General features: G+C 32.9%; 1 protein-coding gene across 1 annotated transcript; it reads right to left on the bottom strand.

The window, feature by feature from the left end:
* Window positions 1-36,869: 36,869 nt before the first annotated feature.
* On the bottom strand, window positions 36,870-216,214 carry LOC129231713 (regulating synaptic membrane exocytosis protein 2-like). The gene is made up of 21 exons (XM_054866076.1): window positions 216,204-216,214; window positions 207,103-207,307; window positions 193,862-194,999; window positions 104,676-104,749; window positions 99,819-100,038; window positions 88,993-89,116; window positions 88,824-88,891; window positions 80,236-80,388; window positions 78,364-78,496; window positions 74,270-74,435; window positions 68,957-69,046; window positions 66,106-66,259; window positions 60,316-60,462; window positions 59,992-60,193; window positions 56,548-56,705; window positions 55,246-55,552; window positions 53,566-53,825; window positions 51,507-51,663; window positions 47,114-47,325; window positions 41,462-41,601; window positions 36,870-38,586 (listed from the first exon to the last, which is right to left on the bottom strand). The coding sequence occupies exons 1-21, from the start codon at window positions 216,212-216,214 to the stop codon at window positions 38,395-38,397; spliced, it is 4,311 nt and encodes a 1,436-aa protein (XP_054722051.1). The 3' UTR covers window positions 36,870-38,394.
* Window positions 216,215-277,210: the final 60,996 nt, after the last annotated feature.

The raw sequence follows: 277,210 nt of genomic DNA, 5'->3' as shown, positions 1-277,210 counted from the left end.
TTACTGGATGACGAAAATTTCTGCGTTCTAGTCTCATCAGAAGCTTCTCAAATAAGAGCCTGAAAATGTGGCGAAATGGTTCTAGTAAAGGATGGTACGGCAGTGTTTGCTTCGCGTTCGACTAGGCGGGGGGCACTGCCGTGCCCCCAGATATGGTAGTGTTTTTTTTTATTAGCTGTTGTTTTTAAGATACATAAAAGGTCACTGGAGAGAAATGCACTGCAACCACACATTGATTTAAAGGTAATGTTAAAAAGGGAAAAAAATCCTACGCAATAAATGATATGAAATAAGTCCAATTTTAATAAACAATGCTTATTTTTGGGGAAGCAATGGTTACTTTTGACTTATTGCTGTAATCGCTTCATTTGTTTTTGCTTTTCGTGTGTCAAAGAAAGACCATCTCTTGTAATAGTTCAGCAGCATTTGGTGAGCATTCACTCAGCCAACTGATCCTGATAATATGCGTCCCATTGGAGGAGGGGGTCCTATCTGCCAGGAAAAAAGAGCATTTGTGAGAATTCACTATTCTAGTTGGCTTTGTATCTTGAAAACTAGAGCTAATCTCAACTTTTTGTGGTGATTTTCGCGTTTAGCGAGGCAAAATACTTTAGGAGAAGCTATTTTTGAGCCGGATGCATTTTTGGTGTTGATTAGTGTTAGCTAATCAACAAATGCAGCAATCTCGAGATTTCAAATTTTTCTAGACTGTTGGGGGAAGAGGGTAAAGCACACATACTCATTGCATATCACATCAAAAAAAAAAAAAAAAATCAAAACCCTTGCCTACATCTGTATAAATACATTAATTTTTCAAAGCCAAAGGAACAATTTACCCTGTTTTGAACATCATAAATAACAGATCTGATAAGCGGAGGTTATTAGTTTTTTACTTAAAATTATTTGTTACTTTCTTGTATGTGTATGGAAATCATAAACAAGAAAGTTGCTAATTAACTAATTTGATTATAGAATATTGCATTGTCACCAGGTCTGGTACCAAATTTCAAAAGAATCCAATTGCAGGAAATGGGTGAACATTTAGCTGAAAGATTTCATTGCATATATTACATAGATTGATAGATACATACATAGATACTTACGGATGAAGCTAATAAACGCGTGCTAAAAACGGCTCTATGTAGGATTTTACATAACTCGTTAAACCTTAATTAATCTCCACTGAGGACTATTTTCTCCTATTTAAACTATGAGCTGTATGAAGTCAAGCAAATATAAACAAAATTATAAAGTCTTGAAAATATAAGCATAGATGTTTGAACGATGTGTTTAGGGTTGTTAAAACGTTGCTTACGATTTTACACACTAATGTTGGACAGCATTGAAATCTTAAGGAATTCAAAGTGGCAATCTAAGAGAATTTATTGCCACTGAAAGGAAACAGTTTTAAACCCCAGGTGTTTGATAATTTGAATGTTTTTTTTTTCACTCTATCCGAGCAATGGTGCAACTAGAAAACAGTTTTAGAGAGGCACTTTTAACTTCCTCGTCCAATACGGGTGTCAATGGTCCTACCCCCCGTAATATTTTCAAAATTATAGTTCCAAAAACGCAGATTTAGACAGCCCTTGGTGATGTTAGGGGTAGAAAGGTTCGGTGGGAGTGGGGGGACTTTTTTGTAGATATTGTTAGAAATTGAAGTTTTAAAAATGTGATTGTAGGCAACATTTGTTGACGCTATGGGATCCCATATTGTACTACTGTAATATATATACTATATATATATATATATATATATATATATATATATATATATATATATATATATATATATATATATATATATGCATATACGTATTATGGTTTTTCACTGTTCCAAGAAACGTAAGGTTGTATCCCAAACAGGGCTGGGATATACGTATGTGCGATGTCGTGCGACGCAGAGTAAAAAAGGTACCGTGCTCTCCCTTTCAAAAATGCTCCAAATGAAGGGGGGGGGGGGGGGGGGGAAAACTTACCAAAAAAAGAAAATTGAATTTTTCACTATATCTAATGACGGGGGGGGGGGGGATTATATTGCTCATTGAAACAATTAACCCGTCTCACTGAGAATCTAAAAGAGAAAATTATTGACTTGTTATGTCTAAAAATGCTATTCAAAAGCGCAATCTTTTACATTGAAAATAAGTGACTTTAATCTTAACTAATGCATACATATATCATTTTCCTTCTTAATGTGGAGCCGTGAAGGCTATTTCGGTATGTCTATAGTACACAAGGTTGAGCATACGAGGCACAAGAAGTTTGCTACTCCCGATTTTGTTCTTGCTGTGAAATACCTTGTATTATAATTTGTGCAATTATAGTCTTTTTTGTGAGTTTTAATTCGTCGTAATTCCACTGCTTTGTGTTATCACACTTAAAAAATACAGTAAGCACATTTGCATTATTTAGATCTGTGTAACATTAAAATATTGCACACAATAATTTCGGGTTAACTTTTTAGTTCCGAAAAGTAACGATTTGACCACAATCACTCGATTCTCCTTCCCCCTCTTTTTTATTTCTTTAACTGTTTGTGTATTAAATTTAAAAAAAAAAAAAGCTTTGGAGTGGGCAATGTATTTATTTTATTTATTTATTTATTTTTTTTTTTTTGGTATTAAATTATTCCTTTTTTTAACGGTTTTGTATTTTAGAATTTTTTATTTTACTGGAAATGATTTCAGTTTCAGATTTCAAGGGAGACTATCCTCTACGTATTCAGTATTCCGTTATCACGTTATGACAGGCATAAAACTTTGAATAATTATTTATAAATTGGAGACTAGAGAGATATTTAGAGCGGTGTCAATTTTGATGTATAAAATATTTTCTTTTTCCAAAAACGGCATTGGCATATCAAAGGCAGGGTTCGTCAAACCGGACTCAGCCCCAAAAAAATCACCCTTTTTTGGGGGGCAGGCGTACTTGAAAAAATCTACTATCTCGGTAAAGTGGGTTTTTCAAAATTTTTCTACATTTTGAAACATTTACTTCAGAAGTAAACTAATTATTGATCAATACGAAGTCTAGAAATAGACATCTTGCTTTTTGAACAGTATATCAAATATTAGAAATTAAAGCTTTATTTTTCTGAAGAACTTATTAAACAAAAATAAACAATAATGATTTCAATCAAATTCCAAGATTTTTTTTTTAAATTTTCACGGTAAAATGCTTTGATTACCTGAAATTGGCCACCTCTTTTTTAACTGCAGCTAAATGCAAGGTTTCCAAGAAAACAAAATCAGATTTCAAAAGTTAATTTCGATTGCCCTTCCCTTTCATCCGCCCTTACTCGAAATAACTTCGAGACATAAGTAAAATCGTGCACTGAGTTCCAAAATTAAGAATTTACAAATTGTTTTTCTTTTGTTGAATTAAATGCCAAACGTATTTTTATTCCATGTTACATTTGTCTACAAAACCTCACCCCAGGTATTAACTACATTTTACGCGAGCGTTACTGCATAAAGGCGCTCAAAAGACACTTGCATAACGGCGCCGATCAGGCTTGGCTCGGGCCTGGATCCCAAATGATCATTTTATGCGGAAAAAGAAATGTTATCCAGTCTGCCCAGTATTCAAATCTGACTTTTCGATTTCATCCCCTTTCAGTGCCTGGCTCAGTTGTCCTGGTCGATTAAATGGAACATCTTTTGCATATTCTGTGTCAGTACTCTGCTTTTACTGGGCATTGTGCTTTATTGTCTGCCCAACCTTCACAAAAGAACTCCCGGCTAATTTCCAACTCCGGGCTTGCTGAAGCATGTAGTCTATGGAAAGCGGTTTGACATTCAAATGAATATCGAGCTGAAGTTGAATTCCATTTATTATTAGTAGTGGTAGATTTTTTTTTTTTTTTTTTTTTGTCGCGGATGATATTTGCTGTGGTCTCTTTCCGGTTTTCGAAGTGAAAATGGACATTAATTATTCAATAGATTCGATTCAATATTATAATCGTAACCTTTCTTTCTTCCTTTCTTTTTCTTTTTTTTTTTTTTTTTTTTTTGACAGCAAGGCGGCAGGTTCTTAACCCTTACACGTGTTGTTCGATAAGTTTAATTCCAATATGTCACAACAAAGATAACAGTTTTGCTCACAACAAAGCATTTTTTTTTTTTTTTTTCATTCTAGCCGTCTTCGCCAGCAAGACGGTTTATCCCTTTGCGCAATTTTCTTTTCACAGCATTCAGTATTTTACGGCAAGATTGCCGTTCTCGACGGCAGCTTAAGTAAATTTGGCAGCGGTGCAAGATTATTTCAATCAATATCGTTATCACTGTAAATCTTATATATATCTTATTTATTTCTGTGTCCTATCCATCTGCCTCTCTATATATTTTTCATTTATATCTTCTTTTAATTTCAAGAACACATTTTCTACTCAACCAGTCTAATTAGCCCCCCCCCCCTCCCCCGTTTTTTTTTGCTTTTGTATTCCTTTGGTTTATGTCGTAAGAGTGTTATTGTTCTCTTTCTTAGTTATTTTTATTTGTCTTTATGTTTCCATTTCTTGTTTTCATTTTGCACATATTTTACGATTTTGTTTAGCTGTTTTTCCAATATCTATATGGTTTTTCTTGTATTATGCTTATTCTGCCTTTAGACTAAATGCTTCGATTAAATTCGTTACAATTTCTTCTAATATGAAATTTATTGCTAATTTATTCATTAGCGGTTTCATTATGTCAGCTATTAGGGGATTTTTTGTTACATTTATTGCTAAACGGCTTTTTCTTGAATGAAATCATGCAATAAGTTTCGGCTCTCAGTTCCATTTTGTCTTGTTCGTTTCGTTAATTTTCTATTTAAGCTGTCTCTTGTTCCTTCTCGTAGCTTTTACCGGATGTCTTTTCACCCAAAAGCTCACCACTTTGCATTGGAATAGTAGTTCCCTGTAACTCCATAACACGTGTATGCAGTAATCTGCTAATTTTGTGCGTTAAAACGTTGTTTATTACTATTTACTTCACTGCACAGAGGTATTTATTTGTTTCTCAGGTATATATATATATATATATATATATATATATATATATATATATATATATATATATATATATATATATATATATGTCTCTCTATCTCTATATTTATCCATCTACATATCTCTATATCTCTATGAGAAAGAAAATCTTAGACTGTTTCAACATTATTGCACCGCTAGATAGACAGCATAACTTACAACATTAATTGTTTGCATGTTTATTTCTAACGTGAACTGAACAGCTGGGGAAAATTCCGGTTTATTCCCAGTTTCACCGGCACTTCAAATCCTCCACCCCTCCCTTTAATATATCAAAAGGTATGATTGAAACTGAAAAACAGGGAGTGAGAGGGGATTTCGTGACGGCGGAACTGGGTAGACACCAAACTTTCTGGCTCAATTGGATAAATAGTGACAAAAAATCGCACAGATCACTATATAACTTTGGAAATGAAATATTTTATGCGGGGACTTTGAAATTCTGATTGGCAAACTTTTTGCGCGACGGAAGTGAAGTAGTTGGTTTTTGATTGTTACCAAAAACAGTGAACAATAATAGTAACCATAAAATTAAAACACTTCCGCTTTATAATTGTAGTAAAACACAATGAAAAATAATATAAATTATAAATTTAGTGTTGTTAATAAATTTAGCAAATTAATTTCAAAGCTATATTTGTGATAATATTTTCGATATTATTTATTGATACATTGATATTTTGATATTATTTATTGATTGTAAGTGCAACAGAAGCAGTATCATAAGTGACAAACAAATACTGTCCGACCACGGATCGTATGGAAAGGCAAGCTTCCGATTTACAGGCGGAAATGGGCCCATCTATTAGTTTTTAGGGATGTCAGCTTTAGCAGATGTATGTTTGCCTCTAAATTGAGCAGAGCAAATGAGCGGAACACGCGCACTCAATTTTTACTTTTCCCCCTCATTCAGATAGATTCGTCTTAACTGGACGTTTGCCAATTCCATACAATCCGTGGTTGAACAGTACAGCTATATATTTTGAAAATAGTGCAAGATATTTTTAAAAAATTCACATTTTAAAGATTTTCAAGTGAAACAAAAGACTAAATGTTCTATAAGTTTGGTCACATAAAAGGTATGCATCAGAAAACATTTTCCGATAAAACTTTTCCATGTATTTAAGTGACCATCAACAAATTGAAGAACTGAAAAAAAAAAGAAAAAAGCGTTTTGATCATGCTTCATCGTAAATAGTTAAGAATGAGCTATTTTCGGAAATCAATTTACTTACTATATGTGCAATTATTTTATGTATTTTGTATTACTTATGATCACGAAGATATAGGCGTTTCTTTCAAAAGCACCAATTTCACTCGAAGATATTTTGCTCAAAACACGTAGAATTTTTCGTCAGACCTTACCAAACTTTCAGAAAATTTGACAGCATACAAGAGAAATATTATACGAAAATTTAAAACAAAAATGCATTCGCGCAAAAATATGAACAGTTAAAGCAATTAATCTCTCACTACGCACAAGCCATATATAGCATTTTATAACTTTCAAAACTTAAAAGCAAGTAAATGAGACAACTTATTTATAAAGTTCCAGAAGAAAATCATAGAAACTGAAAAAGATATCCGTGAAATAATGAGCTACTCATAATATATGACTGCAAAAGAGAAGCATATGTGAAGATGGGGTTAGATGCGAACGAAAAATGAGGAAGGAAATCGCTGCTTTTCTTTTTTACAACAAAACGGTTAGTGCAAAGAAACCCTATTTACAGATTTCTTTTCCAGAAAAAGGAAGAAGAAATCGCTACTTTTCTTTCTTACAACAAAAAGATTAGTGCAACGAAACCACATTTACAGATTTCTTTTCCAAGTGAAGGAGAGAAGGAAGTTTGTAATTTCCCTTCTCACAACAATACGGTTACTGCAAGAAAATTCAATTTACAGCTTTCTTTGAGAAAAAAAAAAGAAGAGGAAATCACTACATTCTCTTTTTTGTTGGCACATAGTTGGTGCAAAGAAACCACATTTACAGATTTCTTTTCAAAAAAAAAAGGAGGGGGGGGGGGAGAATAAAGAGGAAACTGCTACTTTCCTTTCATGCTACAATCCTATTAGTGCAAATAAACACCAGTTACAGATTTATTTTCCAGAAAAAGGAAGAAGAAATCGCTGCATTTTTTTCTTACAACAAAATGGTTAGTGCAAACGAAACCACATATACAGATTTCTTTTCCAGATGAATTAGGGGAAAATCGGTAAATTAATTTCATACAACAATACGGTTACCGCAAAAAAATTCAATTCACAGATTTCTTTGAGAAAAAAAAAGGAAGAGGAAATCGCTACATTCTCTTTTGTATTGTAACATAGTTGGTGCAAAGAAACCACATTTACAGGTTTCTTTTCCTAAAAAGCGGGGGGTGGGGGGGATAAAGAGGAAACTGCTAATTTCCTTTCTTGCAACAATACTATTAGTGTAAAGAAACCCCATTTACAGATTTATTTTCGAGAAAAAGAAGAAATCGCTACCTTTTTTTTCTTACAACAAAATGGTTAGTGCAACGAAACCACATTTACAGATTTCTTTTCCAGGTGAAAAAGAAGAAAATCGGTGATTTCCTTTCTCACAACAATACGGTTACCGCAAAAAAAAAAAAAAAAAAAAAAAAAAACTCAATTTGCAGATTTATTTGAGAAAAAAAGGAAGAGGAAATCGCTGCATTCTCCTTTTTATTGTAACATAATTGGTGCAAGGAAACCACATTTACAGATTTCTTTTCCAAAAAAAAAGGGGGAGAGGGGGGGGGAGAATAAAGAGGAAACTGCTACTCTTCTTTCTTGCAAAAATACTATTAGTGCAAAGAAACCCCATTTACAGATTTCTTTTCCGGAGATGAAACAAAAATCGTCAGTCTTCTTTCTTACAACAATATGGTTCAAAGAAGTCACTTTTATATCTATTTCTTTTTCAGAAAAGTAACAAAGAGGAAATCGCTACTTTCGCCACAACACTATAGTTGGTACAAAGAAACAACATTTGTGAAGTAACTAGCATCAGGTCACCACCTCCTATATAGAAAGCCCAATCACTGGTTTTGTCACGTGACCGAAAAAGGCTGACTCAGAGGAATTTTCCCGATTAAAATCGTTTTAATTTATGTCTCTTAACATACTAAAGCTATTATTTTGAGATCAGCAGTTCACCAAACATATTAACATTGATCAAAGAAGAAAATAATAGTTTATTTTCCAAGTTAACGTTCTTGTTTTTTTTTTAAATTGAGCAAATATATAAGAAAGAATGAAGGGAATAACAATATTACAGTAACCAAAATTTTCCATACATTGTATCATATCCGCATGAATTTTAAAGACTCTTATTATCGAAAAATAATGTATTAATTATCAATATCATAACGAAGTAAACATAAATGGAAAATTTAAATTTTAGCTATTAATGACTCATATTTAAACAAGAACAACTTTTAAATTTTCCCATCCACTATCGTAGAACGCAATGGCTATCATAATAAAGTATTCTAAAAAAAAATTGTAATTGAATATGAAATGCGTTTTGCATAAATATGAAAACGTACATGGGAGTTATGTAAATCATGCGTCACTATTTGCAACATAAAGTAATCAAATGAATATTTTGCGAAACAAAAAACAATATTGAAAAAAATGTCAGTTGTGAATGAAATATTTTCTTCTTGTTTACGTTCCTTGGCGACATAAGTTTCATCTCTCCCAATCAATTAAAACAAAATTTAATCTTATTCTTACAAATTTTCGTGAAGCTACTAGCTGCATTCTATTAAAATTATTGAAATTGTGACAAAAATTTAGTGATCAGAATTTCTTTTTCGCAAAATGTTAAAAAAAAAAAAATAAAAAAAAAATCTGAAATGTTAAGGTTCTGTAAATATTTCTTTCATTGCAAAAATGCAATTTGCGAGACAGAATGAGCCATTGATGGCTTGAAACAAAATTTCTTACCTGTTTTTATGTTGTAAATTATATCCATTATAGATTATTGAAGTTCTAAGATTTTCATTTCTTTTTTATTCGTCATTACAACATAATAATACAAAAATGATTTTATGATAGCATAATTAATTTTACAATAAAAATTAAATTTACTAAATCCAGAGTGAACTCTACTGTCAGTAGCATTAGTGAAAAAAAAATGGCTTAGAATTCGAAACTTAATTTGAAATTAGCGCTCGCGTTGGCTATATTGCTGAGAGCGCTAAACAGCCAAATAAGGATTTTTGATTCAGCCGGTTTCTAGTATGTCATTGCTCATTTAAGGTAACCACTGAAGAGGCCTTTTTGTAGGTAGTGATGATCAGGCACGATCTTTCCAAATAGACAGCAACATGCATTAATGAATTAAGTTCTGAACATTTCGGGAAAATATTTGAAGACCTACGTAGAATAAAAGTAATTCTAAAACTAACTTACATCAACGCATCAGAATTTTTCCAATCTATTTTGTTCCCCAAAAAATATTAAAACTGGCAGAAAGCGTAGACGATATTTAAAAAGAAAAAAAAACATGAAAACTAAACGCATTATCATTTTTTAATACAGGAAGAATTAAGTATATCGTTTATAGAAAATCTAATCTTGGATCAGTGGGGCCATTGTATGTTTTGGTTCCCAGTTTTTGTTTGTACGTTTTAATGAACAAAAATTTCAGCGATTATAAAATTTGTACCCTAAGATTTGATTTCGATTCGCAACTCCAAAGCTTGAATACGCTACCTTGCGGTGATTAACAATATTAAAGAAAAAAGTGAAATTCCACGTGTTTTCTTTGGGGTAATTTACAATCTTCAGACAGTTTGTGATGTAATGTAATTTCAGAAGAACAGAAAAGAAAGCTTCCCACAAACACGATGAAAAATTACTGTCATTCACTAAGCGTCAAAGCAAATTATAAGTTACGGCATTTGTTTGTTTTACCTTTTTCATCCCCCATTAGACAGTGGCTGCAGCCCCTCTATAGTTTATTGGAGTTGCGAATATAACACGGTACACATTGCTTGATTTTCACTATTTCAAAGTCTCGTATAACACGGTTTCGATACAACATTGAAATAAGTTTTGATATAACATAAAACAATTTCCATACAACACGATACATATTGACCTGATTTATGTTATGTACATGATTTTAAAAAAGTAAAAAATAATCTTACCAAAAACATTCTGTAAAAAACTAGCCAAGTGTCGATGGAGCTGCTTGTTTATCTCTAAAAAGTAATGAAATCTAGACAAAGTTATGACAAGTCTAAGGTTCTTTACTGCGATTTCTTTATTATTATAGTTAATGTTGTGTGACTTGGCCGTTAAACATTCTTTATACGTTAGTGGGTACAAGTCAATTTTGTTTACACGTTTTCCAAGTGGTAATTTTCCATCGTCAATGGGTAGCGGTTCTGGCGACAGATTGGTGCAATGGTGTCATGGAGCACCTGGTTTTGTACCCTTGTGTACCCTTCAACGGCCAAGTCACACAACATTAACTATAATAATAAAGAAATCGCAGTAAGGAACCTTAGACTTGTCATAACTTTGTCTAGATTTCATTACTTTTTAGAGATAAACAAGCAGCTCCATCGAGACTTGGCTAGTTTTTTACAGAATGTTTTTGGTAAGATTTCACTTATTTTTGTAGAAACATTTAATTTGTGTAATGTTCGAGTAGACTAAAGTTATGCTAAATTAAATTAGAAGATGTGTCTCACTACGCTGGACTTTCAATGACAGTCGATTTTTTTATGTACCAAGAGTAGAAGGGGGCATTACCATATCTCTAATACAGCTGAGGGTTCTTCATTAGATACTCCAGACTTTCGATTTTTGACATCAAATGAAGCGGCCCACCAAGTAGAATATATTTTGTAAAGGCGGTATGTCGATCTCTAATAGTTTGGTTGGGCTCTTGTGTTTTCCAATCAGGGACACCAAGTACTCCAGATCTTCGATTATCTTAGTTTTTATAGTTTTCCCTTTATGTGACCATTAAACCCTAACTCTGTACCAAATTTCACCTCTCTGAGTTTAAGGGAAGTACTAGTTCTATTCTGATGATCATGAGTGAGTGAGTGAGTGAGTGTCATAAATGCGAAACTTTGCTTTCGCTTAACTTCGGAACTAAATGACCTACAGACTTGAAATTTTGGATTTTAAGTATGTGATTATAGCTTACTGGATGACGAAAATTTCTGCGTTCTGGTCTCATCCAGAGGTTCTCAAATAGGGGCCTGAAAATGCGGCGAAATGGTTCCAGTAAAGGATGGTACGGCAGTGTTTGCTTCGCGCTCGACTTGGCGGGGGCACTGCCGTGCCCCCCGATTTATAAAAAGTCTTGTTTCAATACTACACGGTACGGATTAACCGTGTTGTACGAGGGACACCAATATATAAAAAAGTTTTAACGCATTTTTCCGCAAATAACTATAACTACGAAACAGGCGATATTTCGTCAAAAAAGGGATAACCTCCACCCTTTTTTTTTTTGAATTCTTTATGCTTGTTAACTATTATTTTTCTTCACGAAAATATCGTCTGTAAGGAATCAGAAATTTAACTTTATTTAATTTCATTTCCGTAACCAGAGACTGCAGACGATACTACAAAAATGAAGATAAGTCATCCTCGTTTTAAGTTATGAAATCAACTTAAAATAAAGTATCAGATTGTTCCAATTATCCCTCGAATTTCGGGTGAAGTTCACATCGTGTAGGTTTTTAAGGACTTTAACATGCTGCAAAATCAAACAAATATGACTTTTTTCGATAAGATATTTGCAAATTTATGATTTTCTGGAACAAAAATAACGAAATACTTTTTTTCTAAACGAAAGGAACCCTAAGTTTATCCCGGCACCCCTGACAACGTCTGTGCGAAATTTCATGATGATCGATTGAACAAAGTTTGACGACGGAGAGATGACGGATGACCTTGAAACGGAAACATCATTTGTAAGGTCATCTGTCATCTCTCCGTGGTCAAGCTTTAGTTTGGGCGTGTTAAAATATTTCAAATTGAGCAATCACAACTGCTAATTGTTTTCATTAGACCGTCCTTGGCGTTTGGTTTCTTTTTCAGCTTGGACCTCTGGCCTCTGCAGCAGCGGCTCCTCTGTTCTTGAGCATTGTCCCCCGGAACCCGCTTCTCCTGGCGATGGCATCCATGTCCTGCACACAAACAAACACACAACACACACATGCGCGCCTTTACACACATACACACAAGCCTACGTGCATACACACAAGTTTACGCATACACACAAGTCTACGCATGCACGCACGGGAGCCTACACACACACGTAACTGCCCAGGAGGAGGGGCAGGCTTGGGGGGACAGGAGCCGTTTCTAGAAATAATAACCCCAAAGAGTAGGTTTCTGTCGCAACTCGTGATTGCGAAACACATAATTTGAATTCAAAATGTCAGAATTCAAATTGTTATTATTATTATTAATTTTTTTTTACAAGACCACATTATTCGACAAGCTATTATAGAAAAGGTCTTATTCAAGACAAATTCTTGTTTTTACACAAAGTTTTATTTCGTAAAAGGTTTTTAGTGGAATAACACTGCGCAGCATGAAAAGTGCATCAGACACTATTCCTGGTGATTCTGTTCTGTTGATTCATTGTATTGACCACTAACATTCTTCTGAAGAGTTAGAGAGGCGAAAAGTACCAAAACATAAACATTTGTGGCAAGAGGGGTGAGGTATTCCCCTGAATATACTTTTTAAACCGTTGAAAACTTTTTTTCTGTGACCCTTTTTTTTTTTTTTTTTGAGTTGAAAGTTATTATGCGAGGGCTTAAAGAAATGTTTTATTGCCAATCTTTCTGTGCGACGGGAAAAAACGCAGTTGTTGTTTAATTGTTGTCAAAAACAATTAAAATAATAGCAATTATGAAATTAAAATACTTCCGCTTGATCATATTGGCATTCAGAGGGCCACTTTACATGAGAATAGCAAGAATGGTGTCAGAAGAATTTAAGAAGGTTTTCTGTTTTCCCGCGCAGTGTGATTGGCCATCAAATAAAACAACGTAACATGGACTGATTTATCAAACTGTATTGCCCAACGCTACCGGTACTTGAGCAGGGTTAGAATGTTTTGAATGGAAAAAAAAGTCAATGACAAAATGCAATAGCATTTAGATGCAGTACAGGAGTAGTATTCATGGGGAGCAAGACTGGGTAATTAATTTTCATTTTCTGGCTTTATTTGTTATTACCTATTCAATATGTGTACGTATATACAACCAAAATTAAAGTTGATATTTATCTGTAGGTTAATGGCAATAAAGAGAAGTAAGCGTAAGTGTGAAAGCAATTCCACAAGCTTCATTTTTTTTTTTTGAAAAGAAATTCACACAAGTAAAACTGTTTCAAAAAATTTTGAAGCAGCAGTTCAAAACAAAACAAGTATACGCAAAAATACTACAAGCTCCATGTAGCCAATATTACGAAAAAGAACTTTTATCGTCGGGAAAAAAAACACCTTGTCTGCTTTCTTTCAAGAGTTTTTTACATTTATTTTCGCAGATTTTGTTCACAAATACCGATATCATTCTTTAATTTCAGGGATTTGAATCGAGGGGTATTGGAATTCACGAGAGACAACCCAGCTATCTGCCAACTTACAATGGAATCTTCAGTCTCCACGCTTTGAACTACACGCCCTCCACAACTGACAAACAGTTTCCGAATTCAATCGAATCCGAAGATGCTCTGCCAAACTCTGCGGCGTCTAATTCTTCATTCGAGAACTTAATTGCCACGCATGAATCGGAATTATCAACTTCAGAAGACAAACTGGACGATCCATTTCGAAGTAAGCCAAGCCCTGAAATAGACAGCACAGGTTTCAACGAAATAGAGTCAGATAATAAAGACGATAGTTCAGGCACAACAGGTTCGGAGTTCAGCACTTTTCCGCAGATTCAAGTCATCACCAAAACCATCAGTGGAGCTCCAGTGTCTTCTGCCTCTACGAAAGACAATGGGCAAGTTCACAAAATTATTGGTGGTACGACAACAGCGCCATCCACTCTGGATGACGAATTAAAGTTGATTCATTCCAATAACAATGTATCGTTGTTGGAAGGATCACTAAGTGATCCGATTGAAGCAGGTGATGGCAATCATGATATATTTGATCACCTGATGAAGACGATTCAAGGCCACTGGTTAGATTTTGTCGGGAAAATGAAATTAAGTGTACTTGATGTGTGGAAGTCCATTTCGCAGCACATGATGGACAGATTAGAAAGTTTTGCAGCAACACTTTAAGACAACAATAAGTACTAAGATGTTCGCTGCCCTTTAAAGTAAGGGATAACTCCTAAAAATATATACTTAACACAAAATGTACGGTAACATTAAACTTGTAGAATTCTATAAACTCATTTACATACAATTGCATTCAGTGAGGAAGAAAACCAGCTTTTCAATGAAAAAGGAAACCTTTTTTGAGCTTTTTTGCTTTATAAAATATTACTTTTAAAAATAATGAGAATATTCATAACATTAATATTCCATAAGCCGATGCTTTTAATGGCTATTTCGAAAGGATAGAGGCACTGAATAGTATTCATATTGAAATAAACTGAATATTTTTACAATAAAGCAGAATTATTAATCTTTCCGTTAGCTTTCTTTTCATACTGTTAGTGTTTAAAAATATGCATAGTTTGAGTATGCATTGCTTATCTATATAAAGATTTATATTTGTAGAACGTAACTAAAAAGCATATACAGATTTGGTAAATAGTATTGGCACATCAGCTGTTCCATAAAACAAAATATTGATTGAAAAGATTTTCCTCAGCGCGTTGACAAATTCATTATCACATTTGTGATTTTTTTTTCGTTAAGGTAAATAACATTATCATTACCATTTTAAACAGACTTCAAAAACCATTGTTTCTGTTTTAAATTGATTTCAGTTGCTTTTTGTAACAACATATTTTTAAATGCACTGTAATTTTAAAACATTCCATTAAGATCCCAAAGTTTCAAAACGAGAAAAATCAAGCATTATAATTTTCCTCGGGAGTCTGATTTTGCTTGAAAACTCTAAATACTAGGGCAACGGCACCAGTAACAGACAAAGATCCAGTTACAGACAGTCGCTCGTATGTTTAGATTTTAATACTGCTTGAGTAAAAATTTTAAGGTCAGTATAATTTTCTTTGAAAAAAGGAAAATGAAATTAAAGGGATTTTAATATTATTGTATTATTAATTATTAATGTTCATTGGTAAGAAATAACGCAACAGACAGGATTTGTAAAGCATGCAATAACCAGAAAAGCAGTGGTTTATTCAAAGTTAGCATTTCAGCTTGAGTAAAAACTTTAAGGCCACTATTATTTTAAAAAAACTGCAAGTACTTATACTGTAATAAATGTCACCTCAGTTAACAAGATTGTGGAAACCCTTCAACTTGCAGTTTTATGATTAATTTCTTAAAGGTTTTTGTCCTACTTGTGACGATATCGTAAGGTAAAAAGTTAACTGTTCAAGAAAGAGGGCAGATTGAAGCTTTTTCTTCAACAAGGATAAGTAGGCATACTATTGCGAAAAAATAAGAAGATCGAAGACTGAAGTCAACATTTTTGTTCGATTTAAACACAATTAATGAAAATACAAAACCCGGGAAAATTTAAAGCCTTGTCCTCGCGTCATAGAAGAAGAGTTTAGAAATTAGTACATTGCCTGAAAAGTACTCAACCAGGAAACTTATTCAGACGATCGGTTTGAATGTTTGTCAAAAACGATATATAACACAATTAGAAGGTGTGGAAATTTTATTAATGCTGCAAAATTGCTTAAACCTCATTTATTGAAAATGCACAATCTAGAGCGTTTCAACTTTAGCTAGGAAATCATGACCTGGGATAACCAATGAATATAAATATTTTTTTCTAACGAAAAGAAGTTGAATTTTGATGGACCAAATGGACGGAAGTACTATTGGCATGATTTACGGAACGAAAATAAAATATTCTACAAGCGCCAATTAGATGGAGGCTCTGTCAGAACTTGAGAGTGCTTTGCTTACAATGGTGTGTGCTCAGTTGCGTTTGTTTCAGGTAAAATGAACTCACAAGCATATCAAAATGTCCTTCCAAGTCATCTTTTACCAAATGCTGAATTTATTGCTGGAGAAAATTGAAAATATCAGCAAAACAATGCATTTATCCATCCGAGTAACAGTGCAAAAAATAGGCTCCAAGTAAACAATGTTGAAACTTTGAAATGACCAACTAAGTCTCCAGATCTTAATCCAAAAGAGAACTTATTGGGTGACTTAGCAAGAAGAGTTTATGCAAAGGAGAAACATTTTACTTCATCAATAGAGCTGAAATCTACCATCGAAGATGAATGGTAAAAAATACATCCCGAATTTTGTCAAAAACTAGTTTCATTCATGAAAACAAGAATATTTGAAGTAATGGCTCAAACACAAGCTTATAAATATTTGAATTTTTGTCCTCATATGCTTTTTTCTATGTTGGCCTTAAAGATTTTACTCAGGTTCAAATATTGATCTGTAATATTTTCTGATAATGAAATACTTACAATTAAATTTTTTTGTCTTTTTTTACTTGTATTTAAGATTAATAATTATCACTCATATGACTTTTTGATCCTAAGATTAAGGTGTGTCCAATTTCTCAAAAAAGTGCACTGGACTTTTACTCAGACTGTAATAAGAATTTTAAGCGGGTAAAACTGATGTTGCTGTGGCCAATGAATCCGTTGCAACCATCTTGTGTTTATCAGACTAAATTTTATGAGCCAGTTGGTATTTACAAGGCAGTGGTGGAAGGTTATGAACAGTCACCTGGAGGTCAGCTGGTGTTTCATGTTCATTTGAATTTAATAAGGATTTAGCTCTAAAAATAAAAAACGTTTGTACATTTTGAAGAGAAAAAGGGAATTTTGTCCATTACTCATCCTTTCCTCATCCTATCTGTTACTGCAGATCATTAGATTTATTGGTGTCTGTTACTGGGGGGGGGTCGGACCTTTTTTCGAAATTGAGCAAATAAAAGTAGAATTAACTAATTCAGAGGATCCAGAAGCAGTTAAACGTTAGACGAGATATAGTTGCATGAAAGAAAAATAGTTTAAAAAGTCTTAAACGGGCTCAGAAAATTGAGTTAACCTGAGAGCGATGTCTTCAGTATGTCTGTTACTGGTGCCGTTGTCCTACTGCTTATTAGGAAACATAATTATTTATTTTTTCCCTCTTAAGTGTTTTATCTCTATACATCAAAAAATAGCGTCAGAGAAATTCTGTATGTGGCAGACCTGCGACCAGGAGTTCTAAAAGCACCTACAGTCTTGAAATTTTATACAAAACGTGCACATGTTTTTTTTTTTTTCTAATTTCAAATATTTAATCATTACCCGCTAACTTCCTTCTTAAGTTCCTATTTTATGTTATTTCAATGACCAACAGTCTCATGCCGTATGTGTTTCCATTCTTAAGAACATTCTCTTGACCATGAACTTTAGTTTTTATTTCGTGGGCTATCTAGTGTTACTACTTCTTAAGTTACAGCTATTCAAAAATTATTGAAAATACTAACTGCGTCGGGCGACTTTGCACGGTTACCCCGAAAATAAAAGTTATGTCAAGTGACGCGTGTTCAACAATCAGGCTTGAACGAAAAATAAAATAATAGTTTAAAAAACTAAAAAAAAAACACGCTTTCGTAGCAAAATGAACTAAAAAGTGAAAAATAACCTTTGGATGATAGTAGTTGACCAATCACTTAATTTTAATATAGTACAAAAAAAAGCGTGGGGTGCTGTCTATTTACATTTTTGCATGGACAACAAATGGAAGAAATTCAAGACAACTGATAAGAAGCTCCCCACGCTTTTTTGTATTACATTAAAATTAAGTGATTGGTCAACTACTATCATCCAAAGGTTATTTTTCACTTTTTAGTTCATTTTGCTACGAAAGCGTGTTTTTTTTTTAGTTTTTTAAACTATTATTTTATTTTTCTGTTTTTTAGTGTTATGTTGGAGAATTATCAGGCGACGAAATTATTTATAAAACGAGTGTGAGGTAATATCTTAAAGTTAAGACAAGGGCACCCCGATGGGAAGCTGCTGTGAGCCATCGATGTATGTTTTCGGAAATCATATTTATATTACTTTGAAAATTTGAGATGCATTTGAATAAAAGTTTTGTTCAACAATGGTCTGATCAGCAATGAATTTCCAATTGAAGGCTCACCTAAATTTTGACATGAAATTAGTTAAAAACAATTATATTTCATGTTCTAATTACCTTGGAACGTTGGAACAAATTTTGTCTGATGCAGAAAAATTAAAGGTTTCTGTAGGTATTTTTAAATAATTTTTGCGAGCATTTTTTAATGTTTTTTTTTTTAATTTTTCCTTTTTCACATTGTTGGATTTATGACAAATTATTGATTAAAATTGGAGGAAACTAACAATTAAAAGAGTTAATTAGTTAATTTGATTATAGAATATTGCATTGTCATCGGGTCTGAGGTCGCGTGCCAAATTTCAAACGAATCCGATCGCAGGAAGTGGGCGAAATTTGAGCTGCAAGATTCCGTTACAAGATACATACATACATACATACATACAGGTGAAGCTAATAAAAGCGTGTCAAAAAAAAAAAGAAGAAAATCAGAAAAATTTTGCCGCAGATTGCGGAAAAATAACCCAAAATGAAACGTTTTCAAAATCCCCCAATTACAGGAAAAGCCTCAAAAAAAAAAAAAAAAAAAAAAAAAAAACAGAATTTTATTTGTTCATACTCGACCTCGAGAGAAAAAAAATGGCAACAGATCTTTCTTCTCAATGATTTTCTCATTGAGAAGATATAAAATCGCTTACTGTTCCAGCTTTAGAAGCAGATAACGATAGTGCCATGCATGGCACGTCCTTCCAGCGCAAGAGGTATGAAGACTAATTAATATACCCCAGAAAAGTTTGGTGCGTTCAAATCCTACATTAAAACATTTTTTTTCTCTAAGCTATTGGGTTTCCAATGATGAGAAAAGATTATTAAGAACTTTTGTTCCGTTCAATAGATCATTTTTTTAAAACGATATCCTTTCGATTGTTTTATTCTTTTTCATATGGGGGATGTTGCAGCGAGATTTCCCGTTTATTCTACATGGGCAGTTAGTTTTTTACACTAAATATCTGAAGACGCTTTTTATCCTTTGAGTATGGTTGAGGGAACAAACTATCAAGTATGGGAGAAAAAGTAGTTAATAAAAACAACTGCTCAGTGGGCATTAGATAAAGCAAGTTGTCATAAATATACGCATTCTAACACCAAGCAGCTTAGAACATTTTCTTTTTACTCATTTTTTTCAACAAAACAGTTCAAACACTTCAAAGTTCATTGAAATTTTTTAATTTTTCAATTTACAAAGTTTGAACAGAACAACGTCTGTCGGGTCCTCTAGTATGCTTATAAAATGACTTTATCGTTCAATTTGCGTTTATATATATATATATATATATATATATTATATTAACATCACCAAAACCATTTTGTATGATAAATACTCATCAACTAACACCAAAATCATTGCATTATTTTTCTACGAAAACAATACAAAGCTATTAGTTTTCAGTGCAAACATATTTTAAATTAAGTTCAGAAATTAGACACTTATTCCCAATACGTTGCAATTTTATTATTTTTTAAAACTAATATGACATTGTTAAAATAACACTGCAAAAATTTAAAAATGGAAAAGTATTAGTAAAAAATTAGAAAAGCATTTTCACAGAAATGTTTACTAGTAAATAAAAGTCGCATATTTTTTACAGCAGTAAAATTTTGCTAGTGTTAATGTGCAAATCAGTTTTTCTCACCACTATAACCTTATCAGAACATAAAAACCAGTAAAAAGAAGAAAGTTTGCATTAATCAGTGATTACTTTTCTATTCAAGTTATGGATCAAAACACATTTATGTTTCTTTAAATACTAAATTTCAACCTCAAAAAAACATTTAATTACAGTACCAGTAAACAAAAGGTTTCAACTACTAATACTTCATTCAGACTACAAAACAAGTTATAAAGCAGTTTGCCAAATTAGCAGTAAAATTAAAGACTTGGTATAAAAAGATTTTTATCTAGCATTATCCAGGACACATATTTTAAAAACGCCTTGAAGAATTGATGGATGGCAAACCCAGCTTTAGATTTCTCTAGTAATTTACATTACAAGGACGGATCCAGAAATGCTTCAAGGAGGGAGCGGTTGATTTTTTAATTTATACCTTTTACTACCTATCTGATTACAAATGCAGGGGGGGGGGGGAGGTCAGTTATTTTTGAAGTTGAAGTTGAAGTTGAATAAGAGTCTTCAGACTCCAGGTTGATGAGAGGACTGCGTGAAAAACGCCTTGCCTCTGCTAGTTAAATTGAGCGAAAATTGAATAGAGGAGATTGACCAATCATGGGAGGATCTTTATATTTCTTCTTTACAAGGACTGGAATATTGAAAAAGGAGTGCTATCGATTCTTAGTGAATAGTGGCTTGAGGAAATTGAACGTCAAATTGTAAGGATTCTTATTAATATAAAGGTTGATACAAAGCTTGTATTGAAAAAGTTACACAATCTTAATATATAAAAATCAATGTCCTGAGATAATATATATACATATATATATACATATATATATATATCAACGCACAGCCGAAACCGCTGAAGCTTCAGACTTGAAATTTGGCAGGCATGTCCGCATGATTACGAAAGTAACCACTAAGAAAGGATTTTTCGAAATCTCAATTAGTTCGGGAGAAATTAATTAAAACCTCTTAATTTCTGAGAAATAAAAACCTGTCATTGAATTCAAATCCCTTATTTTCGAAGGCTTTCCTCCATTCAAATCATTATTCAGTACTTCATCTCAACTTTTGGTCGATAGCGAACTATAAATTTGATATTGTTTTTGTTTCTCACGTGGTTCTTCGAGGCTTTTCTCAAGTCAAATCATAATGTTTCTGTCTATTGCTTTCATTTCTTCAAAACTAGAAACTAAGTTTTTAAGAACATCATCACAGGCGAACTATCCTTTTGAATTTAGAAGAGTACAGTTTCCTGTTAAAGTTTGCTTTGCAATAACCATTAATAAATCACAAGGACATACATTAAAAGTAGCAGGGACCAATTTAAGAGAAGACTTTTTTTCACATGGCCAATGTTATGTAGCTTTCTCCAAAGTCAGTCCATCAAGCAGCTTAATAATTTTAGCACCAGAAAAAAAAAACTAAAAATGTTGTATACAAAGAAGTTCTTGCTTAAACATAGGTATATCAATAAAATGTGGATGGCCTGTGTTTGCAAAGATAATCAATACTTTAAAAGGATCGTTAATAACAGTTAAAGATCGGTTAAGGACAAAGGCATATATGTAAGGAGTTCAGGGGCCACGGGATCCTCCCCAAATTAGAAAAAGTTATAGGTAATAAGTAATTATTATAGGGGATTTTCGAAACTAGGTGCACCAAGCACTGTTAACCCCTGCTAATTCCATTACCCGAGCAATGCCGGGTACGGGAATGCTAGTAGAGCTATAAAAGTTGATTAAAAATTAAAATCTAGAGGAGTAGGATGGTGGTTTTGATTTAACTAGTAGAAACTCTCTGTAATGGGAAACATTCTGTTGAAGAGTTTTTGAAAAAGCTAAAAAAAAAAAAAAAAACGAAAAAGTCATTATAATCGCAAAAGAGAATTTATTTGCATTCTGATTTTAATATTAAAACTTTTCAAGTTATACAACAACTCTGTTGATGTAACATTGCAGGTAAAAAAAGGTTAGGTTTTGTAGAGTATTTTGCATGTTTAACTTTGAATCACCAGCTAGTGATATTAGCAGCTATTGCAACAGATTAGATTTAAAATTGAATCTATCAGGCTATATATTACGTTAATTTTTTTGGGAGGGAGGGGTTACTAAATAAATTGAGATTGTTCTGGCAAAAGATGACGTATCTCAACCTAGTTTTTTCAAAAAGAAAAACATATATCCACCTATTTCAAGCAAAAAAGAACGCATCCAATATTTAACCCTTAACAGGGGAGGTGCGGTCTCACAATCCACTCAAAAGTTCATCCGATCACCCCTGTTTCAGTTCAATTGAATGGTTTTTCCCAATAGCTTTTTGTTTTGTGTCCTCGAACACCCTCCTTGCTTATCAGTATCTTTAGGTAAGTGCAATTGATTTAAATTTCATTGCATGCTTAGAAGCGGTCTGCGAGACCGCACCAGCCCTTCAGTGCTACAATTTTCGACAGTTGTAGACATGGCTCTTAACGTTAGAAACCGCGGATATAGGTTCATTAAATCTTATACGCGTTATGTGGAAGGGATGCAAAATATTCTATATGAGGTTGAGAGTTGTTTGAAATGTTCACAAACATTACGCAATGATGTTCTAGGGACAATCAAGACTAAATTATTTCTCGAAATACGACGCGAAATACTAGCAGTTAAAGGGCTGTCAAAATTTTCCCGTAACTTGATATAATAAATTTTCTGGTACTAAAATGTTCTGTATATATTAAAAAACTAAAATGAAATCATTAATAAATAATAGATTAATTTTTATTAAGAATAGTGAGCTATTTACTGCAGCATATGACTTTCTCGAAAAATCTTAAGACTCTAGCAAAATTTCCTCGGAAAAGGTATATTTTGATTCAAAGTTAAAAAATATTTTTTCTCCGTGCTAATAAAAGTTCAAAGAAAATCTGAGGTAAATTACAGGACTGTATCTTAATTACACGATTTTAAGAATTTTTTTAAATAGAGCGGTCTCTGAGACCTCACATCCCCGGTTACGTCCTACTTTTTCACCTCCCCTGTTACGGGTTAACGTTAAGTAATTAAATAATTAGCACATTTTATTAAAACATATGATGTAAAATATTAACATTAGGTACAAACCGGACAATATTAACAATATTTTGTTGGTGTGAAGTCCGTCATGAAATGAATCGGTAGTCAGAAGAAGGGAACAAGTTCAAAGGAATGGTGTCGGCGCCTGTTCCCTTCTTCAAACTAAAGATTTAACTAAATAATAGGTTTTCTTGTATGATATAAAAGGAAAGATCAAATATGTATGCAAATAAGGAATAATTGTGGGAATTTAGGAAATTAGCATAAACCTAAGAGACATGGAGAACGAAACCCAATCGAGATATAAAAGCAAGGAGTGATGAACAGAATATAAACAGGGCGAAAAGCCAAAAGGGATTACGGTTCTAGAAAAAACGAGGAGAGAACCGAACAATAATCTGGAGAGAAAGCGAGAAGGGGAGAGGCTAAAAAATCGTCAGAGCAATAAACAAGGTGTTTAGGGATAAGTTGGATGAGCAGATTTCTTTGATTATTATAACGATCACAAATGTTTAATCTGTGCCAGATAGTTTCGGGAGTATCACAGGAATTACAATTTGGGGATATTTCAAATTTTAGTTTAAAGAGTTTGTCCTTCAAGAGGAAACTGTCAAGGACTAGTCGATTTAAAAAGATTTCTTGTTTTCTGTTTTTAATCCAATGGATGCTTGATTTATCAGGGATAGTTCTTAGTTTGAATTTGTTGTAATATTTTGAGTTCATCCATCTTTCCTTTAGTTCATTTTTATGAGCTGATTCGATGTGGTTTTTACAGTCTTTCCAGGTTGTTAGCGAAAGTATTGGAGTATTATGGCCCATGACGGCTTCTCTAGCTAATTTGTCGGCTAATTCATTTAAATAAATTCCTGTGTGGCTAGGGACCCAGGTTACAATAATTTTTTTGTTGTTGCTGGCTTCTTGTAAGATATTTCTTGTGGCTACAATGAGTTTTTTCTTCTTTTTTCTTTTTGTTCTTTAATGCTTCTATTGAACTTAAGCTGTCAGTAATGATAATGGTGGGGTTTGATTTGTCGATGAGAAATTTAGCGGTATAATAGATGGCGATCATTTCCGCTGTAAACACTGAGCAAATGTCTAGAAGTTTTATCTTCCTATTAACTTTATTACTGTTTACAATGCCAAAACCCACTTTGTCTTCTATTTTTGAGCCGTCTGTTGCCCAGATATCAAAGTTGCTGTGTTGTTCAGTATATTCTGTAAAAGATTGTTTAATTTCTTCAATGCAGGTTGCCTTTTGAAAATGTTCGGATTTTGTGATAAACTCTAGGTTGTTTTCTTTCCATGGTGGTATATTAAGATTTCCCAGCAAGTTGTCTTGATTACTGATGTAATTTGATTTATAATTTTTTATGATACTGAGTGCTTTGACTTCTATGTCGCTCTTGGTTTTTAATTTTATATTGGTTTTAAAGTTGCTTCGACGATCACTTTTGTAATTTTGTTTTAGATTATATTTGACAATGTTCCAGGTCATTCTGTCTTCGTACGAGCCAAGGTGTGTGAGATGTCGTAATACATCGTTTGGGGTAAAAGAGTTGACTTTTAGGCAGCATCTAAGTGCCTTGTTTTCAATAGTGGAGAATCTGTTTTTGTTTCTTTTCGTGTCTTTTGTCCTGCATATGTTGGCGTAATCAATTTGTGGGATAATGGTTTGTTTAACTATTGAGATAAGGTTATTGTTATTCATTCCGATACTTTGTGTACTGAGAATTTTAAGAACATTGATTGTTTTGATGATTTTTCTTTCGATTGTATCTGTGTGAGTTTTCCATTTGAGATTATTATTTATCCATAATCCAAGGATTCTATGGTTATTATTCCATGGTATGATAGTATTGTACATTTTCACGTCGAAATTATTTTTTGATCTAGTTGCTGAAACATTGAGGAGACAACATTTGGCAGGGGTAAACTCAAGTTTGTTTTTTGTTGCCCATTCTGTAAGTTGGTGTACTGTTCTATTAAGGGCTATCTTTGCTTCATCTTCTTTTTTGTGTTTGATTATGCAGGTGATATCGTCAGCATAAGCGTAGATGGAGCATTCTTTGTTTTGAATGTGATGTAAGTCGATTAAAAAACAGTTAAAGAGAAAAGCTGATAAAATTGAGCCTTGAGGCAAACCATACGCGAGGGATTTGGTGGTTGACATTGAGTTTCTCCAACTCACTTTAAAAGACCTGTTTGTTAGAAAATTATTTATCCATTTGATTATTTTTGTGTCAAGATTAGTTTTCAACAGTTTTCCTATTAAGATGTTTGTTCTGATGTTGTCGTATGCGCCCTTTATATCTAATGAGAGGAGGTAGATGGTATATTTGTCTGTTCTGGCGTCTTTTATATCGGTAATCAATTTGACTAGAAAGTCTTCAGTTCCTCTTTCTTTTCTGAAACCAAATAAAAAATTAGGAAAAATATTGTATGTTTGTTCCCACCATATCAATCTTTCAAGGATTAGTCTTTCCATTAATTTACAGGTATTTTGAGTAAGGGCAATCGGTCTGTAATTTTCTGTGTTCTTGTTGTCTTTTCCTGGTTTGCAGATGGGAATTATTTTGGACATTTTCCAGATATTAGGAATGATACCGGTGGATAGACTATTGTTAAAAAACTCTCTCAGCAAATTTTTCCCTGTAGCTGGTAAATTCTTTAAAATTTTGTTGTTTATTCCGTCTGTGCCTGCAGCTGTGAATTTTAAATTCTTAATTGCGAAATCTAATTCTTGGGCGGTGAAGTCTTTCGAAATGCAGGGTCTGTGAGGAAGTTTAGTCCAAATTGTGGGAGTTGAATCTGAAGATGGGTTGGTTGTTCTGGAATAGTGTTCTGCAAATAGGAATGCTTGTGCTTGTGGCTCTTTAATCAAATTGCCTTTGTCTTCCAGAACTAAATTACTAACGTAACTATGTCTCGTAGAATAACGTTTTAAATTGTTGACCGAACGATAAATGTCCTTGGTAGTTTTTAGGTTGTGTTGGATATTTCCCCAAAATTTATTTTTTTCTTCTTTGATTACTTTTCTAAATTTTGCAAGTTTCTTTTTATAATCGAGCCAATCTGTGATGTTGTTCGTGTGATAGGCTTTATTCATCGCTGTATTTTTTTCCTTTTTGCTTATAGCACATCTTCTGTTCCACCATTTTTGATGAGTTTTTGTGTCTTTAAAGGTGATAGTGTTTGTATTTTCTTCGACGACTTTAAGAATACCTTGGTTAAATTTAATGATGTCTTCGCTTTGTGTTGGATTTATATTTGTTTCGGCAATAAAATCACTTATGTTATTAGTGACAATATTCCAATTTGTATATCGTTTTTTGATGAGTTTGGTATCTTTTGCGTTACTTTGTTTTAAAAAAGTTGGAAAGTGATCGCTATCTCCACTTTCTTTACTTCGAAACCAAGAAAATAAGAGAATTAGGTCGGTGCTAACTATTGTGAGGTCGAGGATTCCGTCTTCTTTGCCTCTATTGCGGCGGGTTGGTTCTTTACTATTGATTATACATAAATTTTTTTCAAGAATCCAGTCGAAAAAATTTTTCGAGCTAGGATGGGAGATTCTGTCACCAATGCATGTGTTTCTGGCGTTAAAATCTCCGGTAAAAATAATATTATTATCTAAAATTTTGTTAAAAAAGTTGATAATGTTATCATGGAAGTGTCCGGGGGGACGATAACAGTTAAAAATCTTAATAGATTTGTTCTCGACAAAAACTTCAACTGCGTTGAATTCTAGGGTTAAATTTCTTGTATCGTAGAAAAGTTCACGGGAAGATAAATTTTTTTGTACGTAGATGCAGACACCTCCTCCTTTATGAGGAAACGGTTTTTCTTTTGCATATGAAATGTAATTAGACAATACTGGTATTTTGTCGTCGCTACTCCAAGTCTCTTGGAAGCAAATGATACTGGGATTAGACCAAGATATAAGAAGTTTAAGAAAACAAAGGTTTTTGCCTACACTGCGGCAATTCCAATTAAGCAAAAAACAACCCATAAGAAAAACAAAAAAAACCCCGCTAAGGCGTCGTGCTTCCTCCTGGTTCGTCCACATGAGGACTAGAGACTTGCATAGGACTACCAACGTCGTAAAAAAGGTCTTCTTTTGAGGAGTCGAAAACGGAGCATGAACTGAGTAAAATGTCTTTGTTTCGTAGAGCTCTATATTGTTCAATTAGTTGTTTTTTGTTATCTCCCATAACATTTTCAGTATTATCGAAAAGTCCGGTGAGAGCGTTTCTTAACGCGAAGAGTTCTGTCTTTATGTTTTTGATTTCTTCTTTTAATGTGTTTATTTCAGAGTCTTTTTCTTTGATGATATTTAATAAAGTCTCGTAGTTTTTATTTTCTTTTGATTCCGTTTTTTGAGTAGGGATATCAAAGTTAGTGTTTGTTCTTACTGCATTGGCGTAAGAGGGCTTTATTTCAGTTATGCTGCTATTTTTCTTGTTAATGTACTTTTCGTATTCTGGGCAATTTTTATCCAGAGCAGAGTGATTTCCCTTACAGCGTAAACACTTTGGAGTGATATCGCATGTGGGGTGTTCCCCGCCGCAATTGACGCACTTTTGGGTTCCTCGGCAATATTTTTCAGGATGGCCTATCTTAAGGCATTTTCTACATATACTAGGCTTGTCGATGAATTTTTCAATTTTAAAGCGTAATCGGCTTATTTTTATGTTATCTCTATTTGTTATGCCTATTTCTTTTATCAGTACGACGGGAATGGGTTCTGTAGAGCCTTTTTTCGTAAATCTGATTAATTGGCTGACTATGATACCGTCTTCGGTTAATTTTTCAGCGATATATTTTAATGAGGTTTCAGTGTCGACGTTTCTAATGATGTATTTGGTGCTTACGGCGTCTTCAATCAGTCTAGTGGCTGTGTTTACTCCTAAGAAATATTTTAATTGACTTACCTTGTCAACTGTGCTCTTTTTGTTGGCTGTTATTATAATGTTGTTATTTCTTGAGAATTGGACGTCATCTGTCTTGTCTGTGATTTTATCTATTTCTTCATGGAACTTAATTCCCTTATTTCTTGGGATAGGGGAGCTGATACCATAAACACACAATTTTATGCTTGTCGCTCCATTATTAAAGGCTGCTTCTACTTTGTCCTCTAAACTTAAGTCAGCTTCGAAGACATTAAGGTTTCTTTTCACATTTTTTTCCGAGGTACGTTCTTCGTCCTCTGAAGGATTGGCCTTTCTTTTTTCGGACATGGAAGTAACTTACTCCCCACTAGCAGAATAATGAAACAGCAACATGAAAAATTAAAGGAAAATGGAAAGGAAGAAAAAAAAATATATATATATAAATATATATATATATAATATTGTGAAAACGAGAACTCAAAAACGGCCTAAATTGGGCTAAAAAAACTAAGACATAAGACCTCAAAGGTCAATACAGAAAAAATCTATTGAAAATTGAACACCCCAAGATGGTGGTTTTCTACACGCATAACCTCATACACCGACCACACTCGAGAAAAACATAATGAACTTGTTTAAAATTATCCAAAATGTGTCCAACTTTTAATCTTGTTTATGAAAAGGTTTTATTTTTTCAATCAGGAATTTCAAGAAATTATTTCAAATGCATCTTTTTTAAAACTAATTTCCAAGCAATCAACTATACAAAAAATTGATGAATTCAGAACTGCTTAAGGCTTTCACGGCCGGCATCAATATAAAGAGATAGCGTTTCTGGGCTTATTGGCAGTGGTCTATAGGAAAATGATGCTTCATACTTTGAAGTAAAATATTAGTGATTATTATTTGTGAATATTTTCTTTCATATTAATGAATCCTTACATAGGTACGGAAAAAATAAGTGATAAAAACATTTCTTATCTTGTAAAAACAGTTGTTTCTCCATTAGCCCATAACTAGCTCCAATTGTAAAATTTACATATGGTAGAGAACAAAGGTTCAATGTAAGCATGGGCGCCTGTATGCAAAATTTTAAGGGGGGGGGGGTTAGCAGGAAATTTGCCCCATGGAAACCGATTTCAGTATAAATTAGAGTAATTAAAATTTGACATTTTTAATAACTTATTCATTAATGGTTGGAAAAGAAATGTTTTTACATTTACAAAGAAAAAAGTACTAAAAGCAAAGAAAGTTCTATTATTTAAGGGGGGAGGGCTAAGCCCCCACTTGCCCCCCCATATGAGCGCCTATGAATGTAAAAATTTGAACATATAAATAAATGTAGCTTGCAGCAGTCCACATAAGTTACACCTCGGAACAAAAAAAGTTGCTAAATGAGTTTTGATGCTTTTTGAGCCCTCAAACTGTAATCACATTGACTATAATAAAATGTAGTTTTGCCGGCTAGTTAAATTCCTGTCTTGATGCCTGACAATGTTCGACCTAAGTGTTATATTGTGGCATAATTTTTCTGGATGAGAATAAATCCATCCCTCTTGCTTAGACAACAAACTGTATCTGACGATTCTTTGTCTAATTTTACCTATCGTCCCACTGTTTTAGTATGGCATGTAAGGTTTTGAAAACCACACTTTTGTAGAAAAGTATTAAGCACCATTTCTTTCAAAGTTTTATCTGAAATTTTCTTTTCAAAAGGGGACGCCAAGTTTTCCCATGTTTGCTTATCGATGACCACATGGTAGTCTCTCAGCTTTGAAATTGAAATCTGGAATTGTAAATTTTCGTTGTCAATCGAATTCTTCAAATAATTCACTGTAATCCGACACAGACAAAGTTCTCTGATGACGCTTTAACCATTTGAAATCCCCAGTGTTATACCTTTTTACTCTCCAACTAAGCAGTGTACTGAAGCACAGTATTGCCGATGATCAAAACGTTATCAGAGAACTTGGTTTCCATCAAACTATGATGGCTAGTTCGAAGAATTTGATTGGACAACGAAAATTTACGGTTCCAGATATCAGTTTCAATGCAGGGAGACTAGCATGAGCTCATTGACAGGCAGAAGTGAGGAAGCTTGGATCCTTCTCTCACAAAAGGAAAGTCACTTAAAACTTTGAAAGAAGTGGTGCTTGATGGCATACCTACTGAATTGTTTGATTTCAAAACCTCACGTTATTCTATAGCAATGAGACAATGCGCAAAATTAGACAGACAAGCGTCAGCCACAGTTTGTTGTTTAACCAATGGAGGTGCATTTATTAAAGTCAGATTAGAATCCAGAAACTTTACCCCACAATATATCACTAAGGCACAAACAATGTCAGAAGTCAATATAATAGACTCACCAGCCAACTATGTTTTATTGTATGCAATGTGTGGTTAATCATTGAACTTATCAAACTCTTTTGTTTAGAGGTGTAACTTATGTGGGCTATTGCAAGCTACAAATATATTTATTTTCAAATTTTTGTGCTGAACTTTCGTTCTTTATAGTAGTTTTTTTTTTATTTTTTATTTCTAGCCAAAGCTATGGTCTAAGTGGAAAGTTAGCTTTTTTTGCAATGTAAGAAATGCTTTTATTGCTTATTTTTCTGAAGGCGCATGCGAGGGCCCCAGCGAGTGCCAAAGCATACGTTCACTTGTATTCATACTATCACTTATACTTTATAATATTTGTTTGTATTATATACATCTCTGTTTGCTTAGTTAGCAACAAACTAAGAAAACAAATGACAGAAACTGGGGTCGAAAATTTGCAGTGTTATAAAATACTATTAAAATAGCAACCAAGCTTAGAGTTTTTAGAAGCAAATACTGCATTTAATTTAACAGTTTATTTATAAATGAATTCCATTCTTCGTTCATTAGCAGCAAAATGTTCAATTACAAAATCGAAAAACTTGTTGGGTGAGTTGTTTTTCAAAGAGTATATTCTTTGGGATGTATTTCTAATAATAACAGCTGAAGCATGAGTGACAAAGGGAGGGGGGGGGGGGGCTACCTATGTGACGCTGACATTTTGAATTTTTTAGCAGTGTCGTGCTTTTAAGGCCATAATTCTCACTTGGAAGGTGCTCTTGCGCCACTGCTTTTGAAGGTGCGAAACCCTTCTAAAGTATTTGCATATAAAGATCAAAGATCGGCTATCTGCGATAAAGAACAGCTATCTGCTATCTTGGAATAATAAATACTCCAGCGACCGACAGCCATCGCCTATTCTGCCTTGCTAAACGCATAAGTCGTATCTTCAGTTGAGTTCAAAATGAGAAATTGCCATTTAAAGTTTTGCGCCTCCATGTATTTGATTCCAATGCAACTTTTTCAGAATTAAAAAAAAAAAAAATCTCCCATTCATAAATGACCATAAAACATTGTATTTAGGTGAAATATATAACAAAGAACCCTCTGGTAATAGTAACTAAATTTTGATAAAAAGTACAGACACGACTTTTGTGCTTAGCTCGGCAGTATTACCATCGTGAAGACGAAAACATTCGTCATCAAAGTGACAACAGGAAGCTGACGCACGGTCAAATAAGACCAAATATATATTTTTAAAGGTATGCAGAACTTAGTCTGAAAAACTTAATCTTTCATCAAAAGGTTGTTTAAAATTATTCGAAATTGAAAAAAAAAAAATAAATAAAAGAAAGCCGTTTTCGAATCTGAAGAAGCGTCAAGAGAGGACGTATCATTGGATAGGAGCGACCGGCGTCACTGTGTTGTCATGGCAACACCCCTTCATTTCTTCCTGTGCATTTGCTGCAGTGTGGATTTCACTTTCCTTCTGGGAGGATACGTTTTCCTGGGAAATCGCCATTTGAGCGAGTAATAAATGTTTTTTTAAACTTATTTTTAGTGAAAGTCAAGATAAGAAAAAACTTGTAATTCATTCTTCCTGTCAATTATGAGTGTACAAATGAGAAATAAAATTTTTTCTGGAGTGCCCAAGCTCAGCTTGGTTTGCTTGGGCTGACCGTACGTCACTGTGTTTCCGGTATGCAAGAGGTACATGCAATAAAATTTTTACAAATAATAACTTCTGATACGTTTTCTAAAAGCACGGATCCTTATGATATTAGTCAATTTTGACGCTATTTTGCTCAAATTTAAAGCATGTGTGGAACTTTAAAATCTAGTTTTTTTATTAAAATAATCGTGTGTGTGTGTGCGGTCTTAAGAAATATTACATCAAATTTCTTTAATTTTGGTTTTTGATGGAATTGTAACTTTTTCCAGTTTTATGCAATGATGGTCAATTTCAACGTGCGAGCGGAACTGCAAGATATTTTTTGCTGTCTAAATCCTTTTGCATGACTAAATATATCCACAAAAGACAACTTTCTCAGACTATTACTTAGCGTTTATCAGATTTTGATTTTTTTTCACTCCACCCTAATGTGCACTTTAATTTTTTAACTTGACTTATTTTCAAAAACAAATGCTTTTTCACAAAATTAAAAAATGTTATAGATTGTATCCCTTAAAAATTTTGAAGAAGAAAAAATTAAAATTTATTTTAATGAATGCATCCAAAAATGCTCAAGGTGGGATCATGAATGGATCAGCAGTTACAGCAAATAATATGGTAATTAAAAAAAAAAATCTCTTGTTTTAAAATGTAATTACTCTTGTTTCATGGAGATACAGAGTTGAATACTGCCGTGGGCAGCTAAACGGCAGTATCTATAAAAAGGAGGTTTTGAGATATTTGAAGAAACGCGCTTTTGGTGCCCCACAAACAACAGCAAAATGTTGGAATTAGATGTTCTTTTCATGATTTTTTTAAAGCATAGACCAAGTGTGTTATCATGTACATTAAAGCTTAAGTAAAATGGATGTTTAAAAAAAAAGGAAAATTAATGAAAAATGAACCTGTTATAACTAGTTTTTTTTTTTTCTTAACGTCATAGTTGATGGGAAAAAAAAAAAGATAAATGCCCGTTTTAACCGTTTAATATGTATAAAACGACTCCCTACTCACCGTGATACTTATGTGTAGGAAAAACTTTCTTGATTAACTAATGTCTACAGGCTAAAACGAATCATGCTTGTTTTTTTCCCTCGATATTATCTTAAGCTTCATAAACTAATGCTCAAATTAAATAGAGATATTTCTGCCGAAGTATTAAGTACTATAAATCGTAGCCGCAGAGCAACAGTAAGATATCCTACTGGTGCTTTGAGGATACGAATTGCGTTTCAATGTTACCGTAGGTGTAACACCTAAATTTAACCACTTCTCAAGCCCTAGAATTAATAAATGGAAAAAAATATGATTAAAGTGTTTTTTTTAACTCTTTATAACCCTAGATGGCACCACTAAAGAAAAGGATAAAAAATAATTAACTATGACACTTTTATTCTAAGTCCTCGCTTTTCAAAAAAAAAAAAAAAAAAGTTGGATAATTTTTTTCCCGAGATAAACAAATTCTACAAAAATAATTCCGATGTTTTTTCGTTTGCTATACCCCAAAGTATTTATTATATACATATTTATAACTTTTAAATCAGAAACAAACTCATAATCACTGAAAAATACTAGGTGTTACACCAGCGGTCACACTGCGCCATTGGAGCTTTCAAGTAACGCTTTTCAGCTCTGCGTTCAGAGACGAACATCTGTATTTACATTTTCTGTTTCTCTCTTCTTGGGGGTGAAAGAGGTCAATTTGTAGGGAAAAGCAGGGCTGGGTCGGTTTTATTTCAAGTGTTGCTAACATGCTATGGGTGTCGGGTATTTTTCTGGGAGGTTTTAGAAAGAGATTTTATCATTGGCTCAAGTCATTTTCACTTAGAGCTACGAGATTCTTTTGCTCTTCTCTCTTTTGCGTTTTGATCACTCATTTTACTCAATTTTTTTGATATTATCTGTATGATAAACATTTTACAGCTAATTCTTTGATCCGTAAATTGTATTCAAGCGTTTTTTAGTAATTACTAATTCTTTTGCAATGGCGTGGGGAGGTGTCAAGCATTTTTAATGCACTAAAATTCTTCAGAAGCTCCGCTCAGACTCCGACCATACGGGTATTACATGGGGGTTTCCAGAAAGGGGCGAGGGAAGACAGCTGCCACCTCCCTTTCAAAATAAAAAATGTTTAAAATGAAACTAATAAATAAATTAAATAAATAACTCTAAATTGAGAGTTGCTTCAGTTTCTAAATTTACCACTGAGTTTGGCTGTAGTAAATTTGTGACTGAGTTTGAACATCTTCTTTGGGAGCCGTTTGAAAAGGGAAAGTTATTGGTGTTTAGTTGGGTAAATATCGCTATCATTTTAGAATTATATTGCTTCAAAATCTTGGAGGGAGGAGGGGCAATAGGCCAGTCCCCTAATTTTCCCAAATGATGAGCCAGCCCAGGGGATCCCTGAACTTGAATTTTTAAGGGGAAGGAAACTCTCAGTTGAACAAATGGAACTCCAAATTGTCACCGAATGATAATTTTGCCGAATCGAACACAAATTTCTGCCGAATGATGATATTTTTTCCGAATCATCAGAAAAATTTTGAGAGGTCACAGTGATATCCGAGACTTCCCATCGGGGCTCCCCTGAGATTGCCCCTCTTTCCATGTTGAGTTGGATACGCCCATGGGACATTAGTAGTGGTACCGAGCAATACATCCCGGAATTAAGTTCTCCACATGATAGTGCTGACCAGAGTGATGGTGCTACGTCAGGGGACAATGATGATGATGATTTCATTGATCTTGCTCAACCAGGTCCCTCTAAGCAGCCCCAAGCTCCCAATTGGATTACAAAACAAAGAATTCAGAAGACTGCCTGATTTCTCTTCTTATAGTGGGCCTATTGAAAAGTTTTGGGATTTACCCGAGAAAACCGCAAAATTGCACTGTTTCAGGAGATTTTCTCCATTCAATTGACCCAGTCCTCTATGTGGTGCACCCTGGGTATATAAATATGCTACACAGGCGTAAATTTGTGATTTTTCTATTTATTCCCAAATTTTACGCGCTTTGTTGCAATACTCGCTTTAACGCACGTTACAGCTCTATTGGTGCAATGTTGCCATAGGTGTAACACCTATAAAATAAAAACGGCAAGTGCAATCTTTACCAAATTTTATTTGTGCACTTCTTAGGGTCTAAATAGACTGCCTATAATTTTTTTTTTTTTTTGTCGAAATTCCAACTTTAAAGTGTAGTGCGCCCCAAAGGGTTAAAGGATACAAAATGTTTCTTTGGCATTAAGGATTTAGGTTCGAAATGACGCAATGTATCAATGAAACTTCTGAAATGGATGGTGACAAATAAAAGCATGAAGGTAATTAAAACAGTTAAATGTTTTAGTTTTACTTTCGGTTCTTTCAGAATGATTGCTTTCAAAAGATTTTGTTTTGTTATAATAAAACTAAGGACAACTCCCGTTTCTGGTCTTGAAAGGGGATCATTTCCGGAGGGATGGGGCATAAGTGTTATTTTTGGGCATACAAAAGGGGTCTGGAGTGAATTTTTCGAAATACGAGTCCTCAAATACAGCCTTAGTCTATCTTTGATCAATCAGACGGGGAGGGGATCATGACCCTCTCCCCTACTGGGTCCGCGCTTGTATAATAACATATCTTCAATTAATCATGTCTGTTATTTTGCATACCTTACTTCATATCCGACTCGCAACTTTAAACGCACACAACATTGTAAATGGAAGTTGAATTCTGTATAGTAACTGAATCAGAAATTTAAGAAATCCTTTTTTTCAACAACTTAAAGTAATTGTAGAGCAAAGTAATATCTTTCGTATAACTTGACAATTTGCGCTGAATTCAGTGATGGGAATTAAGTGTATAACTCGGTGGATTAGGGTAAAAGTTGGTATTTTAGGATTGTCGTTATTTTTATGATTATATCTATGTGGATGTAGCTCTATTTTAATTTTGTAAGTTGAGTTCAGTGCTCTTTTATTTTCGAATATAGTTACAAAATGTTTCTCCTAGCTGATGTAAACATTAATTTTCTTTTTTTGGTTTTCTTTTTGTGAGACAGCACTTGAAACCTTTGAATCATAAAATGCCAAATTAGAAAACGCACAGACTTGGAAAATTTCTTGTCATATTACGTCAGAGATCTAATAATAGCTTAGGTAACGCTAGCAACTTAAGATCATGTCACGCGGGGGGCGGCTATTCCCCTCCCATACACAGAAAAAATAATGAGTGTAAAATGGAAAAGTATCCAACATTTTGATATTAATTATTGCATAATTGAGCATGCAATCGTAAATCCAGGTGTTTCATATAAGACAGGTAATGTGTTGATGAACGAACTGAATGGAATGTGTTGACAATTTAAAAACTATTTTTAAGAAGTAATGATATAAGAAATGAAAACAATAAATTGTAATGCACCAATAGCTTAGTTTGTGGCACCTTTTCATATTTTGGCGCCCAGGGTGGTTGCCTCGATCGTCCCCTCTTTGGACGGCCCTGCAACTTTATCTGCAGTAATAAAATTGTACTTGTCACAATAAATATAATTTTTTTCCTCATATATGTTACAAATAAATTTCAAAAGGAACATTTCAATAAGTCTGTCTCAAAGTAAAATGTTTCAGTTCTTTTAGAACGATTATATAAGTCTATTCTCTTTTCTTTATCCTTTATACTTTTTTCTCATTGTAGTACCGGTTTTCCTGATTTGAAATTCCATAGTTTTTTGCTTCTTGATGAATAACCGTCAATAGTATCTGCATTTAATGAAAAAGTTCTGAATTTCAATAGTAAACATAGTAACGGGATTGTTTCTTTCAATTTTGATTGCGATACAAACAAAAACTAAGATGTTGTAAGCATCAATTTATGTTTCAGAAATTTTTTTCAATAAAATATTAAAGGATACCCCAATGTCCAGCAAATCAAATTAATTTAGTTTTTTGTTTTAATGTAAGTCGGATGTAGAGGATTTCTTAATAAACTGATTCAAATGATGTGTTGAGTCATGTTGAAAAGTAAGACAACATCTCGTAAAGTGGTGAATACGAAAATTTAATTTAGTTTAATAGAATAGTTGTAATAATCGATGTAGTAGCATGCATTATTGATATGATGGTTATAATAGAATTATTGTAATCATCAAAACATATCAATAACATACTTTTTAAAATATAAGCGTATAACAAACTTCTTGTTGAAGAGAACAGCCAAAAAAGCTGTAACAACAGATGTTGCAACTGCAGTCGCATTATATATAATCTGCAATGAAAAAAATGTAACATGATATGATACGGTAGCCACCATGAGCTTAGACAGATATATTCACAGATAGATGTCAGGTTTGAAGGGATTCTTTTTGGCTTCCCGGAGCATTCTCTCTAAATCCGTGTATCAATACAAACGTATTCAAGGCCAACTGTAGCACTTGAATCAGTCTTACAAAATGTAAATCTTTAAAACACAACAATGATATTAAAAATTATGTATATATAAAAGATCCACTTAGTATGAGAGGATAAACGAAATTTTTCTTTTTAAAGAAAATATGTAAGCATAATCTCTCTTTGAAGTACCTCTCACACTAAGTAATTGAATTTAACATAAGTGAAACTTATCTTTTAGATATAGCATTAAAATCTTTGACTCTTTTTTTGTAACATTATTCAAAAGTTACAAAAGTAATTTGATATACATATAGTATATATATATATTATATACATAGAGTTTAACATAATGTGAGTTCAATGATTCTGACGAAATGAAGAATGTGCCATTTTTAACTAATTAAAAATCTAGCTTTAAATATTTATTAATGTTGCCTTGTCAGTAGATCTCACTGCTCATTCAGTAAAAATTTAAATATTAGAAAAAATGCTTCTTTTCATACTTTTGAAAATTTAAAAGCTGTTATGTTTTTGACTGGCTACTTGTTGTGTATCATTTTCTCTACTTTCTTTCCAAACTAGTACGGAATTCTTTGACACAAGGAAGTGTATAAAAACTTGAAAAAAGAAAAAATAGAGGAAAAATGTTCTCTTCCATACCTAGATTATAATACTAAGTCGCAAACCTGCTGTTTAGAAATAATGGCCTGAAATCTTGGCAACTTTACCTAATGCGCTGTGTTCAAGTAATGAACAAGATCATCTCCTTTCTATTTCGAAGATAGCGACACAACTTTGTTCTTTTGGCAAATAATTTTCAGATATTAGAGCTTTGGCATTATTTGATGAGTTTTTGAAATGGGTCTTTTGATTCTTTTACTGGACCCCTATGTATCAGCGACGTCCTGAGTGAGTGATACACAGTAAACGTGCACAATAAGAAGTTTGCGCTGTGGGTATAAAATATGAACATTTGTTTTTGAAGAAAGAGTAAAGTAAGTCATGACGAGGAATATTTATATTTGACATAACATCAGGCACTCTTCCCATTGGAAATGACGGTACGGGCATCTGTGCAGAGATTTCTTGGAGTTGTAGAGACTGCCGAGTTTCCATTCACCCAGCAGCACATGTGGCACTTTGAAACATCAGATTTTCTCTAGAAAAGGCTAAGGAATGCTTTAGTCAGCCAAAGCTATCCACGGATACGATAGAACTTTGTGGCACGCTAGCTGGAAGGTTGACCAATGAGGAATGGTGAAATAGTTTATACCAACTGATCACAAAATTTGAAAGGTCCAATTCATCTAACATTATTTGAGCTACTCCCATGAATACTTTCTTTTCCATCCGTCCATAATCGCCCCACACAGTAACCTGTATAAGGGGGGAAAAAAACACACCATTAGTGAACTTCGAAGTTATGATACTCCGAGTCATATGGTAACTATATGGCAACTATAGTCATATGGCCTACTATATGGCAAACGGATGTCAATGACAGCTAGTGCTGGGAAAAACACAGCAAATTATTGCTGGAACAACAATCTCTTTGTTTGGCAATAAGATAATACAGTCGAACTTGCTTATAACGAATGCGAAGTGACAGCTATATTTACTCGTTATAACCGAGTGCTTGTAAAAAACGAGTCCATGAAAAAAAAAGCAACCACAAAATTGATTTATACTTGCTGTGTTTTTATTTCTCTACAGAACCAAAGAGGTTGGTTAATTTGCTTTAAATTGTCTTATTGTTTCTTTATCGCACTATTATTTTTCTAGGAATACTGAGAGTGTGGAAAACATCTAAATTTTTACCCCTGGCTACCTGGCTTCGAAAACTTTGAAGTTTTTCTGCACATGAAAATCCACTCAATGTGTTTAGGATTGTTTAGATCCAAATTCTTCACATTAATTTGTAGCTATCGTCGTCCCTTCCAGTATTTTTATGTGCATTTGTATTAGCTTGAATTTGAATTAAATAATTCTCGGAATTATATCCTAGAAGTTATAACATGGACTTCAACTTTGGACTTAAGCTTAGCTGGAGGTCATGAGAAATTCTATTAAGTACAAACATATCTAGGTTAAAACGGGGTTTGCTCGTTAAAAGCGAGTTATGTTCCCATAAACTAAACATTGTACCAATCAAATCTTTCTGATTTCCTCACAAAATCCGGGTTGTCGTTAAATCAGGATTCGTTATAAGCGAGTCCGATTGTAGTGTTATATTCCAGAAATATGCTGTTATCGGGCGTGGTTTAAAAAAAACTTTTACATAAAAACTCCCATATCATATTTGAACTTCGGCCTGGCTTAAAATTCCTTCTTATGTAAGTTAACGTCTAAGGTGACTATTTTTTTCCTCAAAATGAGACAGTTGCCAATTTTAGGTATCTGCATGGGTATGCAGTAAAAAAAAAAATTTTTTTGTATATTATTTTTAAATTTTTTAATAGTTAATTGAGACTGACAAAAACGGAGAATTAAAAGAGAAGAAAGGATCATATCTTCCATTCGAACTGTGTAGGAGTGACTAAAGAAACCCCCCTCAGAAAATAACGACTTATCAATGTCCCGAATGATACGATTGATCTTTCTCCTTTCCATTGATACAAATATGAAAATTTTGATAATGCTTTTGAGTTTATCATTACTTGGTTCAATATGTTTTTATGTTGACGATGAAGAATTTTTCTATTTGTTTTTAGTTTAATAGTACAGTACTTTAATGAGCGAGATGTTAGGCCATGAACCTTAGGGTGGCCTTATTTGGCAAACTTACCTTACTCTAGATCAGTGGCGCCTACCCTACGTCCCGCGAGCCGAATTCGGCCTGCGTATCTGATCCATGTGGCTCGTTGATATTTTCAATGCCATAACTCGACAAATATATTTTAAGACCTTCCAAAACCAACCGATGATCTTCAGTCGATTTTTCAAATGATTGTTGCGAATTTGAAGCCAAACTTTCAGAAATTGGATGCAAAAAACAAATGGGAATCTTCGTATAAATAAAATAAGCATGTAGTGAGGACAAAAAGTTTTGGTTTGTAATTTTCTTTCCTTTTTCATGTTTTTCCATATTGTCAAAAAAGTTCAGATATATTTTAATTTTATATGTGTCCTGCTACGCGCAAGATTTTTTTCGTAGAAGGTGCGGTACTCGGATTAAAAAAAAAAAAGGTGGGCCCCACTGCGTTTAGATTAAAGACTTGCTTTGAGCTATGTTAGTATGATTTTTATGTGAATGTTTGGTACGATCTATACTAATAATATAAAGTTGAAGAGTTTGTTTGTTTGTTTGAACGCGCTAATCTCAGGAACTACTGGTTCGAATTGAAAAATTCTTTTTGCGTTGAATAGTCTATTTATTGAGGAAGGCTGTAGGCTATTTTTTTAAAAAAAATCAGATTAACCGAAATGTTTGTAATTTAAAATTATATGTTTAATTGCTTGTTTAGCTCTACGACTTCCAAATAGATGGTGGGGTAAATTTAGTTCTATGAATTCCTAATAAATGGCGGGGTAAGTTAACTCATCGAGAGGGCGCTGGCCCACTGTCGGTAGCTGCGAGGAACTATGCAGCGCGGCTCAGACGCATGGTCGGCTATGCTATTGGGGAACTGTTGTCAGTGAACTGATTTTTGAATGCGGTTTTATTTCGATATTCAGGTTCATAATTTGATTTTGTAGGATTTTTCTATTGTGTTTTGTTTTCTGGATTTCTTCAACGTTTGTTTTTGTTCTTATAGTTGAAAATAGTTACTTATCGAAGAAAATAATTTGTGATTTGTCGTATTTCTCAATGTGATTGTTCTTTATAACGCTTTTATTATAGTATTGCTTACTTGGTGAAACATTTTAAATTGCCGAAAAAAATCCGCTTCACTCGCTAAAGGGCAAGGTTACGGTAGCGTGGTTGTTTAGCGTGTTAAGCGATGTTGCAGCAAGTATTATACAGTTGAAGTATTATTTTGAGTTTTAAAGCTACTGTTAATCTTTTTATGTGTTTTGGCGAATAGTTTTAAATTCCAAAGAGACTCTAATAGCTTTTTTGAAAAGGTGTGTATGCATTTTAGTTGAAGAAAAATGATTGTTTCGCATCAGAAGGGGGGGGGGGATTTTTTTGATTCAACGGACTTCCTTTAAATTCTTAGCACGGGCATCGCCGTGAGGATACTGCAAGTATAATATATAGATAGATCTTTCAGTTATACATAGATAGATAATGTATAGATAGATAGTTTACCTGTAGTACACATCCTCGGTAATCTTCATGAAATGTTAGCTGTTGTTGGTACAGAGGATCCAGTGTCTTTCTGGCACTTGCAGTTTTTTGTTTTGCAATGCACTTTCTCCCCTTTACGAGGTATACTTTAACATAAGGCGCTGTAATAAGTCAAAAAAGGAAGTATGTATTTGTTTTTTCAATGTATAATAATACTATTTCAAAAGTAAAGGTTTTGCTTCTAATTAGGTTTACAATTGCACAGCATTTAACTTTAAAGTACTACTTCCTACAGTGCTATAAAGAAAATTAAAGGATATTGAGATTTATAAGTAAAATAAGTGTTTGTGATGGATACATTTTGTTCATAGACATGGTGTGTTTTAAGAAATGATAGAAAAAATGTATTTCCAGTTCGCCGTTGGCGGCGAGGTTGAGGCGGCTTATTTAGCCCAACTGCGACTACTTTTATATACAGCGTGTCCCCGTTTAACTTGCAAGACCTCTATTTTTTTCACCGTTAGTCCTTGATAAGTACTTCTAATTGCTATTATGGTCAAAATGAGATGCAGAGTTAAGATATTGTAAGTTGGAAGCGGTACAAAAATAGTAAAAAAATACGAAATCTAATTTTTTATATGGGTCTCAGATCCCTAAAGTTACATTTAGGAAAATCACAAGCATAAAAAGAGCAGTAATAACAAGAAAAAAATAGAAATATTTACGACCAAAATTCAAGTAAATAATCAAGCCAAAAATTTTAAGGGACCGTGCTGAAAGTGAGATGGAACTATATTCCCTACCGGAAGAATGCACATTATTGAAATTTTGTGGTAAAAGTGACGAAATGCAGCGTTTCATTTCTCGGTGAACATTGGTCGCATTAATGTCATTTTTTTTGTTTTGTTAATGTTTTTTTTTATGCTTGTGAGTTTTTTACATACACTCTACATCAAAAGAATCGAAGCACCTATAAAGAGTTGTCAGACTGAAATAAAATTTTACACACCCAAATACAACATTGACATAAGAATATGATTGCAAAACGAAAGCAAAATGATCATTTAATACACGAAAAATCTCAAACGAATGGAGGCTTTAGTACCTTATTCAGCCCCCTCCAGTGTGAACGCACGCTGTGATACAGACGAGCTATGAGTTATGAAAGTCTTGTACGATATCCTTTGTCCTCTTGTTACAGAGTTAACGTAAAAGCGCCGACAACGAGCGGTCACACATATCAAGAGTGTCACAGGTGTTCCTTCACCACATTATAACCTTCGGAGGCCTGCTCGAACTCCTGATTCGTTACAACTCGAGCATAACTAGGATTACTTGGGATGGTAAGATGGCCAGCGTACGAGTTTGATCGAATTAGTGTCGTGTTTACAGTAACTATGTAACAAGATGACGTATGACATCATACGAGACTTTCATGGCTCATAGCTCACCTGTACCACCTCGAGTATTCATGCTAAAGGTGACTTAACATGGTACTACAACCTCTATTTATTTGGAATGTTCCCTATAATAAATGATTATTTTGCTTTCATTTTGTAATCACTTTTTTTATATCAATGTTGCACCTATACGCGTCTTGTTTATCGCACGTTGCTGGTGGGAGTTAACTGGAAAAGAACGACATAAAAAAATGTTCCACCTGCTACCTCCAAAGCGCATGCGCAGAGCTTTGTTTATATTAAATCGTTTAACAATTTGTCTAGAGCGAAGCCTCCGTGGCGCAATCGGCTAGCGCTTTCGGCAGTTAACTGAAATGTAGGTGGTTCATTCCCACTCGAAAGATGATATTTTTTTGTAATTAAAAAACAAAATGGCAGTCGCGAGACTGGCTGATAGAAGCTAGGGTCTGGTGGGGGAAAGTGGTCATACGTTAAATAAATGGCTATAACTTGGAAATAAATGTTCGAATGAATTTGAAACTTTTTTTAGTTTAGGGCAGATAGATACTACATTTTAAATACCAAATTTTACATCTGGCAAAATTTTATTTGGTAAAAAAAATATTTTGTGTGAAAATGAAAATTTTTTGAATCTAAATACCTCCTTTAACTTCCTTGGGAAATTTTGTTTGTTAGAATTTGAACAGAATGACTGCGCACGAAGCTTCCTACATGTCTCAAGAACTCTTACTCATTAGCAGTTAGCTGAATCTATTTTGGAAAATTTTTTAGAACAATTGAAGTAAGATGGGGTAAAGTGGTCATAATATTAGGCTTAATGAATATTAATCTTCTAAAGTCACTTAATCTTTAAGTATAAGGCAGATATAAATGAAATATTAATTTCTCTTAATATGTGTTGTTTTTACAGTAAACAGGGTTAAATATACGAGTAAATGCATATGCATGCGCATATACTCGCGTAGGCACGTATATTTACGTATTCACATAAATGCACCAATAAACACGTAATATGGGTATCTGCAAGTATTTTTTATCTATATAGATATACATTCGACTATACACGTATACACCCGCTTATACTCGTATATATAAGAACACTTATATACTCAGGTAGACACGTATATACGCGTACGTACTCGAAACTCGAGTTGGCACTTACATACAAGCATACGATATACATGTATACAGGGTGAGTTTAAACTCTTGGACAAATTATTAAAAGGTATTAGAGGGGAGCATAAGAAGCAAGAATCGCACACACACACACACATAAGAAACATATGGTTACAAACACAACACTGACGCGCTACATGCACGCAAAGCCAGAACTTGATGGTTGCAAGATCACAAATTTATTACACATAGAAAATTTTACACATCATTTTAGGTCTTAAGAAAGTTTTAAAGTTATTGATGAAATTTGCGGCTTGCAGCTGTAATACATGCGTCGCAATTACAATTGTGTTTACACGTAAACATACGTATATACTCGTTGCTTCTATATACATATCCGTGAGTACACTTACAACATGCACAGGATGTATCCAAGAATTAACTCGTGTATATTCGTATATGCATGTTATGTACACTTATATATTCGTATATACGTCTACTATACACGTATATACTCAGGTATGTACGTATATACTCGAGATACAAATGCATACAAACATATGATGTTCTTTTATACGCGTATATACTCGTATATATACGTGACACGTATATACTCCTGTAGGTAATCACGTGTACATGCTTATATACTCGTGTATTCACGTATATGCTTGAGTAGGCACGTGCATGCATGTATCTTATGTGCACACGTATCTACAGTCGGATCCCGCTACAACACGATCCGACTTGCGCGAAATGGCTATAGCGCGAGTTTTTCATGAGTAATGAATTTTTTATTGCTGACGCAAATTACTCGCTTGCAACATGAAATTTTTTGGAAAGAAGCGGCGGAGCATTAGAATGGGCTTCGTTGACACTAAATACTGGTTTCGTGAATGGACTTGCATTTCTTTAGCATCACTGACAGCGGAAGTTCACACACTGTCTCAAAACAATGCTTTGCTTTAGTTTATGCAAATTACCTCTCCGATTCTTAACGTTTTTTTTTCTTCTTATGAACGATGATAAAACAGAATGGTTCCCAAACGAAGACTTTCATCTAAAATTAGCAAAAGTGGAAAGAAAAACAGAAAGCTTCTGACAATTCAAGAAAAGGTAAAGATTCTCGATGCTTGAACAATTATAAAGTGCCTTGAAAGTAGCACGATAATTAGGTATGAGTTAATCTTCGATACGTACAATTAAAGTTCAAGAAAAGGAAATCCGCAAAAGTGTAGAACTTAGTTTTAATAATGAAGCTCGCAGAGTAGTGTCTGAGCAAAATACAAACATCGTGAAATGGAAGCCATGCCAGAAATAGTGGTGTTCCCACACTGAATAAGCTTTATAATTTTTAAAATTACGATATCTACTGTTCAGTGCTATTATAATGCAGTAATGTTCTTTCTGTAAGTACCCTACTGTTTAAGTACATGTATCTTATTGATCATTGATTTTGTGCTTCATAACAGAGTAATCGTGTTAAATAGTAACGCTTTTTCTAAAATACAGTAAAAAGTCAGTTCTTTATAAAACATACGGTAATATATAGTTAAGAAATGGTTTGAAACAATTTGAGGGGTGTTAACACGTGTCTGAAATAATTGGGTATGCTTATAAAAAATTCTAACTATACGTTGTTCCACAACGCGAAATTCCGACTTGCGCGAGGGGTCTTGGAACGCATCCCTCGCGTAAGTCGGGATCCGACTGTACTCATATATAGGTTTACTTATGTTTACACGACCGTATATACCCGCATATACTCGTGCATATACTTGTAACTATAATAATAACCCAAATATACAAATATTAGGGTTACTTGTAACGTTTTTGCATCTATTTTTAACTATGACCACTTTACCCCATGCTACGACCACTTTCCCCCACCCCATGGGGTAAAGTGGTCGTAAATACATAAGGAAATGAAAGTGTTGTAAAACTACCTAAACCAATATTTTTTCCCCTGAAATTCAATATACCGTGTTCTTTAATAATACAATGTAAAATAACAACAAAAAAAGTTAAGGTGTTTAAAGAATTTATTGTATTTATTATCCACCTAATTTGAAAACCTACGATTTTATGACCACTTTACTCCATCAGACCCTATGCTTTTATTGAAAAATAAAAGCCTATAATGTTGAAGGTGTATCGAAACGGCAAATCGAATTAAGTTTCAGTTAATACAGTTAAATTTATCAACTTCAACATTATAAGCTCATATTAATCAATATAAGCATTGCGCCTGTCGGCCAGTTTTTCCATTGACTTTTTGCGTTTTACCGTGTGCTAAATAATATATAATGCACAAAATTTTCAAAATATTTGCTATCTTCGCCCACAAACTTTTGCATATTTCTCAGTTTAACTGTATCCTTGAATTTTTGACAACAAGTCCGCTAATTGTTTTTTTTTTCTTGCTTTGAGACTCCTTTTCTTCAATTGCCCCCGATTGAAATTTTTATAACAGCATCTTTTCAAAAAGCGACCCTATTTTCGAACTTTGAAGCTCATGCGCTATTTAGATAAACATATTTATTTTTAAAATTACTTTTCATATACTTAGGATGCTGCCCCGGTGGAAGGTCACGGGAGGCCACTCCAAACATTCGAAACATTGGACATTCCAAAAATTTCCTTATTCGGTGAGTTTTGTCTGACTATTCGACAAAAATTTGGAGGTCCATTCGCAAAATTTGGAGTTGCATTGAGCAAATTGAGAATTTCAGCCCTCCCAAATATTTAAATTCAGGGCGCCTCTCATGGCGTCACGTTTTTGAGGGGAAGGAGGTTCGTAAAACTGTAAGTTTGTGACAGGTGGAAGAGAAGGCTAGCAAGAAGTCTGACATCACAAAAAAAAGCAAAGTTGAAATAAAAGCACTTTTTGTAATAATATGTTTATGTAATATAGCGTGACATGTGACAAGGAAAGGGGAGGGGGTAACATGTAGTACTTTGTGACAGAAGAGGAGGGGGGAGTGAAATATAGTGAAAAAGTGTACCCTCATTTATGAATAGCCCCTATATCCGTGCACATTTTGAATAAGAGCTTGATTTTTACAAGCATGAAAAAGTTACCAACGAACGAATGAAATTATCAGTGCAATATGTAAAACTATTGAACTTCGCCTCTTACCTGGCAGTACTTTTGCTCCTGGTTTAGGCTGTAAGCATCTCGCTCTTATCACTTCTACTTCTAAATTTCCTTTTCGATCTGAAAGACTTAGTTGAATATCACCCAAGCTCGGAGAGGCTAGTACTTGCCTTCCAACTAGTTGTCCCAAACCAAGTCCTTCTACGAAGTTGGAAAATTCTCCTTCTGGAACTAGTCTGATTGATGGTAACCACCTACATGAAAAAGAATGAATAAGAATGGCAGAGATAAAGTTCATAAAAAATATTAAAAAATGCTTCACCTAGATCATTTAAATGAAAACTTTTAAATAAAATCCAGTGATGTTTCTTCTTCATTAACAGTGTTTAATAATTAGCAGGTTTTATATTCAGTGCATGTGTGTGTAATTACTTGCAAAACACTGGGGTATTCAAAAAAACACAGGATGTTTATGAAGTCTCTCACTGGTAAAAAAAATACATTTAAAAACATTTATTTAAAATGTTTGAATGTTTGCATACTTTCTTTTTTTTTTTAAATAATTTTGATCCTTATCTCGTCAGGTTTACTCCCATAGATACGATATCAGCTAAGGGAATATACGTGGCGCTGACACCGAAAACTGAAAATGGCGTCTATATATATATATATATATATATATATATATATATATATATATATATATATATATATATATATATAAAAGCTCATGGATGCCGCGTAGATGGCTTTGAGAGTCATTTTTCCAAAATCTTTGGTTTTAACATACTGTTTCAGTTTTAATGTGACAGTTTATATCCATGTAAGAACTATTATGACGAAACCCTCCCTCCTCCACCGAGAAGGTAAATTCTGCCTGGTCTAGTGTCTGACGCAAAATTGAAAGTCTCTAAGTCTCCTCAGAACTACGAAACGTACACACGTAGAAGTGTATTAATGTTGGCATAAAAACTTTCTCAGATAAGAATTAAAAAAAAAAAATAAAAATAAAAAATAATTTGAATTTTGACATCTTGAATTCAAATTATGTTTTTCGCAATCACGAGTGGGTATGTAGGCGTGTGTGTTTGTGTGTGGGGGTATGTGTGTTTGTGTGTAGGGGGTATGTGTATGTAGGCATGTGTGTTTGTGTCTGTGTGCTGGCATAAGTGTGTGGGTAGTTGTGTGTATGAATGTGTGTGTGGGGGGATGTGTATGTGTCTGTAGGCATATGTGTTTGTGTATGTGTAGGTGTCTGTATGTATGCGTGTGTGTTTGTGTATGTGTGTGTAGGTGTGTGTGTGTGTGTAGGACATGGATGCAACCTGGAGACGGCTTTCGCTATAGGAGCAGCATCGTGAGGAGCCGGTCGACGGTGGTGGTGCGGAGGGTGGTGGTAGGAAAATAAAATGATAGGACGCCAAAAACAGTCAAATGAAAGCAATAAGCAATCGTGATTGCTCAAAAAAATAAACGTGTTTAAATCTGAAATAGTTTGCTTTAAATGTATTTTCTTTATCAGTGCAAGACTTTATAAACGTATTATTTTAACGTTTGCATTCGATGTTTCTTTGCTCATTAGAGGCAGGTAGTGTACCTTGATTCTAATTTCGGAAAATAATTACTAAACTCCTATTTTTTTACGTATCCTAATTTATCTTTTGCTACGCCTTTCACTACCATTTTCTTACCATCCCATTTTTTCTAAATCAAAATCAGAAGTTTTGAGGAGAAGAGAAGTGATTTTATGAAACTGTGTAAAATGGTCCAAGGTACACTATACAGCATTGTACCTTGAGCCACTATACAGTAGATCCTTGTTTTACGCGAGCTTATTTTACTGTTTCGATTATACACGGTTTAAGATTTGACACCTTGATTTTATTTTATGCGGATGAGTTTCGGTTTTACGCGGATGCGGCAATGCAAACAGATAAAATGTTCACCTCTTTCAAAATCCGAACTCCTAAAGATTGCAGATTACGCGTAATCAACTGCATTTCGGCGTGCTAATAATCGAGCTTGCGCCACTGGAGACATTTCATGCGATTGGTTCCAGAGCTCTTTCCAGAAGTAAAGTTATTAAACTCACACAGTTCAGAACTCACTGGAAGAAGAGCTTTTAGGAGTGACAGAGGAGTCCAAAACCAACGAGGATACCGACGTCGATGACGCACAACCAAAAACGTTCACACTGAAAATTTTGAGCCATTCCTAGACAATAGAAATGATTTTTCTGATTTGTTAGTGAAGGAAGATTCTATCATGGAAATGACGCAAGTGATCACGGATGCGTCAATGCTCTGCAAAGAATTACAGGGAAAATTTCTTAATGACTGCCAAAAGACTATCAAAGCTAACTCTTCTTTATAAAGAGAACACGAAATTAGTTTATGTTTTCTTTATGCATATTGTGCATAAAAATCGATATAAGTACACATTAAACTTATTATACAATTAGTCATCACTAGAATAAAGTATTTTGTTATCTACGGAACCAAACCCCTATTTTAACACTATTATTAGGTCTCAATTTACGCGGTTTCGATTTACGCGGCATTTCCGTGGAACGTAACCCCCGCGTAAATCGAGGGTCTACTGTATAGTATAGTGAACCTTCATTCATGACTGAAAATTGTTTCATAGCTGGAATAAGACGAAATTATGACAGAACAAGTATTTTTAATCAACTTATTTTATTAGATACTGCAACCAATTCGATATGCTTCAAAACAAAGTATGTATTCATACGACAATTTAGTGCTTTCTATGAAATTTAAAAAGTGTCAAGGACTTTTCGGGCTATCTGTACTATAAAAAAAATAACATTCTTGTAATGCAGCTGGGTATTTTTATTATTTTCTTATGGGATTTGGTCGGTAACTGGAGAGCAAATAAGAAAATCCCTCGAACACCTTACGTAATACATATGTAGCAAAACAGTGTTTTGCTCAGGGCTGCGGAGTCGGAGGGAAAATGGCAGACTCCGACTTCGACTCCAATTTCTGGATTTTGAAACATCCGACTCCGATTCCAACTCAGACTCCGTTTTTTTTTAATTGCATGCAACGTTGGAAATTCAATTTGAGAATCAAATTATCCAATAGCTGCGATTTTTAAAGTGAGATTACTCAAAAATGCCATTTTTTAAATCAGAAAGATTTATTTGCTTTCCTTTCAGTGTTTAACAAATTTATGTTGATCAAAGTGTGTGAATTCAGTTTTTGAAAACTCTAACTTTAGGAAAAGAAGCTTTCTTGCAAAGCCACCGGGTAACACCCATCTGGGGGGGGGGGGGGGGAGGGGGAGAGGAGGGTGACACCCTAAATTAATTTAAGAGTTTATGAAGTGAAACATCTCTCCCCAATAAATCATAAATATTATTTCCTTTATAAAATTTCAATTAAAATAGGGTACTATGTTGCTGGGAGAGGATAGGTTACGTCTGGGAGCAAATTTTACACAAAATGCGGCGGTATACAGCTTTGTACGAACAGCTTTGAAACTATACCAATATTTTTCTTCTCTCAATTTTGGACTTAAATTTTATTGGCTGCTTTAAAATTAATTTTAATATAAAGATATTTTAAGATTATTTTCTATTGAGCATTGTAATCAAGAAATCATATACTGATTTTATTTCATACCTTTTAATGAGGACCAACTTAATACAGCCATGAAAAAAATTATAAGGACACGTTAAAAAATTAGCGTACATAATTTTTCAACATAATTTACAAGTAGTAACATAATTTACTACTTGTAAGTAGGAAACATTAGAAATCTGTTAGTATGAAACTAAATTACAATTTAATTATTAAATCACCAACTAGCACAAATGTATTAGGTAAAACATGGAAAAAATTATAAGGACATTAACAAATATGTCCCGAAAAATTTAATATTCTACAAAATCACTTTTTTTTTTCAATTAACCTCATCAATCGTCCAGTCGTTGACTTAGAAAGTTCAGTTAAAGTTTATTTCGAAATGTTTTTACAAGTCAATTCAATAGATGAAATCCGTTCGTCTTGATTTGCATATTGTGTCCCCTTTTCAGACACTTTTCTAGCTACAATGCCCCACAGATTCTATATGGGATTTCTCTAACCATGAATGTGATCCACAAGACACATGGCAACTTGCATTGTCTTGTTGAAACAAATAATCACCACCTGTGATAAGGGATGCTTTAGGTACTAAATTTTTAGCTAGAATATCAACGTATAAGTCTGAATTCAAGAGATCTCGAATGGAAACAATTGGTGGTGCTCTATTAGCTGCAAAACCTGCCCACACCCAACACAAAACCGCCTCCGAATTGTCGTTTGGAAAAAAAAAAGGTTTCGCCTTGCAAATCATGCCAGTAGTGGTGAAAATCATCTGGTCCGTCCAAATAAAAGGTTTGTTCAATTATTCTATAATAAATACTCACACTGAGCTGTCACCACTGAGACTTCCCTCGCCGTCTGACGACACACTGCTGGCTTGTTTTACTAAATGACGGCATTCCAGCGGGGCAACTTCTTCACTACGATGGACGTTAATGGTTGATGATTTTTTCTTTCGGAATCCCATTCTCTTTTTATGACCTGAAATAGACAAGGGCCTTTAGGTTAATCACAGAAACAACCAAATGTCTTTATACAAAATATCAAAATTCTTAATTTTTAAAATTGGTTTTAGTTTTACTCACAGTAAGAATTTTTACAGGCAACTAGCATTGCATATAAAAATCGCAAAACAATCGCGAGTATTTTCGTTCTTGGCGTTGTTGTTGCCTGGAGTTAACTCTTATTACGATCACTTGTTCGGAGACATAATAACAACTACTAGTTAGTTTGAATGTTTTCCCATAACATAATATTACGTGAAATTGGCCGGTCATTCCGAGTGGTAGGTTCCCTCCCTGTGTGTACATACACTACTATGAACAGTTATTGGCAGCAATGGTTGATGCAAGAAACTTCGTGAAGCAAAGACTCACGAACGAAATACAAGTTGTACGAATTGCAGGCCATATGGTAGTATGACGGATCTAAAATGCTTCAATGGCACCGAACTTCTTCATACAACAAGCGGCGTCATCTTTCAAAACTAAACATAGTCCTCAAGATCCTATAGTAATAATCTGAGGCTGAGTTGCGTGCAAAGCGAAGTTTAAGACAGCTGCATTTAAACTCGTTGATGATATCAATAGATCCGTCAAGAATTGTGTGTAGGATAGACCGACCAGTGAATGAATACTTAAGCGCATTTTCATTTTCAAAAACTTATAGCATTGTAACATATTGTAGTATCTGCCATATGACAGTAAAAACGAATTAAATGATGTATGAAGTTATTTTTTAAAAAAAAGTGAGAATTTTTACGAATCTGTATCTAGGCATTTTGGAGGTTTGAAATGAAAAAGGTGTGCGTCGACCCAGTAAATGAACACTCTAACCAATGGACAAACACAGCACTTTCAAGTCGTCTTCTTTCTGGCAATGGGTAGAAGAGAGCTTCTACGGCCAATTCATCTAATAAAAATGTTTTAAAACCTTATTTTTTCGCAAAAAAATACGAGGTGTTCATTTACTGGGTGGTGCTCATTCACTGGTATGTCTACCCTAACAGCGGATCATTTTATATTCCAGTAGAGTGCCATCAGTTATCAGATCCACCCGAATAACCACTATGGTCAGAGGTCCCGTCTAGCTTCTATTCTGCAGAAATACATAACTGCAGTACCTTGGTTGATCTGCAACTACCCTTGGTGCTTTTACATGTTAATTTTTTATACCACACAACTCACGCGGATATTATATTGTTGGCCAAAAAATGATATTAATTTACCTTACATTGCAATTGTTAGCCGTGAATGGGTTCACAGTCTTGCATTTAAGTATATTTATTCCACGTGTTTGGGTTTTGTGCTCATTTAACTGAAGTAAAGATTTTTTCATAATGACAGCTCCGCATTTTTGAATTAGAGCCATCACGTTTCGCCCTGATGATGAAAGCTAAACATGACAAAGGAAACGTTAAGGAAACTAGAAGATCACTAAAATATTTTTCACAGTTCAGAGAATTTGACGAAGGCTCAAACTCTGAGCTTCACAGCTGAGTGGACTTGAACATATTTTGCAATGAAACCTTTAACAGCTAGAGAGTTTTGAGATCAAGTAACTTTACCCGTGAGGAAAATAACTACACTTTTATAAAGTGTTCATTCAACCGTCCGGATACAATTGGGGAGAAATAGCCCGATTCATTCTCTTCTTAAAGTTAGTAGTGATACTAATTTACTCTGAAGGAAGATAATCGTTTCTTCCGAACTGGTGATTCTAATTTACATAAAAGAAATATAGTCTTCTTATTACAAACTGCTTTACGTAACAGTAAGATGGTTGATTTTTTATATCCTGGGATTTTTATTCATAAAACAGAAAAAATACGCATTGGCATTTAAATTCCTATAAAAAAAGAGAGGAAGTTGTTTTATTACGTACCCGAAACACTGAGTTGGGACGTGCTGTTGCTTCTTTTGGCGGACAATCCTCCGAACTGCGTAATTTTACCTCCAGAAGTGGTCCCTTGCTGTCCTTGTTTGGCACCTTGATCAACTGTCGCTCCTATAGCTGTATCAGAAAGACTTCCGTTATTAGTTTTGCCATTCGCTGCGCCATCGCTGTTGCTTCGATTCAAGGTTCCACGGGATGGTCTGGGTGGGTGGACAGGACCGTAGCCAGGCGTTGGAGACGTGAATTCCCTGTAGATGTAATGAAGGAAATTCAACAAAAGGGTATTTTTGATCAATATGTATAAAATGTAGCGTGAATTATTTACTGTTTTTATTTATCTCTCTATGAGGGTTTACACTGTTGATGCTTGTTTCTCTCTTACCATTTAAAGCGATGTGGATTGTTTTGTACTAAATATAATCGGCTTCTTGAGATTCATATTTATGGTAATGTATTTTGGAAAACAAATTAGTAATATTTTTAAATAATGACATTTACCTCCTCAGCTGATGATATATTTATTAAAAGATTTTTTTTTCAGTAATCCAGACACACATTTTGATTAAGGGAACTAAAGAATGCTATTTTAGCGAGCACATTGTAGTTGAAAACCGTAAGTCGTTTACTCCACTTCCTGACTGTTACGTTTGAAACGCGTGCGTGGTGTTGCGTAATATAGAACTTACTCTGTCCTTCGAAGTTTTAGAAGAAATACTCTAAACTAAGAGTTTGACAAAATTACAAATAGCTATTGTTTCTGCTTTGGCCTTCAATTTTTAGTTTTTGTGTTTATGTTCACAAAATTAAACAAAAATGTACCAATACTCTCTACTCAAAAACTCGCTACAATATTCTCTCTGATACCTCCTTACATCATATTCTCTACCTAGTTGGGGAAATATTGCATTAAAACCTGATCGAAACTTATTTATTACTTTTACTTTATGGTTCATTACTTTTGCATAAAAAGAACAAGTGTTTTGCACAAAAAGAACAAATTAGTTTATAAACTTATGTTTAAACTAATATGTAAAAATTACAACTTTATTTTCACAGAAATACATAGATCACTTTCAAATGTTTAATAAGATCACTGTAGGCGAGTTAACTTCAAGTTAAGTCTCAAATAAAACCTAAATTTTAAGCCTCTTCTTCATCACTAACCTTTTCATGTATTTCCATTCTTAAACAACATTTTAATGTATAAGTTCTCTATGTTATACCCCTGGGGGCACTGGAGTAAGGGTTGTTTAGCCTCTGTTCTGGATCAAAAAATTTACAGCTCGTAATTGGTGCTGACATCTACCTTGTTGTTTGTCCTGGAAGTCAGCCTCCTAGTGAGAAAATGGTACCCCTCTTTCCCAGGGGCGTAGCCTGAAAAAAAATTCAGAGCGGGCACATGGTTAACTTGCGGAAGGGGATATGAACAGTTTTAGTCCTTTTCTATGGTCCAAAAGGGATAATATCAGAGCTTCGGAGGGAACATATCCCCAAACCCCTCCACCTGGATACGCCACGTTTCTTTCACACAGTTGTGGGATATAGCAGCAGCAGCAAAAATAGTTCACAATATTACTTCAGAGACTGTCCCGTTGACAGCATACTGCATTTTACGTGCCCCCAATGGTCCATGAGAAACATAATATGAAGAAGAGGGTCTGCACTTACTTCAACGTTCTACTGCCCCTGGGATGCTCAGACTGAGAAGAAAAGGCACTAGTGACGCTGTATTTTGAGACTGAGCTGGTTTCGGATCCATCGCTCTCAAGGGCAGTGGTGACATTTACATCCTTCTCGTGTCCTTCGGCCCCTGTGGCGGATGTGCTTGAGCCTCGTATTCGGGTGCTTGAAGAGGCCGTAGGAGGGTGGGGCGGTAGACGGGTGCTTCGAGGGGGTGGATGGGGATGAACGTTGAACTGCTTGTCCATATGGCGGGGTGATACTTCGCTGTCTGACACGATCATAGTGGATATACCTGCAATAAAAAGTTTAATTTGTATGAAATCTGTCAATTCAGTTTGTTTCAACCGCAAGCCGCTGTTGCTAAACCTTAGACTGCACATAAAGAAGAAAATTACATTCAGAAGAGCTAGTTGAAGAATATGAGTCCAAACCCCCGTTGAGTTTACTTAAAAGCAATGACTTTTATAACATAATACTAGTTCACTCATATGTATCTGTACTAGTGTAATCTATGTACTCATATGTACTCTGTCATACTGTTTTCACAAATTCACAACAAAATATTTCATCTCGAAGATGGAAGGGGCTTCATTGAATGATAGGTATTAGATTAAATTAATTTTACTGGGTTGTGAATTACACTGAGTGCAGTTTTTGTTTCATATTCTAGCTATCAGAACAATCAAATGATTTTAAGGAAGATAATTTGCTCATAGATCTTACTTACTCACTTGATTCGGATGCAACTCCTGTATCTTGTTTCCTTTCAAGTTTGGTGAATTAGTGAAATAAATATCTAGTTCACCTTCCCTATGTTCTTCTTTTATGACTTCTATCAGTATATGTTTGCAAAAATATTATCTATCATGTAGTCGTGCCATAAATTCATGTATTTAAGTCTCATGGATTGAATTTTAGCTTTATGTTTTTCATATAGCTTACCAATTTCGTATATTGAAAGAGATGAAAATGCTTGCATTACAACTCTAAACCGGATCTCTGATTTTTAGAGGAATTTTACTCTTTAATATGTTCTTGTTCAAGAAACATAGGGTAAACTCACGAGGGTGAACAGCTTGTGCTTTGCAAAAAAAAAAAAAAAAAAAATCAAAAGTTTTTTCCCTTAGATGAATTTGCAGCTTAGATCAGTTTATTCCACTAACGTTTCAGATATTCTTGGTACATTAAATGCTATTAAAAGTACTTTTGGAATACGTTTTTGCAATTATTTGCAGCTAGCATTTCTGACGGTTAATCATTATCCATTTAGCTACTTAAAAATCTTACCATCAGGCTTCCTCTGCATTTTTAGTTTCATCTGTCTGGCTCTTTCTTCTAGTTCAAGGGTCATTTGATCCCTCGTAGCTCGTTTTGGAGGAATCTGAGGAAGTTGCCTTTTCTTGGGTGAAGGTGTTCCCGATGGATGTCGACCAACCAGTCCACTGCTTGAAAAATGTTTATGTTAGAAAATATGAGAACAAAAGGAATTGAAACATACAGTGGCTCCCAAAAGTGTTCGTACATCTTGAAATTTTTAAGTAAAACCAAAATAACGCAAAACTGAATTCGAATATGAAGTCCAATTTTTTTTCACACCATTCCTATACCATTCTGAATAAAACCCAGTAGTTTTTTTCAAAATATTGCCAGATTTGATTTTTGAAATTTGACAAAAAACGAAGAGACAGAGAAAAGATACGCCACAAAAGCCATCGTACACTGAAATATTTCCGAATAAACTCATAATTAAAATTATCATATGTGGTTTTTTTTATTATTTTTGCATTGTAATGATACTTAATTTGCCTTTAATTTTTCGTGTATTTTTTCCCTAATATTTTGCTTATTATTTTAAACTGGCAGGTATGCGTAGAAAACAACAAACACGATTCGAAATTTGATTTTTTTCCCTCACAGTAGCCGTAAATTGGTTTGAAATGTCTCTAAATTGGTTAATTAATTCCATTCTATATTGAAGTGCTTGATAAAAATGCTTTAAAGACAAGAATCGGATAGAAAACAAGGTAAGAAAAGGTCAACTGGCAATGCTAACAAAGCGTGACCGGAGGTTTACAGTTAAAAAAAACATGAAAAATACACATTTCAGAACTGAAAAAGTTTCTGCAGAATTGAATGAAACATTTTACGTTTAATTTTTACCTAAAATTGTTCGTCAAGGTTTCTGATTAGCTGGATTAAATCGGATCTCTTCCCGCTGAAATTTTCTTGTTCGTACGAAAAACAGTAAGCTTACGCTTTCCGTCGTAAAATCAATGATAAATAAGCTCAAAACGTTTTGGAACAACGTCTTACTTATAGATGAAAATAAATTCAACATTTTGGGTTGAATTGTTGTATAATTGTAAATGGAAGAAAAAAAATGAGTAATTTAATCTTAAGAACTTAGTTAGATCAGTTAATCAGGACGGTGAAGATGTTCTTGTGTGAGGGTGCATCTCAGCATCAGGACTTGGAAATTTGGAATTTTTTGCTGAAATAATGAATTGTGCTGTTTATTTAAATATTTTAAAAAACAATTTTAAACTATTAGCCGAAAATTTGGTATTCGGAAACATCTTTGTTTTTATCCAGATAAGGATAAAATGTAACACGTTCGCGTTTGGTGCCTCAAAATTTGTCCTTAAACTTTGAAATAGCTCCTCAATTGCCAGATTTAAACTTAATGGAACATATTTGGTGATATCTGGTGGCTAGATTACGAAAATACACCATTGAAATGAAAAGCGAACTAGAAACAGTAAGACTCGTAGTGCGGCTGAACACTTACTCAGAAATTGCACAAAAAAAAAAAAAAAAAAAAAAAAAAAAAAAAAAAACAATGAACTCTATTCCCAGACGTTTAAAAGCTTCTGTTGTTACTGCATGATATTCTACTAAATAATAACTTTGCAAAAAGTTAAATTATTTACTAAATGTTTTACATTTTTGCAAAGTGTACGAAGACTTTTGTGAGATAAAATTTCCGGCACTTTTTGTTTTTTGATTTTTAAAAAACTAAGTTTTAATTGTTTATTAAAAATTTTCATGTAGTTTTGTTAAAAATAGATCATAGATCTTATAATAAAATACCTATTCCGAAATATTTATTCTAACCAATGGATAAGGGCCGATTTCATTGAAAGTCGTAGGTGTACGAACACTTTTGGGAGCCACTGTATATTTGTCAAACAATTAAATGCAATGAAAATAAGATCATTTATTGAATCACAAAATTAAATGTCCAAAATAAATTTAAGTTCAAGATCATTTTAAGATAGCAACTTTTATCAAAGATATGAAACGCGAATACTTGGTATTTGCAACTTATATCAAGAATCTTAACATACAGGGTGTCCTGAAAAAGACTGACTGTTTTCAAAAATTTATAACAGGAGAACGGTTAATGATAAAAAACAAATTCCTGCAGAAAATTCATGTGGTGGACGCTAATTCCCCCCCCCCTCAGAAATCCAAATTTTTGTTCAAAAATGTTTCAATAGACGGCGCTGCAGATAGTAAGCCAAAAAAGAAGAATTGAAATTCACCGATTTTTCCTCCGAATGCGACACGGGATTACAACCGACGATTGTTTGAAAGAATTGTTTTGTTCTTTTGTTCATTATTTTCGAAAAAATATGATGTAATTTTCTATTTTTTTTAATTTACAGACTTAATATCTGCAGCGCCATCTATTGGAAAATTTTTCAGCTAAAATTTGGAACTCAGGGATACTCATTTACGACCCACCACATGAATTTTCTGCAAGAATTATTTTTTTTATCATTTACCATTTTCCTGTCATAAATTTTTGAAAACAGTCATTTTTTTCAGGACACCCTGTATAAACGTACACTCAAACCTGTTTTTGTGCTGTAGATAAGGACCGTATGAAAAAAATCGCCCAAAACTTCACGAGTAACTATAAAAGTAGTTTTTGCAACAAACACAATCAAAAAATATTTTTTTTTATTCGGTGGATAGGGACCGCATAAAAAAGTCTCACGTAGAAAATAACTCAAAACTTTACGATGCAACTAGAAATTGCTTTTTTAAACGAATTCAAGACACAGCAGCTACCTTGAATCTCGCCAAATCTTTTATAATCTAATTTTCAAATACACATGTGAACATTTTAATATTTTTTATTTAAATATGTTCTTACTTTCTCTGCGCACAACTTTTAAAAACGTACAACCTTTATCCTTTGCAGTCTGACAACATGGTAGCTTTCTTGTAATAAACTGGTTCAAAATCACTTTTGTCATTTGAAGTACCTACATCGTACTTGTTTTACAAAAATAGGAAACTTCGTCAATTATGTCCCAATTTGATTGCATTTTTCATCTACCCCACAGAAGAAAAAGCAAACCCTGCACAAAAACAGGTTTGAGTGATTTAGATGAATACTTTTGGTAAAAAACTTTCGCAGATAATGTGTCGTTTCAAGAAGAGACTAAAGAATTGATTGTTATTCTGTCTTAGTATATAGATTGAGTAAAATGTTCAATGTCGTTTAAAAAAAATCTCATTACATTCTAAAGCAAAGATATTATTAAAAAAGGTCATTTAATTTCAAATACATAAAACTCGTCCACATTTAAACGATTTTCTAAATGAATAGTAGAATCAATTTTTACTGCCTGACATTGCTCCTAAACCCAAATGTTTTAATTGGTATTTAAGTCATTGGATGAAAGCGAAAGTTACGAAAATGCTTTAAGGAAATCTGACCTATGATCAGGAGGTGACGACGACCGAGAAAGTCCACCCTCTGTCAATCTTCTTGTGGATGATCTTGATCGTGTCACAGACCCGTCGTCAGGCACCACAGATCGCGACCTCACTCTACTTGACATTCTGGGAGGAAACTCAACTCCGGACATAGGCTCCTTTCTTTCAGGTCCTTCATATGAATATAAATCTCTTGGATGGACTAAAATACGGAAAAAGTAAAAATCTTCAGAACGAATTTTCAGGTTTACTAATTTATTACACAGCAAGTTCTTGTACAAAACTCTTCAATTATTAATAAAGGAATGACATTTGAATTTTTACCAGTACTAGATCTTCTTCTATCATCAGGCCACATGTCCCGTCTAGAGCGTCTTTCTGTGACAGTTATTATGTCTTCCCCTACTAATGTTGGACTACTTCTCACTGAACTAATACTGCTGCTACCATCACCAGTAGGAATTCGACTTTCTGTAAAGAAATAATGATTAGTTTGGCTTAAGACTTAATATTGATCCAAATAATCTCAAAATGAACCAGACAGTTTTTTTTTTAATTTTATTTTGTCACATTACTATTACATTGTAGTTGAACGACTAAAATGCTGTTACGAACATACAGTTTTTAATTTGAAATATAAAAATAGGACATTGTGAGTATAACTTAAAGTTCACTTTACGTGTTAAACATTTTGAAAATTCAAAAGATTTTTTGAAGCATAATGTACGTAGATTTCGTTATTGTTACTCTGTCATATGTTTTTTTCCTGATACAGTCGACTCCCGCTACAACGCGATCCGACATACGCGAAATGGCTATAACGCGATTTTTTCACGAGAAAAGAATTTTCGGCATAACGCGAATTTCTCACCCGCTACGCGAAAACTTTCGGTGGGGAATCGTGGTGCGTAAGTTTTGGTTTTGTAATTGGCTACTATAGTTTTTTTTCCGTGAATAGACCTTCATCCTTTTCGCATCACTGAGTTCCCACACTGTACTAGTCTCAACATCACTCATACAAATAACTCTCTACTCCTTATTTTCCTTTTTTTTTTTTAAATTCTAAATGTGAAATTTAATGAAATATAATGACACCTAAGAGCGCTGTTTCATCTGAAGTTTGTGAAGATAGTAAGAAAAAGAGAAAGTTTTTGACAATTAAAGGAAGGCTAAAGTTTTTCGATGCTAAAGCTTCTTGAAAAGCTGAATCTCAACTAAAAAATACGTAGAAGGTAGCACGACAATTAGGCATGAGTGAATCTTCCATATGCCTTACATACAATTAAAAGTCAAGAAAAGGAAACCCTCGTAAAATTTACCAAGTAATATTTCATTAAAATGCAAAAATTTAAGAAAATGGAAGCTGCTCTTGTATTGTGAATCAAAGAAACCAGGAAGAAAGGTGTTACCATAGATGGAAACGTTATAAAAGAATTAGTGAAGCAACTGTTAAAAAATATATTAGAATAACAGTTTGATCATGCAGCATAAATCATTATCATCTTCACTTTTTTAAGTTACAAATATCATTACTGTATCTACTGTACAGTACAACTTTTGTGCATTTGCTTTTCTTACTGTATACTGTACGCACCGTATACTGGTTTATTTTATGTCTTTCTTTCCCACTGATCATTGATTTTGTTCATCGTAGCAGTATTTAATGTTTTGAATAAAACGTTTTTTTAATATATGTAAACATTCAGTTCTTAATGTAAGAAACAATAATGTATAGTTAAGAAATGGTTTTTAACATTTAAGGTTTTTTTTACAAGTGTCTAAAATAATTGGTACGTTTATAAAAGTTTTCACTCATATCCTTTTCCACAACGTGAAATTTCGACTTACGCGAGGTGTCTTAGAACTCATCCCTCGCGTAAGTCGGGACTCTACTGTATATCCAAACGTACATACTATAATGTAGGGGAATGTGTGTTGCAAAGTGAAATGATGAAATATTTACTCTGCTTTTAGCGCCACCTTTCTGGTAATATTTTAACTATGTAGTTGGACATGTAGTCTACTGCAGTCAGGAAAAAAAAATACAATCGAAGATTAAAGCATATGATAATACAGGCATTTTTTAAAAAATTGATACTCATATTGTAATATTTTGTAGTAAGTCAAAATTTATTTTTGTCGTTAAAAATGATAAAGTTCTTGTCATTAACATTTTAAATATTAATTAAGACCTTCTAATACTTGGTACAGTAGTTATTTAGTTAATATGAAGCTTATTTGTATTTTAAATATTTTGTACAATTAGTCAATATATGCAGGGCAAAGTGGATGGGGTAGAGTGAAATAGTTTATTTTGTTTACTCACTCAATCATTTACGAAATTACTAACGTGTTCATTTATTAGTTAATTCATTTACATTACTTCACTTAATAATTCACTTATTTATTGATTCATTTACTTATTTTCATATTCCTTCACTTTTTTACTCACTCTTTAATTTTTCTTCATATATTAATTATTTTTTTTTATTAATTATTCGTTTATTGTTTTAGTATCTTTTCATTTAACCATTCAACCTTTTGTTTACTGGTTCATTTGATCAAAAATATTTTTTATAATTGAATAGAAAATATTTCATTAGAAAAATATTTTATGTGTCACTTTGCCCCATGAAGAACGAAGTGAAAAATTTCCACTTTTATTGAAGACGCAAATTTACTGCTAAAAATAAAAAATACTTTTTCAATGCAAGTTTTAATGTTCTTTCTTATGTACTGTAATTTTCAAAACACATTTCCAATTTGTTCATTTTGAAAAAGCTCACTCATGTTAACTATTTCACTCTGCCTCAAATTCCCCTACATAGCTAACAGAAGATATTGCTTTAAAATATTTAACAGTACCTTAAAGTTTCCATATGATTTAGTCACCAAGTTATCATCAGAATATTATGAACTATTCATGATTTTTTCTATTATTCTAATTCATTTGTATTGATGCTTATTATTATTATTATTTGTTTTGAATTTTAAATGTATAAGTTTTTTTTTCTTTGCATTACTTAATTTGGAATGTTAATAGAGTCAAACTTATATGAACGACTACCTCTATACAGCGATCACCTCCACTAACGATCAATTTTCTAAGGCACCGATTATCCACCCTATATACGAAATATCAAAAATCCTTAAGGAACGATAGCCAGAACCTCAACGACCGAAAAACCGTGAACTTCAGCATCAAGAAAAGACGATATTTTCGGTTTGATTAAGACCTAAAGAGGGATAACGAAAGAAAAGAGAGAGAAGATTTTGAATAGAAGTATGTAGCATGTACACACATCATTCTTCTCTTGCTTACGAAAGTGGAAGAAAACTTAAATGAGGGGGTAAAATTTATTTTCCTTGGGATTTCAAACAAATTAATTTTCCGGGATTCATATTTGGAATCTCAAATTTGTTTAGAATCTCAAAATTTTTACAAAAAAGAGGACATAGGTTTTCCCACCTTTGATAAGCTTTTATGTCCCAATTCATATTTCTCGAGGCAGGTTTTGGAGTAGTTGATAAGTTCAGAAGTATATACTCGCGTATTAGTCGACGCCCCTACTTTTAGGAGGAAAATCGGGAAAAATCAAAAATCCGCGTATAGGTCTAGTCCCAACTTACTGAAAAACTCGGGAGCGTTTTGCAGCTAATTTTGCATTTAAACATAACAAAAAAATTTTGAAAAGAAAATAGAACCGACTTCAAAATTGCTCTAAAAAGTGAAAAATAATTTTATTCTTTAAACACTATCGATAAAACTTTTAAACATAATTTTTGAAGTTGGCACAAAAACAAAAAGTAAAATCCAGAGTAACGATGCTTCGTTCATATTTTTTTTTTCAGAAAATCATCCAAAGTTAGGAACGAAACATTTATATCGTTACTCAAATATGCTGTTATCAATGCATAATGTATGTGGTAGTGAAGAAGTTAGGCCTGGTTAAACTTATAGTTGTAGTTGAGTTATGGCTGTGAATGATCTTATCTGTCGTTTTTGTGCCAACTTCAAAAATTATGTTTAAAAGTATTATCGAGGGTGTTTAAAGAATAAAATTATTTTTCACTTTTTAGAGCAATTTTGAAGTCGGTTCTATTTTCTTTTCAAAATTTTTTTATTTCATTCTTTTTAGTGTAAATGTAGATATTTCAGTAAAAGTAAGAAGTTACCTAGTAAGAAGTTCGGCTCTATATCACTGTATTGCTTTAGAAAAGCCTTTATTCAAAATTATCATTACAACTACTATTAATGTTACTGTTATATGGCACCAAACTTTTATAACAATGAGTTTCATATTGTCGCGCAGATGAAGATAGCGAAGACAATGTGAAAGCCAAATGAAGCGAATACTCGTTAGTCTCAACTCTAGATCTTTCTTCAGAACCACGAATGAACATTACATCTCCTTATATGCAACTTGAGAAAGTGCTGGAACTTTCCAGACTTGGAAAGATACAGAAATTCATAGAACATTCGAGAAAATAGGGGAAACAGTTGAAACGAAATTTTAGTAAAATTCACTTTGTCCTAGTCGGAATTTGAACCCGGGTCGTTTGTGTGGGAGGCGAGAATTCTACCACTGAGCCACCGTTATCCACGGATGATAAGTGCGAACTTCGCTACAATATCATTTTAATCATTTAATAGGGAAATTGCAAAAAATTTACTGTTTTTTGCCCATAACTTTTTTCTAAAGAACAAATATGGTCAAACAAAGTAATGGGACCTAAGTTGAGCCATCCCCTATCCATTAAAAAAAGAATCATCAAAATCGGTTCACTAGGTGAAACGCTATGAGTGGACAAACAAAAAAAAACATACATACGGTATGAACTGATAACCGCCTCCTTTTTGAAGTCGGTTAAAAAGGGGGAAAATGGTTTGTAAAAACATTTTGATGTTAAAAAACTTCCTTTTTTTTTTTTTTTTTTTTTTTTTTTTTTTTTTTTGCACAAAAAGGGTTCACTTCGGCAATCGAGATTTTCGTAAAGGGCTCGATTTCGCTGTTACGATTTTTGTTACTTGTTGCTTTTATTTTGATTTAGTGTCAATAAAATTTTAAACTGCAGCCATATTACATTATTTTGAAAAAAGGGAGTATTATTTAGTAACTATCGGGAAAATACCGCACTTTTCTTCCTTGTGAAATAAAGACTAAGCAATTACTGTAAACTCGTAGTCGGCCGTTTACAGTAATTATTTAGTCTTTAGTCAGACCATGCAAAGTTATAGCTGAATGCCTCAGTATTTACTGTTTTAGCATCTGCTTAAAAGAGTTGGACTAAAATCGGGAAAAGGTTCACAGTTTCGAGTGTTCTTTTAAAAGAATTGCTGAGGAAAATTTTCAGAAGTTCTACCCCGCCTATAAGTACGACCCCCTAACTTTAAACCTCATTTTTTACTAAATTTTTCGACGCGAGTATATACTGCAGTTTTTCAGAAGGTTGTTTATGGATAGGCTTGCCAGATTTCTGAAATGTTCAACCGGGACACTTTAATCCCCCCCCCTCCGCTAGCGTCGCGAGTATTTAAAAGGGTAAATACCCTTGGTTAGTTTTTAGAATGTTTTAGAGGGTAGTTCATCCTCAATGGTATGAACAAACGGTTATTAATTACGAGTCTAAACCAGTGGCATTATATAACACATGACGCAAGCAGATACATACAAACATTTTATTTCCTACATGTTAATATTTTAAAGTTACTTTAGTAAGAAGAAAAACTTTGAATGAGAAATAAAACTTTGAACAATATTTGTTTTTGGGTTGATGTATCGATAACATCGATGCTTTAACTTTAAACATCGATGTTTTTTCATCCATGTCGCATTACTACTGACTATGAAGACAATAAAACAAAAAAATGCAGATTTAATATAATATCTATTTTTAATGAGGTTAAATTTTGCTGACGCAAATTCGATGAATTCTAATTGCATGAACTAACTGAGATCTGTATTTAATTACCAAATTGACGTTTCAGAGACAAAATCCTATTTCCTTATTTCAATAGAAAAAAAAGGTGATTTTCAAGTTTCAGTTTGTTATTGTATTGAAATCATGCTGTCGTTTCAAAGAAGGATTATAGAATGAATTAACAATAATCACCTCTTCTTGTAATAGGAAGTCCTTCATCAAAATCAAGCTCAGAAATGTCACTATCTGATAATCGAGATACTGATATAGAAGAAGGCGGAGAAAGACGATCTACTGACGTGACAGATCCGGACAGTTCGGCATCCAAAAACATGCTGTTTCGTTGCTGCATAAAAGAAAATTTGCATGTTAGAGAGCATTATGGCGTAAGCGTTTAATGTTACAAATGTCTTTAAGATAACAGTGAAAAGCAAAATGCAATGGATTATGACAGTTAAGCTTTTCTGATAAACATTTTCTAGTTTAATTGAATTTCAATCAACATAAATATTTTTTTTTTATAATTTCAACCGTTGGGGATATAGCGAGAAAAAAAAAAGATAAGATAAATACATAGATACTGACAAAGGTATGAATGTTTTTAAACATACATTTTGCAAAAGTGAGGGATAAAAAGAAGTTAAAATGGAGAGAAATAAGTGCTTATTAGTGGAACGGTATTAGGGAGACTTGGTATTTTTAAATGTTCAGTGACCTGTTTAAAAGTATAAAACTGATTTGGTCACATCTTTACGCTAATTACAATCTTATTGAAGTAGTATAAATGCTTAAATAAAAAATTCTAAGCAAATAGAAAGTCTCTTGAAAATTTCACAATTGGATCCAGGTACAAGCATAGATGTAGTATTAACTAGATACACAAAGAGAAACCGGTTCCATGGGCAACCGAGATCTTCCAGTGACGAGCAAGCATGAGAAAAGCGCACGCGCGCGAACAATTTTTGCCGCAGCCTGATAGCGTTGCATCCTTGTAAGCTACGCTTTTGCCCGTTTAATTCAAGAGTCGTGCATTCAGTGGCGGCCAGTGGCTGCAGCTACGGGATTGTGCACTAGCTATACTTCATCTATGGTACAAAATATCATGGTGCCAGCAACTTTTGCTTGTTTTTTGAAAAAAAAAAAAAAAAATGTTGAAGTGAAGAATATGAAATAGTAACCCTGAATGACAATAATATGTGTAGAGAACATGTTTTTTGTCTTTATAAAGGAAGCGCATTAACAAATCCTGAACAAAAACGAGCTCTCCCGAACTTCATACCATTTATTGAAACAAAAAGATGAAACCTGATTGAGCTAAAACATTAAAGATAATAAAAGTTATTAGCCAACATTTATCATGAAAACCTTTTGAATAACTTAACAACGTAAATATCGCTCATTTGGAAGAAGAGTGCCACAATACGATGAAATAAAATTTTACAGGACAAGCGTTTGAAGTTGAATTCTTCAGGCAATTTGAATTAAGAAAAGTAAGTTTTCTCTGCTCTCTAGTGGTTAATATTAGTACAAAAAATCTGTCATTATTTTCCAAAGAAGATAACGTCCTTTGAAGGCCTTTAAGCGAAAAAAAAAAAAAAAAAAGAAAATTAAAAATTTCGTATTGTGGCACTCTTCTTCCAAACGAGCGATATCATGATTGCAGTTGTACTTAGGCACTAGGTGACTATGTGGCCCTTAGTACAACATAGGGTAATTTCACACAAGATTTATTTGACTGTAAAACCGAACCGAGAGGGGACTTATTTCATGTATTGTTGAGTACTTAATGTTGCGAACAAAATTATGCACCAGAATTCAAATAATAGTATTTTCCGTGTAACATTAAATGAGGTGAATAGCAAAGTTTACTTCAGATCATATAAAAACATTTTTAACTTATGAATTTTGTCACACTTTTCTCTTCCAAGATTTCAAATTGACCGTCGAGTTAATAATTAGTGTCGAACCTCTCTCAACAGAGTGATAAAACGTAGAACTAAACGCTATCATTTAAAGTAAGGCGGTTCTAGGTATACGATGGCTCAAGATACGAAAATCTCTCCCCAAGCTTTGCATCCATTATATTCCTCTAAGAAATAGATTTACCATTCTAAAATGAATAAAGGAACTTTATATACTGCGGGCTGAATAAAGCTCGCGAAGATGATTCGCGTGTCCCGTTATTTCGTTCAATGTTAAAAATCGAACAGCACGATTTGACAGTCACAAACATGAAGCCAAATATTCAGAAATTCGTTTCTGAAAACATGCATTCAATAAATAATAATAAAAAAACAAAATAAGTATCAAGTAATAATAACAGCAATATTGTTGGTGTGTCAATTTTCTTTCCTTTTCCATATTTTCCCGTGTTATTTAAAAAATAATTAAATGTTTCGAAATTTAATATGTGCTCTGCGTAATGCATTTTCATAAGAGTTGAGGCCCTCGTGTAAAAGAAAAGATGGGTATCACTGTCTTAGACAAAGGCGTATCCAGTTTTTGGTATTGAATGGGATCACATCTAGAGGGGTCATGTTTGGGCATGAATTGGGATCCTGGACAAAGTTTTTGAGAAATGAGTCCCTGTATTGCAGGTTTGGGAAATCATAAGTCACTTAAGAGGGGTGTCATGAGTTCCATCACCCACGCTCTGGATCCGAGCTTGTTGCTTGAAACAGGCGATTTGCCGAAATGTTGTAAAATTGCAATCAAATATTCAGAAATTCGTTTCCGGAAATTAAATACAAGCTTCCCGTTGATAAAAGTCATCAAAAAGTGATTTTTCAAAAGTGATCTTCTGTTATCTGTACTTTCTCAAGTTATCCAGAAACAAGTTTTGAAAAACGTACATATGTTCTGGCCCGCGTTCTTAATATGTGGTGCAGCTCGCATGTGAAAAAAGGTTGGGCACCACTTAGATAAATGCAGCTTGTGCAGTTTTCATAATGAAAATAACATTTACATTTGTATTTTTGAAGCCTTTCATAAATTAAAATGAACATTTTTTGTTCTGTTTGCTATATAGTTAAAGTTTTATTACCAATTGTGCTGCCAAACTTTCTTCTCGGGTGGTCATAATGTACCATTCACTTTCGTTATCCATCCGTGCAGTTGATAAATCAATTAAAACCTAAAAAAGTAAACGAATTTATTAAATATTTCAGTATATTTTATTTGATGCACATAAATTCGTTTCAAATATTATTAAATTTAAAATACATATAAGCAGTGTAGCATAGCCCGATATAACAAATCTAGATTTGATTATGTATGTTCAAAATAAGAACCAATATTTGCAGACAAGGAAAACATCGCATAACTGAATTGTACAGTAATCAAGTTCTCGAGGTAAAAAGTTTTACAAACCTTTTTAAAAAGTAAAATTACAATAATACGAATAAGCAAAACATAATGTGAATCACGATTATTTCATCCTGTACGCTGCTATCGTATTTATACTATGGGAGCAAAAGAGTCCCGTGCTGTAGGTCAACAAGTGCATTTTGTTGCAAAACGGTTGCAAATGATTTACTGAAGGTCGACTATACAATTGAACAAATTAAACGTTGCAGAACAGAAATTTAAAATAAAAATTTCGGTCATTATCAATTGAAATTTGCTTTTTTCATACTAGATTTCTTGAATTGTAGGCTTTATGAATTTCCAATAAAGTTCATAGTGGGTATCGGATATAGATTTAATAATCTTAGAAGCATTATAGGATTTTTTTTCTACATTTGAAATAAACAGTTTTTATTTTTGCAGCACTTATAGTGCAGAGCTCGAGTTACGAGAGCTGGTGTTCTACGGAGATTGCTCTAGAACAATTGTAACTTAAGCCTTCACCTATTGCGACCATTTTCTGTTATCAAGTAGAGATTCAAATATCACTAAACGTTCAGCAATTGAAAAAAATTCAAATCATTGAAAAAATAAATAAATTAATTAACAAACAGCAAAATGTTTAGGATGCGGTTAAATTGAAGAAAACTCCAAATTGGCTTCTTCATATGAATATTTTGGTAAACTTAGATTTCATGATAGTTATAGTTACTTATTTTGCTAATTTATTCCTGAATGGCTTCACTAAATAAAATTGTAATAGCAAATTCACAAAAATTCAGCTGCCGGCTGCCGTTTTTATTCACAATTATGGGTTGGTCAGTGAGAACTCGTGGACTGCTATCTGTACATAATTATTTTGTCGAATCGATTTTACAGCCAAAACAGACACTTTTCACTCAAATCCACAGCAATTAGCCTTCTTTAGTACCCGAAAAAGAGGTAAATGTCAACGTCGCAGGTCAATTTACCAGAGCAGCCCTATACTCTAGAGTGAAAATAGCATTTTATCTTTAAACCAGGAATAATTTTTGAGTGCAACTGAACCTTCGAGTGACTCATTACTTGGAATAAGAGTTGTGTTTTATTATTTTAATTAAAAAATAAGATATTTTTCTCTTTTACACAATCAAGGCAGTCATCAGATATGCCCTATCCCTTAATCAAGCCCTGATTTTGTTGAGACCAGGAGATTTAACTTGACTCCACAGAAAAAGTAGTTTTATATTTTAAACTGACAACTATCCTTCTTTTGAGTAAAAAGATGACTTCAGATACGATATTAGAATTTATGCGATTCTATAGCATAGGCAGGCCTAAAATGAATTTTTTCATAATGTTGACCCTTTAACATGTTCTTAGATAGTTATCCTGACACTTGTCAATTTGACGTTTTTTAAAAAGCTGCCAGAGTGACGTAGTGGAAAGGCGTTTACCTCCTACGCTCAAGTATGCGAGTTCAAAACGGGTCCAAGTCGTAGGGATTTTTAAGGTCTAAAACATTCCTCAACGTCTATCTCGTATGAATATGCGACATGCTAAGAACCATTTAGTGCAATCAGGGAAAAGTGACAGCGGAAGTAAACAAAGAAGGTTGCTGTTTGGCTATCATGAATTGATCATTGGTTCGGTTATTCTGCTCATAAGCATTTCGTTTATCTGATTGGTGTTGCTTTAATTATCACAGTGCCAAACAGAAAACGGTACCACCAAGTGTCACGTTACTTTGTTTGCTTCTACTACCACTTTTCGCTGAATGCACTATAGCGTATCTACTGGATGGCCAAAATTAAAAGACTCTACTTTGAAGTTGTCAAGTAACGAAACTATTGCTCAGAAATTTGGTGTAGAACATAATGAAGAAATGAGAATTTGTTTGAGCGAATAATTATATTAAAAAAAAGTTCAACATTTTTACAAAAGAGTGCGTTTTTAATGAAACTTACATTTGCGGCTGGTTCATTATTTATATTTTACTATCTTTTTCATCACCTTGACCAGGTAGAACTCCTCCCACACTTTAAGCTTTCGTGTTAATGACGTCCTCAAAAATCACTTCCCGGACGAACGTGTTACAGGCCGTCCCTCTCGTGATCTGTAGATCTTGATCTCCCACGCCTCAACTCATGTGAATTTTAGGTTTGGATGCATTTGAAATAGCTCATAAATCATGATAATCCTAAAACTTTAAAAGCTCTTAGGGACAGCATTTGATGACGCGTTCGTAGTATTTCGTAGAGCATACTGCGGTCAAATGTTAAACATGCTCTCTCACGAACGTGATACTCTTAGAGCTTTACCTGTACTTAAAGAGAGCATTTGACGACTCGTCCGTAGCATTTCCCAAAGCAGTGGTTCTCAACCTTTTCACTACTGAGGATACTAAGTGCTCCACCAGATCTTAAGCATATACGACAGAAATAATATTTTCACGCAATGAATCCAAAAATTTTCTTTAATACTACATTTAATCACAAACTATAAAAATGGTTTTATTAGTTTTCACCAGCGAACCACATGGCAATTGCTCACGGACCGCAGGTTGAAAATCACTCCTAGACCATTCTGCGGTCAACTGTAAAACATGTTCTCTTACGATTCTGTGGAAGGATGACCGACATGTTGAGCATGTTCGGTTGCGATGAATTATTGACGAAATTTTGAACTCCTTTTTTATTTGCTCCAACAAAATCCCATCCATTGCCCCCCTTTCGTTACGCTAGGCATTAAAATTTTCTATTGGTAACTGTATCTACGAATATTAGTGCCACATGAAAGAATGTTTATTAGACCCTGAAGACTGCACTAGGTCTGCAAACTTGAGTATCCAAATCGCAGCCCCCATTAGAAACAACAACAACACTATTTAAAAATAAACCTGAAGCATTGCATCAATTTATTAAAATAAATTAAAATTTCAATTATTTGACATCTAAAAACAGACCTCCATCATGGGAACTTGGGCTTAACACAAGTAGACTTAAAATTAGGAGCATACTAAAACATCAATTCTATATAAATATTCCTCTGCGGTGTAGGATAGAAGTGGGTACACTGAGATAGGTAGAATAGTGAGACAACAGCAATTTATTTTCTGTTTGGATATTTCCAGCCTGGTAAAACTCTTGCCAAGTCGAAATACTGTGAACGATATTTTAGAAAAACAAACAATATTTTAGAAACAAACAAATACGCGGTAGATGTTACTACTGTGTTTCAAGACGACATGAAAAAAAGGTTGCTTTCAAATAGTATCATGTAGGAAAGGTAATTATGTCATCATAGTTTGAACCCATCGAAGTAAAATATGACTGTTTTTTGTTGCACTGTTCGTAAACTGTTAGATAAACTGAAGAGAATGGTTATTAATCTTCCATTAGCCTACCTACAAAAGTTCATTTTAGTAGTAGAATGATGTTTTAAATTTTCTTTGTCTGAGAATGGCTGTTATTGAGTTTATATTTTGCAATGAGGGAACAGTGATTCGTCACTTACTGCTCCTATGACACTTTCAAATTAAAAGTAGAGAAATTATACAGTTTCTTAAATTTAATTACAACTAGTCTGTTGTGGCAAATAATAGTAAAATAAGTTTGGAAAGACTTGCAAAAACGAAATAAGGATGATTGCATGGAATTATGACTTTTACAGTTGCATAATATCACATAAATATTTTTATTTCGCACTTAATCTATTTCAATTTTTTTTAAAATTGTTTCATAGCAATATGCTAAATGTAATAATATTTCTCCACATTTAAAAACTTCAACATGCCCATAAAAAAGGATGTCAGATAAGTTATTTTGGTAATTTTCTGAAACAGACAGGAAAAAAGCTGTTGTACTAGTGATTGACAAAGGCTACAGTAAAAGCATTCATCCTTATCAAATGCTACATCACAAAACGACACTTTAAACCAATTTACTAATTCAAAATCATCTAAATTATTCTATCTCAGAAACAAACAAATACGCGGTAGATGTTACTACTGTGTTTCAAGACGACATGAAATTTATCTTGTCAAAGGCTCCTTGTTCATATCAAAACCAAACGGAAACAATTATTCATATTTTTCAGGTAAATTAAGACTTTTTCAAAGTTTGTTAATTCAAAAAATATGTCTCATTGTTCCCACTTACTGGGGGAACAGTAAGACAAAATTGCATTTCGTTTGCTTGAATTCGCAGTATTTTTTCTAGATCCACTTTTATAATACCTATTACAGTGACCAATATTGTACCATTTCAAAGAAATTGATTTCTGTGTTTTTTAATTATAAAAATAATTGAATTTTCGTCTCTCACTGTACTCACTTTTCCTTTATAATTTCATTTCTGTGTGTATAAAAGCCATGAATGAGTATTAGTGTACATTTTGTTTTGCAACTTTACACAACATAAAACATAAATCTCGCCGATTATGTTAATTTTGTTTATTAGATAAATTGTGTAAATTAGAAAACATTTTGATACATTTTATGCAGTATTTATAATGATGACATGATCTCTTGGAGTATGCAATAGCTTTTGCTTAAAAATATTGAACAAAAATGCTTTATTACAGTGTTTTGATGTGCACTGCAAAATCATGCAAGCAGTTTCGGACTAATTTTTAGACTCATCCTAAGACGGTTTGAATTGTCCGTTTTCCAGGAGAAGGCACTTGACTCCGCCTTCGTCACGTGGTATCCGATGATTCTATTTCGCTGCTTTCGGCAGAAGGCATATTCGAATCATACTATTTTGTCTTAAAAGCAGCAGTTTTTAAAATGTAAGAATAACGAAAGCATCTACAGCAAAGTGAAGCAAGTAATGTTAAGGACACTGACTTTTTTTGCACATTAAAATGCACGCCAAAGTTAAGGTTGTTTGATTGTCTAATTTAAAAGCGTGGGGATATGTTTACTGATCACCCCCGAGGAACGTGTTTGAGAAGGTGGGGCGAAGTGCCTTCTCGTGGAAAATGAACAATACTTGATTGCCAAATGCCGTATTCTAAGACATTCTCTTACCTCTCCGAGAAAGTCGTTGGAATCATATCTGTCGTAATCCCAGCATATGATTTCCAGCGTTCGAGTTTGTAAGTCCGATCTTCGAAGCGGTGAATATACAAATGTTTGGTTCCATTTGGGCTCATTAGTATTTGCAATGGTTTTGGTGCGTCGTTTGCTCTTCTCACTGCAGAAAAAAAGAGTTATTTTTAATATTCATTCAAAAGTTATTATGTAATACAGGTTAAAGCTATTTGTAATCTAAAAATATAAAAAATGAGGTACCATCTGGACGCTTTGTTTAATGGGTCAAACACAGTAGATATGTACCGGTCATGACATAGTTTTTGTAGATGAACGACTGTTGATACAACTTACCCAAAAAAATGTATTCCCAAACTTCGCAAGCGTCATTATTTTTCTGTAATTTTTGAAAAAACAATAACGTCACTAGCTTTTACCGATTTTCACTGAAAGCTAATTAACATTAGCAGGCATCTTGCTGAAAAAAATTATAGATATTTTGTATCCAAATATAGGGCAACCTTGGTATAAAAGGGCACTCGTACAGCAATGTTAAGGAGTGCCGGATATACGATTTTTCCAATCCGGGGCAAAAACTTGAACTTTCAGAGCGTACCCATCTTCCTTTAAATTTTTATGTAATGTTACAACGAAAAAAAAAAAAAAAACACAGAAATAGGGTGAATTTCCCTCCCGCAGAGGTTGCGGACCGCGGTAAGGGCCCTAGCTAACTCTCCCCTAGATCCACCACTGATGTTACGCTTTGTTTGATCAAAGTGCAAGGTGATCCAAAAGTCAGCAGACTTTATCAAACCCTATAGTTACTACGCTAATAGGCAAGAATTTCTTCTTTAGAATTTCTAACAAATTTAAGTAACCCTATCTGTAGCAATTTAGAAAATATTCATAAAAAATGAAGTTTTTTCTCTCTCTCACACACGCACATACACACACACACCTTTCAGAGTTATCCTTCCTTAAATATATCAAAAAAGCTATTTTTTGGCCTTTGAAATGCTTTAGTTTTACAGAAAAATGACCATGAAAGTAGGTGGTAGGTGCAAATTAAATGCCGAACTGTAAATTGGTACTTAATTTGCGGTAATAGGTAAGTTGAATAGTTAAGTTTCTGGTACTTAATTTGCGGTAATAGCTTCCGATAACAGTTAAGTATTTTTAACTAAATTACCAAAAACCTTCAACTATTTTCAATATCATGTGACAGCAAAAGACCAGTAAAGGGGAACAAAAAGATGAGAAAATTTTGATTTTGTTTCGAATTTACGAAGAAGGAAAAAAAAGGGAAAGGAGCTGACAGGATTACGCAAAAATACAACCAGTTCTGCCAAAAAAATATGAATAGTTTAACAGCAGCCAAAAATTTTCCAACATCGTAAGCGTTCTGGACTTTCAGACTGCCAGTGTCGCAATTTTGTTCCTGTAAGTGCAATGGGTTCGTCTGTACATCGCGATATTTCAAACATATGCATTAGGTGCACAGATACGTTTGATTAGTAGAGACGGTTATTGTACTTCAGTAAATCCTTGTATCTTCATTAATTTTTCTTATTTAGTTCAAGCAATGTCTTGTTTAGAGTGAAATACTATTGACATTGTGTCCAATGGTTTCTTAGCCGATTGCATCTCAAAAAAATACTTTTGACTCTGTGAATCTTATTTTGTTTGTTTGCCCCTTTTTTATTTGTTAGTCACATTCATTTACCACTGCTTACTTTTTATCCTAGTCCCTAATGTTTTTAATATTTAAAATTTTATAAAAAATATTTTAGGATTCTTTAATTTTTGATTTTGTTTCTTCATCCTTTTCTAAGCAACCATGATTGCTTACTGAACTCATTTGTAGTGGTTGGCGTAGCTGCTTTCATTGGCTTAGCGATTGGTACATAGCCAGTCACACGATCCGGCATCCGGACATAAGGTCCAAAACCAAAAGATACATGACCAAGCGGTCTGAAGGACATAATGATCTGACGGACAGAAAGTTCGGTGAACACAATATCCAGCTGACCTAAGTTACGAAACAAAAATGGGGCGAAGAATAATATATCTATAAAAAGAAGATCCCGTTTTTTTTTGAGCAGGCAAGACATATTTGAATGAATTAACCTAAAATATGTTTTCATTTTCTGTTTCAAAAAGATTGCCCATTTTAATACAGCAATTTTAAATAGTGTCTTTTATTTAATGTTACAATTGCGCACATGTTTTACTCCAGTTGCGTAGCTACGGGGGGTAGGGAGGGCTGTCCGCTCCGGGTTTCACACGTCTGGGGGGGGGGGGGGACACCCAAAATGGAATTGCAAGTTTTTGAAAAATATAAAGTTAAAACGCATTTTTAAGACTACAAATGTGAAAATTTTCCGAGGGGAAACCCCCGAACCCCCTCTTTTCAACACCACATCAAGGAGTGAATACTATATTCAAGATTAGGTTCATATTGTAAATACTTAGACCTAGTAGTGACTTCCTCTTATACCAAAAATCTAAACCCCATTATCTTTCTTGTGTTTGAGGTACGTTTGACATAATTAAGGGGCCATCAATATCATACACCATCTTAATTTTTTGACCTCTCGACGGTCTGTTGTACGAATTTCATGTTTACATAAAACATTATAGCCTTTTTTTTTTCATTTGTAGGGGTTGGGGTGACACCACAAATTATCGCCCCGGGTGCCACCCATACTATGTACGCCACTGTTTACTCTATGGATTTTCTTTTTTTTTTTAATGATATTGCTTCACGTATAATGATATGACTTTTAAAATGCTACTATTTATTAGCTTTCTTTTTGTGTGGCTCTGCCCTAGGGTGGTTCAAAAATGCATGCAAAAAAAAGTTTCTCCTAGAAAAAGGGACACCCCTCAATATTTTTAGACTTGTGGATAGTAATATTCTGGAAGAGCTTTAGCTTCCTATTTCAACTGAAACTCAACCCCTGCCCTAAAAATCATAAGTATGGGGAGGGGGGTTAAAAAATACATTGAACTGAAAAAACAATGCTACATATTATAGTATACACGAGTAATATGCATATACATATTACAAAAAAATAATTATTTACACACAAAAAAAAGCTGAGGAAATTGTTTCTAAATTTGTGGCATTTTCTATGCTATGGCTAATGTTAAATTAAGGGATCATTGAGCACCCCCTTAAAATTTGAGTAAGAAGCTAAAACTTTTGCAGCATAATTACTATTAGTAAGTCTAAAAAAATTAGGGGCTGTCCTGGACTCTAGCTGAGAAAAAAGTTTTTTTTGAACCACCCTACTCTAACCAGTCTCGATCGTTCAGAAGCCTTCTGTTGAACTGCAGATTCCTTTTTCTGGACCACAATAGTGTCACACCGTGACCTTCGAAGTTATCCTCGATCGGAGCTCTGGAAGGACAACTGCCCCGTTTAAACGAAAAGGAGCAAATCTTCGGTTAAAAAAAGTATATATACCACTTTTCGTTTGAACTGTGCCGCCTTCCTTAGAGCGAATGGGCGAAAACTCCACCAGAATCCAAAGTTGTCCGATCTCCTACGGAAAAGGCGGTGCCAAAAACCAATCAAAACTTGTGCCCATCAATATCCGTTTATACAATCATTTTTTTTTTTTGTACGCGCATTTTGTACGTTTTATCCACACGCACGCGCAGGAATTTTCCAAAATTAGTCAAAATATATTCAACACCGTATTCAACGTGTATTACCGTCATGTCTTTCTTCCCGTACTGTATTCCTTGTATACAATAAGTAATAATAAGACAAGTTTTGTGTTTTCTGTTATTTCATGCAAACCTCTTTTGCAAAAGGCTATACATTTAAATGCAGTAAATTCAACTTCCCTCATCAACATACCGGAAATTTATTCTATAGTTACGTCTGCTGATGCATTCACATTTAATCGCCTACAGAGATGAAGATTCACACTTTGTTTTTCCATCTCATGTATGAATTACTTAATGAATATAAATAAGGTTTTTAAAGTTCAATTATAATTTTAATTTTGAACTGAAAACTCCTGAATGGAGTGTGATAAATATCTACATTTCAGAAATAAACATTAAAACAGTCAGCTTACCTACGGTCTGGCAGTAAAAATATTTTTACATATGGATTTCTCCTTTGGTTATTGGGCCCAGGAGGTAAACCGACTGCTTTTATTATGTTTACTACTAGCTGCAGAGATCGGGCGTCGTACCATAGCTTCACCTGTGAAAATGAGAATGTTAAAGTCATTGACATTATTATTTTTTTTCGTACTTCAAAATATGATCTGTAAAAAGCTCGAAGTTCACGTCACTTGTACTACAAATATGAAAGTCTTAATATGTTTTTTCAACTATCCTTAACCGTTACGTTAAAGTTAGACTAAAAAACAACCTTGGAAAAAATTCTCATTTTGAATCCAAGGATCTTCAAGACACAGACTCAATTTACGCATTTTTAATAGTAAGGACTTTCTTTTTTGCTAAGTCGATCAAACTGCTTCAAATGAGCTTCACCATAAAACAATCCCTTAAATGGCAAAATCCAATCTTAATGTAAGAAGGTTTGGAAGCGGATGCCAAAATTCTTTAATTAGAGCCTTTCATATCAAATGTATACATCGAATAGAAGCTTTAAATGAAAAGCATTTAATCTGGACACCCTGTATTTAGGATTCGTGTCCGTATATATGATTTTTTTTAAATATCAGAAATGGGGGGAGGGGGGGGGGTTGAACTGGTACAACTTACACCATTCATATTGGGATAAGTATTATAAATAATGTTTGCAACAGTTGGTTATTAGATTATCTTTGGTAAAAACATGCGTAGGCATTGTAACCGAACACAATCTTTCGCTGTTTTGACAGTGATAGCTTTGTTGAGAGCTAATCTGCATATATTCAACCTGATTTAGAGGAAATCGAAGTTTGATGATATAATGAGCAGGGATTTTTTTTCAATACAAGGAGTCCTTTTTCCTTCATACGTACTACCTTACGTTACTTTACCGTATGAAAATAATTTGGTAGGTTAGGTTCACAAATTCGTATAGGTAATTTTGGATGGGTCGTGTTTCAAGGATTAAACTTACGTGGGAAGTAAAGCGCAGTATCTGTTAGTTTTTCATTATTTTATTATTTTTTTTTTTGAATTTTTTTCATCTATTGTACTGTATCTCTATTGTACAAACTTGCTTATTTGCCACTGAAAATAAAGCACGTAAAAAACGTCAAATTAAAATATTTCTCTATCATTAGTTTGGAATCCGAAACGCATTTCCTCAAATATCTCAGAAGCACATTTTTTCAGATATTGCTCTTCACCTACCCACGGCAGTGAAGCTTCTCTGAAGTTTATGAATCCACCCCCCCTCCCTCCCTAATGTTGAGTTAGAGTGGAACTATTTAAAAGCAATGCCACCAAATGGGGTGAGTTTGTGACAGCGGGGATTTGATTGTGGTATAACTATGAGTATTGTAGCTGTAAGAGAGATGATGCTGTAATTATACAGATGGAAGGTTTGAAATGTGCTGCAATCTGCTTTATCGTTCACGGAACAAAATTCAACCTGTAATGGTATTGGTACATACGATGTAGTATAATCTCACCCCAACTGTCACAAACTCACTCCATGTTTTATACCATATCAAATGATTGTATAAATGTAATTTTTTTCTGACTTGACATATTTTGCTTTGGTAATCTTTTTGCAGTTGTATGAGGGTTCAATGACAAAGATCCAAAGCTGCATGTATAACATGGCGGTGATAACAAGACGACTGACTTTAGACGAATTGTCACAAGTTCAATCAAAATCGCAGTATTTTACTGCGATACCTATTTTAACAAATGTAATCGATTAATTCTTTGTCCATTGGAGTTCAAGTTATCAGGGCCAAACTATAAAGATGTGGAAGTTTAACATTTGCATGAAATATTAATAAAGAGCAAAGAAAAATAATCTAGTTTTCTTACCTGAATCCTTCCTCCAACGGAAGCATGGTGAGGCCTTAGTAGTACCTTATCTGGAGAATTTGGAGACGTTACCAAGACACTAGGCCTTCTATCTTCTTGAAGGCTCATCTGCTTTCTCGTATCCAAAGAAAGACGCCATTCTGTGGTACCAAAATGATTTATTGTTAGAGAAAAAAGTTAAAAAAGTTAAAAAAAAAAAAAAAAAAAAACCGCAAAACAGTATTAACATATTGAAAAATATAACTATAAGTTCATACGAATTGTCATAACTCATTATATATGAAAAAATATTTTAACGTTAATTTATTATAATTTCAAATCTATTGATGAATCAACCGATTGTTAATATTCATAAGTGTTTAGTTTTCCCATAAAATGTTTTTAATGTGAGTTTTGCTCCGAGTTTTTTGAGTACTTTTGTTTTTACACATTTATTTATTTTAATTTGAAAGCAACAAATTCCTCCTATCGTATAAGCATCACACTTTGCTTGTAGCTGAAAGTGCGATGGAACTTCAACTATCCGAGCTTTGACTATTTGAACTGCTGATTCTCCGAATCGCTTTCAGAATTTCAGAAAAAAAAGAAAAAAGACGGTTACATATTGAAATTTGCAAAAAAATAATGATTATATTTACGCGCGTTATTGTTCTTCCCTTGCAAAAATAGTGTAAACGCAGCGCGAACATTATTGGGATGGTTAATCAATGTTTCATACTCCAGTTATATTGTTGGATTCTAATGTGTAACACTTGCAAACGCTTCAAACATAAAATATAATTGGAGTTCTACTGTAACTAAACAAATCGAGTAAAAAATGTATTGTTGAAAAGAGAAGAAAAACTGGTAACACTCAAGAAAAAAAAAATTCAAACTTGAAAGAAAAAAAAAATAAACTATAAAACTTTCATATAGCATATTTTAAGCATATTTTTATCCCCATCAGCTGCGGGCACACGTAAAACGATCGGCGGGTGCAATGGTAGTTGGGAACCCCTGAATTAAGTGAATAGATGAAGCAGCTGAATCATCCAAAGCGGTTCGTTACACATATTATGTTATTGAAAGTCATTAAGATTTTAACTGTTACTGATAAAGTACACTAATGAAACTTTTACGCAAAAGCGATTTTTATAACGTTGATACACATTACACATTTATAAAATGAACCCATTTTTTCGAGATTTGCAGTTTTCGTCGGCCCAACCTAACTGGTTTCTCGAATGGACATGTTTTTTGGAACATTTTCTACGGTTTTTATCGGGTTACTTTCTTATCATTGGCTTTGAATTTTACCCATTATTACCTAAAACGCAGGAGAAGTTCTTTAGTAACAATGGTAATACAAATCCCATATGTTCGTTAATACCCTAATGATTAGTGTCCGATACCAACCGAATTACTCTAGTAAAAATTATTTACACAATATCGTGGAAAATATAGCTATTCTAAATACATATGAGTCCATAAGATGAGCGAAACTGCAGTATCTGGATGTCATAACCGGGCTATTGATATTTACTTATAAGTCATACTGTTTCCATTCGTGAACTTAAAATAAAATTAACATTATTTGTGTAGGTGTTGCTCTGAAATAATTTTAATAACGTGCCGTATGAAACACGTGCAAATGACTAAAACCAAAACTGTTGCAAAAAATAAACTGCCTAATGATTAGGAAGAAAACGCGCTTCTAAGATTTTGTTAAACCTTTTAGTTACAAAGGTGGCTCCCCACAACAGCTTACATAATATGAAGTTATCCGATACCACTTACAGTCCGATATGACCCGACTCTCATATATATATATATATATATATATATATATATATATATATATATATATATATATATATATATATATATATATATATATATATATATATATATTAGGGTGGTCCTTATTTATATGGGAAATTTTTTTTCTCGGAACTCAGCAAGTGACGCCCCCTAGTTTTGTGACACTATAATAAAAACTAACGTGTGCAAAATTTGAACTCGATCGGACAATAATAACACGTGCCCCTAGGACGTTGAACATTAACACTTTTGATAATTTTCTCACAAATCTGCGAGTTTTTACTTCAGACCCAGTTCTTCGTTTCTCCTAGGTTAGCAAAATATTTTTACAGTGAGGGTAACATTAAAATTGTTCTTTTTAATTACTTTATATCATCTAAGCATTTTACATTGAATAAGACTGAAATAATGCTTTATAAACTTTACCTTAATCGTACGCTTTTCTCGATGTATCTCGATCGTATGTATTTTTTTCCGATAGTCTTGGACATTCTGTAAAATAAATTGCTTTTGTGGATCATATTTGGATATTTTTTTGTGCAATTCTTCGATTAATTGTGCTCCTCTTTCAGTTGTATCATTCACAACTTTTAACATTTTAACAAACTCTCTTCCCTTTAAATAGCTTTCTTCATTTTGCAATAAATCAGGATCAAGTAGGAAAACATCTTTTGGTATTTGTAACTTATCAAACAGTTTTGTTGACTTGTAATTGATTCCATAAAGAGGAAAATCTTTACTAAGAAAGTATTTCAAATCATCTACCGTTATCTGAACTTTTTTATACAATCATCAGACACGTCTTCCTTATCAGCAAGCATTTTTTTTTTTGGAGTAGTCTTTTCCTATCTTCAATGTTAATTCCTTCATCCAATACGGACAAAGCTACTAGTTAAATACCCTAAATACGAAAAGTGATTTATGAATTTTCCAATCGCTGCTTCTGCTGCATGTTTGTTATCATTTTGTACGCTGCTAGTTTTTTTTTCACATTATATTATTTAAAGAAGCTTCGATTGGGTTGGTGCGAAAAACTATATCTTCATACAGCATTTAACTGTAAAACAGCATTTAAGGGCTTTCTCCTCATGTAAGGTAAGGTCAATTTAAATTGTTTCCTAAATATATAAATTTTTTGCCTTGCTCAGGGATAAGCTCCAGGTTTCCGAAAACATATCCCTGTAGGAGAGTCTTCACCAGGAAAAATTATTACGAGTTATGAGAAGTCAAAAATTGTCAAGCTTTTTTGTTGTGGTTGACCAGATGTAGAAAAAAGGTTCAACAGGTTAGAATAGATACTATATACAAGGACTATGTTCTGAATTAGAAGAAAATTAATTTAAAGTATAGAATTTTACGTTAATCCGATCAGGGTTTTTTTTAAATTTTTATTTTAGATATAGAAAATATAGTTTCAAGGATTTTTCGAAATTTATATTTTAAAAATAAAAAAATTCATAAACATTTAAGTATATTTATAACTAAAGAACAGAAAATTAAAATATAATTGTCATTTCTTATATTTATAGCATTGAAACCTAGCGACCCTATTTGCCACACCTGTTACATACACAGAAAATTTTCTTAATCAGCACCCCCAAAGCCTGGAGGGGGCAATTTGTTGTTGTCAAAGGTCATTCATTAACGGCCTAGGCCATTCTTTAATAGCCTTTAGAATCCCTTGTGTCCATCTTGGTGGAAAGAAATGTTCCCCTGCCGCTTAATTTGAAACGAGCTCAGAGCGTTGTATCTGACCGAAGGCCATTGGTGTACATGTACGCTCTGTAACATGTAAAATTTTACAGTGAAAGTGAGAGAATGGTCGGTCTGGAAGTAGCAGCATATATTGCGGTTCAAAATTACTGTAAATTTAAAACGTAAGAATATTTTTACGTAAAAATGAGAAAATTCGCAATTTTTACTTCGAAACTGAAAAAAAAAAAGGCCCTAGGGGCACGTGTTAATATTCATGGATTGACTTAAAATTTTGCAAGGATCATTTATTTGTATAATGGAACAATTTGAGGGGGCGTCGCGTAAAATATCAACAACTTCAAAAATAAGGACCACCCTAATATATATATATATATATATATATATATACACTGGTGTGCAAAAATTAAGGACGAGACGGTTTTTTCAATATAACTTTGCACAAAAGCTTTCCAAATCAACACATTTAATACCGTAAGATCCCCAATACGTAAGGACATGTGTAATGTAAGCAACACTTACTAAAAGAGAAATCAGAGGGATAAAAAGAAGCTTTATTGAAAAAGTAGCATGGAGCGCAATGCGACTGAAGGCCGAAACATCCCTGTGATGGGTGTCCAGCAAGAAACATCCGGTCTTTAGTAGGGGATATGATCTCCCCCGACTGCTAGGCAGGTTTCACAGCGTCTGCCCATGCTGAGAATGAGGGTGTCAATGAGTTGTTGAGGCATTGCTGCCCATTCGTCTTGCAGCGCCAATCGAAGCTCCCGAATCGTTACTGGTGGTAAGGTACGAGCTGCAAAGCATCTGCCTAGAAAATCCCATACATGCTCGATGGGATTGAGATCCAGAGATCGCGCCGGCCAATCCATACGTTCAATATCCTCACTCTCAAAGAGCTGTTCGGCAGCTACTGTGCGATGACATGGTGCATTGTCGTCCATGAAAAGGAACTGCGGACCCATAGCGCCTCTAAAAAGACGCACATATGGAAGAAGAATCTCGTTACAATAACAGGTCCCGTTGACTGAACCTGCGTCGAAGATGTGAAGGTCTGTACGACTACCAAGCATGATGGCTCCCCAAACGAGAACACCGCGACCTCCATAATTGTCTCTTTCAATGATGTTCGAGGGATGATTGCGGCTTCCCCGCTCTCTCCAGATGAGTATGCGATGATAATCGCTACTCAGACTGAATCTGCTCTCATCTGTAAAGAGTACTCGTCCCCATTCATTGTCTCTCCAATTCCGGTGTTCCCGGCACCACAGAGAACGCCTTCTCTGATGGGCAGGCGTTAGAGGTACACACCGTATAGGGCGTCGTGCAAACAGACCACCACCGTGCAGTCTTCTGGCCACGGTAAAACGCGATATCTGTCGTCCAGTCGCCTGTGTCGTGTGTCTAGCGATTTCTCCCGCCTGTTTCTTCTGGCCTGTAAAACAATATACCGGTCATCTGCGGGTGTGGTTCCTCGTGGACGACCACTACTGAACCCCCGGATAGCTGTTCCTGTAGTTTGAAATTGTCTCCAAAGTCGTGAAACGATGATGTGAGCAATTCCGAACTCTGCAGCCACACTTGTCACACTGCGGCCTTCCTCCAACTTCCCAATGATTCGACCTTGGGTAAAAGCATCCAGATGTCGTCTAACAGATTGATTATTCGCCATTTCTTGCTGAGGAAGCAACTCGGTGTGATTTTAACTGCTATACGGCGTGAAATCTCTTTGCCAGAAATACTGATCTTACACCGACAACATGCTTTATACTACTCAGACACTCCCCCATTACGTCTGCCTGCATATCTGCGCATATGCTACCGTACATCACCTTACTTAATCTCCTGATTGGTCTTTCTGTCCGCTCTGCCTCTTCGTTCAGCTGATATGCTAATTTTTCGACTTCGTCCTTAATCTTTGCACACTAGTATATATATATATATATATATATATATATATATATATATATATATATATATATATATATATATATATATATATATATATATATATAATGATTAGGAGAGGATCACCTTCGATAAATGGAAATTTTCGAATAAAAGATAAAGGACAGATGGGCTAATAATGGCTGTTAACTTCACTTTTTAATCCAGCATTTAAACACGTACATATTTGCAAAATGACTGCTACATCTGATGTATTCAATTGTAATGCTACAATTACAAGCAATAAGTTTGCTCAATAAATGTTACATAAGCCCCAAAATATGATCTAAATTTTATGAAGACATGATACTTCAATCGTTAACTGAAATTGTCATTGTGTTATTAATATTGCAGTTAATTTTTTTATCGTTCTTTGATTTCAAACCTGAATACGTAATAAAAAATATAATTACTCAGCACAACAATACTTTCTTTCCCATTTGAACGACCTCAAATTTAAAAGTATTTTTAAAGCCAGGAGTATTAACAGTTTTTAAGAAATTTCTTATTAGGGCTCAAAAACTGATAGAAATGCATGTAACACAAATGATTCGATTAATACAATATAAATGTTTGCCTCCGGTGACTTTGAAGTGATATTGTTTACGCATTAAAAAATCAAGAAAACCGACCTCTGTGAAACGAGGCGTGTCTAAAAAGAGTTTAAAATAATTGAGGTTCTACTGTACATTTAAATGACTGTGCTTCACCTTGCTGGAAAATATAGTGGTTATTTAAGCACGTTACCAAAAAAGAGAGATAAAGCTTAAATTCAAACAATCTTTTACTCATGCATTTACTATTTAGCTGTGAAAGGTTAAAAATTTTATGTTTTAATAGTGATGAATCTCCATTTAGCTGAACTTTTAACAGAAATGAAAAGGAATTTGCAAATCCTTCCGTGTTGTTTCAGCTATTACCCGTAGTCCAGGAAAACAAATCATTTCATTTTATTATACGAGACTGATTACAAATCTCAAGTCGTTTTGAGTAAGGTATTGTTCGGCTCTGAGAAGTTGAACTCCGACTCTGACAATGTTTACTTCTGTTTCGGAAAATAGGGAGGGGGTAATTGGCGCTAAATTGAGCTGAGAAACTTTCTTAATAGTTCTTCAAAAATATTCCAATTAAAATCCCAGTCAATAACCCGTCTATTTTTCACTAAACTCCCCTAAAACAGGTAAACATAGTCAGCTCAACTAACCAGAGCTGCACTATAGACAGTTCCCGTCCTTTATAATGCTGCTTATTTACTGTAAATGTCAAATTGGTCTTCAGCGGAAAAAAAATATGTTTCATGCCTTAAAATCACATCAAATTTTAGAGAAGAATTGAAAAGTAAGTCTTATCTTGTCCTTAGATAAAACTTTTCAGTTTTCGGATATTGGAACCACAGTGACATATTTTTGAAAAAAGCTAGATAAAATTGCATTGTTCATCTATGACATGCGCGCCTACCAAGTGTCAACAACTCTGTTCACCTGTTCTTTGAAAAACAATCTATTCAAGCGTGTTTAATGTTTAAAAAATATTTGGACACACAATAAATTCGCCAGTCAATCAGCATTCTACTTGATTGTTATATGACATGATATTATTGAAGACATTTTCAAGTTTTTAAATGATTTGATAACGGATCAAATCATTTGATAAATTTGATTTTGTAAAAATAAATATATGGAATGCTTTAACTCCCGAGTTTTTTTTTCTTTTACATTCACTATGTTACATATCAATTTTATTTGATCGATTTATTGACATTTTAATTAAAAAAAAAAGGTGATTTGGAAATCTTGAAGTACTGATTTTCGTAGTAAAACCAAATCTTTACCTTTCAACGACACAATTTTTACTCACTTTTAGCCTTCATTATGGAAAATAATTACATTTTTCTCATTAGGAAAATGGGTTTGATTTTTTTTTTTTGATATCGAAAACTAGTGGAACCCCAGGAAGTGGAACCCCACGTTTGATTTTTATTATTCAATGTTCTAAAAATTTCGCTAAAAATTAGGTTACAAAAGAAAAATATATTTTATTATCGCTAGCTGTTGAAACTTAGCTGTGAAATATTTCAATTTAATTCATCTTGTATGATGATTTTTCAACTTAAAAAAAAAAAGTGAGACAATGTCTGTATGACGAAGCACCTCCGTGCCAAATCTGGGGAAAAACGACGCAATATTTGAATTTGTACAACAAACATACATGCACACACACTCTGCTTTAATCGTATAGATTTATAATCAAGATTTTTTTCAGGCGCTGAAGCTCTTCGAAGACAATGGTACTCGTAGACTTTGCGCACTTTGCCCTTCTACGAGTACATAGCAGGCCCTGGTAATAACAAGGATCTAACGTTCTTTTGGTTGGTCATTACAAGTTGCATGAGTACAGTGTTTCTTTCAGACCCTTTGCTTCGGGGGGTTCAAAGTTTTTCAAAGTCACTTCGAAAGTTTGGGAGGGGGAAGGGTACACCAGTTATTACTTTTTAATTAATAAATTTAAAATTACCCACTTTGAATAATTTTATTACTTCAAACAAAAGAGAAACGAACATAGGAATTTCCATTATAGCCCACCAAAAGATGACTCATCGCTACTCCGTATTCCCTCCCCCTCCCTCCGTACAATGATTGTTATCCAGGATACTTTCGATTTCCAATCAGACTATAGCATGAGTGCACACAGAGTACATGTTCTAAGATCCCGAACCGGACCTCACCAATAGTCTGAGTTTACAACAAAATAGATACCATAGTTCCAACCACTCTCTCCCTATTACAAAAACAATAAACAGACAAAAGAGGGGAAAAAAGAGGAAACATCCCTTCTTGTTTGTCAAGCGTCAACATTAATTATTTCTATATTTTTTTCATTAAAAAAAATCTCATGGTAGTGTGAAACGATTTTTCTGGGGGGGGGGGGGCATTTGGCATCTTCTGGGAGGACAGTGCCCCAAGAGAGATGCCTGAAAGATACACTGGATGAATAAATATATCAAAGTTTAAGGCATATCCAAATTACATTAATCTGGAAGCAACAAAATGCGTTATTGCATTCGAAATTTGCAAAAAATGAAATGGTACAAAAATTATGTATAAAATTTTTTTACCTCTATCTGGCATTGTTGAAGGTGTTCCTATGTGTGTATGCCGCCTTAATGGCTGGTCCCGGTCGTTTCTGTAAAGCATACGCAAACAAATAATAATTTAACCAGCTATTATTTAAGATGCTTTCCAACCAGTGCATTTTAAACTTAAATTAAAAGCAGAAAATTGTACCTTAATAGTCGTGTTACGATAAGTTCAACTTGCGTATCTTGCCTTGATTCAGCAACAATATCGTAAACTTCTTCGTAGGATTTGTTTTGTAGTAACCTGCCATTCCATTCTAAGATTTCATCACCTGTAAAGAAAACATTAAGCTCTGTTAAGATAATGAATGCTTCAATTGCAAAATAATGTTATATATTTAAAATGTTTATAAAAAATACACATAATCGTTAATAAGACAATTGACACCTGATCTATTTCTTTTCTTAAAATTGTATTTTACAGTAAAACCTGTGAAAGTTGACCACCCTTGTAAGCTGACCATCTGTCTAAGTTGACCGCTTTTTTCAGGCACGGAATTAGCCCTTATCATATAAATCAACCTCTATAAGTTGACCACCTGTTTAAGTTGACCACTAAAGTAGTGCACCGCATGTGGTCAACTTACACAGGTTTCACTTACCAAGATAGTGCAATTTCTGAAAATAATATGGCTTTTACTTGACTATGAAAGTTCTCAAGATTCTATAACTTACTTTAATTTTAAATAGTGTGTGAAATGATTAATTAAAGCAAATAGTATAAATATATTTTTAATTACCTATAAATATTCGTTGTTTCAATGAACTAGTTCTTTTTTTGTTTATATTGTTCAACTGTAAAATACATACTACTTAATTGTGTTTATTATTAAACTGATACACTATACCGAAGCAAATAAAAGAGCTTTTTGTTTCAATTCTGAACTCAATTGTATTGCAATTTCAAAAGATACTTCTGATTCTATATCTTACGAGCTTTTTCAATTTAAAAAGGAGAAAAATGTCTATATTTTCTAATGCTGATTCAACATAAAAAAGTAATTTGCAAATAATAAGAAAAACGCTCATTTTCTAATTTTTTACAATGATGATAACCGAATGAGGATAGATAAATCTTTCAGAGCGCGATAACTCGCCCAATTTGGATTTCTTCTGCAGCATTTGTGCTTGAGCTTTGTCCAATGTCAGTACAGTAGAAACACGTGCGGTATTTGTTGCAGTATTATATGTAGAAATATATGGGCATCTTTCTAAACTACTGCTTACTTTTGTATGTCATTAAATACCTTTGATAAAAGTTTTCAGGGAAATTATTAGGATATAGTGCCATATTGATTGAAGAAGTATGTCCTCGAAGATATTATGGAAGTGACATTGTATAAGGTACTATGTGCTTTTAAGCTTACTAAGTTTTGCCCTCGGTTTAATTGCATTGTTTTGCATGTCTAACATTCTTCGATAAAAATGAAATTGTTTACTTGATATTCAATGGATTTTCTGGAATTTTTTATACTTCTTGAAAAAATTGTGATTTAAATCTTAGAGCATACTTAAAAAATTCGTTAGGTTTCTTTTTCGTCCAGATTGAATTTAAGCAAACATTTAAAATGAAAAACCAATTTAGTGTCGATCTATTAAAAATTTTAATCGTTTAAGAGATAAGCTTTACGAAAATGACACAATTTTAACTAAATGGATGGACATTCCTCGATACGTTTTTAATGAGTACAATTTCCATCTTTGGGGCATTTATTTCACGAAAGAAAGTTGAATGAAAGATGGTATCATCTCCTGAATAAAATTGCTTGGGGAAAAGTACATTCGTGCTCCTTATACTTGGTACCCCAGAAGATTTGTTCAATTTTTACTTCCTTTTACAAAAAAGGAAGTATTGTATTCTCGAAAAAATTTTCACTCAAAAATCGCCCTTAATTTCCATTTTGCTCACCCCCAAATGAATGTTGAGTTTTTTTTTCGATTCGACCACATGCGGAAAAGTACCTAAGAATGTATAGACACGCGAAATATCCATTTTGACCATCACCGAGGTAATTACAACGACTTTTCTCGTGACGTCTGTATGTATGTGCGTATGTGTGTATGTGTGTATGTGCGTATGTATCTCGCATAACTCAAAAATGGTATGTCCTAGAAAGTTGAAATTTGGTACATAGACTCGTAGTGGGGTCTAGTTGTGCACCTCCCCTTTTGGTTGCTTTCGGATGTTCCTAAGGGGGTCTTTTGCACCTTTTTGGGGGGAAATCATTGTTAATTTCGATGTAAACTCAAGTGGCGTTATAATTTGTCGGACACTTGGCGATATATCGCCAGTCTTTTGGTCGCCAAGTTTTGTCGCCAACTTGGCGACAAATTTGGCGGAGTTTTTTTTTTTTTTTTTGGTTTCAATTTGGCCATTGTTGGTGATATTTAGAGAATAAATATTGAATCACATTAAAATAGCGAATAATGGGGAAATGACATTAAATTGGAGTAAAAGGAAGTCATGTGATGCACACATCAGCTCGTTTATTCAATATTTTTTAATTGATGCAGCTTGCTTACTGACAGAGTGAAAGCCCATAAGTTCTCATTGCTGAATTCTATAACTCAAACAAATTTAATTCATCTTTTTACTGAAATTATTTCTAAGTATGTAATGAAAATTAACCTATTTTAAAGCTCTCCTTTCTTAAAACTATTACCGTGAATACAGTTAGTTATTTTGTATTGTCAATGTATAAGTATTTTCAAAACTAAGTAAAAAAGTTCTCGTTTATCATGAGCACTACATTTGCCGCATTTATTATATAGTAAAGAGCACTAAAGACGATTTACTTGATGCTAGATATATATTCTGTCGCTGTTACTTACTAAATTACGTATTTTCATCCTGTTCTATGATGAGTATTTGTTTATTTTAGTCCACAGACAATAAACCTTAAGTATTTGTAAAAGATGTTACATGTTAAATTAGTGTCATTTTCCAACTTTCACTGAATTAAAAAAATGAATTTTATCTCATTGCGCATCAAAAATAGTATAATATGAGGGCGTAGGATTGTATTTTTCATTGAAATGTTCATTGCACAGACACGTATCGTATTTTAAGCAAAAGTTTTGTAAAGAACAATGCTTCAACACAATGAAAATTAAATACAAATTATAGTCTTAATAAGTAAGGGCAAATGAGATACGATTTGTAAGCCCAGAAATTGTATAAAATTAGTAAGAAGCCCGAAATTTTTAATGAAAAGATAAAATTAATGGCCTAATTCATCAAAAAATATCTATATTAAAAACGTTATTTTTCAGATAATATTTTTTTAAAGTATAATATCAAGTTGCTTTTTATGAAATTTGCAGTTAGCACAAGGATAATCTTGCGGCACTTTATGTAACATGTGTATTGCGATTCCAATCTCATGTTATTTTTAATTATCATATTTAAAATTATCCTAATTCCTGTTAATATAGAAGGATATGGAAATCGTGTATATAAATTTCTATTTGCAATACTTTTGCAATCTTTATTATAATTTCTGCCAAAAGTTACATCTATTTAGCACAACATTAGCAACGGAATACGTAATTTCTATAATTAGTGCTGGACTAACTGCTGGAACTGGATGTATAGGTATAAGTTTTGAATTTTAAAACTTTCAATTACAGATATGACGCTATCTTTATCTTACCCTCTGCGCTAAGAGCAGCTCAACTGCTAAAATTCAAAACGAAACGCAAAAGCTTTAAATTATTTTTATTCTACTTCGAAATTATAAGCACTTTTAATAAATATGACGTAAAAAAGGATATAAGTCACTTAATGCTATTCACTGCTTCAATATAGAAACATCACGTAGAAAACGTGTTTGTATCTCGTAATTACCGTACAGCAAATAGACTTAGAAGATGAATAATCTTAGAAAATTAATTAATAGTCTTGGATATACATATTTCATCCGTCGAGGTGAAAGTGTTAAAACGTCAGTTTTAGTTTAGTCTGTGTTTGGTAAAGACGATTAGATTCATACACAGAAAGTATTACAGAAAAATATTGTAACCCCTGCTTGATTAAAAAACTTCCACTTTTTTTGTGTAAAAATTAGATATTGTATTTTCGAAGTTTAAAACTAGTACGAGGAGTATTTTAGTGAAAATGACCGGAAGCCATGCTATATTTGGTTTCGAATGAAATTTAATTTTTAAAAGTGCGTTTTTAATCATATTATTATAAAAACTCATGAATGCATTTCTTTTTCTTATTTGATCTTTGTGGGTTTTTTTTTTTCAATCGAATGACTCTCCTATCCAAGCAATAGCTACTCTAACAATCATATGCTCATTGTACTTGTAGTATATTAGTAAATGAAAGTGGTTGGTGTTTTACAGTTGCCAAAAATAGTAGTTGCTTTGCAGTTATAGACGAAATTAGTAGCTGCTTTTCAGTTAGTCAATTATATGCTGTTGCTTTGTATTTACACCTAAACTTAGTAATTTTACAGCAACAGCCACAAGTTATCGTTGCATTAGTTAAATCAGAAGCAGTAATAGTTGCATTACAAGGTATGACAGAAAGTGGCAATTGTTTTTCTGCTGTTATAGAAAAAAAAAGACTTCTCCTATTTCATAATTTTAGCGGAAAGTAATGTTTGCTTTTCAGTTGTTGCACAAAACAGTAGTTTATTTTCAGCTACTGCTGTAAATAGTAACTGCTTCGCTGTAGTAACCGCAATCGGCAGCTGATTTACATTTGACTGTAGTTTCACTGTTTTTAAGAGGTGAATGCCAAAGAAATTCGGTAATGAAGGGCAGTTATTTTCCTTATTCACACTAAAAAGTAACAGAGTTAATAGAACAGGTAGCACTTTTACTGCCAAGTATATTTTGATTTCGACTGACACTATGTATCAAGATTGTTTTAATTGAACTGATCATAAGAAGAAATACCCAAATTTGCTGTTCATTATCAGTACAGCTGATACTGCAAGCCATTTTAAGAGTGCAAATAACTTTAAAATGTATTTTAAAAATATGAAGGACAAGTATATTTTGATCCTGGCGCTTAAAGAGCTCAAATATTCTATGTATTAAAAGACATGATGCTTCTTTTTGCTTCATCTCATTTCCCCATTTGTGACTTTATTTATAACTACGTTACATGGTATAAAACACTAAAATTACTTATTTTTTTCCATTTTTCCAGAAACAAAATATGTTGACATGATCTTTTTTTAAAGTTGTTATCGTTGACCAACAGCTGCTTTCTGATTTCATCAGATAAGCGATATTATTTTGAACTAACTTTATAAAATATCTTGCACGAAGTCACGTCATACTCGTATTTGCTTTAATAGAACTCTTTAAACAGTCATTAATACTTAATTGACTCAGGAGAGATGTTTTTAACGGTGTGTGTGCTCTCTCATCGACCTATTCTAGAATAAGGCAGTAAACTCAGTACATCTTCAGAACTCGCACTGTAAGCAAGATATTCACCCTAAGAAAAATACTGTTTTTTTTCCCTTTGTTTCATCAGATAATTCATTTGGTTCATGAAATATTATTTTGTATAACATTTGGAACATTTGGTGGGGGTACAATAAATAGCAAATGAAATATTTTCAACTACATTATTTTTAAAAATTTTTATGCAGGAAAAATAGGTAGAGTGAGAAAACTTTTAACGCGCGAGTTCACAGGTCACTTTTTTGGACGCGAGCTCTAGAGTTCAGAATAAAATATAAAATCATTCTGAAAAACCTGAAACATTGCAAAAAGTTCACAAAAATCTAAAATCTTCAACCACTTAAAATTTACACTTCAGATCTTAAAATCCTCGATGAAGAATAATATTTGTTTTAATGTTGAAGTTTCTGCAAAGTTAACTAAGCTAAATTAGTCGCTACATTCATTACGTTTGACGCATGTCCAGTTATACGTCTGGCATCCCCCGTCCAAAAAAAAAAAAAAAAAAAAAGCTACAGTTTTTATTACAGTACTTTCTTTATAGGAAAAAAAGCAACTATGCAATGCGAACGCTTACTTTTATGCGGAAACAATTTGAAAGAAAACCAAGGCTGAGTAGCAATTGTAAAACTGAACCGTTAAGAACAAAGTTGGTGCAAGTAATTTTTTTTTAAATATTTTCTATTAACATCATCAGAAATTAGTTTTAACCTCATTCAACTTCATACGAAAGCTTCGCAACTATAGGCTCAACCAATTTGCTGATAGATAGTAGTCGTAAAACGGAACAGCAGCAGTATTTTGTGAAAAAGTGGCTAAAAGCATTCAACTATTCGATATCTTATTTTATTGGACTTCCAACACTTTTGCTCTGAGTAGCTCAAACCTGTATATTACACAGACATGTTTCGAGATTACAAGAAACTCTGCCTTTGCTTTGCGTCAAAATTGTTTCACATTTAAAGAAACAAACCTTTAGAACTTTGCATCGATTAGCACACCATTTTGCAATTTGTGTTGAACAATAATGGTAATGTCACAACTTTGTTTCAGTCTAGCTATTGCATGGACTTGAAAATCCATGGATACAGTAATAAAAGAAAGCCACAAACATAACTGGAGTTATTAGAGTTGAAAGGAGGATATTTGCACAACCGATGTTCGGAAAGCTCTAAAATTTGAACGTTATTTCGATCATTATTTCTGTACTTTAAGGCCTGAAGAACGTATCAAAAAATTGCGATTTTCAGTTTCTTGCTGCATTGTATGAAGAATATTAATTTCCCATCGAGACATATCAGCGTAATTCTCTAAAAAACATCTTTTATAATAATGTGCGAGTGTTGTAACAGCGCGAGTCCCTACCTTTGCATGCACCAGACAAACGTTTTTACGTTCTCTTGAAAAGTTGTGATAATGTGACTTACCTTAGTCTGACTGAGGTAGAGATTATTTTTGAAAAAAAGTTTTAAAGACAAAATTGTACTTTTTAATTACAAAAATTAAAAATCCTCAGAATATCTACGACAGTCCATATGTCACGATAGTTTCTTTTACGTCGTAGAAATTTGAAAGGGAATATAAAACAGTATGGCATTCAAATTTTACGGGGTTCCTTGATTCAGAAAAGAATGGGCCTCGACTGTTGACCCTTCTATTCTGCTATTGAATTTAGGATTTCTCTTATCTGTGTACGATTATGAAAGTATTTCAGTGGTGTAGTTATTCAGTAGTGCTTAATAAAATTCTAAACTACTGGGCACAAACATTTTTCTTTTTAGTTTTTTTTTGGTTTTATAATCGCCATCTTTTTATGTGCATTATTGTCGACGGTGTCCTTACTGCTGTATCGAGTGTCACAGAATTCTCCACCGCCAAACCTTTGATTAAGCGTTTCACCCCTTTTTTGACTTCGTTGTCGCTCCGGAAATGTTGGCCATCAAAGTGTTCCTTAAACTTAGGAAACAAGTGGTAATCACTAGACTCGAGCTCCGAACTGCAATCAAGAACGGAGTGGTTTGTTGACTGTGATGTCATATTCTGTGGGTGGAATTATGTGACACTCGATACAGAAGTTAAGGCTCCGTCGACAAATTTGTAAAATTGATGGGAGCCTTAGTTTTGGATCGACCCTCGTATATTCATAAGTATAAAGGTGTAAGATTATGCTTAAAAATTTGTTTCATTTTATAAGCCTATAAATGACAATCCAGTAATAGGAATCATCACAAACGAAAAACTTTCAACTCCTCTCCAGCATTTTTTCTTTTTTAACTTAGTGCTCATTACCTCTCAGGGACAGATATATGAGAAACTTAAAAAATAATCTATAAATGAATGTACAATAATAGAATAAATGAAAAATACTATCTTGAACAGACACTTTTGTAAAAACGCACCGTAATTTTCCTTACTGATATTATAAATGCGAAAGTGAGTTTGTTTGTAATGTTTTCACGCCGTAACTACTCGACTGATCATCGTGAAACTTTGTGTAAGCGTTATCAGGGGTGGAACATCGGGTAAATTTCGTTGAAAAAAAAAGTATTACATGATTTTTATTCCATTTTTAATGAAAATCATAAAATTGCGAGTATCTCATCAAAAAAATAATATTTTTTTTCCTCTTTTGCAGTATGTTTAAGTTCTTAAGAAGCTGCAGAATGTTACTTTACTTGAAGCTCTGGGAATAATTAGAACACGTAATTCTTTATTATTTCATATTTTAAAATGAGGCTTTTATTTAATTTTGAAGTATCATCTGCGGTTTTAGGTTACGGAATTGAAATTAAATAAAGTTGACTTTCTGATTCGTAGCAGACGACATTTCCTTGAAAAGTAATAAACCTGTACCTCAGAGCCAGATTAACGTAAATCCGAAAATTGCGATTTAACGTTTTTTATTGCATTGCATATAGAATTCTGTTCCGCATCGAGCTATATGAACGTGATCCGTAAAAAAAAAAAAATCTTTGAAATAATTTAACAGTGTTAAAAGAGCGCGAGTCCAATCATTTGTATGCACTAAGCGAGCGTTTTCCAAATTTTCCTCTAAAGTCGCGATTATGTGACTTACATTAGTCTGACCCTGAGGTACAGAAATAACAAGCATGAAGAACTAAAAAAAAAAGAAAGAAAATAACAATTCTGAATGTTATCTCTCTTAATAAAATAGTGTTTGTTTTGTAATTATAGTAGTTTGTGGGAAAATTAATGAAAACTTTTTTTATGTATTCAAAAAGAATAATAGCTTTAATTTTCATGTTTTTTAAAAACAAATATCGTCTGCGCTTTCTGAAAGTTTTAATAGCTTTTGTGGAACACAATAGACTGGCAAAGTTTTGATAAGTTGACGTACGTTAGTGTTAAATATACTTTTATTTTAAGTCTTCAAACATTTTTCTGAAGTTTTTGTAACTCAATTCATTAATACATGCTGCTGTCAACGTGGAAAGATCGTGCCTGATGCTGGTTAATATGACTGAAGCTTTGGGATTTGAAAAAAAAAAAAATAATCCAAAGAGGTCTAAATTAAAATTTTTTGTGTGAGTCATAAAATTTCTCTTCTCTACACATTGATGGGAAATTTTACATTTTTTTTGCCTGATTTGATTAACATACGTCACTTGACAGAATTTTTATTTTTGAGGTGGATCGTGTCACGCCAGGGAATACAGCGTGTGGATGATAAAACAGACTGATTTTGGGGGGATTTTTTTAATAACCTATCCATTAGGAGCATCAACAAAGCATGTCAGTAGACACGGATAAAACTTCTTTAAAGTCATTAAAATAAAACTTTAATTAAAGGCTGTGCTCTTATTAAAGTGATTACTAACATTTAATTCCAAATGGAATACCCTATTTTTGTCAACAAAAATAAATTCAGATTGTTTAATTAGTTAGAATACTGAGTTTGACTGCATTTTGATCATTAAACAAAATATATTCACAAAGGGACTAGTCTCATTTTTAAAATGCTGGTTTACAGGTCGACGTTCCTGAAGCAATGAAAACAAAAGCAATAAAGTGTTTTTAAGAGAAAATGCATATAATTAATTCGTTATAATACGCAAATATTTAATTAATTTTAACTAAATACAGGAATATTCATATAAAGATCTTTCAGATCATTTTCTCATTAAAATATAACGTTGTTTCTGATCATATTATAATTGCTAGTATTCCTTTCATTATTTATTATACACCAAAAAAAAGTGTAAATTTACTCCGTAAAAGTGTTGGCAGCTAGCTGCCTCCATAGCAATGGAGTAACTTAACTGATTAAACTGGTGTAACATTTTGCTCATAACGTTACACCAGTTTTATCAGTTAAGTTACTCCATTGCTATGGAGGAAGCTAGCCGCAGGAATAAGGTATTACAAAGTGCAGAATGCTGCCACCGTATTTACGGAGTAAAGTTAGAAAGTGCAGAATGCTACCACCGTATTTATGGAGTAAGGTTACACAAATTTTTTATAGTGTAAAAATTAACTTATTTTAAACAAAACACTTATCTCATTTGACTTACTCATAAATTTGCATTAAATACCAAAAAGGGCAGTAACAATGGTAGTTAATACTTAAATTACTCAGTTGCGCATGTCTGCAAAAAACCACAAAAGCTTATATCATTTACCCAGCGAGTTTCGTAGGACGGTTTCGGTGATTGCTTCAATTTTTCAACATTTCAATTAGCACTTATTAATCCAATTCTTTCTAATAGATGGAAATACTGAGGTGATGTCGATAACTCAAGTTCAGTTCATCTCTAATCAGGTTGCACGTGTTTATTCGAGACATTTTGTGAAGTTCAAAGATTAAAGACATTCAAAATTATTATTTTTTTCATGAATGTAAGAATTCCTTGTTTCGCAATACTTTAGTTGTAGAAAATTCAGAATATCTATAAAAAATTGTACTTTTTTATATTTGTTGCAACAGTGTTGTTTCAACAGATTATGAAATTAACGTTGTAAGTTTTGAAACCATTTTTTTTTACGTGCTTAGAATGATTGGTTATAATGTATTAGTAATGTTTCTTGAAATCTGAGCTGTTGGGGCTAAAATACTACTGTTGGGGCTGATTTTAATAGGTAAAGGACTTCTTAACGAAACTTTGTACCTGGCATTTTATACTGCTCATTATTCCTGATAATTTGACCCAACTCATGTGTCTCCAGTGTGAATAGTATTTTAATGAGAAGTGGTAATTTTAAAAAACCGTTCAGACCTTTATTTGTAGAGAGCAAGTTTATAAGTTTACTAAACAAATTTTTTTTTTAATGAAATAGGTCAAGCACTTTTTTAGTCTCACTGTTTTTCGCTTTTTATATTTGGTAACATGTAGTTAATTTTTTGAGTCAAATGCATTTTAATTCCAGATCAAATGATAGATTATAAAGTTCATCGCGATTTTTGTTCTAAAATCGAGAAACAGGTAATCACTATTTTGAAGAAAGTAACGAATAAAGGTGGTAAAGGGTGTCCCGCCAAATGGAATTTCAGTAACTGATAAGATACCAATCAAACGTATTACTTCTCACCTGTTTTTATTTGGCCAACAGTATCTGCAATGCTACCTCTAACCACTTTGTCCACTACGGCTACTGTTTGGCCGTTTTCTTGAACTTTTCCTCCCGTTACTTTAAGACCTAGCATGGCAGCACCTGAAGAAGCTTCCATACCTTCCTTGAAAGGTTTTTTCAAGATCATGTGTCCTATTAGCCTCTGACCATCTTTGGAAGGCCGCCAAGATACAGGATGCTGTGGGAAAAATCCATATTAGATACAAAGATGAAAAAAAAAGAATGATAGTATTTTGAATAATAACTACTTAATTACACTTTTAAACTACAGGTTGCATTCGGCACCTTTCAGGGGTGAAACGCTTGTTCACCAGCGGCACGCAATACGGAGCCGAAATGGCACCTCTAACTAGGGTGAAAAAAATCCTCTTAACCTTAATTTGCCGGAGATTGGAATTGATAAAAATAACAATAATATCATCCACTCGCCGCAAGCAGCATTAAGCCGCCACAGGCTGCGAACAGGGGTTCTAGAACAGAGCACTCTAGTTCATATTATAAAATAAAACATTATATACTGACAGAGTATCAGAATTTTGGACTATCGTGTTTTCCCCCGTCTGAAATACTGTTATAAGCAATGTAAGTTTCGCAATAGCCAAATTTCGGTAGTTTAATCTTCTCAGTATTAAATTCTTCAATGTTTATCTCTTTCTTGTTTAAAATGTTAGCTAAATGTTCAAGTTTAATACTAATCTTTGTTTATTGAAAAAATATTTTGAAACGTTAAGAACCGAAAGCATTTTCTAGCATTTATTTCACTTATTTTTGTCGAATAAAAATTTCTTTTTTTTTTTTTCATTTAAGATTTTTCCATATACATAAGTTATGATGTGTATTACTAGTAACAAAAATTTTACTCAATCTTCTAGAAACATGCTGTACTTTTCATCAACAGACTACACTTTTTCTCCTTCTGATAGCTGTTTTCTGAATTTAGAATGCGTCTTTTAGTTAATATAATGGTGGAATCCTTCTTTATTTAATTTTCAAGCTCAATCATAATTTTTCTCATTCCCACTTTTAAAATAACGAGTTTTATATGAGTTCATAGAAAACCGCGGGGAATGTTTTACTAACGCAAAAATGACTTCGGTTTTAAAGCGGGTTCTTATGGACAGAAAATCTTCTATTAGATTTTAAATTTTATTCTTGTTAAAAAGCAAATATTCTTCCTTTAAGAAATGATACCTCTGTAAAAAGACGATTTAAAGTCTACTGATTTAACCAATGAGGTCCATTAACATTATGGACCAAGTACGATAATTCTTTCACTGTGCAGACTAGATCTTGAATAAAGCTCTCTCGCTTTCATGTTAAAGTGAGAACAAATGTCATGAGTCCACAGAATCTTAATCCCTTAGATATAAACTATTTTTAATTTCAGAGCATGTTCTTCTGTATGGCAGAGTTTTTTTTTAATTACGAGTGGTTTGTGCGTTTCATATCGACATGTTTCACATTAAATATTGAACAGAATATTAAATTGAAGCAAAATTTACTCGACTTTTCCTTTCAAAAAAAAAAATCGCTGAATATGTTCTTCTATCAAATAGCAAATGATTCGGCATTAAATATATTCTGCTATCGAGAAATACCGAAAGCATGCGAAAGAAAAATACAAACTCGTATTTTAAAGAAAATACCGCATTGTCACTCTTTTGTTAGTTCATGTTCGTTTATCAACACACGTGGCTATATAACTGCAGTTACAGAGTTCAGTGGAGAGGTGGAAGTTCATTACATGTAGAGAATTTAAGTAGCAAATATGAATATAAACGACATTTTTACCGCATTTTTCTACAGACACGGAAGCGTCCCAGCCATAAAAAAAAAAAAACTGAACATCCGATCCGCCAAAAAATGAAATAAATAATGAAGTGACCAAGGACAGCTTAATTGTCAGTATCTCTCTCTCTCTCCGGAAAAAAGGCTTTGCAAAGAGAAATGGTTGCTCGGCAAGCAAAAAGCTTCTCGTTGCAGCATTGGAAAAAAACGAGCTGATGTGTGCATCACATGACTTCCTTTTACTCCAATTTAATGTCATTTCCCCATTATTAGCAATTTTAATGTGATTCAATTGTTTACTTTCTAATCATCACCAACATTGGTCAAATTGGAACCAAATTAAAAAAAAAAATCGCCAAATTTTTCGCCAAGTAAGTGACAAAACTTGGCGACCAAAAGACTGGCGATACATCGCCAAGTGTCCGACAAATTATAACACCACTTGAGTTTACATCGAAATTAACAATGATTTCCCCCCAAAAAGGGGCAAAAGACCCCCTTAGGAACATCCGAATGCAACTAAAAGGGAAGGTGCACAACTAGGCCCCACTAGGAGTCTACGTACCAAATTTCAACTTTCTAGGACATACCGTTTTTGAGTTATGCGAGATACATACATACGTACATACGGACGTCACGAGAAAATTTGTTGTAATTAACTCGGGGGTCGTCAAAATGGATATTTCGGGTGTCTGTAGGTTCCTAGGCATATATCCACATGTGGTCGGGTCGAAAAAAGAACTCAAAATTCATTCGGGGGGTGAGAAAAATGGAAATTAAGGCCGATTTTTGACTGAAAATTTTTTCGCGAATACAATACTTACTTTTTTGTAAAAGGAAGTAAAAAAGGAATATCAAGGATCTGTTCAACTTGTAAGGAGTTGGGGTTTTGGTGGGAAAGTGTGTGTTTTCCAGTGAAATTATGTTCAATGAAAGGATTAAACAGGGAGAATGCTAGTTTGTCTGTCTTGTTTGTGTAGTTGGGAAGAAGGGAGATAGTGTGGACAAGGGGTTAGTGTGGACATCTGGAATGATTCTGTTATTTGTTTTTTTTTTAATTTTAATTTCTCTGTTAATTTATGCATAGTGACAACACCAACATGCACTTCCATGTGTAGTTTCATGATAACACGCTTGATAGTTCAGTAGCAAATTACAAAAGAAGGTTTTCATGGTGGAAAAGTAAATTTTGGATTTTCTTTTAATTAATAGATTTGACAATTACAATGTATTATTTCAAGTAAAAAGAGAGAATAATACATCATAAATAAATGCATTAAATATATATTTTGATATTCATTTCTGCTGTGCATAGTTTTAATTAGTAATTAAAAGGCTTTAAAGAAAAAAATGCCCCATGGGGTTAGAGTGGACACACGGTGATGGGGCTACTGTGAGACATGGTAATGAGGCTTGTGTGGTTAATGTGTTTATGTTACTTGCCTGATTAGATTAGTTTTGACAAGTATGCATTCAAATACAAAGGGTTTTACGTCCCGCTTTTTCATATTTTAGGTTTCATTTACAAAATAAGATTGATTCTTGCAAAGTGAGGAGTTCTTTACAAATAATTTTATTTATTTATCGTATCAAATTTTGGGATTTATTCTTTACCAATTTCTTCATAAAATGATTTATTGAAAATGATAAAATAATGACATTTAGAAAAGGATTTTGTGCGTTTTTGCACATTTTTAAGCCTTTTTTGTTTGCTAAATAAGTTTGATTATTGAACGGTGATAAATCAATTAAAAAGGAAGTCTCTCATTTTCACACATTGGTATTATTTTTTATAATTTAAATTACCAATGACATAAGCCTTAATGACTTTGTTGGTCAAGTTTATGAAAAAAAAAAAAAAACATTTTGCACTAAGTTGGACGAGTCGAAGCTGTATACAAATAAACTGATTTCGTTATACATTCCATCTGGAAAAAAGGTGAAAAAAATAGTTCGTTGAAGCAGAGAAAAATTATTCTTTTTCCGCGACGGAAGAGATATGTCCCAAATATCGTGAAACAAAATTGTAGGGAAACTACCTTCGCCAGATGTTGCTAGTAGCACGTTCAACTCTGCATCTCACATAACCTTTAATGTTGATTTTTTTAATAATAGTGTAAAGTAGAAAAAAAATTCTCTTCTGCATAGAATTTAATAGCCTTTTTTTCATCGAAATAAAAGTGAGTAGCTTTCAAACATTTTAATTTTTTTCTTAAATAGTTTCTTTATTTTTAGACAATTTATAGCTACGAATAAATATCTTAAACTTTTATAAGGTAAACATTGGCTAAGCAATCTGCTATTTAGGTTAAAACTCATTTATTTATGTTTTTAATTCCGCTGTTTACATTGCTTAATTAGTAATCAGCTTGTCCGCACTAACTCCATAGCTTGGCCACATTAGCCCCATGACATGGGGCTAGTGTGGACAAAAACTTTTTTTTTATAATTTTTTTTTTATTAAATAACTGTTCGGGCCGAACGATTAAATATATCAATTAAAATAAGTGCAAAAGTGCAAATTATTGTAAAAAAATATCAGGTGTGATAAAAACAGTATTTAGTATATTTTCTTCCCAAAAAATGCAAAATTTGTCCACACTAACCCCCTTCTCTCCCAACAATTTTGTTGAATAGAATGTAATATTCTCTTCTGGTGTTTTTCTTTAAGTTATTTGGGGGGGGGGGGCTTTGATGTATAATATTTTCTTTAGATGGAAATGTCTAATGAAGCTCTCCTTCTAGGAAAAGACCTGTAATTACGTTACTGAACTCATTCCTGAAAATAAAATGCTTTGCAACGTGGCATAATAACAAGTTATTTTATGACTCTTAACTACAATGCTTTGCATTTTTCCGAAATACGTGATTATTTTGTGAAAAAAGAAATATTATCATTAATTTTCTGTATTTTACTTGTAAAAAGAAAGTTTTTATTTTCCTTTGTTTATCGAAATAAAACAAATAGTGCATTATAAAAGTAGCAAAGCTAAATTTTTAATTAAGTGTAATAAAGATGACTCTTACTGCAAGGAACTTTTTAATTTTGGCATCTAAGATATCTTCTTTCTTCCATTGTGCTCCTATCACTTCCAGCTCTCCTAAAACAGAAATAACACTGTTAGGTTCATTTGAAAAAAAAAAGTACAAAAAAATTTAATATGGAGAGTTCATGGAACTTCGTTTTTCATTCTCGAATAAAAAGCTAAAATAAAAAAATTGCTAATAGAAAAAACGTGCAAATTTTGCTCTTCATTATAACTTAAAAGCAGAAATGAACTAATGCATATAGTTCGAGGAATTGCGTTTTTCTTGCAAATTTTAATCTAATTACTCAAGTAAATAAAGACCCTCGAAGCGTTCATACTTTTTTTGTTATGCCATAGTCACGGTAACATTAGTAGATCATTCTTTTTTAAGTATATTTCTTCAGATCAGAGGCTTAGATAATATTATAGACGTAATGAAAATTGGGTTCATAATACCCGTTTATTTTGCTAAGAGAAATTGTGAAATTAGAGTTCATAACGTACACGAATTTGTTATGTTAATGTATAATCGCTCGAAGTAAAGAAAAGTCATATTAAAACTGTAAAAACAACAGCAATAGCAAAAACAACAAACAAACACATTTCAAAAGACATGCAAAGTTGGAGACACATTTTCCAACATTATGAAACGCGGTGGACCTGGTCCACCGTATTGTTTTTGGTAACAATTCAATTTAAATAATACAATTCTTCAGCAATACAATGCATTTACGCTATAAAAATTAGAGTTGTAATCATTTTAGTTGTTTCTTTACAATATTGTTTAAGGCTAATTATTAGTTTTTTTGTGGGTGACAAAAAAAAGCAACTTTGTGAAAGCATAGTAAATATCATGAAACTAAAATTTTCGCATTCAAATGCATTAACAGTGCAATAATTTCAATGTTGAAAATATTTATACAAAAAATTAAAATTTACATTAAAAAAAATTAATTAAAAGCAAAAATGTTTCATTTTCAGTTTTTAAATGTGTAGAGACAAGGATAAGGGTATAGGTGCATTTCAGACATTGATGGTATCCATGAAACACGTCCTGTTTCCATTTTACTCGTAATTCTTCGAGTTAGCGCTTTTGAGAACTTTAATTATCATCAACGATATCACTTAGATTTAATGTAATTTAATGACAATACTAGTCAAAATGAGTAGTTACTTTTTAACCACTTAACTCATTTACCCGGATCTGACAAAGGCGAGCGTTACTGGCAAATTTGCACGTACCCGTGTCGGATACCTGTGAACGTAACTGGCGTAATTTGCACAAGCCCATATCTGATACGGGCGTTCTTGTAGTTCGCGTTATTTTATTTCTAACTAGTGGTACCCGCACGGCTTTGCCCGTAGTAGAAAATTAAAAGGTCTTTTGGTTCTCCTGTGTATTTACAAATAATGTATTGTAAATTTCTCGCCAATTGGCTTGCCCATGTTACGGTTCCACGTTATGATAACTTGGAAATTTACTCGTCCATCTTATGATAATTTTGCTCGAGAAAATGTTCTTAAAATTGGAATAGAAAAAGAACAAAATCGAATTTTTAAAAAATTGCTTCGAGGTGCACACCCCTATGCTACAAACTAACTTTGTGCCAAACTTCATTAAAATCGGCAGACCGCTCTAGGCGCTATGTGCGTCACAGAGATCCAGACAGACAGAGATCCAGACAAACTTTCAGCTTTGTCATTAGTAAAGATGTACGTCTTTAATTCCGTTCGAGTAATAACAGATAGGATAGATTATTATTGAACTGATTTTCCATAAATGGCAGAATTATGTACCATTTTTCCTGTGTGAACCACTTTTTTTGTATAAAGCAATTTATTGGTGTGGAAAAGGTAATATATCAATTTTTATTGCCAAGCTGAATTTTTAGCAAAAATGCTTTTAGTATGGCAACTTGATTTAGTTTAATTTTTAACATTTTAAATTCAAATCAAGTGCTTTTGCAATTAAAAAAAAATTTGATATTCAGAATAAACATGCTATAAAATCGTTTATACTTTGTATGTATAATGAATTCATCCCCCCTACTTCTATTCCCGCTACTTGTAAAAAATAACTTACACTATACGTATGTATTCATTTTCTGTCAAAAAACTCTCTTTTTTGCACTTTTTCAGAAGAAATTGTCGTTTGGAATGAAGGGGCTACCGTTCTTAGGGGGCCCAACGGCTCAAGGAATTCGAAAAAAGTTGAAAATAGTTAGCAATAAGACTTATTAATGTTGCAAATATACATTGCTTGCTTCTAAGACTGGCCTCCACAGATTTGTTGCAGGAGGAACCAAAATTCATAGATGCGAGCTTCATGAAAACTTACAAGTTCTATATTTTAAAGTTAGAATACGTTAAATATGCTTAAAGTACCAATAACTAACTTTATTAATTACATGAAAATGATTTCAGAGTTTTAGAACTGGATTTAGCCAGATATTATTAAAAAATCAACATAGTGGCATATATATATATATATATATATATATATATATATATATATATATATATATATATATATATATATATATAAAATATCCCCACTAAACGCCAAGTCTCCCATTATGGGACTATACCGTATCTCCGAGCCTAATAAATATTTGTGAAAAATTTCATCTACATAGTATTATTAGAGATGTGTATTGAACCTCAAAACAAATGAAAACTTAAAAGTATTTTCAATATGGTTCGGCCTTTTAATGGGTTAATGTCAGTGAAAAGGGAACACTTCCACGTGATGACAAATTTATCTGCACTTTTGGACATTTCAGGTCAAAGCTACTCAGTAAAATTTACATTTTCGACTTTTAGTCAGCTTTTTGGCTCAAATACCCTCCTGTGCGGTAGTTATTGGAAAGTGTAAACTGGTAGAATAGTGATGGAATCGCCTGGCATTCTTTACACGACAGTCAACTCATCAGGAACATGTGCCGCTACCATTCTAATCCCGATGAATTAAACAAAATTTTTAACTGATTCAACTCATTGGGACACTGCCAAGCGTTCGCTCTGCGCACGAGTGAGCTAGTTGAGTCAACTCGCTTCGGTTTTAACAGCGTTGTAGATCAGTTGCTCGAATAAATTCGATTTTTTAGAAGAAAAGTTGATTCAACGAAGTTGCCTCGTGAAAACACAACGAAAAACACCAGTCAACTAGTTGACAAGAACTTTTTTGGAAAATTGATTCAATTAAGTTGCCGCGTGTGTACGCCTGAAAGTCAAAGTTCAACATTCTAGGAATAATAAAGTCCAAATATATGTGTAAAAAGGTGTCATTTGTCCTTTAAAAGGTGGTTTTTTCGTTAAGCTTTTTAGAGGTGGTGAATGAACTTTAAGAAGAATACGGACTCTACTTCTATATAATGCAGTTAAATTTTGTAAATTTCCAGAAACAATAATTAAATACAGTATAACTCCAACTATCCGAATCAATTGGGACTGGAATCCATTCGGATAATCAGAAATTCGGATAATTGGGCTTTTCCGAGAAAGAAGTCAATCAATTACTGTATCTATGTTGAAAATTAGAGAAAAGACTTTTTTTAAGAAAAAAAAGGCTTTTAAAAATCAAATAGAAATGTTACATTTTTCATGCTAAGCGTACTTACAAGTGCTGTACATTAGTACAGTATGTAGTATGGACATTCCGTGTCGTAAATGAAAGTCATTGTTTGCTGAACATCTCGGTCAAAGTAAGCTGTTTGACTAGTTGTGCGGAGGGAAGGATAATATCTAGCGTAGACAAAATCATTATTTCGTGAATCACAGCAAGTGCAATTACTTTAATTTTTTTGCTCAAATTCTGAAAGCGATTCTGATATTTGGAGTTCGAATAGTTGGAGTTCTGCTATATAATTACTTGCTTAGTAACGGACCTATCTCGAAAGGTCTGTCCGTTACTGAATCAAAAAAAAAAAAAAAAAAAAAACTTGAAATGAATTAAGGAAATCTTCAAAATTTAATTGCATTTTGTAGAATTAGAGTTCATGTTCTTCCTGAAACTCATGCAACGAAACAGACAACATATCTGGAGTCTTTTTAGGCTGTTTTATGCAACAATAGATATTTTAATTAAAATGAAATTGCTCATAAAGCAAAAGTTGTTTGATTTGTGGTGTTGATCAGAATTGAGTCTACGATTATTACATTTGAGGTGTAAAAGGTTAAACAAATACAAAAAATGTAAAAATTCTGATAACGTCAATGTTTTTACGCAAATTCAGCTTCAACGAAAATAAAGAAATACGAAACTTCAAAAGGCGCTTTTCGAAAAGAATTACTTTGTCTAGAAAAAAGAACGTGAGTTGCTTCGCTATAATCCTTAGTTAATTACTGTGCTTAGGACCGAAAACAACTTTTAAATAAGAATCCTTTTTTTTTCTAATGCCCCGCAACAATTCGTAAAATGATTCTAAAGCAACGCTTTTCTGATGAATGAATTGGATTTATTCTCGAAATTTTAATGTTTTTCATTTAGTGGTTGCGGAGGTGATTTTTTTTCTTCTGTTCTTGAAGCAAACAATAATTGTTATGTTCGGTAAAAAGCAATTATGAATGAAAAAAGAAAGTGGCGTTTTAATAAGGAAGCGAAAAGTAATTGAAGAAAAACAAGAGATTTTCACTACTTGTGGATAACATTATTTCTTAGCTTGGTGTGAAGAAATATTTACTTTTTATAGAAATCATAAAAGCAGATTTTCCTTTTTTTAAACAAAATTAAACATCTGCATTCAATCAATGTGATATGAATTGGTTTTGACGGTAGGAACAGAAATTTATTTTGGGAACATGACCATACAAAACACCTATACTCAAATTTCTAACGGTATAGAAAAAATACGAGGAAAGGAGGCGACTGGATTAAGTATGAAGTACTAAGAAAGATAATCTCTAGCCTCATTTTAGTAACAAAACTCAGTGTTTTAAAGACTCAAGTGTGAACGGGGCCACCCCGATGGGAGGTCACCGTGAGCTTTCAAAAATTCCCTTATTCGGCAAAATTATCATAATTCGGCAAATTTTGGAGTTTCAATGTGCAAAACTATCATTATTCGGCGAAATTTGGAGATCCGTTTGGCACAATTATCACCATTCGGAAAAAATGTAGAGCTCCATTCGGGGCAAATTGAGAATTTTCGCCCTCCCAAAAATTTGAGTTAATAGCACCCCTGTGTGTAAAGGGCTTAGTTTTTCATGGCTGATATATATATATATATATATATATATATATATATATATATATATATATATATATATATATATATTTTTGCTTTGCTAAAAGTAATATTTGCTTTTTTTTATTATTAAGGTACCGCATGCAGCCAATGTTTTATAAGACTGGCTTTTTACATGAAAAGCAAAAATAAATAAATGAATAAATAAAAGCATCGGTGCTAGGAAAAACACCGACCACTAAGAAATGTAACGGCATACCAATAAGGGAGGGGGGGGGGTTACTGGAGTAAATAAGTTACCGAATCCATCTTAATTTTATCCCTAAAATTATTAGGTGATTTGTTTGTAACGTTAGTGAAGAGGTGGGTTATATGTAACCCCAACTTTACATATTTTGTGCACTGCACAGCATTTAGCAAATTAAAGAAAGAAAATTTCCAATAGTTTTCTGTTGAAATAAATACTATAAAACCAGTACCGTAAGTGGCATACATACACATATAACGCTAGACATCTAAGAATCACAAACATTTGAATGTAAGAATCCAATTTTTCTGGGGTGTCAGATACCCCACCTTATCAATTTAGGGTCAAAAATAAATCTCAATGTCTTTAACTCAAACCCCTCATTTCGAATTTTTTCGGAAGAGGCAGGCAGAGGATGTATAATTAATACAAAATTTATCAGAAAACAGCAGCCCACCACTTATGTATAAAAACAATTTTTCAAACGGGGGGGGGGGGGGGTTAATTGATTCCCTCTGACTCTCATAAAGGACGTGCTTGCTTTAGCTCTGACATCAAGAAGTGAGTATCTTCAAATGGTTATTATCAAGACTCGAAGAATTGTTCACCAAAACCTTATATAGTTAGTTACTAATAAAAAAAAAGAGGATGATGGTGTTTTTCAAGTTGTTATCAACGTCTAAATTTTAATGCTGTGTATACTTGTGGTAACACTCTATTGGACTCAATTAGCCTAAATTGAATTGTCGCAATAAATACTTTTCACTCTTCTGAAGATTTGAGCATCAGCTTCAGTCGGCTGAAAATTGCGAGAGTAATTTTTTCGCAACTCCGAGTAGATGCGAAGTAATAAGGCTTCTATACGAGTTCTTAAAGAACCGCAAAGAATAAACGATTACGGCTATTTTAAGACCATCGGTTAAAATATCCCTCAATCAATAATTCGAGGCTTAACAAAGGTTCCAGATTTATTCCTGCAAATGAAAAATATTAAATTGCGACTTGAAACATTTTCAAAAGATTGTTTCAGCGTTTTTTGAAGGGGTTCTGACACTAGGCATAAGAAATGAAATAATGTACTGATATGTTTCTCAAAAGTAATAAAAAAATTTTGAAAAAAAAAAAAAAAATAGAACCGACTTCAAAATTGCTCTAAAAAGTGAAAAATAATTTTATTCTTTAAAACACCATCAATAATACTTTTAAACATAATTTTTGAAGTTGGCGCAAAAACGATCGATAAAATCATTCACAGCCATAACTCAACTACAAGTATAAATTTAATTAGGTCCAGTTTCTTCACTACCACATGCATTACGCATTGATGACAGCATATTTGAGTAACGATATAAATGTTTCGTTCCTAACTTTGGATGATTTTTTGATAAAAATATGAACGAAGCATGGTTACAATGGATTTTACTTTTTGTTTTTGCGCCAACTTCAAAAATTATGTTTAAAAGTATTATCGATGGTGTTTAAAGAATAAAATTATTTTTCACTTTTTAGAGCAATTTTGAAGTCGGTTCTATTTTTTTTTCAAAAATTTTTTATTTCATTCTTTTTAGTGTAAATATAGATATTTCAGTAAAAGTAAGAAGTTACCTAGTAAGAAGTTCGGCTCTATATCACTGTATTGCTTTAGAAAAGCCTTTATTCAAAATTATCATTACAATTACAATTAATGTTATATGGCACCAAACTTTTATAACAATGAGTTTCATATTGTAACGTAGATGAAGATAGCGAAGACAATGTGAAAGCGAAATGAAGCGAATACTCGTTAGTCTCAACTCGAGATCTTTATTCAGAACCACGAATGAACGTTACATCTCTTTATATACAACTTGAGAAAGTGCTGGAACTTTCCAGACTTGGAAAGATACAGAAATTAATAGAACATTCGAGAAAATACGGGAAACAGTAGAAACGAAATTTTAGTAAAATTCACTTTGTCCTAGTCGGGATTTGAACCCGGGTCGCTCGTGTGGGAGGCGATAATTCTACCACTGAGCCACCGTTATCCGCGGATGAAAAGTGCGAACTTCGCTACAATATCATTTAATAGGGAAATTGCATAAAAATTACTGTTTTTTGCCCATAACTTTTTTTCTAAAGAACAAATATGGTCAAAAAAAGTAATGGGACCTAAGTTGAGCCATCCCCTATCCATTAAAAAAAGAATCATCAAAATCGGTTCACTAGGTGAGACGCTATGAGTGGACAAACAAAAAAAACCATACATACGGTATGAACTGATAACCGCCTCCTTTTTGAAGTCGGTTAAAAATTAAGTTTGTCTGCTTGTAAATATTTAGATTTTAAGCGTGATCCAGATCAGTTGAAATTTTACAATCGGCGCCTTTTTTTCTCCAGCTTTTATAAATCATGGCTATTAAAATCTTTTTATATAGAGAGAAAATGATTCAAAGTGCTTTTTTGATTTAAATCGAAGCCTTTTCCTCAAACACGTTATCTTTTACCTTTCCTCAAAAATATGAGTCATGAAAATGCACTCAAACCTGTTTTTGTGTGGTCTTTTTTTGTGCGATTTCTTTTTGTGCAGTATATGAGAATTTCGATCAAATTAGGACTCAGTTGACTAACTTATCTTTAACACGAGTGCTTAATAGGTTAATTTTGAGACAATGTTTTTTTATGCGGTCCCTATCTACCGCACAAAAATAGGTTTGAGTGTATCTGTAAATAGTGTAATCAAATCAAATAAAATATAGATGAAAACAATATTTCATCATTTGGTTGGATATGATTTGGAGTGCCCATTCATAGTTGCATTATCCAAGTGTTAAAGTTAAATAACGTTCCTAAAATATTTCCAAAAAAATAGAGAAGAAAAAGTAAAAAAAGAACAATAAAACAATTTTCAAGTATTATCAAGCGGATCATATGAAACACAATCCACTATCACAAATCGAATAAAAAGAGCAAACGACAGCTACATTATGGGAAAAACAATAATCAATCTTGACTGCTAAAAAAAAAATTTAAAAAAAAAAAAAAAACGGTAAAATTTATCAATGTGCTTTAGATGGTAAATTTTTGGATTCTGTAACTCCTCATGCCATCATTTGTCCCCTTGGGCAGCCGGTTCATAATATAAAAAAAGGATTATTTGAAAGCTTAGAAAGCGCTTGAAGTCGGCATACAGTAACTTAAGAATGCATTCTCAAACTATTATAAATGTGTAAAAAAAGGTTTATGCGCTCCTAAATTACAATGTAAAAGTTGCTAAAAAACAATGTAAAAGTTATAACATTGCTGTTCCTCTATTTTTTTTTTGTCTTTCAGCGAACTTAGTCCTATGAGCACCATATCAAAAAACATTTTCCCGTTGTAAAAATTTTTTCAAAAAAAAATCTTGGAAGCATCTCCTGTTGTTTACGAGTCATACCGCAGATCTTTTTAGCAAAGAAACTTGCCGTATTATTTATATTTTTTCTAGTTACAGTCACGGATATGATTAAAGCTTAAATGGAGTTAAGTATACCCAGAATCTAGCTGTAATATGTTGTATTATATTTCTGGGGATGCACCGTCCCTATTGTTTATCAATTGATAAACTATGGAGGTTTGGTATCCCCACAAATATAAACATACATTGTTTGTTTTATAAGCAAACTTAATTTCATTTTTAATCTTATTTATATTTGCGGATAGAACTTGAATTAATATAAATAATACGGGTCGTTTCTTTGCTGAAGATCTGCTGTGTAACTCCTATGTAACGTGCGGTTTGACCAAGATTACATTCTTTTTTATGATGTGGAATTTTTTTCAGATATTGGGCTCATAGGAGTGAGTTCGATACTTTGGTTTTATAACGAAAATATTGTGAAATAGATGTAAAACAAACCTCCAGAAAAAATACCGTATTTCATAATTTAAGAATTTTAGGGGGAATACTCCCATGAGTCTGCCAACTTGCTACAAATGTTCATTCTTTTCCCTCTATAGCCTCCCACCAGAAGAATGTTAATGGTTAATATAATGCACCATTCCCATTCAAATAAAAATGTCTATGAAACTGTCGAAAACTAAAAATATTTGTTTATACATATATACAGGGTGTTCCGTTTTAACCTGCAAGACCTTTGTTTTCGCAACCGTTAGTCCTAGATGCATACTTTCAATTGCAAAAATGTTCAAAATCAGATGCAGACTTACGATATTTGAAGGTTTGAAGCAAAAATAAAAATGAGTCAAAAAATACAGAATTTAACTTTTTATACGGGTCCCAGGTTCCCTAACTAATATTTTGAGAAATAATCTGAATTGAAAACAATAACTGACACAAAGAACTTGACATTTGTGCAACCAAAACTTCAGGAGATATTCGAGTTTTAAGGGATCATACAAAGGATGAGATTGGAACTTATTGCCCTTTCAGAAGAATGACAGGGCGTCAAAGTAAGAAAAACAATGTATTTATATCTTTCATTGCTATTCAAAAATAAATGCAAATGTTATTCCGTGATACGCAAAAACATAGTACAAAACCTCGAGCAATTTCAAAAACCACACTTTATGCACACATATAATTTTAAACATTTGTTAACAGCTATATTTTCCCCCAAAATGTGTTATTGACGGCGAGTGAAAAGTGGTGTAAGTCAAAAAACGCTGCGTTTCAAATCTTGGTGAATATTGTTCGTATTAATTTCAAACTTTTTGTGTTGGAATTATTTTTCAATGGACATTATTTCCCTAAATATAAGTTAGGGGACCTGGGGCCCGTATAAAAAGTTTTTGTATTTTTTGACTCATTTTTATTTTTACTTTAAACTTTCAATATCTTAATCCTGATCTTGAACATTTTTGCAATTGGAAGTATACATCTAGGACCAACTGTTGTGAAAATAATGGTTTTGTAGGTTAAAACGGAACACCCTGTATTATATATATATATATATATATATATATATATATATATATATATATATATAAGGGTGTCAACCCTCCCCCCAAAAAAAATTCAAGTCGCACACCTCTTATGTTTTTCCTTTTAAGTCAAAACAATTGTAAAAAAAGTTTCATCGAATTTGAACAACGGCAACCCATGTCGACTTGCACCTGAAAGTGCGAATTAGCACTGTGTAATAGACTGAATAAAAAAAAAAGGAAGTTCGAAAATTACTGTTGATTAAACGTTTCCCTTATAGCCCCACATGAAACACAAAAATATTTATCCAAATCAAAAAATATTTAATAGCCAGCAAGAGGCCTAAAATTTGTAATTTTATTCAAAAAATTGATTTTTTTTCTGTATATTTTTAAAAAAAATGTTAAATAAATTTTAAGGAGTTATTAAGCTGAAAAATATAAACAGTGGAGTCGACAATTAGCGTGAAATAACAATTTTTGCTCTCTTCCAATATTTAAGTCTCCCACATGGCACTCAAAATATGTTTTTTTTTTCAATTTTAAGATAAATTTTCATTTTGAATATAGTATTTTTTTATTATTCATTTGCAAACGTTGATTTGAAAATGTGTTCGCTAATAATTTTTAAACTTGATATTTTATTTTAATGCATATGTAATTTTTAAAAGGTAAATCAAAAGAATCAATTTTTTTGAAGAAAATTTAAAATTTAGGCCTTCTTCTGACACCTAAATAATTTTTAACTTAGATATATATTTTTGTGGTACATGTGGGGCTATATTGGTAACGTTTTATCATCATGAAATTTCGAGCTTCCAAATTTATTTATTTTTTTTATTCGGCGTACAACACAAGGCTAGTTTACATTACCAGGCGCAAGTCGGCACGGGTTGCCGTTATTTAAATTATATGAAACTTTTTTTCCAATTGTTTTGATCTAAAAGGCGAAATATATGAAGGTGTGGAACTTGAAAAACCGACTTTCGTTTTTTTGGGACACCCTAATATATATAGGGGAAAAGGGGGCTCATGTGAACACGGGGCACACGTGAACATGGCATGTTTTACTAAGATCACTTCAAGCTGGAAAATTTCTCAAATAAGGACAGTACCAGTTGTACCCCTTGGACAAACATTTAGAGCAATGAGCCATTTTATGTATCTGTGATGGCAACTCTTTTGTTTTAGCAGGTGTTGAAAAATTTTTATCACTGTCTTCTTCACGTGATAACATTTTGAAAACTAACTGCTAATCTAAATCTTAATTATTACGAACCATTGCATGAACATTCAGGTAAATTTATGACAATGTTTAAATTTTTTTTATTAAGAAGTATTTTTTTTTTTTTTTTTTTTCCTTTTTTTTTTTTTTAGCGAGTTAGCTCTAAGTAGACGATGGGGCACTTGTGGACACAACATCTAGGGGCACAAGTGAACAGTTCCCATTGCCGCTCTCCGTAATATTATTATTAGTGTAGGATATTGTAAAAAAACGTGTAAATATTTATAATTATCATTTTACTATTATCAGTTCTTAAATTTATTGTTATTAATATTACTAAATATTTATTTACGTTTGTGATTTTTATTTTTTAAATGTTTTGTTACTAAATAGTTGATTAATAATTTAGTGCTATATAATATATACAGGAAATAAAAAGACACAAAATACTTTCATTTAATTAAAAACTGAAGTTGAAAATCACTTTAAAATACATTATCAAACAATGTATGAAGCTTAAAAGCAAAATATTTATGAAATAACCCTTGCATAATAAAAAATTCTTTGTATTACGTAGTCATATGTTTTTTTTCCTAGTCTATTCAGTGTTTAGAACAGGCTACGAGACTTTAGAATTTGACAATGAGCTGTTATATATTCAGGAAAAAATATTTTCTTAGAAGAACAATTACTGTGGCATTGAAACTGACGCAGTACAGGTTACAAACCCTTCAACATATTTGTTTTTCAGGTACATGTTTCATATTGAAGAATTTTCCTTTAAAATATGATGCTTCACCTGATTTTTCACCCGTGTTCATATTTGCCCCAGGCCTGTCCACATTTGCCCCCCTCTAGGGGCACCAGTGAACAACTGCAGATGTTTTTTTTAAATACCATAAAATAAAGAAATATTTAAAAAAAAAAAATTCAAAAAAATCCATGACACAAAGAAAAGTTTATTCAATCATGGGTACCCTTTTGCGTTGAGAAATTGATAATATTTTTGGAAAAATAAAGAAAGGAAAAAGAATTGTTCACATGTACCCCCTTTTCCCTTATATGACTCTATTTTCAAAAAGTAGGGGTGATTTGGGAAAGTGTTTTTTATACTTGGATTCAGGCTTTTTTTTTTTTTAACTATCAGCAAGAATGGTGTAAGAAGCATTTTAAAGGTTTTTTGTCTTGCCCTGCTGTGTAATGAAAGGGCTGGAGATTTATTACAACTAATGTAATTTTGCTCATTTAAACAGCGATAATGCATTAAGTAGGCGGGGAAATAGTGCAAAATGTTTTAACAATTTTTCAGACACAAAGCAAAATTTCCCAAATATTTATTTTCAATAATTGATGAATACCAGAAACAAATGACGTCAAAAATAAATCATTCAAAATCTAACGATAAAAAAGTAAATGTCAGTTTCACACGTTTCATTTAATTTTTTTCTTTGAAACCCATGAAAGTTACTTTTTTGCCATGCAAAACTACTTAAAGTAAATCTAAGAACTTCATGAGGGATTTTATCAACTTCTGTTCATAAAAGACGATGAAAAGCAATTTCGAAACGTTAAGTTGAGGGATTAATTTAAAGAGGAAAAAAAAGTATTGAGCTCGTACCCTAGAAATTTCTTTCAGCAATATTTCAAACCTGTTTTTTTTTCCTAATTTTCTCAGAACAAGATTCCATGTTATTTAACATACTTAACGTTTACATTGGAAAATATGTTAAGTGATAAAAATTTGAAGCAATGGACATTTTACATAATGGATGAAAAATAACATGTTAAGCATTTTAAATGTACATTTATAATGCAGGGTGATTAAAATAAAAATGTTTTAACACATATCCTATAATGTTTCTTAATTTATATCAATTGCGTGTTTATGCGTTATTATGTGTTTTGATTTTGAACTTACTGTCTGATTTAATGTGTTAAAAAAATTTTAAACACATTTAAACATTTATTCCTTTTATTATTATTTTGTCATAAAAAAACGATGTAGGGCCGTTCCACGTAAAACAGTCATTTTGTACCGCACGTGATACCTCATATATATCATTAAAAATAATATTTTAAAATATTAATGAACAAATTTTTTCTGATTAACAAATTACAAACTTATGCGTGATATCTTAATCATAGAATTTCGTCATTGTTCTTAAAAATTATTAATCTTTAATCAACTGTATGAACCTTTACGTGCGGGACATAGGGTTGACTTTTTCATGGAATGGCAATATAACACTTTAAAACTTCATTTGTTTAGACCAGCAGCTAATTCTAAGGATTGGTTTCGAATATGAAAAATTCATATCACTATTATAATGATTTCGGTTTTCGTTAGCGAAAATTTGCGACAGAGAGCTTGATTCTATATTTGCATTTCCAGAATTAAGTTCTGGCATGTAAAATAGTAAGCTAGAAGAATGTTACTTTACGAAATTTCAATTCGTGTAAACATACGTAGTGTTTTTTTTTTTTTTACTTTTCAGAACTGTACATTTTTCCATTGTCTCTTTCGATTTATTTCGATAGGACAATCGTGAGTTAAAAACGGAATGATGTGGTCAAAAAATGTGAGTACGATGAAATCGTTTTCTTTTCAATAATTTTGGTTCAAAATAAATAAAATTTACTATCTGAGGAATATACAAAAAGTTAATGTTGTATTGATTTTTACCAATCTCCGTATGCAAAATGATTTTATAAACCTCCATTAGCTACTAAAATAATTTCTTTGTAGTGTTTTTTTATTTTTGCGGTTACTGCAGAAAATTAGTTTGAATTAGTTCCCGAATCAACTCTTAATACTGCAACGAATCTCAACCTTTTAATCATTACTTTTAAATATGTTAATGCTAATGCATTTTTAGGGGTGCTAAACTTCAGAGTAGTCCTCCTGGAAACTAAGATATATTACCTCTTCTTGGTTAACGAAATTTAGGCATTTCCTCCTTTTCAGAAATATATAGATCTCTCTATCGACACTATACGAGAGTTGCTGCCTTTTTAAAATAAAATAAGATGAGTTATTCGCTCATTTTGCTAACTAAATTCTGTAACTGAATCGTCTTGGGTATTAAATATTGTCACCAGAAAATAAATTTGCTTTCCCTTTTTGTTTTTTTAATCTCAGGAACTAAATTTTTTCTTTTTTTCAATATTTTCAATATGTTATTTATTTTTCCCCCTTAGAAACTAAAAATTGTTATTTTGTCATTTTACTAACGAAGCGTTAATTCCTCCATTTAAAAACAAAATTTGTCCCTTTTAAAACTTCTCTTATTTATTGTACAATAGAATTATCCTGTTTAAAAAAAACTTCCATACTGTCTTATTTCTTGAACTAATAATTTTTTACCGTTTTTTTAAAATCAACTTTGTATGGTTCTTTGATAGCAGTTTAATTTTCCTTTGGATTTGTTAAAGATTTAAATATCAGAGAAAGAGTAAGGTAAGACACAAGTAGTGGCCAGTGCTTAATTAGTGGCTTCTTCAAGGTTTATATTTCAAAAGTAGGATTCCAAGTCTCTCAAGTGATTCAAAAGTGCATCAAACGTGCAGGAGGTTTTACCACCTACATGTTTGAATCCATTGGAAAACCTGGAATACTATTTTTTTTTTAAATATAAACCTTGAAGTGGCCACTACTGAAGCACTGGTGTGTTTACCTTACTTTTGCAGAAAATCTACTTTTTATTTGAAATTAATAACTTACAGTCAGATGGCTAAAATTTATGCTGAATATGAAATAGTACTTTGCTTTAAGGCAGCGTTTTTCAAAGTGCATGGCCAGACAAGTCTATATGCTCATCCCGTGCGCTTTGGAACGTGATTAAATAACTAAAAATTACTACCAGATTAATAATTTCTATAAAGATACGTGCTATAGTTTCTTATTTCGTTATTTGAATTTGAGGTATTGTTCATTCTTGACGCCTCTTACCACTGTGGATTTCAGGTCTTTAAGGATTTGAGGACTCTCTGAAACCTTTTTACGCGACGCAAAGGAGGGTAATGTGTTTATCAGTCTATGTATGTATGTCCGTTTTTATGTGGCGTTCTGCAGGCTAAACGCCTTGACCAGTTTTGGTAATTCTTACGTCAATCGATTTGTCTTAACCTTGGGAGTGTCACTAAACACATGACAATAATCAAAAGTAACATTTCAAAAACCGGTTGCCATTTTGTCAGTTCGGGATCGGCGCACGTTGGGTGTTGCACACTGTGTCGCACGCTACCTGCGTGTGACAAATGCAGGTAGTTTTCGCTGCCTGAATTTTTTTGTTTACTAAGTCTACTAATTGGGGTCTCAATGGCAGAGTGGTCTAAGCGATTGCTTCTCCCACTTGAAGCGGTGGGTCAAGACATCCTCGCTCCGGATGTACTTTCCCCTCTTTCTGATGTAAATTCTTTCATGTGTTCTTTATATGTATTTTGTACTGTAATAAAAAATGTATCATGCGTAACGAAGGCAAGACACTCAGATTGTAGTCCTCATCAAAATAAACCCGTGCAATAAGCAACAAAAGAAAGAAAGTCTACTCATTCGATTTTCATCTCTAACATGTTGCAATTGTTTTTGCTTTGATTCAAAGGACTGAGTTTCGCGACGTGTACTTTCTTGAGAGGCTTTCTTAGTTTTGCGAGAAAGATTTGACTGACGTTTCCGATTTCGCGTCATCATGAGTTACACAGGCTGTTTATATAGCTGTGCTGTGGTTGACTTAAGTTCGAACATTTTTGCCGAAGGTCAAGCACATGTGGCTTTAAGCCGAGTTAGGTACCAAGAGGGACTAATTATCAGTAGTTTGGACCACCGCAAGTTACTTAATAAACCTCACGATACGAACAAACTCTCTCAATGAAATGAAAAGGTTGAGAAATGTACCGTCTTATAATCACAATAACGAAGTCAATGAAAGTTAACTAAAAAATGTAAAATAAAAAACTATTAAATAAAAACAAAAAACCCGACTGCGTAAAAACCAAAATAACTGAAAAGGAAAATGCATAAGCCAAGTAATTTAGAATGTATTAAGTACTACTGAATAACTACTCCGTTGAAATAGTTTTATAACCGTACACAGATAAGACAATTCATAAATTCAAAAGCAGAATAGAAGGATCAACAGTCGGGGCCCATTCAAATTTTACGGGGTTCCTTGAATCAGAAAGGAATGGGCTCCGACTGTTGATCCTTCTATTCTGCTTTTGAATTTGTGAATTGTCTTATCTGTGTACGGTTATAAAACTATTTCAACAGTAGTTATTCAGTAGTACTTAATACATTCTAAATTACTGGGCTTATACATTTTCCTTTTCAGTTATTTTGGTTTTTACGCAGTCGGGTTTTTTGTTTTTATTTAATAATTTTTTATTATGTGTGTTGCTGCTGTGAGTACTGTGCAGCTTAAGAATGTTGTCACCCGGCTTTGGGCGAGTCCACCTCAAAATCGGTTGAAAACAAGGTAAGAAAGGGTTTCTTTAATCAACCGTTGGCAGAATAAGTTTTTTTTTTTTTTTTTTTTTTGTAAAGCATCGTTGTTTATTTACAATGATAAATTAACTTCAATTAAACTGTGGGGTCTAACTTCCTGATAAAGGGAAGATTATGGAAGTCTTATTTTTCTCTCTCTTATCGCGCGCGCGCATTCAGAGCCATTTTCCATGAATTCGATGATTTTGACACTGTGACCGAGCTACATCAATACGGAGCCGCACAATGTCTGTGCTCTTTTTTTCATGTTTATTTCCGTTTTTTGTACATTAGCGATTGTTATACACCTTAAAAAATAAAGTGGGGAGCACACGGCTTTAAAGCCTACGTTAAATCCCTGCAAATTGAAGAACACTTCTATTCATCCTTACCAAAAATAATATATTTAAAGCTTATAATCTTATTTTATTGCACTCTTTACTACCCTCCCCCCTTCCCCCTTTTTTGAAACATATAACCTGTTCAGTTTTTCACTTTCCAGTCATGAGAATTTCGGTTAAATAGCTTTTAATATGGTTCCTGGAAACCAAGATTCGTTGATCATTTAGTGTGTAATCAGTTTTAGATGGAAGATGGTAGTTAACTCTCTCTAATTCTGTCATCAATCATCCACAAAAATGTTTTCCCCTTGCTGATATTCCATCGTGTGTCTTTCGACGTGCACGTACCACAAATATAGAACTGCTACTTTAGAGAGATGTTAGCATCAATTGACATAGAGAAAGCATGGTAGATTTTACTTATGTCAAGTTGAATTCTCAAATTTATGGCAATCATCCCCCAGCTTAAATTTCAGTCTACATTAATGGGAATGAGAGCCGACGTGGGATCCTTTTCCTAGTAGTATTTATTAAGCAATTTTGATCATAATGATTTGTCTGCTGTAACCTGATGCTCTTGACAGTCGGTCTGGCCATCGCGTCTGATGGAGCACCAGGAGTGCTTGATGGATGATGTTTTGTTTACATATTAATTGGGAGCAATCGTGGGAGTTTTCCTAAATAATTCATTCGAGGTTAATTTGAATAAAACTTCGTCTTTTACGTGTGATCAAGAAAGCTTTTGGCATTTTTCAATGTCGATAGGAATAAATAACACGCTCAAAAGGTTAATAAACGAGATGTGATATCAATTTCTTCTTTTTTCGCAGAGTATGTTTTATAATAATCTTATTCCATTGGTGTACCTAGAAAGGGTGACACCCAGGGGCGGTGATTTGTGGTGTCATCCCCCTATAAACATAGAAGAAAAACAATTTGGTTTAAAATTCTAAGTAAACATAAAAACATGAAATTCGAACAATTTTCAGAAGCAACTACGTTTGTGTTATAACGAAATTTTTAAGTGGGAAGTTATGAAAGACAAATAAAAACTATGGACGCTTTTTATGTAATTTGCCTCTTGATGCATACATACAGGCCGTCGAGAGGTCAAAAAAGCATATGAATGCATTAGTTGAATTTAATAGCCCCTTAATTATTTCAAACGTATCTTAAACACAGGGAAATAAATATAATGAGGTTCAGTTTTTTGGTATAAGAAAAAGTTACTGCGAGGTCTAAGTATTAACAATATGAACCTAATCCTGAGTACAGTATTCCAGTATTCACTCTATGATGTGGGATGGGAAAAAGGGAGTCCGATGGTTTCTTCTAAGAGAAAATTTTCAAATTTTAAGTCTTAAAAATGCATTTTAGCTTCATATTTTTCAAAAACTTGAAATTCTACTTTGGGAGTCACCTCCCAGACGGGTGACACCCGGGGCGGGTCGCCCCCCCCCCCAGCTCCCCGTAGTGACACCACTGCTTATTCTTTCTTGGATGGACAAAACATTCTTTTTTTTTTTGCAGTATCATAATGTTAATATTAAGTGCTTAAACATTAACAAAAGCTTTAAATGTAAATATAAGTAGCAGTAAATATGTTAGCTTTCTTCAGTCATATATGAAAACAATGCACACGTGACAATTAGAGGAAGTGTAAGTATTTTGGAATGGACGGTTATTTTGGCATTGTGTGGTTTCGATCCCGCTAAGTACAGCTGTTTTGAAGAAGCATAATAAATTACAGAAGAAACCGATTAACAGAGCCGATAGCGAATTTTTTTTTTATTTTTTTTAATGAGCCTTCTAAAACTTATATTTTTCAGTCATTGTCTGTGCTATTGGTCCTTTTGAAAACATTGCATCGAGAGTCAAGAACGAGCAATGCTTTGTCTCTAGTTGCCATGTGGCCCTATTGAGCACCAAGTGAAATGTGTTGTCAGGTGATTGACCCCCCCCCTTGAAAAATAATGTAAATTCAGAAAATTATTGCATACGAAGTATGAGAAATAATATATTTTTTTTTTGATAAGTATGTTATTTTTTGAAAGTGCATCTTTGAAAATTAAGTTTCGTGTACAAAAATAAATAAATAAATAAATAAAAATAAATAAATATAAATAAATAAAAATAAAGTATTTAATAAGCAGTTAATTTCCTTTCTAATATGTTGAGCAATAAAACATCGCTTTATATGTGTTTAAAAATGTATTATTGTTTTTTTTTCTGAAAGATGTAAATTTCGTTCAGCTGTTTGCTGCAGAAACAGGGGTAGATTGTTCCTAGGCATGTTAATAATACTCGAAACTCCAATATCTTTTCCTCTTTTGCTTAAGAGTATCTTTGCCGTTGCCTCGTTTCTTTTCTAGATGAATTATATTTCATGAAAAAATGAGCCAATATAAATATTTATTGATATTCAAATAATGGAGACATTTTTTGGATTTTTATGCTTAGCTGAATTGGATTTTAAATTGATTATGAATTTAAACTTTCACTGTATAATTTTTCAGCACGGACTGTGCCGATTCCTGAAAATTGATATCTTATGCAGGCACCTATTCTTGCCGATTTACAATACACCGCTGTAAAGAAATCTCTATGTTCGGCCATGCACAGGAGAGTTTTCTAAAATATGTGTTGATATCTAGGTGATGTGAATTGGAAACTGAAACTTCACGTAGAGTACGCTAAAAGAGTCGTAGCTTTTCATTCAGCGCTCAATCATTTTCTGTTATGTTTATGCATAAATGCGTTGTTGTTTATTTTAGATGGTGTGCAGAGTTATACGGTACATTGCTCAAAATATCACTGCCATCATCGAAAAAGAAGTAAAACGGAGGAGAAAGAGCAAGATACATATTCTTTTATTAACTCTACCCAAAATGAGTTAAACACCGAACTCAGTGCTAAGCATCCACCAAAAAAAAAATAAATAAATAAATAAAATAAAAAATAAAATAAATAAATAAATAAATAAATAAAATAAAATAAAAATAATAATAATTAAAAAAATAAGGTAAAAGCCGTGAATCGTCCTAGTAAAAAGCGAATCGAGAACTTACATAGGAAACTCGATCAACTGATGAAATTAGGACCGGACCTCCTTCGGTAAATCGGAGATTTTGAATTATAAGAGGTAGGGTTGGTTGGAGTAAGTGAGACCCCTTTTAAGAACGGTTCGCTTTTAAAGTCTTATACAAAAGTTCTGAAACAGAAAAAGTTAAATTGATTATCTTATTTTATCTTTCACATTATTAATAAACAAAAGTTCATCATCATTTTCTAAAATAATTCTTGAAATATGATTAACGATTATGTTTTTTAAAAAATCCAGATGGGTGTCCCACTTACCCCATAAATAAGGGGTAAGCGGGTTATCCTCCTATTATTTAAATTCTAACCAAGCATATCTAAAAACGGTGCAGGGGGTTTTACTTGACAAAAGGTAAATTTTTAGCATGAATTATTATTATTATTATTATTTTTTGTAAATGCATCCATTCATGAGATATTAACTGTTTTCGAAGTCTGCGCGACGGAAAATTGAAAAGCAAAAAACAAAACAATTACATCTGTGAAATTTATTGAAAGCCTATTGGTACACATTTTACTTTTACATATAAAAGTGTGTTGAATAAACGTAATACAGTTGATTAAGATAAATTTTGGTAAATTGCCAAAACTATAAGTTGAAAAAGATACTGGAAACACTAAATGGCTGCTTCTAATTAAAGTGGGCTAAGGAAGAACTATTATCACTTTATCCTTAGGAATAATTCCAACATCATCTGCGCCAGGCCAATAAAAAGTCACTATTTCTATTCGTTCTTGCAAATTCAGCAGTATTTTTTAAATTTGTATCATCCAACTTCCAACAATACTTTATGATTATCTTTGATGTAAGTTTCACAAATAAAATTGCTTTTGATTTTAAAATCCTCACTATTAGGGGGATCCCATTTATCCCATAGTGAGGGGACCCACTTACCCCTTATAGCAAACATTTACGGGGTAAGTGAAACCTCTCCTCTTAAACACTTATTAACAATATTTTATACAAAAATTTTTGTTGCAATATGCACTTTAAGTTAAACTGTACACGAAAGTTAAATCAAAATAACAATAAAAACCTTGAAACACTTCTTTGAAAAATGTTGCTTGAACTTGCAAAAAAAAAAATATTTTCAGGTTTTTTTTTTTTTGGCAAAGTCATAAACCTAGAAAAAATTTTCACGAAACCCAAATATATGCAAGACCAAACACTGTGAAAAAATATGATATGATCAGCGTAAAAAAGTATAAGATTTATCGATATTTCAGTTTTAGGGAAGTTACCCACTTACCTAGTGGCATCCCCCAACCAACCCTAGTAAAAAATGACTGCCAGGAGACAGAAGAAACTTTACTCTGGCCTTAAACATGTTCGCATGTACAAAATGACTACTGCATATGAGGCAGTGAGAAGCAAAGGGATGTAAATGGAAATTTTCAAGTTTTGAGTAAAATGCGTTTAGAAATAAGATCCTAGGTAGGCTTTCATTAAAATGTTTTTCTAAATCATAATGTATATCAGCACCTACCAGGGCTACTAGCATTATCTCTTGCCCCAAAACAGATGAGAGGTTCACCTACAATTTGTACTGGTTATCTCTAAATTTTCAATTTTGCCACTTACATCCCTTTGCTTCTCACTGCCTCACATGATGTTTTTAACTTTTATGCTCCTATTATAGGCACTTTTGTTCAGTAAATGTCACACAAGTCTGAAAATGCTACGTAACTTTGGTAAAACGTCATAAAGTTATCTCTAATCCTTATTGTGTTAATACTGAAGTCAACTGCATTTCTTTTTCTTTAGATATAATGCGTAGTTAGAAAAAAAATTACCTAATAAAAAAACAATTCCACATTCGATTGCATTTGTTAAAAAATAATTACCTCACAAAACAATACTTGACTTCCATATTCGATTTGCTTTCGAAATTCATAGCATTTAAAAAATGAGAGCTATTTAGTGTTGAAAGATATACTGATGGGTTTGAGGTTTGAGGAAAAACAAAAGTGATATACATGGATAATTTCTGTACCTCAGAGCCAGAGGAAGGTAAGTCACATTATCATAGTTTTACAGAAGAGAGGAAAAACCTTTTTCTGGAGCATGCAAAGGATGGAACGTGCTTTCTTTTAACCTTGGTAAAAAATTGAAAAGGATTTTTTTGAAGAATTTCGTTTACATGGCTTGATGCGGTATAGGTTTCTATACACAATGCACTAATAAACAGAAAATCGCAATTTTTGGTCTTACGTCCATCAGGCTCTGATGTACAGATCTGTCAGTGTAATAGAAATGTCTGCTTCGAGTGACCTTGGAGTCAGGTTTGCTTATCGAAAATAAATAAATAAAATTCAGCAAACAGACGTCGGTTAAACGAAGTTTCGGTTGAAGGAGTTCCGATTAACTAAGATTATACTGTATTTGATGTAGCTACATTCCTATTATGTATATTAGGGTGGAACGAAAAAAACAAAGTTTTTATTTTCGAATTGTAATAGTGCAGAAAAATTGCAATTGGTGAAAAATTACAAAACAAAACAAAAATTTTAAAAATCGGATAATATCTTCCGATCCCGCAACGAGCCTAAAAATTTGAAAAAATGGAAAATTTCATGTGTTTTTAGCGATTTTTTAAAAACTTTGCTCCAACGTTTCTTTTTAATACTCTAAGACGGAAAAGTTACGATTGCTGGAGCCTTCGAAATTTAAAAAAACATATTGAAATCAAATAATACCTTCTGATCCAGGAACAAGCATGAAAAGTAAAAAAAAAGAGAAATTTTCATCTTTTCTTATAGTGATTAAAAATTAAATTGTTCTTCTTGTTTTTTCCCCGGTGTTACAGAGAAAAGCCATTTAAAAAACACTATATTACACATAAACATTAATTTATTTCTTGACTTTTAAGGTATCTTCTAAACATGCAAAACTACCATTCTTTACAACAATGAAACATTTTCAAATAATAGAAAGTTATAAAATATTTACCAAATTTACAATCCAGTATACAAGTCTTATTGTTTTAAGTGTTACTTGTTAAAGCTTATAATCAGATTTTTTGGAAAATTCGGGCATAATTGACCTTGATTTCAATGTTGCTCTTATGTAGCCATCTCTTGATTTAAATCCACACACTTTGAGCGAAGCCTCCGTCACTAGCTTCACACATCTTTCGACAGCTTGCGTATGGCAGGGGAATAGTTTTATATCCCAGTCGGGTATAGTGCCTGTTGCAATAAGATTTTCAATGTCTTTGTTAGGAACTTTTCGAAGAAAAGGTGGAGAAGATAGCTTTGTCGTGTTCCAATTAATAATCTCTGTGTAATCTTCTGCTTCGAAATTTAAAGATGGAATGACAAAGTTTCTAATGCTTTTGCCTTTAGAAACAGACTCCCTGGCTTTTAAAATGTTTTTAAACGCTAGTTCTCTTATGTGCCTCCTTTCATCAAACACCATTGCCATTAATAAGTTTTCGGGATGCGCAAAGAAAGAGTTTCTTTCAGTGACAGGTTAAACAACTTGTTTTAGATTGTCAGGTAAGTATCGACAGGTTTGAATTGTTCTGTAAACATGAATGGCACCGTCTGTGAAATTTTTGCGGTTCTTTATTTCAAACCAGACCGGCATGTAACATCTCAAAATAAAAGTCACTATGTCTTTTAAGTCACCTGATGGGATCGATACACTTACGTACAGTCTAAGGACTCTATTTGCACAAGTGAGCCATCTGGAATGTGAGTGTGGGCCAGGATCACGATTTGACAAATCATTTGGGCAATTGCCATCCTTTATTGCCTGAGATATATCTAAAAGATATCTTTGATCCTTGCTCAAGCACTTTCTGTTTACATCTGGAATTGTACAGTCAATTGCTTGAAAATCTATTACTGGCAGTTTTTCGCAACCTCTGAGTTGTTCTCCTATTGGTCCAGAAAACGAATTTGGGCCAGTTGTTCCACCATCCAAATACCGAAAAAGATGGCGAAAAGGCAACTCAATGAAATGTAATAAACAAATAGCCCATTGCAATGGTCGTCCAATATAAATTTCAAATTGACGAATCGCGCCACTTTTCCACCCAGTATTGATTTTAGTACCATCGCAACCTACGATGGCTAAATCATCCAGTGAAATTCTTTGTTCATTTAGGTATGAAACAATGCTATTCACTATGTCTTTGGCTGATCCAGAGTTTGGAGACACGTGGCCAATATAAACGGAATCAGGTTCTTTGATAATAGAATAATGCTGTTCTTTCACTGTTCGCCGAAATTGCTTTGATTCAATCTTATCTATATATAAAGTATCATCTTTTCTTCCGTCAAAATAAATACCCCGAACGGAGTCTTGTTTAATGCCACTTTGCAGACCTTTTCTATTTTGGCTCTTTTCTCTCCTAATTTTTTGTCTATCAACAACTTTAGAAGTATCTGTTTCAGTCACTAAGCCAACGTCTTGAAGCACACTGGATGCTATGGCAGCAGTTGCACGATCAGATACGCCGTAACGATCGTTACTTAGTGCCGTAGTTTTCAGCTTAATCCTCATCTGCCACCGGGTTTTCTTCTCTGGGTCGGTTGACTTGTAATCATTATCAGGTTCTCTCTTGACTGAACAACTTGGTTGTTCTTCATTTGAAAGATCAGATTCATCTTTCATGACTGAAACGCACTCAGTAACTTTTCGTTTTAAGGCATAGGCTTTTCTTTGAAATCTTTTTTTCAACCTTTTTGTTTCCTTTTGGTCCAAAGTTCCAATTTTTCCTATGCCATGTTTCCTCTGAAGATAGTGAAATCTTTGTTCAGAGATCGGTATCTTTTTAGATTTTTCACACGTACATTTCATGTAAATTGGACATTCACAAATGTCTGGGGTCTTTTTACAAGTGCAAACAACATTCATTACGCACTTACACGCAGAGACATCAAAGAGTTTCCTTGCTTCACTTTTAAATTTATCAATCCTTTCTTTAAACTTTGGTTTATCCTTGTCTCTGTTGTAAGATCTCATGAAATTGAGATATTTTTTGTAGAAGATATCACTGAGCTGAGCAATTCTTTTCGGAAACTGTAGGAATCGAGGCCTTATCAAAGATACATTTAACTTTTTGCGCCACTATGTCCTTAACAATGGAAAAACTCACTTTCGTGTAATTGACTTTTCTAGCTAACTCAAATCTCTCTTGAAAGCAACTTTGAAGTACATTTTTATAAGTAGGGAGCTTATTTGTTGGCAAATCTCTCGGGTGGCCAAATATAGGGCACTCAAAGGACTTTCTCGTAATTCTTTTCTGCAAAGATGGATTCATGTTTGAAACACGTTTAGCAGAGCAAATCGACTTCACACGCACATTAGAAACATTGAGAAATACTGATACCAGCACGACTGCTTTATTCATTTAAGTAAGATACCTATAGACACAAGCCAACTAAAAAGCTCATAAATTCAAGATCGTGAGGCGCTAATGGGGCGTATTAGGTGCATACACTGTACTAAGCGGCATAAACAAATATAAACCTCGCGGGATTAAAGGGCCATGTGGACAATTTCACAGGCAGGCTAATACTAAAATATCACATTTGTTTTATAAACAAACGTTCTTCCATCAGTATTTCATACCGAACTTATGAGGATCGTTAAACTAAAATAAAAAAAAAGCTGAAAAAGGGCTTAAAGTTTACATTTTTTCAAACATGTAAATTCGTTGCGCGATCGGAAGATATTGCTTTATTTCAAAAAGATATTTTTTTTGTTTTGAAGTCTTCACTAAACGTAACTTCTCTGTTCTGTAGCCTGAAAAAGTACATTGATCCATAAATGTTAAAAATTCGGAAAAAACCCCCGAAATTCTCAATTTTTTCGGTTTTTTAGGCTTGTTTCTGGATTAGAAGGTATTATTCGATTTCAATTTTTTTTTAAATATTTCTGAAGGCTTTACCAATCGTAACTTTTCCGTCTTAGAGCCTTAAAAAGAAACATTAAAACAAAATTTTTGAAAAATCACTAAGAAAGCACGAAATTTTCCATTTTTTCAAATATTCAGGCTCGTTGCGGGATCGGAAGATATTATCCGATTTTTAAAATTTTTGTTTTGTTTTGTAAGTCTTCACCAATCGCAACTTTTCCGCACTATTACGATTCGAAAATAAAAATTTTGTTTTTTCGTTCCACCCTAATGTATATGCGTCTCATTTAAAGTTGTAAGCTAGCTAGAAATGGTTAGTTTTACATTCCCTTTCTATTTCATACTTTCCGATTGTTTCATGCATCCTTTTCTTGTTTTCTTTTCTTTGAATCGAAAAGAAATTTTCGAGTTTACTTTCGACCAAGCTTAAATAGTCAAAACTAATTGAAATTTGTATCAATCTTGAATTTGACTAAATGAACTTCAACTATGTATTCAGAAAATTCAAGAATAAAAATGACATTTCTTTAATACTGAATAAGTTTTCTAGCAATTTATATTGAAAAAAAATCGATTGTTAATGTTTCTTCAGCGTTTTTCATTTTGGTATGAGCCTCTTGAATTTCCGAAGGGATTTTGCAATCTAAGAGGTTTTTAGCATTTCAAATTCAATAATTTGAAACTTCCACAACAAATTTATTAATGAAATGCTAAATTTTGATTATTTGAAAATTTTCTCTTTTCCGTATGTATATGTATTCATTTTTAGTAGATCAAAATGCTTATTTCCTTTTATGGCAGTAGGATGGTGTTAATAATGAATGATCCTTTTAATGACGGCTCGAAATGTAATTAAATATGTCGTATAAAGAAAATCGTCCCTTCATATCCATTCGTAAAAAATTCTAATAAGTAAGTAATATTTTCCAAAGTTTTCAGAATTTTTGCATGTCAAAAATCTCTATTTTTTTTACGACACATTCATCAAAGAAATGCTATGTCACATTATTTCTGAATTTTTATTTTTGGTGGAGGATTTTCAGTAATTATCGCTGATATTCACTTCTAGTGGATTAAAATTTTTATTTTACGATCTTACAGTATGATGGTGTCAATGTATATTGCACTTAAAAAAAAATTGAATACGAAACTGAAGAACTAGTAATATTTACTAAAGTTAAAAAGCCATAATACAAAGTAAGCCCAATATAATGAGTGTGGCTTATTGCGAGAAACTATTAAAAATGATACGAAGCTTAATGAAAACTTCAAACTGCACTTTCACTTACTCAAATTTGATAAAACAAAATATATACTTATGGAGCGTTCATAAATCAGAGATGCTCCTTATAACTACAACTGTAAGTACTTCCGAAGTATAAATTAATCTAAATATTTTCTTAATATTATGTATATTTTATTTGATTAATATACAATTGCTTCAATACATATGTGAGACTACAGCTTGATCATCAAATATTTTTAAACAAAAGGAAATAAGGTTACATGAGAGTTTCAACAGTAAAACACTTTGAGTAATTAAAAAAAAAACTTTAATTTAAAAAAGAATACATGCTGATACGCAGCGTTAACAGGCAATAGCTAGGGCTGGGCGATATCAGAATTTTAATATCGCAATGTATCGCTTTCAAAATATCGATATTTTTGATATATCGATATATTTAGTTCGTTAAAATCAACATTTTATGGGGGGAGGGACTGCATAGCCTGTTATATAAGTATGTGCAACAAAAAAAGAGAAGTCATAGGCCATCTTAGAAAATAAATATTTTAGCAATTTATTCTAATAATATAGCTACAGCAAGGATTCTCATGTGTTTGTGTCAGTGGGGGGGGGGGGGGGATCATGAGACAGATTATACCACAGAAACGTTTGGAGAAATTACTTTAGAAGAACTTAAGTCTTTTTATTAGTGGGTTGCAATTCTTGAGGGAAAATTGGACTTGGTAAAATTGAGGGGTGCCATCGCAGTCCGGGAGGAATGGGCACCATAAGTAATATCATCTGCATATTAAGGTATGCTACTGAGAAACGCCATTGGACATCTTGAAAAAAAAAAATTCCATCGGTTTATTCGAATAATAATAGTTAAAGCAGGCGTGCCCATTGGAAAGGGGGGAGGGGAGTCTTGATGCTTAGTATACAATTGAAATTATTAGAGAAGTTATTTTAAAATTAGTTTCGTCTCTTCAATAAAAGGTCGCGTTTTGGGGGAAGCGTGATAAATTTGAGGGGTGAGGGGGGATTTATGCGAATAATAATAACAATATATAAGAATAATAGCAGCCCTTGCAAGGGGGAGGGAGGTCATGACGCAGACAATGACATTAAATTTTTTACAGAAGGATTTTAATCCATTAAAAAGATGGGGATGTTTTCCTTTTGTTTGGGGGGGGGGTGATAAAATTGAGGAGGAGCCACCGCACTTGGGGAGGGAAATCGGCACCCCAGCTACATCACATACATTATAAGATCTGCAATACAGAAAAGTCACCGAACATCTTGATAAGCAAATGTTCCAGCAATTTAGAGGAATAATAATGCCTATAGCAGGGTACCCAGTCGGTGGGAGGGGGGGATGAGGATCTTGAAGTTAACTATGCCATTAAAATTATCAGGGAACTTATTTTAAAAGTATTTTAGTCTCTTAAGTAGGGACTCTTATTTTTTTTTGGGGGGGGGGGGGCTTGGTAAAATTTAAAATGAGGGGGGGGGCATCGCACGCATTAGGAATTGGCAGCTCTAACATCATGATCAATATATTAAGATCTGCAATAGAGAAAAACCTATGAAAATCTTGAAATGTAAATATTCCAGCAATTTATTCTAATGATAAAGCTTGGGTGCCCATTTGAAAAGGGGGGGGGGTGCATGAGACTGACAATACCACTGAAACTATCAAAGGAGTTATTTTTAAACGATTTTAGACTCTTCACTAGAGGAGCCCGTTGTTTTTCCGGGGGGGGGGGGAAGAATGACGCTCAGTGCAATTGAAGGATGTCGTCGCAGTTGGGGGGATGTGCTTCCCTAACTATATTATTTGTATATTGAGATCTGCAATAAGAAGCCATCGGACATTTCGAAAGCTAGTAGTTTATCCCAATAATAATTGCTGAAGCAAGGATATGCTCAATGGGGGGGGGAGGGCATGAGGCAGATTATGTAACTGAAAGAATCAGAGATGTTATTTCAAAAGGATTTAGCCTCTTTTTTTGAGGATCCTGTTTTTTCAGGGGGGGCGGGGGCGGGGGGGGGGTTGGTAAAATTGAGGGAAGGGTGCAACGCACTTGGGGAGAATTGGCACTCCTAGCTACATGATCTGCAGTAGAGAAAACTCATCGTAAATCTTCGGTAAACATTTCAGTAATTTATTCTAATAATAATAGCTGAAGTATATATATATAAAAGTGCCCTTCCTGGGGGGGGGGGCATGAGACAGGCTACCACTGAAATAATTAATGAAGGTTTTTAAACGGATTTTAGTCTCTTCAATGAGATGTCATGTTTATTTTCGGGGGAGGGTTTGTTTTAATTGAGGAGGTCATCTTTGGGGGGGGGGGGGGCACTTGGACACGCATATCAAGATCTGCAATTGATAAAACACCTCGGTAAGTAGTATTTCTGTAATTCTTTCAATAATATTCGCTACAACGACCCTCCCCCCGCTCATTTGGTGAGGGGGGGGGTCACAAGCACATACCAAATTGTTGAAATTTTACAAAGGGTACTTGAAAATTTTCAAGTCTTTGTGAAACAGATCTCATTATTGGGGAATAAAATTTTTAGGGGGGGGGGTTAGGAAGGTGCCATGTAAACTTTTGAGGGGGGGGGGTAACACCCATATTTAAATAATCTGTACATTAAAATTTTCATCCTTTACATAATTTGAAAAACCATACAAGTTCAGAAATGCAAGTTTATTCTCCGTTTTCTACGACAATCAATGTTTCGCAAAGAACCAGAAATCCTAATATATGCTACCCCAATTCCGCAACCTATGTTTGCTAAGTTGAAAAACCCCAAGTACGTAAATGCGTAGAACTTTCACAAAGAAACCTACAGTGGCTCCCAAAAGTGTTCGTACACCTACGACTTTCAATGAAATAGGCCCTTATCCATTGGTTATAATTAATATTTCGGAATAGGTATTTTATTATAAGATCTATGATCTATTTTTAACAAAACTACATGAAAATTTTTAATAAAACATTAAAACTTAACTTTTAAAAAATCAAAAAACAAAAAGTGCCGGAAATTTTATCTCACAAAAGTCTTCGTACACTTTGAAAAAATGTCAAAAAGTTAGTAAATAATCTAACTTTTTACTAAGTTATTATTTAGTAGAATATCATGCAGTAACAACAACTGCTTTTAAACGTCTGTGAATAGATTTCATTGTTTTTTCTTTCTTTTTTTGTGTAATTTCTGAGTAAGTTTTCAGTCGAACTACGAGTCTTACTGTTTCTAGTTCGCTTTTCGTTTCAATGGTGTATTTTCGTAAGCTAGCCACCAGATATCTCCAAATATGTTCCATTAAGTTTAAATCTGGCGATTGATGAGATATTTCTAAGCTTAAGGACAAAATTTGAGGCACCAAACGCGAACTTGTGCTTTTTATCGTTATCTTGATAAAAAAACAAAGTTGTTTCCGATTACCAAATTTTGGGCTAATAGTTTAAAATTGTTTTTAAAAATATTTAAATGAACAGCATAATTCATTATTTCACCAAAAAATTCCAAATTTCCAAGTCCTTATGCTGAGATTCACCCTCACACAAAAACACCTTCACCGTCATGATTAACTGATCCAACTAAGTTCTTAAGTTTAAATTCCTCATTTTTTTTTTCATTTACAATTATACAACAATTTAACCCAAAATGTTGAATTTATTGTCATCTATTATTTAGACGTTGTTCCAAAACGTTTTGAGCTTATTTATCATTGATTTTACGACGGAAAGCGTAAGCTTACTTTTTTCGCACGAACAAGAAAATTTCTGCGTTAAGAGGTCCCATTTAATCCAGCTAATCAGAAACCTTGGCGAACAATTTTAGGTAAAAATTAAACGTAAAATGTTTCATTCAATTCTGCAGAAATTTTTTCAGTTCTGAAATGTGTATTTTTCATGTTTGTTTTAACTGTAAACCTCCGATCACGCTTTGTTAACTTTGCCAGTTGACCTTTTCTTACCTTGTTTGCGATCCAATTCTTGTCTTAAAAGCATTTTTTCAAGCACTTCACTATAGAATGGTATAAATTAAGCAATTTACAGACATTTTAAACCAATTTACGGCTACTGTGGGGGGGGGGGGAATCAAATTTCGAGTCGTGTTTGTTGTTTTCTACTCATACCTGCCATTTAAAAATAATAAGCAGAATATTAGGGAATAAATACACAAAAAATTAAAGGCAAATGACTTTATAGCATCATTACAATGCAAAAATAATAAAAAAACCACATATGATAATTTTAATTATGAATTTATTCGAAAATATTTCAGTGTACGATGACTTTCGTAGTGTATCTTTTCTCTGTATCTTCGTTTTTTGACAAATTTCAAAAATAAAATCTGGCAATATTTTGAAAAAAACTATTGGGTTTTATTCGGAATGGCATAGGAATGGTGAGAAAAAAATTGGACTTCATATTCGAATTCAGTTTTGCGTTATTTTGGTTTTACTACAAAATTTCAAGGTGTACGAACACTTTTGGGAGCCACTGTATGTCCGTGCAAGCTGGAATTTGCAAGCGTATAATCATTTCAACTCCAATTTTGTTTATGCCGTAGAACTTACACAAAAATACTATGTCTGCACATGCATAGAAACTGTCTTGCGACAACAGGGATATCGGAAGTTTCAATTTCGTTCCGTCAGAGCTGCCAGCGATAACGATTTAAAATTGGTATGTGTACTTGAATTCCGTTTCAAGTGGTGCCGTGTGTTATGAACGAAGTCAATATTTTCCCTCTCAATTCGTGACTTATAAGTTGTATTCGTTCAGCTTATGCAGTCCGAAAGGGATGAGTTGCGTTCCCGCTAGTGAGATAAATATACGACAAAAGTAATCTCATTAGGTTTTTTCGTTTTTCATTTTTTTTAAACGCAAATATTTCTTTTCAGTATTTTTCGCAAACCTTTTATTCAGCGTAATATCAATGGTTTACGTTTAATTAGAATTATGAATCGTGTTGATACCTCAATTGGTTAGTTTTTAATTGTTGCATTAAGATGCTTTTTTAATCAACACGCATTCACTTTTCAGGGTCCACGAGAGGCCGTATCAGCCTTGTCAGAAACTAGGGGCACGGTCCTTAGAAGGGCCCCGCTTTTGAAAACTTTATAGATGGATAGGATCCGGAGACCAAACTGACAATGGGCCTACCTTGACCTTCGGCGGCCCTGTTAATTTTCCATTTTACTATAATTAAAAATTAAATTACTGATTGAAGAATGCAGATAATTTCCTGAAATTTCAAACACTCACCCACCACACAGAACTATCAAAGATTATGTATTTTTGAGTTAGTATTTCAATTTCTCCGTAATTATGTCCCGTATTTCCGTTTCAAACAATATATCGGACGGATAAAAATCTAAGTATCGTTACCACGGTAACAGATATATATATATATCGATATGTGACAATATATCGGTATATCGCCCAGTCCTAGCAATAACTCATTATTAAATGTGCACTGTCGCTCTTAAATATTGAACTGCAATGCAAACGTACTAATACGTCGTGGCCTTCACGAACCTTTGTAATCTTCTACATTTAATATAAATACTACCGTGTGATTATTTCGAATTATCGAAAGGCACCGATCACTAAAAACAAATCAGCATTACTTCCTATTTGGGAGCGATCGGCATTCCACTTTTGTTTGTATCAGGCTTTTTTGGAGTCAATGACGAAAAAACGTCACCGATTATGATTACTAGCATGAAAAAAAAAAGAGATTACAAACACGATAATTATTATAATCCTTAGCCAAAAAGTAACTACTATTACAGCAACGATTACAAATGCTGAAAATATATAAACTTTTACAATTATGATACGCCAATTACGATCTCAGATTTCATTAAAAATTTACTTTTACGTGTATAAATATATATATATCAATCACTCTTTTGGATGACAACCTAACTCGAAAAATAATGATTATTTTTTTTAATGTTATGGAGATGATAGCAACTATCCCGTAATGTTAACTTGGAAATCGTAATTTTGAATTATGACGTAGTTGCGCCACAAATGAGTGATATATTCTTTAAAAGAGACGCATCTATATTTATTTGTGTACTTTTAAGTTCATATATGATATAACTATACTGTCTGGATATTACATATAGACACAATTTCATTAAGTGTGTCAATTAAATACTCATATTTAACTTTTAAAGAAAAGACATTATTACGTTACCGAATTATAAATACTATTCACGGTTGGCAAAATTATAAGCGTTGGAAATGCACTAAAGGAGGTAACCAAATTTCAGGTGAGAAATCTCTGTTAAAAATAGTCTTTAGCTAGTTTCAGAGCAGCGGCAGCAAAAATTCAATTTCTGAAGATCTGCTGCAGCACCTCCTTTTCAATGTGCTAAAATCTTTGGTCACTGAGCAGTGGCAAAACTCAAGTAAAGGTACTTCCGATGTTTCCGGTGTAAACCTGCCATACATCAATTTATTATTAAAAGGTTTCTTATCAAAGCGACCCAATGTGACGTCTGATATTGACCAACACTATTTTTACTATCCTATTATTTCACTTATAAGGAGACGGCACGACCGTGGGGTCGGAGATTTGCGTCAATTTTTCTGGTGGTGAAAGAGGACCGCTAGTACCTTACGTGGTTAAAGTAATACGACGCAATACTCAGAAAATTATGAGAAAAATCGATTTAAAGTCGCCATGGAGTTTCCTAGGCACCTTATGAGTTTAAAATGTCAGTCTCTTGATCAGCCTCCGCTAGCCTAGTTGGTTAAGGTGCTATCTTGTGCTCCAGCCGAGACCCACGCTCCAGCGATAGCACGATCGAATCCCACTCCGGACCTTTTTCGTTTCTCTTCTTTGCTACCACAACAATTAGTGGTAACGCGTTTCACCCCTGTATTACTTTCTGAAAGTAATTTTTGTTGAGGATCGCAAACTTTTTCATTCACTGACAAACATTCTTGCTCGTTATTCTGTACGGTTTGATTTGCCTAGTAAAGGTTTTCTACCTGTGGTCCCCTTACGGTTGTAAGGGACATCTGCTCATAGGACATTCGGATCTTTTTTTCTTTTCTTTTTTTTGTTATCACAGCAATGATTAAAATAGTTTCTCTTCCCTACATAATTTTTAAGAATTTATTTACATCATTACTTTAAAATTATTTTCTTTTTTTTTCAGCAAAACAATTTAAAACAATTCGTATTTTTCATCCTACCACTACTTCGTTACCACTAATTGTTGTAGTACCAAAAAAAAAGAAAAAGGTTCAGAGTGGGATTCGATCGTGCTATCTTTGGAGCACAAGATCGCGCCTTAACCAACTAGGCTAACGGCAGCTCGTCAAAAGACTGACATTTTAAGCTCATAAGGTGCCTAGGAAACTCAATGACGAAATCGATTTTTCTCTTATTTTTCTTAGTATTGCGTCGCATTACTTTAACCATGTAAGGTACTAGGGATCCTCTTTCACCACAAAAAAAAAAAAAAAATTGACGCAAATCTCCTACCCCACGGTCGTGCCGTCTCCTTGTTAAAAACATAACTCGACTAAGTTGAAAATAAAAAAAAAGGGTTTATGTTTTGAGATCTTGAATACACACAAATTATAGTTTTTCACAGTCACGAATTGCGATAGGATCCTACTCGTTGGGATTTTGTTTCTACTAATGTTTTTTTATCGCAGCCATAATTTGAATTCAAGACGTCAAAATTTAAATATGAATGCCAGGGGCTAGATGTTATGTATGTACTGGATATTGTGTGCTGGATACTGTTTTCGCGTAAAATTTATTGTGTAAAGTCAAGAAAATCGTTTAAAAATATAATTCGATTCTGATTCGCGTGGATGCTTGCGTATAAAAATAAAATCAAAGGACGTCAACTACTGTCAAGTGAAAACAATAAGCAATCGTGATTTCAGAAAAATGCTACCATTAATTTATCAAAAAAAAAAAGTTAATTTGTAGTCCTTGATCAGTTGTCCAAGAAACTATTGACAAACTATTTTTAACCAATTGCCCCCGAAATAACCGGCTAAGAAATCGATTTTTCAAAGTTTTAAAAATTACCTTTTTTATAGGGAATCGATTTTAAGACCAAAACAGGTGTGTATGAAGTAAGAAATTTTAGATAATAAGATAATTAATATGCTAATGAACTTAATCGAGGCTTTTATTGCCATGATTAAGTTGATCTTCGATTTAATTTTGCAGCAGCATAAAAAGTTTTTTCTCTTTTGGTTGAGCAAAAGAAAATACTCGGTATTTGAAGCTGTTGAAAATTCTAACTTTGAGGAAACAAAAATTAGCATATTCATTACTTTGAGTAAAAAATTCAGACTAATCTTTTTGCATCATCAGTAAGTTAATTTTTTCTTAAAAGTTTACTTTCTTAGACTCGTGCTATTTTATTTAAAAGTTTATAGGATCTATTTTAATGAAATGTATTTATTTCTACTAACGATAATTTAGAATAAATATTGGCTGAAATATCTCTAATGGGTATTTTTTAGAAGGAAAAAAAAAACCACCATTTTTAGTTTTATTTTTTATTTATGTCAAAAAGCAAAAAAAATTGTATTTGAAAAAGACTGTTGTACATTTACTAAGAAAAAAATTAAATGCGTTCAGTTGTTTATTTAAAACATATTAAGACTTACCAGTACTAAGTCGAACTTTCTTGCTGGATATAATAGAACAATATCTTGATTATTAACAGCGTTAATGAGCTAGTATTGTTTTGGTAAAAAAATAATTAAATATTGCCTAAATTTAATTTAAAAAAAGTTCTTTGTAAAAGCGTAGTTTTTAGAAGCTCAAACGTAACACATAAATAATATAATATATAAACTACTTCAAATATAATAAGTAAACAAAATGAAGCTGTAGTTTAAACTTTTTTTATGAAATTCTTATGATTAACTGCCAGCTCATTAATTATAAGTCAATTTTATTCAAAAAGTGTTTTGTTTTGTCTCTTACAACTAACATGATTAAGAGCAAAAAAAAAAAAAAAAAAACGTAAAATGAAATTCAGGAATCTTTAATTAGGATCAATTCAGTTTGAAAGCTCAAACCAATAATTTTAGACATATTTTTTTCCAAAAAACGGGAAAAGATTTGTTTTAGCTCCAGTTATGGGATGCTACAAAATGACACTAGGAAACTACTGTTGCATAAATTGAGTATTTACTCTTCAAACCAATCATTATTTTTCGATCTCCAGTGCTGTCTGCATGTGTCTATTTGAGACACATTTGACACCGGACCCCTTTCAAGTTGAAGATGATCCTGCGCAATCAAACACACAGCACCCTTTTCATCATTATTTTCACTGCCCCATTCTTTCTTTTCTGAACAAAAATTATGTTGTTTCACCCCACATTGCGTAATTCTAAATTGATTTTCATTCTTAATCACATGCATTAATTATACTTGAAATCGAGTGAACACTAAAAAATCGCGAACTTAAAGCTAATGCAGAACAAATAATAACTTATAAAGTTATAATTTTTAATGTAGACTAACGGTGGAATCTTGATTACAGTAGCAATATAAAAATTCTCGGAAATGTAAAAATAAACAAACTCCTATAATACCGTGGGTAAGTGATCGGCAGTATCCGCAGAAATGAGTTTTCAAGATATTTGAAGAAACGCATATTGGATTTGATACTATCAATAGGGAATTGTTGGAATTGGACGTTTAATTCGCATTTATTTCAGCGGAAATTAAATAAGCAAGCTTGTACAATAAAGCTAACATACAATAGACGACAAAAATGCAAGAAAAAAAAATGCAAAGCAAAAAATTTGCAGTTACTGTCTTTTGCCTGCCTACGGTATTGCCAACTGCAGTCCTAAGCACTGTTTCTCGTCACAACACTATAGTGCCTAGAAAGAGTAATGTGTTGATCGACGTACGGAATGCGAGGTCAAATCTGCAGGAAATCCAGATGGCTCTGCGTTCAGGGAGCACGCTACATTTCTCAACCAGACTCGTTTGAAATCAGCGATTACATGCTAATTTCACCGCTTGAAATCCTCGTTTTCCGGATCGAACTTATTTCAATGAAAAGATAGATTATCGAATACGTTCTATATGTGACACTGGTGTTTATTTATATTTTGAAGACACTCTACCCTTTTCATGACTTCTCTTGAATGAATATAGTACACTAACAAATTAGTTCGAAAGTTTCATTTTTTAAAAAAATTGCTTTAAAAGCTTATAGTTAATAAATACAAATACAAAAGTGACGACCAGCAACAGGCTCTGGGCCCAGACGACCAGCAACAGGCTCTGGGCCCAGCTAGACTGGTCCTAGTCAATTTACAATCCCCAGTGAAGATCAATGGCCCTCTTAAAACTATCTACTCCCTTGCTCATTACCACCTCTTTCGGTAAGCTGTTCCAAGGTTCCACTGCCTTGCTAAAATAATAATTTTTCCTATTGTCAATGTTAGACTGAGATTTAAATAGCTTAAAACAATGAACCCTTGTCCTGTTTTCAGTGCTAAACTTCAGCCCCATAACATCTTTCATTTTAATAAATTTAAACAACTCAATCATGTCCCCTCGGTCTCTTCTTTGCTCAAGACTGTACATTTTTAGCCTTCTAAGCCAGGAATCATAATCTAAGTGGGAAAGTCCATTTATTAGCCTTGTAGCCCGCCTTTGAACCCTTTCCAATATATTAATGTCTTTCTTAAGATAAGGAGACCAAAACTGAACAGCATACTCCAAATGGGGTCTTACCAAACTTCTATATAAGGGCAGAAGAACTTCTTTAGATTTGTTTGAAATAGATCTATTGATAAACTCAAGCATTTCATTGGCTTTGTTACTAGCAATGCTGCACTGTTGGCTAAATTTTAAATCCTGACTTATTAAGACCCCCAAATCAGTAACTTTGTCTGCCTGAATAATGACTGAACCTTGCAAATAATAACTTGTACACTTATTTCCATGCCCTAAATGTAGCACTTGACATTTCCTAACATTAACAGCCACACCCCATTTATCAGCCCACTCCGTAATATGATCTAGATCCTCTTGCAGCTGATTTGCTTGTTCTTCATTTTCTACAGTCCCCATAACTTTGACATCATCAGCAAAACAATTCATGTTCCCAGAAATATTTTTGTGAATATCGTTCATAAAGACAATGAACAAAACAGGTCCTAACACTGATCCTTGAGGAACCCCGCTTAAGACCTCACTCCAATTAGAATAATTTCCCCTTACAACTACCCTTTGTTTCCTTCCGGTCAGCCAGTTTTTTACCCAAATGAAAGTTTTCTCTCCTATTCCTATATCAGCTAATTTGCTAAGTAGAGCAACATGCGGTACCATGTCGAAAGCTTTTTGAAAATCAATGTAAACAACATCAACAGGCTTCTTACTGTCCAAAGCCATGGTAACTTTGTCATAGAAATGTAATAAATTAGTTGCACAAGATTTTTACCTTTCCTGAAACCGTACTGAAAACTAGTCAATAGATTATTAGTCTCTAGAAAATTTACTATCTTAATTTTCATCAATGTTTCAAAAATTTTGCAAACCACCGAAGTTAAGAATCACAGGTCTATAATTTCCCGCACTCCCTTTAGAACCCCTCCCTTTATAGTGATAATGGTTGCGTATTTTACTTTGTTTCGTCAGATATTTCATTATAGCAATTGGTGTGACTTTTCATCGTTCCTGAGAGGAAAAAAAAAAGAAACTTGAATAGAGAGAGTAAAACTTTTTAGTAAAATTTGTCAAAAGCGGATTTTTGAAGAACTGTGTGCATTTTATCTCCTTATTAAAACTGCTTCTGAATTATTTCAGCTAGTTAAAATATCGCGTTTTGGGGGTGTTTGGTAAAATTGCCGGGGGTGGGTACCTTTTGCTAAAGTTTCTGCATTATACTCGGTAAATAAATATTTTAGCAACTTATTCAAATAATAGCTAAAGCAGGGGTGCCGTCGGGGGAAAGAGAAGTGGGGAGAAAACTCATGATGGAGACTACACCAGCGAAAATTTTAAGAGAAGGTATTTTAAAAGAATTTTCGTCTGAATTTTAGGGGGCACATTTGCGGGGGGCGGGAGACTTTGTAAAATTGTGAGAGGGAGTGCCATCGCTCTTGGGACGATCATTCTTAGCTAAAATTTCTACATAGACAGCCATTGGTCATTTTGTTCATTAAACGATTTATTCTAATTATAATAGCTAAAGCAAGGGTGCCGACCCCGGGCGGGGAGAGGGGATTGATGGCTCCTGACGAAGACTACACCATTGAAATTTTCAAAGAAGATGTTTAAAAGGATTTTGGTCTCATTATCCTAAAATGATACTACTGGGGGATGCTCCGTGAAATTTAGGGGGGGGGGGGATTTGCGCCATCAACCTTGGGAAACATCCACAGATGAACTATCTGCGTACTAGTTTCTGTAATGTAGAAAAGCAGTCAGACATCTCGATGAGTAAATTTTTCAGGAATTTATTCTAATTATTAATTAATGCGGGGGGGGGGGTGTATGACTGTGTTTATGACATTTAAATTTTTACAAAGGGTGCTTTGAAAAGATAAGTCTCATTTTTGGGGGATAGCATTTCTGGAGGGTGAGGTGCTTTTAAAAATTTGGGGATGGGTTGCGTTGTGGGGGGGGGGAAGCACCCATAGCTAAACCATCTGCATAAGCATCTGCAATTTTCAAAATATATCGGTCAACTCGGAAAGTAATATTCCAACAATTACTTTTAATAACTGCAGTTAAAGCTAAAGCAGAGATGCCGAGGGGGGGGGGGGGACAAGATCAGGGTGCAGGTTAAACCATCAAAATTTTTAGAGGTGTTTAAAAAAATTTTCTGTCTTGTTGGGGATTTTTTCAAGGTGCACTGAAGGGTCGTAAAATTCGGGGGGGGGGAGGGGGAGTGCTCTGTCGTTTTTAAGGGGGAGGACACCCAAAGCTAAATCTGCATTTTAAGATCGGCAATAAAAAAAAAGCTATCGGTCATCTCGATAAACCAGCGATTCGAGCTAAGCTGCACGGGGGTACCGAGGGGGGAGGGGGAGAGGGGGTTATGGCGCAGACTAGCCCATTGAAATTTTTAAAAGAAATCAAAGATCTCCATTTCTTAACATCTTCCTCATCTTCGGGAACTTTGAAAAGCGAAACGTTCCGTAACCACTTTTGCACCCTGGTATTAAACAAGATGTAGCTTTTTTTCTCTTAATGTTCGACTCTGATGTGTCCATTAAAATATTTTAAAACTCTTTCATAAATTTTTCACGAAATGCGGCAAAACAACACTAACGCATAACCGAATTATAACTAAATCCCGAATCAGCTAATGTAAACTCCGTCAAAAGTAGCGTGCTCCCTAACCGCACTGCCCTCTAGCGGAATTCCTCAAATTTGTCTTCAAGAATCGCGGGGAAAAAAGCGGCGATCTCCGCACACTATTCTTTCTAGGCCCTATAACAACACCAATCATCAACTCCTAGCAAACTATTTCAGACAATCTCAGTAGATGTCAGATGCATGTGTTTAAAAAAAAAAAATAATACAAAACAGAAACACAGGTATCGTCATATTGGGAGAGTGTATCCATGCTTTTTTTTTCAAAAATAGTAAGAAAACATTCATATTAAAGCCTTTTCTGGCTCAATTGTCACAGCTCAGTGAAACTCAAAACTGCCAGATTTACGCGATTTTCTCACATAGTTTGACTCCACAAAAAATATTCATAAAACGTGTGTCGTTTTTCGCAAATAGTGGAATGAATCCAAAAGTGCTCTGATTTCTGAAGAAAGTAATAATATTCCACATCACTTTTTTCCCCAATACGGGTCGAGGCTTTTTGCATCTAAATCTAATTTTTCTCACGGCTTTTGTTCGCTGCTTTATTATGCAGATTAATTACACTAAGCGCTACAAATACATAAGAATATTGCATCTTTTAGGAGATTTAGTTCCTTCATCGTATTTCCCTTAACTCGATCTTTTCAACTTCTCCCAATTACAAAAATAAAAAGGAAGGACAATGGAATACATTCATCAACCCAACAGCAACTACGCATTGTTCATTGTCAAGACTCTGTAAATGTGATTAATTGTATATCGTAAAATAATTATTGTACACGAAACTCTTACCATGACGACATAAAGTTACTGGCATCAAACTGGGATTAATGCCAAATAAATGGAAACCAATTCAAAAACTCCGGCAATTATTTCGAAAACTGTTTATTGTGAATTTTTAGTGCCTACACTGTAAAGCGTTGTTAAAAATTTCTCTATCTCACTTCATGACGGGTTTGTTTTCTTTTTATTTAAACTTTTTAACCGACTTCAAAAAACGAGGTTATGATTTCGTCATGTGGCTTTTTATGTATGTTTTCGAATTATTCCAATACTACTGAACCGATTTGAATGTTTTTTTTTTGGAAGGGTATATATATTTCCCAGATGGTTTCATGGTAATTTGGTCTGGATCTGATTAGGGGTACCGGAGAAATCCAAGAAACTTTGAATTTCACACGTTGTGGATACGTAATGCAGCGTACGTCAGCGGGTGGAATACGTCACAGGTGACGTTGATTTTCCGTGACCGGTGTATTTTCACAGCAAAGGTTTTGTTTCGTCTTGAACGAGAATTCTAGCGGCATATGGATGATAAATTTTCGCCGCCTGTTAATTTTTACTTATAGGTGTTAATAATGTTTTACTACGTAGCAAAGCAGTTAATTAAATGTATTTTTTCAACTTTAATAGCTGAATCAGTTACCTTAATATTATTTTAAACTAAAATAACTTAATCTATTCACTAAAATATATATATATATTTTTTGATAATTCAATTTTTAAACATATTTAGCGTTCAATCCAAAAGGGGAATTAAATATAAAACACCTCTCCCCCGATGATTTAATTTACATAATATGTTGTAACAATTGTCTGATTTCTCAAGTTTGACCAGTCACAATGCCGCCAGTGTAATTTGAAATTAGGGTCATACTAACTAGCAGGGTTCAAAAAAAGGAGGAGGTTCTGAACTCGTCGGATTAGTTTCTTCTTTGCACAATGTTCTTCAAATTCTCGAAGACACCTGTATCCAGGGGCGTGCACAGGGGGGGGGGAGAACACCTGTTGGTCTGGAACTGAGAATGAAGGGGGCCCAATATTTTTAAAGCTAAGGGTGAACTATAGGGTTAAGCAATGTGCAGAGGGTCCCGCAAAAGACATTTGTGACGGGTGCCAAAATTTTTGTGCACGCCCCTGCCTGTACCGAGTAGGAAAATTCTTTTTTTTTTTTTGTTTGAAACGGTATACTTTCCCGGCGGTCTAATGGTAATCAATTTCGGATTTGATGAAATTGAGAGAAATGTTCAAATATCATACTCAGATTTAAAACGATTTGTACTTTATTAACTTTGTATATCGTCTCACTTAAACCGGATTTTATGTTGTTTTTTTTTTGTTTAGTGGATAGGGGGTGGTCTGACTTTACTCTAAGGTTCCAAATCTTTGATTTACCCTATTTGTTCTGTAGAAAAAAGTTATGGGTAAAAAAACAATACATTTCATGTAATTTCCATCACGAACGATTAAATATAAAATTGTTTAAAAAAAAAAAATGCCATAAAACAAAGGTATGTGTTTTCTTTACCCATAGTTAAAGAAAGTACTGAAAATATGTATATTAATTTACAATTTTACGACTTGCAATTTACAGTTTATTTGTAGTTTGGGAAACCGTAAACATTTAAATGGTTCTAACTAAATACTGAATCCAGTCAATAACTTTTCATCAAAAAATGAGGTTACATTTCTACTAATGCTAATTCATCGTGAGGTTTAGTTAAAAGTTTAAAGGGTTCTAAATCAGATTGAGCTATTACTTTTTTTTTCAAGTCTTGATTATGCTTAGAGATACGTATACTCGTCCTTTCGCAAACTTCTATTTTCCTAAATCTATAACAGCTTTATCGAGGGTTGTGTGATACTTATTGTCGTGAAATATAATTTACAACTTACAATTTTAAAATTTACAATTTTAAATTTAAAGCTACTTTTGTTGTTTTTTTATTGACTTGTGCATCTGCTTTTGGAAAGCAAACTTTGATAAAGTCGAAATAATAATGAAGGTAATATTTTTTTGAACATAGTTGCGCATTTGAAAAAGCCTTTCTTCACAGTCGTCGGAAGTCTCCGAGACGCTGTGGTCTATTTCTTTTTCTATCGTGCTCATCTTAGTTGTTTTCAAACTCATGTGCTCGACGTTTTCTTACTTGACATGCGCGTAAGAAAGGCCTCAACTATAGTGCCTAGAAAGAGTGGTGTGCCGATCGGCGCTTTTTTTCCCGCTTTTCTTGAAGACAAATTGTATGAAAACCGCTAGAGGGCAGTGCGGTCGAGGTGCACGTTCAATTTCGCGGTATTTACATTAGTAGACGCCGGATTTTGTTACAATTTAGTTCCGCGTTTCTCTTTTTTACCTTTATTTCGTGAATATTTCATGAAACAGCGTTTAAGGCTTTTAATGGAGGCATCAAAGTTGAACATTAGAAGAAATAAAGCTTCATCTTGTTTCGTGTCAGGGTGCAAAAATGGGTACAAAATATGCAAGGAAAAAGTTTCGCCTTTTAAAGCTCCAGCAGATGAAGAAAAACTAAAGAAGTGGAATTCGTTAATTCCCAAGTTAGATAAAGTTTTTGATAAATATTGCTAAATTTGTGCTCTGCATTTCGAAAAACATTTTATTGAAACGCATTTTAAGCATATTATAAATGGTGAGGAAGTTTTGATTCCTCGGGTAAAACCTTTTTTGAAAGATGAGGCAATTCCGACAATTTTTCCAAATCTGCCAACATACTTTACTAAAAAATTACCAAAGAAAAGGTCCATCAGGAATTATGCAGTTAAGGAAAATGTTCCCTGTTTGAAAAAAATAAAACTTGATCTTTCCGCAGATGAAACTGAAATAACCACGTATAAATCTATTATAAATGAAATTGCTCATATTAATTTGCCTAACGAATATTGGGTTTGTATGAGATTTAAAAAATCTCCAAATATTGTAGTTTTTGTATATAATGAAAATTATGTGGAAAATAACATTAACGATAAAAAGATCATTATTGAAGTAGACACAAAAACAAGGATGCTTTCAAAACAAAATTTTACACAATTGACTCTGAAAATTTGATACTTATACTTTAAGGAAAATGTGTTATCAATCGAGATGGCTTAGGGCGCAGTTTGTTGTTGTTTTTAATGCCACTTGGGAGACTCAAGCCCCATTCATGTAGCCAGCAATAGTTTAAAGCAGAAAGGAGCGACTCCAGAGTCAATGAGGTCTCTAAATGAGAAAGAGCCCGACTTGGGCACGGTATATGGTAGCACCACCTCTACAGTTTATAGGTCTGGAGAATAGGTTGGAAATCTCCAGCAACGCTACGCCTGGTAACTGTTAGCGACCGACTATAAGACTTTCGGACAAACGGAATCAACGAGCACGTAAGTTATATTTAAAAAAAAAAAAAATCTTGAATTTCAGCCTTTTAAAATCCTGTACGAAATTGATAATTATTATCGTAATCGTCCCTCGTTATCGAGATAAAAGGTATTTAAGTCTTCCGAAAATTTAAGAAAAGTGGCAAATTTAAACACTTGGCGAGGGATTGAATGTACCAATTTCTCACAGACGAATTCCTCGTCTGCATGTGGCAGGACATCCATATCTACAGAGCGTGAGAAAGATGTCTGTCTCCATTGAAATTCGCTAAATTTGGAACAACGAGACTCGCTTTTCTTAAAATTCCCATAGGCTTTAAAAATCTCATATATCGACAACGGGAAAATATTTTTTGCGTCCAAAAACATGTATCACAATGTTCTTTTGATCGCTACTTATTTAGATTTTTAAATTGTAACACTGTCTTGTTGTTTCCTGATTAAAGGTAGGGAGATTCAGAAGCTGCGCTTCCTTTTAAAAGAACATTTTAAAGCTATCATAAGCAATGTTAGATAAAGGAGAGGAACAAGGAGGTTTCCCATTTGTTTTTAATTTTTAAGGATACATTTCTTTCGCTATTTTACATATGAGATAAAAGATAAACATACATAAATACTTTTTTTGACAGTGATAACGTCAGATTCAAAAACTATTTCGATAATTATCGACAACAAAACCATTTGCTGACAGGTTCTAAAGAACGTTATAAAAATAAGCTAACTAGCAGTTTGACGTTGATAAGTATTACCGAAAATTCAACAAATAATCAAGCCGGCTGTTTGCTAATTGTAGTTATTTGCAAATTAGTATGTAGTTATATGTATGATGATCGGAGCAAGTGGCCCTATTATTTTTTTTAATGCAAGGAAAGTCCTTGAAAATTAAAAAAAAAAAAAAGGTTGGAGTCGGTACGTTTTTCAAGCGACGCCGACTCTTCGACTCAGACTGAGAAGCCCTGATAATTTTAATTAGCTTCAAGAATTTAGAAGCAGATTTATTTTGAAACTAGCGGTACCCGTATGACTTTGCCCGGAGGAGAAAATTAAAAGGTCATTTGATTAGCCTGTATATTTACAAATAATGGATGATGAATTTCTCGCCAATTGGCTATGTTCATTCGCTCTTCCCATGTTACGGTTCCACGACATGATAATTTCGTGATTTACTCGTCCATCTTATGATAACTTTGCTCCGGAAAATGTTCTTAAAATTGAAATAAAAAAAGAATAAAATCGAATTTTCGAAAAATTGTTTCGAGGTGCACAGCCCCATGCTACAAACTAACTTCGTACCACATTTTATGAAAATCGGCCGAACGGTCTAGGCGCTATGCGCGTCACAGAGATCCAGACAGAAATCTGGACGGAAATCCAGACAGACTTTCAGCTTTATTATTAGTAGAGAAATAAGAGACGGCAAGTTATTGAATACTAGGGGCCAGTCATTAATTACGTAAGGATGATTTTGGCAATTTTGACCCCCCCTCCCCCCATGTAAGGGTACGTAAGATTTTTCACCCTCCCTCCCCCAATATTCTTGCGTAAGATTCCATTTCATTTTTCAAAATGATAATAAATCTTGGAATCGTTACATCACTGGAATCGTTATTAAATTCACATTATTAAATTAAACCTTTTGCGTAAAGAAATAGTTACTGAAAAGAATCTAAACTGAATGTTTTTTCGAATGTAATATTAATTTAAAACATTATGCGACTCCTTTATTATATTTTACACTATAAATTCTTTGTAAAACAAATAAAAAAACATCTTATCCTAACACGTTTCTTACCTTCCAGACGCAAATGGAACATAATCTCTGCCAAATCACTTGACCGCGCAATTTCTAATGTGAAATACCGACTTGGAAAATATTACGTAAGAATGAGTTTGACCCCCCCCCCCAAAGGTACGTAGAGGCTTTTCCAACCCCCCTCCCCCTCGGGACCCTTACATATTTAATGAATGGCCCCTTATAGTCTACTATTTTCATTGAAGATAAATTAGCATAAGGTAATTTTATATTCTTCAAAAAATAAATGAACACCCATGTAACAAATAGCACTTATTACAGAATTTGTCTTTTGCGCAGAAATAAGTTCAATTCGAAAAACGGGGCTTTTAAATTGCGAAATCAGCATGCAATCGCTGATCTAAGACGAGTCTGATTGAGGAGCATAACGCACTCCTCGAGCGCAGCGCCATCTGGATTTTCCTCAGATCTGACCTCACTTTTTCTCCGTCGATTGGCACACTACTCTTTCTAGGCACTATACCTCAACGTCATGTACTACGTACTCTATTCTACACACTTATTTTATATTTACACCACTAAAAAGCAAAAAATAAATTACTTTCAAATAAAAAAAAACCGCCTTCATAAAACACCAAGGAACTAAAAAGCAAAAAATAACCGATTACACTTGCATCCTATTTCCTACCCAAAATTAGAAATGAAATTTATTTTATAATTCCAGTACAAAAATCAACCGAACTAAACACCCAATTATGAAACAAACACTGATTTCAATCACTATACGATGAATTATTTTAAATACCTCACTAATTGTAAACGATTTCTTAATTTTTAGTAACCTTTTGAAGTCGGGGCCTCCTATAAACTACTACCTAACGTATCTGAGTAGGTTTAGTTTTAAAGACTAATTTCGCGTTTGTTGAATTAGTATTTAATTTAGGATTTGGTGGGTTGTCAGTTACGTTAAGTAGTAGTTTAATAGGAGGCCCCGACTTCAAAAGGTTATTAAAAATTAAGAAATCGTATATAATTATTCAGCAAGTTACCGCCCTATAGCCAGGACTAAGGCATAAATACATGAAATACACCACCAGCTCAGTCAATTCCAGCCGAGGACTGCAGTTTCGTGCTTATTAGCACTCATCAGCTCGGCATAGGAGTGACTGAGATGGAGTTGGAAACCTCTTAAGGAAGCCAAGAGTGCCAAACAAACTGGTAGCTAATACAAGAATTAGCACTGACCAGACGAGTGACCGAAACAATGGTTCGGTTCAACTCGAATATTGATGGCAAGGCAGGTATATTCGTACCTGTGGATGAATACACCTGCCTTTTGTTCTCTCGTACGTTTGAACAGCCGGTATAAGGCGCGAGGCAAACCAACCGATTGCAGCTAGCCATGGGAAGGTAAACACACCAATAATGGCCAGTGCTTAGTTGTGCTTCAGTAGTAGTCACTTCAAGGTTTATATTTGAAAAAATAGGATTCCAATATGGTGTGCTTACTTTATTCCGATTCTAAAAATTTCATATTGACTCATTAAATTAAAAAAAAATACTTAAGCTAAAATTAATTTTGTGTAAGTACTGATTTTACTAATATACTCTGTTAAAATATGTTCTGCAAAAGGACTTCAATAGTATAGCTTGTGGTAAGAGGATTGGGATCATCACTTTTCCGGAATATGATGCCAAGAGGCCAAGTTCGTAATATAAGGAGAATTTTACGCTTCGTCAAAGGCTTTAAGTAATATTTGGGACCTTGTTGACATTCGATGCCTGCGCTTGATGTAGAAGTCTATTAGTAGGCGTCAGTTCATTCAAAACTTATTTGAAGAATTGCGAAAAAATTTGTATGTCTCCTGACCAAAAAAAGGGGGGGGGGGGCAAAAGAGCGTGTGACGTAAAAAATGAAAGACTACGGACAACTACAGATTAAATGTAAATGAGTTCGATACCAAAGCTCGATTTGTGAAAATAAAACTATAGATATCTGTTCAAAACATAGAGCACTCGTTTGAAAAGTACAAAATTAAGTACTTCGTTTTATACACAATGTATTCGGCAAATTGGTTTAGATAATTTGTAAAACTAGTAGGGGAGACTGGGGCAAGATGACGAGTCGGGCAAGATGGCGAATGTCTTAAATTTTCCGTTTTAAACTAGGTAACTGCATCAACTGCATGCTACTGGCTCTCCTATCCGCTATTCATTCAGCAATAGTATAGAGATGCTGAAATCGCTATATTTGTGTTAGTTCTGCAGCTCTGATTGTTTACCGTTGCTACGATATAACTTTTATGCATGCGTAAATAAGCTCTGCTACGGATACATATAGGATATATCGTGTCTCTTTTAGTATTTATAAGTAACTTAGTTTAAATACTACCTATTACCATGAAGAAATGTCAATTGATCGCCTTTTTTATGGCAATGGAGTAGAATCAGTTCGAACAGGCAGTCTGGAGCAAGATGAAGGGCAGCAACGCGGGGCAAGATGACGAGCTTGCCTATTGCCCGTGTTTCGGAATTTATTAAACTATGTTGTCCATTTGATTAAATCCTGTAAACGCTTATTTGTCTGTGTGTTTGTCCACGCGATCTTGCGCTTCTCCTCTGGGGCTAAAGGACGCGTTGAATCAAGAGAGGTATCGTTCGAAAGCGGTTGATCAGGGGTTATTTATAAACTAGTTGACCAACTGACTAGTTGAATGAATTAAACCAATCAAAGAATATCCTGTTCTGTTGATTATTGACAATCTTAACTCTCACATAACTTTGCAGGCTATCTTATATTGCAGTGAAAAACATTATCATCTTTGGGTTGCCTTTCCATCGCATCGTCTCTAACTCCTGAAGCGTCATTTTTCTATCCATTAAAAACCTACTATAGCCAAGCATGTGACAACTTTATGGTCATTCATCTAGAACAAACTATCACAGACAAATATACTGGTGAGCTTTTGAGCACCACTTACTTCAAAGCAGCTACAGTTGGAAATGCCGATAAAAGGTTTAAAGAATGAGGGATCGAGTCTCATAATTATCTTGCTTTTAGCGGACTTTGAAAATTGTTGGCGATGAAACTGAGAATAACAGTGCTAAATCCTCAGACCTTGGGAGTAGAAAACCAACATATAAGCCCTCCAGACGAAGCAGAAGTTATGGCAAATGCTGATTCCGATGCACCAAAGAAGCCTGTTAATGTTTCTGATTTCAATGCATTGCCTAAAGCAACACAGTGCGAGAAAACAAAAAGGAAAAGTAGAAAACGGAGCTCAAACATTCTTACAAGCACACCCATCAAAGAAATGTCAGAACAAAGAGCAAAGTGGAGGGAAAAAAAAGGATTATTAAAAAAAAAAAAAACAGGAAAAGTAAGCACGTGAAGCTAAAACGGGAGTAAAAAAAGAAAACTCAGACCAAGTTACAATGATTACAATTACCACGAGGAATGTTACAATCATGAAAATGGTATTTTTATTTGTGTCTATTGTTAGCTGCACAACTTAACACTTGAACATTACGCTACAATGCATTACGCTTAATTTGATACTTAGTAAGATGTAAAAACACTGTTATCATTTGTAAAACTAGGTAACATATTCAAAACATTAAATGTGTTCAACCTTTTGCAACGTTGTCATCTTGCCCCTAGGTCAAAGTCATCTTGCCCCATTACTGGGCCAAGATGACGATTTATTAAGGTTATGAAAAAATAAAAAATATTCTTCGTTATTTTTATTTGAAAAAATAAATGGTAATATATTTAGTGCTACAAAGGACTACTTTAACAGCTCCTGTAAAATTAATTTTACTATCCTTAAAAATAAATTAATAAACCACGAAAGTTGTTAGCATAGTCATCTTGCCCTGGTCTCTCCTCCTAGTAACATTTTTTATTATATATATAAGTTTTGAATTATGTCTAAAATGTGTCTAAACGTATGTCTACAATATTGAATGAAAGACTCTGTTTTTTCATGCCATATTTTGCCAGAGACATGTAACTATACTCAAGGTATGACATTTAAAAAAATAAAAATTTTGTAAAAATAAAGTTATATTTTATTGTTTTATAAAAAATACTTATTGAAAGTGCTGAGAAATATCGATTATTTCCTTAAAAAATGTTTCAGGTAATTAAATTAAGCGCTTATGCATTTCTTATTGGCTTTCAACCTAGGATCAGCGTTTGTCACAAGTGTGCTTCTTTGTGAATAAAACAATGTGTTGAAATATATCACCAAGAGCTTCGTTTCAAATAAAATGTTATGTTCATCCGGGTGTGATACATAACATTCAGACACATCAATGTGTCTGAATGTTATGTTCATTCATAACAGCCAGACATGAAACGAGCTGAAACAGTAAAGACACGTACTTAGTCCACAAACCATATTAGTTTTATATATATATATATATATATATATATATATATATATATATATATATATATATATATATATATATATATATATATATATATATATATATATATATATATATATATATATATATATATATATATATATATATAGGCTCTCGAATAAGTCCTGAGCTGTCGTTACTATAGTAATACAGTCGAACTTGCTTATAACGAGCACGAAGGGACCGCAATATTTGCTCATTATAACCGATCGCTCGTAAAAAACGGGTTCATGAAAAAGGTAAAAAAAATAATAATTATAATGCATGCATTGTTATTTTTATGTTTCTATACAATACCGAAGAAGTTGGTTATTTGATTTGAACTGTCTTCTTGTCTCTTTCTTGTTATTGCTTTCGAGGAACGTGGAGTCCGAAAAACATCGTCATTTGCATCCGTGGCTTCAAAATAGTTTGAAGTTATTCTGCACTTTAGAAGCCAAGTACGGTCGAGGGCTACTTAACTACAAATTCTTCACATTTGTCGTTATGGTGGTCGCTTTCATTTTTTTTCTCTATCTTGACTTTCAGCTACAATATCCTCCGAAAGTATATCTCGGAACTAATAACATTATCTTCAACAAATATATAATTTTTAAATACTCCTCTACTCCACGAATTTCAAAAAAAAAAAAAAAAAAAAAGAAGGGCATTGTCGTCACTTGTCCTCATGATTTATGTCTTATTTCTAACTTTCAGTTGAACTGAAAATTCTAATGGAATTTTTCCAAAAATAGAATAATCTTTGCTGTGGAGGAAATCAACAGATATTTTATCAATTACAAAAATTTTGCTTGCTTTAAGCGGAGTTCGCCCGTTAAAAGGGAGTGTTGTTCCCATAGGGGGGGGGGGGGGTCTGGTTAAAACAGGGCTCGCTACAAGCGAGTTTCTGTACTTTTAAAAAATAAAACTTTTCTTTAATATTTTTACAATCTGCAAAGCATGAGTTGCATATCAAAAGAGCATCCTGTTTATTATCCGTATATTCATATAGCTTGAATTCTAACTCTTTTCCTTTGATTAAAAAAAAAAGTTTCCCTCGCTATATGCTTTATTCTGTGACTACCATCATTCAGGAAAACTTCGAAGTCATTAGCATAGATGTGAACTATACGAGTAATAACTATGCGACGTGAAGTAAAATTAATTATTTTAGTAAAATTAGTGCATCTTTGAACCAAAAGAAAAAAAAAACCCCGAGTGTTACAAAACTATTTTATTTCATAGTTTTACAAGATTTGTATAAATTGTGTCGCATATAACTTTACAATTTTAAATGCAAGATTTTAACAATTTCAAATCAACACTCAAGCGCTAGCAAATAGAAAATTCAGAATTTGTGCACTGTTATACTGGCTGTGTACAACTTTGTGTACTTATTTTGTAGAAAGCTGATATTAGTGTAGCATTATGCCTCTTGATTTCGTTTTAAGTCAAATATGCTGAAAAATATTAAACTGTGCCAAGTTATAAACCTATGGTTCAGAAATACCCCAAATGACTATAATTGTGTTATCGGAGAGTAGCACTTAAGAAGCATTTTCGCAGCAGAAGCATCAATTTTAATGTTCACTATATCTACAGAAGCCGGGAAGATAGAATAAACTTTAGCCATTTATATCTATCCCGAAGTTTATCGTCAATAGACTTCGACTATCAACGGATTGACCGGCTGGATATGACCTATAATGCTTGTTTTAAAATCACCACAGTAAGATCTTCCAAAAAAACTACCTGCCAGAATATTACTTGCACATAACTTTTTGTAAAGCTTCCAATACTGCATAGATGCAAGGGAAAGCTAGTCGAAGATCTTAAATACAATGGATATATAAATAATGTCAGCGGAGAAAGAGGAGAGGAAAATTTTCAAAGCAAATAAATAAATAAATAAATAAATAAAAATAAATAATTCGTTAGCGTAAGTCAGAAATCTTAAAACATAGTAAACTTGGGGAGGGGGGGGGGGGGCAGTAAAAACTGGTTTCACGGGTGAATGTTTTATGCCTTGTGTTTTTTTTTTTTTTTCATTTAGGCCAAGGTTGGCCACTGTTTTTGGGAAAAGTTGCGCAATCTGGATAAAAATTGTTTTGCGTGGAACTTTCAATTTTTCCAACATAATGAAAAATATAAGAATGTGAAAAAATGCTATTTATAGCTAGGTTATGAGTTTTTAAAATCCAAGGGACATTTCCTCTATCTAAGATTGAGCTATGGGGTGTTGAAAAAACAGTATAATAAATAAAACAAAAAGTTTGAACTTCAGTTTTATGGTTAATAATCTTTTTTTGAAGGTGTAGCCACTTACGTAGGTTTTACGTATAAAATAAAAACGCAAACTAGAAACATTTAACTAAACAATTAATAAACAGGTAGTACTTAATGCGGCTTTTGAATTTGTAGTTTGTATGAGTATATTTTTTAAAAAATTTCTAAATTTATTATTTCTCTTTTTTTTGGGGGGGGGGAGTCTTCGCGTGCCACTACTAATACCCCGCGGGTAGATAATCCCTGATTCAGGCTATATTTTTGGCCTTGATATTTGCAGAAGTGCCTTAAATATTTCAAGAGCTTCAAAATTAATTAACCACTAATTATTCATGAAGTCATAACAAATTTTCTCAGCGCTTCCTTGAGATGACATCGACCCCCCGAGGTACATTAATGATACAGATTAATTCTACACAACGTAACAAAAATTAAACGTTAAATAAAGAAATAAATAAATGATTAACTATATAAGAGAAACATAATGGCTAAAATTTATTATTGCATAAATTTAGTCAGTTCCCTAAAACCTTGAAAATAATTATTTTTCAGTTTTTATATATTCGAAATGTTCAAATCAAGAGCTTTCAAGAGACACCGAAATCATATTTGTATGAATATTAAAAGTATCTCAATTTAAATAATGAAACGTTTTGAGGAAAAAGTACATAAAGTTCATCAATTAAACATTACGCACATACGAGGTACCGACTCCCTAAAGTTATGAAATTGAAAAGTACCGTGAATACGGGCCACTTTGGCTCTTTTTTTTCATCTTTTCCCAAGAATTTTATTGCTATTTCTATTTCTATGCTATGGTATTCTTTTTTGCGCATCTAGACTTCTCTAAATTTAGTTTTTGAACAGTTATCATTTTTCTAAAGTGTTTTTACTCTTTTTGTTTTTTTTATTTGGGCCAATGTTACCCTTGCGTTTGAGTTGCTTTGGCCCAAGCGCCAAGGTCGTTTTCCCTGTATTAAATCACTGCATAGCTAACTAGAGCAGAAGAAAGACTTATGTTCATTAGAAAATCTGCTCATTTTAAAGAAAAATACTTTTTATATGAACTTTTGAGTCACAAATATATATGTGTCAGAGGAAGTTAAATGTGTATGTGTGTTTGTAACCCTATTTAATGTCGCACAAATTGCCAGTATCCCATTATACTACAACAAAATTCAATACACTTTCCAAGAAATATCCCAAAATTTGTAATGCAACTGCGTGCCTTAAAAAAAAAAAAATCACTTTTTTTTATGGGGCAAAGTGGAAAAAAAATGTTTTACTAATGAAATATTTTCTATTCGATTATAAAAATATTTTGATCAAATGAAACGTTGAATGAATAAATGGAAAGATAAAGAAAAAATATAAAAAGAATACTTAAATTAATAAATTAAAATATGAACAAAAATAAATAAGCGAGTAAAAGAAGGAGTTAATAAGAAGATAAGCTAATGAATAAAGAAATAAGTGAATAACTAAATTAAGAAATGTAAATGAATTAACTAATCAATGAATGCGTAAGTAAGTTAGTAAATGATTGAATGAGTAAACGAAATAAGTTATTTCCCTTTGCCCCTCACGTACTTGACTAATTGCAAGAAATATTTAAAATACAAATAAACGTAATATAAACTTAAAAAAATACTGCACCGAATATTAGAAGGTCTTAAACAATACTTAAAATGTTAATGGCAAAAACTTTATCATTTTATAATACCAAAAATAATTTTTGACTTACAACAATTACTACAGTAAGAGGATGAATTTTTGAAAATGGCATGCATCATTATATGCTTTAATTTTCGGCGGTATTTTTTTTTTTTTTTTGACCGGAATGTGCAACTATATTGTTAAAATATTACTACATGTGTGACGCTTCTAACAAAGTAAATATTTCGCCATTTCACTTTGCCCTACATTCCCCTATGTATTTCTGTTGACGTTATTTAGAACCCTTATTCTACCAGGGATGTTTAGAAACTTGTGTTCTTCCTCTAAAGGGAATTTCGGGTTGGGGGGGAGGAGGCAGAGTGCTTTTCTTATTGAGAGTTTGGGGACCATTCTACCATGGGCAGAATAAGGTAAAGGGCAGTAGCTGCAATTTTTTTGCTTTTCATTTTTTTGCATTTTTCATCTATTGTACGTTAGTTTTATTGTACAAATTTTCTTATTTGATTTTAGCTGAAAAAAAAGCGCGTGAAAAACGTCCAATTCCAACATTTTCCTATTATTAATATTGAATCCAAAACGCGTTTCTACAAATAATCTCGAAAACTCATTTCCATAGATACTGCCGTTTACTTGCCCATGGGCAGTGTTTTCCTCTTTCTAATGGGAAATTTTAGGGACTGTTGCCTTTAGTCTCATGGGAATTTTATAGACTGTAGTGCCCATTTAAGGTTTTTTTAGGGTCTAATGTCAAAATTCTACTGGCAATTTTTGAGGACTGTTTTCCTTATTCGAATAAGGATTAGGATATGCTGACACTCTTGTGGGACTGTTGCCTTTATTTTAATGACCCTTTTAACAAAATTTCTCCTATTCATTTGTGTATTGGGATATTTAGGAGAGTGTTAACTTTATTTACGAAGTTTTCTCATTCGAACGGTCATTTTTAGAGACTAATGCCAAAATTTATGTAGGGATTTTTAGGGACTGTTTTCATTACTCTGACGGGAAGTTTGCACCTTTTTCTTTTATTTAAGCCGGATTATTGAGCATGCGTCACTTGGCACAACTTTTATTTTTTACGTATTCCAGACAAGGTCAGGCGACGCAGCTAGTTATTGTGCGTTCATGAGGAGAAGAGACTTCGGAACGCCTTCCCGAAAGCAAAGCTAAGTTGAGCGCGGGGGTGATCGCTACCGCTTTCAATTCAGACAACCCTAAATTTGGCGAGCATTTAAATTTGCAAAGATGTCTTTGTGTTCTTTCCTTTCGTTTCTAGCTTCGCGTAATTGTTGTCTACGGGGAATCTATACTTTTTGAACTGTAAATTTCAGAACAAAAATATTGTATTTACAAAAAAAAGTAAGGTATTGTCCGTTTTTCACTAGTTGAGACTTGGCCACGCCCCCAACACGTGGTATCGGAAGATTCTATATGCGTCTTTTGGGGATGAGGCTTCAGACCAACACTGAGAAAGGTTGCAATTGGCCATCGTTATCGCGCTGTAAGAAGACGGGTGTTCTATAATTTTCTAAGAAATCACCGCCCACCTTCTTTCTCGAAAAAAAGGTGTGCTAGTAAGACAATTGTTCGACTTAAAAGTATTTTAAGATTTGCAATGTATATCTATACGTTTCGGGTAATTTATCATTGATTTTGCGAAGGAAATCCTAAACTTTCGGTTTTTCATGCTAAGTAAACATTTTCTGAAAACACGGTGAACAGTTGCAGGTTAAATTGGAAGGAAAATTTTTCCTTCTATTCTACTGAAACTTTCACTGCTCTCAAACGTGGTTTTTTTAATAGATTTTCTAATTATAAATCTCTGATCGCATATTGTTAACTTTGCTGGTCAACCATTTCTCACCTTATTTTCGATACAATTTTCTTCTTTAAAGCGTTTATTAAATATTACACGAAGGTATGGGATAAATGAACTACTTTTGCTATATTTCGAACTGTTCTACTTCGAATATGATGAAGAATTAATACATTTTCGGAATGTATTTGTTGTTACTTTGCGAATACGAGCCATTTTTGAAATAATACGTACATTTGTGATGTGAACAAGCAAAAATTAATGCCAAAAGATTTTTTAACTTTCTCCGCATCGAAAAAATAATAAAAGAAGAAAACGACAGACAATAACTTTAATTTCGAATTTTTCTGAAAATATTCCTCTGTCACCTCATTTTTGGCCCGTTTCAAACAGTCAATATTTTGTAAAAAATGTTGGGTTGATGTAATCATGTAGAGACAGTATGAAAAAGTATCGAACTACTATTTCAATTCCTAGGCACTTCATTTTTAACCACACACATTTAAAGCTTACGAACAAATTTGGAAGCGTCAGTAGGTAAGTTGCACTCTGTGTGACACATTTAAATATTTTAGTACTTTTTTTTCAATATGGCTTTTATTCCTCAGAAATGAAAAAAGGAACAAAAAAAAAAAAAAAAAACAAAAAAATAAAAATAAAGCTTTTCACATGCCAGTGTTGTTATCTACAGAATAATTGAATAAGTGCCTGAAACAACGTTTCATGTTACTGTTTTAACATATTTATTTTTGTAAATACGAAAAAATATATACGCTTTTTTTTTTCCAAGTTTTTTCGATTACTCTAAAAGTAATTCAGTTCTTCCAGTACTTCTACGGAACAGCGTTACGTATGGGTATCATAAAATAGGCAAAAGTTTGTTGCCCGTATTCTAATACAGCTCCGAACAAGGGCGGATACAAGGGAGGGACGATGGGGGCGATCGCCCCCTCCTTGAGTCGAGATTCAGAACTCTTCCACGGCATATTTTTGATACTAAAGTTGAAAATTGTTTTAACCTATCTTCAATAGTTTGACAAAGCTCTTGCTGTTTGGAAAATGAAGTTGTAGCACATATCTTAACACTTTAGTGATAGGGATCCGAACTTGGTATAGGAACTATTTCAAAGTTTCAAAAACTCAATTTTAGACGATTTTAGATGATATTAAATAGGGTTATAGGGTTCAAGGGCTCTTCTCAGGAAAATTTCGAAAATTGAAGTCCTCTCCCCCCCAAAAAAAATAGAAACTATTATGGGACACCTTTGATGGCGATAAGGTAATAATGGATGGGGTTTGGTACACTCCTCCGCAATTTTGTAGAAACGGAAGTCTACCCCCCCTCCCAAAATAACTGAAGTGAGACGATCTTTCATGGTGTTTGGAAGGGGGGGGGGAGGTTTGCGAATTTATAAAAGGGTGATGGTGTGAAATCAATCATCCCCCTCCTTGAATAGTTTCTGGATCCGTCCTTGACTCTGAATGTAAAATGCGTAATTTTTATCAAACGTTGCTATAGTCAACCTGTTCAGTTGTTCAACACACTGGCGAAGAAACTGACTCAACCAAAAAAAAAAAAACAGCAATGAAGAAAATTAAGGTTTGACGCAATAGTAATATTAAGCGATTTAGTCTCAAATATTACAATATGCGCAATCAACTTATTATGTGTTCTTTATTAATTAGTTTTTGAAGCATAGATACATAATGCATACTTTAAGCTCGAAAAATATTGTTCCAAATTATGAAATTTTAGTGATGTGTTATTCATTATTGATGAAATCGTTTCTAGGCCCCCCCCCCTCACTATTTAGGTGAGCTAACTTTGTGTCGAGAAAGAGCATTGAATTTAGATTTTAAATCAATAACAGGTACGGTTTTCCCAGATTTTGAATTGTATCACTTTCCTTGCTGGGGTGCGATATGATTCTTTGTTAAAAACATACATGATCATTAAAAAATTGTGACTAGCGCTATCCAGGGGTGAGGGGGGGGGGAGCCGGTCTTTTCCCTTAAAACAATTGTTAGTGCGATTTTGGTGACTTAGAGCAAACCAAAGGAACCGTTCACAAATGATGTCACGCTTGAAAGGGGTAGGGAGGGAGGGTTCGAGGTTCGTGAACTTCTGACAGTTAGTCTCAAGGGGGAAGGAGGGGATTACAAGAAATGTGACATATTTTTTTCCAAATAAAAACGTTCGTTATAGCAATATGTTCATCGAACATTGCATGGGATGTGATGAGGGGCGAGGGTAAGGTGAAGTGTAATATCCTTTATGGACAATCCGTGTGGACGTTAAGCTACTGTGTACTGAATTGTTATAACTAACTTCGTTTCTCCCCCCCCCCCAGAAACGAAGTTGGTTAGCCCCCCCCTCCCCGCACTGGAAAATATTCGCCCTGGGGGGTAGTCGTCATCTCTTAAGACGGCCCTGCCGAAGAACCTATAATTTTAAAACAGTATTCCAACCAAAGTCACTTTTTATAACTCACCGAAAATTATTACATATTTCTAAACATTAACATTCGTGCAATACTTAGAGAAATAACTTTGATTTTAATAGTCAATTGCATTTATATATTTCAGATTGATTTTTTATTGTTTTTTCATTTACTTTTATTTCTCACTTGTAAATCCTTTCTGGAACAATTGGCCAGCCCCTGCCTTTGGTTCAACCAGGTTTTTTTTCGGGAGGGGGAGGGGGGGGGCAACTTTTGTTCAAATAATGTTTTCAGCAGTTTTTAAAAATAACTGCTACTGTAGATCTACTGACTGTATATCCACTCAATATGATCTGAAATTTTGTACAATCCGTACGGATGCATCAAAGACCCAGCCCCTAAGAGCTTCTGAGTCACCTTCCCCCCCCCCTAAAGAAAAGAGAGAGGGAGATAGAGAGATACTAAGTCTTTAAAACGAACGCAACCCTTAAGAATTTCAATGACGCAGTCTGTGTGGCAATGAAGTTTTCCTGTCCCTCCCCCCCTTTTTTTTTCATCAGCGCACTTGCAATTTCGAATATAGTACGTTAGTGTTTAAAAGGATATCGTTCAAAATTCAGAAAACCTATCCTTAATAGAAATGTTTCATTCGGAAAACAAAATACCTTACTTTTTTTGTAAATACAATATTTTTGTTCTGAAATTTACAGTTTAAAAAGTATAGATTCCCCGTAGACAACAATTACGCGAAGCTAGAAACGAAAGGAAAGAACACAAAGACATCTTTGCAAATTTAAATGCCCGCCAAATTTAGGGTTGTCTGAATTGAAAGCGGTAGCGATCACCCCCGCGCTCAACTTAGCTTTGCTTTCGGGAAGGCGTTCCGAAGTCTCTTCTCCTCATGAACGCACAATATTTTGTTTTCCGAATGAAACATTTCTATTAAGGATAGGTTTTCTGAATTTTGAACGATATCCTTTTAAACACTAACGTCCTATATTCGAAATTGCAAGTGCGCTGATGAAAAAAAAGGGGGGAGGGACAGGAAAACTTCATTGCCACACAGACTGCGTCATTGAAATTCTTAAGGGTTGCGTTCGTTTTAAAGACTTAGTATCTCTCTATCTCCCTCTCTCTTTTCTTTAGGGGGGGGGGAGGTGACTCAGAAGCTCTTAGGGGCTGGGTCTTTGATGCATCTGTACGGATTGTACAAAATTTCTGATCATATTGAGTGGATATACAGTCAGTAGATCTACAGTAGCAGTTATTTTTAAAAACTGCTGAAAACATTATTTGAACAAAAGTTGCCCCCCCCCTCCCCCTCCCGAAAAAAAACCTGGTTGAACCAAAGGCAGGGACTGGCCAATTGTTCCAGAAAGGATTTACAAGTGAGAAATAAAAGTAAATGAAAAAACAATAAAAAATCAATCTGAAATATATAAATGCAATTGACTATTAAAATCAAAGTTATTTCTCTAAGTATTGCAAGAATGTTAATGTTTAGAAATATGTAATAATTTTCGGTGAGTTATAAAAAGTGACTTTGGTTGGAATACTGTTTTAAAATTATAGGTTCTTCGGCAGGGCCGTCTTAAGAGATGACGACTACCCCCAGGGCGAATATTTTCCAGTGCGGGGAGGGGGGGGGGCTAACCAACTTCGTTTCTGGGGGGGGGGAGAAACGAAGTTAGTTATAACAATTCAGTACACAGTAGCTTAACGTCCACACGGATTGTCCATAAAGGATATTACACTTCACCTTACCCTCGCCCCTCATCACATCCCATGCAATGTTCGATGAACATATTGCTATAACGAACGTTTTTATTTGGAAAAAAATGTCACATTTCTTGTAATCCCCTCCTTCCCCCTTGAGACTAACTGTCAGAAGTTCACGAAGCTCGAACCCTCCCTCCCTACCCTTTTCAAGCGTGACATCATTTGTGAACGGTTCCTTTGGTTTGCTCTAAGTCACCAAAATCGCACTAACAATTGTTTTAAGGGAAAAGACCGGCTCCCCCCCTCACCCCTGGATAGCGCTAGTCACAATTTTTTAATGATCATGTATGTTTTTAACAAAGAATCATATCGCACCCCAGCAAGGAAAGTGATACAATTCAAAATCTGGGAAAACCGTACCTGTTATTGATTTAAAATCTAAATTCAATGCTCTTTCTCGACACAAAGTTAGCTCACCTAAATAGTGGGGGGGGGGCGTAGAAACGATTTCATCAATAATGAATAACACATCACTAAAATTTCATAATTTGGAACAATATTTTTCGAGCTTAAAGTATGCATTATGTATCTATGCTTCAAAAACTAATTAATAAAGAACACATAATAAGTTGATTGCGCATATTGTAATATTTGAGACTAAATCGCTTAATATTACTATTGCGTCAAACCTTAATTTTCTTCATTGCTGTTTTTTTTTTTTGGTTGAGTCAGTTTCTTTGCCAGTGTGTTGAACAACTGAACAGGTTGACTATAGCAACGTTTGATAAAAATTACGCATTTTACATTCAGAGTCAAGGACGGATCCAGAAACCATTCAAGGAGGGGGATGATTGATTTCACACCATCACCCTTTGATAAATTCGCAAACCTCCCCCCCCCTTCCAAACACCATGAAAGATCGTCTCACTTCAGTTATTTTGGGAGGGGGGGGTAGACTTCCGTTTCTACAAAATTGCGGAGGAGTGTACCGAACCCCATCCATTATTACCTTATCGCCATCAAAGGTGTCCCATAATAGTTTCTATTTTTTTTTGGGGGGGGGGGGAGAGGACTTCAATTTTCGAAATTTTCCTGAGAAGAGCCCTTGAACCCTATAACCCTATTTAATATCATCTAAAATCGTCTAAAATTGAGTTTTTGAAACTTTGAAATAGTTCCTATACCAAGTTCGGATCCCTATCACTAAAGTGTTAAGATATGTGCTACAACTTCATTTTCCAAACAGCAAGAGCTTTGTCAAACTATTGAAGATAGGTTAAAACAATTTTCAACTTTAGTATCAAAAATATGCCGTGGAAGAGTTCTGAATCTCGACTCAAGGAGGGGGCGATCGCCCCCATCGTCCCTCCCTTGTATCCGCCCTTGTTCGGAGCTGTATTAGAATACGGGCAACAAACTTTTGCCTATTTTATGATACCCACACGTAACGCTGTTCCGTAGAAGTACTGGAAGAACTGAATTACTTTTAGAGTAATCGAAAAAACTTGAAAAAAAAAAAAAAAGCGTATATATTTTTTCGTATTTACAAAAATAAATATGTTAAAACAGTAACATGAAACGTTGTTTCAGGCACTTATTCAATTATTCTGTAGATAACAACACTGGCATGTGAAAAGCTTTATTTTTATTTTTTTGTTTTTTTTTTTTGTTCCTTTTTTCATTTCTGAGGAATAAAAGCCATATTGAAAAAAAAGTACTAAAGTATTTAAATGTGTCACACAGAGTGCAACTTACCTACTGACGCTTCCAAATTTGTTCGTACGCTTTAAATGTGTGTGGTTAAAAATGAAGTGCCTAGGAATTGAAATAGTAGTTCGATACTTTTTCATACTGTCTCTACATGATTACATCAACCCAACATTTTTTACAAAATATTGACTGTTTGAAACGGGCCAAAAATGAGGTGACAGAGGAATGTTTTCAGAAAAATTCGAAATTAAAGTTATTGTCTGTCGTTTTCTTCTTTTATTATTTTTTCGATGCGGAGAAAGTTAAAAAATCTTTTGGCATTAATTTTTGCTTGTTCACATCACAAATCTACGTATTATTTCAAAAATGGCTCGTATTCGCAAAGTAACAACAAATACATTTCGAAAATGTATTAATTCTTCATCATATTCGAAGTAGAACAGTTCGAAATATAGCAAAAGTAGTTCATTTATCCCATACCTTCGTGTAATATTTAATAAACGCTTTAAAGAAGAAAATTGTATCGAAAATAAGGTGAGAAATGGTTGACCAGCAAAGTTAACAATATGCGATCAGAGATTTATAATTAGAAAATCTATAAAAAAAACCACGTTTGAGAGCTGTGAAAGTTTCAGTAGAATAGAAGGAAAAATTTTCCTTCCAATTTAACCTGCAACTGTTCACCGTGTTTTCAGAAAATGTTTACTTAGCATGAAAAACCGAAAGTTTAGGATTTCCTTCGCAAAATCAATGATAAATTACCCGAAACGTATAGATATACATTGCAAATCTTAAAATACTTTTAAGTCGAACAATTGTCTTAGTAGCACACCTTTTTTTCGAGAAAGAAGGTGGGCGGTGATTTCTTAGAAAATTATAGAACACTCGTCTTCTTACAGCGCGATAACGATGGCCAATTGCAACCTTTCTCAGTGTTGATCTGAAGCCTCATCCCCAAAAGACGCATATAGAATCTTCCGATACCACGTGTTGGGGGCGTGGCCAAGTCTCAACTAGTGAAAAACGGACAATAATAATTTTCAAGACTGATTCAATGGTAGTTTTTTTAAAAAAAACTGCCCCGGTTATAAACTTTTACATTAATATAAATCCATTGGTATTGACCTTTTTTTTCTGTTCATTAAATTCAAAACAAAAACATGGAAAATTTTTATTTCGTAAGTACTTGATGGTAATAAGCAATTATCTAATAACCTTTAAGTTGAATCAAAATCGTAAAAAACAATTTTTTATTGCTTAATGCATGAGTTTTTACTTATATAATCTGAAATTACAAACCTTTTGGAATTTGGTAATTAATTATAAATATTTATACCATAAACCAAATCGCCTGAGCAAACACAGCTATAGTTAGAAAAAAAAAAAAAAACAATGTATAACAAAGCATCCTATTGAAGCAATAAATAATCGTCGACAAAATTGTCTAGACATTATATCAAGGACGAACTCGAAAGAATATTAGAGGTTGTTCTTGCTTATTAAAATAAATTTATTTATGTTGTAGGGGGGGGGGGAGGGATTTCTTATTTTATTATTATTAGTATTATTTTTGCAAATTGGAATAATAATGTGCTTCTTTCTTTTGTTTTTATCTGAAAAATATAATTGTAGTAGTTTTAAGATTTTTTTTTCTACTCGAGCATTACGAGCTTCTCTAAAACTCTCTTTTTTCCATAATAATGATGCCTACTTGCAAAAGTAAAATGGAATATAAGATAATTATTAATGTCTTTGATTGGTATTTTATTGTGTTAATTGTCTATTGCGAGATGTTTTCAACACAAATTTCTAATTAGTGATTGTTTTTCTATGTAACATTTTAGTTCGTTAGTGATATATAAAAAGAATAAAGTTGCTTATATTGCATTTGTTGAGATATACTGAATGGTATTTCGGTGATGTTTTGAATAAAAATTTAATCATATTTAAAGTTATAGCAGAGAGCAAACTTATGTTTGCATCCTGATTTGTTTGTAACTACTTACGGATTTTCTCACACATAATTGTGCTATTGATGTTATTTTTGAGAACGAAATATACATTGAATCAATATTCTCTTTTTCTGTTTATCTTGCTTCTGTAAATCTTAGCCCGTTATAATGGGTGTTGTGACTTAAAATTATTCAGGAAAAGGAGCCGGAGAAGTTTACATTACTAACAAATATAAGACAGACAATTGTGCCATTCGTTTTAGCTATTGTTAACTAGGGTGGGAAGTCCAATTTAGCTCATTGAACTAGCGATAAATGAAAGAAAGCATAATCTAGTAACATTCCGATATTTTTGACCCAGGAGCCCCTGGAGCAGGTTTTCAAATTTTTCATGCATCGAATCAATTAAATAATTTCAATTAGACCGTCAAACTCCTAGCAAAACCCAATTAAATTCTTTAGTTAATTCCCTTTTTTTCCTTGGATTTTTTTTAATGGATAGCTTAATAAAATTTTGCAGCCAGCTTTCATTCAGCTAAGCAACTTAAAGTGCAACCAAGCTCATCATTTAAGGGGGAAGGGCAACTGCCCCCTCCCATCCGCCATCGAGAAATTATTGTATTTACGTATAAGTGGGTATGGTTTTTGTTGCGTTTAAGATAGAATTGCCATTAAGGTACGTACCCTTTCCCCCCTCCCCTTGAAAATTTCGAGCCCAGGGACCCAGAAGGGTTCTACATGGTTCGCGAGTCTCCGTCAACTGAATTGTTTCTCTTATTTCCGTATGGGTTTCTTCATGGAATGTCCGATCATATTTTACGGTATCACAATATGCTAAGAATAAGACATTTTAAAATATTACACCACTCTGATTTTATTTTACACTTGCAGTTTGTTTTAGTAGAAACATCAAACATTATGAAAACGTTTATGATTATGTTTGCCGAGTCTTTCTGTACAGCTTTAGAAAAAAAGCTTTCAAAAAGATATACAAATGCGGGATCATCTTTTAATCAATTAATCACTCAGTCGTTCGTTTTAGAATGATTTACCTGTAAAGTAAATACAGTTTTCATCTGTAAGTAAAACTGTGTTTTAGAATATAATTTTAAGGGATATTGAAATGAATCCAAAAGTTTTGCTTTACTCTTTGAACAATGCAATATGAAAGGGTTCTGAGTTTTGTTCGGCAAATTGCATTTCGGACAATTAACCGAAACTGGGATTTTTAACTTTTACAATAAATGTGAATTCAACCAGTATTTCTTATACTTTATTGCTACTCTTTTCTAAGGAAATAAGTTTAAAAGAACTCAACGATAAAGCTTTACTGGCTGAAGAAATCAGAAAATATGAAGAAATTCAATATTTAGAAAATCAAGAAAGGAGATTGGGACCATGTCTTCTGTAAAATGGGCAAATCAAAATATATACAAGAGAGATCGCGCCAATCTGTTATAAGAGATTGCTTTGTAATACATTCGAAAAACTAAAAATAATGTTTCTGGTGCTTCTTTATCTATAGAAGATAGATATATACAGGCCGTTCCGTTTTAACCTGCAAGACCTTTATTTTCGCAACCGTTAGTCCTAGATGTATAATTCCAATTGCAAAAATGTTCAAAATCAGATGCTAAGTTAAGGTATTGAAAGTTTGAAGTGAAAATAAAAATAAGTCAAAAAATACAAAATTTAACTTTTTATACGGGCTACAAATCCCCTAACTTATACTTAGGAAAATAATGTCCATTGAAAAATAATTCCAACACAAAAAGTTTGAAATTAGTACGACCAATATTCACCGAGATATGAACGCATTGTGACTTACACCACTTTTCACTCTTCGTCAATAACACCTTTTGAGGGAAAATATAGCGGTTAACAGGTGCTTAAAATTATATTCGTGCGTAAAGTGTTCCTTTTCAAATTGTTCGAGGTTTTGTAGTGTGTTTTTGCTTATCACGGCATAACATTTGCATTTATTTTTGAATAGCAATGAAAAATATAAATAACTTGTTTTTCTTACTTTAACAACCTCTCATTCTTCTGAAAGGGCGATAAGTTCCAATCTCATGTTCTGTATGGTGCCTTAAACTTTGAACTGGAATATCTCCTAGAGTTTTAGTCGCACAATTGTCAAGTTCTTTTTTGTGTGAGTAATAGTTTTCAATGGAGGTTATTTCTTTAAATATTAGCTGGGGGACCTAGGGCCCGTATAAAAAATTAAATTTTGTATATTTTGACTCATTTTTATTTTTTCTTCAAACTTTCAATGTCTTAACTCAGTATTTGATTTTGAACATTTTTGCAATGGGAATTATACATCTAGGACTAACGGTTGCGAAAATAAAGGTCTTCCAGGTTAAAACGGAACATCCTGTATATAATAGCCGATGATCGAGTAACGCTGATGTCATCAATGAAAGTCGTGCCACGGCATGATAATTTGATAATATGTTTTGGCAGGGATGCCCACCTGAGGAGGGGGGGGGGGGTCGTGGCGCAGACTGCGCCATTGAAATTTTAAGGGGGGAGGTGTGTTTTAAGGGTATATTCCTCTTTTTGTGGGGGGAAGCTTCCGAATTTGGGGGGCTCGTGGTATTGGGGGGTGTTCTTTCTCTTAGTGGGGGCACCCCTGGTTTCGGTAATGTTTAACATGCAGGGGAACGCTTTACGTGACAAGGCTGAACTCGATCCGGTCACGTTACTGTTTTGCTGCTAAGACCATCACTACACTAGAGTATAGTACGGTGACTCTAGTACGGTGATGCTAAGACTGTGTCATTTTAAGGAGAATGAAGAAACGAAAAACAATGAACGCTATCTACTAGAGTTAAGGGTTCATCCCCTGGAGTTAGGGTTACAATTTCAACCATCAAAGTATCACCAAACAGGCAATGACTTCGTTCAAATGTAGAAGCATTTTTCATCCGTCATACCTTGACGGGAGATTTTCTAGTTTGTTAAGAAAAGGAATGGACTAATCCATATATCGCAGTCATGGATTTAACGAGAACTTGGTTTTGCCGCAGAATTGAGTAACAAATACTCTGATATCTTTGTGATTAAAATGCTTATGCGTAAGCTTTGGGCAACATTTGTGTATAGCTTGAATTTGTGTATAGATGGCGGATGAACTGGAAGCGGAATGAGAACACTTCATTTTGTAGTGGGTATGATCAGCGAGATAGTACGAGCATTTAAAATGTCACTGCTTGCGCGCTCTCGCTGATCGTACCTGCTTCAAAACCAAGTTTCTCTTCCAGTTGCCATCTCTCCATGGTTAAGCTGTGCATAACTTGTAAACAGTCACTCTGAGTTAGTTTAACTACTTCTCTATTTTTACGTCCTTTTACAAAAAAAGGAAGTATTGTATTCGCGAAAAAATTTTCACTCAAAAATCGGCCTTATTTTCTATTTTTCTCACCCCCGAATGAATGTTGAGTTTTTTTTTTCGACCCGATCACACGTGGATACATGCCTAGGAACGAGCAGACACCCGAAATATCCATTTTGACAACCCCCGAGTTTAATTACAACGAATTTTCTAGTGACGTCCGTATGTACGTATGTATGTGCATATGTATGTATCTCGCATAACTCAAAAACGGTATGTCCTAGAAAGTTGAAATTTGGTAGGTAGACTCCTAGAGGGGTCTAGTTGTGCACCTTCCCTTTTGGTTGCATTCGAATGTTCCTAAGGGGGTCTTTTGCCCCTTTTTGGGGGGAAATCATTGTTAATTTCGATGTAAACTCAAGTGGTATTAAATTTGTCGGACACTTCGTGATATATCGCCAGTCTTTTGGTCGCCAAGATTTGTCACCAACTTGGTGACAAATTTGGCGTTTTGTATTTTTTAAAATCTGTTTCAATTTGGCCACTGTTGGTGATGTTCAAAGAGTACATTATTGAATCGCATTAAAATTGCCAATAATGGGAAAATGACATTAAATTGGAGTAAAAGGAAGTCATGTGATGCACACATCAGCTCGTTCACTCTCCTACTCATATTTTTTATGAAGTTATTGCATCGAATGGTACAAAGCTGAAGAAAGACTTCGGATTGTGTCGTTGTCTAAAATTACGAAATAGGGGTTTCAAAAACCATTTTTAACCCCCGGCACACAAAGAAGGAGGGTGTAAATTTGACGTGTCTGTGTGTCTGTCTGTGGCACTCTAGCGCCTAAACGGATGAACCGATTTAAATTTTTTTTTTTTTGTTCGAAAGGAGAGTGGATTGAGAGTGTTCTTAGCTGGGTTGCGTCTTCAGATGACATTACTTAACGAAGATATTAATTAAAAACCTCTAAAAGGTGTTTCGCAATTATTGCAGAGAAAACATATCTAAAAATTTACGAATTTAATACCACAATAAAGAGTCATTTTTTCTGCGTCTGATAGAAAGTGTTAGGAACTTCCATGCTGTACAGAATTCGAATAACAACTCTTTTTAGAGCAGATTTTAGTAATGGCTAAGCCCTTTAATCACGCGATTGGTAACAGAATTCATTGTTGGCCGAGTAGGAAATAAAACGCAATGATTTAAAAAAATTTCTGTAGCCAGTTTCTATTAAATGGCAAATAAAATACTTGACATTGATTTTTAATAATATAAGGCTTTTTAAAGGGTTTTCAATTTTCCCTCTTCATTCTACAGTTGCGACTCAGTCGAGGTTTTTTTTAATTTTTAGTTTTATCGTTGCTTGTTAGCAGTAGAGCACCATGATAAAAAAAATTCTGAAGCAGATATGGGACCATTCTAATCAAAGTTAGATATGGTGAAGTGTAATATTTCGATTTGAACCCTATAACAGTGAAACGGAAGGTAACGTTTTCTCAGAATCGCTTTGAAACAGACAGAAGAAAACTAAATGCACGGAAATTTCAACTGACAAACGCATCATTAAAAATCAAAATTTTAAGAATTATTCTTGTGAATACCCTTCTACTTTCGTGTAAAATCAAGTGTTTGCGAGTTGTATGCTCAATGAATACCTACCTACTTACAAAAATTGTGAGACAATTCCCATTAATATAGGCTAGAAAATCGCCCATCAAGGTATGACAGCTGAAAATTGCTTCTACATTTGAACGATGCCATTGCCTGCTTGGTGATATTTTAATACTTGAAATGGTAACACTAACTCCAGTGGATGAACCCTAAACTCCAGTAGGTAGCGTTCATTATTAACCATTTTTTCGTTTCTTCACTCATCACCGCTTCACTACCCTGAAATGAAACAATCTTACCTGTAAAACTGTTACCGAATCGAGTTCAGCCTCGTTACAATAAAGCCTTTCCCTGCATGTTTTACATTACCAAAACATTGTCAAATGATCATGTAGTGGCGCGAGTTTCATTGTTGAAACACGCGGGTTACTCGATCATCGGCTACCATATATAAGAGGATTAGCATTAGAAAACTTATATGCTTATAATTTTATGAATCCTCTGGTACTAGGGATGCGCCGATTAATCGGCCACTTTGTCAAATATTTATAATCCGTCAAATTTTGGAGATTCATCTGCGTAAAAAATATTTTCCAAAAATTTTTTAAAGCATATCTTCAACAAGAAACTTTGCTGAATGCATTCGTTAAAATAAATAAATGTAATTTTCTGCAAACATTTCAGAAAGTAAAATCAATGAGAAAGAAATAGTTGAGTTGAAATTCTCTGCATTCTCCCACAGTTAACAGTGGGCCGAAGAGAGGCATCCCTATTTCTCGTTTACATTCAGAAGTTTTAAGGCATAGCGTCATGGTTTTTCATTACATATTTTTTAAATATTTTTACATTTAGCTACTTTTTTTTCTTTTTTAATAAAGTCTCCGCTTCCTACATTATTGTTTCAGTTCGGCTCCTTATTTTATTTGTTTTTCTCATTTAAATTAGCTAAAATCAAAATTATACACCTAAAACATTCATGTAGGTTTCCAATGGAAAATATACTCCATTAATACAGTGCAACGTTCATGTTTAATTAAATGTAAATATAAATGAGTAATGAAAATGGTTAAGGTTTGCACTTACCCCCTAGTGCGACCCTTTGAAGTAGTGCTTTAAAAGAGATCTTAAAGCTTCTGAGTGGGGTTTAATTACCATAACATATGCTTAAAAAACTTAAGATAGGACCTGAAAATGAACCTTAAAAAATTGGTAAATGTACAAGATTTTTTAACAGAGCACCATACTACAAAAACTGATATTTGAAAATTAGGGTACGCACTCACCCGAGCTCACTTTATAAAAATAGTTAATTTATCGTACGAAAAAACAAAATTACGCTTGATGTGCGTGAGATAAGTGAAACATTCAACACAAAAATTCAGAATAGTACACCAAACAAAAAATTACAAAAAATCATCAAAGCTTAACTATGACCACCTTCGACTCCCTTACTTTATTTGAAAATTTTACTTCATTCTTAATAGGCGTTACAGGTTAAGAAAGCTGACTGCCTCCCTAGTGTTAAAAAGTTTGTGTCTAAGTTCAAAACTTTTTTTTTTCAATTAAAACTTTTCTCAGTTCAAAATAAGGTGTCACTAGTACCGGTATACAGTATTAAAAAACCGTGCTGATTTGTTAAAAGCTTGTACGACAGACATCGTACCAGGCAGCTTCGGTAGTTACAGCGATAATTGCTTTTCTCTATATCGAGTTTTTGTTCGACTTAGAGCTCTTCAAGAAAAAAAAAAAAAACTCTTTGTATTAGGCTCTGTAATTCAGTTATTCAATGCTTTTAAAGCAAATGCTCGGGAACCACATATTAAAATTAAGCTCCCTAGTTTCCTTTTTCTTTTCCTATTAATGCAATTTTTTCCACTAATTCAGTTTTTCTCTTTCTTACCTTCATACATTACCGTATTTAAATTGCACCGCGTCTCATGTTTTTCTATTACCCTTGGATAGTTGATGTGTTCTAACATTTAAGTGTAAGAAAATTGTAATCATTGCTTATTTTGTAGCGAAAATCAATCTAACTAACCAGAATAACCAATAGTGTTTATACAAGAAACTATGGAGCTTGATCACTAGCTCGTTTCGCTCGTGAACCCCCGTTCGTCGCCTGTGGCGGCTCTCTCCCGGCTTCGGCGGGTTGGTGTACAGCGTCTTTGATGGTGTATTTCGGAGGCATCGCGTCCCCAAAAACTCGTAAGTTAGCAAAAAAAAAAAAAAAAAAAAACAGTTAGTTGACATTAATATTTTCGCTAATTAAAGTTATACAAAGATGAGACTAGGTTACAAACTTTTCTTATTCGTATGTTGGAAAATAGGGTTGTATTAGCTTCTTGTCTTGCTTGCAATTGCAATTCTAACTAATTCACTATTGGCTCATGAATCTTTTATGAGTTGGTGTGCTTCTAAACTACTGATATAATTGTAAAATTGAATCGAAACACTATTAACTTTTATTTCTGAAATGATAATAATTGTAAATATTAGCAGTAACACCATATTTCAAAATAAATGTAGGTTTGTGAAAGGATTAAAATTATGAATCGTTATCGTAAAACCGTACAACTTCAGACCTGTGTTGCAACTTTAGAACATTGAAGAAATCTGGTAGTATGTGCCATGTAGTGGTCGTTGTAGGAAAGCTTAAGTCTTAAAAAAAATTCAGTAGGGTTCGTAAGTGTTGTTCGGCAAAGTTCATGTTGTTTACCTCCTGCTCCAGTGTTATCATTCTCGTGTCAAAATTCATTTCTGTTGGGAGGTTTTTGGAAAGTTTTGCTTCAGCTCTCAAAGTCTCCATCGAAACCTATATTTTCCGATTGAATTTTCCGAAGGTAAGTTTATTACTTTGGTATCTAAGATGATTTAGCCTTATCGGCGAATCCTGATGTCGCTTTGTTAACTTGTCGTTTCGAAGTAAACAAAATACGGAAATTCGAGTTGCAACTTTAGACCACCCATTTTTATTATCATTTGTCATCTTTGGGAACAATTTTGTACTGTCTTGAGCAGTTTTTTAGTTTTCGGGTTTTCCTTGGTTTTAGACATGAATCCAGGGAAAAGAAGGAAAATAGGCGGCTGTCCTTACCTCAACTATTTGCCTTAACTGATGGAAAAGTTGATCAGAGAAATCAGGAGCAACCAAATTTCAACAAAGAAGGCAAAAAAGCGTAAATTTTGGTGTTGGTCTCATTTTCCCGATGGCATTTGGTACAAAAGAAAGAAATTATTGCGACAACGAAGAAACCTACCCAATTGGAACAAAATTTGTATCAAGTCCCTGTAAAAAAATGATAAACAAAAATTCCCTTGTAAAAAAATAATAAAATCCAGGAGTAGTACCTACTAATTGCTTTTCATACTATCTAACGTTCATATTTATACATCTGAATAAAATATTGTATTTTTCACAATTGATTTATTTAAGAGAACCTGAAATTGACTCAAAAAGTATAAAAAAAATTATAAATATAAAAAAAAGTAAGTACAAATTGTTTTTTTAAATTTTTGCAGTGTACGGGATTGGAACAGAACGATCTATGCGTTGTAACTTTAGACCGGAGCGGTTTAGCGATGCATGTCAAGGAAAATACGAGGTGGTCTAAAGTTGTCACCACCATGTGAAAACTTTATACCACTATATCAAAAATTCCCCTCCCTTTGTGTGTAATTTAGAATTGTTTTCGAAGCGTCACTCTACAGCTGAGATGTATGGTAGTGTATGGTTAAATTATTAACCTTTTTTGGCCAAGAATAATGAAAATATTAGGAAAAATACACATAAAGTGCCTAAAGTTGTACGGTTTTACGGTACAAATGCAAAAAGTGAGAACAATAGAAATATGAATTACACAGAAACGTTGACTCCAATAAAATCCTTTTAAGGTGATAAAAGCAGAATCATTTTATTTTATATACCCTTATTTTATATGCATAAAATATATTCAAATCCGCGATATATTGCTCAAAGTTTAATGCATGTTTTTTAAATACATTTTTGTACTTAATTACTTAATTGTTTTAAAAGTATAAACGTCAGGAAACTTGACTTCTCCAAAGAGCCGATGGTAGTGTTTGGGGTGAATTTGTATATGCGTCATAATTTACGAAATTAATGAAACGGCAAAACATTCAAGCTCTGAAAATATTAAAAAACGCGAGGCACAATCGTTTTTGAGACACTAAACTTATTTTTCTCCTCACTATGAATAATAGTAAATATATTTAGCCCTGGAAATGATGTTGAACATAAGCATGAAGAAAAAAATACACTACTAACTTGTTAATATTATATTACTAGTATCTAAATTAAATAGTTTCTGGGTTCTCTTTTCAGACTTTAGAAAGGTGTTTAGTGAATCAACATTAAATTATTTGAAAGCTATCATGTCTGATCTATTAAACGATACAAAAAAATTAAGATTGACAGGATAAAATCAAAGTATTGTGTGTAATCGAATTCGTTTACCATATGAAGGGTGTAGTCTGTATGAAAAATTATATTCATAAATGAAAGAATCGCGTGATAAACGCCATAATTATCGAACAAAATTCGTAGATAAGTAAGTAAAATCGCAGTCCCTCAATTTTTTTCCACTCGAATAGTATAGTGGAACATCAGTAATAATATAGTTTTTATATAGGATATATACTTCTAACAGTATAGTTTGACACCCCAAGGAAACATGAAAACATGTCGACTTAAGCGGTTGTCAACTTACTGAGGTTCTATTATTGTAACTGCTAAGTAGTTTCTGTATCACTCACTTACTAACGTAAAGAATCACATTATGAAAATGAATTCCAGTAAATAAATTTTCTTTTCGTTTTCTTTTTTTTGAAAATATATTAAAATCACTAATATTAATTAAATACTTCGTTAAGAATAAATCTATAATTTTTGAAAAGAAGTGAAAAAGCCTCTTGTCAGTCAGGTTTGTAGAGAAAGTCCTGCTCACAACATGTGAGCAGCATGTGCAAAACATGTCATGGTGCCTTCTTTCTGTAGAGGACTTCCGTGAGTACATTTATCCTACCCTTTCATAGCTTTTTAAAATTGCACTAACAGCACAGAGTGTGTTGGATGACTCCCCTGGATAAAGAATGGAATTCTCTAAAAGAGCCAAATAGGGAGAAAAGGATTGACTGACCAACAAACCGTAGCGTAAAATTCTGAGACGAGGTCAATATGAAAGAATGTTGGTAGAAAAAGTTGGACTACAGTAGCAATTGGATGTCAACTTATAGGGGTTTCTGCAAATGTGTGTCAAGTTAGAGAGGTTTTCGCCCCTTGAAATTAGCATTGGGCCAACCGTAAGAAAAATAAATGTCGAATTACAGGGGTAATCGAGTTATCCCGCCTGTCGTGTTATCAAAGTCTCATGGTATTGTAAGGAAACAGTAGTTAAACGTACACTATCAGTAACAATATTTATCCTTACGGAGCAATAAATAAGCAATTCACTGTATTTATGTTATCAAAATATATAAATAATTTAAATAAATTATTACATTAAACTCTTATGATAGAATGTTTAAAAAAGAAATAAATTGCTGCGAACGCTATACTCTCTTCTCTTGTAGTTGTTTAACACTTGCAGCTCAAAAGTTATTTAAAATTATCTTTATATTATAAACTGTTACCTTTCAAACAACGGTGTGCAATAACGGTTTTAACTTTAATTAGTATATAAATTTGTAAAGAAAATTGCGGTCGAGCGTTTCAGAGTTTGAAGGGGTTGGAAGAAAAATCCACTTTTTTTTCGTGAATTTAACTATGGGAAGAAACTTCTTTTGCAGAAAAGATTTCTTGTAACTTCGAAACTATTGTGTTGTAAATGAGTGCTAAATGACATTGGGTGTTTCAATGTGTGTTAAAAAATACTGCTGCTCATGAATTGTTGATAGGATTATTTTACAAAAACTCCTCTTGCAGAGAAGATTCCTTGTAACTTCGAAACTATTGTGTTGTAAATGAGTGCCAATAACAGTGGGTGTTTTAATATGTGTTCTGCTGCTCATGACTTGTTGATAGGATACTTTTACAACATTTTCAATTGAAAATTGTTTTACAAAAAAATGATAATGTATACCTTTTTTAAGTAATCATTATTTAAAAAATACGAAGAAAATTAGATGAAAATTTAAAGTTCACATTAAATTGGTTAAAATGTTTTCAGGTTTGGAAAAAAAGGCGATTATTAATCACTCAAAACTGGATATAAATATATTGGTAGCAGATACTGAGAATACATATCTATAATTGCCAGGTTCTTCTAAAAGCATTTTTGCAATGAACAATTTTCCTCGTCTCAAGGCTTTAGTGATAAACTTTTAAACAGCTTACGTTTTCCTTAATCAGCTTATTGCTGAAAGCTTTTCTACTTTCGTTAGGAATTACATTAATACTTTGTGACATTAATAGAAGGTTTTTCAAATACAAATATAAACATACGTACACGTGTGTAAGTATACACAATACTTATATATATATATATATATATATATATATATATATATATATATATATATATATATATATATATATATATATATATATATATATATATATATATATATATATATATATATATATTCTCTTCGTTGGATTATTTAAATTTCGTGACATGCGGAAGTCTTAATTTAAGTTCTTTCATATGTACGTGTAGTAAGTTTAATTAAAAACACTGAAGTTTTTGAATGCTTAAGTTCTTCGATTAAGATAGTAAAAAATCTCACAAAATGTAATCTAGTTCTCTGAAAGATTTTTTTTTCAGGTATAAAGAAAACAGCATAGTGTTCGTACCGTATTGTATGAAAAGCTTTCGATTTTGTTTCTACATATTCAAATCTGCGGACAGTATATTTATTATTAGTTTAGCTTTGCGTGCAAATAATTTCTTTTGCGTGACACATATTGTTAAATAGCTACTTTTTATATCCATACATTTTTGTCGAGTTTTGTTTTTCAATGTCAAATTTAAACTTAATGCTATTCCCAGAAACGGATTATGATGAAAATGGTTTTTTTTTTCGAATGCAAGCACTTCAATAACAAACTAAAAGGAAAAAAATGCAAACGCGGAGAAACTTTTGAATGACAGATGAAATATGAGAGATTATGCCCTGGAAATATGGAAAGCAGTTAAATTGGAGAAAAAATCCAAACAGATTCATTTAGATATCTTTACGAAACAATATACATTTAATACATGACTGTTACAAGCAGTAAAAATGCTTCTAAATGTTTAACCGTGAAGAAACTGATTTCTCAGGATTTTCGTAAACCTTGCTGTAATTTTAGCAATAAATTTATAACATATCAAGAAAGTTATAAGTATTCGGAATTAAAAGACAAATATTATACGCTCCTTCTTAACTCTTAAATATAGTATTGTTTTTTTTACAACAAAGTACACTCAAACCTGTTTTTGTGTGGGTGATAGGGACCGCATACAAAATCGCATTAAGAAATTTAAAAAAATCGTTCATTTTATAAATAACTTCGTCTGTTTTATAAATAATTTTATCAATTGAGCCCCTATCCGATTCAAATTGCATAGACTGCATAAAATAATAATAATAATAATAAAATAAATAAATAAAAAACCGCACTAAAAAAGACCGCACAAAAGCAGTTTTGATTGTAGTGTTTCAAATAAGTTATTTGTACATTTTGAATTACTCTTGTACTTCAAAATTAAATTGGTTTGAATAATCATATATTATTTCTAAAACGCGTTTTTTTTTTTTTTTTTTTTGAGAACACCGTAGTTTCTTAAATACTTGATCAAACTTCATATTTAAGGCACCATTTTAAGGACTTTTTCGCCGCTTTCGGCGAAAAATAAAGATCCATTTCACATTTTGGTTGTTTTGTCGAAAAAACAAAATTATTCTGTTTTTTTTTATTACACATTGCTTTAATTCATCTCATCCCAAAATAAAGACCCATTGGCTCGGTTAGAGCATCGTGCGAATGACGAGAAGGTCGTGAGCTCGACTCCCCTTGGACCGCAGAGGGCCAGAACGTTTCTGATCCAAATTTCTACATAAATACATGTATATGGTAGAGCAGTAGGTAGATAGATAGCATGTACATAAATAATAGGTAGGTAGGTAGACAGAGAAATATAAATATAGATTAATAGATAATATATAGATATAGATATATATAGACAGGTAGTAAAATAGATCGGGAGATAGGTAGGTAGATAGGTGGAAAGGTAGATAGAGAAACATATAGATAGATAAGTATACTTGTAGATATATAGATAAAGAGGTAGAGATATAGGTAGATAAATAAAATAAATATGTAATGTAATGTATGAAATATAGTATGATATAAAATAAAGGAAAAGCGAGCAATCAGTAAAATGTTAAAAAGTGCGTTGTTTGCAAAGAAATAAATATAAACTAAAATAAATAAATAAATAAACACATAAAACTATGTGCATTACAAAAAAGAGCGAAAATGAAAATATCTCGTTGAATTTTATGATTCCTTTTTAAATCAAAATAAAGTTTTCCAGTGTTCACTGGCAAAATTTGTGCTCATTCACTGGGTCATTGTGCCATTTTTTCATTAAACACCCAAAAAAGCTGGAAGCGGTACCATTTAAGTTCCCGAATTTTCTTCTACACATTTACATAATCAATTAAAATGTTTTAACTTTCGTGATTTAAATATTATAATTTTTAAAAATTCAAGGATTTTTTAAAAATGAAATTTTGTTTGAGTGTTTATTTACTGGTCGGTTTACCCTACTTATCACTTAAAGATGATGTTTCTATTTATCTGGAAAAATAAGCAGAATCGCTAACAAGGGGTATGGTAATACTATTTAAAGTAAAATAACGCATTACTATTTAAGAAAAAGTACCTACAACTTAACTGTTATTGGTCAGTATTTGAGTATAAGTAAATGAACGTGGGAATGAGTCATATCCTATTTTGAATTACATATATGCAACCTAAATTCAAAATTATAAAATACTTTTCACATTTTAGAAAAAAGTTTATTTTAACCAAATATAAGTGCAAATTAGGTATTTAAATGAGCGTGTCACCTTTCTTAGACCTTAAACTGTATATTTCATTTCAAATATACATTATAAAAAATAATATTAGATAGAATAATCCAAAAGTTTATAGTGATGAGGGTTTACATTGAATCAAAGAGTTAGAATATTCAAATTAAAATGGGTAAAAACATTTTCAAAAAAAGCAATGTCAATACTTGAATGCGGCATTTTTTGTTGGAATCAAAATGCTTTAATACTTTTACATACGAATTTTACCACCAATTTTCATTCATCCCTTCTGACACTATTTCAATACCCTCTTCAATGCGGAAACGAGTTCAATTTAATTGGCGGACACTAGGTTTGAACCGCTTTCTTTAGATTTAACGGTTCCACAAATTTTTGATTGTACGTATTTAAATCGGTAGAATTGCTTGACCAGTTTAATACCGAAATCCCTCTTTTTTTTGCTTAAAATCTAAGAGTCGATATAGCGATGTGACGCGATGAAAGATAAATGTGTCACTAAATGTGTCATTGCGGTGCCTTAGATGAAGTATCATGCAGTATTCTTGATAAACAGCGGAAATCACACATTGTTTTTACGATACACATAATTACTCAATTGCAGCAGCCCTCATGCACCCACATACCATAAAGGATGTCCCAAATTTGAGAAAAAGTCTTACACAAAATTTCTCTTAAGCTTTACTTTTTAAACGTCTAACCCGAAAACCTTTTTTGTTAACAGATAATTCAAAAAAAGATTCATCACTGATTACAATACTTTTCTAACCTTGTTGTCCCTGTCTGAGTTTCTCTTTGCTCCAGGAGAGTCGTGCACGTTTCTGATTTATGTTTATATTTGGTTTTAATTCGTATATCCGCAATTGAAACTGCAGTTTTTGCAACTGTCCAAGTGTAGTTGGCTTGGACACGAAAACTATCGATTTATTCCAACACTAATAGACGTAAGAAGCATTTTTCAACGATTATTTTGGACGATTCACTTTAATTTAGGTTCATGTCTGTGAATTGTTACAATTTTTCCAGTTCATTAACTTTGGTTACTTTTTAGTTGGTCCGTCCTTCTATATTCCTTTAAAATTTTATGTACCGTAGATTGTAAAACGTTCATTTGAATTGAGTTGGATTGTTTTTTTCTAGCTTTAAGCAATGATATAGTAGGTTCTTCATTTTTTTTCCTATTTATCTCCTTGAAGACCCATTTTGAACAATAAAGGGCTTTGAAGATGGCATAAAATTATTTGGGCATGAAGCTTCATACCTGTGACAAACTTTCGGTTAACAGGCATGTAAACATTTTCGCTACTTTTTAAAACTCACATTGAATGAATTGATTATTCTAATTTTGTGACCCATATAAAAAATCAGTATAATTTTCCAATATGTAAATGATCCATAAGTTGTTAAAATAATATCTGCAAAGTTGTTAAAATTGATTTACCCATTCATGAATAACGTGTTTTACTCTTTTTAATTTGAGTGCATTCATTTTTCTCGACTCAGGGACAAGTTTTGTTCAAACAGTTGTGATATTCTATTATTTTAAATTTGAGTTGTATATCGTCGCCTTAGAGCAACAGTAAGATATCTTAGTGTTATTTCTGGATTAGAGATACCTTACTCTTACTCTGAGGTGACGATATATACTATTTATAAGCAGTTTTATATTCTTAGCTGGTTACTGGTGCACTTACCCTAATCTAAATTCCTTACATGATTCTAAGCTATTGTTCTGGAGTTGTTAACGCTAGGAAACGAGATATACTGCAACTCAGCAAGTTAAAATTAACAACTTTTAGGCATCTATTGATATCTGAAGAAAAAAAACCTTTATTTTAACATGGCAAATCGCAGTATTATATATATTACTAGCTTACTACCCGGCGTTGCCCGGGTGCTTTTCAATGCAACATATCTTTTGGATAATCAAATGAATGAATTCGACCTAAATGAGAGTAAAAAATTACATTCACATCGCTTTCTAGGCTCAAATCTTCAAAATACTTAAAATAACACAGAAAATCAAGCATTTGCCGAAAAAGTAACATCAACTTAAAGCAAAAAAGTATGAGGAATATTGTTTGGGCTCTGTAGTGTCCACTGGTACGTTGTCTGATGTTAAATCAAACGGGCGGTACATACTCGTAAATTGTCTTAATGCAAAGACAAATGATTATCTTTTGCTCATCTTGTGGGACAACCTTTTACGTGATGCTTCGAAAGAAAAGCGTTGTGCCGCCTTTGTAGGTATTACTTTCCCCAAGACTTTAAAAAAATGCAACAGTACTTCACGTACGTTTTATTCGGAAATAAATCATTGAATGTTTCCTTAGAAAGAGTATTGAGCTTAACAAAAAAAAGTCAATGCCTATTATCAGGCACAAATATATACAAAATAGTCTTCTTGGACACAGTTACAATATTTTCAGATTATTTTAAAACCATTCTCAATGTCCAAAAGCTAAACAGACAGTATACCGTACAGAAAATAAAGAATTCATTCTGTGTTGTTAACAGACGATAACACTCCCTTTTACGGATTTTTTGGTGGTATTTTTCGAATGAAAGTCTCAAGTGATAGATTATTTTGTATGTTTTCAGGCAAGCACATTTCGCAGAAAAAGTTTGCTTACTATAAAACTTACTATAAACTTTACAAAATGTGTCTGCTCGCTCTTTCTATGGTGATTTAGTGCCATGCCATTGAGTAAAATTGGATAAGTGTAACTTGCCTAAAAAGAAGCACGTCAGCTACATTTTATTCTTATATTGACGTCAAATTTCTATTTTCGTAGGTCAAAATGATAGTTAGACAGTAATATTAATGTATTGTAACGATTTGAAATTTGTCAAGATTTAGGTTCTAGTTCAAATTTTTAAAACCTAATATTTGCCGTAAATGTTATACATGATATATCACACTGATGCAGGTAGAGAGAGCACGTATTTAAGTTTTGTTGCTTTAGACAGAGTATTCCTTAGAGAACACCAAAATTTTAATTTATACAGAGACAGTGTTCGTGATAGGTGTGAATGGGTCCACTGACTACATTGCACTTATTATTTTAAGTTATGTAAAACAATAAAAATGGAAGTAGGGGGACGTGAACTTATTGGACAAACTATTTTAAAACCGTTAATTAAACTGCGTGATAGAGAATGAAGTAGTACGCATTTTGGTCACTATCCGTGTCAGATTTCTTTTATAATTATTTGCAGGCCATGAAATTAAAAAAAACTCTTGTTTGTATTAAACATGGACGAATCTTTTGCTTATATTTTACAGATGCTTGTTGCATATTTTGTTTCCCTTATCCACAGCTTAAAAGCAAACGAAATGTATTTCCCGTTTTGAAACGTAGTCTAAAAATTTAAAACTTAAATAATTCAAGTTTTTCTGATCCAAAAATTTAACTCAAAACTTTCTCCTAAGTATAGTACTTAGTTCCCCTCCCAGCAGCAAGAAGTATTGCATTTGTGAGTGAAACCAACCGAGCAAGTAACATAAAGCTATCTATATTCAAAATAGTTCTGATCCAAATATCTGAAAAGCATTTACAGCATTTAATCGACTGCTCTTATAAGTTGTTGTTCGTGATAGAAAACGGAAGTCTCACTGAAGATTGCAATCTCTTGAAGTTTAAAAAAGGTCCATTGTGGTTACACGTGAGATAACAAAGCGTTTCACCTTATCCCTATACTGTTAAAGGGAATTTAAGCTATTACCGTGATAACTTTCCATTCATATCTCACAGCACTTCTTCAATGACGGTTGAAATGCTTAGTGGTAGCTACAAACTCCCAAAATTTTTCGATTGTTTACAATAGCAGTTATCGAACTGAGCTTTGTAATTGGGAATGTAGCTTTGCTCAGCTTATTTCACGATGCAGAAAAAAACTTCATATTGTGGCACAATATTTCATCATGCCTTTTTCAATAGTAATCTGTGTCAAAAGTTGCATCATACCCGCTAACAGATTTAAAATTATTGCTAGTTGGAGAAGATGCTTCATCAGGTGTATTATTACTCGAGCGTTTAGGTAATATAAAATTCCAAACGAAGAAATTTGTTTATGTAAAACACGTAGCAATTTTTTGCAGTTTAAAACAGTTTAAATTTAAATTAATATTTACTTGCATTTTTTCCAAACTTAAAACTCCAACTCTATCAAACTCTATGAATTCCGCCAAATTATATTTCCGTGTGATTTAGCGGATAAAGAAGGTGCACAACCTTCAATTTTAGCATACAATGGCAATCCTAGTATGGTAGTTATGTGCATGTAAGAAACGTCATGACCATCCACCCTCCCCCTTGAAAAACAAATTCTAGATACGCTACTGCGCACAAATATGATTATTTTGCAATTTATTTGAGAAATTAGTATTTTTTACCCCTGTTCTTTGTTAGCCTTCAGCGATTAAACTTAGATTCAGTAAATTACCGCCCATTAGCCAGGGCTAAAGCAGAAATACATGAAATATTCCGCCAGCTCACCGAATTATGTAAAGATCCGACGTAAACCATGGAATAATATAAAGAACATATGCATATTGGTTTTAAGGACCATCCAACATTAAATTGTTGAAGCTTGTACATTGATAATGAATAAATTATTGATACCGAAATAATTTTGGTGTTTTCTGGGCTGTTCATGTGGAAAATACTTATCTATAATTTCGTTTTACCATTATTGCTATGAAATTATCAAAGCAAGTAGAACCATCGAAGGTCAAAATGCATTCCTGCTTTGCAGGATGCTATTCCAACAACGCTTTACCGCAGCATTTCTTTTCCGTTCGGCTTTCTTGCCACACATGCTTTACGCTTGTCGCTAATCGCCTTAACAGCCCTTCACCTTCACCTTCACAAGTATTTTCATCGGGCGTACAGAGATAGGGTTGCTCTTTTACCCGAGGTCTTTATTGGATGAGCGTATGCTTTAAAACTGCGTAAGCCAATGGCATCAATTGCGTCTCCACCTTAGGGGCGGAGCGAAGAAGTGAGGAGAGAGGTTAACTGTAGTATACTTTTTGAGTTGATTGCATTTAAAATATCTACTGGTGGTTATATGCTACTGAGCATTTTCATTTGCTTTGAACCAATTTTCACAAACTTGAAGATTACAGTTAATCTTTGAAGAGACTTCATTTAGGGTATCTTTTACAGGCTTTTCATTCAGACCAAACTCATAACAATATGAAAATTCGTTATGCCGAAAACAGCCCTTTTATGCTTAAAAATATAAACTTTAAACTCTTTGGATCATTTTTAAATTCTAAAAACCAGCCTATATGAATTCTTGAGAAATCATTTACCTCTGTGCCAAATTTGGAAGAAATTCGACTAAAACTGTGGATTTTTATAAGGAACATACACACATACCCACACTACTCACAAATATACATACATTTATATATATATATAGATACATGTAAGGAAAGTCTTGACCACATCCCTCCCATTTGAAAGATAAATTCCGAATGCGCTATTGTGCATTTCTATGATTATTTTGCAATTTAGTTTCTTTATTAGTAACTTTACCCCTGCTCTTTGACAGCCGGGAGAGACTTCAATTAAACCGAATTAGGCTATCGGTTATAGTTGAACCGAATTACTTAAAGATTCGACATAAATCAAAGAATAGTATAAAGACAATTTATGTATTGCAAATTGGTTTCATGAGGATCATAGAACATTAAATTAAATTTCTGTTGCAAGGATGAAATAGATTTGGTTTAAATAAAATCAGTCTAATGTTGAAACAGTCGAAGATTGTACGTCAATATTGAATGCAATATTATTACCTTACTCATGTTTGTATTTTCTCTGCTATTAACGGGAAAAACACTGATCAAAAATTGCACGCAACCCTTCAATAGTTAAAAATTGTAATCCAACGGTAGCACTCAAATTAAGTAGCACCAATGGACCCCCGGGGCTTCTTAGGTCGCAGTTTAAGAAACGATGAACAGCATCATTTCTTATATCTACGGCTTTCTCGCCAACAATGCTTTAACGCTTATCGCTAAACAGCATTGACGGCCATCGTTTCAGGATACGTTTTGTATTGATTGCATTTAAAATAGCTCCTGGTGGTTATATGTTGATAGCCGTTTTCATTTGCTTTGAACCAAGGTTCACAAATTTAACGATTAAAGTTAATCTTTGAAGAAACTTCATCTAGGTCAGTTTTTTATGGGCTTTTTATTTAGATTAAATTCATAACGATACAAAAATTCGTTCGCGCAGAAAAGAGTAATATTATAACTCAAAATATGAAATTAGACCTTTTTGAGTCTTTTTAAAATTCCAAAAACCCGCCTATATGAATTCATGAGCAACAATTTACCTTTGTGCCAAATTTGGAAGAAATCCGACGAAAACTGTGGATTTGTATAAGGAACATACACATATACCCACACACACACAAACATGCATCCATTTTTATATATATAGATTTCTCGAATGTGCCTTTTGTGGCTTTTTGTGTCGTGTTTTACGCTTCAACTTTTTTTTAATAATTTATCAAACTTCAAAAGTAACACACTATTTTAACGACTTTTTCATCGCTATCAACAGAAAATAAACAAAAACTTACATTTTTGCTGATTTTCAAAAAAAAAAAAAAAAAAAAAAAAATAGAAAACCAAGTTTTTATTTCCTTTTGTCGAGCGCGAATGCTTCACCATGTCAGCTAGTGATAACCCAAACTCCGGAAATGAATTTTTATTTTCCATTCTTTTTAACTTTTGCGTCATAGTGGTATATCTTTCATTAAAACATTAATTTTCATTGTTTAATTATATGTTTTCTTAAAGCACTCACAAGGAGTACTGAAAACTTCCAGCAGTATCATTTAGGTTTTAAAATTTCGTTAAAATATTTGTTTTTCAAAAGTAACCTGTATTTTTTATGCTATTTGTAATTTAAAAAAATTGCTATTCTCCTTTTCATTCTTCTAGAAATTAAAATAATTCAGAACATTTGCATACAGGTGATTCTTTCAACAAAGTTATACTTTCACAATTCATTAATGCATGAATTGTATTTTAAATTTCTATTTTCCTATTCAATCTTTTTTTTTAATGTGGTAGTTTTCAATATATTAAGTATTTTCGTTTTAACTTTGATTAAATCGAAAGAATTCAAAACCATGCTTTTTTATTAGATGAGTTGCTCCTACTGGCTATTGGCAAAAGTAAACGTATTGAGAAAATCTCCCATATACCCTGTTAAAAGCGAAAACGAACCAATTGAGGCAGTGATAAGCAAAGGGATGTAAGTGGACATTTTCAAGTTTTGAGTAAAACGCATTTAAAGATAACTTCCTAGGTAGACTTTCATTGAATTTTCTTTATATAAATCACACTGTACAGCAGCACCTATCAGGGCTACTAGTACTATCTCTTGCCCCAAGACAGAGGAGAGGGTCACCTAGCATTTGTATTGGTTATCTCAAAATTTTTCATTTTGCCACTTACATCCCTTTGCTTCTCACTGCCTCAATTGTTGATACAATTTCCTTCGAAATGCTTCGCAGTTAAGCAATATTTTTCTATTTTGCTTCATTTCTTTCTAACGAGTGTACATAATTTGCACGACTTACTCTCAATTGATATGAACCGTTGAGAGTAAAAACGACATAAAGTATTTTTTTTACAATTTTTATTTACACTACCAAAATTGAGCCTTATCCTCATTCTACTTCATATGGAAGTGGTCTAGGTTCAACCATCTGCCTATAGACAGTAGTCGTAAACGGATCGGCAGTGATGTTTTGTGAAAAAATGGCTACTAAACCACTTAGTTACTTTAAATCTTATTTTATTGACTTACACCTGTTTTTGCTCTCAACGGATCAGAAGTCGACATAAAATTAATTTAAATTTCTCAAAATCTGCAGGACGAACAATAACTATCGCAAAACGTATTGACGAAGTAACACAATATACTGATACAAGAACAATAACTACGTCATAACTTATTGATGAAGCAAACCAGTCACCCTCCTCCTATTTCAACAAATGGAGTAGATTAACCCCTTATTCATCGGAAGTCACTTTACTACAGCCAAACTGTAATTGATCTAACCCAATTTCCACCTTTTGTAGAATAGATCAATAATTATACCCAAAATTATACAATTTATTTCTCTTAAAAGAGTTTTTTTCGCGGTTTGAAAATACCTCCAAAAACCGAGCTTTTCGCTCGATGTAAACGGACTTAATTCAGAAGTTACATTTGTTTACTCACTCCGTTTTCATTTATTTTTCGTATATAATCTTAAAGAATGAAGGCGAACAACAACGTAAGTTGAATCTCGACAACTCGAAGCCTTATAACTCGAATATTCCTTTATCTCAAAGTTTTCGTTCGGTGCCGAAATAGTAAAGTTTCAATACAAAGTTAAGTTTTTACGAGAGTTTCATTTTCATTTATGCATAAAAATGCTGGCAAAATAAGAAAAAAAAAAGAGTTTTTTCCTAAGACATTGCTTTGCTTATCAGGTTGTGTGAGGGGGATAATTTACTTAAATGCTCCTTAATGCGCCCAGTATTGCAAGATTACGTGAGAAGTAGTCGATTGGGTTCCTTTTTCCCGTGATTAACGACGTAAAACTTCATTGTTGGTAAATTTTTGGGAAACTTAAAATTTTGGCAAAAATTGAAAAAATTTATTTTTTGGATGACTCAAATGATTTGCTGTTAATGCAAAGAGATTTTTAAAAGCGATATGAATTGAAATCAAGAGAAAAGAAATTAGGTGTACGCTATACAAACTTAATGACGTTTTAAGATGTGATAAAATCTCTAAGCAGTCAAAAATAACTTTCTTTTTCGAAGTATTTTAATAAAATTTATTCTCTGTAAAGATAGTTTTACGAAGTACAAATAATTAATTTTATCCAAACTATAACTCTATACATTACGCACTATTGCTGAAAAAGAAAATGAAAATCATTCTTCAGAAGGTTGGGAAAGGAATTTCCGATAACTCGAACTACTGATTACTCGACGGTTTTAGCCGGTCCCTTGGGACTTTGAGTTATTGAGAGTTGATTGAATTTGGGAACTAGCAGCACTGTCTATTCTCGAACTCCGCGACTAGCAGCTGCGAACGGTTCCAATTGAAAAAGGGGTGATGGTTTAAAAGAAGCGCACTTCCCGATGCATTCAGTTTTTGCTTGCTCGTTACTTCCTTCTTACTATCACCCCTGTTTTGATAAAATCAAAAGAGACCTGACGCATACGCAAAATCGAGTAAGGTTTCGCGATAAAATATCGGACAATAAATGTAACTACCAAATTGAATGCTTTTTTCCCAATTGTACTATTTAAACGATGGATGCTATATTCTTGCATTACGAGTTACAGTGCCCTCAGTCATCCTCATATATATAATACCAATGATCGAGTAACGCTCCTTGCGTCATCAATAGTGAAACTCGTGCCACGGCATGATAATTTGATAATATGTTTTGTAATGTTTAAAATGTAGGAAAAGGCTTTATTGTGACAAGGCTGATCTGGATCCGGCAACTTAACTGTTTTACTGGTAAGACTGTGTCACTTTAGAGGAATGAAGAAACGAAAAAGTGGTCAACAATAAACGCTACCTACTGGACTTTGAGCTTAATTCATCGGAGTTAGGGTTAAAATTTCAGCTATCAAAATATCACCAAACGGGCAATTGCTTAGTTGAAATGTAGAAGCAATTTTCACCCGTCATATCTTGACGAGCAATTTTCTAGTATTGAAATTTAATCTAATCAAGGCCAGATTACTACGTAAACCTGCGGGGCCAGTGTCAAGAGGAATAAGGAAATAACTAAAAAACCTCTACGTTTCCTATTTCCTAGCATTTTTCTTTAAGTAGGTATTATTTACCTTTTTTCCTTCAAACAGTGAGATTTTTTTAAAGATGTTTTAACTTCAGTAAATTACCGCCCAATTAGCCAGGGCTAAAGCAGAAATCTAGTTTGTTCTGCACTCTTGGCTTCCTTAAGAGGTTTTCCATCTCCAGCTCAGTCACTTTCCTATGCTGGGTTGATGAGTGCTAATAAGCACGAAACTGCAGTCCTCGGCTGGAAATGACTGAGCTGGCGGTGTTTTTCACGTATGTTTTAACTTGTTTCAACCTTTTACCAGGTTGAAGTCCCACACTGTTTCCAGCCCCACACTAAGTTTCCAGATCTTAATTGCTACTATAGATGAACTGTTTATTCAAGGAATTAGTTAAATTAGTTATTGGCTTGAATCAAACATACATGCAGTGCATCTAGCTAAACAATTAATAAATTTTCGCTTACCTTTTTCACTAATACTTTCACTTTCAGCATCCCTTTCTTCACAACTTGAGCACTCAGGCGTCGACCTAATTTCATCGTCCGAGCTACTTAAAGATCTCTGCCTTAACTTTCTACCTCTTTTGTTTTTATGAGGCTTTGGAGGTGGTGGTCGAACACTTTCGGATTGGTCTGAACTTAAGGAATCGTTCCTTACCACAGATTCGATTTTTTTCCTATTATTGTGACCTCTACCCCTACTATCGGAAACATAACCCGGGTCTAGATGGTTTCTCCGATCATCTCCACTTCTGACAGGCAATAATCTCATTCGCGGGTCATCTCCAGAGCTATGAATATCATAGTCTCTTTTCCTCGAAGAGTCTTTCCACTCTTCGCCACTCGCAGAAGGCATCCGAACGTCTCGATGTTGTCTTTCAGAATGTTCCCGCAATGATTCTTGGCTAATTCGTCTACAAGATGACTCACTTCTTCCTTTTCGATCATCTTCTTGGCTAAGCCACGGTTGGTCCCTCCCAGAGTTTCTCCTATCAGCCCCTTGGAAACTGTCTCGTGATTTTTGGTGTCCTTCCCTCCACGACACATCTTGGCTCTCGGAGTAATCCTTCGAGTGTCTATGATGGTCCATCGTATCTGGAGGAGGATATTTGTCTTTTCTGCGGTCAAAACTGGGGTCCGACATTCCGTCATATCGCCTCCTCCCTTCCATGTCCTCACAACCGCGCAACCGAGAGAAGTTATCACGAGGAGCCACATCGACGGGGCGAACACGTTTTATGTCCCCTGGGGGACTTCTGTCATTCGTTGGCCTACTTCGGTCGGAGTATCTGGAGGTGTCAGGATGCGATTCCTGTTTTGCCGATTCTCTTTCTTGCGAAAACTGTCTCCTAAGCTCTCTTTGGCTGTTAGTCCTATGTATTTGTTGAAGAGAACCTCTTCGACTCATCGTTCGCGGAAACTGCTGAACATTTTCTTTGCCTTCGCTGTGGGCTCGCTCCAACTTCGGCCTCTTGTCCACTTTCGGAGACATGACTTCCTCTTCCATTTCTCTCTGTTTAGCTGCCATTCCGCTGTGCAACCACTGTCCAGTCTTTATGAGAAGTTCTTGTTTTTTACGGCACAAAATGCAAACCCATATCACCTGCAACAGAAAGCTTTTAATTACTTTTATGTAAAAATGCCTTCAAAAACAAATTATATTTGTAACTCTGGGATTTCACCATTTTTGCTACTAAATTTGATTTTCGATGTTATATACAGTAGTGGCCACACTTATGGACACGTTTAAATTTTTTTAAAACATTGTGCATTCATAGAAAATGTTATTTTTCACAAAATGCAACCTAGTATGTATCATTTTGACGAAGTATTAGTTTTGAACTCACACACACAGTGCAGGAAAGAGTGCTCAAATTACAATAACAGTTATAAATATTTTAACAAAAGCAGTAATGAAGTGGTTTGAAATTTCTATCTTTCCCGTTCAATCACTGCTCTTATTCTCTGCATCAATCGAATGTAAGTTAATGTCGTCAGAATCTGACATGTTCACAGTTGCATCAAGTCATTATTGTGCTTTGTTTTGCCGAAATCTGTCGAAGGAAGAAAGTTGTTGCAGCATAACGTTTTCATATTGTAAGTATTAGAACTTTGTTTTTGTATTGTTGAATTCAGTATTAAATTTTCTTGAAAATAATATGTACGAGTTCGCATTTTGTGAAACGTAGCACTTTGTATAAAAGAAAGTGAAATAACTTTTATGATATGTCACAAAGTGTTGCTTTCATCCAGCTGTTAGTTTGTATGATTTTTTGTTACTTGAGTTGTATACAGTGTGTTCCGTTTTAACCTGCAAAAAACCTCTATTTTCGCAACCGTTAGTCCTAGATGCATACTTCCAATTGCAAAAATGTTCAAAATCAGATGGGTTAAAATATTGAGTTTTAAGCAAAAATGAACCAAAAAATTCAAAGTTTAACTTTTTATACGGGCCTTAGGTCCCCTAACTTATATTTAGAGAAGTTATCTCCATTGAAAACTATTACTAACACAAAAAACTTGACATTTATGCGACCCAAACTCAAGTTTTTTTTAACAACAATATTTTCGCTTTTATGACTATTTTTTGCCGCTTGTTTTTATTTTCCATTTTTCAAAAAAAGGCATCCTTTTTACATTCCGCCATATTTTCTCCCTTTGTCCAGAATTAGGCCTAACTCCTAATGTTGGCCATACTATACAAGTTGCACTAAACAGGGAATTTAAATAGCTCAACTTCAATACTTCTGTGCAAAATGTTTCGGAAATTTGATCAATATCTTGATAGGTAAAGTAGTATCAATCTTCCATTCGAAAACATTTTTCATTTTAATATTTTCCCTTATAATTATCTCAATAAACATAAAATAAAAACTCAAAAGCAGTTGTGAAATGTGGGTAAAAAATAAGTTATTGAAACGTTACATAATATCAAACTCAGTACATACAACTTATTTTATCAAAAGAAAAAGAGAAAGAAAGAGAAAATGTTGACGTTAAATGGCTGAACAATATAGTGAGGTTTTTCCCGCAACATCCATCAAAAATTTTTCACGCTTACCGATTTTTCACGCACTAAACTCGCGACGACTATTATCGTGTCTGAATTATTTCTAAAGAACATTAAATTACATATAAGTGTTTAGATTAAGCATAAAAACTATTTATTGAAAAGAAATATTCTCTCGTGCTATTTACGTAAACATCCAAATTAATAGAGTTCAAAGTTCTCTGGAGAGGAAAATATATTTTTTTTAATCTCAAGCTCTTCTCCGATGTATACTGTATTCCTTGCTCCCTCCCCCCCCCCCCCCAAATCAAGGAGGTGAGGTCTACCTCAGTAATATAGTCTAATGTAATACGGAAATTATGAATTACCGTTATGCGGTTCATTGATTATTTCCGTTAAGAAATACATGTGAGTGACGGTTGAACTATTTTACAAGGTTTAATTTCTTGGCTATAACAGGGCCTTTGAGAGCAAAAGTGGTGTAGCTCAATTTTTTTTTTTGTAATTTGTTTTTACACCTTCAGAGATTAGTTTTAATCTTATTATACTTCATTCGAAAGTGGTGTACGTCCAATGGGTTTTTGTGCTATTGTGCAGTAGAAAGTAAATTTGATAAGTACTCTATTTTGTATAGCATTTGGAGTAAATCATGCAATTGCACAAAATCTTGTTTTATTGACCTACACCACTATTGTTTTCAGCGGCTCAGTTATTATCAACAAGAAATCAAAATGAAATTGCTTTTATTTTCTGTATTTTTCATTATGCGTTTGAAAAGTTGAAACTTTGGTCATTATAAATTTTCTTTGCATTGTGATTACATTACCTAGAGTTAGTTACTCATTCATGTGAAAGCACTGTGCTGGAACTAATGTGTATGTGTGAGTAACAAATAAAAAAAAAGGAATCAAGCGTTATTATTATTTATTTTTTGAAGAAATAGGTATAGAAGTGAATCACAACAAATATTCCTCCGATGTAAAGTTTAAGAATCCAAGTAGGTAAAAACAGTATAGAAACAAAGTAAAAGCATTTTTTTTATAGAATACTGTACAAAGACACCTGATTTCAAGTAAATTAAATTGGAAATAGATGCATTTTCTCCATAATCAAGTTATTTCACTCTTAAGCATGGCGAAACATAAAAATAAAATAAGTAATAATAATAATAAATACTCGTATATATAAATAAATAAGCAAAATGAATTATTTTTTTAACAGCACAAACATTATATTCTTAATGTTTTTGTTGAAAACCTTAACAAATTTAAACATTATCAGTAAGTAAAATTATTAGTCAATTTTACTAGTCATTTATATCTTACCTAAAAACGTTTGCAGACCTTTATTTTCACTTTAAGTTGATCAGAACACCTAATTAATTAATCCTCTACCTACGAAAGTGTTAAGTCCACTAAAAAAAGTTTTGTTTTCGGTATTTAATAGTAATTTTTTTTGTATATTTGAAACGAAAAGCTAAAATAACAACTAACAATAGCTATTTAAAATAATTAGACTACTGTTAAATTTGGGAAAGTATCCATAATCTGCTAAAAATATTGCCCAACAGAGAAAAAAAAACGAAACTGTCTATCCCTCCGCCCCCTCCAAAAAGAATCAATATGAAATGTAAAGGTTTCTGTTTATCCGGACTTCGAAAAATGAATATTCGTGTCTCATAGCTACAAAGAATGCTCCTCTTCAGTGCAGCCAAAGTGCAATTTGTATCGTATAGTATAAACTTCCTTGCAAGGCGGTTTCTTATTACTTAGACATGCTTTCTATGCCAAATCAACCGCTGGATTTGTTTAACTGCATTTGGATGGTGTTAACTTGGATGGAATGTTTAATATGGATTTGTTTAACTAAGCCTCAAAATAGTTTCTCATGCAAAAATCATCCGTGATTTGATCATTTAAATTTGTTCATTATACACTTTATTTCGTAGTTTTTCAATAAGAAGCATTGTACAGGGTCCAGACAAAAAAAAAAAAAAAAAAAAAAAAAAAAAAAAAAAAAAAAAAAAAAAAACACGGACAAAGTTTGCACCATCGAATTGTAAATTAGTTTTTTTTTTGCAATGCGTGTTCATTTCTTTTTGTCTACCACTTCAACTTGAAAATTATTTGTAAAATATCTTCTACTTTGGGAGGGAGTGGGCTATTTTACAATGGCAAGCAAAATGTGTGCTATTTTAGAGTTGTTTGAGCTAGGAGAACGACAGTTTGCTTATTTAATGTGCCTCGTCAAACGGTCTCTGATGCAATCTGCCGTTTTGAAGAAATTGAAAATGATAGTTGACGTCTAGAAACTGCACGAAATAGTGCAGTGAGCACTTTCTTTAATCGTAAGGCCATCAAAAAGCGAGATCAAAGAAATTTGCTAGTTTCCATGAAAGAGATCGTTAGTAAAATGGGAATACGTGACCGATCTATGCGACTAATGGCAAAAACACCTCAGACAGAGTTTTTACAAGTTCCAAGAAGTTCTGCCTTTCCCTGAAGAAAGCAAACTCAAGCGGCCCCAAAGATGTCCAAACTATTTTGAGACGGGACGCAAGTCAGCGCTGAGAGAGATTCCTTTTTACTGACGAGAAGCTCTTGTTCATCGAACCGACTTAGAACTCCCAGAACAATAGGATTCACTCTGTAGATCTCCCTAGCACCTTGGCAAATGTTGAGCATCGCCAAACATTTTAATAACTTTTAAGAGTTATACAGGGAATTAAGGAATAAGGAGCTCTAAGCTCCAGGCATTCCAGAATAAGTCATATGTTCACGTTCATGTTCGTCTTGATCTGGGGCGGACTTAGCACATGTGGCAAAAAATCTCTTGTTTTTGTTTATGATGGCGTTAAAATGAAACAAAAAGTGTACCAACGGGGCATATTAGAAGCTGTTGCTCTGCCGTGAGTCAGAAAGCACTTCCGAAATGTAGACTGAACGTTTCAACCAGATTCCGCAACAGCTCACATGGCTAAAAGGACACGAGTAGTACACGGTACCTTTTCCTGACATTATATCATCTGCAGAATGAACATCCTATTTGCTGGACTTTAATCTTACGGATTTCAATGTATGATTTACTTTAGAGTGTAGGGTCTGCCTTAAACCACATAAAAGTTCGGAATCTCATCCTATTATCGCTTCGGCGGTAACAAGATAGATTAAAGGTAGAAGATTTGCTGCCCATGGTTGAAAATTTCAATTACTTGTTGCGTCTCTGCTTTGCTGCAAAAGGCGACCACTTTGAAACAAATTTAATTTATTCATTGGTAAAGGCCCACTCTTATTATTATTTAATGTGTTTTATTAGTTTATTCCTTTTCATAAATGTTACATGAAAAATAGCTTATCCAGGTTTTTTTTGCTGCGCCTTGTATATCATTCTTACATTTCAAACTAACGTTAAAACTATTTCTTGCCACATAAGCTCTTCCAAAGATATTTTGCTTTTCATTAGGTATGTGGTGGTAGGTATGAGAAGAGTTTAAGTCATTCTAGAATAGTGTAAATCATTCTAGAATAGTTTCGAGTAAATGAATATTTTGTGGAAATATCTGAGAAAAAAAAAATCAGGACTGGGTAAATTTTAACTCTAAGAGCAGGATTTGTATTCAAATATAGGTTCGCTTTTTAACTTTGAACCAACTTTTATCAAAAGTTAGTTACAACTTATTTTAAAGTTACTTATAAAAAACGTACAACAGTGTCGTTTCTGCATTTGTTATGGGTTTGCTGAGAGAAAGTCTAATACTTATAAGGACTGCCATAAATTAAAATTTTTTCAAATGTATGCTTACGGTTTCAATCAGCGGCAAGGAAACTGACTTATACCACTATCATTCTCACCTGAACATCAGATCAGGTTAGTCGACAATTTTTGTAAGCTCTTAGTGGCCAATATATTTCAACATTTGTTTGCGTGATTTTTGCACTTAATAGATACAGGAGCCAAAAGAAGAACTCAAATCCATAATTAACTCAAATTGTAATATTTTTGACTTGCATGATAGTTTTACCGTCTAATAAGATCAATTCTGATGGAAAACTGATTAAAACATTTTCTTAACTATGGGGCGAGAAAAACTAATTTGAGAAAGAATGCTTGTTTTAATAGTTTACATCGGTATTGCACATTTTGAGATCAATACCTATAGTTTAGGGTCTATTAAATTGGAATGCACTCGTTAAAGTCGCTTCTCAAGGTCAAGGGTCATCTTATCAGAAGCAGAGTCTATTCTATCATCATTTTATTCAACATTGGTAGCTTTGCTTCAGTTGGTAGAGTATAAGGACTTTACTGATTCAAATTCCTCGTGCACCTATAGTGTAAGCATGCTTATAAAATTCAGAAACTTATGAAATCCATTTCAAAATTAAAAATAAATAAATAAAAGCCCATGTTAAGTAATTTAGTGTTTTGCATTCTTGAAATAAATTTAAACGTTGCAGTTTGTCTTAAAAAATTTTGCTTTTATTTTATCAAGAGTGAAAAGGAAAATCCGCTCGCGAAACGGTTTTATTCCATGTGGACTCCTTAAGACGAAAATTGTATCCTATCGTTGTATTATATTTAGAGATCCTGGGAAGTCTGAAAATTATCGGCGAAGCATCGATCCACGACGAGTGAAAAGTTTCTGGCCCTAGTCCAATCCTGGTCTGCCTGCAGATCAACCGATAATTTTGAAACCGTGACCTCACAGTGCTTTGAAACTAGCTTTATTTTGAGTAAATTTTTCGAAAGCAATTTGAAATTGCTCAAAATACAACTATATCTTATTTTTACATGCGCAGGTCGATAAACATCGATATGCTACAGACTGCCTAGAAGATGTGAAATTAATCGATATTTTTCGTTTATAAATTTATAGGAATCTTGAATCTCTACTGCTACAATAACCGCAGGGTTTCGGCTATTTTTATCCAAGAAAATAATAGTTCAAGTTTTAGCTCGTCTCGCTACAGCTGAAACTAAGAAAGATCTTCAACGTATAATTCGAATCCGTTTCTCCGTGTCCATCAAATACAATGATGAGACAATATGTCGATATAATTATAGTAATGAGTGAGAATTCACGTCAAAATATAAAGAATTACCTACTATTACCGCATAAAATATCAAGCAGTGATTAAATTGCAATGAAATAATTGAAGTGTTTAGTATCAAAAGTAGTCCAATCGATTTAAAAAAAGAAAAAAGAAATACAAGAGAGGCAAAAACATTTTACGCTTTACTCATTTTATTTTTCCAAAAGATTTTGTTTCTCGTTTGACATTTCGCGATCTTCTTTTTACTTTTTCGAAAGTAATTAACTTTCGTTTAAATAACCTTTGCTGTACGACTTAATTTTTGTTTCATTTTTTAAATTAGCAAAATTGTTTAATTGTTTGTAGATACCATTTAATTTGGATTGATCTGGGTTTGAAATAAACCAGCCTTTCTTTTAAAATTTTTTATTCAAATTCAATGTGAGTTTATTAAGCAATTTATAATAATAATGCTGTTGCTGTTACCTATGCGCCTTTACAATAGTCATATGGTAGAAGCATGGATTGAACTTGTTTTGAAATGTAAATAGTTTTTTGACAGCGGTTTTTGAACTAATTAAGAGGGATCCATTCGAAATCGCTGCGTGGTGTGAGAGTATAGAGAAAGAAGTATTAAATTCAAATAACTTCAAAAATATTTCCTAAAATAAAATTCCCCCCCATTTCTGTCGAGTGCATATTTTTTTTATCCATTTCCTTGCTTAGAGAAAAGGGCTTGTTGTGACTAAGATATGTGTATTTTTTTTCTTTGTTGCAGTTCTAACAAGTTTACACAGATACTTCTATTTTCTGTACCTTCCGGTAGATTTTACAGTTTCAAAAAATGACCATAGTAGCCATTTTTGAAAACAAGGCATTAAACGAAAGTATTTGTAGTCCCTGTTTTCCCAAAACCTATGTATATAAGTTTTATTAACACTTAAGATACTTTTTATAAGTTAGTCTTTAAAAGACATAATTGACGTAAAAGCATTTTTTATAATCAGATGTCAATAGGATCTACTAACACTATCTGCAGTTATTAAATAGCCATCTTTTTACAACCAATGCCAAAAGGATTTCTGCATTGTAGCTGTAGTTAATATAGCTACTTTGACGATAAATAATGTAATAATCGAAAAAGAACAGAAGTTAATTATGTCCAGAAACAATCCATTCCGTTTCTTGAATAGAAACTGTCGTGGTCAATTTACTGCCGTGAAAACGCAAGTGTCATCGATTTGTATGTATTGTAATATCCAGACTCTTTTCTTGTACCTAAAGTTCGACATAAAATGTTATTAGATTTTTTCCTTTTCGTGATTTCCATACTTTGTTTCGTGTTAATCCAATTGAGGATTAAGTTCGTGGATACATGGTGTAGTATGTGTTAATTTTTTTCCTATTTATACTTGCGTATGGTGATTGAAATAGTGCTTAGTGTCTCACATTCCAATCCATTAACGTTCTTCTTGTAGGCATAATACAAATATTTTTCTTCAATAATAGTAGTGATTTTTGTTTGAAAGCATTCTGCACAAACTTTTGCAACCATTGCCAATGAACAGCGTGCGAGGATTTTCTCTTCGAAGTAAGGAATTCGTGTGAAAATTTAGCTCGATATTAAATGCCCGAAGAACTAAACAAAATCAGCACGAAGCGTAGTAAAGTGCACACGCTCATAGTCCAAACTAACTTGGTGAGAAATTTCATGATTATAGTGATGAAAAAAGTGATTCAAAACAGCGGATTATGTAACAGTATGAATATAACTGTAGACAGTAGTTCAGAATGCGCCAAAATTGCTTCAAGAGAGAGAGAAATTGAAAATGTGAAGGAAAAACCAAAAGAAAAAACTTTCACTCCTTTCGTGTCAGAAACTCATTAAATCAATAAAAGAAACCCAAGGCTGCTGCTCACAAACAAACAAACAAAAGCAAACGAGTTATATATATTGAGCCTTGCTTTTATTATTCGTTAATGTGTTAACTACGGACATTGTAATAAATTTAGAAAATTCGAACAAGTTCATCGTACAAGAGAAAAAAAAATGGCACACCTTTAGACTGGTATGAAACTTAAAATCGTGCTAAGATTTTTTGTTCTCAGGTAGAAAATTTATGCGAAAATTCCTTTTGAAAGTGAAACTTTTTTTGTGCACTTCTACCACACTGTACATACCAATGTTTCATTTCCCTACTCCTATAACTAGTAATTAAAAAATTATCAAAAAAATAAGGGAAAGCTTTCACATATTTTGCATTAATGCAAAGATAATAAAAAACAATTTTAGAAAAGCAGTCGATTTCCATTAAAGCAATAACGCAACGGAACAAGAAGCCATATTCTATCTCGAAGTTTTCGGCAGTATTAATTGTTGAAAAGTTGCCATTTATCTTTTTGTGACCGTTGTATTTGAATGTAGTCTACAATTTACCCAAGTGACAGTAATGATATGGAAACTAAAAACTTTATCCCTTAGTGGTGAATGCTTTTATTCATAGGGAATATTTCATTGATCTCCTAGTTAATAATCAAGTAATTTAAGCGAACCCGAGTATGAAAGTGTAAAGCATAGTATCATATTTAAGGTGGCTTGTTAAATAAAATTGTATTTTAACACGCAAGCTGCCGAATGCAGTTACGAAGTAATATCAGTCAGAGCAAGTTCGCAGTGTGAAGGTATTCAATGACAATTTTATTTTAGTATTTATAAAGTTTTTTCACCAGAATCCATTTAAATTTTGACACGTAGTACGTGCACTGATGAAACGATGCTGAAATCCCTAACAATTGTAATATTCTAGTTTCATGTCTCATGCAATACTGTTAGTCACCGATTCAATTCACGTCCTGAACGGAAAATTCAGTGCCAGTACCAATGACTGACGTTACAACTATTGCGTTCAACTAGATTAGCCAGACTTAGGTTGCAGTTTGCATGATCGTCTTTTGAAGTAGGGGAATGTGGGGCAAAGTGAAATAGCTAAAATGACAAAACTTTTTCCAAATGAACAAATTGGAAATTTTCTTTTAAAATTACAGTATAAAAAGAAAAAAGTTTTTTTACATTGAAACATTATTTTTAATTTTTGACAGTAAATTTGAGCCCACAAAACAAAAGTGGAAAAATTTCCCTTTTTTTTTCAAGGGGCAAAGTGAAAAATAAAATATTTTTCTGATGAAATAGTTTCTATTCGTATATAAAAAGTACTTTTGATCAATAGAATTTGTAAATAAAATGTTGTACGAATAAATGAAAAGCAATGAAACAATAAATGAAAAATGAATTAATATATGAAGGAAATAAATGAGAGAGTAAAAGAGTGAATGAATAAGAAAATAATTTTTAATTTGTCTCCAAATTTTTAATTTTTTCCTTTTGAGCGCAGTGCTTCTACCTGCCTCATATGCGAGTTGAAACTTTATCTAAATTATAGATTACTTTTCTTATATAAGTTAAAAATTACTTTTTCGCGCTTACATTTTCTACTTCTTTAATCTTGCAATGTTGCGTTTATTTAAAATCTTTCCTTTACTAGCGAGACTTCTCAGACTCATTAAATAAAAAAGGCAAAAAAAAAAAACTGTGTTACATAAGGTCCTGCTGAGACTTCAAAGACCCATTTTTCTATGTTGTTAATGATATGGCTGATGATTTCTAATGAAAACCGTGTTATTAGGGTGATTTATTGTTGCGTCAATTGATAAGTGTGAAATGTAAATCAGATTTCAAATTATAAAACAAACCGAATAATAAATAGTTAACTTAAAATTAAAGGCTTAAACAAATAACACACCTTTAGAGGCACACATTTTTATGTCAAAATGCACTATTTTGTTCTAATAGAGCATTTTCTCATTCCAAATTCTTTAATCAAGCTATATGCTCTGTATATATCAGAAATAGAAATGCAAACTTAATTCTTTCCTTAAAATTATTTGTCAGAATTCAGTTTGCAATACATCTAGTATAAATGAATTAATTAACCAACGTTTTGAAGCACAAAAATTGCAAATTACTGCAATTGTACTACCTACTACCTGCAGTAATTTGCAATTTTTGACCTTCAAAACGCTGGTTATTGATTCATTTAATATTCAGCCCAAAGGTTTATTAGTTACATCTAGTATATTTGGAAAATAAACCAGAAACATCGTATTAAAATTTCACTTCGATAAAATGTTTAAGGCTTCCCTCAAATCAAGAAAAAGGAGGTTGGACTGACAGTTCTTGAGGAAAACTTGCTTAAACTTGCACGTTGCACTTTAACAGACCTAACGTAAATAGTCCTGTAACATGCATTCAAAAGTATTTCAGAGTTTGATGTGTTGAGTGGGTTCAAACGTAAATTTTTATTTTTTATTTCGTTAAGTTTGCACCGAAGGAGCCAAAGAATAACCAATCAGATTAAAAGTAGACTCAGGTACAAAAAGTCTTTTTAGTTAAAGTTCATTAGATTCGTACTTTAACAGGTGATTAAAAAGCTTAGATGATACAAAAAATACAATCGAATTAAAATTATTAGTGTCCATGATAAACTCTTTGAATGAATACAGCTTTCAATTTTAAAATTCGTTATTTACATTAGTCATTTTTCGTTTCTCACTAAAAGCTTAGACATTTTTTAGAACAAAATTGAATTACAATCATTAAGAACTTATAGCGTACTCTTGTGAATATCATTCTTTAGCTTTCAAAATCGTTACACTTTTCAATATTTGTTGTCCACTAAAAAGGCCGATGAAAGAATTACTTTTATTAAATATCTATTGTAACTAATAAGGAAAACGAAACTGGTAATTTAAGAAGTCGTTGAGTTTTTCAACAATTGTAGCTCAGAAAAAATGTTAGTACCAGAAATGAAATTGCTATGTAATTTAAATAATCTATTGCAAATTCTGGAAAAAATGAATGTTCAAATTTAAAAATTCTTTAAAAAATAATAAAGTAATACAGTGAGAAAAAATCGATTACAACGATTAAGAATCAGCTTCAATAAATGAATCTTTCAATTAATAAATTAGTGAAAATCGACTAATTTTGTAGCTAACTAAATATATATCGAATTACAATCATTAATGATCGATGGCAAACTCTTGCACAAATGAATCTTAATTCATAAATTCATTACATCTCTGTCCATTTTCGTAGTTAAAAAAAAAAAAAAAAAAAAAAGAAAACCAATATTGTAATACAGTGAACAAAATTGAACTACAACGATTAATTATCAGCTGTAAATATTTTCATAGATGAATCTTTTAATTAATAAATTTATGGAAATCGGCTAATTCTATAGCTATCTAATCCTATATCGTATTGCGATCATTAAAGATCGATGGCAAATTTTGACATAAATAAATCTTAATCTATAAACTCATTAAATCTCTTTCTATTTTCGTAGTTAAAAAAATAAAGAAATATAGTGAATAAAATTGAACTACAACGATTAAGAAGCAGTTGTTAATACTTCCGTAGATGAAGCTTGCAATTATTAAATTTGAAAATCGACAAATTTCATAGCTAGTTAAAAATATATAGTATTACCATAACTAAAGATCGATAGCAAACTCTTGCGCAAATGAATCTTAATTCATTAAATCTCTGAATTTCGTAGTAAAATAAAAAAATCTTACACCACCGTTGTGTTAATTTGAAGACTTACCTTGTTCGACCGCAAACTGACTTTCCCTCCGCACCTGGCACAACAGCGGACATTGCAGTAGTTGCACACATGACCAATTCCGTCGGCGAACTTTGTTTTCATGCAAATTTGGCAGGTGGCGTCAAGCTCAATCCCTTTCCGCCGCTGCTCCTCGTTCCTCATGCGAATGGCCGTCTCTAGCAACCGCACCTCATCTTGCTTCTTTCTGCGGAGGAACAAAAACAACTTAATGTTTTCAGAGTTACTAACGGAACTCTTGCGTAGTGTCATAATAGGAAACGTCGCCGTTTAGCTTCCTTAAAATAGCAGAAAAAAATGTTTTACATTTTTTTTAACAGTTCATGTTTGGTTTCATGAAATCGTTGTTTATATCGATATCTTTAAATTGTATTGGTAATTAATATGAAAACAAAATTAACAAGGCAAGTTCTAAACACATTCAATCTCTCTCTCCTTTCTTTCCCCCCTCTCCCTCCCCCCATATATATATATATATATATATATATATATATATATAATATATTATTAATTTTACTCTTTTTATTTTTTTATTTATATGGGTATGTAACTGAGAAGTAAAGAGCACCAAGTAAAAAAAAAAAAGTCAGGGAATGAGTGAAGAGTGGAACAGTTTTTCTTTTGTGACGATTTCTATTACTGGATTGCTATTTATGGGCTTATAAAAAATTGTTTCCTCAAGAGCTTAGTGCCTTTGCATCTTTAAATGGAGAATAAAACGTTGAGAAATTAATGAACAATCTTTCGTAAAGTTTTTTTTTTTTTAATAAGTTACGTAAAATGGAAGAGTAGGCGGACATTGTACTTTAATAAAGAGAAATGAGAATCTAAAGATTAAAACGACATTTTAAGTATGTTTAATTTTTATGCATTTTGATATTTACTGAACAAAATATATTAATGTATATTTCACACAGATTAAAAATACATTTTAAATCTGCTTAAATTTAACACATTTTGATATTTACTAAAAAAAATCAATGTATATTTCACAAGGATTAAAAAGGCATATTAAATGTGCTTAATTATAATACATTTTGATATTTACTTAAAAAATATTAATGTATATTTCACAGAAATTAAAAAGACATTTTAAATGTGATTAGTTTTAATACAGTTTGATATTTACTAAAAAATATATATTAATATTTCACAGTTTAGTATATTAATTTATGTTTCAAAGTTCTATAAATAAATACCTAATAAGTTAGATTAAATATTAAATGCAAAATATATACATATAACATTAGAATACTTCTAAAACTCAATCGGATAAATTGAAATGAGACTATGTTCGAAACATTGCACTATTTATTTAAGTAAATATTAAAATGTATAAACAATAAATCACCCTTAAGAAATAAATTAAAGATCGTGTGGATATTTTAAAATAACAATGGGTATCTAAAAATGTATTATTAAAATATAGTGTATCATTTTAGTCAGGGATCATGTATACGTGAGATTATTTCTTCTTAAACCCCTCCTAGCATTTGTCCTAAAGGTGAAATTCCTAAATCAGAATTTTAATGAAAAAAGTTAGAGCATTGAAAACCGGTCCTTAGTCATGGGTGATTTTTCTCATGTTAACTTTTGCCGGTGACAAGTATGAAAAATTATCAGTTGGCAGTTATTAATTTTATACAAAGAACATAAATTTAAGTACACAAATCAAAGATCAGCAACGAAAAAAAAATCAAAGTTAAAATTTAATGAGAGTTTTAAATTCAAATTGCATGGGAAAATGTCAATAATGTTCCCCAACTGAAAAACTTCGAAAACTCATGAAGATGTATTTAAACTTTGTTTTTTAGATAATTTATAATGAAAAAGAAAACAAAATACTTATATCATATGAAATATTATTCCATAAAATTTTTAAGAATACTTTTTTAAAAAGATATCGGGAATTTTGAAGAAATATTTCCATATTTCAAAAGAATTATTTTTTTACACTTTCCATATTTATACACCAATTATATTTAAATATTTCCTCAAGTTGGACCACTTAAAAAAAAAAAAACATTTTCATAAAAATATTTGTTAATTGAAAATGCAAATTTTGGGTACGGGAACAGAAATTACAAAAAATGCACAAAAACGACGATAAACTGGGGAAAAGATTTAAATTTCATTTTGCTGTGTTTCAGGTCATTATATTCTTGTATGTATTACACGTTACCTTCACATTTGTATCTTGTTTATTCTATCAAAATTGTCTATGGCATAGAAACGGGAGGAACTTGGCCTAAGTGGTATATTTATTTCAAATTTTGCTTTCATGATTTCGTTTTCGCACAATTTCGTTTTCAGGAACACACATTTTCGTTTTATCTGATTAAAGACTTAATAATGTTCTTGTTTTTATTACTCTTTGTCATTTCACAAAAGAAATAAAAAAAAAATAACACAACCAAATAAACCAAATGCTCTAAAACATTCTAAATCGTCCAATAACTACTTTCACCTAAAACTACCTTTAAAATACGGAACAGAGATGACATGGACAGAAATGACAAAACAATAGTTTTTGCTCAACAGGTGAAAAACGTTTTCATTTCTTTAACTTAAGTATTGATATTTTATAAAACTATTTTATTACCCATTCGGTAGACCAAATTTTTTTTTACCTTCTTTCAATCTTGGAAAATAACTGGGGGGGGGGGGGGCAGAGGTGACATGAATAAAGTCACACGTGGATTTTCAAAGATAAAACATGGGTTACACACAGATTTTAGAAGATGTTTCACTTCATTTAAATGCTAATTTTCTGCAGAGAAGAACGTTCTTTGTACACTGTAAGTTATTTTATAACCAATTCGTGCCAGCTATAGAGCTTTATTGCCCCCTTTTTTTTTTACTCGGAGCAGAATTTTCGTAAAACCTGGGGGTACATGCAAAATCATGTGGATAACAAATGTATAAATAATGTGAAGAATACTGTTATGGCGCATACAAGTAAACGGATATATTGTATTATAATGCATATGTATTGATTTTTATAACTTTCGAAATACAGTAAATTTTCTCAAAGGTTGACGAATGTGTGTTGATGACAGGGGACAGAAATGATATTTTACCTACATTTTATTTGTTTAAATAAAATTTAAATGAAAAATATGGTTGATACACATGGTTAACTCTTTGTGAATATTTCAAATTAAAATATGTCATTAAATAATGAAAATAAATATTCAATTGAACGATGTAGCGTTAGGACGCATAAGTTAACGAATTAAGAAAATAACTCTTATACCACATACACAACCTTACATCTCATGGTTTAGAAAACGATGTGTTTTATTTATGAATTATTAGAGGACGCACGTCTCTAGGGGGTCTGCACGTAAGTAAAGCGTTTTAAGAAAACTACCAAGAAAAAATGTCCGAAAAATTAGATATTTTTTAGATTTAACTATGTGAAATACTATAAAATTAAATAAAATAGTTTAAGTAGAGCTATAAGATTCAAGTTTGGAGGGTTATATCATTCGTATATGCAAACTTAGCCTTTCACACTGATTCATACGCATTTTATATTTTTTAGCAATAGATACTGAATTTTTCTACCTATGTATCATTTTCGTTTAGCACTACATTTTTCAAGGGATATGGTATTTCATCATGCAAAATATATATTTTGATCAAATTGCTGTCAAATACGAGATATATTACGATTTAGGAATTCTCTTTTGAAAATATTTTGAATAGTTGCGATCTGAAAACTCCCGCAAGAAATATTTCGACGATTGCTTCAACACAAGTTAACTACAAAAATGTCAGCTCTTGGAATTTAATATAAATACAGTTGAGTTCATAAAGACTATCCTTAAATGAAGTACATTTTTAAGGAACCGTATACTGTTAAAAATTCTGGAAACTTTTATGGTAAATATTACTGTAAAATGGTGTGTTTACAATTTACAGTACAGAAAAAAAATTGTACCGAAAAAAAAAAAACGATTGCAGCACCAGTTGATGTACAACGTGACCTACAGTGCGAAGCAGATAAAACCGTATTTCCCCAAACTCGGAGTGTCAAAACTTGTATGGTGGTCAGCAGAGCCGCCTTTTAATACGACGGTCCCGCATTTTGCATTTTTTAAACTCTCGTTTATTCTACCGTAAACTTTTACCGTAAAAAAAGTTACATGCAAAATGGATGCCACTAACGTTTACTGTAAAATTTCATGAATTTTTTTTAACAGTGTAGTCAAAAGAAATCGGTAAGCTGTTGAAGTTGCGGTCCCAGAACTCTTACTTCTCGGAAGTAAAGATATTAAACTCTTACAATTCAAAGTTCACTGAAAAAGAGCTTTTGGAAATGACAAATGTAGGCGAACCCCCCCCCCCCCGAAAAATAGAATGAAGCTTGCCCTCCCAATGTAAAAGCTGTCACTATCGTCTTAAAAATCTTTTGGCGCATTACTAATGAGTTATTTAAAGATTTATTTGCCTTTTACGAAATCGCATCCATTAAGAGATTTAAAAGTTGAAACTATCGACTTGAAAGATACATTAGCATTCGTATATCTTTGTGGCAAAACAGATGTATAACAGTAAACAAGCAGTAAAGCTTCCTTTAGTGTGGAACCCATAATTCCATTTCGTCTGTCTCAAAGCGGAACGAATACCAAAAGCAGTAACAATATTATCGATTATATAGACATTCTTTTAGGAGTTGTTGAAGGACCGGGGAAAAGTTATTGATTTATCATTTTATGTATTAACTCTTTGTAGGAAAGGATCTAAGTTTGGCATCTCACTTCGTGTCGTGAAAAAAGTACGGAATATTAGAAACAGAAAATAAGGGTGGGGCTAAGTTATACTTTTAGATCCTGATTAAAAACTTCTCAATAATCACAGAGTATTTTTCTTATATTAGAGTGAGTATACTTTTGCTGCCCAAAGTATGTATGTTTGTACATAGTAAAATGTTTCGAAAGTTGTAATAAAATGAGTCAAAAGCGGCTTAATAACATAGTAGTTGAGTTCTTCAAATCTACTCGTCAGTAAAACTGTTTCATTTTAAGATAGGCATTGCATAATTGATTGTGTAAGCAAAGCAACATAGTTTATTGGAGCATTTTGGAGTTGTAAGAACTGCGTAATATGTACGCAACTTCTCTCAAAAGTATTATTGTTAAACGAGCTGTAAAATAACACGGTTGCCGTACTGAGAATTGGAAATAACAAGTGTTTCTTCATGCAATAATTAGTTACATGGTAATAATAATGTAATACTAAATGAAAATAATGGCGATATATAATAACAATAAATAAAAATAACGGTATTAAATAATAATAACAATAGTAAATAATAATTATTTTTTTCACACCGCTTGGGGAAGAATTTGGGGAAATATTTCGATTTTATCTGAAATATATACTTTTTTCAAGAAAACAAAATAAAACACTTAGAAAGTGATCGGAAAGAAAGCATTATTGATTATTCAAATAAATAAATAAATAAAAATAATAAAGTAAAATAAAATAAAATAAAAAAAGTATCTATTTATAAGACTTTTTTTAAATAATCACGCAAATTCTGGTCCAAAAGAAGTAGTAGGGGAATGTGGGGCAAAGTGAAACAGTTAAGATAACTTACTTTTTTCAAAATGAAGAAGTTGAAAAGTCGTTCTGAAAATTACAGTACATAAAGAAAGAACAATGTATTTAACAAAAAAAAACTTGTATTGAAACATTATTTTTAACTTTTGGCAGTAAACTTGTACCTCGGAAAAAAGGGTGGAAATTTTTCACTTTTTTTTATGAGGCAAAGTAAAAAATAAAATATTTTTCTAATGAAATATTTTCTATTCGATTATAAAAGACATTTTTGATCAAATAAATGAGTAAATAAACGAATGAATGAATAAATGAAAGAGAAATGAATCAATAAACGAAAAAAAACATCAATAAATGAGAAACAATAAATCAGTTAATAAAATAGTGAATGAATGAATAACTAGGGAAAATAATAAATGAAGGAATGAAAATGAATTAATTAGATGTAATTTGGTAAAAGATTGAATAAGTAAATGAAATGAACTATTTCAATGACTAACAGTAAGGGAGACTGAGGATACTTGATCTCCACTTTAACTAATTTTTTCTCTGCTGCAAATTATCAGTTTTTTAAATTGTTTGAACAATGGTAGTTTTGTCCTCTATCTGACAGTATTTTTTTCAGTTGAAATTAAACTGATAATTTTGGTATAATAATTATTTTGGTTATCTTTATAAAGGGATCACGTATCCTCTATCAAGGGATACATACATAGACTTTTCACTAGATCAGCAATTTACCTATGGGTTTTAGTTTTCTACATAATGTTTTTTCAAAAGATAACAATATGTATTTCTAATTTTATTTCTTAGATGATAATAATGCAAACACAAAAATAATATTGTTTTAAATTCCACTAGGACATTGCAAAAACTGTACACAACTTTAATGAACTTAATATGCTTTTGATCAGTTACTTATTCTCCAATACAGTTGTGAACAATATATTTTATAAATAAAACTAATAATTTTTAAAAAGTAGCGTAATGAAGCTAATTACAGCAAATAATAAAAAATCACGATAAGTAAAGAAAATCAACTTATTTGCTTCTTGTCTTTCAATAAAAAAATTAAGAGTTTTATCAATTTAATTAGTTTTAAAAGAATATAGAAGAAAGTTATAGAAGAAAAATGTAAGTATCAGTATGCTTATGAAAAAGAAAATAAAGCCTAGCGTATGTTTTCCTGAAGAAAACCTGAAGATTCAAATGCAAACAATTCGTTTTTTGTAGTTGTGCTTTAAAAATACGCTCAACTTAACTAGATGTGGAAACTTAAACATATTCATTCTCATCTACTACACTTTTGTCATTTTTTCAGGAAAAATGGATTGATTAAGCATATTATTATCAAGTATCCTCAGTCTCTCCTACAAAGCATTTAAAATACAAATAAGCTTATTATTTAACAAATAAATACTGCACTGAATTTTAGAAAGTCTCAATTAATATTTAAAATGTTAATAACATAATAGAACTTTATCATTTAACAACAGCAAAATAATTTTTGATTTACAACAAAATATTACAAAATGAGTATCAGTTTTTGAAAAATTGCTAACATTATCATATTCCTTGACTTTCAGAGGTAATTTTTGCTTGACTGGAATAGACTACACGTGTTTCTACATAGTTAAATTATTACTAGATAAGTGACACTAAAAGTAGAACGAACAGTTCCCCATTTCACTTTGCCCCATATTCCCCTACTTTCGCAAAGAAGAAAGACTAAACGCTTAGAAACAAATTAACGTAATCAAAAATTCGTCCAAAACTCAGACTTATCGATATTTCCCCATTTCAATACCCTAGTTTCAAGTTATTTATTTTTCATTACTTATTTTGTTTTCAACTTTTTAGTGTTTTTTTTTTACGATACATCAAGAAATTTCCTTCATTCTTTAAAAAAAAACAAAAAAAAAACGGAAGTTGGGAAAAAAATCAAGTCTATTTTTTTGTTTAAATATGAAGTGTCTCAATAGATTTCAGCATTAAAGTCCTTTTCTATTGAAAATATGAAACATTTAGGAGGAAACGAAACATCACTTTTTCTTTAAACGTAAAAAAAAAAGAAAAAAAAAACGAAAGAAACTTTCTCAAAAATACAGAAACTAAAGAAAAGCATTTATCGATATTCTTCCCTTTACGAAAGTCTTACAGAAAAACTGTACATAGAACTGTTTCGTAATTGCTTAGGAGTGTAATTTTAAATTATAAATAGAAAATTTTGCAGTTTTATTGCGTATTCCAAAATGTTTGACAATGATAGAAATATAGAATTTGATTTTAGAATATTGTACAGTAATTGTATTGACTTTATATAGTAAATGTGTAAAACGTGGACGTTATTTCTTTTGTCACAATTTTGGGACAATATTTTATTTAAACTTTTAGCTTGAATTTCTTTTCCTACAATCCGGTTGTGTACGGGAATGGCTGCCACGAATTTGAGTATTTATATCAAAATAATTGTGAACATCTATTTACAAAGTGTGTAATGATCCGTAGAAAACAGCAAGGTGTGTAAACCTACACTTCAAAAAAGAGAAAATACGCTACTTTCTTTACCCTGGCTTAACAACTGTGTAAACTTCGTGCAAACAACTGTTAACTAGATAGCAGTTACAAGTTATACAACCGTTTAACGTGATTTAAAAGGAAAAAAATACATTACTTGTGCTGAAATGTAACTAAAAATGAATAACTATGTACGACACATATTTCGAAAAGAACAAATAATCAGCGGACTGCTAGTTTTAAGTTGCAGTGCAAAAATATGATCTGTTCATTAAATCATAATTGTCGTTCTGTTCATCATTCATTGAAACATCATCGATTCATTTATGAAAAATACTCACTACACATCTGCAATGTTGCTAAACTGTGAGGTAACGCGACAACAATTGAAACACGGTTTTTATTCCAAAAAAAAGAAAGAAAAGGATGGTCTTTCTGAGTCAACTAATGCAAAAAACGGGAAAAGGGACGAAAACAACCAATAAGTCAAAAAGCAGAAAAAGAAAGAAAAGGAAAGCAAGAGTGAATTTTAATGATTTAAAGAAAAGTTTAATGACATTAGGGAAAGTATTGAATAACTGGAAAAGTCATTTATAAGAAACGGGGCATATTTTCTAATACAGTTAGCTTCTCAAAACAACTAGGTCATGGACTAAGGAACGCTTATTAATAATTATATTAGGAGAAACTATTATTAGAAGTCCAGGAATGCTGGGCAATCGAAGAGCGTGTATTTCTTTCGCGTTACGTTATGATCATGCTTTTTCGGACAATGATGGAGGGCACGTTTAGTTTTACCTATATAAGAGAAAAGACATTTGCAAGAACTACTACAATTCCCCTACTTGCTGTGGCAATCATTGAAGTAATACTAAACTTAGTATTATTAACGGGAGATAATGAAACGTCAAAACCAAGTATTTTCATTATTTTAGTTACTTAATACGACAATTTCGTTATAATATTGTGATCTTTTTTTTCTGAATTAAAAAACTTACAACTTCGCCATTGTGCCTTGAGCCTTTCTGTGTTTAAGAAAAACCACTTGATTTAATTTTTGCACGATATGTGCTTTATTTACGTTTAATAGAAGGCTTGTTCGTGTAACACGATTGTGTATAAACAAAATTTACACAAAAAAATTCCATTGAAAAATCATTAAAAAAAGGTGCGTTTAATGAGCATGTTCATGCGTTGATGGTCGCAGTACCAAAAAGGGCCAAAACATAGTTGTCAAATCTAAATTTGCTCGGGAACGAAAATTAAAAAAAAAAATATTTTAAGTCTTTTTAGGCCTAAAATTAAAGCGTGTAAGCTGATACTGTTATTGTATTTTATAGCTATTCTATTCAATTCATAGGACGAAAACTGTTAACATTGAGGGGGGGGGGGCTTCACTGCGCTACAAATGTGGTTTACATTTCAACATTTACTAAACAATCAATAACTAAGTTCAACCCGTTAAATATATTTTTAAAGTTATTTTTTGACATCAATACTAAGTTGCTTTTCCGCGAAATATTTAGCGGCGCACTCAAATTTTTTCCTCGAACATTTAAAACTCCAAATTATCGAGCATGAATACATTAAATAACTAAAATCACTTGCCATCTACGTTTTATGCTTTATAGTCTGCCTATTAGTATTATTAGTATTATTATTTCCTATATTTAATACTATAAATATTGATATTTAATACTATTAGTATAATTTTTTGGCTTCAATTCTAAGTAACTTTTCCTGAACATTTTTAGCTGACGTACACAACACTCTTGCTCTCTAAAATTTGTTTAATAGGTTAAAATATATTAACAATATATCCAGCAAGCATGGTATATGTTAAAAAACTAAAACCACTCGCTACATCCGTAAAGCACCTTGTAATTGTTCATTGCAGTTTCTCAAAAGGTACGCACAAATAGCTGAATATATTTTAAACGAAATCTACATCTATAGAGTAAAGAAATTTCGAAGCATTTCCAGACTGTACGAGCTTTTTTGGTATTCCGAAGAAGAGAGAAATCAACTTTTGATAGCAAAATGAAAACTCAATCTTCCAAGAAACATGTTACCAAAAGAGAAAGAAACGAAACTGCAAATACCTACATCACGTACAAGGCGCATCGACTTTCGAAATGGCTTTCGCAGTTGGAAAGCTCAAAATACAATTATTTGCTTTCTCCGTGGCGCTCATTTAAGTTTGGATTCTTCATAACACAACAAATTTCTATCTGGAACACGAAAGGTAAAATAACAATGGCGCTTTTGGTGATCAAAATCTAAACCTTATTAAAAGTGTTACTGTCTTTTTATCCTGAAACCTCTTTTAAAACGAATTGGCAAAACAAATCATTGTGACAGGAAATATCCAACGCTTTTTAGCACAAATAAACAGATTACTGAAGACACGCGTTTCGGGGTTTCCAGGAACCCCTTTTTCAATTCAAAGTTGTGAACTTTTGGGTGTTAAAAGCTTACAACTTCGAATTCAAAAAGGGGTTCCTGTCAACAACGAAACACGTGTATTCAGTAGTCTGTTGATTTGTGCTATAAAAAACTGTGGATATTTCCTGTTATTTCTCAGCGCGAAGGTATTTATTTACTTCTCAACTTATTATGCTTCATAGGAAGAAAAAACCTGGGCTAAAGAGTCCGAGTCAGACTGATTTTGGGGTAAAGGAGTGGGGAGTAGAAGACTTTCAGATTCCAAGAGTCGCAGTCAGTCATTTTCCCTCCGATTCTGTAATGTGTCATAGCTGCGGAGTCGGAGGCGGACTGATTTTGGAGTAAAGGAGTCGCAGTCGGGAGGCGAAGACTTTCAGATTCCAAGAGTCGCAGTCAGTCATTTTCCCTCCGATTCCGTAAAGTGTCATAGCTGCGGAGTCGGAGGCGAACTGATTTTGAGGTAAAGGAGTCGGAGTCGAAAGCTCTAAAATTCCTGGAGTCGCAGTCGGTTGTGGATCAGTAGCAAACAATGTTACGTTAGAAAAAATCCTTGTTGGACTTTTTAAAAACAGGTCGAACATCTTATAAGTATGCATGCATTTATTGTGCTTAATGATCCTACAAGAAGATTTAACCAGGTTAGCATTTTTTAAAGCTGCATTCATTGAGAAATAGCGACTTTTACACATTTAAAGCAATTTTCTGCAAATGAAGCTTTTAAGAATCTTACTACTTCGATAGTAATAAGTAGAGTAATAAATGATTTAGATAAAACTTATCATTTTTTAACTAAATTAGTAATATAGAAAAAAAAAAGATACGAACAAAGAAACATACATTGTGCCCCAGCAAGGAAGAAACATTTAGTCATCTGGAGTCTATTTTAAAGTCAACTTGTACACAGTGGCGCAGCGAGAAATTTTTCATGGAGGGGGGGGGGGGGTCATGTGAAATTTTTCGAAATTAAGGGCCGAAAAGCACAATTTTAGACCTTTACATGTGTGTTCATGCAAATAATTTTGTTTTTTCATGGGGATTGGAGAGGAGTGATGCTCCCTCTATCCCCCTCTTGGCTATGCCACTGACTCTACAAAACAATTTGAAGCTGTGTTAAGTTAACTCACATTGGTTCAAAGATACCCTAAATTATTAAACACAACACGTAAACTTTAGGGTAGAGAAACGAGAACGCTGCGGCTAGTTGCACTTAGTAAAAAGATCGAGATATAGGCCGTGGGGTTAGAACCTGCGTTAAATCAAATAGCAGTACGGTGTGCTAACCCCTGTACGGAATAGAATTTGACGGAAGAGCGAAAATGGGGAATTATATGCTTCTCCTTTTTCTAGTTAAATTTACTGTAAAATTTTTCTGTTAAACATTCAATTTTACCCTAATAATTACTTCAAAATTTTCCTGAATTTTCAACATGTAATTAAGTACCATTCGTAAACGTTTTTTCAATTTTTCAGTGTAATTAGTTATATTCTAAAACTTTTCAGACTACTTTTTAGATTTTCATGCATATCATGACAACTTAAACTGAGAAAAAAGTTTTTTTTAGAACATTTAAAAGGTGAGACAGCTATGAAACCATACAAATGCAAAAATAATATTCTAAAGCAACCGCTTTTATCACTTTTCAGAAATATTTCGAAAGTTTGCTCGCATCCAAATTTGTTCGGAAATCCTATTTTCCCAGTAAATAATATTACCGCTAACCTATTTGAATGAATAAAGTTATATTTCATGAAAATAATCTTTCATATATCCATCGCATTAAATGTGCCTTATAATAGAAGATACCGTGATACTTGAAATCATTTTGAGCATACAGCAGTTTATAACTTATATGGCTTCTTGCGAAATAAGTCACTGCAAGGTTACACTAAATATTTTTAGGTTATTAACCGTTTGTAAAGATTGTAAAGGTTTCTTGAAAGTCGGCGTTTTCGGAATATTTCCATTGAAATAGGTATCCTTTTCGATACAAGAGTGTTGTAAACATTTTTACTGGTTGTTTGTGCTAAATTTTAAGAAAATATTAAATCCCTTTAGGCCTTTAACATTTATAATAACACACTAATGTTCAAATTGAATGAAATTACGTTCCTATGTTATGAAATATAATGTTCATTAGAGGGCTCTGCTTTTAGATGGTTTTGCTTGCCAACTCGCCTTTAGGCCGTGTACTTTGATGACCAAATTAGCTGAAACAATGTTAAAAATTAAACAATGTTGATTGACAATTTAATAGTAACCTCTGCTCATCAAAGTCGTTTGAAGATGAGCAGAATGAGTTCTTTTCAGTACCTCGTTCAACTCTCAGTTCCCAGTTGTTCTTGAAAAGATGAGGCTTCAGACAGAAATCGCGCAGATTCTTATGTAGACTAGCTGCTTTATCTGACATTGCACGGGCTACCTCAAAAATGAAAGCAATGCAAAGTAGTGTATGTTTAACACTCGGGTATGTATGAAAAAGAAAGACAAATGTAAAATTTCCGATCAAAACAACGAGAGCAATCGCTAAAAATCAGCTCCTGTAATAGGGAAGTTTTCGATTTTTCAATTTTATTTTTATATGATAGAGTAACATGTATGAACATCATAGGTGAAAAAAATTTTGCGATACGATGAGTAGTTTTTTTCAAATTAATTTTTAAAGTTTAAGCGCTTGTGACGTCAAATGACATAGGAAGTGACGTCATGCGCTCTTCCGATAGGGGAGAAGCGGAAGGTCACGCATTCGACTTCGAAGACGAAACGTAAAAGGCTTATCTCCTCGCATTTAACTCCTCGCGTTTCTGGAACATTAAACCTCTCATCCCTCTCGGAAATATTCGAATATCATCATTGATGTACTGGAGGAAGATTATTTAGATTGTGCTTTAACGAATCCGGCCTCCATAGTGTGTTCAAAAGGATTATTGAATTTCTATAAAATAAAAATATCAGCGCGCTCAAAATGTCCCTAGCGAAAACAAGGGATCTTCGGCGGAAGGCTGCCCATTCGCGCCCTGTGACGTAGGCTCGTGACGTTTCAGAAGAGCGCACTTTTGCGCGTGGATTTTTAAAAATTCATTAAAAATCAACCACGGTGTTTTAAAATTCGGCGATGGTGATTTTTTTTAATTTTGAGGGTCAATTAACAATATCCAATAGCCAAAATATGAACATTTAATAGGTTGCAACTTCCCTATTGCATGGGATTCCTCAAATATTGCGTCATTTCTCGGCTAGGAAAAAAAAAAAAAAAAAAACTCATGCCGTGTGACAAATGTTCATCACTTCGACCGAGACCTATTTTAACAAACAAACGATTAACTTTAAATACCGTTTTATCCTTTGTTCATCACAATTTATCAAAGGCAAACGATTTGCTTTCAAATATGTGCATGCATCTTTTTGGCAACAAAACTCAAATGTTCAATTCATTCATTTTGAAGTTTAACTTGAAGTATGTAGCATACGTATGTAATAAAACTTGTATACTAGTGCAAGAGCTATTAATCAAAGTTACTTTTTGCATAGCTTAATGCATAAATTCTTCGTCAAGTGTTATTTGTAATGATTAAGTTTAATTATTTGCTTGTACCATGTCTTATCAACAAAACTTAAACTTTCATATAATTAATCTTTGAATGTAACTTTATACTCAAAATCATGCGTTTTGTAACAGGAAATTTCTCTAGCTAAACTTGCATGAGATTTGTTGCAGGAAATACAATTGCCCGGAACTCGTTCGCCCGGAAAAAGTTTGACAATCTTGCGTTATTTCCAAATAAATCTGTAAACAGTTTTACGGTTTCATTTCCTTTTTAAGTTTCCAGAGCGTAAAATCATTGTAACCGAAGTTATTATTAGATCTCAAATCTTGTTTGACTTTCTCCTTTTAAAGGTCATTTTCTAAGGTTTCTGATGTATCGTCAAAACTTAGCTTTTATATTCGTGTTTTTAAATAGATAATTTTAACGCTGTTTTTTTCATATTTTTTCTTTCATCTAGCTAATTCTTGAATCCTGAAATGATTGGTGGAAAAAAGAGGAAAAAGGAAAATAATATGATACTCATAGATTTTCTCATCCGTAAACTTTTATTTCGTAAAAATGAGGTAACAATGGATGTTACTTTTTAGCAAGTTTCTATTCTTACAAAGCTTCCATGTTCTTGCTTTTCATGCAATTGACTTTTCTGACCTTTTTTCGGTTAAAAGTGAAAACTATTCAAAAAGTAAATTTGAATCTACGTCAAAATTCAACAACAGTTGACTTTATTATAGTGAAATTGCTTAAAGAAGCAAAACTTAATTACATTTCCCTTAATGAGATTCTTAGGGATTTTTAAACCCTTAAAAGTTCTGTGATAGTTGATTCTGTTGATATAGGGGAATGTTGGGCAACGTGGAATAGTGGAGAAAACTTACTTTTTCCGAAATGAACAAAATGGATTTTTTTTTCCTTGAAAATTACAGTTCATAAAGAAAAAACAATGTAATTTACAGTGAAATTTGCACTGGTTTCAACACGCGTATGTTGCTCGAACCACATCTAAACGGTATTCAAGTTCATCCCATGTTCACAAATGGTACACACATATTGAACTCTTGTAATGAAAGGTATTAATTTTTGTTTAATAAAATCATTAACACCTCTCATGACTTATGTTTGTTTTCTTACTCTGACGATACAGCGATTACCTATAATTACTTTTTCTTTTCTTTTTCTTTTTTCATTTTCTACGATGGCATAACGAATTGTTGAACATGTGAAGTATTATGGCGTAAAACTCATATTAAAATGACAAACTGTTGAATGCTTTTCTATGAATTTTAAATTTGTGCCAAGGTCGTGTCGGACACCTTATAAAATGGTTCCTTATATTCAAATATCCTCATATAGTATATAGAATATAGCGAATTCACCGATTGAGTAACGCTCTGACGTCATCAACAATGAAACTCGCGCCATAGCATAATAATTTGATAATATTTTTTGGTAAAGTTTGACATGCTGGGAAAATACTTTATTTTGACAAGGTAACTTAACTGTTTTGCTGGTAAGACTGAAATTTTAGGAAGATAAAGAAACGAAAAAGTGGTCAAGAATTAACGCTATCTACTGGAGTTAGGGTTAATTCACTGGAGTTGGGGTTAAAATTTCAACTATCAAATTATCATTAAACAGGCAATTGCTTCGTTCAAATGCAGATGCAATTTTCACCCGTCATACATCGACGGGCGATTTTCTAGTGTGAAAAATAAAAGCAAAAGTATAATATTCCACTAATTAAGGGCAATTATATGATTGAAAATGTTTTATTTGTGAAAATAGCTTGAACAATTATTTACTTACTAAAGTTAATAAAATTTAATTAAAGAAAAGCTGTCATTGGTAAAGTTAATAAAATTTAATTAAAGAAAAGCTGTCATTGGTTAAACGAAGTTCCGGTTAAAAGAATTTCGGATAATCAAGGTTCAACTGTATTTACAAAAAAAAAAAAAAAATCAGTTAGCAATAATGGATTTGCCAATTAACTTTAAAACAAACGAATGTGAACGTAAGCTTTACGCTGTTGAAACAATCCATTGAGAAAAGGAAGGCATCGTACAAATAAAATGTCATTGGCGGGGGTAGTGGCGTCAGGATGCCTTTGATTACTCGATCATTTAGCTGGTTATTGGACAAATCGATAGCGAAGCTATTTACTTCTAGCATAAATCGATCGTAAAATGGATCATTTCCAAGAGTGATCGATGTCACGTTGACATATTTATAAAAGTCGGGATCAAGACATTGAAGGAACTTGTTTGCCGATTACGTCATTTACACCGGATCGATTACTTCAACCGCAGAAACAGTACACTCTGTGTTTTTCCCTCTTTTCCAGTTTTGACGTTGCTCAGGGAAATAATAACTCATTTTTCACTGAGTAAACAATGGTCGGGAACGTATGACAGAATGGGGAAGCACACCTAGGTCCAAACTGAGAGATCAGTCGCACGGTGCAACCAATTTAAAAATATTTTCCCCTTTTTCTAAGGAGGACTAGATTAAAAGAATTCCCTCACTTTTATTTTCCTTTGCTTGAGAAACATTATTTTTGTGTAATTGTCCTTGGCGAAATTTTAGACAAGCATGGCTTTTTCTTAATTTGGTAATGTTTCATTACAATGTTAGAACTTCAAATAAAGTAAAAAAGTTTGCACCTGTTTTGTCGCGTTCTAGCATGCAGCAGATGATGCCGTTTTAAAGTTTTGTTCTCTTTGCTTATTAGCTACTTAGAGCTAAATCATATACTTCAACCTTAATACAAAAAAATGCTTCAATGAATTTAAAGTTTTATGTTTCATACCTTCTACTTAATGGAGTGAATTATGCAAACAGATTACATTTATTGTAATTAATATTTAAAAAACACAACTTTAGTCGATGTGGATATGATCTGTTCAATAAACACTATTATGCCAGTAAATATGAGGCCAGTGTCTGCAGACTACTTCAGCTGAATTGGTTTCTCATAAACAGATTACTTAATTGTGTTGTCGATATGCTATGTTATTTTTTCTAGTTTCTGCACTACCAAGAAAAATGTTATGAATATTTGAATAGATAAACACTAACGATAATTGCAGATGGTATAATGATAATAGCTTGGATGAGCCCTCTCCGTAACATTACGTGGGTATCCCTGAAATATTTCGTTTATGCTTCTTGCTGATTGGTGCAACTTAAGTAGTCGTGGGATTTCTATTTTTCGTTGTAAGTAGGGAAATGTGGGGAAATGTGAAATGGTTAAGATGACTGATCTTTTTCAAAATGAACAAATTGAAAATTGGTTTTGAAAATTACAGAACAAAAGAAAGAACACTCTATTTTATAATACAACTTGCATCGAAGCAGTATTTTTTATTTTTGGCAGTAAATTTGAGTCTTAAAAAAAAATGGAAAATTTTCACTTTTTTTTCCATGTTGTAAAGTGAAAAATAAAGTATTTGTCTAATGAAATATTTTTTATTCGATTATAAAACATATTTTTGTTCGAAAGAATTAGTAAATTAAAGGATTGAATGAATAAATGAATAATAAAATGAAAAAAATCGATTAATATATGAAGAAAAATAAATGAGCGAGTAAAAGAAAGAATGAATAAGAAAATAAGTGAATGAATGAATAAATAAGTAAATTACTAAATGAAGGAATGTAAATGAATTAATTAATATATGAAATGTTTAGTGATTTATATTAAATGATTGAGTGAGAAATAAAACAAACTATTTCACTTTACCCCGTATGTACTTGACTAATTGTACAATTTATTTAAAATAAAAATAAGCTTAATATTAATTAAATTAATACTGCATTGAATATTAGGAGGTCTATGTTAATATTTAAAATGTTAAGAACAATAACTTTATAATTTTATAGTAACAAAAATAATTTGTGATTTACAACAAAATATTACAATTTGATTATCAATTTTTAAAAATTGCCAGCATCACCAAATGCTTTAATCTTCGGTGGCATTTTTTTCTTGACTGGAATAGACTACATATGGTAATACATAGTTAAAACGAAACCAGATAGGTGAGATAAAAGCAGAGAAAATATTTCACCTTTTCACTTTCCCCCATGTTCCCCTACTTCAAAAGTGCATTTTTGTTTTGCTTCATTGCACATAAGTGCTCTTCAAGTGTAGAACTTGTATGTTATAGTGTGTTTCTTTTATTCAAAGTGCGTGCAACTCACTAAATATTGAATTATGGCTTGAGTGATAGAGTAATGCCCGTACAAGACTTGACAGAATAGGGGAAGGAAGCATGAAATATTCGAGTTACTTACGTTGTACGTATTTGAGGAAAAATTAATATACTCATCCATTGATGAGCAAAGCAAAATAGCACTCGGTAAATTTGAATAATTTTTTTCTCTATAACAAATACAAAAGCTAGAGCAAATGCATCAATTTGCTGGACTAATTGATTTAATTGTCATAAAGTTAAAACAAAAGCATTTAAGAAAATTAGAATTAGAGGTTTTCTTAACGTTAGTATTCAAAATTTCTTTTTATTTTATATATCTGAAGTTTGTCATTTTATTATATATATATATATATATATATATATATATATATATATATATATGAAATTTGTTACTTTATTTTATATCCGGTACTTATCATTTTATTTAATTAATTTCTTTTTCTTGTAAAACAGTTTATTTCTGCTTCAAAATCTTTTTTATCGTTTGTATACAACAGATCTATCACGTATAATGAATAAATCTGTAGCGTAAATGATCGCAAATGTATACAAATTTGATTAAGAAAAAATTAGAATTTAAACTTAAAATTTGCTTTTCTCTTTTTGCAAGATTTCTATAAATGTGCTTAAATATCTTTCTTTGAATCTTGTCAGGTAATTTTTGTAACACCTGTCTTTCACTGAGATTTAACTGCATTCGTCAGGAGTGAATCAAGATTTAATTTTGTCTTACGATACTTTCTAAGTTTTATTAACTTGCAATGAAAAGCTTTTACTGTATTTCTTTCCTCCTGAATCATGTGGTTTAATTCAGAGCAGTTTGTACATTTCGATATAAATCGAACAAATAATTTTTACCAACCGCAAAAAACCCTTAAATATCCGCTTCGGCGAGCTGCTAGAAAATGGCGTTCATGTTTTTTTTTTTTTTTTTTCAAGAAAAGTTACCCAGAGTACCATATGCTCACGTAAATTCATTTCTGAAGAGTCAAAAGTTTTCGTTCCGCATTGTGTAGAAATAAACCCTTGACCCACGGGTGAAGCTCGTGACACAGAAAAAGAAAACTTTTGAGGCCTATCGATGATGTTCATGGCAGTGAACGCGTTAATGCTCTTTATTCTTCAGATGTTATTTTTGTTACGTAACATAAACAGTTTTTTAAAGTAAATAAAAAATACAGTTCCACTATTTTTTTTTTTTTTTTTTGTTTAAGTTTATAAAATACTTTCATTGGGAAAACTTGGAACAAAAGAGAGAGTGTTTCTAGTCTAACAGATACTGCAAGCTCATTGTGTAAATGCTTATTGACGAGCTTTTGGTTTGACTTTGGTACTAAAGCAGTGAGAGCGATATAAAAAATGTTCGTAAATTATCCAAAAACGTAGATTTTTACTCAGCAAAGAAGCTGTTATTTAATGAGCATTTTCGTTCGTATTAGATGATTTATACGTATTTTAACGATGCAACTCCAATGCAGCCTCATAAAAGCTGAAAATTGAATTTCTGAATATACTAAGCAATAAACAAAAAATATTTTCCTCTATAAGCTTACTCCTTTTGCCTTGAAAAAAGGGTTCCTTGTAACCTGAATTACGTATATGCAGTTTTCCTGATGAGTTGAGCCTTTATACGTTGTTTCATATTCTCTTACTTTTCAAGCACAAAGGTATTTGTTCAATTCTAGTAATACCAGAACTGTGATTATGACCATTTGTAACGTTCAGTTACCTTTTTTTATCATTTAAATTACATTTCTTTTGTGATCAAAATATGAATAAAACCTTTTTCAGAGAAGGAAAAAAAATATGAAACTACAGTTGAACTCGCTTAGAACGAGCCCTGATTTAACGAGAACCCGGATTTAACGAGGATATCAGAATGATATGGTTGGTACAATGTTAAGTCTGGGAGTATAACTCGCTTTTAACGCGAAGATCTCGCTTAAAGCGAGAAATATATTTGTGCTTCATACGATTTCTATTGACTTCCTGCTCAGCTTATCCTTTCTTGGAAATTCCTTTAACATTTCGTTGTGAATCAAAATAGTGTCATGAGTCATCAATTCTGAAAACAGTTGATGAAGGCCCTTGTTTTTAATTTTTGGTGGGAAGAAAAGCATTTGAAGCGATTTTTCGAAAACGATAACACAACAAAGAGACAAAACATTAGTTCAAAGCATATGAACCAACTTCTTCGTTACTGGAAAGAAATTAAAGCACACAGCAAGTATAAATCAGTTTTTATGGTTTTTTCCTCGAACTTGCTTTTTACGAGCACTCGGTTACAACGAGCAAATATCAAGTCCTTTCACACTCGTTATAAGTGAGTTCGACTGTATTTCTTAATTTATGTAAATTTGTAATAAAAAATATTTGCAAATATAAGGTCAAGTAATATAAGGTCATGTAAGATCCTCACACAATGGATGCCATTCCTCAGCCTAGTTTGATTCACGTGATTCACATTGGTTCGGCAGATCTGTTTGGAGATCATTCATGAAATTCGTGTTGGTTTGAGATCTTCGAACACAATTCATGTTCTCAGCCCCCCCCCCCCAATACTCTTAAGTTCATCTTCGTTCTTTATTCTTAATGTTTAATTTCTGTGGGAGAACTGTGAGCTGTGACAAGAATTAACTTTATGACTGAAAGATGATGTTACCGAAGCTTTGTTTACAAAAGATTTCATAAAATGTTAAAATGTGAGCTATTCATAAAGAGCAAGGAGCTCGTATTTAACTGCAATGGACTTAATAACAGAAATCAGGACAAAGTTTGATTATTCATTCAAAATTGTCAACGAACTTAAACTTTTGAAAGTCAGCTGTTGTATACGAACTGATTCTTAAACGTATAATACTTATATGAAGTTTAAAAATTTATTTATGTTTCAAAAACACACTTTGAAACTACAAACACCACGATAGCTTTGACTGCAAAATTTAGTGAGGAAACATTCATTACGGATCTTAGTTAATACAGTTTATGTGCCTGTGACTTTGCTTTCACTCTAACAGGTTATTTATTCCGAAGTTTACCAATGCGTCTTTATGTTCCGTTGCACGAATGTGTTAAACTTAGTTTTGTAAATGAATAATAATTTTGAAAGTTGTATATGCATACAATGATACTCACAATAAAGTTTCTTTGGTCACATTAAGGACTTAATTGGAGAAATAGTTTGAAACGCTTTCAGTGTTTCAAAGTCACTTATCAGTATTCATATGAGGCAGTGGGATGTAAGTCGCAAAATTAAAAATTTGGAGATAACTAGCACACATGGTAGGTGAACCTCTCCTCTGTCTTGGGGTAAGAGATGGTACTAGTAGCCCTAGTAGTTGCTGATATACAGCATGATTTAGAAAAAAATTTCAATGAAAGCCTACGTAGGATGTTATTTTTAAACGCGTTTTACTCAAAACTTGAAAATGTCCACTTATATAAATCCTTTTGTTTCTCACTGCCTCATATGTAAATTTACTTTAAGTAGATTTAGCATTTTTACGTGGTAAAACTTTAGATCATAGTAGACATTTTTCCATAAATAGATTGTTCTAAGTTGAGAGAATGTACAACCACCACTCATCAGCAAATTGATTGGCACTTGTAACAATTTTAGTAAAAAATAATAATTGTAAATTGTTTTCTTTGAAAACAAATAAATGTTTGGTATTCAGCAAAATAATTTACAAAGCAAAGAGCAAACAAGAAATCCTTTATAACTACAATGTTTTTCTGAAAATGATATAAAGTGTCTACGTATCTGTTTATTTTTCTGCAGCAGCGCCAAAAGGATTTTCCTTTATTTTTAACATCACACGTTAATATGTATATTCTGAGCCATTTCTCTTGCAGAAATATCAAAGGTTAAGACTGTCTAGAGAGGACAAGATTACTAAGCATAAGAAACAACTGTGTGGTAGATGCAAAAGATAAAATGCTATGTATACATCAATCAAGGCAAGACTTACAGCCCATCGTTAATATCACAGTCATAAAAGAGCTGACCTCGTTTTTAAAGAAAAGACTCAATATAAAACTGCGATTTGATCCACCTCGTCTGTGCGTGCGTCTGCGCGGATGGCGCGCGAATCGATGACCAGATGAACGGAGGCCCTCTCACTGGGAAAGGGGTCATTTGGCTGGCCATAAAAACGTCTGTCACATGATCCCGCGCCAAATATCGACACCCCCATCCCCCGTTGTCTGGGCAACCTGCTGAGACAACAGACAAGAAAGAGTTTTCGGGATGTTATCTTGCTGAAATTTGGTGTTGTTTACATCGCTCGTGGAGTGCTTTTTCTTTGAGTACTCCATCCTGGAAGAAACGTACACTTTGAAGATTATTGAGAGCGGTGTGTAGATACGGGGGCAACGATCTCATCACTTCCCATAAAATGATCAGCTCCCCTGTCGGGTTTTATTTGAATCATTATTTTTAGACACGATGCAGGGAAATAGACTCGATGTTTATGCTGTCTTCGTCATCTCCAAGGTTACTTCGAACAAATAAAATGTTTTTTGATTTGTTACATCATTGTGGACGAAAGTCAAGCATGAACTGTTTGCTGTTTTATTAAAATGAATTTCTTGAATTTCTTTCTACATAGAAATAAGCTTACGTTTTCGAGATTGACATTATACAAAGTTAGCGATGCTATAGGGTAGACCGACCAGTGAGTGAACACCACCCAGTGAATGAACAGCGCGTCATTTAAAAAAAAAAAATAAGCTTCCAAAATTTTTTTCTGAATAAATTCACTACAAAAGCGTTCTTTATTCATATTCTAAGCTATCTGACACCTGATTGGTTACTTTGGATGCGTATTTTTTTTCTGGAAAAAATTTGAAATTTTTACTGCCGTGAATCGTTCTTTCTCTCTTTCAAAATAATAAGGCTGGTTTCGTGCTAGCAATTATTTTGATACATATTATTTGTATCGATAAATTTTATTTTTTAACTCTACGAAAGAAAAATTAAGTATACATATTTAGGCTATGGATTTAAATTGTTTTAGTTAATGCAGAATGCGTAGATTTTCAGGTAGAGAGGTGTTCAGTCACTGGGTACGAAAAATTGCGAAAACCCAGTGAATGAACAATGGCAAAAGTTCTTTTGATTTAAAAAGAAATTTAAAGTTTCTTTGAGATATTTTCATTTTCGTACTTTTTTGTAATGCAGATAGTTTTAGATGCTTATTTATTTATGTATTTCATTATATATTTTATAATTTCTTTATTTTTGTCTTTGTAAACAATGCACTTTTTACTGAGTTTTAACTTTTATCTATCTATATCTCTATCTGTATATTACCCTATATATACCTACCTACATCTATCTTTCTATATCTTTATCTCTCTTGATAGATAGACAGGTAGATAGAGAGATAGAGAAATAGAAATACATATACAAAGAGAGAGAATAGATAGGTAGATAGATATGTATGTATGTTTGTATATAGATAAATAGATAAAGGAAGATATAGAGATAGATATATAAAAAATTAGAGGCAAATAGATATATAGGTGGATAAATATAGAGATAGAATAGGTAGGTAGATATATAGACAGGTAACAAAGCAGGTAGATAGATAGATAAATAGATTGATTAGGATAATAGATTGGCAGATATTTAGATGTGCAGACAGATAAATAGGTAGATAGTTAGGTAGATAGACAGATAGATAGATAGATAAATTAAGTAGATAGATAGATCGATAGATAAGTATATATATAGATAGATGAGTATATATATATAGATAAGTAAATAGATATATAGATAAGTAGATAGATAAATAAGTAGATAGATAGATAGATACATACATAGATAAATATATAGATAGCTAGATACAGATAAGTAGATAGATAGAGAGATAGATAGAAAAATAGATAAGTACATTGATTAATAGGTGAATAGACATAGAGATAGATAGATACGATATATAAATAGAAAGATAGATATATAGATAGATAGATAAGTAGATAAGCAGATATATAGATAGATAAGTAGATAGATATATAGATAAGTAGATAGATAAATGAATGTATAGATATACATAGATAGATAAGTAGATAAGTGGACAGATAAGTAGACAGACAGATAGATAGATAAATAGATAAATAGATAGATAAATTAAGTAGATAGATAAATAGATAAGTAGATAGATAGATCGATCGATAAGTATATAGATAGACAGATAAGTAAATACATATATAGATCAGTAGATAGATAGATACATGCATAGATAAATATATAGATAGCTAGATACAGATAAGTAGATAGATATATAGATAGATAGATAAATAGATAGATAGATAAGTAGATAAGTGGACAGATAAGTAGATAGATAGATAGATAAATTAAGTAGATAGATAAATAGATAAGTAGATAGATCGATAGATAAGTGGACAGATAAGTAGATAAATAGATAGATAGATTGATAAATTAAGTAGATAGATAAATAGATAAGTAGATAGATAGATCGACAGATAAGTATATAGATAGATGGATAAGTAAATAGATATATAGATAAGTAGATAGATAGATACATACATAGATAAATATATAGATAGATAGATAAGTAGATAGATAGATAGAAAAGTAGATAGAAAGGTATATTGATAGATGGATAGTGATATAAAAAGATGGATATAGATAGATAGATATAGATAGTTATATAGATATAGATAGTTATATAAATAGATAGATAGATAAATAGATATAGATAGTTATATAGATAGATTGACAGATAGATCTCAAAGAAACTTCGTTTCTTTTTGAATCAAAATTTATCATGTTCATTCACTGGACCAATTTGTGTTCATTTACTGGTTCGAGGTGTTCATTCACTGGGTCGTTGTGCCATTTTTTCTTCAAACACCTAAAAAAGTCGGAAGCGGTACCATTTAAGTTCCCGCGATTTTTTAGAGATATTTACATAGATCAATTAAAATGTTTTAGCTATCACGATCTGTATAGTATAGAATTTAAAATTACTAGGATTTTTTAAAAATGAAATTTTGCTTAACTGTTCATTCACTGGTCGGTCTACCCTATTTCACTATAAAGAGCACTCAGAAAATTGAAGTTTTCAAAAATGAGTACATTAATGCTTTCAAATTTTCTTAAAGCCTTTCGTTTCAAATATGAGTACCCATGTTCAAATATGAGTACCCATGTTCAAATATGAGTACCCATGTTCAAATATGAGTACCCATGTTTTCAAATAGTGTGCTGAATTATTTCATACTCAAAAATAAGTACATAATACTCATTTTGGAAATTATTACATATTCAAAAATGAGCACATATACCTCAAAAATGAGGACACCTGTTAATTTGATTATTTGATGATATTTGAATGTTTCAAATTTGAGTTCTTTTTCGTCATTTTTGAAATTGTTGTTTTTAGAGTGAGTCTTATTTGAAACAATTACGCAGAAGAATGACCAAGAAACAAATTGACTATCAAGATGAATTAATTATGGTTATTTCAGTTTTTGAGGCTTTATTTGATGATCCGTGTCTATTATATATTTAGACAACACATAATAAATTAATTATTTCCACTCGTTTTTTTGCACTTTATACTAATATTGTATTTGAACTCAGCCAGGACGATTAATGTCAGAACACTTCAGAACAAGAAAAACGACGGTGAAAGGCTCAACATGAGTGTTAGAAAGAGTTAAAATTCGTGTCTGGTAGCGGCCCTAGTGACGGGCACTGTCTGCCACGTGAGTATATTATGGTATTTACGTTGCTGGGACGTTCTTGACAATCAAGCGCAAAAGGCACACTGTAAAAAAAAAATGTGCTGGGTTACCACAGTATTAATGGGTATAATGTTGAAGGAATTCTGAAGTGTGTAGCATCTTTGTTTTAAAAACTCAAATTGTTGGAGGAACCTTGCACTATGGTTTCAGTAGAATTCAAAGCGAACGCGTAAAGATCAGAATCGGCGCCGAGCAGGTAAACTCTTATTAGCGAAACGGAAACCGTCCTTGGTGACCGAGAGGTAAAAACGGCATTTTCTGTGAGACTCGCGTCGCGTGTTCGGACCCCATTCAGGCCATTTCCTTTCTTTGTGCAATAAAAATGCTTGTTTTTGTATTAAAATAAATAAAAATTGGTGTGTATTGGTTGGCTAAAAGCATGAACGTGATAAATCGTTCAAGAAAGTCAGATGAAAGCTTTACTTTTACTAATGTGTAATTTTTCAGGCAATTTCTCCCTGTAAGCACACAGAAAATTCTGGCGTAAACTTTTGCAGAAATGAATAAGGTGCTAAGGTTACATTGCCATGGCGTAACCTTCCACAAGCGATGTGTAACTTTACTCCAGTTACATCAGTTAAGTTATTCCAAAGCAGTGGAGGCAGATAAGCTGCCACCGATTTTATGGAGTAAGGTTACACAAAATTTTTTACTGCGTAAATCCATGATAAAGGAGTTATCTTTAACACCAGCACATGTGTAAGCACTTTTTTTTTTGAAACTTGTGCTATAAAATGTAAATTTTCTTATATTTTAGTTTAGAGTATCTTACTAGATACTCATTTTCACTGTTAAAGAAGTAACTGTACTTTAACTTCAAAGAGACTATCGAGCTTTTATATACAGCGACGGCGACTCAACAGCTTTCGAACCTAGATCGGTAAATGGTGTCTAACTATTGGGGATATTTGGAGAACACGATAGTGAAATATCAAGTTGAATATTTCGTACTTCTCAGTATATGTAGAGAAAATTACTCTTATCAATATTGGTATGCATTAGATTTGTTTATTACTTCCTTTTACAAAAAAGGAAGTATTGTATTTGCGAAAAAATTTTCACTCAAAAATCGGCCTTAATTTCCATTTTGCTCGCCCCCAAATGAATGTTGATTTTTTTTTTCAACCCGACCACATGTGGATATATGCCTAGGAACGTACTGACACCCGAAATATCCATTTTGACGTTCCCCGAGTTAATTACAACGAGTTTTCCCGTGACATCTGTATGTACGTATGTATGTGCGTATGTGTGTGTGTATGTATGTCGCATAACTCAAGAACGGAATGTCCTAGAAAGTTGAAATTTGGTACGTAGACTCCTAGTGGGGTCTAGTTGTGCACCTCCCTTTTTGGTTGCATTCGGGTGTTTCAAAGGGGGTCTTTTGCCCCTTTTCGTTTGGAAATCATTGTTAATTTCGATGTAAACTCAAGTGGTGTCATAATTTGGCGGACACTTGGCGATATATCACCAGTCTTTTGGTCGCGAAGTTTTGTTGCCAACTTGGCGACAAATTTGGCGATTTTTTTAATAATTTTTTTTTAAAGTCTGGTTTCAATTTGTCCACTGTTGTTGATATTTAGAGAGTAAACTATTGAATCACATTAAAACTGCCAACAATGAGAAAATGACATGAAATTGGAGTAAAAGGAAGTCATGTGATGCACACATCAGCTCGTTTTTCAGTAAAAATGTCGAGATATAGCGTTTCGGAGACCATTTTCATGGTTCGAACGAATTACTCAAACAACAACAGCCCAATTGTGATTCAAAGAAAGTTTGCGACTTAGTTTAAGACAACGAACAGACCCACTTCTGAACGATATGTGGAAATTTTGGGAAATCAGTGGATTTCAGCAATTTAAAGTAAGCTGGATTTCGAAAGCACGTGGTTCAAGCAAGATGGTGCACCATCTTATCGTACCAATGAAGTGCTTAATCTGATTGAAAAGTGCTTAAATGAGCGGATTTTGGCTTTAGGGCACCCAAAACCGAAAAATATGAGAATTAATTGAGCATCCTATTCTCCTGTCTTGAACCCCTGCGATTCATTTTCGTGGGATTATATTGAAGACAATGTTTGCGCTAGAAACCTGAAGAGCATCGACGACCTTAAAGCTGCGATTCAAATTGTTATTGAAAGCATTCAAACTTACTCTTCAGCGAGTGATGCAGAATTTCGCTATTCGTTTGCGCCATTTTATAGCTAGAGAGGAAAGACACGTCGAACATGTATCAAACACATTCCCATGTATTGTACATTGTTTTAGAATTTAAATAAATTTTTTTGAACCAGTAGTTTTCAAGAAAATAATTTTTAACATCAGCGCGTTAATTACTGGTCACTCTGTTATTATACCAAAATAATTTCTGACTTACAACAAAACACTAGAATATGAGTGTCATATTTTGAAAATTTCTTGTATTATCATATTCATTGAATTTCAGAGGAAATTTTTTCTTGACTGGAATAGACGGCGTGTGTTTCTACATAGTTAAAATATTACTTGATAGTTGGTGCTAAAAGCATAATAAATATTTCCCCATTTCACTTTGCCCCACATTCCCCTACTTATATTTAATCAAATATTTAATTGTTAACACTTTAATAACGCTGCCTGTTGTGGCAAACAAAAAGAAAGCGAACAAAATCTGATCGAGATTTTAAAAAAAGGTCTTTGTTTATGTATTAATAGAGTCTTTTGTTCCCTTAAGAATACAAACATAGTGGAGGAAGGAATGTTACATTACAAGTAGTATGTTTACCATTGAACACAGAAGTAAAGTAATATTTTTTTTAACTAAGCTGAGTTAAAATTCAAAATAAATAAATGAATGATTAAATAAATCAGTGAATTATCTTTTGGAAAAATATGCTTCTGTCGCGTTCTGTACGATTATTCCTAATAATATTTAAGGGATTTTGTTTAGTTTTCAGAATTACATTTTTGCGTAAGAGACCTTCATCAGTGGGTACACTTTAATTCCATGCTTCATTAATGCTTTGAGTAATAATTTGTTGACTTTATACAAGTGGTTTTAGCCACAAAGAAAAAGAAACAAACGATCAAATTAAAAGAAAGGACATGTAAAAAGGTAGAAAAGCAAACAAGGAGAGAACTAAGAGCGTAGTAGGTACCAAAATCAATACTATTAGTAATTAGGCTCGATTTGTACTGAACTGATTTTTTCCTCTATCAAGAGAAAGGGACATGGGAGGTTTTTATTTAAGCCGCAGGTCAGCACGTTTAAAACAATGTTCCTTACAACAAAACTAAAATTTACAAAATTAAATGTCTACTTTTGGGTACTTACTTGAAGCATGTTCACCAAATAAAATTACTTTCATATTTGTTCATTTAAAATACTTTTATGTAAAGATTTTTATATTTTTCTTCTAAAAAAAAGTTTTACTGCAAAATAATGATGAGTAAACAATTTGTTACATAACATCAATTTAAATCCGTATGTTCCTGACATTCATACATTGAATATAATGCTATTTTTTCTAACGTAAAAAGTATCGTGGACATTGTATTAATCTGTAAAATACATTTTTAAACTTAGTTTCCAAATAAATACGTAAGATCAAAATTTTGCGCACATAAACTATGGCGTGAAGAACTATTAGAGCCTATGCCGCTGGCGTGGAAAAAAAATAAATAAAAGCTGGGAAGTGTGGTACATCTGACATCTACCGTAAAATCTTTGCCAAAAATGAAAAAAAAAACAAGTCAAATAAAGTAATAAATTCGGTAAATGGGTCTCCCTAAATTTGAATGCATATTTCAAGTTCTGAAAATGGAAGTATTTTTCACTAGAAAATGCACTTGATACTTTTAACCAGAGACGCTACCTCTTTTGATGTCACTTATATAATATTATTGATAGTACATTAAATTTGTAGGACTCTTTTTAACTAATCAGAAAAAATATTTAAAACCGAAAATCACCGCTGACATTTCTTTCTAACCGAGGTAAAGTTTTTGGTTGTTTTGCATTCGAATATTTTTAATCGGATGTCTGTTCAGTTTATCTCAGTAGCAGCTGCTCTAATAAGTGCAGTTATACATGGAATGTAACACCATAATGTTTATTTTTCATTAAAACATTCGGTGTCCCCGTTATGTGCACCAACTGTAATGTATCATTTGCTACTAAATCCCCCCCCCCCAAAAAAAACCCCTAAAATTTGACTTTTTCTTTCTTGAGATTTTTTAATGTTTAAAACTAAAATAAATCGCACTTAATACTATTATGAGATAATGTGACTATAGATCAAATATTGTGTTCTCTTAAAATTTGTATTATTTAAAAAAAAAATAACTATTTGTGGAGAATTTAATTACCAGTCAAAAGCAACACAGGTAAGAACGTGTAACATAGTTTACGTATCTAACAGATTATTCATTGTTTGTCGCGTTTGTAACAATGCTTTTCTACTTAACAATGAATAACAAGATCCACGTAAAAGAAAAACAAGTCGAACGCAAATTGGCAGATTCATGTTGCAAAGCAGTTATTACTTGAAGCGTTTTGGAAAATACTGCTAAAGAAAAAGAGAAGCGGACAATTTTATTTTTGATGCAAATTGATTATTAAGAAGAGAAGATTTTATTTTTCTTTTTTTGGCAACGGTTTGAAAGTTAATCAGTTTCTTTTGGAGCAAGGAAATAAATTACTATTTTCAAGTGGAATATTATTAAATCATTTCAACGTAGAAAATGCTGTGTTGCAATTATTCTCACTTTCTCTTTTTTCTTATTGTTTTAAAAATTTACGACGGAGCTGTTTAGTAACGAAATTTGGGGATTCGATTTTTAAGACGTCTAGTTGTAAAAGAGAAGTTAAAAAGAAGATCCAGTCTTCATGAAGGCGAAGTTTATTTTGTATAGAATACAATAAAATTAAAATGTGTGTAAAATAAAAATTAATTAAAAAAAAAAACATTTCATCATATTTCTGTTTCTGCTTTATGCCTGGGCCAGAGTGATGTACGTTTAATTCTAACAACTAATTTCTGCTGAGTGGCATACAGTTAATCCTAAAAAAAAAGCATGGAAGAAAATTTCAAAGAGTAATAAAATATTATTTACACAAATGCCCATACTAAGACCAACTATCCTAGTTAAGACCTCTCGTCATCCACAGTTTCTATCAGTGCATGCGTTGTTGGTTCATTTGAAAGTATTCTAACACTATATCCACAAACTCAGAGAACGTAAAATAAAACTTTTTAGCTCTGTTTTTCTTCAAAAATAATTTATTATAGTTTTATTACCCTTTTCGATTATTTTTTTGGATTTTTTTTTCCCTTCTGAAAACTTTCCTTTCCTTTTCTCTCCCCTCATTACGTTCTTTTCTTTTCACTCTTCCTCATTTTTAGTAGTGTTTTGGGGTTTATATTCATATGAGCGTTGCTCGTATGGATAACTTTAAGTATATTATTTCGTGCAAAAAATATAGTTTAAATTATAGCCAATATCACCGATTCAGCGTTCGTTGCTGTCTCTTTGCCTTTTTAGCATAATTTATCACAATAATAAATTAGTTAAGGTATTAGTTCAGAATGTATAATCTGACAACAGATATGATAAAGCAGAATGATAAAATATCCCGTTCTGTCCCTCGGTGACTCGTTAGCTTTGACGTTTATTACTTATAATGTGGAATCGAGTTCCTATAAAAAAAAAGTACATACAGCTGCAGCAACGTAAAAATACTTTTATGACTGAATAAAATTACGACATTATAGTTCACTATACTTCATATATAGTACACTACTTCTTTTTCTATAAATGGGAATTATCTAAGAATATCAAAAATACAGCGAATTTCAACTGGTTGTAAATTACTCTGTAAAGAGAAATGTCTGATTTTGTTTACTTACAGCTTAGAAAAGTACTCTAACTTCTATCCGTACACTGGAGAGGGTATGTACCTATAAAATAGGGTATTGGATACTCCATAGCTGTCTCTTTCTTCTTCAGCTTCCACTAATGTAATTTATTGTATTTCCAATGAATCTACATGAATTTAATTATTCAACGAGTGCTAAAAATGCATAAATATTTTAATATTCATGCACTGTTATGAATATTAAAATCTTTTCAGGGCTGAAAACTTTGCTGAAACATGATAGCTTGCATTTTGAAGGAACATTATTTATTATCAGTTTTGCACTACAACTAATAATGATCTAGATATTTTGTTTTTAGTAATTAAAATTATCATAGTAAAAAACTTTGCCGAATGTTACAAAATCAACCTTGATATCCGGTACGGTAGACTCATAAGTTTTGTTATCATCTTTCGCTTTCTATCATCACGAAAAAAAAAATCAAGAATGAAAAATTAGTAGTAAAGTGATGCGCATGTGGGTGTTCTGGCTGCTTAGTTTATTTTTTATTAATTGAATGTTATTTACGTTATGCAGGTGGAGGAGATTGTTTCTCAACAGTATTTTGAGGAGAGGTGTGAGAATCTTCCCTTTCAGTGCTCTGTAAGCTAACTCACAGTGATTATAGTTTATAATGACTCTCATACCGCCATCGATTGAAAATTTTTGAATAATGCTTTCATTTTTCCAGATGAAATTCCATTGTTTTGTGTACGTACAGAAATCAGGTTATTCAGACAAATTATGTCTTTTTACAGATATTAGAAATTAAATTGAACGGCTTGCTGCAAAAAAGGAGGTAGCTCCAAATTTCAATAGGTCCGCATTAAAGCTTAATACACCATATATATATATATATATATATATATATATATCATTTATAACCGTATTGAGAAGCTTAAAAAGAAGTTATTAAAATATAAAAAGGAAAAAGTGGATTAGTGTTTCAAGCTTTAATGTAGACCTTTTGAAAACATTGAAATTGCAGCTACTTCCTTTTTGCAACAAGCTTTTCAATTCTAATAATCAACTTGAGAATTACTGCTCATTATAAAAAAATTTGAGGGAAAAAAAAGAATAAAATGGTATGAAATACCTTAGAATCACGTATTTTTTGAATGCGATGACTGCACCCTGAGCTAAGTAAAAGAAGCAGTTTGAACAAACGATGACATCACTACTATTCCAACGAATTCAGCGTGGTGTGACACGCTGAATCATTAACAATGTCTGAAAAGCGTGGGCGGTATGAAAGTACACGTGGGTGGTCATTCAATCATCCACGGGCTTCAGGGCAAGACAGTCGATGCTATTTTATGGCAAAACGGAAAAATAATAACAGAATGTTATGTACCTGATATTCTTCCCGAGCTTTGTCGAGTTCCCGAATGAAAATGAAATGCAAATAGGTTTCAGCCGAAATTGCGTTTTTCCCCCTACTAGGAGTAATAAGTGGCGTTTCCAGGGGCAATTTTCCCTGACTTTTTATGTTTGCGAAACTGATTAAATAAGCAGGTAGGAATTAATCCATATGGATACATTTCTCATTTCGCGATGCATTAAATCATGGTTTGTTGAAATGAAAGATGGGAACATGTTTTTTTTATGCTTAAAGACCTTATCCAAATAAGTGGTGCTCATTTCGGTTTTCGTTATCCAATTTTAGTTCGTTGTGCTGGCATTTAAGACTCATTTGTAAGCAGCTTTTGGCGATAGAATCAATCAGTCACTTGTTTGACAATCTTGATTTTAATTTAATGACGAAAAAAAATTATTTTTTAAGAAAAACAATATTAAGAATTTTAAAGAAAAACGCAGCAACCGCTTAAATGTTACCTAAAAGCTTTTTCGTTAGACGAGCTCTTATAAAACTGGCACATGTGATACAATTCTTGTTCTTTGATGTGGGAGATTACATATTTCAAGGAGGATTAGTAAAAAATCATAAAAATCCTTGTTAATCTCGAATCTAAAAGTGTCTTGGTTACAAATGTGTCAAAGTCTCAAGTTAGAAGAGACTTCATTTCGGGCCTGGCTCGCTGTCGCTTAAGCTTGGGAAGAGATTGACCTGGTTTTCGAGAAAACAGAATTATACGCTAGTTGTATATCTTCTTTTTTTCATTTACTTAAAAACGTTGCGGAAACTTCTTGTACTTAAACTTTTAGCATTTTGCGGATGCGGAAATGTTTCAAAAATATTAAAAGTTTGTTAAGAATATGAACTAAGAATTACCTTTCATGAGCGTTATGGGAAAATAATTCATTGATACTGTTTTGTTACAAGAACACATAAAATAAACTTAAAGCTATCAAACAGTGCCTTCATTTCCTTCATGAGCCAAATGCAAGAACAATTACAATGCAGATTTTAAGTTTGACATGCACAATAAATTTAAAGCTATAAAATAGTCCCTTCATTTCTTTTCATGAGCCAAAAGTAAGAGTAGTTACAAAAATAGATTTTGAATAAAAAACGCACACACAATAAATAAATTTAAAGCTATCAAATAGTGCCTTCAATTCTTTTCATGCGCCAAATGTAAGAAAAGGCACAAAAGTCAACATAGTTTAATTTTTAATCATTGCAGATATATCTTAAAGCATTTTGATAAGTGGTACCTTCGCTAAGCTGATATCTTTAATTACTAAATTCTTAACTTATTAACTTTTCCGTAAGCAAAGTGTTTTTCAATGCTGAAGATGATTTAATTTTATTGCACGCACCCAAGTACAGGATTACTCTTTAAACACCTCCACTTATCGAGTTTGAGATCATACATGTTACAATGAAAGTCCAAAATCTCAGAAATGTCGATACTCGTGGGTGAGTGTCAACATTTATATAGCAAATATATCGGTGAAGTCCGAATAGTTAGTTTTATTTTAAAACATTCACCGGTGAGTAATAACATTCTCTGTTTTTGATCTTTTACTGTAACATCTATGCTGAAGTAGCTAACGAAGCATTGAGCTGCTGTGATTTTCATTTACGTCCGCACTTTCACAACAACCGAAATGCTACAGCATAATAAGGCATGACTACACACTAGTATTTATCTACCGGAATGCATTGGTCAGTGTACAAGTGCTCCTATAGTCAGCCTCATCTTCCGATCGAATGAATCACCTTCTGATCCGGTCAGTCGAGCAAGTAAGAGTCATAAGTGAATGTCGTTTTGAGAATCATCTCTTAGCCCAAAATGACGATGAATTTCGGGTTCGCATCAACAACGTGTAATTCAGACTACCGCAGAGTAAGTTTCGGATACTCTTTTTTTTTTTCAATGCTATGACAAGTTTACGAATATATTTCTCGAAATGCAGTCACGACATTTATTGATACTAAGTGCATAATCCTACTAATATCGAACGACTAAAATAAATACCTTGGTGACTAATTCTTTCGCAACAAAAATCTTTCGGAAACCATGTTACTCCGAATACACTGAATTTTTCAATTGACTCCAAAAAATGAACTGTCTGGTGCATAAATATTTTTCCTGTCTCCTACGATTTTAGAATTTTTGTCAGTCTGATTATGTGCATCTTGAATTGTTACTTTTTTTATTCTGCTACTGGTTTATTTAATATTTTGTGAAATATTTAGATGCGTCGATGTGCAAAATTTAGTCATTTTTGTAGTGTAGATTGTTTTTCTGTCACACGGATCATTGTTTAATATTAACAATTTTTAATGAGTGTTGTATTTTTTTGTGCCAGCTGGGCTGGCAATTTGTGCGCTGCTTTTTTGTCCAACTGTAGAGTAATTTGGTGTGAAGTCCGACTTCACATATGCCATAAGGACCCGCTTATAGGGTAGGCAACCATTCCTAACAGAACAACACATTCACACAAAGAAAGGACAGGAACGGGAGAGAGAAAGTACATCCATGCCCAAATTAGAATTCGACGGCAGGACCTTCCCATCGCGACCGGTTAACGAGTGCTAAAAAAAATACAAAGGTAAAGGAAGAAGAAGTAAGTAACTGACCATTTTATTCCACGGAAATCTTGGATCTTCGGCAGTCAAATTTCTGAGCTTATTGACTCTTAATGTGAATAATAAACGTTTTGAGAGCTGTTTTATCCAAAAACTAACGTATTTTTGCTTAATTTTTAATTTTTTTGTACAAGTTTTATTAGTCTAAATAGTAACATAATCTGGAAAATCTCCTTTCTACTGAAGCAATCAAATGGTTCATTAATAGATCTTATAGCGATTTTTTTAAAATATAAAGCGGAAAATTAATATCGTAAGAGAATTCTCTGCCATAAATTAAATTTCCGAATAGGGAGTGCCTTAATGCGCTAAACGTAATAGAACGCTTTTACCGCATTTTCGGAAAACTAATAGAAGTAAAAACTAAGTAATAGTTTTTTAGAGGCTGATAAATTTCGCTTAGATTAAACATTTAGTGTCCAGTGGAGTGTAAGTGCTTTTAACGAGAAATATGAACTCTTAAAGTAGTAATCCGATTTGTGTTTCTATCGGATTATTAAAATTAAATTACCGGCTCAGTAAAAGCAATCTTTTTAGTAATTTAAGTAAAACATAAATGAAGAGGCTAATAATGTGCTATTTAAACAAATGTAGGTCACGTAATGCGCATTTTAGCAGTTATATTACGTATATTTCACTTTCATCTGTTGTGCAAAGCCCCGTAAGTCGGCTAAAATATTTGTTTGAAATTTGGTGGTACTGGGGGAGGGGGCGGGGGGGGGGGGAATCATGCCAGTCCAAAGATTCAAATGCGTTTTTTTCTTCAAAATTAACTTATTTTTTGACTTAAGGCGTTTTACCCCTGTACATCTCAAATAAAGACAGTTAAGGTTTACATACTAATCTGGCTTTTCAGGGCATAATGAAGAACAACATGCGAAAAATATAGTTTTTCTTTGGGAGTAGGAACAAAAATAACCTGTCCCAACAACCATCCTTAACTGCAACTACATTTTTTTCTGGCTTTTAATAAATTAGGACAACATCAACAGCAGTATGCATATTTAATGATTTTTACTAGTAAAACATCAATTTAGTACAAATAAATGAAAAGTAATACGTATACCAAATGTTGTGTGTTAGTGCATTCTTTGTTTTATTCAGTAAATTAAAAATTTGTTTTAAAAGAATCCTTGCTTTAAAAAAGTTGTAATTCATTAATATACACGAGTTATTGAAAAGATGCAAATGGCACAACATCACCGCCATACATTACAGATCATAAAACCATTGCAACTCAAAAGTACTTCTTGCAGGCTTGTTTATTAAGACAAATATGTTTTTGTTTGATGCAAAATAGGTCATTAAAACTGAAAATGTGTATGTTTCCAAAAATAAAGCGCTTTATAAGAGTACAAAATATTATCTGACTGTCTTTTTTTATAGCGTTGACCCATATTTAATATCAAGCACTGAAAATGTATTTCTTTCTCCGAAGTTTAACTTTTTCAACCCCTCTTCTTTTCTCCAAAGTACGCATTTATCTCTGATACAAAAGCAAGAGCAGTGCATTTCTCGTGACATTTTAGGAAAAAATCGAACATAGCCAGCTTTTCAAAGCAGAAAAAATCGATTTTACTAGCTCTCCGTGCCAATTCTTGCATTTGGTTTAGAAATTTCTACTTTCTGTTCACTAAACTTACGATCAAAGAAAGAGAAAAGTGTGGAGATGTTAGCACTGAACTGTCGTTAGCTACCCAGACTGTTTACAAAACCAATTTGTATATTTTAAATGTATCGTCAAATAATAAATTTTTTTTCATTTTTCTTTTTTTTAATATATTCTAATTCGTGTCTTCATTGTATTGTTTATGCTCTGACTAATGCTAGCGATTTTTTTTAGTTTAAAAAATTTATAATTTATATTTCGTGATGAAATTGTGAGTTCTAGAAAAATACAATAGTTAGTTAGCTAGCCATCTGTCTCATTTGTGAAGTAATAAATTAAGCAGTTTTATTTGATGTAACTTTTTTAATGAATTTTTTAGTGGATTGGACTTAATCTTTTTTTGAAGTTATAATTATGTTTGCGCGATGAATATAAAAGTTAAATACAAAATCAAGAAGTAATAAAGTGTAATGCAAACGAGAGTGACATTATAAAATTCAACCATATTTCATCTTATTTGGCGCCAAAAACGAGGTGCCAAATCCAGTGTCAGCTTGAGGATATTTCGTGAGTTCATTGTTGAACCCCATATTGTTCCTAAATTGGAAACATTTATATCGACTATTTCTGCAAAACTGTTTTTCTTACATCTATTCGCAATAAACTGCGAGGCTTAGGTATTTAAATATTGCTATCTTCATTCTAAAGCAGTTTTGTATTGCATTTTTGTACTTTTTACCTTCTTCATTTCGTAACTGCAATTTCAGATTTCAGAAGCCAACAAAAACATTCAATGTCTATATTATTATCTATATTTATTTTACTTTATAGGTGTGAGAAAAGGTCTAAAAACTCATGAAAACATTACAATATGAATTGCGGAAGTATAGTGCCTAAATTCAGTACACGCAAAATTTTTGTCTCTTGATTGAATACTTCTTTCTTTTTTTTACTGAACTCCTCGTTTCCTAATGCTGTGTTATCAATGCTATCTTCGCTGGAAGAATCCTCAAGTAGTTTAAATAAATTTTCTGAATCATCTGAATCGATTGTTTTAGAAAAGGCATGAGTCCCATTATTTTTAATGGGACTTAGGCCTATTCTAAAGTCATATATTCATTTATAGTAACGCCTTTGTTGCTTTAACCTAATAATTCTAATATAACTGTGCAGTACGTTAAAATACACAAGAAGAGGGCACATGCAAACATGCCACGTTTCACTTTGATAATATTTCCAACCGAGAACTTCTGCTTGATGAAGGGGAAGAAAACAATGTGAATTTTAATACGTTTAAAAACGATAGTTAGAGCACCATATAATTTCGATACGATATAAGAACGATATAGTTTCTTCGATTCTCTTGGTATCAATTGTCTTGGTGTTTACGCCGATTTTCTTGGTAAATCCCAACCGTTTAATCTGCTGTAAGTTAAAACAAAAAGTGTTTTTTTTTTAAATCCTTTTGGTTGCACTCATTGGTTCTTAAAGCAGTGATTGCATCGCTGACTTCGTTGATGAACTTTAAAATGAAGTATATTCTCTGAGCAATCATAACTTTTTTCTGATTTAGCTTTGCTTTGCCTTGAAGTTTCTCTACTTTTTTTTGTGATTGATCGATAGCGGGTCACGTGATCCATTACGGCTTAGCTATAATTAATTTTTACGGACGATAAATCTTTTCGCCTCCAATAATACTTTCTTTTGTTTTATTATTCATTTTTAAATTTTAACTTTATTATTATTTTTAATTTTTATATTACTTATTCATTCATTTATTAATTTATTTTGCAGACAATAAATATTTCGCATCGTGTTGCGTATTTCTTTAAATATATTTTTTTTCAGCAACGTTTTTCACTGGCGTTTTATGCGAGTACACAGCTTGAAAAGTTTAGAGTATGAAATCATTTAGGCGTACACCTATTTCACACACAAAGTGCAGCTTTTCTTTTTTTTTCTTTTGGGAACTTTATTTTTCGATGGAGTTTTTGAAGATTCTTCTCTTTATTTTAATATTATTCTAATTTATTCCTGTGTAAGCGTTATTTACACTTTTTTGCTATATTTATATAGTTATTATAGAGCCGGATTAAAGGTAAAATCATTTTTGCAAGTATTTATTACTAATCAAAAAAGGTCCTTTCTTATGGTTTTCCGATATGTTCCTATCTTAAACGTGATTGCAAAAAATCTGAGTGGAATTCTGAAGAAAAAAATTCAAGCTAATTTTTTATTGTCTTTTGCAGCGTATAAAAAAAGACACTTTTACTTTCCTTTGCAGAAGTAACTCTCATTTAAATGCGAATAAAAATAACGATAAGAAACGCACACGAATAAACACTAAAACTCTCTGTCTCGCTCCTATCTCTTAGCTCCTATAAATCCCAAGGAAGTTAGTCTCTTCTGTGCGAAAATCCTTTCAAAAAGGGCGGTCTGTATTCTATCAAATCCAATCGATGAAACCGATGTGCATCGTTTAGGGATGAAAGAGGGTAACTAAGTCAGACGATTTCCTCGGAAACCTGAAGCCCTGCTTATAGAAAAAGAGCGTGATTCAAAAAGGGGTATAGAGAAATGGCAAGGCCTACTTGAAAATAACCTGAGTGGATATTTTTTCACCGATAAGAAGGGGGTTACGCTTTATAATGGTTCCGCTGATGATGATGTAAAATAATTTCAGCATTCCTGCGTTAACTAAGAGCTTGCGCTTGGCGGGAGGACATGGTAGGATTGTACTGTAGGACTTGAATAAGTACTATTCCACACAGAAGCGCAACCACAGGTGGGTTAAGATCGACCCTTACCTCAGAACGATTAACCTCACACAATTTTTTTGTAAAAATATTTTTAAAAAATCTCGTATCCAAATGAAGGGCTACGGGGAAGAACGATCAAAGCCCATTTGTCTAAAAAAAACTCTGGTTAACTTATGGGAACACGTAGATTATTATAGACAGTATTCAAGAGAAATATTATTCAAGCAAGAATCATCATAGTGAGTGAGTTTTAACAGGGAAAAATGAGGCTAATTTGGAAACGCTTCGAGATTTCAAGCTCAAAAACGTAATGAGGAAAATTTGAGCATGGTGGACTATGATCATTCTTCCCCGGGGCCCTTCAAATAGTTAAATTCAAAAATCTATTCATTAATCTTCTACACATCAAGCCAAAGCCGATATATCATTTAGTTTTTCGGTCTTAACCTAAAACTGAAGCTCAAAACCTATAAGTTTATGTAGATATGTAGAAATACCGCTAAGTTGAACTGTAGTCTTTTGTGAATGAATTTCTCTCACACGCTAACTGATAAAGGAAAGCACTGTGTAAAAGAAAAAGGAAATGTCATTTTTCGTATACTTTTTTCTGGATTTTCGACTTAAAAGTTGTTACCATCGAGATACAGAGACAACTTAGCATTGAAAAACACTGATAATTTTGGGACCCAATAAAAACTTCGAGATAAAGTACTATTCGAATTTTAAGAGTTCGATTTATTAAGATTTGACTGTATTTCTGATTTTCTCGTAAAACCCGGGTTCTCGTTATGAGTAAGTTCAACTGTATGCACGCAGGTATTATATAATAATAGGAAAAAATAAATAGGGATGGGTACACAAAACAAACCAGTGAGTAAACTTTCACATTACGACAAAAACGTCTTGAATAAAAAAAGAAAAAAACATAGAAATAACCATATTTCCCAAACCAAGACAAAAAACTAAATAGACTTAAAGTATCGAAACACTGTCTTGCGCGCAGCTAGTACTTCCGCAGCAGCGTTTGGTACAGTTGCCCCATTTTTTCCACTGCAAGATGACATATTAAAAAGATTTCCGTTTAAGCCAAAGCTGGTTGCAATAATACGACTTTATGAAAAAAATATATACTAGACATTTTATATGTTATCAATATCATTCTAAAAGTAAGAAATGCAAAAGGGTGTTTAAATGATTTTATATCATAAAGCTTTTTCTAAATTATTATATGAAAAAGTTAATAGGGATGGGTGGCCCAAAGCGGGTAGGCCTTCGTATGCCCCCCCCCCATGGTGTATAAGCGGCGATGCATACATATGTTGTCTTTACATGAACACCCCCGAGTTTTAATCAGTCCCAACGAAGCAGCAGTGAAGCGGCATGGCTCAACCAGGCTTAAAATAAAAAAAAATGATACATATCATCCAAAAAATCAAGTTTTTGTGACTTGTGATTAGTCGAAGACCAGCTTATTTTTCTGATTGTCAATATTATTACGTTATTCAGACACCATCCACCTACAAACTACGATAGTCATTTCGTTTGTTTCTTTTTTAAATTGAAGGTTATATTTATTGAAATAAAAAACGTGCCTTCAGGCAAAGCGAGTATAGGATTTAATCATATATTTATTTACAATTTCTTGACTCGTGTGCTGACTTAAATTTTCTATTTCAATAGGATAAGTATAACTTCAAAATGTTTTTTGGGATAGCAGTTAATTAGTCTATTAATTTAATCAGTTATTTATTTACGTTTTATAAACAAATGTGCTGACTTTAAATTGGATAAGTACAACTTTTTTATATTTTTTTATGATGGCAGGTAGTTAGTCAATTGTTTTAATCGTTTATAATTTCATATTTGATTGGCAAATCTACCAAATTACAATTAGTTGAGCTTATCCGCTTTGGGCTCCCTAGTAGGGCAAAGCGGGTTTTTCAAATGTTTGTAAAGTTTGATAATAAATAAATATTGAGTTTGAAATAATACAAAAATCACTTTTTATTTTGAAGTTCAAGAACTCTTCTAGGAAATAAAAACCGAAATTGTTGCGATAAAAATCCAAAAATTACAATTTTCGAGCGTTCTTCGAAAACTTAACTCGCTTTGGGCCACCCTCCCCTACATGCATAAACGTTCATCGAAATTTTGAAATAAAAAAACAAAATTTTAGCAAATCAAAAGCCACTCTATCAAAAATAAAACCGTTTGAGGCATTTGTTTTTCAAAAGCATTTTAAACAGCCTAAATATGATCTAATCACAAAATTCTTTCAGACACACATTCTTCATCAAAAGCTCTTTCTGGGAAAGTTTCTCCGAACTGGGTGATCAAATATCGTAAATGATTTGATTTTACTTGCAGAGTACTACGTTGAACTTTGTTTAAGTTGTTCCAAACTGAGCAAAATGAAGAATTTGAAAAAAATCAAAAATGAAACATAGTACTGAGGTGACAGGAAATATCCAACGTTTTTTAGCACAAATAACTTGTGCTAAACAACTTTTGATACTTCCTGTCATTTCTCAGCGCATAGGTATTTATTTATTTCTCATAGTAATTAGGTGCTCTGGCGAAGATGTTTCGCTTAAAGACATAATTACCCTTTTGACTATTTATGAAATGAAGTTTTTTTATTGTTTATTTTTTTAGCAGTCAGCTTTTACCGGTATTCTTCTATAAGATTTAAAATAATCTTATTTTATACATAAAGTTTTCTTTGCTACTGTAATTTAACGGAAAGGTAGACTGCTATCTACTAGAAGGTTAGAGACTTAATTTAAAGGACCAACAATAAATCTCTTATCCCTTTTTTTTTTCTCGTTCTTTTCCAAAAAAAAAATTTAATATTATTCAATGAAAGTATAATTTGTCTTAGGATTAATTTTAGTCTTTAAAGCAAAATATAAGTAATTTCTACTAGGTTTTCATACAATACGTGACCAGTGGTTTTCCCACAGGATACATCCATATACACCGTATACTCTCAAACATTTTTGGTATACCCTCATACATATCACACATTTAGTATATCTCAGACATATAGCATATACCCTCAAGCTTGAAATATTTTCGTATAATGGCATATTACGTATATGATCACATACACATATTGCGCGCAATGGATTACTGGGAGTATACCGTCAAAAAAATAGATGGGAACATCACTGTACGTGACGGCGAAAATGTAAGGCAAACAGTTAAATCAATAGAACATACAAGTTGCGCGGTAGATGCAGCTCGTCAAGTCATGCAATTAATGTTAAAAAGAAGTTGTGTCATTTATGTGAAAGGCGATATACACAAAACATGCACACAAAAACATGCACAAAAACAGGGCCGATCCTAGCAGGTGTGCAGAGTGTGCACCGCACAAGGGCGGCCAAAGCAAGGGGCGGCCGCAGGGCACATCGTATAGTTCTTTTAATGAAGCAAAATTCCTCATGAATTTCTCACAAGATAACTTATAATAAGAAATAAATATGCTGAATTTTAAATGTTCAATTATCAAAGTAAGTGCCGATTTCCCGACAGCATAGCATACTTTAAGAAAAATAGATTATTAGGGAACATTGTGTTGGGTTCATTGTCCATTAATATTTACTCTTTACACACATTGCTTCATTTGGTTGCAAAATTTGTGACAGAACCGGGCATGGATACAGGGGAGGGGAGATAAGGGAAATGGCCCCCTCCTGAAGCATGAAAGGGTGCTTTCTAAAAGGAGCACTCAAGGCACAGGGCGGCCACTAATGCAGAGCCTGAATGCCGCAGGGGCATGAGGGGCACAGGCCCCTCCTCTTAGATTTCAGGGGGGCCCAAAATCCCCTTAATTTATCATGATAATTAAAAATAAATAATGATTTTACTCAATCTAGAGTACAGTGGTATCATTTATATTTGTGGATTTGTGTAAATGCTAAGAGAAGCAAAAAATCTCTTATTTGTTGATAAAATTCCCCTTAAAAACTTGATGTCTTTACAAATTCTAAAACCACTCCAAGTGTAGTCTGTATTTACTATTAAAAGTTATATCATAGGTAACTTTGATATTTACGGTTTAATGCAACGAGCAAAGTTTAACCATATATTATATAACTATCGTATACAATATCTCTTCTACTTTTTAAATGCATAATACTCTATTGTGATATGAGGTACCTCAAAATTTAGCATGGTATCAAAATATTTTATAGCTTCATTATATAGAATAAGCAGGAATGGGGGAGGGGGGGGGGGCAAAATAAATTTCATGCCTAATGTCTTCAAAAATTTAAGTCGGGGCCCTAGGAGGGCCCTGAAATAGAACTGTGCCCCGTGTCCAACATCAGAATGATCGGGCTCTGCACTAATGTTTACCCCCCAAGCTTTTATAGACCTAAACAATTAAGACATATTTTATATATTATATTTTAAAAAAGCTATACTTATTAGTACTGATTAGATACTCTCGCAAGCATTTCAAACAACAAATTATAATTTCAACAATCGCGGATGCGTGGAGAGACAGTGGAAAATTGCGATCCCCCTGAGAATCAAACATATATGAATGAACTAAAATTTTGTAATTTTCCCCCTTTACAGCATTTTTTTCGAATTAAAATCACGAATGAACTGCCCGGTTTCAGATCAGGGCTCTTGCCCCGAGTAGTAGATTTAAACGTCGCTCTAAAACGAAGATCCAAAAGGATGCCATGACCTCCTTGACGAGACTAAAGAAGGCTTCAAATTGCGTTTTTAGGACTTTAATTTCGGAAAATTTTGCTGTTTTAACCACCTATCTTAAGGACCCAATTAAATCTCTGATTCATCCCTTTCACTTTAACTTAATCAAACATAGCCTGAAAATGTTTGCTTTAAAATCCAAAATGTGCTTTTAGAAGACAGCCCTTCTTAATGTCATAAAAATTTACTTAATGACATTTTTCTTATTTCGTTTTCGAAATTTTTGCGATGGAGGGCCCTAAAATCCATTCCCAAACATTACTACCAAAGATAGTCTCAATTAGCATCTTTAGAGAGACCCATAATCCCTTGAAATTGACTTGAGTTTCAAAAAACAGTTCGTGAGGACACACTAAACCCCTCCCCCCGCCCGCTCTTTGTCCCATCGTTATCAAACAATGCGTAAAATACGATTTTCTAAAAAACTCTGGAGGAGAACTGCCTGGCTTATGTAACTTTTTACGGCGCTAGGGCATATACCCATCAATTGTAGATTTGAGATGGACAAAAGTCTATAGTTGTGCTTTTTCAGATATTAATATCGAAAAATATCCGAAAGATCCGCCGAAGCTTCCCAATTTTGTTAACGTTACCAAGATAGCATAAAATTGCGTTTTTAGAAATATCCACTTGGGAGCCCCAAAACCCTTCCTTCCCAAAAATAGCCTAAAATGGATTTTAGTTCCGAAAAATATTTCGGTTTGGAATATTTTCACGTTTTCCCTATCGTTTTCAAATATAAGCCAAAAATGGGTTTTTGAAACAATAGTGCCGAGAAATTACCGGAGAAAAGCTGCCAGATCCCCTAACGTCACCAAAGACAGCCTAAATTTGCGTTTTAAACTTCAATTTCGAAAACTGTCGATACCTCCCTTTAGCAACGTCAACAAAGATAACCTAAAACTGCTTGTTTAAAACTTCAGTTACGGAAAATTTTCGGGAAGAGCGCCAATCTTTCCTAAGCTACGGTCACAAAAAATAGCTTCAAATTAATTTCAATTTTGAAAGAATTTTAGGAGACTCCAACATTACTTTTCCCATAAAGTCTCGAAAAAGTTCGTAAAATTGGGATATTTGACGTCAATTTCGAAAATTTCTCCACGCACCTTGAATATACCCGACTCTTTTCTCCTTGCAACCAAACACAATCAAAGATTACTAAAGCTATTTTTCGTAGACCAATTTCGATAATTTTCTTTGAGCAATCCCCCCTCCCCTGATTCCCCCTCCTCCGTGCTTTCTCTGATGTCACCGAAGATAGACTATAAAATGCGTTTTTACGACTAGTAAATTTTGGTATCTATTACTTTCTTCAAAGATATCAATTGTACCTAAGGAGTTTCTTACTATAAACTTTTCTCCCTTTTTATAAGTTCATCATTCTTGTTTTTTTTTTTTCTTTTTTAAATTAGAACTTGATATAGAAATTTGAAGAAATATTTATATGGACGTCAAAGGTTAGTCAAAATATGCAAATTACTCTTGAGGGGCGGCACATTAGATCTTTGCACACGGGCGGCCGACACCCTAGGATCGGCCCTGCACAAAAATGATACTAGAAAAAATAATCGGAAAATGCTTTTTTAATTGCATTCATTTCCGTCAATTTTTACATTGTTTTTATACCATGAATACTATAATGCCATACTAACTGAACCACTAAATAATGTAAAAAAGCACATGAAATTACTCATCAGTTGAGGTAAGGATAAAATTTAGCCTCATTATTTTGAAATATAGGGATTAAAACACCAATTTTTGTATGAAATATCGATCATTATAAATTTGAATAAATGGGTGGTAATGTCAAACTGATAATGGGAGTATGGTTTTAATAACAACATCAATCATTAAAATCTCATTATATGCTGGCTGAATAATCGACTTTATTTCCCATTGTATGGAGAAGGTTAAAAAATGGCAAACAATATTTTTACTTCATTATATTAATCTTACTTAAGTGGGATATTATTAGCTACTATACAATAGCCGTTCCAGACACCCGGAAGTTATTTTTACCTGGCTTCTCCTAAACTTCGAGACGGAATTCATAGAAGGGTATTATTAATTTTTCCTATCTTCTTCCGTCTGTGGTATTTGAAGCTTTACATGGAACTGCTTGCTATAGGCTATTTTGATTTTGCCACGAAGATATTATTTCGGACGAAAATGAGAGATACCAGGAAGAATATTTGATATTTAATACTTATCTAGATTGAATACTTTTATGTGGGTGTGCTTAGTAAAAAATGATGGCACGTGGTGTAGAGATGTGAAAGAACGCAAGTAATTCTTTTTATATAGAAATGAAATTGGTTTTCAAGTGTTTATAGTTGCTTTAAAGACTCGCATTTTATTTTAAGCTTGGCAAATGAAAAAATGAGTCGTTTAGTATCGAAACTAGCTCAATCCATGAATTCTTTATATTTTTTTTTGTCTCAAAATTCTATACTATCAAGTCACAAAGCGATTTGGAACGAATCCTTCTCAATCAAGTCGAAAACCGCTATCAAAAACCAGTTTTACTTCAAAACCAAATCCATTTCGCCGCTGTGAAAACGTACTTATAAATCAACACCAATATAATAATATAGTGCTTAGATCGACTCACAATCTTAATTGTACGGGCTAGTAAGTGGCATAAAAATGAGGCACCTCATGAATTTAACTGGAAGTTGAATGGAAAGTTAAAAAATAATAACAAAATAAGGCCGATTTATTTCAAAACTAGCTCAATGCAATATGTTTTTATCTGTAAATAATGACACAGTACAGCTCATTTAAAAAACAAAGCAAAAATGAAGTCATACAGCGAATTTTTTTCAAATGATAAAGATAAAAATCTTACGGAAAATTAAGTAAGCAGAGCGTGAGATGTTTTAAGTTTCTCCTGTAAAATTCAAAAAATGGATTAAGCGGATTTTGGCTCAAAATGCTTCAGTTATGGAGTCATAAAATGAAACACATTTAGTTGATTTAAAGCATTTCATGATGTTGGAGGTATGTAGATTTAAAAAAAAATCTATTATTTACAAAAAGAAAATAAAACTTTGTGTGGTTTCTTTTCATCGCCTCTCTGCTTTTTGGCAAAGATCAAAGTGTGGTGTCTTTTCGTTGAAACGGGATTAGTGGCGAATGCTATCAGAGCAATATTACACCAGTTCCTACAGTCAGAAAAACTAAAGTATAAAAAAAAAATCTTTAAGTCGCTTTTTGGTTACCTGGAAATCTCTGTCGATTTCCCAATTTAGTGTAGAGAGATCTTTAAACTATATTATAATATAGTTATATTATTATATATATCACTTTTTCACATACCAGTACGTAGTTTTTTGAGAATGTGCAGTTATATTTTATAATTTCAACGGATTTTGTAATGCACGGTGCCAGCTTAGCATTTTATTAAAACAACAATAACTTAGTGATGAAGAAGAATCCATTACCTTTCTATATTATTATTATTATTTAAATAGAAATACACATCATGTGCGGCACAAAAAATGCTTCTTTTTCTTGGAATTGCTCAGAACATTATGATTTAGTTTCGAAGTTCACTAAAAAATAAAATGAAATAGGAAGAAAAGGATAAAAAGAGAAGTCAGCAATTATTTTAGCAATGAAATATTTCAAAAATGATCTGACTGCCTTCCTTCATACTTATAAGAATTTGAAACTTAGATTCGCAAACTTAAACATCTCTCACATCGTCTTACTTATCTCCAACAGCTTCTTACTTTTTAGCATAAAGTCTTAGAATTACGCAAACTCGGGAGCTGTGGTATTTTTCCCCATTCCAGGGATCGATCCTGGGTCGTCCTGTATGAAAGATAGTATCCTTAGTCACTAGACTGCATGAAGGATAAGAAAATATAGCCTACTTACCATTTTCTTCGTCTCTAGATTGCTGGCGGTAATTTTTGGCGGAAGACAGATCCAATAAAATACTGAGCAATGGAAAGCATACCAACCTTTTGAAAAACTAACATGATTCCATATGCTACTTGAGTGTGAAATATGCTAGCACTAAAGAATTTTCACTTTGATGTGAGTTCTTGCAATTACTTTCATCCATCTAAATTAGTGTGTCTCAAACGTTACAAAAAAATGCGAGTCGACATCGAGACAACTTTGCATTGAAAACTTTAAACTATTCTGGCACCGAATGAATATTTCGAGATAAAGGAATATCCGAGTTATAAGACTTCGAGTGATTGAGAGTCGATTATAGTATAATGGTACAGCATTATCAACCAAAAATGTAAAAAAGAAACAAAAGCGTACACTTTAACAAAAAGAAACTAACGGAAGAGCAAAAATTGGCATAATAAATGCCAGCAAGATTTAACCACCATGCAATATGCCATCTCTTCGAAGGAAAACTTTTAACCATATTTGTCAAGTGTTTCAAAGGAAAAAGTAATTGGTTTCTTAACTTAAATAGTTCGAGTGCAGTAGGGGAAGTGGGGAAAAGTAAACTAGTTAAGATCACTTTTTTTTTTGGAAGTGAACAATTTGGAAATTTGTTCTTAAAATTGGGGTACATAAAGAAACAACAATATATTTTATCATAAAACTTCCTTAGGAACAGTTTTTTTTTCGGGCAGTAATTTTGTACTTTCAAAAAAGGTGGAAATTTATTATTTTTTTTCACTGGGCAAAGAGCAAAGTATAATGTTTTTGTAATAAAATGTTATCTATTATATTACTAAAGATATTATCGATCAAATAAATGAGTAAATAAAAGAATGAATGAATAAATAAATGAAAGGAAAAATAAATAAATAAATAGAGTTAATAAATGAGAAAAAAAATCAGTTAATCAAACAGCGAATGAATAAGAAAATAGGAGGAATATATAAGGGAAATTTTAAATGAAGAAATAAGTGAGAAATAAGTACGTGAGAAATAATTAATAAATGAATACGGAAGTGATTTCATAAAAGGTTGAATTAGTAAATTAAATGAGCTATTTCACTTAGCTCCATCCATTTCGCCCCGCATGCACTTGACTAAATGTACAAAGCATTTAAAATACAAATAAGCTTAATATTAAGCAAATAAATACTGCACTGAATATTAGTAAGACTCAACTAATACTTTAAGTTTTAATAACAAGAAATTTAACATTTAATGGCAGCAAAAATAATTTTTAACTTACAACAAAATATTACAATATGAGCATCAATTTTTGAAAATTCCTTATATTACCATGTTCTTTGATTTTCAGAGGTATTTTTTTCTTGACAGGAATAGACTAATTATGTTCCTACATTGTAAAATATTACTAGGCAGGTGGCACTAAAAGTAGAGTAAATATTTCACTTTGCCCCACACTCCCCTACTTTTAAAATAAATTTATAAAATAAAACATGGAAAAAACTATCGCTTAGGAAAGTTTTAATGTTTTTGGTAGCTGCAGCTCATAATTACATCACGGAAGTGCTTAAAGGACATAAATTAAATTTCTATTATAAAAACTAGACAATACCCCTATATAAAGAAATCGCCTAAACCAACAAGAAAATATCGGCAGCCTAGTTTTTTTATAGTAGCGGCCGTTATTTCAGTCCCTGAAGAATCTCTTTTCGCCTACATTACTGGGAAGAGTATTAATTTTTCATTCTATTCAGAACATACCGCATGAGAAACAAGAGACACCACACCCTTCACTTACGCTCCTCCACTGCATTCGTAATAAAACGAATAATTTCTTTTAGCGTAATTATGGGAAACCCCACATGTAATAGACTCCCTTCAATGCAATTTTTATCAATTAAGGACGGAGATCAATTTTGATCGAGGAAAGTTTCCTTAAAATGTGCTCATACCCCTAAACTTTACAAAGTAGAACAGCTGTGCTGAGAGATTTTTTTTTGTTCCTAATAGTCGTATTTATTGATGCCGATATCTTACCTTAAATAATGACGGATTAATTATAGAAATAATCCCACTTGATATGCTCCCGTTTTAGAAATTTTTCCGTTTGTTAAGATATTTTTTTCTTATCCTAAATTTTCCGATTTCCATAAAGAGAAGTTTCCGGTTTTTGGAGATTTAGTTTCTAGTTTTTCTATTTAAATCTCGATTAACGAATTGCGTTAGACAGATAGCATACGTTTCAAGCATTTATAAAAGTTATATCGCTTAAAATAGACATCAGTGGTTAATCTAGAACTACCTGGCTCCTATCCCAACGGGCTTACCAACCCGCCTTCTTATTGGAGAGAAGGGTGATAATGGGCGAAATGGGCTTCCTTCGAAACTCCTCTATACAAAAATACTCCTGTTGGCTTTTGAGACATTGACAATCGGAAGAAGATAGGGTTATAAACAGACAGACAACGTTTTCTATCATAAATTTCAATTTTATTGTGGTAGTAACAGAAATTAAACTTTAGTTCAGTAGATAAACATATCTGTTTCAACAAGTGAACGTACTTCTTAAGATTAAAATATTATTTTGAACCTGATTTTTCCTTACACGATTTTAAATGGTATTGACAAAAACCATAAAAAACATGTAATTCTGTTTAAAAAAAAACCGTTTTGCTTCTGCTAAGGTGCAGTAGAATGAAACGTCATTATAACCAAAAAGATAGTTCATTATACTTTGAAAGATATGCTACATTTGTAGCGATAGCATATTTCTGGAAGTAAGACTTACTGTAAGCAACTTCGAAAAAATAAGTAATTGCGGTCTCTATCGGAATATTATCTCTTGAACGTCTTGTCAAAGCTGTAGGTAAGTATTTTCAATGGAAACATAATTTGCATATATTGTGGTTGCAGCTGACTGCATTAACTATTTTTGGGGAAAAACCTGTGACAGTGTGACACAATTTCACCAAAAATGAGAGAGGGGGGGGGGGACTAATTATTACGTGCCTCGGATTTGAAAGAACTTGGAGCAAAATAAAAAAAAAAACTGTGCGTCAAAAATAACAATCGATTGCATGCTTATATCATACATTGCTCCATTTTTCGACTCAGAAGATACTCTTTAATTTCTAAACACCTTTGCACGATTTTCTTTGCAAGTTGTACCTAGCTTTTAATTGTTTCGTTCAAGTATTGTCCGTTTTCCACGAGAAGGCACTTGACTCCGCCCTCATCACGTGGTATCCGACGATTCTATTTCGCTGTTTTCGGCAGAAGGCATATTCAGATCATAGTATTTTGTCGTAAAAGCAGCATTTTTTAAAAAAGTAAGAATAACGAAAGTAGCAACAGACAAGTGAAGCAAGTAATGCAAAGGATATTAAGACTTTTTTTGCACATTAAAATGCACGCTAAAGTTAAGGATGTCTGGTTGTCTCATTTAGAAACAGGGGGATTCGTTTACCGATACCCCCCCCCCCTCCCGCGTAAAATGGAACTCTACGTTTGAGAAGGCGGGGCGAAGTGCCTTCTCGTGGAAAATGGACTATACCTGACTTCCATACTCTTAAATATTCATACTTCCAACTCCAAAATTTTTGTCTTGATTTTTCGCTCGCTAAGTAGCACATACATATAACATTTCACGGCGTTAATAAGTTTAAATGTCAAACGAGTTTGCAATTCAAATTTAAGATATAGCATTTTTTATACCTTACTAAAATCTATGTATTGACAATTTATTGTTTGACATAGTAAACATTCCATGTCTCTTCGATTGTGAGACCGTTAGACAGAAGACAATTGCATCTGAATTTCCATGTCGTCGCCTCAGAGCATCACTAAGATACCTAATTCAAGAAATGATACTAAGATGTCCTACTGTTGCTCTGAGGCGACGATGTGCTCTTTTTAATGGTCAGACTCATGAAAGTTCGTTCTATTCCTAAGAATGTTTCAGCTTAAGAAACTGCATCTATATTAAAATCAACCTCTATATTTCTGGAATGAGAACGTTTTGTTAAATTTTTGGTTTAAATAGTAGGGGAATGTGGGGCAAAGTGAAATGGTTAAGATGACTGAGCTTTCTCAAAATAAACAAATTGGAAAATAATTTCGAAAATTACAGTACATAAAGAAAGAACATTCTGTTTTATAATAAAACTTACTTTGAAACTGTATTTTTTATTTTTGTCAGTAAATTTGCGCCTTCAAAAAAAAAAAGTGGAAAATTTTCATTTCTTTTCCATGGGGCAAAATGAAAAATGAAGTATTTTTCTAATGACATATTTTCTATTCAATTTTGGAAACTGTTTATGATCAAATGAATCAGTAAATAAAAGGTTTAATGAGTAAATGAAAAGATACTAAAACAGCAAATTGAAAATTAAATTAGTTAATTAATTAATATATGATGAAAAGTAAATAACAAGTAAAAAAGTGAATGAATAAGAAAATAAATGAAGAAATGAATTAATAAATGAACACGTAAGTGATTTCGTAAATGAATGAGCGAGTAAACAAAATAAACTATTTGACTTTGCCCCATCCACTTTGCGCCGCATGTATTTGACGGAGTATTAGAAGGTCTCAATTAATTATTTAAAATGTTAATAGCAGGAACTTTATCATTTTATAATACAAAAATAATTTTTGACTAGCAACAAAATATTATAATATGAGTACCAATCTTCGATGTTACTTTTTTACTCACTGGAATAGATGCATGTGCTTCTAGACAGTTAAAATATTACCAGATAGGTGGCGCTAAAAGCAGAGCATATATTTCACCATTTCACTTTGCCCCGCTATTTCACTTTGCCTCACATTCCCCTACTATTTAAAAAACCAGTAACAAAAATTTTCTGAAAACGTATTTTTAGTTTCATCCGTTACACAGCATATTTCATAGAAAACATGAACGAGAGAAAGGTTTCTAAAATTTTTCTTAAATCGAAACAATTTCAATAAATTTCATTGAAAACAATTCGGCGAAAGGATGAAATTTGCCACATAACTGGAATGTATTTATTTGATGAATGTTCTCTATATACTATATCAATATTATCGCATTGATGTAGAATAGAGGATTATTAGTAGGACTCAACTAATACTTGAAATTTTAAGTTTATTAGTAGTATAGGAAAGTTATATGGAATAGGAAATTATACGCAATGCTGTGTTTCCTGAATGAGTATTGGTACACTGAATTTTATTATCTTATCAATCTTAATTCAGAAATAAAAGTGAGACAATATTTTCAGACATATGTTTTTATTGTATCATATCGTCACATTTACTTGACGGAAATCATGACAAAACATTGTTTTTCAAAAATATCAACCATCAAAATCGATGTAAAATCAAATATTGTTTTTATTAACTATCCAGCAGGTGCGGCCTCCATACAATCATAAAAGGTCGCGCACAGCTCTCAGATACACTTCTATTCTAGCCCTAAACTCAACTGAATATAAAAATTACCCCAAATCATAATCCAAAATGACAAGTGCACTATACTCGTCGCGTTTAGCTTTAGCTGCGAGATATGCCAAAAATTAATATGTATGGAATAGCGTATCGAACAGATACGCGTGACTGTTCTTGTGATATTAGATTTTCTATTTTTTTATTAGAAGTTTTTATTACAGTGGAGTACGTCCGTTTAAATGTATTTTTCCGGACCGTTACTTATAAAATGTATAATATTTAAGCTTAAAGTAATAACATAAAGAGAAAATACATTTCAACAAAAACTTATTTAAAACTTTACTTTAAACAATCACGCTTATCTCTCAGATAAAACAGCAGATATGCAGGCTGCTACTGACGTTGGAAAATTCCCAATGATGACTAAGACTAATGACTAAGGAAAGGAGATAAATAACTAAAGTTAGACAGTCGTTAGCACGATTTGACGTATTGCTATAAAACGAAATTACCCCTTAGCATATCTTTTAGATACACGTGCCCGATGGAAGGTTTAGCAACTTATATCAAAAAATTTTCACTAGCATCGACTTCAGTGGAAGCTCGAGCCACTGTGTATAGTTTTCGTTCACCACCTCCTTACTTGGCGGGTCAGATGTAAAGGCAATGTCTACACTTAAGCGATTTCCCTTTCGTCTTCAACGGGATAAACGGTTAGATTCACCATGTTGAAGACAAATTGGTCATTGATGTTAAAGTTTTAAGCGTGAAAGCTCCCCCCCCCCCTCTCCATGCCTCAGAGCATGGAAGTTGTGTGAAAATATAGCTTAAAAACGAAATGAAAAACGAACGAAATCGAATTTAAGAAAAAAATCATCGTGAGACTCACATGACATGCAAATGTCCACGATCATAACTGATTTTGTTCCAAATCTCATGACAGCAATGATGGAAAAAGAAATGTGCACCAAAATGGCGAAAATCTAAAACATTAAATAAAATACAAATCGGAACTTGTGATGCATTGGAAATGTATTAGATGAAAAAGGGGAATTTAAAAATTAAAAAATGTGAGGAAGAACCATAAGTTAAGGCGAAAAAAATCCCATCCTGTGTGAAACGCAAAGAGAGCAAAAAAAAAAAAAAAAGACCTTAAAGGGCTGCACAGAAACAAAATATTGCCTCTTACACCTGGTTTCCATATTCTTTAAACGTTAAGAACAAGCGTTGTAACTAACTTAGAAAGTTCACAGAAAAAAAAAAAAGCGAGGATCAGCTTTTTTGATGTTCGCGCGTTGATACAATGATACTGCAGAATCAGAAATAATTTTCTGAATATTTCGTATCATCATACTTTATAAAAACTTAAGAATCGTACACTTTTATTAAAAATTTAAAGCTATTTTTATTAAATGTCATCACTAAATCGGTTTCGGTTCATTTATACTACTATATGCTTTCCAAGAGGTACACTAGCTTTACTTGCTATTCTTATTAAGCCAATTTTATAAAAGAGTACAGTGACTACTAGGGCTCCAAACCCAATTTTTTCTGTGAAATTACCCCATACACTCTTACGTCTGATCCATACCTTCCAGGATCATCATATACGTTTTGATTAAATATTTATTTAATCCTATAACTAACGCTTGTGCTTCGAGAGAAAAAATCATTTTATTTAATATTCCAATTTAACTTCGTGATAAATATATAGCATGCATAAGGATTTAAAACTCTGAAATAGTTTGAAATCTACCTCGCACTGTTTCAAGTCCGATCCTCATCCTAAAGATCCGTCATCCTGCTCAGTAAAAGAATACTTTTACTGAGCACGCTCCATTTATCCCTCAATAAATGCCAGTGGCAGTAATTCGGAGGGGGGGGGGGGTCAAGGTGGGGGCAGCAGCCCCCTCACTTTTTATGGTTTATTTATTTATTTTATTTTCTAATTCAGAAACCAAAACTAGAAATTATAAGAAAAGCAGAAATGTCAAAATTTGCAGATCATAAATATTTATTTTACTTTGTATATCTGTTTATGAAACATTATTTAGCACAAGCAGTAACTTTTAGTTTATGTATGCATTGTTTAGATATTAATAAATCAATTGTTTTACTTAAACAAGCCATACTTCCTTCTTGAAATTTTTACCAAGTGTTTGTGACATCTCAAAATACTTTGTGGTAAATAAAATGTAAGTCTAATTCATGTCTAAGATTTTCTTTGAAAATTTCGAAAGTTATTGTATACAATTCATTAAATTCTTAAGAAAAAAAATTTTGTTAAGCTGTTTGATTTACATCAATTACCACTCATATGCTCTCAAAACCAGCATTAGCAAAATTTTGTACATTTTTTTTCTTTCTTTTTTTTGCTGCCGCTAAAAATCCTATGGCTTTTAGTTGGCATTTTTTTTGCCCCCCCCCCCCCCCCCACCCCTTTCAATCCTAATCGCCGCCTCTGATAAATGCTGCTATTCAAAAATACCAGCTGAAAACTTTTACCGTGAGCCTAAATCTGAAATTATTTTTACCGTACATCTTCCTTAGATCCGTTTAAAAACATCGCTATCTAAAGAAAAGAATCACCCACGGTAGAGAAGCTTAAACCCCTAACTCCCTTTGGCTTAAACTCCCTTTGGCGATAATAATAATAGTAATAATAAATCCTTATCGATCGTTACTACAATTACCGATTTATGCAAGTTAAACGTAGCTCTCACAGTTTCTTCGAGAAAAAATAAAAGAAGACGAAAAAAAAAAAAGCCATTGGTTTATAATTGTTCGGTCAGCGAGAATGAAAAAAGAAATTACCGAGGAGGGAGAGAGAACAAGATTAAAAAAAAAAAGAACCGCGGTGTTAGATGGTAACGGAACTAAAACATTAATCACTAAAGAGTTGCTTTCCCCATTGTTTTTACGAGTAAATTCTCCAGAGAAGGAGTAGCTATAACATTTTAAGTGACACTTATAGATGATGCTAGCTTTCGATGGGCAGAATAAGACAAAATGTCATCGTCTTTGCCTTCTAAAGTTCACTTCTAAATACACCTACATGAATTGCGTTTTATCGAGCGTGAGTTTCATTCTTAGCTCCGTCTTTTTTTTTTTTTTTTTTTTGGAGCCCCTGGCTTTTATTTCCTGCGCAATTCTGTTAATGATTTTTTTTTTCAAAAAACAAATACTGAGGTATTCTTTGCAAATTCCAGAAGCGATCCCTTTGACATTTCCCGCGAAGTGCGAATATTTCCGAGAAATGGCTCGGCGAGAAATGTAACTAGGTCTAAAATAACATGTTGCAATTTCAGTAGTGACGAAAATAAAATGAAAATTTAAATGAGCCGGAGCTTGGAAATACGATCAAAATGTTCCAGACAGAAGATTGGAGGATATTCCTTTATGCTACGTAACTGCGCAGCTTTCGTGCGCAATGCATGCTTCTGAACAGTGGATTTCTAACTTCGCATTTTGACGTCTTTGCTATATCGCTTTATTTTTGTTACATGAACTGTTGACAATTTTAAAGAATGCATATATTTGTTTCTAACAAATTTTCCCTTTTTTTCTTTCTGTTTTCTTATTTCTATGCTCAGTAGCTGATCACATCATGCTTCTAAAAGCTATAGTTCACCAAAATTTCAGACTATCATTCTTTATTCACTTTTAATATCATGCGAAAAGAGCACTTATAAATCGGAAAGCTTCAAACGTTAAACATAATATATAAAAAAACCATCAAAAAGAATCTCGACTGAAAGAAATATGTAAAGCTATAATATATTTGGGTCAAACATACTGTAAAAGATTGTAAAATTTAAATTAAAAAAAAAACACTGTTTCAAGCAGACAAAATGAAAATGAAAAACATATTCTGAATTAGTTCAATTAAATATCTTTGGTATAACCCTGTACTTCCGGGATAATCTCAAAATGGGTGACTTAAAACAATTATTAGAAGTTTATATGCTAACACTTAGGTACAACGTCAAAAGATAAGAGGCAGTTAAATCATTAAGAGGTAGTTTTAAAAAGAGCTAGGTAAGGCAAATACGTAGGTACCTTTTTTGGTTTTTCAGAAAATTTTAGTGATTTTTTTTTTCTAATAATTTTAGAAGTCACATATTTTTTCCTTTCCTTCAAAAAAATTTCTTGTGACCCCACAAAGATTCCAAAAGTTGATCCTGATTAGTTTTTCTCAAATCGACATTTTTCAATCTATTACCTTTGTGGGGTAAGCATCAAACAGAGTATTTCTTGCAATTACATCATGACATTTAGCATCTAAACTGAAACATATCGCAAATTTCACGGCTTACCTTCAGTGTAGCCTGTTAGAGGTGACCAAGCTTTGTTGAAGAAAATAAAAATATATAGTAACCACCATTTTATGTGCAGTAACCACCCTGTTATATAACTCATTCAGATATATCGCTCTTTTTTTTTTAAATATACAATTATCTCCAGAAAAATTGTATATTTAAAAAAAAACTCTTTTAAATTTGATATACAAGGTTATGTACAAATGTTATATTCCTCAGAAAAGTATTTTCTTTTTTAACTCAGTAAACAAAACAGATATGTTTTCCATATATCTAAATTTGTTGCAGTTAAAACTGGAACAAATCGGAATTCGAATCGGAAGTTGCAGTTAAAACTGCAACTTCCGATTCGAATCCCAAGAAAAGATTGTAGAAAAAATTTTAATTTTATTTTTAAAGAACAATTATTAAGATAATTTTAATCCTAATATGATTGTAAGCTAATCTTTTGACACATGACATTAATGTGTACGTTAACGCAATCGTTATTTTTAGGACCTTGGTTACATTGTGTTGTCGGACATATCGCGCTTTTTTTGTTGTCTCTTGACAAGCGCGATTAAACGAGTGGTTTCTGTATTATTTTTTTGTCAGGAATATGAACTTTTTTTGCATTAAAGTAAGAAATAACAACGTCAAAAAACACAAATTGCAGATTACTGCTGACACGTGTTTCGGCGTTACAAGGAACGTCTTTTTCAAAGCTTTGTGGCTTAATCTTTGTCCAACTGAATTCTTTCTTTCTGTTTTTTTATACCTGTGAAAGAGCAGTTGCCCTTTGTTTGAATTCCGATTGGTTCTTTATTGGTTTATAATTTTCTCATTGGTGTTTGGTTAATCCGCTATTTTTATCTTTAAGGTTGTTTGCTTATCTGGCTGTTGGGTTTTTTCGGATGTCTTTTCATCCATAAGCTCATTTCTTTTGCATTGAAAATGGCGTTCTTTGTGATGCCGAAACACGTGTCTGCAGCAATCTGAAAATTGTGCTTTTTGACGTTGTTATTTCTTACTTTACTTTTCAGTACAAAGGCATTTATTTATTTCATATTTTGCATTGTTCATTAGTATACTAATTAACACCTTTGCGCGCAATACCGAACAATAAAAGCAACGCTATTATCAGAAGCAACCCCTTCGCCAAGCAACCCTATGGCCACCTTTTTGAAGAGGTGGGCATGGGAACATCGCCCCTCCATAAGATGCTGCCTGAACTATAAAGCAGATTGAGCCATGGAGCTCGCTCCAGATGTTCTCAAGAATATACAACTTTTAAGTTGTCGTACCAACCACACATTTCTGCAGTCAAACCCAACGAAACATAAAGGATTGGAAATATTTTTTTCTCCTTAAAATAAGCGGCTCCAATTTTTTTGTAAAAAACACAGAAAAACAATATAGCGCACCGGCACTTAAATGATTTGGATAAATAAGTTATTTTATGGTTTTTAATAATTTTTCATATAAAAATTGTTAAAGACCATCAGTCATTTTGGTTATGAAAATAAATGTTTGCACGACGAAGAAAAATTCGCAATGTACAAAAATACAAGTTGCCTTACGAATATGAAATTTCAATAGGTCCTAAATTTGTAGTTCTTGTAAAATATAATTTTCTTGGATTATACTTCAACATTCTATTAAGTTTATTTTCACGTTTGAATTAAAAATCAGGTATGAAATCCTGTAGCATTTCTGTTGTCTTTGCAAAACTGCTAATGCAAAAGTATGCTATTGAAATTGTCATAACGAAAAAAAAAAACATTAATTTTGCTGATGCATTAATATCGAATTCCAGTTCTTAAAGGAAGTTGTAAAAGCTGCAAACTCCAATTTCAAAATGATGCAGTTTGTTTATGAGCCAAACAAAATGACGAATTTAATGCATTTTTAATGCATTTTCATATTTCCGCTCGGAAGGTTAATTGTTTGTCTGGAACAGTTTGAAATACCAGTTTCACTCTATTACCCAACGTTAACTCACTTCATTGTTTGCATAGATAACTAATTTTTCGGCTACTTGGATGCAAAATGAATCTATGCAGTGCGGATTAGATGTTTTAAAAATCCGAGTTGTAAAATGAAATATCTTCTGTAGATTTAAGTCAAGCTATAGTTACATACGCTCTTAGTAAAATTTATCTTTTATTTGTAAAATATAATTCTTGGATTACGCTCTTACGCAAATTTTTGTACTCAGTATATCAGCTGTCTGTTTTCAACTAGAGCTAGTCCACTGTGGAAGAAATGAAGGTAATGGTAATTATAGACGAAACGCAGTACGATCGCTGAATGTGTAAACAATTTACAATTTAAAAATTCAGAATGCAAACGTTTGAGAAATGAAAGTTTTAACTCTTTACAATATTCTAAATATATTTGATTTGAAAGTGGTGCAGTTACACTTTATTTTGAAGTTATTCAAAAGTGCGGCAAATTTAATGGTTCAACTGTAGTTAAATTATGAGTAGAATTCAATATCCGTATAAAATATTTTATTAATTTAAAAAATAATTCCGTTGAAAATCTTAATACTTTTGTTTTGGTTATTTTTTCTGTCTTAAGATTTAGAAAGTGTTTTCTTTGTCTTGTCTTGCTTTTTTATCAAATAAATAAATATGTGTATAAATTTGAGTATTATTTTGTTTTTATTGATAAAAAGACTGATGCAACTGAAATATCGATTAAAATTTAAATTAACGAAAATAATAATTCATAATTTTTGAAAGTGAAGCAAATTCATTTACTTATAACAAAACTCTTATTTTTTTCAGCTAGCACTATAAACACTATTGGATTATGAACTTATATTGTCTAATATCACAAAATACAAAACATATGCCTATTAATACTTTTTTTCTTTTTGAAATGCAAACCCTCAAGTATCTCGCAATGACGAAAAAAAAAAAAAAAAAAGACTACCCTCACTTTCAATGTAGAGGGAAAATATGAAACTGAATCAAAAAATAGTTTTCAAGAACTTAACTTAATCTTATACTATACATATTGTTCACTTGACTGCAAAAAAGGTTACAATTTTGCTTCATTTCTTCTCCATTGTTCAAATCACTATCTCAGTAAAACCAAATTTTAGAGTTCATTCTCTTCCTGGAAGGGGCTAGGAAAAATAACTAGGAAAAGTAACTTACCAGTTTACCAGCAAAAGGATAATCTTTAACATGTTGTGAATATGGCATTGATTCCACAGTGGATAATTTTCCTAGATATATATAAAGTATGAAGAATTTCAAGAAAAAATGCTATGAAGGTCCTCAAATTTCAATAGCGTTAGAATTACGGAAAATGGAACACGCTCAGTGAGCTATGACTCACAAAAATTGGTAACTGTATTGATGATGATAGCTTAATCGCTAAGCAAATCAAAAGTGATCATTCATTATAAAACTAGGAAGTAGTCACACAGTAGTTGACACAGAAATCATGTCACTTGCAGAACAAGATTAGTCAGCGATTAGAATGAAGTAATATTTCAGTCTTTCTCAATAAGTTTATTTATTCACAAACTAGCAATATGTGGATACTTTAACAACAGCTATGAACAATTTTCTTCTGAATGGAACTCAATTGAGGCAGTAAGAAGCAAAGGGATGTAATAGGCGAAATTAAAAATTTGGAGCTAAGCAGTACCAATAGTAGGGGAACCTCTCCTCTGTCTTGGGGCAAGAGATAGCACTAGTGGCCCTGGTAGGTGCTGCTGTGCAGAATGATTTAGAAAAACAAAATTATTAAAAGTCTGTCTAGGATGCTATCTTTAAAGGCGTTTTACTCAAAACTTGAAAATGTCCCCTTACATCCCTTTGCTTCTCACTGCCTCAGTTGTAATAGACAAAAACAAGTTCTACCAGCCCGCAATTTGAGAAAACGCAACTTAGCAATAAGTAAAAAAAAGTGTTGCAATCATATTTAAAACTATTGAATCACAATGCCTTTACTAGCGAATAAAACCAGAAAACAAGTTCCTTGCTTACTTCGAAATAAATCAAAAAATAGGGTACAAGAAAGATTTTGAAATTTTTTTTTCAATCTTTCTTAATAGACTTCTCCATTCACTCAATAGAGATACACGGATGCTTAAACACCAGTTATGTACAATTTCACATCATTGGTGGCAAATCTTAAAGGACAAAAGCAAGTTCCAATAACCTGCTCTTTAAGGAAAATTAAGATAACAATGAGCAAAAATAAACTGATATAATCATATTTAAACCTAATAAATTACTATGTCTATACCAATGAATAAAATTAGGAAGCAATTATCTTGTTTGCTTATTATAAGTCAAGAATGAAAGAACAAGAAAGATTTAAGAAAAAAAAGCATGCTAGTCTGCAAGACCCTTTTTTTCTATTAGGTAACACAAATGTTTTACTAGAAGGCATTGCTATTAGACAGTTTGGATGCCTCTCACGTAGTTATGCGTGAATATACAACACCCTAATTCATTTTGTCGCATATTTAGAAGTATTCAAAGGAAGAGTAATCTTATCAAGGCTGATATTTTCTTGTCGAGATAAACCAAACTTCATACCTCCCGTTAAAGTTTGCATAAAACTTTGAACATATTTCATGTTACGATTTACTAGTTTACGTTATTTGTTTACATTATTATTTTTTATAACAAAAAATACTTTACATTTTAAACATTTTGAACTTTAGATTTGAACAACTTTACAGTTTGAGAGAAAAATTTGAAGAACTTTACATTTTGAAATCTTCAATCAAATTTTAGAAAATGTAAAATCCGGTTGTGTGTCCAGTAAAATCCAGCGTGTCCAGTTTAACCTGAAGGACCTCTGTTTTTGCAACCGTTAGTTCTAGGCGCATTCTTCTAATTGCAAAAATGGTCAAAAAAGTTGCAGAGTTAAGGTATTGAAAGTTTGCAGCAAAATAGAAAATTAGTGAAAACATATGAAACCTAACTTTTTACACGGACTCTAGCTCCCCTTACTGGTATTTAGGGAAATAAACTCCATTAAAAAATAGTTCCAGCACAAAAAAAATTTAAACATTCGCGACTAAAACTCAAAGAGATATTGGAGTTTAAAATTTTAAGGGAACGTGCAGAAGAAGGAATTGGAACTTATGGGCCTTTCAGAAGAATGACAGGTTGTCGAAGTAAAAACATGTATATTTTTCATTGCTATCGAAAAATAAATGCAAATGTTACGCTATAATTTGTTGTTGGCTGGAAATTTGTCTTGTTTTGTTTATGCAATTTTAAGCAATAAAACATTTTGAATAGATTTATTTATGCGGCGTATCCCTATTTAACTTTCAAGACCTCTGTTCTCTTAATTGTAAGTCTTAGATGCCTACTTCCAATTTTAACTCTGGAAATTATTTTGTTCATTTTTAAGATATTTAAAGTCTGAAGTGGAAAGGGAGAATTAGTTAAAAAAAATACGAAATCTCTAACATTTTATACGGACCTTAGGTCCCCTAACTTATATTTAGGAATATAATATCCACTAAAAAATAATACAAACAAAAATAAATAAAACACTTGTGACCGAAACTAAATTCGAGTTCGAAATTTTAATCGATCGTGCACATTATGAGATCGAAACTCATAGCCTTTCTGAGGAAAGAGAGGTTGTCGAAGTAGAAATAAAAACAAAATATTTGTACTTTTCGTCGATATTGAAAAATGAATACAAATGTTGTTTTATGATGCGTAAGAACACACTACTAAACCTCGAACAATTTAGAAAACACACTATATGGATACACATAATTTAAAACCCTTATTTGCCGCTATATTTCCATCCAAGAGGTGTTATTGGCTGCGAGTGTAAAATGGTAAATAGCAAAACACTGCGCTTCATATCTCGGTGAATATTTATCGTACTGATGCCAAACCTTTTGTGTTGGAATTAAATCAATATCAATTATTCATCCCAATCAAGAAGCGTGATTTAAATTCAGTGTTTAATATGTGCACTGAATTGAACGTTAAGCAGGCAATTGACCATTCAAGATTTATCCCAACATTTTAAAAGTTTCCGCTCTGGAATAAAATGAAAGTTGCATATTACGGTTCATACTCATTTACACTTGTTCTTAAAAAGTCTGTCAGTACCTTTGAATCAAAGTGTACACTTAACACATGTGCATACGTTTTTACATGATATAACAATTTTTTCTGTTCATTTTATCCTTAGCATTCAAAAAGAAGAAAAAAATAATTGATGCTCTAACGGAAGTATAATTTCAGTTTTCAATCATTTCAGTTTCTGACGGAAATTATTGTCAAAACAAAACGGAAAAAAAATCAAAAAATGAATGTCGTAGGGTAACATAGGGCATAATTTAGAGAAATTAACTTTTAAAATAATCAAAATGGAAAATAATTAAAATAATTACAGTACTTAAATAGAAAGAGCAATGTCTGTTGTACATTTTTACTTGAAAATGAGAGAAGAAAATAATAATTTTGCCCCATACCTGAGGAAAAATGTTTTTAAGAAAAGGAAGAAAGCTAAACTATTTTTTTTAATGTACTTCTAAAATTATTTAAAAATAAGTTAAGCAGGACTCAGTTTTTTACTTCTTGTACTTTGAAAAATGCCAATTCATTTAAAAAATATCAATTATTTGTTTTGCTAAACTTTATAAAGCAAGTCAAATTTCTCCTTTTTCTTTAACAATCATGCAGAATCTCATAATTTTCTTTCGTTTTACTCTTAATATCCCAGAATGATTTTATATTAAAAAATAAAAAGAGGAAGATGAAATGAAATGCTGCACTTCGCAACTTTTATTTCACTTAACATGTACCTAACAAATGTTTTAAAAATTCAAATAAAATTTTTCCTAACATGAAACGAAGAAATCAGTATATACTAGTAGTTGAATAGCCTTAAGGTTTAAGTTATGTTTATACCATTACTAAAAAAGAGCTTTATGAATACAGAATAACAAAGTAATACCGATTTAACATTGAACATTAGAATATGAGAGCACATTTTTGAAAATGGCTTATATTATCATTTACTTGTATCTTCAGAGGATATTGTTTTTTGACTGTCCAAAAATGTATTTAAAATGCGCAAAATTGATTCGGCTACAGACAGGTTAGCTTATTCTCCTATTTTATGATCCCCACTATTTTAATTTAGCGTCAGTTCCCCGACAAAAAGCTTGAGTAATTAAAACGATTTTAAATTACTTTTTTTGTCATAAAAAGAGGAAATAATTTTTTCCCCTCTTTTTTGAATAAAACAACCATTAAATACTAATTCTGAAGAAAAATTTCTCAAAAAGTTAATACGCATGATATCTACTGATAAATGAAAAAGCCTGTGAATTAAAAACTACTGAGAGAATACACGAAATACACCGTCAGCTCAGTCAATTCCAGCCGAGGACTGCAGTTTCGTGCTTATTAGCACTCATCAGCCCGGCACAAGAGTAACTGAGCTGGAGGTAACTGGTAGCTAATGCAGAATTAGCACTGTCAAGACGAGTGACCGAAGCAATGGTTCGGTTCATCTCGGGCTGTTGAGTGCTAATAAGCACGAAACTGCAGTCCTCGGCTGGAATTGACTGAAGTGGCGGTGTATTTCATGTATTTCTGCCTTAGTCCTGGCTATGGGGCGGACTTACTGAATACTGAGAGAATTTTAAACTAATTTTCAACTTGCCCAAAATGGCACACAAATTATATTATTAGTTTCATGAAGGTCATTGATTTTATTTCTTCGATGTGTAAACTTTTCACAGATTTCAATTTCAACGCATACCATACGTTGCCATTTGATTCATTAAATCGTTTATTATGAAAACTATAATGTCGTAAACTAACAATAACCTTCAAGCTAATGATTATTTTTATGAAATGGAAAAAATTATATGCACAATAAATTAATAAATTTATCACATAAACGGTTGTGTAATAACATAGTTTTAGTGCAAATCAAATCAATAGATAAGTAGGATGCAAATTCAAAGATATGTTTTACTATAAATGTGGTGCCATTGTACACCGAGTGTCGATCAAACAAATAATAATAATGACTAACAGTATTTCCCCTTATGAATTAATTTTTAATCCCAGTTGAAATGGTTCTTGTTGAAATTGTGAATTGGAGCACATGCGAAAATAAGCTGAGTAAAAATATTCACTTAAAACCATGCCAATGGCAGTTTCAATTTCCTTATGTACAATACATAAGTGGAAATTTCACCTTTCTTTCTGTTTATTTTTTTGAATTGGAATTCTTCTTCAAAATTATAAGCGAATTAAAACGATTTTAAATAATTATAAGATACGAATATTTCTTTGGGAGAAATATAATTCTTTTGCAAAACATAATATGATGAGGAACGGAACAAGTGCATTCAGCGTACCTACGCCTCCTCAGGCTTCACCAAAGATTAATATTTACACATGAGATTAATATCTTGCTAATGAGTTTTCTCAAACTCGTCAAACGCCTCTTTAGCGCTATCAATTCTAGATCCACTGTAGGGTTGCCGTAAGGTACTCTATTTGCTGAGCATAAAACTGAGCATTCATTGCGCAATATTATCTCCAATGAAATTTAAGCTAAAAACAGCTCGTCTTATAGCTGTGCAGTTCAAACTCAGCCATCATCAATCAATTTCTTGCTCTCAATTAGGAGTATTCATGCGTTATACCTGCATATGAACGATATGAAGATTCAAGTGGCAGTGTAAACAAATCCAACCATCATATGCGTCGGAAATGAGGTAATTATCTATATAAATGAGTTATATAATACACGATCTATGGCCGTCTACGTTTATTTGAGCAAACCTCCTATTAATCTAACTTAAATAAAATCTATTCACAGATGAAATGACGTGATAATAGCTGCTGAATGCCTCCGTCATCAAATCCAAATCGTCCTATATCTCAAGTTATCCGCATGATCAGGTTCTTAGTCGCTGCTCCAGCGAATCATTCGTTTGAAAATCCGAAAACTAAAGTTGGATTATCTAGTTATGCAAAGCATTCGCGTTGAACATTTTTTCCAGCTCATTAACTGATTAATTGCATAAATTATGGGGTTTATTCTCGTTAGTTTACCAATCTTTAAATCAAAATTTTATTTTAGTTCACTTAATTATGTTTAACTACTTCCTCTCAATTGAAATCAATTTTAAGCTATTTTTCACGCCGATTAATCATAGGCAGATGATGAACATAAATCCAATTTAAAAATAGCATTGAAATAGTATTGAAAAAAAAACAGTAATTTGCTATTTAAATATCGTCTTCCCAGGTCAACAGTAGGATAGTAGCAAATTTCTTTTAATTAAAATCTCAAACTTAAAGCGAGTATCATTGACTTTAGGAGATATCAAACTTTAAGAGTTCATTTCACTTAGCATATTACTATTTAACCTATCTAAAATTTATGCTAACGTTACCAATATGGTTTGGGTTTTTGTCACAGTCAGAATAAAACCCACGAAGCGATGAACAATATGAAATAACTCTCTTTATATTGCTCTGTTTTTTCCATACTCGGGGGGGGGGGGGGGGTGATTTCCATACTGGGAGAGAGCCATTCCATTTAAAACCATCCTAGTCTTTTCCAATGCTCATCACAGCTTTTTTCCTCTCCAGTTACAACCTTTTAATTTCAAAGGGAAATTGGCAGTTGTCAGAAAATTAGGAAAATACTCATTTTGCAACAAAATATTTAAACAACAAGAGCATGCTCTCAAATAAACAGCAAAAAGAGCAGTATTTTATTTAGACATTTTTCTTGAAAATATAGTGAGGCAGAAAAAAAATTAAAGGCGAAAAAACGTACTTTTATTTATACAGTCGTCCCTCGCTACTTCGCGCTTCGACTTTCGCGGCTTCACTACATCACGGTTTTTTCCAGTTTTTTTTTTTTTTTTTTTTTCAAATAGAGTAATCAGTCTTTTTTATGCGCTCGTGTAAACTTTTTTCTACAAAAGAATAACAAATTATATTTCTTTTAAGTAAGGAAAGCTTTAAAGTAAGGTCTGAGAGGCTAGTTGTACTAGATGAGGGAGCGGAGGTATAAAATCGCCGAAGAAAGTGTAGGGAATTGCTATCTCATTTTAACCGTTAAGCACTAACTCGAAAGTATAAATCACTGTATTATTACTAGGGGATAAATACATCTGTAAATGGTGTTCAGCAATGTACTAGCTTTTTAAGTTGTACAACTAAATGTAGAGGAAGACGGGGGCACCTACGGTCACTAACGGGCAATTGATTCTTTATCGAACAAGTTGAGGTTTTTTCATATATTAGTAGTAGTGTATAAGAACTGCGTGTGTGTGCAGTTTATTTCCCAATAATTAACAATGTGATATCTATTGCGTTTAATATATTGACGTCTAACATATATACGTCTAACATTTTCTCATTTTGTGCTATATATTAAGTAATACAAATGTAATGGTGGCTAAGGGTACTGTTTCATGTCTAGGGGACTCTAACTATGATAAAAGCCTATTTAAATTGCCGTAAGTAAATTTCATGCGCTCTAATTAGAAAAATACATACAGAATCCTACTTCGCGGAAATTCAGTTATCGCGGTAAAGTCTGGAACGAATTAACCGCTATAAACGAGGATTGACTGTATTATTTTTTTTCTTATTTATTTATTTATTTATTTTAGAACTAAACAGAATAGAGAGAACCGTGAATTGAGAGAATAATATAGAGAACCCTGAGCTAAGCACAGATTCAGAGACTTCACTTCAACTTTAAGGGATAGCCCAGTGGTTGGGTAGTTGAATACGGAAGTAATTGGTGGAAAGCTGGAAATTGTTTTAATTTATGCCGTATGGGTCTGTAATGACCATACTAAGTTTTCCCCCTTCTACTAAGTGAGCTTTCGCCACAGCGTCCAAATTAGTGCCAAAAAACACCTGTTTTTTCATTAGTGTTACAATATCTCAAAAATGGCTCTTAAAACGACCAAAAATACATACAGGTTTCTTGTAGAGCACAAAATACTGAACAAAATGAGTACCTACAACCTGCATTTTTGTTAAATATTAAGCTCACAACTCTATTTCAAAAATTGGCTTAAATTACTAATTAAGCGCTTAAAGCCAGAACGCACCTCGTTCCTACGCTCCCTAACGTAAAAAAATGGCAGGAAAACTTTATTATGTTCATTATTGTAATAGAAATATATCGTAGGTGGAATAAAAGTATGAATGAGAAGGAAGGAAGTTGAAAGTAAGGAGGGAGGGGGGGAAACGCGTATCCAGGTTAATTATGCTAACCCCTTCCCACTCCCACCGGCTCTCCCTTTCTCCACTGAAATACCTTCGTTCCCTCCCTTCCGTCCACTCACCCCTTTCTTAGAGGCCGAATAAACCTTTTTATGCTGATATTTCTCCCATTCGCTAAAAATTCCGGAGGCTTTTAA

This window comes from Uloborus diversus, chromosome 10 (genome assembly GCF_026930045.1).
Source record: "Uloborus diversus isolate 005 chromosome 10, Udiv.v.3.1, whole genome shotgun sequence".
Taxonomy (NCBI): Eukaryota; Metazoa; Arthropoda; class Arachnida; order Araneae; family Uloboridae; genus Uloborus; species Uloborus diversus.
The sequence above is the reverse complement of the archived record's forward strand: the minus strand, read 5'-3'. Positions and strand labels throughout refer to the sequence as shown.

Bases quoted from the DNA above. Each gene is read 5' to 3' on its own strand.
- LOC129231713 (XM_054866076.1), bottom strand. The intron at 88,892-88,992 runs GTACAATTTTCT...TATGCTTTACAG, and splicing joins ATCGTAACACGACTATTAAG to AAACGACCGGGACCAGCCAT. The intron at 78,497-80,235 runs ATTATTTTTCTT...TCTCATTTTCAC, and splicing joins GATTCAGGTAAGAAAACTAG to AGGTGAAGCTATGGTACGAC.